Source organism: Centroberyx gerrardi, chromosome 7 (genome assembly GCF_048128805.1).
Source record: "Centroberyx gerrardi isolate f3 chromosome 7, fCenGer3.hap1.cur.20231027, whole genome shotgun sequence".
Classification (NCBI taxonomy): Eukaryota; Metazoa; Chordata; class Actinopteri; order Beryciformes; family Berycidae; genus Centroberyx; species Centroberyx gerrardi.
In genome coordinates, this window is record NC_136003.1 from 11,833,467 (window position 1) to 12,071,456 (window position 237,990).

Here is a 237,990-nt window from a genome sequence, read left to right on the forward strand (position 1 = left end):
AATGCGCCATACACCTCCCATGTGACCTCAAGGTTTTATGCACAACTGCTCTAAACACTTCAACAATGTGAAACCTGCTCTAACCTGCCTGCATCCTCCTGAATGTTTCACCCTCACACACACGCACTCACTCACCCCACACACAACCATACACAAGCGCACACACAGATATACTGGAACAACCATGTGAATGAGGAGTTGAATGTTGAAGCTCAAGAGGACCGAAACAAAACACTTCCTCCAGTTCATGCCTTTGACCCTTTTCCTCTGACCTGCCTGCTCCTTCTCATTAAAACCCTGATATGGAAACACATGGGACCCCTGTTTGTTGGTACTGAAGTCACACACCCCCCTCTGTCTGCTCTACCTGAAACACAAGTGTTCTCTGAAATGCCAGCTTTGGTGGTTTGCCAAATTGTAAATATACTCATGAGATTTTGTCGGGGGAGCTCTGTTTCATGATTTGGGAAAACCAGGGCTTTTGAAAGAATATAGTTAAATAGGGCACTGCCAAAATAAAGTGAATCAGCTAGGTTTAGGATCTTTTTCATGGCTTGGTGATTATACATGGCAGGTTGGTCAAAAGGCTGAAGCATATGAACTATAGTATTGAATTAGTCAAATTGCATACCATATACTAACTTGTAAGCTATAATCAATCGTGATTTTTTGTTGTTGGTTTTATTCCCCATGTGTTCATTTGTCTCTGTCGAGTAGCTACTGTGTATGTAAGACTGTTGTCTTGCATGTTAATTCTCATAAAGATGAGAGTAATGTACACAACCTATGATAATGACAGCATTTACAGTATATTGGGTTTTATGAAATGACACTGAACTGATTCAGTCACATTTGGATTACCACCAGTTAGATGTCAGACCTCACAAATGTAATGGATGAATTACCCACAACTATTCATGCAGTCCACATATTATTTTGAACCAAAACTAATGTCTTTGAAAACTACTCCCACTTCTTATGGGCAAAGACAGCATTATTACTAAGTCTTTGGATGCCACTATGTTGAGATGCATCAGTATCAGTGAAGACAAGTGTAAGAAGACCAAATCTATCTGACAATTAGAACATCAGCATCCTACTGCTCATTTTGAAATATCACTATCCATCCAAGTGATAAGAAGTGAAGTGAACCTACTAAGGTTTGATTATTCAACAATGAAATTAGGTTATAGCAGTGGAAAGAAGTTGATTCTGATGAAATGTTAATAATGAGACATCTTCTGGTGAGCACTTTAGTGTTGTCAAAAGAGGAAACTAAAGTGTGTGTTAGACCCTGTCTCACTGTGTCAGAATAAGCATTTGGGACTTCTGAGACAAGGACGCAGAGTAATAATCTGTGTTGCCCAGCTCTACCAGTGTTGATTCAACATTGCATAGTTGAAGGGTTTTACTTCAAATGATCACACAACAGGTAAGATATGGAGCAGTCTGTTAAAAAAAATATTATTCCTCTTTCTTGGTAAGAGTGTTTGGTTTGTAGATATATTCCTGTGTTATGGATGTCAGTTTATTTTGGCACGCCTTTCTTTTTGCGTTGCACCTTCGTCCTCCTGTGAACTCTCTCCCTGAACCCTCTTCTTCCTGGCCCCTGTTGTTGTTCCACCCGTTCTGTTCGATGCATGCGTCTCTAATGGATACACCAAGTGATCTTGACTGTCTCACAGGAGACGAGAAGAGTGATGACGGGGATGATGATGATACCCAGTCAGATGAAGATCAGGAGCGGCAAATAGACTCACAGGAAGACAACCAGAACCAGAACCACATGACCACTGTTCCCATAGCCAATGGCCACTACTTGGCATTGGTCCCAGGCAACAGGAGGCCCATCGATCCCACTCTTGCCGCCCAGTTTGCCAAGATTGCACTCCCTCCGCCCGTGGCAGAGACCAACAGTGAGAGTCGCAGTGGTGGAGAACAGTTGAGGAGGCTGGAGCAGCACCAGGAACAGCTGAGAGAGATGCAGCACCGCCAGGAGCAGGAGAGGCAGAAGAGGCAGTGGCTGGAGGAGGAGCGGCTGAGGCTGGAGCAGCAGAAGCAGCTGGAGAGGCAGCGCAGGGAGCTGCTCCAGCTCCAACTGCAGCAGCAGCAGCAGGAGCACCGGCACCGCCGACAGGTCCTGCAGTGGCAGCTAGAGCTGGAGCAGCAGTACCGGCTGCAGCAGAAACAGCTCCAACAGCAGCAGCAGCAGATGAGGAGGAGCCCATCTGGAGTCATGCTCTCCCCTTCCTCGGGACTCTGCACCATCTACGAAGCCATGGAAACTAGTGAAGAGGAGGACGAGGGCAAAGAGGACAGAGGAGAGCAGAACAGGAACACACAGAAAGGGCTGGAGGCACTGGGGAAGAGAGCGCCATCCACCCAGACCATGACGCAGGATTTCCACAGGCAGCTGCGCCCTGTGCCTCCACAGGACCTGGACTGGAACAAGAAGGTGGACATGGTCCAACAGCTCATCAACCAGACCCTGCTACTGTCTGGTGACAGAGGCTGCCCGCCTCTCCTCCTCCTCCCTGTGGGTACAGGTGGCACCCTAAGCCCCCTGGAGAGCAGCATGTGGCCCAGCCTGCTGCCCCAGTTCAGCCCGCCCTCCGCTACAGTCACCTCAGTCAGCAGCTACTCCCCTGACAGCCAGGGCACCTCCCCATCTGGAGACTGGACTGTGGTGGAGGTGGAGACGCAGCACTGAGGACAGACAATAAACAAGTCAATTAGTCAAGTCAACCAACCAATCAACTAATCAATTAATCATTCAATCAGTAGTATACCAACAGACCTGTGAACATGTTACACGTCATACCTCTGAATTTAAGTGACAAAAAAATAACATTATTGAAATACATATCACACAGCATTACACTGCAATCATATCTGGACCTGTATTTATAGGGATTTGAAGAATATGAGTACTTATAAATAAATAAATCTGATCACAAGTCAGGAGGTCTTTTGACCATACAAACGTCACTGTGACCTAAAAGGCAAATTGGTCTCAGATCAGCCTTTCTATTCTTATTGGACACAGGCCCAAGATCAAATACACTGTAGATGCACTGTATCATTAATCACTATTACATAGACATGCGTATCAGAGACTGTAACCTCGCATTAGAGCATGTTTCATTGCCAGAAGCACTTAATAGCCATCCTTAACTGTCTTACACTGAAATGCACTATAGCTGCTTTAGAAACACTGTGGTCATGTGTTGTGTGGGCAGCGCTCCACTGTATAGCTTCTTTTATATGTGTGCACTGCTTAGGACCAGATATTGAGACCAGATATTGGTCACCTCTTAACGAGGGATTCAGCTATGACAAATTGCACTTGCTTCTTCCTCTTTTTTTTTTGTGACTGGAATATAGTGTGAACTGAAGTATTCGCACAGGTAAGTGGCAGTAGCTACTGTTAATAGATTTGTGTTAGTGGATTATGAACCCAAAATCCTTATAAAAGAACATGTGTGAAAACAAAACAAAAAAAAGGAAATAGTTCACTGCTTGTACTTGAAACAGAGAGACAGAGAGAGAGAGAGAGAACTTTCCAACCAGGGACCATGTTCTGCCTGTGCAAAGGGCTCATGATGCTGCGATGCAATCTTTTCCCCCCCCCCGGGTCTCCGTTCGGTCAGCATCGTTACGGTGACTTCACTGAACGTGTTGTGAAGGACGCAGGTTTTTCACAGACTTAATAGAGCTGTCAGTCACAGAAGAGGAGGGGGGCGGGAGAGAGAAGAAGGCCCTCCTTGTTCTGCTGCGAGGGGGGGGAGAGAGACAGAGAGAGAGAGATGGGGATAGAGGGAGGGGGGTGGATAGGGTGCTGTTTGGGATGGTGGGTGGGTGGGTGGGTTAGTGGGGGTGGGTGGGTGGGTGGGTGGGTGGGGGGGGTGTCTTTCCTCTCACATTCCAAAGTTGTAACCTCATTTCCTGGGTCGGCCAGTATTCAGCGAGTCTCCGAGGTTACCAATGATGTCATGGGGAGAGAGAATGGAGGATGTCTGAGATGGAGACAATGTACCACACTGGGAAGGCTGGGGGGTGGAGGAGGAGGGTGGGGTGGGGTGGAGGGCAACCTCAAGTAGCAACACTCAACCCAGGCCTAATAGAAATGTACACTTCAATAGTACTGACTGTTTGGGAACAGACTGTTACAGTTTTAACACATTGTTCATATATTTTGCTCTTTTGCTATAAACCCCCTATCTGTTCTTTGTGCAGTATATTAGAAACATGTTTGATTCGCTGACTGTGATTTACGACAGGAAAAATCAGGTATAAATCAGCACTTGTCAATCCATTGGTTAAAAATGTCTTAATGTCGCCTATTGTGTGTAGAGACAAAGCACCTGTGTTTTTCTCTTTGTCTGCGAAAGGTAGGTGAGGTCAGTCTGAGAGCATGAGACATGAAGAACAACACTGCCACCTACTGGCTGAGTGAGTGAGAGTCTATAACATGCAGTGTACAGTATGTAGTTACAGTTGATTTATATCATTAGATCTGTGTTTTGTATTCAAATCTATCGTCCACTTGCTTTAAATTTATGTGCTGCTATTATAGCTATTTTATAGGATTCCAAAGAGTCGTATGAATCAAAATTATTCTATTCAACATTTGTGATGCTGTGTCAGTTTGAGAGCAGCATGAACAGAGTCTAGTTTTCTAAATGGTTAAACAGTGGCAGTCAGACAATGTCTACCACAGTTAAACTATGCATGTTCTGTCTATTATGTTTGTGTTAAAACAGTTATAAAGCAGCCATTACTGCTGTATATTACGTTCTCCATATCCAAGAGTTTATACTGATATATAGTTCATCAAGAGTTAACATTATACCCATTATATGTAAACAAGCACAACTTACAGTAATAGTGCATGCACTTATGGGACCTATATCAGTATTGTTTTAATAATATGGTCTATAGTGCCTCATGTTACTTTCTATTGATGTTTAACTTTGCAATTAACAATTTTCATATAATGCAACAGAGTATATGAAATAAGTGTTTCCATGATTAATAGTTTGATATTTGATTTGTGAATGTGTTTGTCATCATCTCTTTTTTCATATTGCAGAAAAAGGTTTAACTTGTGTACGCTATTAATGTAAGACGAAACCATTATTAGTATGAAATGTGAAAAACCATTGCTTGAAATATTGAATAAAATTGCTTGAAATCTGTTTGTCATGCTCATACTAGTGCTGACGTCAGACTTTTAACTATCACTAGACAAGGAAAAACAAGCAGGGAGACAGAGGGGACAGCAGCCCAGAAACAGTTTGCAGTCTTTGGCTCTAATGCATTTTTCTTACAATTAAGGCTATTGCCACACATTGATAACAACATAAGAATTAAATTAAGGCATTTATGTAGTAAGGTATTTAGTAAGAAAACAAAGATTGGATGTAAATTAAACTGGCAGCCTTTGCTTTGTAAGTGAGTGTTTCTGGAGAATTATCCTGATAAAGGATGTTTTTTTGAGTGTGTGGAGGGAAACGGGGGCTGCTGCTCTCCAGTGTGAAGGTCCTGGATGGCGAATGTCGGTTTTCAGAGGGTGGTTTGGAGTAGAGTACATGGTAATTGGAAACTGCTGTCCTGAAGTGATCTGTCTCCGATGGTAGGTGAGTAGAGGGCGTCTCAGATGATGGTCTGTGCAGGAGAGCTTTGTGTCTGAGTGGCTGAATACCTGCAATGACAGACTGTCCTGCCTCTCCTCTCCATATAGGAGGCATTCAGATACAGTCGCTGTCCATACTGGGAACACAGTGCAAATAAACAACTCTTCTTTAAGATATTAAATATCTCCCATCAGAAACTAGAACTCAACTCCCTAGTATGGTATTGCTTAGCTTACTGTACCTTAATTTGTTCTTTACATATTGGCTTCTTTACAAGTCACAAGTCTAGTGAAAGTCTTCCATTAAAGGCCATTACTGATGCACAAGATTGACCCTCTGACACACATTACGTTATACAGTAATGCCCTATCAAATGAAAGGGATGTGATGTCATTAACATTATCTACTGTCTCTAACATATCACCAACACAACACTTCATTTGATAAATTCTTTGCCCAAGCTTTGCGGTACAATTTATTTTAAGGTGAAATGCAAACAAAGCCTTTGTGTCGCTATCCTAAATTTGTCAGGAAGAAAATACCTGAAAAGAAAGATGTGATTGACACATTTGAGTGTTGATCACCTGAAACTTGAAGGAGGCCAACTGCACTGGACAGGACATTTCCCAGGCAATGAGCATCTATAAGGAATTCATTGGCATCTTATGAGGACAAACACAAAACATGAAATATTTCTCTCAGAAATGAATCTGTGACCTGCTTCCATAACTGCCTGCCAGTTATTGCCAGAACTTTACAGCAGACTCTCCTGACCACTCCTGCATAAGGAGTTGCAATATCCACCTTCAGAGGGTCAGAGGTCTATGAGATCCAGGGTCTCCTTTGTCTCAGCTTATAAAGATTTAGTGAATTTGATGAATGTGCACATGAAACATCCCTTTCACACATGGCACTTTGTCTACCACGTATGCACATCAGCTCCTTTTGCACTGTGCTGCTTTTACTGCCACTGACATGCTTTTTTTGTCTGTGTATCCTGTGAGTACTACGTGTTTGATGCGGCTTTGTGTGTTGCAATCCTTTTTACCCGTGGCTGCAACCAGATTTTCTGCAAGATAATGTGAATGTGAATGTGAATGTGAATGAAACACCTGAGCAAAGGATGTCTATCCTAACTGCAGTCTCAGCGGATCCTGTGTCTATCTGTAAACCCATCAGAGGTGAGTTTTACTTTTGCAATCTATTAGTTTCAGTGGCAGCGTGCCTAATGAATGCGAGGGAGACAATTATTTGCTCTCATTGCGTAGTTCTGTGGGTGTTTCTCCTTCACATCTGTGAAAGAATCCGGTGCTACAGTACTCATACTGTGCGTGGCAAATTCCTTTAGCGGCAATAAGGCTTTCATTCATTCATCTGCCTCAGCGGCTGGTCGGGCTTCCTCTCTGTTCGTGGTTTCCCTGCAGAAGGGGAGCAGAGTGCCATCTGACACTGACGGCACAGTAGAATTCATGCAACAGCAACAGGGAGTAGAGCTCCTGTCAGGACATCTGAGAGGAAAGAAGCCCTGATTACTATTCAGTCTGTCCCCCATTCAAGCATCCAAACATCTCAAGAGCTCTTCAGTACTAAGAAGCATAAGTCTGTTGTTCCACTCAGAGCCTATTGCAACATTTTTCAATGCTTCATATATTCTATTATATACGTTTTAATTACATTTTATATTTTAGAATAAACTTAAATTCCTAGACCACAAAAATATGGAGACAAAAGGTCAAGGTCTTACTGCTCTTATGGTATTTCTGTGGCCACTGAACAATCGCATGAGAGCAAATTGCTAAGAAAAGAAATAGAATAAGAGCTAAGAAGAGAGATAGAAGGGATATTTATGTATTGATATTTTATTAGTGGGAATACAGCTACACACGGAGGCCCTTTGCTGATCTGGGTTCTGTCATGACTCATTAGGTTAATCAGGCTCGTCATCGACTTGGCTGTGACTCGGGAGTCACGACAGTAACAGGCCTGGAGGAAGGTGAGGCATCATCACCGCAGCATCCATACTGAGTCTTTCAGTTATCTGAGGCTGCATATAGCACAACAACACAGAACACAGCCTGTTTTTGACATTTGTGTGACATTTAAATGTGATGCAAAAGGGGAGAAAAGAGTGTGGCATTTTTGTCTTTGTAATATAGGCGTATTCCACGCGCTCACCCCTCGCTGGGTGGGTGCCCTTTCTCCTTATTGTAACAGTCCAATATGCAAACATTAGGGCAGCAGGTGTCCTTGAGCAAGACACCAGCTTAAGACACCTTAAGTCAGTGGTTCTCAACGTGGGGTCCAGGGACCACCAGGGGTCCTTGAGGGGGTTCCAGGGGGTCCACAGCAAATTGATGAATTGTTAAACTTCACCATTATTTCATTTACAAGAAGTTAACACAGTTAGAGAATGTAGAAGAATGACTGTTTTGATCATAGTGTCTCTGTTATCTCTCTACCTACAGTACAGATAGTCATGGAATTCTGGACAAAATCATATCTAATTCTCAGATTTGGGTCAGAGAGAAAAAAGTGCTAGGGGGGGAAGTGAAAAGAGAATTTCCATATGGAGATCAATAAAGTATCACATGATTATTATGGTCAAGGATGCATAAGCATGAGTTTTGAAAATTGTCATTGGTTGTCAGAAATACTCTGACAGTACAAAACAAACAACAAAATTCACCTTGTATTTAATATGAAGATAAAATAGAGCCTGAATACCTCTCTGGGTAGATGGAAGATGGTTGAGGAGATGTCAGGATATGAATCCCCTGTGGCATCATTTTTTGGGGAGTCAAAATCCAAAATGCCAGCCACAACATACAAGAAATCTTTTTATTTTAAATCAGAATCCCTCACACACCATCAGGCCAGCGAAATGAAGATTAGATTATCCAAACTAAAGAATTTCAATGCTTAGGTTAAGATGAGTGAGAAGGCTGTATAGCTTTATACCAGTTCATTCTCTCAAAGTCAGACACTCAACAAAAAGATGGTAGGTTGAAGTATAAAAGTAGCCTACATTCCCTGGAGAAGATGTGTGGGCTACAGCTGAAAGCAGCTGGCTTCAGCGTTAAAGGTTAAAGGTTGTATTTGTCAGCTAATGTTTTAAAGGTTCATCTTTAAAAATGTCATTATCCACTGTCTGACATTAATTTCTAGGGGAACAAAAGAATAACAAAAAGTTGAATAGGCCTACATTCACACATCTATTAATATTTTAAAGTACTAGTATTCTTATTCTTATTCTTGTTATGAAGAAATAGTGTGAGTAGTATGACTGTGCTAGCTCATTAGCCCACTGATCATATGATCAACAGGTCTCAGTAACCTGACCAAGAGGGCGCTCGGGCGCTGCAGAGCTCTGCGACTCTCTAGAGCTGCGTCAAGCTAGCTAGAGAGAGATACATTAATACAGGAAGCAGGGCTATTTTTCCTTCAAAATAAAAGCATAAAATTAGTCATCCCTGGAAAAAAAGTCTTATCAAGTATTGGAGTGTACAGAATGACAAAAAATATGTAAAAACACTGGGTGGAATCATTACAATATAGAGTGACATAGCTGTAGCCTAAAATAGATGTTTTGTTTTGTTTTATTTAATATTCTTTTCACAGCATATTAGGCCTGACACCCAGGGCTGCCAAAAATATACAAAGAAATTCTCAAACACCAAATATATACCTTCTACTTGACTGACTTGAACCCAGGAACTCCCATTCTATAGCCTTTAGTAACAATAAAGACACTGAAATTGATTAAAATTAACATATAGTAGACTCCCCATGTTGTCTGGTATACAGACAAGCTGCATGGTTTAAGTTTGGTGTTTGAGAATTTCTTTGTATATGTTTGGCAGCCATGCGTACATTGTGCATAAGCCTAGATATAATGTTTAATGTATGTTGTGAAAAGTTAAGGAATTGTATTTTAATTTACGACAGGGCCACCCATGTTAAATTCATTCTTTTTTCACTTTTGTACTTTGTAGGCTTTTCACTCAAAAACGTGACATATTCGACAATGTTTTATTTTGAACGCTGAAACCGGAAATACTAGTGTTTTGTTCCAGTTAACTTTACACTTGCCCCCCCTCCAGCATCACCGGCTATCAGCTTTCCGCAGAGCAGTGTGTCTGTACCGCTACGGGGAAGACGGCCTCATCTTTCCTCTAATAACCAGAAGAGTTGGGTCTGAAATCCCGGCGGGTTTCGGGTTACCGGACTGTTTTCCTCAATGTGTCCAGTGAGAATGAGAAGCCATCCTGCTGGAGTTGCTGCTCGGAGATTATCACAGGACAGGCTGCGTTGAATGATGCAGGCGAGCAGATGAGTATCCAAGAGTTGACATCCCGCTCCAAGGAGACTCCTATCTCCCCTTCTCACCTGTCCGCGCGCCGTGTACCGAAACGTCACGATGTTAAAAAATATCTATTTGCTTTTCGTGCAACCGGCTGCATCCAACTGCGCATTCACCAGGACTACCGACTGCATCTGTGAATTATAAGGACACCCGTCGCTTGGCTGCTGCCGCTTTTATTTAGCCATATGAAGACTTCAAGTGCATTTTCTACAATGATCTGACGGCGGTCAAGTGTGAGAAATATTAGAAGAAGTTACCCGGCGTCGCCCTCTAATTGGTTGTCTGCGCGGCACATGATGGCAAATAACAACGACCTACAAGTAAGTTTCCTAACTTTTGCTTTTCAGTTGATGCACACGTTAGACCAGAGGCTCCCAAACCTTTTCATGTGAAGGATTTACATTAGACCACCTGCCCCCATTTGATACGAGTGCTGAATTTGATCAAACGGGAGCCCATCTGAGGGGATTTTTGTTGACATGGTACAGAATTACATAACTGTCTAAACCTTTGATGGAGAGAGGGAAACCTGTGATCAACATAAATACATTCTCTCATATAGACTCTCAACGTCTGGTGAATTATTATATCCTTAGTATGCTGGGGACCCACTGAAGGACCCCACTTTGGGAACCTTTTAGACAACATGCAGCACACTGTACAGTATTACACATGTGGGATTAAGCAGGAGACAGTGGATTTCCAGCCACCCCGCCGACACCACATAACCCCACATCCAGAAAGTGTTGCTCCTCTGCCTTCACATCTTCACATCTTGTTCTCTGGTAACAGTAGCAGATCCACCCTTGTTTACAGCCTCTACATCCAGTTTAGTCAGCACTGATTGCTTCTAGTCATCCAATATAACTTTTGATCACGTTTTTGATTTCATAAACACATATATTTTCTCACTATTTCATATTTTACTGTCCGATATGTCGTCTTGTGTTGAATACTGCAGTGAGATGCAATAGTAAATAAACAGGTGGGTAACCTGTGACCTCCAGTCAGTGATCATCATAATGCAAACAGCCACCACCAATGTAAACAAAATGAATTATATTGTAAGGAAAGCATTAATTTACGCTCAATTGTCATATAATTTACATCAGTTTGATACTTATTACTGTGGTCTGTAGTGTGACTTAATAACATAAAGATTTATACCAGACTAAAAAAGTGGGTAAACTAAACTCTAAATAAAAAAGTGGGTAAACTGAATTTAGACTAAATCCCTGTTACTGCTGATTAGATTTCCCAAAAGAGCATTTTTCTTCTCTGTTGTTTTGGTCACCTGACCTTGTGGTAGTTGCCCTTAGGTGGAGTCTTGGGTGAGTCGTGGAGGGTGTCACAGTGTCAGAACCACGGCTCTAATTTAGAGGGGGTTGGGTTACACAACGTTACAGTTACACTGGTGTCACCTCCGCCCGGCCCGGGACACGGCGGAAGAGGAGGGAAATGTTAAAAATTAAAGGCTGAGTGAGTGCCAGGAGCCAGCACATCACTCTTTGGTTAGTGACCTCTGGGACAAGGTTAAACTTCCACAGATAAAATAGTGAGTGAGCCTCAAGAAGCTCTATTCCACTCGTGTATGTAAACTATATGTTATTTTGTAAATTGTAAATACTTAGACTGGGCACAGATCCACACAACTACATGCAGTTCTAACCACAAACCACTGACATGTCCTGTGTCTACACAGGCCTGCACACTGTGGGAACTGCTAACCTGTGTGGGTTCAGTAACGGTCAGCAAGTGTCAAGATGAAATCAGGAATAGTTGAGCGTCCTGGGCTGTTTTGCATTTCCTCAGAATTCAGCTGACTCAAAATTGAACTCCATCCTTTACACAAGCCGTTTGCACTCTGACACTGCTGCATGATTTGTCGAAAACAAACTGTTGTGAGTGGAAACTGGCTGTGACTTCTTGCTTGACATTTAGAAGTTTGTATTTCCATGAATTGGAAGGGCCTTCAGTGTTTCCTGGAAAGCTGCGCTCTGCCTGTGGGCAATACAAGGCAAAACAGGGGATCAAATCAAGAGCCAGTATGGGCCGTGATGCACAACATCTCTCTTTCACAGAACTGTTGTGATGGCCTGAGCCCAAGTAGATATCCACCATTTTTTTAAAAAGTGACACCTCCTCTTACTAAATGATTGATAGCATAAAATGAAAGAAAATGATGGAACTCGAAAGGACAGTACAGTAGGTAACTTAAGTCCTTGATTGACAAAATGATAACACTTTTACAGACTGTAACCTTTATGCTCTAGAGATACTGAACAAGGAAATGTTTGGCTGGATATGAACTTAAGGTAATAATTGTCTCACTAAAAGAATGTATTGCATTTTGGAGTGGAACGCTTCATACCTAAATGATAAATTGAACTAGCTGATGAGTAATATCTAATTCATTTTAGACTTCTCAGACGTGTAGATGAAACATTTAAACATGTTTATGGCCTCGTGGCTGAATCAGTAACACCGAGTTCATAGCCTGGGCCGTGATTGAGCAATTTCTGTGTGGTCTGATTTATTCAGCGAGTGATGAGAAGGGCTCCGTCATCATTACTGCAGCCCGCGGTACGCCAGCAGACAGGCGGCGAGCGACGGCTGATTGAGATCAAGGGGGGGCCTGCTGGTTAATGATGATGGGCTGAACCTGTCGGAGTGGGCCGAGGCACAGCGGTGTGCTAATCCAGCTCGCTTGATCGCTCCCTTCCCCTTTAGTTCTTTGCGAATGCCTCATCAAGGGCCGTGTTGTGGGTGGAGACGACCGCCAGAGCCAAACAGCTGCACATGTCCCCCTCTTTTATGGTTTCTATGAAATATCTGGCTGTTCCAACTCTGCCTCTGTCTCTCTCCATCTTTCCCTTTCTCCTCTGTCCCTCTCTTTCTGCCCTCCTCCCTCCCTCCTCTCCCCCCTCCCGTCCCTCCTCCCCTCCCTTCCAAACATATTATCCATATTATCCAGTGCACAGGACAGGGGCTAAGTCCATCAGTGTAAATGTAGCTTAACTCTTTAGTGCTTTTCCACTCTCTCTCTCTCTCTCTCTCTCTTTTTCTCTCCTCCCTCCCGCTCCCTCGCCGATGCGCCTCGCTCTCGCCGCGTATCGATCGGCTGCCTGTTTATTTGTCCCCCCCCCCCACTCCCTTAGACAGCTTTAAGGAATGCAAATCGAGGCTCCTCGCTGAGGACGCGAGCTCTGCACCGAGCCGATAACGCAGCAGGCGCAGCACACTTTGAGGTGCGCTGTGTTCTCTCATGAATTCTTTATTTCTGTTGGGTTTTTTTTATTATCTATAGGAGTTCTGCTGCTTCTTCCCCCCAGTCGTTAGGAGCAGAGGCACTCTTCTCCTCTCTGGGCCAAATGACTTTATTGATCAGCCAAGAAAGTGGAAGCAACTTGGTCCATTTCTTTAATGGCATCTGAAGACTTCTGAACACACACACACACACACACTCACACAGACATGCTCCCAGCCAGACTCTGCTGAAAGCGACTAGTCTCACACCACGCAACACCTGTTGCGCTACACATTACAAAAACTCAGAAGAACAAACACACAATGCTGCAGTTCAGTGAAGTCTTGCACATACACAATAACATTTGTGGCTCCAGCTGTCACTGCTATAGATAATAGGATTAGGAGACTGTGGACGTCTCTGTGTCTTGACCGCTATGAGGGTGGCATTAGTCCCCTCAGTCACCCATACACACACGCACACACACACACACACACACATACAACCCCCCAACATCCAGTGCCTGAATCCAGGATTACACTGTGTCTGCAGAAATCCGTCTCTCTCCCAGACAGGCCAGCAGACAAATATATATGCTGCATGACATCTATAATGCAAAGCCAATATGACTGTTTTAAAGGGATATCCTTTCCTCAGTAAAACCAATGGTACACTCCTAGCCCTAAGCTAGCTCATTAGGCTGCAGCCAGCAGCACCCATTCGTGCCACTGAGGAATGCTAATAATGTGAACAAGACTTTTTTTTTTTTACTGAAATGCCAATGCAGAAAAAAAATTCAAAATATCAAGGTATGCCTCCAGGCTAGGATCCATCTCTCCCAGTGTTTGCAGGCGTCTCTTATGGCCTGCTCCCCCTCTCCCCTCGCCAAGCCCAGTCCCATTCAGCCGAGCAGTCTGAGCACCAGCTGTTCCTATGGCACTCGCCCACTAGTGCAGCTCCGCCAGGCTGCCAGAGCCTTCAGAGGATTAGTTATGATTACTACCAAACCAAGAGAAGAAGGAAGGAAGCACCGCAGGAGGACTGGCCAGGGGATGGATAGAGGCACCGCTAGTTACACTGGTTATTTGTGTTCCAACGGGTGCTGCGGCCAGCTCCCTTTAGGGTATTTGTCCGCTGGTTGTTTTGATGCACGGTGGGGCTTTAAGGGATTGAGGTATTATAGGATTGAAGAATGTGTTGCTAAGAAGGACAAGTTGGAGAAATAGTGTTATGTCGACGGAGCAACATATTGTGCTTGATCCGGCCTTAATACTTCTCTCAGTGTGACTCGGGAAGGGAAGGCCACGAATGAAGGGAGTCATTTAGGAGCCGGTGTATTTGCCTCTGCGCTGAACTGGGCGGTAATCGGTTGCTACGGTGGTTTTGTAATCCCAGTCAGCGCTGGGGCTGGACTGATAGACCCAGCGGTGCTTGTGAAATTGCTTGGAATAAAGCCTCGCAGTGCAGTACGTCATGCATTCGCTCTTTTGTCCCCGAGTCACAGAACAGAGTGATAAGGGAGGAAAAAAAGAGATATATATAGGCTCAATAGAACAGAGGAATTGAATGTAGTACAATATAATAGAATAGAATAGAACTGTAGGACTGCAATGTTGCTTCTGCATTACCCAACCTGTATGAGCAAGGAGGCAAGACAGCTAAGCAGAGAGATGGCAGCACTTCACTCTTTCCAGCTGCGTAGCAAAATGACGTGCAAAGGAGCAACCGGTGAGGCTGCAGCATGCTGTGTGAAGAGAAACTGAAATGGGGAGAGAGAGTGAGAGAAAGAGAGAGAGAGAGAGAGAGAGAGAGAGAGAGAGAGAGAGAGAGAGAGAGAGAGAGGAACCTGGGCCCTGTGACCTGATTGTGGTTACCTGAGGCATTGGAGATGAGTTATCCCCGCCACGGTGCTGAGGTCATGTGATAGCCTGTGTGTTGTGTTGCGGGAGCGGTGTTGGGTGTAAGGGGAGCACAGACCCGAGGCTTCATGGGAGCCGCAGCCCGGCCCGGCCGCGATGCCGCCCTCAACAGTGGGCTGTCTGTTCTGTCAGCCCAAGGGCCATAAATGTGAGACAGACAGGAAAGAGAAAAAAAGCAGCTATTATTATTGAGCCTGAGAGTCTAAAAGGAGAGAGAGTGGGGTAGAGAGAGGGGTAGAGAGAGAAAGAGAGAGAGAGAGAGATGACCTGGTGGTGGAACTATAGTGCCCAAGAACAACCGTACCCTTCCAAATGTAACTCAAACTGCAGCCATTGTTGTAATCAAAGAGTCTCAGGCTGAATTGCTGGAACGGCGGGATAGCGAGGCACAAATAGCAGCCAAGTGCCATTGTGAGTCATGCTCTTTTCCCCACCGGCGACAATGCACAGGAGATTTAGAGTACAGTACAGACAGTCTCAAATGAATAGGATGCAGAGTCGATGGAGGGAAGAGAAAGAGAGAGAGAGAGAGAGAGAGAGAGAGAGGAGTGAGAGAAGTGAGCTGCTTTCTGGTAAATGGCTGGAAGTTTTGGTACTGAGTCAGTCCACCAATTGGGCTGAGTTTATAGCCCGTCATCTTCTTGATTGCTGCTTTGTGATTTGTCATGTTTTACTACCGCCGCCCCGGTCCTCTCCTTCCGGTCTCCTCTGAACCGCACAGCTACAGTCCATAGAGCCGTTGCTTTAACGCAGCGCTCATTTGGGGATAGTTACAAAATGTAGCTTGCTATTTTAGCTCCCCAGTTGTACCACTCGCTTCCCATTAATCACTGTAGTGTAACTAACGCTGAATATAGGTGTCGGACTAGGAGTATCCCCCTGCGGCTTAGCTCTGTTTTTGGCACAGCGCAACACCTCATTACGAAGTATGCCACAGTGAATTATATCCGCCATAAAATATCTTGCATTTCTGAATATAGAAATACAGTTAGAGCTGTCTGTTTCCAAGTGCATTTTTTACTTCATTGCGCCATAGTCTTTGCCTGGGACGTTGCCTTTACTCATGCACTTGTCCTGTTCATCATTTCCATTAGTCATTACGCTGTTAGTAAAATAAAAGCTGTAAATATTTGTGCTGTTTATTTCTCCCCTTGCTGTCCTGTGTTTATGGGTGCCACGCTATCGTAATCAACAGCATCAGTAAAGAGGGATAATCGTCTGCATTATAGAATGGGCCTCTTATCCCCCTCTGCTCTGCTGCCATAATCATTTTTAATCTGCTTTCCATGTCCATTACCATCACGCATCCTCAACCACTCCATTACATAGCGGGTGCTCCTTTCCTTCCGCCCTGTGTGTCCCCTCCTGACCCCCGTACCGTAGGTGAGCTGGGACCGCGTCGGGAAGTGGAATAAAGCGGCGGCCGTAAAGCATGTCGGCCGGCCGGTTATCTGTCAGCGTACAGGAGGAGCCGGGCCGTCCGGGCACTAGGGGGACATCTTAATAACCGGAGATTTTAAGCGCCTGTGGTCAATTTTCTGCTAAAATCTCCCGTGGACATCCGCGCATGATTTACGCAACATCCGAGTTTGGATTTGTCCCAGGGAGCAGGGGATGTAGTAGTGGATCAAATCCTGCGGCGGTTGTAGCTCATTCATGTTGCAGACGGTCAGATTCCCATGAGATTTCAGGGCTGTAAGACGCTGAATTATGGAACATCCATGAGGGAACACGACACTGGAAAATCTATGTTTGGTGCATCTTAGTGCAACTCTCTCTCTTTCTTACTCTGTCTCGCTCTCTTTTTCTCTCACATTTTCTCTCTCACTTTCATTTTTTCCCCTCTGTCTTTCTCTCTCACACACGCACACACAGAGGCACATGCACGTGCACACATAATTAGACTCATTTATTTCTGTAGTATAACCAGATCTTGTGCAGTGGCCTAAGCAGGGCATTAGTCATTGCTGAACTATGGCAGATTTCAACCGCCCTGCTGGAAAATCACTCCCCCCGCCTTACTCTTGTTTTGTATCTGGCACCGTCCTACGGCTGTGTGTGTGTGTGTGTGTGTGTGTGTGTTTACTGTGAAAAAAGTAAGGAAGTCAAGCAGTGTGTCTCTCAGTCAGACACCATCTATAACTCTCTCTCTACCCCCCTGTGGGCCGGGATAAGCAGAAGGAGGAAGTATAGGATTTTCTGTTAATATCGACCGTGGGATGGCTGGACGGCTGCAGAAAATCCCCACTTCAGATACTCCAGACCATCTGATTGAGTGTCAGTCACCACAGGTCCAGCTACAGTCATCAGTCATCATGGCTCAGTCACATATGGCAGTCTCACACTTTCTATGGCTCTCTCTGTCTGCTCACATCTACGTTTTCCTCTCTCCTCTTTATTCTTTATTCTTCCATTTTCCTACCATCCCACCCCCCTTGCTCTGGAGTAATAACATCCAGGGCATGACAGTGGTTAACATGGCAGCGACTGTAAAGCCATGAAGCGCCTCATTAACTCTCCTCTGAGTAATGCCCTTATCCAGGGTGACTGTTGTAGGTCAACAACTTTGTTTGCAGCCTTTTTTATATGCAGGTGGACGCTTACTGGAGCGTTCACAGAAAAGCGGTGCTGTGTGTATTAGATACAAGTCCAAGGACCTTGTCTGCTCTTCCTTTTTTGGATCATATTTGACCGTGTGAATATACCGGCTGACTTTACTTCCCTGGAGTAAATAAATGTTCACTCACTTTGTTTTGTCATTTGTTCTTTGGCTCTTGTTTGTTTCAGCGTCTTTCAACCGTCTCATGTTTCTCAAGCTTCCCATTGCATGACCGAATCAGATTTAGCATGTGGACTGTAGGGCTTTGCTCTCCATAGGGGGAAACGCTGCCTTAGGCCTGAACAGAGCAGCTATTTGTTGCAGCAGAGTTCACAATGGACAAAGCCGGGAACACAAACACATAAGCATTTACCGAAGTCTCTTGAGAAGATGGACTCTTCCACAAAGATGCCATTCATGCCGATCTGCTCCTCCCCAGCTGTGGAACGGACACTGCTGGAACGCTCAAACACACACACACACACACACACACTTGGAAACACAGACAGACGTGCACCCACAGACAGATGTGCGCACGAGTACTCAAAGCTCACACACGCACAGACATCCAAACACAAATACACACACACAAGACACACTTTCTATACTTCCGTACAGTCGCTCTCCCATTCACCCAGACTTGGAGCATCTTCCTCTCTCATGCATATGACTGAAGACAAGAGAATGCAGCACAGCTAAAAGAAGTGGCGTTCGTCAGGCTCCTGTGCAGTACAACAGATATACAGCAGTGTTGCACTGCGAAAAGGAGATTTGGTAAACACAATTTCCATTGGAATATGTGGGATTTTGGGGATTAACAGGCCACACACAGTCCAAGGTACATTCTGTAAACTGTTAACTCCTTCATGGTGGGTTAAAGGAAAGACGCTGTAAACTAGTTTTTCTCAACTGGTGGGTCAGGACCTTGAAGCGGGTCGTGAGCCGCTCTGAAGCGGTCATTGATGAGCCACCACTTTGATAGGCGAATATTGCATTATGTAATACATTATGTAATATCATGGCTTCTTGGCAAATGAAAAACTGCCCTAAACACACCAGATTGCACCGGGATCTCTCTGGTACCGTTTGTTGCTGAGAAGCGTTGCCAGCAACATCCTAAGTCTCTGTTCTTCACTCTGCTCTTACTTACACTGGAGTTGCCCCACTTACCCACATTCGCCCCTCCACACAGCGAGCTGCCAGCGAGTGTAACAGTGTCCTGAAGTTAACTCCACAGTCAGTAGTGTGCAGACTTCCCTCTGATCTGCTGTGTTGACATAATGAGGAGCAACATTTCCTCCTGTTAGCACTCTCAACATCCCAGCTGACATGGCCTTACTGCGCTGTTTTATTCATCACCAACCAGCTACTTTAGTGTTAGTGTGTGTTAATGCACGTGTGTTTGTAGCCATGTGTATATGTGCGTGTGTGTGTGTGTGTGTGTGTCTATGCCACATGCATGCTTGAGCTCCTGTACATTATTCATGTCATTCATCTGGTATCTGTTTAATTTGCCTGCTGTTAACCATGGTGTAGAGAGGCATGGAGAGAGGGTGGTGGTGTGTGTTTGGAGGGGTGGGGTGGGGGTTAATTGGAATTCACTGTCCACCAACTCCCCCCCCCCCCCCCCCCCCCCTCCAACCCACCCACCCCCCTCTTAACCCAAATCCCATCCACTGCCGGCTGCCTGCTGAATGAGGCTGTGTGCAGACGGGAGGATGTGAGGAGAATTTCAACTCACGTTTCTCCCAAATTCTCTCTCTCTCTCTCTCTCTCTCTCTCTCTCTCTCTCTCTCTCTCTCTCTCTCTCTCTCTCTCTCTCTCTCTCTCTCTCTCTCTCTCTCTTGCGCTCTCTTTCACATGCACTGTTCCTCAATGTTTCAATTTGTGTGACTTGTCGCCCACACACACACAGACACAGACACACACACTCCACAAAAGTGATGAATGGCACTATTAAGAGAATTCAGAACTCTTCACTACTCTCTCTCTCTCTCTCTCTCCCTCCCACTCTCCATCTTTCTCCCCCATCTATTCACTGTATATTGAGCGTTACGTTTTGACCACAAAGGTCATGTGTTTCTTTCCTCTGCGTTTTTCCTTCTACTCACCTGCAGTGGTCACTTCCTTGAGCACACATGGCCCTTGGGTCACATTTGTCCCTGCAGTTTCCAACAACATCTGGCACTTACAGCATCTTCAAGGCCACACATGCCACAAGGGCCCACAAATGTGCATACATATACAGACACACACACACACATACACATACCACATACATACGCTCACACACACGCACACACACACTAAACCTCACCCTGTGACCTTGTGCTACGCTGTTTAATCCACATCTTCCTCTAATAATAAACATATTTTCATCACCAGCGAGTTCCAGGAATCGCCAATCCCCCTTTCCCCTCCAAAAATATCTCGCCACGCAACGTCTGGCTTAGCTCAACAGGGGACATTTATTAAATGATCATTATTTTAGGCATCGCTACATCACAACAATTAGGTTGAAACTAAGCTTTTCCCTCCTGAACCCCATCACTGTTATTGTTGCGTGCGTATCGCAGGTGTTAGGGAGCGAGTGAATGAATGAGTAATAAAGTGAAGGAGTTCGGCTGGCAACTGGAGCAGATAGACAAGAGCATCCCCCCCCCCCTCTGCTCCCCCCCCCAACAAAATGGACTTAATCTCTATTTATAGGTGCAGGCGAGCCGAGATGAGCTGACGGGCCATTAAAACTTAATCAAAGGGATGGCTTTCACTCACCCACTGGCAGCACCGGGCCCAACTCTGCCACCCGTCCTTTGTAGCAGAGGAGGTGCATGACAGAGAAGGCAGGGGGATGAAGAGAAGGAGGAAAGAGAGAGGAAATGAGGGAAAAGAGACAGGCTTATAGAAGGTGCAGAGGGAGGGAAACGCAGGGAAGGGAAGATGGAAGGGGGAGCGGCGAGAGAGGATGGCACTGAGGAGGTGAGACTGAGAATGACAATGAAGACAATATTGTTTGTACAGAAAATTGTTTTGTTTCATGCTCTAGCAATCATCCAAACAAGACAAAACAGCATGCCGACATGCTGTGACATGCAGCTAAAAACTGACAATAAAAAATAAGTCAGGCATAGTGAAAAGAAGTACAAGCAGCAGGCTGTAGCTTTGTACAAAAGACAATGTGGCTATGCTTTATACATGGTCATATGCAATTATACTCATCCGTAGACACATACACATATGAGAAGTGTGTCTCTATAAACAACAATAGCTATGTCTTCTGCTATATTTTCAGTATGCAAATTGAACATAGGCCAACAGTACAGGAAGTCATGTACTATGTAATCATCTGCCTAACCGACCTTCATGAGGTGTATGCTCTCAGTTGACCCATCCTAAAATCATTTTAATCCTAAAAATCATAATATTAATCCTTTTCATTACGTAATACATATTTGTTCTAATTCAGTCCTCAACAGGTAAACAGGGCGAGATGCTGCTGTAACTTTAAGAGCTCTATGTATAAGTTGATGTGATCTTTTTAGTTCCTGATACTGTGGTCAGTAACACAGCGTGAGTCATGACACATGCAGCTAGTTCACTATCAGTCTCATAAACAATCAGCGAGACGGTTTGGATTCAAATGTTTGCGTTTTCACAGCATATTTACGTTACATTGGCTTCAGTGCTGATAGCACACCCAGAGTCATAAAGCTGGGAGACAGTATGGATGGATGGGGGCTGCTGTCAGCGCAGCCGCCAGTCCACATCGCACAGGAAGAGCTGGGAGTTCGAGCTGCTTGGTAAGGGACTATTTTATCTCCTCACAGATATAGGATATATATATATATATATATATATATATATATATACACATATACACATATATATTCAAAATGATGCTAAGCAAGAGCAGCGGGGCTGGATTTTACCTCGATTTGACCCAACGGTGCCTTATCAACTTGATTTTGGCATAACTTCATGGTATTTCACTTCCTATTCCCCTATGACCATGAGGGAAAATAAGAAAGGCGAGATGTGCTTTGCAGCGCTGGCGCCTCTGAACGTGTGTCTGTGTGTGTTTGTCTCTCATCTTCTCTGTGAGTGAGTGTGTGTGCTTTTGTGTATGCGTGTGTGTGCGTGGTAAGATAGGGAGAGGGCCATCTGCCACACAGCGAGGGTTCGGAGGGTCAGTGACCCCGCACTGCTGAGTGTCTGACTCAGATAAACCCGTGACCCGCGTGTCACTCTCTGACAAGAGGAGGACAGGAGTCAGACAGCTATGAGACTGTCAGTAGCCACCGGAGACAGGCCGCTGGTCTGTGATCAGTCAGTGCCACGGCTCTGTAATCTCTGCTTGTTTATCTCTCGTGGGTGAAAGCTCTCCTCCTTGTTCTGCTCCCCTCTGGATTGATCTCATACGCACTTTATTTGCACCTGCCCCATTCCTTTTCCTGTAGTGTGGACGTTTTCTTTCTTTCTTTCTTTCCTCTCTCTCTCTCTCTCTCTCTCTCTCTCTCGCTCTCCAAAAGTTCTGTCCTGCTTCCAGTTTGCTGTTCTGGGCAGCGAGCAAATGTCCGTCTCTTCCTCTCTGTGTGTGGTTCATCTCCATATGGCCTGGTGTTAAATCAGGAGGACGTAATAGTGATGGTACAATACAGAGATGCTCTGTGCTTTGCCTTGTCTGTTAAAAAGCACAGAATCAACACAAATCCCTGTTTTTACAATATAGTTTTTATGGCATTTACGGGTTACATGTACGTTACTTCTTATGAATTCGATTTTTTCTTTTATTTTACTAAACCACCAGGACAAACAAAATCCCCGTCTTTTTTTATAATCCCATCATTTGTTTAAGTGTCAAGGCCTATCTATCTGTGGCTATGTTTTGCCCTTTGACCCCTTCAGTCAGCTTGCCTCATTTTGTCAATTCACCACTCATTCATTGTCATTCTTTGCTTCTCTCACTCTGTCACTCTTTTTCTTCTGTACATACTGTACACACATCAGCCCGCATATAAAAACAAAAAAAGACACACGTACACATACACTCATAAACATGCACACAAACACAGGCAAAAATACATGTATGTAGCGTGCACACACACAAACATGCACACATTCCCCCCCACACACACACACAGACTCCCCACACACACATACAGGGTCTGCAAGTGCATTTACTATGATCGGAACATTTAATATGATCTATCACAACAGCCTGTCTCTCAGCTTTGGAGACCCAGCAGCAGGAAGCAATGTGGCTGTGAGCTCTCTCACTTACAAAACCACCCTTGTGTGTGTGTGTGTGTGTGTGTGTGTGTGTGTGTGTGTGTGTGTGTGTGGTGTGTGTGTCTGTCTGTACAGAGTGCATGACGCCTCAGTCTCTCTCTATCTGGCAGAGAGCAGAACAGGAAGCAGCGAGGTGGGGCTCAGTCTGTGCTGTTCTCTCTTCCTCTCCTCCGCCTCGCTCACTCGCTCCGGATTTAGACTGGCTTTTGATTCCTGGCGGGAAGGACATCCTGGATTTGAGGAGGCAGGAATAGCTCTCTGTGTTGTCTGAGCGGCAGTGCTGTCGGTGCTGAGTGTGTGTGTGTGTGAGACAGGGGACAGAGGGGGGGGGGGAGGGGGTTGGGAGCGAAGACCAGGGCCAAACATGGCCAGTGAGGAAGTGATGGAGGACTGGCCAGCGGATCAATCCACAGACTCTTCTACACACAGCGAGCAGGGCGACACGGAGCCTTCGGTAGGCAACTGTGGCCAGAGCAAACACGGCCATCTTCGCATTGCTTTTTTTTCTTCTATCCATGAATAGGGCCCCTCTCTTTTCTGCTGGCTTCCTCGTTCACTTCCTGTAAAAACATCTAATTTCTGACAGTGACTCACGTCTGAGCCGCCGTTCCTGTCCGCCGCTGTGAGTTCACCCTGCTGTGTGAGTGGTCTTACACCTCGCTCCAGGTTTTCTTTTGTTGTTAAGCACCAGGGATTACATCGTATTGTGTTGTATAGGAGTGCGTCACGGCGCAAACTCTCCCTTCCTGTCGCTCATGGTGTATCGCTGCCTCTGCCCTGAATGGCTGTGGCCCCGCTGCTGCTGCTGCTGCTGCTGCTGCTGCTGCTGCTGCTGCTGCTGCTGCTGCTGCTGCTGCTGCTGCTGCTGCTGCTGCTGCTGCTGCTGCTGCTGCTGCTGCTGCTGCTGCTGCTGCTGCTGCTCACTTCTTGGCTTTTCTTCACTGAGAGCCTCCTTATCTCAGGCCTGCCGCATCAAGGGGGATGTGTGTGACTGTGTGTGTGTGTGTGTGTGTGTCTGTGTGATTGTTCCTGTCTGTGAGGCTGTATCTGTTTACTATTTTAAAGAAATAAACTAGATAAACTAGTAACCGTTGTGCCTAAGTTGTCTTCCAGACCAAACTCTCCACTCCTCGCAAAAAAATATACCGGTCTGTAAACACAGCAATTGTATTTAGCTTCATGACCTTGTTGAAACATTTCGGCTTATGACGATTACATTGCTTCAGAGTTGCACAATGGCCGCCTCCCGCGCATAACGTTGCATGTAACTAGCAGTTAAAATCCTGCAAGTGTTGGGCCTGTGCCATGCGGTTTGGTCGGCCGCTGGGGCCGAGCCTGACTGTTGTACTGTATTGTGTTGCAGATGGATTATGGTTTTAATGAGTGTAGAGCTGGGCCGGCTCTAGCTCTGGCCTGCATGCTGCTGGATGGACACAGAGACCTAAGAAGTTGTAATCAGATCTGCTAAGCTGGATGGCTGGCTGGCTGGTTGAATGGCTGGCTGGCTGGTACAGTGAATGGCCCTCAGCACCCTGTCATTATACTCCGGCATAGGGGAGGGGACAGTCCGTATCCATGGCCTGTGTGATGTGTGTGTGTGTGTGTGTGTCTGATGAGATCTAGTGCACTGTCACAACGTTGAATGAGGGTGCTAGCATTGCATGCACAAGTGCCAATGTGTGCTCAGTTTGTGTGTGTGTGTGTGTGTGTGTGTGTGTAAGAGAGAGAGTGCATCTTTGAATATCTATGTTTGCATTTGCACATCCATGAGCACATGTGCTCATGGCTGGTTCACAGGCGTCGGTGTACATACACAAGCTAGAGCGTGCTTGTGTATGTACACCGACGCCTGTGAACCAGCCATGAGCACACGAGGCCCTGATTGATTTTAGTCTCTATTAAAGCTGTTCTAATCTGCTGTAATCAGGTTAGCATTGATCAGTAGGGGAGGTGATGTGGGCACTCAGCCCTCCACTCACTTAAGCGCTCCCTCCGCTTTGATGCTCCCTCGCAGCCTCGGCTTGGCAGGCTTCAGACGTTCAGGATTCACTCAGAAACGGCTGTTTTTCCCCCTCCGTCCCTCCCGGCTCCCGCACCGCTGCACTCCCTCAGAACCGCTGTTACCCGCTTTGTCTCTCTTAACCTCGGCTCAGCGGGACTCAGCTGGAGATTTCAGTTTCTCTTTCTCTCTGCTGCTCATTCTGCTCTCATAATGTGCCTCTCTCCTCCGAATGAGAACATCCTGTCTGTATATTTGTCTCTCTCTCCATCTTCTCTTTTGTCATTCACTTTCACTTAAATTCTCTCCCTCAAATAATGTGTGCCAGTTTAGCTGTTTTTTAGCGATTGTTTTGGCAGTGCTATTTTGGACAATCGTCTCTTTTTGTTTGAGCATTTGACCCAAGGTCTCTTTTGAAATGCCACAACATGCTCTTGTCTTTGCCTCGTGATGTGAAATAACAGACTGTAGCGCTGCAAATTTGACAAGAAATAAAGTACGCCTAACCAACTATCCTTTCTCCCCCGACTCCTCCTCACACTCCTCCATCTTCTCCTCCTCTACTTCCTCATCCTCCTCCACCTGACCTTTTCCTCGCCCCCAACACCCCCTTCCTCCTCCTCTCCCCGCCCTCCCTCCCCCTCTCCCAGAGCGATCCAGGCGGGCTGTCGGTGCTCCAGCAGCTCGGCCTGGACCAGAGCTCGGACTTCTCCGACTCCAGCGTGCAGCAGCGGCTGGACGAGCACCGCGAGAGGATCCGCAGGGAGATCCGCAAGGAGCTGAAGATCAAGGAGGGGGCGGAGAACCTGCGCAGGGCCACCACCGACAAGAGGAACGCCCAGCAGGTGGACTCCCAGCTCCGCAGCTCCAAGCGCAAGCTGGACTCCCTCCACACTCAGCTGCAGGAGCTGGACGCGCACATCGTGGTCAAGGGCCACGACGACAACAAAGGTAGCTGCCGTGGAGAAATGGTTTGGGGGCTTTTGTCTGGTGCCATGGTGGAATGTGGCAATTATCCTTTTTGGAGCAGCCATGTCTTTGTCATTACATACTTTCACCAGTACTAGACTGTGTGAAACAATCCACTTCCAGTTTACTTTGTTAGGTATTACCAGACTACAACTATGATGTACCAACTGATTAAGACACAGTTATTATTATCGGGACAATCATTATCTTGACCTTTAACCCCCCCAACCATCACCCCCCCCTGCCTAGATGCCCCTCAGTCTCCGGGAGCGGCCAATCGGACGTCGGCCAATCAGCACCGCATCGCTGCATTGGAGCGGCAGCTAAACATTGAGCTGAAGGTCAAACAGGGAGCGGAGAACATGATCCCCATCTACGCCAATGGATCTACCAAGGTACTGGACTGGGCCAACTGTCCGGCTTAAACCCTATTTACTACATTCACTTTACTACCTATTGCAACATCGAATTGGAAAATACTGAACTGAAGTAAATGATTGGGTTTGAGCTAGGAAATTAGGAATAGGTGTATGGCGTAACCTGCCTAGTCATCGAATGATTGATGATTCAACCTCCATACCCTCATCCTCATGTATTTGTACCAACCTGCTCCAAGGACCACTGCTGAAAATTAGCTAAAATAAAATCATACATATACAGTTGAGGAGAGCACACAGTTAACCTCATATCTTTTAGCAACTCTAATGTAAATGACGTAAATGTTATCCGTCTTCCCTAGAAATATTTCAAGAGAAGATAGTCTAGTAACCTCTGCATTTTCCTCTTGAAATCTGCTGTTTCCCCTCTGTGCTCCTGCCACAAAGCATCCTCTCTTACTCAATCAACTGATTTCTGTGGAAAGAGTTTTAAAAGTGATAAAGGTTACTGGTAATGTGCTGCTAATGCTTTTGCCCTTTGCTGTCATACTCCCTCTCTTCTCCTCTCTGCTTCCCCCCACAGGACAAGAAGCTGCTCCAGACAGCTCAGCAGATGCTGCAGGACAGCAAGACTAAGATTGACATCATCCGCATGCAGATCCGAAAGGCCATGCAGGCCACGGAGCAGTCTGAGGACAACCAAGGTGCCTATCGTGTGTTCCTTTTTTCCTCACTCATCGCTCAGTTCCTCTTTCATCCCATCTGTCAATGTCTCACTTCATAAGCGTTACATTTTTTATGAAGCGGGTGGTAATGGATCAATTCCTGCTTCAGAACTGCACAGTAGAAAGTCTTCCGGTCAAACACACCCACTCACGCACTCCCACACACAAACACAGACACACATCGTCCATTTCGGCCCTCTGCCTCCCTCAGGTTAGGGCCTTATTGATGTTCCTACATCCCCTTGATGTTGCCCAACAACTAAAAGCCATGCCTCATTTACCAGAGGTTAGGGAGAGAGTGGGACAGATGCAGGGAGTCAGGAAGGGAGACAGACTGAAAGGAATGAGTCAGAGATGACAGGGTGAAGTGGAGGAAAGGAGGGAATAGGAGATGAAAGAGAGGAGAGCCAGGGAAACAAAGCAGGAGCGGAGCAGAAAGAGTGACGATGATCCTGGAAAGGACATGAACTGGATCTATTTTTCTCTCCATTATTCTGTATGTTTCTCCACGCTCTGCACTGTGGGTGAAGAATCCGATGACATTCCCCTATATAGGACACACACACACTCATGTATACAGATGATGAAAGCTCAAACTGGATATAGGTTGAATCACTATTATATTATATTAATCGTGATAGGCCGTATCAAAATGGGCGTTTATTTATATGAAAATGTTGCAGATTATTACCTTAACTCTTTATTTTGATTTGAACAAATAAGGTGCCATCACATGCACAGATCACAATTTTACATATTGTTGCTGTCGGGTGAAAAAATAAATATGGAAATAAATATGGAAATACCAACTTTCCATCCCCAAAATGTCAACTTTTGAGGAACTAAGAAAAACAGACCCGATTTTAACTTGATGACATTGCATTTTTGACATTATCTAATGGGTGTTAAAAGGGTTTCATAAGCCCAAGAGCTCAGAGAATTTTCTTAACCCATAGAGAAGCCATGTAATCCTTCAACTGAAGTGAAAAGATGAAAATCAGCAAAATTGGAGTTACAAGGTTTTCAGGCAACAACAGTAATATGATGATCTGAAACTGGAGATGAGGTGTAGTTGTTCATAGCTGCGCCCTGCGTCAGTTTATGACATTGGGACCTAAATACCTTTTTGATATCAGTTCTATCTACAGTTTCCAAAACAGATTTTGATCGATTTTTTTTCCATGCCATAATATCGTATTACGGAAATTTTGTGCTGTCTGACAAATGCTTGCTGGGTTGTTCATGTGTTTTAATTGCATTTGGCTAAACCTGACACCCTGTCCCTCCCAGGTAAGCCGGACCTGTGCGGGGTGGAGCTGCGAGTGGAGGAGCTGTGGCATCACTACCGTGTGGAGCACGCTATGGCCGAGGGAGCCAAGAACATGCTGCGACTGCTGGGAGCAGGAAAGGTCCAGGACAAGAAGGCCATGGCCGAGGTCAGAGCCGAAGATGACTTTAAATTACCTTACTGTTCCTATACCTGTAGTATCCATACCCAAATACATGCGTGAAATATGTTGATATACACCAAAATACATTGCACATTTGCAAATTCACATATCTGCTTCCTCAGTTTCACGCATATATTTATATTCACATTTTCATAATGATTCTACTATTTCATACCACATACTTATTCATGTTTGCATTTCATAACACAGTGATTTGACATACTTATATTTATATTTAGCAAATATTTTTATATATACTTATATTTACATATACTCATATATTTACTTCTATATATTACTTACAATTACATATGCAACCTATGTTTCATATTTAAGTAAGCAGTTGTTAGTAAGATCTGTAAGTAACAACTGTGAGTAAATCCATAAATACTAGTAATCCACTTCTTTCCCATAGTTCCCACTTTTACAGTTTACTTAACGTGATGAAATTGTCAGCAATACACATAACCCCACAATTGCTAATATTCTATTTTATTCCTTTTATTGTTTGACAATTGTATTATTGCTTCTTTTTATGTTCCAGTTGTGTGCTCATATTCAATTTCCTTTCCCCTGCAGAATCCTATTACTGTTGCTGCTGCAACAACCTCATTTCCCCCATGGGAATCAATAAAGTTTCATCTTATCTTACCTGTCAATGTAAAAAATAACCTCTTTCACGAACAACAACACAACACACAGGAACAATCGCCTATCTCTATCGATCATCATGTCTCCGTCTCCACTCTATGGGGATTAGAGCGGTCCAGAGAAGATGCACATGAACTCGCTGACAGTCTGATGAATCTCTGCTCTGTTTCAGGCCCAGTGTGGTCTGAGTGAGTCATCCCAGCGTCTGGACCTGCTGCGGGGCTCTCTGGAGCACAGGCTGCTGGAGCTGCCGGAGGACCATCCCAAAGCCTGCCTCATCAAGGAGGAGCTGGTCCTGGCCTCCTCCTCGGCCTTCAGCTGCCGACACGGAACCCCCTACGTCCACAACCAGTACAGCACCCTCAGTAAACCCTCGCCGCTCACAGGTAAACACAGGAACTGTGGGAGCGTATCTCTGTTTTGAACGTGGTCGGTTTGTTATCGTGAGCTGTGGGAATATTGAATGAGGTGGGGTGAAGTATAGGTGTGACATGACGCTCCTTTGTCGCTGTCTTTGTCTCCTTCTCTGTCTCTCTTTCTCTCTCTCTCTCTCTCTCTGGGAATTAGTGTGGAGGGGTGGATGTTGTCCCTTGGTTTTTGATATACTTTCCTGCATATGTATGTGTATGAGTGTGTGTATGTGTGTGTTTGTTTTTGATTCCTTGCTTTTAACATGGGAGCGTATTTTCTAGATTTCTGTCTTTCATGCCTGGATCTGTATGAGCCCACTTTGAACTTTTAATAAGGAGGATGTTCCTCTCCAGGTTCTCTCCAGGTGCGTCTGCTGGGCTGTGTGGGGCTGCTGGAGGTCGTCCCGGGGCGGAGCAGAGGGACTCCGCTGGTTCTCCCCTCTTACTCTCCGGGAGACGGACGCTCCTCCTTCAAACTGAGCGGCCTCTACAGCCGCAGCACCAGCAGTATGAGCCTCAAGATCCCCGGCAAGACCGACGAGCTCTCTTGTAAGTGTGACTGTGCGTTTTCAATGGGTGTGCCTTCACAGGTATCTATATACATGCTAGTGCCTATACAGTAACAGTAACAGTAGGTGTAGTAGTATCTATACCTTTCCTAGAGGCAGAGTCTTACTGTACCGAGTGCAGAAATTATTAGTACCACCTTTCTAATGTTGAGCTGCACCCGTTTTACACAATCCAAGTCTTAACTGACTCAAGGATCAAAAGTCCCTCTTCAGCCTGTCCACTCTCCACTATTCATCTGCCTGTCATGATTAAAATGAATTCCATTGGTGAAATCAATAAGGCATGGATGAACCTGGTCAGTCTGTTTCATGGAAAGTGCAGGTGGGCCTAATATGTTTCTACGCTCAGTGTTTAATATGCCTTTGTGTGTGTGTTGTGCAGCGGAAGTGAGCGCAGTGCTGAAGCTGGAGAACACAGTGGTGGGACAGACCTGCTGGAGGACAGTTGGAGAGCAGGCCTGGGACCAGACCTTCACTGTGGAACTGGAGCGGGTAAGACACAGCACAGTTCAAAACTACACAAGACAATACAACGTAAACAACACAAAGGGAGGGGTTTGGATTTTCATGTTTTATCATAAAAATATCCCCAGTCTCTGAAGAAACAGAGATTTAAAGGTACTACCACATTCATTTTAAGACAATAGTATAATTACCATAAACCAATGAAACCATTACCCAGAAGATTGGCATCCAGCCACTACGCTGCTTTTTACATTGTGTGCCACTGGGTCGGATTTTGCGGGAAAATTGCTGTATTGCTTTACAGCACAAAATAGGAAGAAGCCCGCTGTTCTTCCAGCACAGACAGACCTGAAGCTTTCAGAGTTTCTCACAGTGGCAGATGGTGGAACGAGTGAAAGGCTGATGGCAAGTGATGGAAATCACTTCTAACATGTTTATCCTCTTCACTAATGAAGAGACAGAGAAAACAAATGCATGCAGAGGAATGCCAGGGAGGGGGAGGGGAGACAAGTACAATTAACACTAACAATACCACTGGCATGAGATATAGCAGTGATTCTCAACCTTTTCCATCTAGGACCCCTAATTTAGTCCACATTAGGGCCACGGACCCCCATTTGATGAGATTTTGTCTCTCGGACCCAAAACTGAAAATATTTGTATTGTTAGATATGATTTTGTCCAGAATTTCATGACTATCTGTACTGTAGGCAGAGAGGTAACAGTGAAACTATGATCAAAATAGCCATTCTTCTATATTCTCTAGTTGTGTTAACTTCTTGTAAATGAAACAATGGTGAAGTTTAACAATTCATCAATTTGCTGGGGACCCCCTGGAACCCCCTCAAGGACCCCTGGTGGTCCCCGGACCCCACGTTGAGAACCACTGAGATAGAGAATACCAATCGTCTCCACTATGGTCTAATTTGTTTACGGTAATTATAGCAAGGTACCACAATTAATTTGATAATGATGTAGAAAGGAAAAAAAACAGATAATGAGAAGATCGAGTAGAAGCTGTTGTTATTTATCTGTATTCATAAGAATATAGTTGTAGAATGTACTAATGAAATTTAGCCTGTGGCTCTCATTGTCTAAGCTGGTGAAAAATTGTCCTCAGTCGACAGAATTTGAATCAGGTTTAACAGAGATGGTTTTGAAATCTAAAAATATTGTTGCTGGACTCGTGACCAAAATCCTTGTGTTCCATCCCTGGCATGTTGTGTCTCCCCAGTCCAGGGAGATGGAGATAGCGGTGTACTGGAGGGATTACCGCTCCCTGTGTGCTCTCAAGTACCTGAAACTGGAGGAGTTCCTGGACAACCAGAGACACCAAGTCAAGCTGGAGCTGGAGCCACAGGGGCTGCTGCTGGCTGAGGTACACACACACATACACCATACACACACATACATGCACACACGGCATGAAATTAAGATAAAGAAAAGGAAGCACTAGCCCAGCTGATGAGTGCGATTGGGCAGAACGTTAGATTCTCAATCCCATGCGTGAATCTACACCAACATTTACTTTCAGTGTCAGAAATTGCAGTGCTTCTCGTTTCCTGTGCCTGCATTTGCATACACACACACATACTATGCACAGCCACACACGCACATACACAAACACACATATTGCACACATGCATACAGTCAGTGTACACATACATGCACTCTTATGCACATGCACATGCATTATAACCAAGTAAAAATGTGTAAGACACATTTTAACATAATATTTGTGTTCCAGGTGACCTTCTTCAACCCAGTCATAGAGCGAGGCCCAAGACTCCAGAGGCAGAAGAAAGTCTTCTCTAAACAGCACGGTAAAGCAGCATTCATGGTTTAACAGGAAGCTGCAGAGAGAGAGAGAGAGAGTTTTTTTACTTGCAGTCAGTTCTCCTCCTTTTACTGTACAACACACACAATAATACAATAATACATCCACTGACCTGAAACTGAGTCAGGTACAGTATATCGCACTGCTTTCCTCAGCTTTTCTGGAATTGAAAAATGTTTTCAGAGGCCTGACCGGCATGCAGGGTTCCCGCAGGCTTTGAAAGTGTGTTTGTGGATTTGAGAAATATAATATGAGGACTTCAAAGTTTTTGAAGATGAGTGGATGGCCTTGAAAGCGCTCAGATTCATCAGTATGCCTCAGCGCTCTGGCCCTGTCTCCATCCTAGCATCGATGCTTCACATCCTGAGGAAAACCCTCTGATGGAGATTTGTGTTGATATAGCAGCAGTTTGAAAATGTGATTTTACCATGATCTCATGACAATATCATGAATTAAAAATGAGGCCTCTATGATTTCTATTTCTTTTAACCAATGTCATATCTTTGCCCAAAACATGACAATTTTGAGTATGTGAATTTCAGCAAACGACACCTTGAAAGTCATTGAAAAAGTTATTGAATTTGAATGTGGGAACCCTGGTCATGATATCTAGCACATAATGGATGACATAAAGTTTCAATTCAAGTAGGACATTACAAGACAGCAGCAGTGGGTATGTAGGGTGTCTTTGTCCATACCAATCCCACGTTTTAAGATCCATGACAGTCTGGTTTAACAGACCACTTGATCAGTCTGTGCTCTGTCACGCCATCTACCTGTGGGACAGGAGCAGCACTCACTCAGTCAATCAACCAGTCAAACACATTTAGTGTAGTAAGTGCAATGCAATGTGCTGCAGATTAAGAGTTAATTGCATAGAGTTAATACTGACCCAGTTCATGTAATGCTGTCTGGTCACGTCAATTAACCGTTGAAGCTACTAGAGACCCTATTTGCAGTGTGACTTAAATTCATCAAGATTTGAGGTCTGTATATGAATGAATGAAATGATACATAAACATAAAATATAAAATGTAAAGGTAATTTATTGTTCCCTCTTACATTTTCCACAAAAAAATGGTATGCATTAAAACAGCAGTTTTTTTTTGCTGTCTTATTAAATTTTCTCAGAACAGAAAAAACGAGACGTAGTAGCAGCGCCCACTGTGTCGCTGTTTTCCCTGTTGTCCATCCAGTTATATTGGGCTGTGTTTGTTCCAGGCAAGGCTTTCCTGCGAGCTCGTCAGATGAACGTTGACATCGCCACCTGGGTCCGCCTGCTGAGGAACGCCATCCCCAGCGGAAACAACACACCTGCCTACACACCCAGTTTCACAAGTAGCACACTCACACACAGCACAGGGTATGTAATTCCCGCAGGTCCGGAAAAGTCTTAAAATGTGTATAAATTATTATTATTATCTAAACTCAAGGCCTTGAATTGTCTTGATTGTTGTGATGCAGCCCAACCCCCAGTTTTCTAATGTGGATTAAAATGATAATCTTAACTTTAATTTCACTTTAACTTAATGAAACTTGAAGACATCCTGTGTACAGTAACACACATGATATTTCATGATGGTTTCAGTTCATTGACCGGTATGCACTTGATGATTATTCATGCCTATAATTTGGCTCGGCCGGTTTTTGACCACTTTCATTACTTTAAGGTTGTTGTTTTTTCATTTCATTCAGTATAAATATGAATTTAGAGACGTGTTTTTTTCAAGCCTGCATTTGTTTAATTTCATTTAATTTAATGTAGTGTTTTTTGGAACAGCTGATGGAATTGCATGGGGAAAGGAATGGAAGTTGCCCAAGTTAACTTTGAAAGCCAAAACACTAGGGTCATGTACGCACATACCGGAGGCTATTGATCATCAAGCACACACAGCTTTTTTTCATGCCTTTTTATTCTTCTCACCGCCTCTTAAAACATGAATGATTTCTTCCATAGACTGGACTTACACTTACAGCAGAGGGCCATTTTTTTCTTTTTGCCTCTGCAACAAGATCTGACCTTTTTTGTTGTTCCTCTGCAGAGAGATCTCAGTGGAGAAACTGAACCTGGACAGCGACTCTCCTCCCAAAGCTGAGATCAGGAGAGACGTGGTGGACGCACCCGTTCCGGTGAGTGAGAGGGAGAGAGGGATGAAGGGGAGAAAATAAGGGAGGAGTTGGCAGGAGGGAAAGAGACAGGGAGCCAGACAGCGGATTTTCAGAGAGAGAGAAAGATGGGCATCTTTACAGTATCATATTCCTATTTGCCCACTTCCTACCTGTAGCCTTTGGCTTGGAAACAGTGCTCCAGTCATAGGCCGCTGCACTGTGTGCCACAGAGGAATCCAAGATAGACAGAGCGGGGTCTGAGGGGAGAGAGAGAGAGGAGGGGAGGGAGAATTAATAATTAGGGAGAGAAAGGGGGAACTCCAAACTCAGGAAGACAGCCTTAATGAGACTAAATTGGATGGAGGGAGGTTTAACTCGATCCAGGCCAAATCCGTGTTAGTTTCCCAGTGTGTAGAACACAATCTGCACGAGGGGACGAGCGGGGAGATAATGCGGGGGAGAGAGAGGAAGGGAGGGGAGGGGAGGGGTGGCAGAGAGTAACAAGAGAGGAGAGGAGGAGGAGGAGGAGGCCGGAAGAGACCGAGGAGGAAAGAGGAGAGAGAGTGAAGGAAACAGAGAGGGATGTGGCTGAAAGAAGAAGTAGAATTAGACAACCAAATAGAGAGGCCTGTGTGGCAGATGGCGTGGTCGACGGGGTTGAGGGATTATGGGATTAATTACTCCAATGATTTTTAGAGAACTAATTAACAGTAACGAGGGAGCAGGGAGGACAGGAAGAAGGGAGGAGCGAGGAGGGAAGAGGCTCCCAGCCAACTGGGCATGATGAGCTGCAGAATGACTGTCAGCCTGTTTGTCTGCCCGCCCGCCTCAACTGAAGGTCACTGCAGATGTTAGGAATCATCATTTTTCTCTCTTTCTGTCTTTTCTTTCCCTGTTTCTATTTTCTCCTTTTGGTGACCGTGTCTTCTTTGCACGCCTTCTTTTCGACATGTATTTCTGCATCCGTCCCAACTTTTTTTATTGGTTTCTCACTCTCCCCATCTCCACCCCCCCTCTCCCCATCTCCACCCCCCCTCTCCCCACACACACACACACACACACACACACACACACACCTCCATCTCTGTGGCGTACCGCAGGAACAGATGCCCGTGATCGAGCCCTTGTCCACTCCGGATGTCCGCGTTCACGAGCCGCCAACCAGATCACTGTCCCAGAACTCCATCCGCAGGTACAGTGAGACACACTGGGGGGCCTCACACACACAAACACACACACACACCTGAGCACATCCCTTCACAATATGGCCACCACAGCATGACACCAGAAACACACCCACACACAATATGGTCCTGTAATGTAACCTGTGTTTTTTTGTTGTAACACCTGGTAGTAAAGCCAAGGCATTATTAATGCGGATTACAGCACATGCCTCCTTTACAGAAAAATACGTGGCTGTACTGGGTGCCAAAACACAGAATAACACTGTAACACTAGTAGTCATATATTGAAATGTACTTTTGTGACCAGCATTGGCTCTTTTGATGCTTTCATGCCAAAACACTATATGAATGCTATGGCAGCATGACATGAAGGTATGTATTTGCCAATGTTGTTTACTGGATGATGCACACTAAGTATGACATGTCATGTTACATTATGTTACATGCACTGCCTATAATCTCTCTCCCTCTCTCTCTCCCTCTCTCTCTCTCTCTCTCTCTCTCTCTCTCTCTCTCTCTCTCCATGTGTGTGTCAGACCAAGCAAAGGCCCTCTCTGCCTGCAGGACTTCAAGCTGATAGCGGTGCTCGGCAGGGGCCACTTTGGGAAGGTATTGTACTTCACTGTTCCTCACAGGATGAACCAAACCCATACACTGTTGATCTAAGAGACATTATCTGCCTTATGCCAGAGGAGAATAGCTCTCTTCAGTAGATTTTTAAGTCACAGTGAAATGAAAAATGACCTTTTCACCCTGTTAGCTAATTCTTAATATCATAACATACACCTATTTCAAAATAAATGCCAAAAAAGTACAACATTTTTACTTTCTAGAATTTTTAGATCAAAGTTACTACCTGGAAAATTGGGGGGTTTTTTTTAGAGGTTACTTCATGGCATACCAGAAGGTGCACATAAAAATCCCAGCCAATAATACTGTCACAGATTTTTGAAAAATCCCCCCACTCTGCCTCTTTCATCATATAAAACCTGCAGCTTCACCATTTTCAAAGTGACACAATCAGCCACATGGTACGGTGGTGCATTTTTGGGTGTTCACCCCCGAAAATCCTGTTCCCTTTTCCTAAGATGCCATGGTCGCGGTCGCAGTGGCTGGAATTTATTAATTTTGAAGAATCCAAAATTTGTGACAGCTCAAGATTATGCACAAAGCATTTTTTAACTTTTGAACTAGTCCCCCCCTCCTGCATTATGTCCCGCCCCAACATCCTGTTTCAACCAGAAACATGTTGAATTTAGGGAAGCAAGAGACCATCGAAATGTTGTTTCCTTGTGACTTTACTGTAATTGGTCCACATTTACATTTTAGAATTCAAAACCGTCATTGACTGATGAAGCTTCTGTTGGATTCTTCAGGTGTTGCTGTCAGACTACAAGAGGACAGGCAGTCTGTACGCCATCAAAGCCCTGAAAAAGGGAGACATCGTAGCGCGAGACGAAGTGGAAAGGTAACTGTGTTTCTGTAACTGTATTTCATCACACAACACTCAGAGACCTTGACTAAAGACTCTGAGGCTGAGGCGTCTCTCTCTTTCTAATCACTTGGTAATCAGTCTCTCTCTCCCTCTCCAGTCTGATGTGTGAGAAGCGGATCTTCGAGACCGTCAACGGGTCCCACCACCCCTTCCTGGTCAACCTGTTTGCGTGTTTCCAGACGCCAGAACACGTGTGTTTTGTCATGGAGTACACGGCAGGGGGAGACCTCATGATGCACATACACGCCGACGTCTTCACTGAGCCGCGCGCTGTGTGAGTGCCACTGGGTGTGTGTGTGTGTGTGTGTGTTAAAGAGAAGTAAAATGGAACTGGACACTGAACATGCGAGGATTTTGTGTGTGACCTGTCCTCTTTAGTTATGTATGTTCATAGAAGAATGAAAATGCTGTCTATATATGTCCACAGTCTTTTGCACCCATTATGAATGTGTTTATGTTGTGTTTTCCATCTCTTTCTCTGTCCATCCGCCCGTTCCTCCATCTATCTCTCGGTCTGTTCGGCAGGTTCTACTCAGCTTGTGTGGTCTTGGGTCTGCAGTTCCTTCATGACCATAAGATTGTGTATCGGTGAGTACTTGGATTGTCTCTGTCCGTCTCCTCCACTCACAGCATATATAAATCCTGGAAACCCTTTAAATTACAGGCCATTAATGACCAGAAATAACTGAGTCATATCCAAGTAAAATAGATACAATATTCACATAGATATACAAGCGTACTCCATAGTAACTCTACACAAATAGCAGAAAACAACAGAAACCCCCGAACGGGCCTATCCCGGTAAAAAGCACCTCTAATTGTAATGATATAAAGAGATATTACATCTATTTTACTTGGAAATTACTTATTATTATTATTAGTTATTTCCAGTCATTACTATGTAATTAATGGCCTGTAATTTAAAGGTTTACCTAGATCCTCCCTTTCTTTGTACAGCACTCATTGTCATGCCCCTCGTCATAATTGTACACATTGATTTGGCATGAATCTCAATTTCTCTCTTTCTCAGGGATCTTAAACTGGACAACCTGCTGCTGGACACAGAGGGGTTTGTGAAGATAGCAGACTTTGGGCTCTGTAAAGAAGGTGAGCGCTCATTATATATTTATGACACTGGCAATCTGCACCATGCACAGGAGATTACATGAAGGAAAATTGACTTTCCTACTTCGATGTCACTAGCAAGTGTTTCTCCTCACTCCCACACTCTCACTTTCTATCCCTTCACCCTTCAAATCAACTCTACCCTCACCCCCTCTTCTCTCCTTACCTCACCACTCTTTCCTCTCTCTCTTGCTCAGGTATGGGCTATGGGGACAGGACCAGTACATTCTGTGGCACCCCAGAGTTTCTGGCCCCAGAGGTGCTGACAGACACGTCCTACACCAGAGCAGTAGACTGGTGGGGGCTGGGGGTGCTCATCTATGAGATGTTGGTGGGAGAGGTGAGAATACAGAGTTTTGCATTACAAACTTTTTTGTATTACTGTAAATATATCTATCCAAGGTGTACGTGTAGCATTTTAATCTCAATAAATCATTAGCACATTCATTTTGAGACATTAGTATTATTACTATAAACAAACAAGACCATCACTGAGAATATTGGCAGCCTCTACCGGCCTCTACATGGCATTTTACATTGTGTGCCACCGGGCCGGATTTCGCAGGAAATCTCCTGGATTGCTTTACGGTGAAAAGTGAAATTGCTTTCTGGCTCAAACCAGGAAGAAGGCTGCTGTTTTTCCAGTGCAAACAGAGCTAAAGCTTTCAGAGTTTCTCACAGTGACAGATGGTGAAAGGAGTGAAAAGCAGATGGAAAAATCACTTCAAACAAGTTTCTCTTCTTCAGTAAAGTCAAAGAGAAAACAAAGATGCCGGGACAAGTAGCAGCATTCCCTTAGTGATAGGAAGCAATGGGTTTTATGGGAAATGTGGTCTTAATTTTGAGAAACACTAGCACTATCTCCCAATCATCTCAACCATGGTCTATCACAATTAAATGTAGTGATATATTTACATATTTTAAAAACATGCTACACATAGGATTAATATTGCTATTTACACTTGTCTATGTAAAGTCAGCAAATAAAAAAATAGGTCCACCTGCTCATTCCATGAAATAGACTGACCAGGTGAATCAGAATGAAAACTATGATCACTTGTTGATTTCACCCGTCAAAATAAATTCAATCATGAAGGGGAAGTGTAGATAGGGAGACAGGTTATAGAAGGTAATTTATCATTGTTGAGTCAAATTGTGATACTTGTATATAGACTGAGGTCAGATAATATAATACAGTAGAGGCTATATGGGCAGATTTCATGTTGACATAATATGTAATGGATTGTAAAATAAATAATGTGCAATGTCTTCTGTTTGTTTCAGTCTCCGTTCCCAGGTGACGATGAGGAGGAGGTTTTCGACAGCATAGTGAACGACGAGGTGCGCTACCCACGATTCCTCTCCACCGAGGCCATCGGCATCATGAGGCGGGTGAGACTCCGCCCGCTAATGCTTCTTTGTATCCCCCTCTCCCCTGTGAATCTCCTCCCACTCTCCCATATCCTCTTTTTCTGCCAAAAGTAACATTAAATGATACAGTATGTTGACAGTGTCAATCTCCAAGCCACAGTGACCTACATGTTGTTGTTTCTCGGTTGCCAGTTGTTGAGGAGGAATCCTGAAAGACGTCTGGGCTCCGGAGAGAAGGATGCAGAAGATGTGAAAAAACAACCTTTCTTCAGGGTGAGTGTTGCTCTCGCTCTCCTTTTTAATCTCGATTTCTCTTTTTTTCTCTTGTTTCTCCCTGCCTTTGTTTTCTCTCACTTGTGTCAAAAACACCAGTGACCATCTCTATTCTGCTTGTAATGTTAGTTCATGTTATTCTACTGTGGAAGTCTTTGGAAGTCACAGCGGAGGAGAGATTAAACTAGAATGTAAATGTCCTCAGGGTATGGAGTGGGAGGCTCTTCTCCAGAGGAAGATCCCGCCCCCGTTTGTCCCGTCCATCGGAGACAAAGAGGACGTCAGCAACTTCGACGAGGAGTTCACGGCCGAGCCCCCGGCCCTCACGCCGCCCCGCGAGCGCCGCACCCTCTCCCGCAAGGAGCAGGACTACTTCAAGGACTTCGACTACGTCTCTGACCTCTGCTAGGGTCGGGAGCCGGGGGGCGGGGGGGGGGGGGGGGTCAAAGAGGGGGGGGGTTCGGTTCCTAGCTGTCCACTGCCAGCTGAGAGAGGAGACCGGAACCTGAAGGCTGACTCTCGCTGTACCGGGACTTTGCGACGAGAGGCGAGGATCACTCTTATTCTGCCCTCTTTCTCTCTTTCTCTCTTTCTCTCTCTCTCTCTCTCTCTCTGTCTGTCCGTCTGCGCTCTGAGATGAAAGACCGGCTGAGTGTGTGGGGGAATGGATGGGGATCAGCGGCGTCGGCATCGCGTGTCGCGCACATCCGCGGTGTCACGGATCCGCTGACCTCCGATGCATCTGGAGTGGCTTTTAGAGGAGGAGGAGGAGGAAGAGATGATGATAACGGAAGATAATCCAGATTATGTAACGCTTGGAAGATGGGGGATGATAGATCCCAACGTTTGTGCTGCCTGGCAACACAGTGAGGAGTGTAAAGGAATGATTGTACTGAATTAAACAAAGACCCTGAGAGTCAAAACTATGGCAGCAGCGGTGATACCAAGTGGTCAGACATGATGGTTCTGAAAGGACGCATTCGGACTCCTCCCCCCGCCCCCCCGCCCCCCCCGCTGCCTTCGCTCAATCTGGTCTGTTGTCCCATATCTATACTGTCTGTCGCTGCTAACTGTCTGTTTCGCTGTGTAAGGTGACCCTGCCTCAGTCATGAATGTATCCATGTCTGTTGCCATCGTGCACCACTTGTACATCGACACTTGGGGGAGCCAGAGGAAAGACAAAAATTCTGCATATATTTGATAGACGAAGGCTGCCTATGAACTGTGTCAGGGAGAGAGATTAAACAAGAGGGAGGGAGGAGAGGGGGGGTTTGGCTTCTGTCTGTGTGTCTGTGCCGAGTCTCACGCAGGCTCTTCACCGCTTCTCATCGCCTTCCCTGTCCACCGTCTTTCGGTACAACACAGATTTTTAACTACAATCAGTTTTTTTGACTGTTAAAAAAAAGCTTTTACAAATTTGTTTTTGTGATTTATAGTTGTTGTTTTTTTTTCTTTCTCCCTCCTGTGTTTCCTCCTCTGTCACTGTCAATCATGCTGGTGAAATGTGTTGGAACTGTGACTCAGTAAAGATGTGAACCTAACCGAGAAGCATGGGTCGTTTTTTTTATGCGGTGTGTTTTTTTTTTCACTCTAACAATTAAGGATGATCAGTAACTCCTCGTATGCACTTTTTGAAATTCTTACCGCTGGCATATTTATTCAGCACCCAGGATGTTGTGGGAGATCTTTCAAAGATGGAACCTCATAACGGCTGTGATTGCTTTTGTCACTGATTGATAGAATAGACCAGACTGCCCTCCCTATCAGACACCATCAGTACTATGTGATGAACAACATGCAGGGCCCCACTTTGTTGGTTTATATGCATGCTCTGTGCGTACGTTATTACGTAAGAGATACAAAGATGTATGATTAGGAGAAGTAGGTGCAAATGAGTGTAAATGGAGATCCCAATATCTGTGTAACAGAAGATGACAGGATCTCCTCTCCTGCCTAGCACACTGTTCCAGCCATTAGCAGCTTCATCATTTCACAGAACAGCTATGGCAGGAGGTATGAGTGAAAAGGTCTTTCCATTCTTTAGACTAATATGATAATGTTGTGCTATTGTACATCATTTCCCAGTAGTATTCAGGTAGGATGATGTGAAAGAGTATTGGAGAGGCAATGTGTCGCATCATGAGATTATGGTGACAGGTGTTTGCAGGTCAAAGACTTAATGTTCCTGACACAATATTTTTCTTTCTTATACGGTTTTCCAAGAAATATTCTCTTGGTTGAATAGAGAAAACATGGTCTGTGGATACCAACTTTAGAAAGAGAAGACCGCTTGGGGGAGAATCAAATAGATGTTTATGGTTCGACTTGTACAGTATAGAAGTTTCCAAAAAGTTTCTTTACATAGACTAAATGAGGTGAACTTTGATGGCGAAAAGCAGACAGTCGGTCATCATCAATCAGTTTTATCAATGACTTCCATCAACTGCAGGACACAGTTTAATCTGAAGAGCATCCTGCTCCAGCTGGTCTTCACATCATTTATCTGCACTCACAAACGCTCAAATGAATTTTGCTGGTCCGGTAAAACAGGTGGAATGGACCAAATATGAGGTCTTGCTAACTTTGTTGCATTTTGTCAAATATTTTCCAGCTCTGAGTAATAGAGTGGGTGGATGAATGGTTAGGGCAGGAGGACTGATGCAGAGCCAGGCTGGGACTCAGCTGTTATTATGAATTATGTCCTGAAGTGGTCATCTTGAAAACCATTCTTGGAATTATTAGGGTTAATGAAAACAGACACACAGACATACAAAGACACAGCACACAAACATGCATACACACACACACACACACACACACGTTGTGTAATCCCAAAAAGTGATTAAGAAAGTTCATGTGTAGTTGCCTGTCTGCACTTCTATACCAAGCAATCAGCCAAAAGTCATTTGTGGACATTCGCACCACACTGAGCCTTTTAGAGGAGAACGCTGGCTTGTAATTGAGCTGCATGGTTTTACTCCATCAATTTTATGGCAGTCTGCTGAAAACACATTACATACCTGGCCTCTGGTGAAAGAGATGTACTTTGTGCTCAGAAAAATTACACTGTGTGGATGCAGACACATACATTTTGGACAATCAGCTGGTATGGATTGATGGACGGACTGAGGTAACTGAAGCCTTCAAACAAAGAATGATAACATCAATAACAATTTAAAACTACGTAAATCCATGTTGAACAGCCAACATAATTACAGGTGTAGAGCCGCTCCAAATCATTTGTAAGGTGAACATTATACATCACTCCAACTTACACAAGCTCTACTGTCCTTGACAATAAATGAAGATAATAGGATTTGAAAACTTCCCTCATCCCCAAACTTAACATGGACTTATATGGTTCTTCGTCTAAATGGTACAATTATGTAAGCTGTTGCCTGGTATGTATTTGTAGTGGAAATTATCTGCAACTAATCTGCAACTAATGTCAACTTAGACTTAGTCACAATAATAAAATAATAAGGTTGTAGTTGCCAGGTAATGAGCATGGAAAATGCTGGGATAGGCTCCAGATGTGACCATGAACAGGAATAACCAGGTAAAGAAAATGAATTAATGGAAGAATTCATGAATAATTGACTTGCAAGAGTTGGGTAAGGGTCAATAATAAAATCTCATTTGGTTAGCAGTCCACTAAATCCAATTTGAAAGAATGTGAATCTGCTAGCATAAAATGGAAGCATATGGCTGGAATTGCATCTCTCTTCAGTCTCATTGCTAATACATTTTCTTTGGAAATTAAGAGGCAATTTGACCAAAGGAGAATTAATGTTGGATTTTGAGGTAAATGGGGAAAAAGAAGGTAATGAAAAACAGCCAGACAGAAAGGCTGAAATATGACAAACATATGAGTTATTTAGGTAAATATGTCAAAATGCAGAGGGACTGAGAAAGAGAAAATATGTGTGCGCGTGTCTGCTGTTAATTAGTCCTATTGGCTGGATCCAAACCTCCAGACTCCACTTCTGCATCTCCAAAACATTTCACCTGCCAGTCAAACCGCTGAAGCCCGGCCTTCCTCTCCTTCATCCCTCCCACCTTCCCTCCTCTTCCCTCCTTCTCTCACTCCAGCCCTTCTTCCTGTTGCCATCTACGTTTCCAAACGTTTTCAAAGCCTTTTATTCCTCTCCTCGCCATCCCTCTCTCCACTCTGTCACACCATGCCGCGGCCCCTCCCATAAGGCCTTTAATTGTGTTATTTACTACAACTTTCCCTCTGTGTCCCACTGGAGGTATAAAATGAATTTCCCCTGAGGGATATTCCTCACAAACCGCACGTCAGCTGCGTAAAGCACACGCGGCTGAGATTTGACTATTTTTTGCATGGTCCAAGATAGAGCGTGTGTGTGAGTGCGTGTGAGTGTGTGAGTGTGTGTGTCTTTAGGAAATGAGGGGGCGTGTGTTTAGTTGTGGTGAATACAGCCTGTCCAGTGAAGTCTGAAGCAACAGCTGGATCAGCACTTCGTCTGTCCTTCGGTGTCCAAGTTGCGCCTCAGGTGAGTTCAACTTTTGCTTTGATGTTTAGCTCGGAGAATAGAGCTATAGTAATCCTATAATACATTTTAGAGAGTTACTATGGAAATATCACAGGAATATTAAGGAATATCACACGAATATTATAGTGCTACCATAGGAGATAAAAATATAAAGTATGATAAGGTCACTATAAACTCACTATTGGTACTACATACACACTATACGATCCTATACTTTAGGAATATCATAGTGATTTTTCGGTAGGGAAATTATTATATTATATTGTGTAATATTATTGAAATAAGTTGTAAGATTATTTGATTTAGCAGGTTGTTCGACTTGTGCAGTTCTGAAAACGTAGCATGATTTTGTATTTCCTTCTGTTTGACTGTATTTTTAAGTTGTTGCGCAATATTTGGGGACCTGCTAATGAAGTGTCATCAATTTTGAGCATATCTCTCTCTCTCTCTCTCTCTCTCTCTCTCTCTCTCTAGTAATTAATTATTAGGCTAATTAACCTATCAGGATAAACTATATGCTTTGGAGAGACATTTGCAGATCTGTTTTAATCTGATTTATTCTGTTGCTCATGGTTCATGCTTCATTGAATCTCAGAAGACTCACAACAATGTTGCTGCTGATTTTTTATTTTTTTTTCCAGTAGGAAGGGTTTGTCTTTTCTTTTTTTCCCCATCTTTATTGTTCAAATGTCTGGTTACGTAAAAGATTTGCTATTTGCTCAATATTATAGTGATAACATAATAGATTTAAAATAAAAGTGAAAAAACAGAGCCAAAGCAAAAGTCACAATATCAAGAAGAGAAAGCCCATAGTGCTTCATCATTGACTGTCCCTTTTCCAACTGACACACAGTCCAGACAGTTCACAAGGCTGAGGCGTTACTCATCACGCTATTAAAACGAATATTAGCTGTAAATCTTGATTCATCCTTTCCCCCTGAAAACATTGCGCAACAGTATTATCCACACCAGTTGTACAATCTGTTTTTCTAAATTCTGCTTTGGCTGGTGATTTGTGTTGGGGGAATTGTGCCATCAGTTTTTATGACAAGCAGACTACAGATGATCCTGATAATATTCATGTACAAGTTGAAATGAAAAACTTGGCATAAAACCTGGAGAGACTGTCTCCAAATTCCTAGACAAACAGACGGAATGGTACGAAGAAAACAGGAGGAGATGAATGAGTGAAGACTGAAGTTTGTTTACATTTTATTTGTGCATATTATCCCTAATCTGTCTAAAATAGAGTTAAGAAACACAACATGTCTAGCTTATGTATTACATGTATGTATGTCTTTATGTATGTATAGTGCAACAGTCATGATGACGTTACTGTCTGGGACTGGATGGACTGTTTTCTGTCTCCTTCTGCTCGGGAAAAGAACAACAGGTAAGGATATCGGACTTTCCGCATTGCCACTCATTTATCTACGTACCAACAAGAAGACTACTGTGTTGTGGAGATATTCAAATGTGACATTTCCTCTGTCCAAGCAATTCAGTCAAAGGTCTTCAAGTCAAGTTTCAAAATGAAAGTGAAATGCTCAAATTGCATAGAGGGGGCTTTCAAAGTTCGTCTGGGAATTTGGCAAACATGTTCACTTCGGCCTCCTCTGGATGGGAATTAAGCACAGCATGCAAAGATCAGACTGTCTATTGTGTCACCCACACACCATGGAGAGGAAGAGAGAGAACAGAGGAGAGGGAGACAGTGAACACAGACGGACGAGCAAAGAGAAAGAGGGTTGTGAGACCTGGCTGAGCAGAGGACCATTATCCCTGCATGTGCGAACTGAACGTTGACCTCACTCAGTCATAACCCAAGACACACACTGTTCTCTCAACATTGATTTTTGTTGTATTCTTTGTTCTTTGAGATGGGGGATATTGTTGCACGCCCTCTGCCTCCTTACCCCCCTGTCTCCCGACACGTATAGTTCACATTTATTTGGCTTTTATTACACTTCAAGTTTCTGCATCTAGTTTTTTTTTTTTGTGCATGTTTGTGATAATTATTTACACCAACCACCAGGGCAACTTGATTTTTTCAATTCTGATTTCCCTCAGTATTCCTGTCTTTCCACCTGCTGTCCCTCCTCAGCTCAAACTGAAGAGGCGCAGTGCCCCGTGTCAGTGCCAGTGGGGGCGCTACACCCTGTTCAGGGTCTGCTGGAGAGGTTCAAGGCCGGTCCGGGCTGTGCTGCCAGAGAGAGCGGGAACAAGGAGACTCACGTCATTGCAGTGGGGAGAGCAACGCACAGCCCAGACAACCAGGTAAAGAGCACCTCCAGAGAGTTAGACAACAACATAAAGAGAAGTGGGAGTCAGAGAAGTGGGCTTGTGACAGGATGGCTGGTAGTTCAAAACCTCAGGCTGAAACCAGTTGAGATCATCTGGGTGCGTTTTACATTTCTGGCATCAGCAATAGCAGTTTGTTTGGAATAAACAGAAGAATAGCTGGGTAGTTAGCATGAGCAGCGACAGCCACCATGAGTGAACAGACAAAGAAAAGAGCGCCACCTACAGAAACTCAAACTTTATCAACAGAAAATCCAAACAAAAAAGACGTCACATTACTGGCAACACTGTTTGATTGACAGGTTCACAGCGGTCATTCACAGCAATGACCGCTTATCACCAAAGATGTTGCCAAAACAAAACAAAACAAAACAAAAAAGCGAGGATCATGAGGATTAACTTTGACCTCCAATGGTGGCCAACAAAAGCAATAGACTCTGGTTATACTAGGAAGCTCCTATATCACTTAGTGACCTCCACTAATATCATGTGTGATAAGTATGCATGAAGTTCACACATAACTGCATAATGCCAAAGAGGTCAGGGCGCTGGCTTTGTGTCTGTCCCTCGCCTCACCTCTCCCCCTGCCTTCCTCTCTCTACAGGTGAGGGTGTTGCTGAAGCCTCTGTCTCTGTCCCCTTCGCCTCGCAGAGCGCTCGTCCTGCTGCTCAGCTCCCAGCACCCACTGCACTGGTGGCTGGAGGCCGAGAGACTGCCACCAGACCTCCCAGTGCTGGTGCAGGTAATATTGCTATTCTGCTGAATGGTTATCATTAATTGGTCTTCCACCGCACACAAGCCTCAAATCCAAAACAAACCACAGCTCAAACACAACAGGTGAATACAGACTTTCTGGCAGTAAAAATTCTGTAACCTGAAGTGGATGTGTTTTTATGAGACTAGAATTCTGTGCATATAATATCCTTAAAGTCACAATGAAATGAAAACTGACTTTTTCACCTTGTTAGAAAATGTTCTATGCCATGTCATCTCTCTCCCCTCTCCTAGTTGTCCTCTAACTCCACCGTACAGTCCTACAGCCTGCCTCTGCGGGTACAACCACTACACTCGCTGCCATTCCGTCCTCGTGCGCTGCTCCGCTGGGCTGTGAAGCACCACGGCAGCCTGTCCTCTATGACACACACAACCCACGGCAACCGAGTCTACATCCGCCTGGGAGAGGGTGAGCCACCTAGAAGCCAAGCTGTTGAAGAGATCGTGTTTCTGACAAAATGTTTCTGTCTGATCAAGGGCATTGCATGTTAAAAGTAAAAAAGAAACAGTCATAATAGTGCTAACATCTTTGCTTATGCTTAAATAGGCCTATAGCTATACCTGGAAAAAACTATGCTTTGTATTTGTACTATGTGGGTTAAAGTTCACATTATACTATGATATTACTAATTTCTCTCCTCTCTATTCTCACCATGTCATTTGCATTGACACAACACTACAATGCGGACAAAAGAAAGATTTGGCTTATGAAGCTATTAACTCCCCTTGCTCTGTCTCCAATATTACAGATCCGACCCTGCCTGTTAAGTGCCACCTGCAGTCTCTGTTCCTGTCTCACAACTACATGACCTCTGACCTGCAGCCTCAGGCAGTGCAGGGCTGCACCGGCTCTGTGGCCGGTGGGAACGACACGGAGGTGCATGTGATCAAGCTCCATTCAGCTGGCTCAGGACTCTGTGGGTGAGACGCAGTCTTGACTACAACAACTTCTCTCACGATTGAATTCCTATGTTTACTACTTTGTCAGAATCAGAATTGCTTTAATTTGCCGAGTACAACAGGTGCAGAAGGAATATGACCTGGTTAATCGGTGCTGACACATTACAAGACAGTTAGACAATACAGGACTGAGACACTAGGTACAGGACAAGACAGGACCTCACATATAGAGCACACAAGATTTATTGTATGACAGCAGACTAAACAGAAACACACTAAGGAGACCTGGCATAGTCACTTATGTGCAAAGATAAACAGTTTTAAAGCAATATTCCACTTAGTTTTAACATGGGGGTTATTTGGCACTTGACCGCTGTGAAAACCAGAATATAAACTACCCACCACGATCGGATGCAGCTGGGGCGAGTTTGTAGCGTTTGTAGAGTTTGAATGAGGACACGAAAATAACCTGAAAACTTACATTTAACACGTTTGTGAACAATTCAACAACATATCCCGCTTTTAAGACAATAAAGCAGTCCTTGGTCCATCATCATTTTGCATTTCTATTCTTGGTTTACACTCAAATATTTATTTAAAAATAAAAGCAGATCCGGTGTCCCAAACAGAACTATCTCTTCTAAATGGTATCCCTCCGCTATGTTCTCTTCTATCAATAAAAATGCTATTTGGCAAAATTATGTTCTAAAACGTTGGACCCACAGTCAATTGAAAATCACAGTAACAGGATCTGTTGTTGAATATGTCCACCAATGTGTTAAATGTCAGTTTTCAGGATATTTTCATGGCTTCATTCAAATGAATGGGAAGTAAAAAGAACACTACAAACTTGCCAGCTGCGTCTGATCTTGGTGAGTAGTTTATATTCTGGTTTTCATGGCGGTCAAGTGCCAAATGACCCCCATGTTAAAACTATGCAGAATACTGCTTTAAAAATAGAGAGGCATAATTGACAGATGTGCAAAATACAGAGTCAAGCCATGTGATCATAAAAGAATGGAGATGTGGATAAAGATGGAGGGCAGAGTTAAACATGGTTCTCTGTCTATATCTCCATCCCTTTCAGCTCTCTGCAAGTAGAGGTGATTGTGTCTCTGGTGCCCCCGGTGGCCAACGTGGGGAAACACAAGGTAGTGCTGATCCTCAGCAGCGCGGTGCCGGTCAACTGGGCCGTTACTGCTCATGGTCTGCGGGGTCACATCTCTGTTCATGTAAGGACTGCATCTCTCTTTCCTTTGCCAGATACTAGTTTGGGAATCAATTTTGTATCTGTGTACATGTGTGATCCGATTTGTGAATCTCATAGTGCAGAAACGATTAGTCGATTAGTTGATCGGCAGAAAATTAGTAGGTTATAATTTTGATAATCGATTAATCGTTTTAGTCATTTATCGTAAAAAAGTAAAAATACCAAACATTTGCTGGTAACAGCTTCACAAATGCTAAGATTTGCTTGCTTTTCTCCATTTCATATCATTATAAAATGAATACTTTGGGTTTTTTTGGCTGCTGGTCTGACTAAGTAAGCAATTTTAGGACATCACTTTGGGCACTGGTGGGCATTTGTCATTATGTTTTGACATTTTATAGATTAAATGATTAATCAATTAATTGAGAAAATAATCAATAGATTAATTGATAATGAAAATAATCATTTGATGCAGTCCTAGTATCTCACAACCACTGGTTTCTAGGATATGACACATTAACGCCTTTAAATACACAAAGTCACCTATCGAACACAATTTTGATACACGTCACATTATGACCTTTCCTTATGATTCTTCTCCTCATACTACTCCCATGTTCAGAGACTCTGACCTTTGTTTTGTTATAAGCCTGCCTTCTGACCTCATTGGATATCAGATGTTGGCTGACACTAAATATTGTTTTATTTTTTCTTCACCCACTGATTTTTGATCTTTATCTCTGTATTACTGATTGTCTGCTTGTCTATCTATCTGTCTTCTGTCTGTTTATCTTTCTGTCCGACTCTTTCTGTCTGTATCTCTCTCTCTGTAGTCTTCCAACAGTGTATCCCCACCCTACCCATCAGAGCCTTACCTGACCCTGTCCAGCATGCTTAACTCTGATCTGTCCACCGTCCCTGATCTTCTTGTCTGGGCCAATGAGAGCGGCTTCCCCAAGGTGACCTCATACACTGAGGCTGACCTGGCCAATCGCTTTGTGATCCAGCTGGCTGGGGGCGGGACAGGTCAGGACCCCTGTGTGTCTCTTGTTTCCATCACTGTGTGAGTGAACTGAATGTTTCAGTTTCATTTTTAGTTTCTCGTTCACTTCTTCAGCTTCATCATATAAGAGAATGTTCTCTTTGACTTCTTCAAATGAAAACGGAACACTTCCGCCACTTTATGTTGAATGATAATGCAGAGAAGTATAAATGGTCCTATATGTCTCTGTATCTCTCTCTCGTAACATAGAGGTGGTTCCAGCAATGAATTCTCTGGTTGCAAGGCCTCTGTGGGCTGAGGAGCGCATGCTGAGGCAGTGGCTGAGTGGAGGAGGCAGAGCTGGAGGAGGGCGAGAGGCCTTCACAGTGCAGTGTGACGATGGACGCCTCAGCGTGGCGGTGGACAGACGCATCCTCCAGGTTTACATGCCTTAGTATTTGATGTGACGATGTATGTGATGTGTCTGTATGAAGAAAGAAAGAAAGAACGAAAGAAAGAAAGAAAGAAAGAAAGAAAGAAAGAAAGAAAGAAAGAAAGGGCAAGTACAGCCAGGCTATGTCCTACTGTTGTGTACCAAGATGCAATTCATACAAATGTCGGGAACTGGACACAACATTTATCATTTCACAGATTCCCCACTGAAAATGTTATATTGGACGAGGATTCATCCAATGCTGTAGAAAAATGCTTGATTTGGGAGGTTATGTGGTCTCTAAATCCGCTCTCTCCTTCTCTCAGACCTTGTCTGTCCCAGTGGCTGCCGTGACTCTGCGGGATCCTAAATGCCAGGCTCAGTCCAATGACAGCCATTTCCTGTTGGCGTTCCCAGTCATTTCCTGTGAGACTGAGGGTCTGCTCCTGGGACGGCCCAGAGGGGTCCAGTACAAAAACATGGTGAGACAAGAGCTTTAGAAAGAAATGTACTAAGGATTTATAGAAAATTCCAATGAATATTTAATAGAATTTATTGTAATATATTCAATAAAATATTCAATGTAATTTATTGAATGTCATTATGTATATGATTCATGTTGATGAATGAAGTTCTGGGAGATTAGAAAGTGTGTGTCAACTAAAAAAAAAATGTGTGCCAGATAAGGGAAGAAAAATAGAGCAAGGATGGCTTTCACATAGGTTCGAGAGAGGGACAGCCTAATTCACACAAGCCAGTGGAAACGGTCGATGTATCTTTTGGTCATTCTATTTTCTTTTCAGAAACAGAAATGAAAAAATGAAAAACAAATGGTAATTTGATTTTCATTTCAAAATCCACAAATTAAAAACGGAAATAGAAGGCATTTTTCCTGCTCAGAAACGGCAGATACAACATTTAGGCTATAAAAGACTTGATTTTTCCTTTATCCTTTGTGAAACCGAAAATAAAATAGTAAGAAAACAAAAACGAACAGACATTGAGAGAACTAGCCATTGCTGTGCGTCTTTCAGCACCAGGAGAGCGGAAAGGAGAGAGAGAAATCATAAATCAGACCAGAAAATGTCTTTTCTTCATATTTATTAAACACTGCTTCATCTTGAAACTGTGCACCTGTTGATTGATCACACATGAGCAGGTTTAATTTATGATCCGATACCTGCGATATTCTAATATCCACTTGTTGGAGCTTTAGCAGCACTCAGGAATAGGAAGGTGAAGTTGTTCCAGACAGGACGATGGATTAGTAAAATGGTCTTTGAACATATTTTCATATATCAGAAATAAAATTTACTATTATTATTACTGAATTGAACAGCGCCTCCCTCTTGCTCCCTCTCTCTCTCTCTCTCCTTTCCGCTCTCCTGTGCTGAAAGACGCGCAGCGGCTACTTCTCAGTCCCAAAACGGGCGTTCATTTTTGTATTCTTACCATTTTATTTTCTGTTTTACAAAAGAGAAGGGGAAAATCAAATCCTTTATAAATGTTGTATCTGCCATTACTGACTAGGAAAACGAAAATGCCTTCTATTTCCACTTTTCATTTGTGGATTTTGAAATGAAAATCAAATCACCATTCGTTTTTCATTTTTTCATTTCTGTTTCTGAAAAGAAAATAGAATGACCAAAAAATATATGGACCGGCAACACAGACAGAGCAAATTAGAGAGATGATTTGAGAGGGAGAATACAGGAGAAAGAGAACAGAGAAGGCAAAAGACTAAGCCTCAAACAAAGAGAAAGTATAAAATTATAAGCTGAAGGAGGGGAAACATCTGAATAGATAAGAAGGTCAAAGTCTATCAGTAGGATGGGAGACAGAGTAACAGTTGGGACTTCAGACACTTTTAGACATGAATAGAGAGAGCTGGAGTGTTAAGGAGATGAGAGTGGTACCAGAGAGCTAGGGGCTAAAAGGGGAAGAGCAAATCACTCCTGGTAAATGTGTTTTTGCCAGGTGTGGTGCGTAGTGTGCATTTGAGATTTTGCTAAGTGGATGATTTCTCCTGTGAGACCTATGTTAAGTGGTGACCCAGGTCACTGTGCCCATAACACTGCTGTGCTGCATCCTAAAAGTGGGGTGCTGTAGACAGAGGGGGGTAAGCAGGGTTGGCGAGGGAGAAAATGTTGGTTTGGAGACAGGAAGTGTGGAGGAAGGAAGGAGAGATTGATGACTCAAATTGATTTCAGAAAAGTGAGAAAATGAGAAAGGGCAGAGGAGAAGATGGTATCTGTATTGTTGATTAACTATATAGGATCTGATGTAACTATACCTGTGCTATTCAGGGTGAGTGCCTATGTAGAAAGTTAGAGCTTACAACACTCAACACTCCCAATTTTCCTGTGAGAGTCCTGATTTTCATGCCCCTCAAATTTCAAAATCTGCTCATTTACTATATATATATATATATATATATATATATATATATATATATATCAGCAATTATATTGGAGGAAAGTTGTGATGAATAAACCCATATATTGTGTTTTCCTCTCTCTCATCCTCTCTGGCCAGGTGTTGTTATGGAGAGACAAGCCTCAGACAATTCTGCAAGTCAATGAGACAGAGAAAAAGCCAGGTCCATTCAGCATACATGTGAGATATCTGTGTGTGTATATTTGTGTGCAAGCATGTATGTCTATCTTTATTGTGTCTATTTTGGTACAATAAATCTTCTAATTAAATTTCCAATCTCCATACAATATTCTTCATCTCTTAGTTCAGCTGTCTGGCTGCGGTCCCCACTGCTCCCAGCCCTCCTGATGATGCAACCGCTCCTCAGACAGGGCCGGTCCCGTGGGAACCCCGGGGTCCCGGGTTGGATCCAGAACCGAGCCCCCTGCCCACACCCAGACCCGGACCTATTCTGATCCTGAAGCTCTTTGTCACTGAGGACTATGAGCAGAGGCAGACCGGGCCCTGTGTCATCATTGCAGACCAGCGCGTCTATGTTGAGGTCAGTGTGTGTGTGTGTGTGTGTGTGTGTGTGTGTGTGTGTGTGTGTGTGCTTTTTCAGTCCCATCTGGCATGTCTTGCTGGTCTTATGTCTGTCTCTGAGTGCCACTCTCTGTCTCTCTTGGTCTTTGCTTCTTGGTCAGTCTTTCTCTTTGGTGTGTTAAACTGTTTTCTGTTTGCTTCTGTTCATTTCCCATTTTGACACACGCTGTTAGTGCTACTTTTTCTGTCATTTATCATAACAACTTCTTCAACGTCGAGGCCTCAATGGTATTGAGTTTTTGTGGATTCTGAAACCAAAACAACATCTTTATCATAACAAAATATGTGGTTATGCACTGTCTCACTCTGTTATCGCTAATACAGAAAAAAAGATACAAAATTAACTTCAATGTGCGTCATTACTTTCCTCTGATCCAATTTGTATCAAACATCTTGTCCAAAACTCAAATAAAAACAAATGAGCTTAATTTATTTTACTTCGTCATTGCTCCATTATCTCTCCTATTGCAGGTCTCAGCCAAAGGGCCCATCAGCGATGTTATGGAGGTGATGTCATGCGTGGTCTCTCCTCTGTCTGACCCAAGAAAGTCTCCTTTCTGGACCGTCATAAAGGATGGCTGCTCCACGGACCCCTCACTAACCCTCAGTAAAATGAGGGAAGATGGAGAAGAGGGAGAGGTCGATGACGGTGGTGAACTGGAGAAGGAAAAGAAGGAGGAGAAAGAGGGGAAGGAAGAAGGCAGAGATAACGAGGATCATGATGACACTGGCAGAGGTGTCTCATTTAGAAGCAAAGACCGAGCATGGAGACAAGGCACCAGGGGAGAAACTATTAGAGACAGAGGAGGAACAAAAAGGAGAAAAGCACAAGTGAAGAGGGAGGAGAGAAGCACAAGCACGGGAGCAGAGGAGGAGATACAGTCCTTGAGGTTTAGTTTCATCCTGCGACCCGTTTATAATGAGTCTATGCAGTTCCTCCACTGCAGCCTTCGTCTGTGCGTCTCTGACTCGACAGGAGAGGGATCCTCAAATGATACAGCAGAAAATGACTGTCAGGGTGGGCTATGCATTCCTCCCCTCGTATACAAGTCACCCAGAGAACAGGTATAGAACCAACCCATAAAGTAGTATCCATAAAACTATGCCTACCTTTAATAGCACAAAACAAATATAATAGATAGGGACCAGCTGACAAGATTTCCTACTTTGTGTAATAACCTAATCCTTTCCTCTTTGTATTTGAATTTCAGTTAGTGCTTTGGGTAACACTTTATAATAAGGGACAAATGAACATATTGGATCAACATGAATTAATGTTTAAATTAATGAATGAACTATCAGGAATTCACGTAGCTTGACATTGACGAATGAATGAGTCATACGTTGGTCACCATTATTAATGGTGGTGACTTAATACCTTTGTACATAATGATTTGGTGTTAATTAATGGTATTAGCTAACAGATGTAATCAATATATGAATTAAATAGGGGGGGTCAAACGGGCTATAAACCCAGCTGAATCAATGATCAATTAATGTGTACATCTAGTCTGTATATAATGGCTAATCATTACTAAATATTGTAACATTATAACACTTTACTTGCTTACTTTACTTTAGGGGCACAAAACGATTAACTCACCATGAAGTAATAGTGAATTCATGTTCAATTAATAATGTTTCTTTAGCTGATCATCACCAAATTTTGTATCATTCCATGACTTTACTTGAGGGCCCATAAAACAATTAATTCACTATGTGCATGTGAGTTAACTCATTGTTCATCAGGCATATGTTTGTGGATGAGCCCACTGATGTCTGTAGTTGTGTACCGCCACACTGTAGGATGTAATTAAGCTGTACTCCACACTTACAGCCACACACAAACACACTGCAGAGAACTTGGTTTGTGCTTGGGTTATAATAGTATAACTGACCTAGCTCTTCCTATATTCCCCTGTCAGTGTGAGATCAGAAACCTCTCCAGGCCCATGGTGGTCACCCAGCCCATCAGTTCACTGGCAGTCAAACCACTGAGGCCGCCTGCTGGCCAGAGGACCAGGAGACTCAGTGTCTCTCAGCTGGCCAATCCAGGCCCAAAGCACAGCAGTGAGTATCTTTTATTTTCTGTTATTCCACATGTATTTATCTGTTAGTGTGAGGCTGTATCACCTACCCTCAGACTTACTTACACACATTCTCTCTGTGTGTTCAAGGCTCTGTGGTAGAGACAGGACCAGTGATGGGCATTGTCTTTGCTGCCTTTGTTATGGGTATCAGCCTGATGGGTGCGCTGTGGTGCATCTACAGTCATACAGGTAATGACATCAGTCTCCCTCTGTGATGGAAACGTCTCACTTTTCTCTGGCACAGATTATTCGCCAAATACACAGTCATCCCATTGAATGTGTCCTTCACATAATGAGCAAGAATAAATATCTCTGCTACACAATATTCAATACAATCAACACTGTTTGATTGTGAAGTTATCTCTGGGAAGTGAAGTGCAAAAACACCACAGCAAATGCACAGATTTTGTATAATGGTATTTTGCATGCATGGTTGTCAGTGTGGACATTTTAAAGGGATTGTATTGTTTTTTTAAAGGGACTCGACCTCCATCAATTAGAAGAGGGAGTCACCTAACAGAGCAGAGTCATGGAAGCTGGAATCCCCCTGCATTGATGGATCAGTCCAACAGCTCTGTGTAGAGGTAAGGCCTCTGCCTTTTCCACATTGTTCCTCCTGCCACATAAAATAATTTTGCAGTTTTTGTGACAGATTCATCTGCAATTTGAACATCAAAATACATGGCCTTTTTGGATCTCTGTTAGCTGCTTCATGTTACTTTGAAAACTCACATATAAAAGTGGTGATTGACAGACCTCTTTTAAAGCTGATGGATTGCTAATTGGCATTCCACTTACTCACCTGTGTAGCTGCCTGTGATTTTGTTACTTCAAATTAAAAGTCCTTTTTCATGTAGTGTTTCTGTCATTTTGTCCACTCCCTGTAACGTTTAGCTTCAAAAGCTGTAAAATACTTTGTAAACACAAGTAGTGTGAATTAAGTGTGTGTGATTTTTAGATGTTGCAAAGGTGGCTCATGTCATCCGCTAAAGGGCTTATTGTATTTTCCAAAAGATCTATGTATCCCCTACTATCCCCCTTGTTAAAACAAATTTTACTCTGCCTATAGAGTGGAACTGTACAGGCCACAGCAGCTGGAGGACCACAGAGTAAACAGGATGTCAAAGCTATGTAGTTAAAAAAAACATATTGTAGTGGTTAGAAGCGCCAGCAATTCCAGCTAAGATACTAGCATTAGGCAAGCACCTGCAGATTGCAACTCAGATATTATGTTGTATTTGGGGCTAAACATTCTTATTCTTTTATCTTTTTCTCAGGATTTCCTCCTGCAAATCTGAGACTGAAGGTGAAGTGGGGCAGTGGTTGTCGCAACTGGTTGGTGTGTGTGTGTGTGTGTGTGTGTGTGTGTGTGTGTGTGTGTGTGTGAGAGAGAGAGAGAGAGAGAGCACAGGTGTGTTTGCCTGTGTGTGCGACGCCATGCACACAAGCATGCGTTTGTGCAATTCTACAAACGAGTGTCATTCATAGCTGTAGACCAGACATGTGAGCGGCCTGAAGGACTGAGACAAAGTGAATGTGTACATAGCGACTCATAAGCACATACATACGTACATGAGCAACTCCGCACAGTGTTGTGAAAAATCAAACGTTTGATTCAAAATGAAAAAGTTAGACGTTTGATTCAGCAAGGCATTCAACGTCATTATTAGTCATTTCAAAACTGGCAGCCACTAGTCTTATGGAGAGACTGTTATCTGGATTCATATAGGATCTAAACCTGGTTTTAGAGTGACTCAAACAAAAACCACATCCTCATCATCTTCAGACAGGGAACACAAGGTCAAAGATGAATCAGGAGATTATGTGCCAGTATTAAAGAGGTGCATTACAGACTCATGTTCAAAGTATTTGTGTTGTAACTGTGAACTCCTACTGGATTATGCCTTGTTATCAAAACTAGATCTACCTGTATGTGAATTATTTTATGTGTTTATGTGTCAAACAATTGAGATGTGTATTAAATGAGCTAAGATCCATGTTTACTTGCTCTTTCATTCATAGGAACTGTATAAGACCCTGCTGTTATAACTTCCTTCATATGTGATGCTGACCTAAAATTTAAGGTTCCTTATTCGAAGGAAAATATAACAAATATAACTTTATTGTGAGAAAGTCAAATATACACATATACTGTATGAAAATGTATACAGGATTCTTTCAATAATCCGTCCTCATGCATCATCCACAAACCTAGATATTGTACTGAGAGTCCACAAGTAGGTTTTTCACTCATGTCATTTTTAGAACATCATTTCAACATAAATCTCCTCCAACATGCAGCTGTTAGCCAAAGTGCATCCTGCGTGTTGCTCATCATCAGTCATCTCAGTGGGAAGTGCAGCTCCAGCGGATTAAAAATGGCTGCTTCATTCACACAGCAATAACGGGAGGCTACAATCACACAATTTTCTGAAGGAAATAGTTCCTGAAAATTATGGAACATCACTGAATGATGTGGTCTCATAGCACTGTTGCTCAGTACATCATGGGAAGACAATTTTCACTTGTGAATGAGTTTTGTTGGTGAGTTTCCTGGAGGTCTTGCAGTGGTGAAAATATGCAAAGCAACAAGGTGAAATTATGTTTTTTACACAAAGCAGCCCAGTTTTTGACCAGAGCCTCAGTCCTACCCTTCCATTTTATTCAGTCCCTTTGATGCATATGTTTCAAACTCTTAAGAATTATGAATCATACAAATACAGATTTCCCCCAGGTCTGTTATCACATGCCCCCTGGACTCAGCCTTGAGTGTACATGTCACCATAGCCGCACTGCGTCTCTTGGTGGTGCTCTAGGTCAACCCTGCGCTGGAAGCTGTGCTGACAGCGGGGGCAGCTGAACGGCCGGTAGCTGCTGTGCTTACGGCTGTGAGTGATGAGGTTGGAGCTCTGGCTGAACGCTTTACCGCACACCTTGCACACGTGTGGCTTCTCACCTGAGAGAGGGGAGAGGGTGTTAGAAGGGAGTGTGTGTTTGAGAATTTAACCTTCCTGTCAAAGTGGAAGTGTGGCAGTTTGTCTTTACAGTATCGAATATCATCTAATTGCACATAGTGTTTGAATGTTGAATGTATAGTATCTATCATACGCAGAGGTGTGATCAAGTCACCTTTACTCGAGTCCCAAGTCAGTCTAAAGGTCTTGAGGCACAAGTCTCAAGTCAAGTCCCAAGTCTAAATGTAGAACACCAAGTCAAGTCCAAGTCAAGTCCATGTCATTAATGTCAAGTCTCAAGTCAAGTCTCAAGTCTAAATGTAGAATAGTCAAGTCAGAACAAATAAAGAGTCCAGTATCAATTTAATATCTTCCAAAAAACTAAATTTTCAATGCAATATGATTTTAATAGGATAAAAACGTGGTAAGAGCATCATGAGCTTGATTTATATAATCAGTTTCAACTTCAAAAAATTCAATCATTCCATACAAATTAAGAAAACTGAATTCATCAGTATGTTCAGTGTCATTACATTATGAGAACTTAGTGACATTACATTTATTGTGTGACTCTGATCCTACTGTGCGCTCACTGTATTTTGTGTAGTCAGGTTATGTTCTGCGCTCTCACCTGTGTGTATGAAGGTGTGTTTCTTCATGTCGGACTTCTGGTGGAACCTTTTGCCACAGTACTGGCAGGGGTAGGGCCGCGTGTCCGAGTGGATGAGCAGGTGGGTGGACAGGGTGGACGAGCGCTTGAACACCTTCCCACACACCTTGCAGCCAAAGCTCCGCTCCTGGATACACACAAACATAAACATCCATAAGTACAAATCAGTGTTTCTTTCAGAACTGATAAGTCATGTCCCATTACACCATGTACTGTACCTTAGCTCTACCATAGCTGCCTATTGGTCTGTAGCCATAGGGGATGTGGGGTATGCCTCTGGCTGTGGGTGATCTTGTCAATGGGACAGAGAGTGTGTTGCGAAAGTGAGCCTCCAGACCACCTGCTGATAGAAGGACCTGTGAAAGAGACTGAAGGAGAGAGAGAGACAGATAGAGAGCAAAAGAGGAAGAGAGAGAGGGGGAGAGATTATAGCCGGTGCATGTCATATGTAGTGTTTATTGCTTATGACCAGAATAGTCTATAACACAACTTGCCCTCACAGCTTTAATTCACACATCAAGCCACTTTGCTGTTGTGCCTCCTGACATGTCGCCAAGTCCTGTGTCATGCAAGTACTTTTATCATTACTCGCTATGGCAGCATCTCTCATTACAACGACTTTTATCTTCGATGGTCCTTCCAAGTACTTAGGAAGGAAAGATACAAAAAAAGGATAAGGACATGTTTCACCGTATTTGGTGCCTCCTACCTTTTCACAGAGGGGGCACTCACTGACAGGGGATTTGAGGTCAGTGTGCGATGTGTGGTTGAGTAGCATGTAAACCAGTCTCTCCAGCTCCCTCTCTCTCTCAGACCCCCGGGGGCAGTCTGCTGACCAGGGCAATACAGGCTGCGGAGGCTCTCCATTCCCCAAGGTACCTTCTGTTGGAATACAAACGGATGAGGATGCTCCACACTCAGCCGTATATAAGATTCATCCCCTAGACGTCTATAGTGTTCCAGAGCATGACAGAGAATGGTTTGACCGCTTATATTTAACATCGGAGGAGAGTCTTTGTGTAGCCTTTTGTGATCTTACTGTGTTTCATATACACATAGGTCCTGATTTACTAAAGCCTTTTATGGGTGCAAAAACTTTTAGCATGTGCAAAACCAATGACTTAACTCCTGATTGGTCAAGCAAATTGTCTTGCACCTATCACAAGTCTATCACAAGTACTGACTTTGAACATTGCGAAGGTTTTTATACACACTAAAGCTTTTAGTAAATCTGGGCTTAAGTGTACAAATTATTAGGACTGAATATTGAGTTGCACCCCCTTTTATAAAATGTACTCAGGGCCAAAAAAGCCTTCTTTAACTTGTCTCCTCCTCGTCATCTTCATCTCCCCTTCATGACTAAAGCAGATTTAATGTGTGAAATCAATACCACTTTCACATGGATTCACCAGGTTGGCCTATTTCATGACATGCGGTCATAATATTTTGTACTCTTCCTGTAATCTTATAACAACTTATTTCTCAGAGCTAATGAAAGAGTCGGGTACCTGAAGTCCAAGGATCAGCTGGGGGGGTGCTGAGAGGTCTGGTTGCCGTCCTGTCCCACAGTGAGCAGGCTTCAGCCAGAGGATTTGTGACCCCTAACATGGAGGACAGAGGCGGCACAGCGTCCTGAGATTGCCTCCTGTCTTGCCACACTCCATACTGCAGAGTCTGGGGAGTGTGTGCGTGGGACTGGGCATGAATCTGGGGCTGGACCAGAAGCTGGGACGGGGACGGGGACTGGTGTTTAAGATCCACAAGTCCGGAGTCCTTAGAGGGGCAAATCGGATGAGACCCGGTCCTTTTACTCTTGACGAGGAACGAGCGGGGCATGGTAGGCAGAGGGTGGCGGCTGAGGAAGTGATGAGAGATGAGGTAAAGCCCTGCAGAACAAACCAAAGAATAATGTCACTTTCTAACTAGAGCTCCACACACACATGTTACACACCTGTTGGTAGATGTTCAGTTGAAATGCCAAAGCCTGAGGTTTGTGTAACAAATTCAGCACGCCACCTGCAGAAAGTTACAGGGCTTTCTCTGAGGATAACCCTATTGCGGTATTGCCAGACAATTTTCAAACTGAAATTGTAGTTGCAGGTTTTATTTCAATACTACTTTTTATACTTTTATTTGAATTGCATATGACCATATTATAATAATAATTATATAATAATAATCACATATAATCTGATAACAGTTCACATTTACATATACATTTTAGGCATTTAGCTGATGTTCTTATCCAGAGCGACTTACAATGAGAGCAACAGTAGAGCAATCTTAAATTGCTCAGTTAGATTCCTAAATTAAGCAATCAATAGCAATAACTGCATTTATTCAGCACCTAATATATTTAGTAACTACATTGTGATTGGCTTTACCATTTTAGTCATGGCATATTTGGTACATAATTGCTTCTAAGTGTTTTCATATTAGACAATTATAATATTAGCTGATCATCATGTAAATAAGAAAAAGAAAAGCCTTGAAAAAAGCAAAAAGGGCAATTCAATGTATCCACTTTCACTCCAGTTCTTTCCAAACTTATTTCTGATTTTTTTTCCAGCTAACCTCCCAAGAAATTGATCCATCTTAATAATGACTTAACAACCCTACTAATCATGTGATTCTGTAAAATAATACCCTTCAAAACCTATTTACCTACAATGACTTAATATATTATTACACTGTTGTGCAGTGTGATACTTGTGTAGTTCATGTTGTAGTGTCACAGTTAAATAAGCAATCTAAAAAGTTTAGAAATTAAATATTACTCTGATATATCACTCAAATTTTCAACTGAATTGCTAATCTTACCTCTGGAATGCACAGCAGAATGTTGAGACTGTTTCTTGTGTCTTTGCTGTTAGCAACGTCCTCTTTTCTCTTTCTCACACCCATTAACTGATGACATGACACAAAGAGATTTGATTTGATTTTGAAGAGGGTTGTTGCTGAGGATTGTGGGTCCCAAGGCTTGGCCAAAAAAACACCCACCAAACCAGCTTGTCGAAGGTGATTTACAGCTTTTGTGAGATAAAGTCTTGTGAATCATCTGAAAATGATGCAGAACATATACTAATTCTTCAGCAAATTAAACATCCCAATGTTTTTTTTTTACAGCTTTTAAATCTCCAGTGCTTGCAGATGGGATCTTGATGTCATCCATCGGGCCTCTATTATTAAAATTATAACTTCCACAATCACCTCCTCTTTTCGATTAGTCTATCTCCGTTGGTTATTCCACTTCATTTAGACCAGTAAGAAAAATGACAACGCATCTGTCTTCTGCCAAAGCTTAGTCAACTTTACAATTTGTCCCTATTGTGAGCAAACCACAGCTGGCATAATAACCTTCTTCACTGTGCGTGCGACCAAACTACACACACACACGCTCATGCTAAGGCTGTACTGGATGCATCAGTAATATGAGTGTATGAGTGTCACTGTGGGCAGACAACACTGAGCATCCTTTGGAAAGTTCGAGCATCTCCTCATTCTCATGTGAACACAGGGACCTTTACTATTGATATGCCCCTTCCACGTGTGTGTGTGTGGGGTGTGGGGGGTGGGGAGGTACTCTTATGTGGTACCCAACCATCCCACACAGCTCCATTTGTGAGTGGTGGGTGATTTTGTACTATTTTCTTTTTTTTTTTTAATCTTCACCTTCAAGGTACAAACCCTGAACAGCCCCCACAAGGAAGCAATTGAAAAGATTTATGCAGAGGATTTTTCACACACGACTGAAATAGCTGTAGTGAAGAAGGCCATAATATGGCTTTGTGTAAAAAAAACAAAAAACATGGTATACTATAAAAGAGTGATCACCTGATCAGTAATAATGCATATTTGGGGAGCTTGTGCAACTTCTTTTCTGCTGTCACAGAAAAAACATTCCAGTGGGTTTTTACTTTCTCTTACTGGAACTGAAAGTTTACATGGTCATGTGTGTGTTGCATGAGTTTCGCGACCCTTCGGCCCTTAAGACTTATTAAAGTCCCACCGTATAATTTCAAAAATATATGGGTGTCGGTGAGAAAACATGCATTCTTTTCTTCACTCATGAAAAACTGCAAATAAATATCTTCCATTCAACAACTGAAGACCCCCAGACCCCCAGATTGAAATCAAATCATCAAGGGCCCGATAAAAACTGAAACCATAGATTTTTCTGAACGTGCCTGTGCTTTCACAGACAATATTGTTTTGAATCCTGGTGTGAGCAGCATGAAAAGGAGCTGAGCGCGCCTCGGCGTGCTTGGAGAGAAGCCTGGCAGAGCGCTGTGGTTAATGCGGCGGGGGGCTCGCAGCCTTCTCCCGGGGTTCGTCAGGGAGAGCAGCCGAGAGGAGCGCAGGGAGCCGAGACGGGCTGGTGGGTTCGGTGGGTTTTACGTCTCGTTTCTTTTGGGGGGGTTCAGGGGCTTCTTGTTCCCCTGGTGTTGGTAGAAACCTGGCCTTTCTAGGAACCTGAAGCTCGGGGGGGTCTGGGGAGGTGGGGTTCGAGGAGGAGAGGAAAGGAGGGAGGAGAGAAGGGAGCGAGGAGGTGAGGCGTTCAAAAGCTCATTTTTCCATTGTTTTGTTTCAGATGTTCGCTTGCTACATTATGTGTTTTTAAGTTTTACTACTGTATGCTAAGGATGTGGTATGACTGTGGAATAATGCTGTTTGTGATGCTATGAGTAATCTGATGTATTGCAAATATTCATGAATAAATGCATCTAAACACGTACATTACCTCTTTGTTTTAAAGTAATTTAAGAAGGATTTTAAGAAGCCACCTGGAAAAGAACAGTATTTATACAGTGTAACAAATCACATCCAACACCCTCCAGTTTCCTCACTGTTTCACAACCCTGTTAACTATACAGTGGGATTTACATATTATTTTCAGTACCACTAACTAGCACTTCCAAAACAAATTCCTCATGAATTCTGATTATATTTGCTTTTATTAGCAGTTCTCAAATAAACTGATAGGACTCCCAGTTCATGTTAGATCAGGCTTCTTACAACCTGAACTATCCCTTTGGATCCATTTTGAAGCAAACTTCTATGACCCAAGAAGACATTATAAGGTGTAACAACATAACAGAACAGCAAAATAAAACTTGATTTAAAAAAAAAAATCTGCACTGGAGCTTGGAGAGAAGATGTAGAAAACGCTGCAAGATTTTGCCCATGTTCTCACGGCACATCGCCACTCTGCACACATAAAAGAATGTCACCACAACAGGAGAAGATGTGAACATGCGTGCATACTGTGTGGGCTGTGATGTGTGTGAGTGTTTGCTGGGTAGAAGGAGAACAGGCAGGGCCAAGCCCACTGGCCACTGTGGTTTGAACACAGCAGCAGCCAAGAGAGGCCAAACGCTCTCACACAGAAGACACACACTGTGCATGAACACTTACACAAAAAAGTATGCATACATGCATGCATGCATACTGTTCATGCACATGCACACAAACTCTCTCTCTCTCTCTCTCTCACACACACACACACACACACGCACACACACACACACACACACACACATTTGTCACCGCAAATGCTAAATCAATGGTGGCTGAATGAGTAAATGAACAGATTCAAATGTGTTTCATGATTTTTTGTCAAATTACTTTCAATTAACTTTATGCTGCTTTAATGTTTATGTGACCAAAAATGGTCACAACAATAGCTGAAGTTTACTGATATGTACAAGAGAGCCTAACCATGCACTCCAGTTTCACTTTCCTCTTATACCCATCTCTGGTCAAAGACGTGTGTATTGTGAATATTACACAGGAGTTAAAACGATTCGAGTCACACGGACAGGTAGCCTCAGCACCAGGCCACAGGCACAGCTTTTCGGTGTGTATCTGTGTAGCTGCTGTGGCTGGCGGCTGATGGTGGTTTCAGTCAGGGGACTAGAGGTATGACAAGTAGCGCCACTTTCTCACAGCCAGCAGCTTCTCTGTCTCTCTGTCACCAGCGTTCTCCTCCACCCACCCGCTTTGCACTCATTTCTTCTCACTCTGTCTCACTTTAGTTGGCAAAAGGGTGAAGGTCATGGAGAGTGCAGGACTTTCTTTTCCTGGTCTGGTTAGGGATTTTTACTGGAGATCAAAGAAAGACGTGTGATGATGTCAGATTTTGACATATCAACGACTTAATACCTTTCATGTAATCAGAGTTATTATATTGTATGTAAATGTTTGAAATACTGTCTAGATCTGCTGGATTTAAGATGTTTTCACTTGGAATTGAGTGAAAAAAGTTAATAAAATACAACAAAAACATTTAACAGAGAGTGTAAAGAACTAGTGCTGACAGTAAAAAGATAGGGGTAATTCCCTGCTCTCATAGGTCAACACAAACAGATTTGCGTGAGAATACTGTATATAAACAATAACAAATCTATATTTATGACCACTCTGGGAACTGGACTGTACCTATTTTTCATATGACAGAGTCATACACACAAGAAAACCCACAACACTCATAACCAGGCCTAAACCTCCCACTAAACAGGAAATAACTATTTCGCTGAGGCATTTTTCTTTGTATGCATGGTTTATCACACCCACCTATTGTTGCAGCCCAAATGTGTCAGATTGAAAACATGTTGGCGGTAATAGTCTAGATTAAACCTATATTGTGGCTTTTTGACCAAATTTGGCATTGACCAAATACAGTTTGTGGCCAGATGAAGTTCTCTCCATGTTGTACTCCTGGCAAACGTATTACAGCTATTATATCAGCATATAAGGATGCTGATGATGACAATGATGATGATGATGACGATGACGATAATGATGATGGCAACCTCTCCACTTGGCAATAGTTAGGACATCCCCACTCCCACACACACACACACACACACACACAGCAAACTCTCTGGGATTTCTCTCACTCTGAAATGAAGGGGCAGTGGGAGTTAAGGGGGTGTGAGAACTCTAAAATTACATGGTACCCAAGGCAGCCACTACATACATCTACATAATGGTGGTAATAATATCTGCATAACAATCTAAGCATTTGTAAAAACACTTTTTGACAGTATTTATCGGAAAACAGAGTGGAGATGAAAATCCATATTGGAAAAATGCATCTGAAGCCTTCTAAAATATACAGGTTCCCGTCTGTAAAAGTAATGTCATTTTGTCAACTGAGGATTTAAGTTACTTGCTATCTTTTAAAAACTACAGTATGGAGTTTCGATTTTGTGTTATCAGTCGTTCAATTTTGCAAGAGTAGGTGTCATTTCTTTTTAAATAGCGCATATCTGATTTGCATCTTGCAAAGACTGTTTTTTCTCTCATGTCACTTCCTATAACCCCACCTCAGTTGGTGGGAATTAAAACTTGTTGGCCGTGACAGTAAACGTATCTGATGGCTAAAACTGTGACACGGGGACACAACACACTCACAGAAACACACTCCTTCTCTCACATGCAAGGAGGAACCATTGGAAATAACTCATTCTGATGTGTGACCTGGCCTCCACTTTTCATGCAGCACAGAACAATTTCTCTTAAGCTGCTGAAAGCCACAGGGTGCCACCAAAGTGTTTAGCATGAAGTTACGGGATGAGGCCCGGCCTTGACGTCCTTATCAAGGCTTATTCTATCCATGGAAACCTCAACCTGTTCCTCTTGTTGAGAGATATTAGTCGTTTGATGTGCTGAGGTCTGTAGCGAGTTTGTGATGTTTTTTCACGGGGTGGACGTGTGAATCTTCTCTCACACATAACACGACCCCACCCAGAACACCAGGCTCGCTGCCAAACAGCACAATTGTGTGAGTGTGTGTCGCGAATGGAAAGGTGTGAAGCCACAGGCCCTCTCACAGCAGAACTCTGAAACGAAGGGCGTTGTTTTGGATTTCTGGGTCCCTTAACTAGATGTAATGTTGAGCCCGCCACTCCACAACCCCGCTGTCTAACTTTAGAGACGCGTTTCCTTGAATTTAACATTTTCAGATGACTAGAACACATTGCAAGTATGCTGGGTCAAAGCACATATTGGGCAAGTGCAAGTATTCCAAAATGCTCTGTAACTTACTTTTTCATTAATTCCATGTATTAAAAAGTTGCTTACACAAATTGCACACATTTATGTGTCAGCTGATTATCATAATTAATAAGAAAAATGTGAATGGATGATGAAGAGTCGGGATGGCTACAATCTTAAAAACAACTTATTATATTATTATATTTACAACGTATTATAATAATGAATCACCTCATGCATGCATACATGTACACACACACAGACACACATAGAAACTCGCATATACATTTTCGGTAATATAGATAGGTGGTTTCATATTTTAGCCTACCAATACCAGGAGGGGGAAAAGAAACATTTTTTTCAACCAATATTAGTTCCTCCAAAATTACAAATGATAATGTAATTCATGAACAGTAATCAAACTTTTGACCAATACAGTGAAACATTGCAGGTTGATAGTGAAAGGAAAATTAAAATTGAATCTATCTTGAATCTATCTTGAATTTAATCTGTCTGTAAAGACTTCACCACTAATCCCTCCCTAATATGTGCTTAAACGGATCAACACCTGGGCTGAAATTTCAGGATTTGGCAGGTTTGTTTTTTTTTTTTTTTCATTTATTTTGACATTCCTACATGTCACAGTAAATCTGAAATGGACATCAACTTTTGGTGAAATTAGAATAGATGCAAGAATAGATGAAAACAATTTCTAGGGAAAGAGTCAGTTCCAGTGGTTCCAGTGGCATCTCAGTTCAGTGTACAGAGGCTGAACTGAGGGGCCATTCTAATGCTTAATGGAAATTGCAGGTGAAGTTGCACAACAAACTGAACTGGATTAGATCAAGACACTCAGAAGCCATGTGGATAATTTCCACCTTCCTCCACAGCTAACTGCATCCCTGTTGGACACACACACACACACCCACACCCACACCCACACACACACATACACACACATGACAGGCAGTCACTACCACACTGCTGTATTGTGAATGCCCTCTTGACACAGACTATTATCAGGAGTCACAAATTACACCGCTTTATTGTTACAATAAGTGTCCCACGAGTGTCAAAAACATAAGAATCCTGGTCTATATATTGGGGGGTTTTGTACAGAGCTGTTGGTGTTATAATATATCGTCTGATGAATTCCCCCTGTTCCTCTCAGTTGCAGCTTCACACTCAATCTTGAGATTTTTCTCTGCAGCAGCAGCACATGCCAATCTCTCTCTCTCTCATATGCTGTTTACCACCACTGCAAGACTGCAACTAGACCCTTGTTTTTCTTTGCTCTCTATAACCCCTTATTCTCTCTCTCTTTCCCTCTCTTTCCCTCTCTCTGTCACTCTCTCACTGACACACACACACACACACACACACACACACACACACACAAACACACACACACACACACATACATACCACACACACATACACACATAAATGTGCACTGAATACACAAAGCAGCTGTGTAGAGTACATCACATTGTGGTTCACCGTCAATTTGAGTCTTTGCTTCAGATTCCTCTTGGCCCCAAATACAAGGGAAACGGCACACACCTGCGTTACATTAATATAGCCTACACACTCACACACACACACGCTAATTTCACAACTTTACTCTGAGCATCAGTCAGTAGGCCTGTGTGTTGCTATAACCTTTAACCTCTCAGTAAATGTAAGCAAACCAAAAGTTACTCTCATACAGAAGTGCTGAGAGCAACAAACACACAACAGAAAAAAGTTTGAAAATAAAGAAGCTTTCAGCCCCTCCAAAATGTATATCTTTTTAGAAAATGCTGTGTATGTTCCCATTGCAGTGAGTGAGAAAAAGTCTCAAAAGAGATTATGTGTGGTCTATGGTTTGGACAGTATATTTGCATGAGGCTAGGTTATGCTACTGGCATCCAGTGGACTGTTAATGCCAAATTGCCAAAACGGTCATTTCAGTGACCCCTGCTGGACGTAAACATTATGCATGCAATTGTCATAAAGTAAATGCATCCCGTGGAGAATTAAAAACAACACAAAACATTTCCCAAATCTCCCTCTGACAGAGAGACACTGAAAAATGTTATATAGCACTGCAACCTACATTAAACCCCAACTGGGACCAGATGTAGCCTACTTGGGACCAAAACACCATCCAGTTACAGAGAACCTTAACAGTGAATTCGTGACCATATACTTTATTGTATTTTGTATCTCCTATAGGCTATTGTATCACTTAAATATTAGTATGCTAATCCTATAGGGATAGTGTGCCTGTGGTACTCAATAATAAGTTTAAGTGACTTCCTTTATGGTGTTTTATCTCCTTTAGTATGATATCATATTCCAGGGGAAAATACAAGTTCAGGACATTTATTTCATGTTTGAATAATACATGCAAACACAATGTTGTACCATATTTTACAATGATGGTTGCATCCTGTCACTATTTAAATAGCCTAGTTTCTCGCTTTCACTTTAAAACTAGGTTATTCCAACAAGTAGCCTAGCTAATCCTCTCATTTTTCACAATGCATGCATTGTTTTGGAATAACGTACATTTTTTTGTATTCAGAATACGTAACGCTGTTAGTAGTAGGCCTATTCCGTTACTATCCAACCCTGCTAGCATATAGGTTTATAGTTTTGAGGGATACAGATATCACAGCAACATGTTTGCTGTGATATCCTTCTCAAATGTGTCACAGGATTAGTTGTTTTCCTCAGGGTCAGTGGGGTGTCGAGAGAGCAGGCATGTCCCCGGGTCTGACCGGGCTGCTGAATTAGATTTCTCCGTCGCCATCCTCTCCTGTCATGACAACCGGGTATAAAAGCCGCCCCTCGGCCAACATTAGTCTCCGCCAACTGAGGAGTTTGTTGCAAAGTTTCACGAGCTATTCACGGGAGAACCGGACAGCGCCGGAATGAAGTTGCTCTAGAGCCGCTGTGAGCTGAGCTGCTCCGTTAACTTTGGTGTTTATTAGAAGAAGCTAGGGGGGGAAATTGGAGAGGTTGAGAGAGAGAGAGAGAGAGAGAGAAAAAAAAGTGTCAGCAGTGTCATTAACCAGGTAGGTGGAAGTTGATTCTTGTTGTAAAATTAATTTTTCACCTGTTCAGATGAATGATCTCAATCTCGATGCCCTGAAGTTTGGGAATGTGTTTAAGTCTTATGTTAAGAAATAATTTGTATTTTTTCTTTTATCCTGTAACCCTCTTCACCAGTTCATTGATCAAAAGTTTTTTTAAAAGGCCTATTGTGATCCAAATATGAAAGGTTGATAGTAGACATGTGTCACGGGGAGATATTTACTCTCCATTAGAACTCAGACATTAAGCCAAAGGCTAACAGCATTTCATATATTATCCTATTATACTAAACCATGACGCAAAAAGAAACTTGGGAGCATATTAACTTGCAGAAGAAGGGCTTGTTTACCAGTTCAGCGTTGTTATTACCAGCCTGAGCATGGTCAGCTGCATCAGGCTGAGATTAGGTAGAGGAGAATTTCTTTGTTGCTTCTCTTTACTTCTGTTTCTATCCCTCCTTTCAAACATTTGTTCATATCACTTGAACACAGGATCCTTGCTGGGACATTGGTTGTTTACTATTTTGTGGGACGCTGAAAATGAAAGTGCAGACTCTTCTTCTTATATCACCACATCAGTCGATGTGAGTAGCCCAGGCCTTCACCATCTATCAGTTATTTTTACTGCCATCCTTACAGGACCCAGAGGCCGCCATGTTTTCCCTGTCGGAGCTGGCGTCTCTGAACGAGCGTCAGAGCCGTTCCAAGCTGTTGAAGCCCTGGTGGGAAGTCTTCATGGACTACCTGGTGGTCCTGATGCTGATGGTATCTGTTCTGGCTGGCACCGTGCTTCTGTCCAGGGACCGGGTGGTGTGCCTCCCCCTGGACCCCACCCCCACCCCCAATACTAGTAGCCAAAGTTACTCCAATTCTGACGAGCCATCTTCAAAAGCCTCTTCCCAGGTTCCACGCAGCAGCAGCCCAAACCCCCGACCTCCAGCCCGGGGGAGACGCACCCACCTGGTCTATCAGCAGTACGTCTACATCAGCCAGGTACTGTTTTATATGCTATGTGTGATACCAACCAGTTTTGTCTGTTCTCCACTCCCTTTGCCATTTCAAAAGATGCAGCAGAGCAGGTAAAACCACTAAGAGGTTTTGTTGGTGTATCCACCTGTCTGTCTAGGTGTGCTACCATGAGGCTTTGCCTTGGTACTCCCGCTTCTTCCCCTACATGGCCCTGCTGCAGTCTCTAGTACTGCTAGCCAGTGGCTCCTTCTGGTTCCACTTCCCCCTCACCTCGGCCCGCATAGAACACTTCCTGGCCATCTTGGGAAAGTGCTGCGAGTCGCCCTGGACGTCTCGCGCCCTGTCCCACGCCGCCCGGCAGGAGCGCATCCGCGACCAGCAAGAGGAGGAGCAGGAGGAGAGACAACCACCCCAAACTCCTCACCCTTCAACTTCATCTTTACCCCCAGTGCCCCGCACAAGACATTCGAGCTTGGACTCGGGCACAGACAGCCCCCTTTTGAAGAGGTCGGATAGCGTGTCCACTGCTATCCCTCCCTCGCCATGCCCCTCCACACACTCCTGTGATGGCTTCGTGTCGTCTGTGTCCCTCGCCCCCCGGGTGTATTTTCCCGCCTCCAGGTCCTCAGCGGTGCTTTACAGTCCCAGGCAGGTAATCAACCTGGATAAGAGTGACGGGGAGCAGGCCAGGGCGCTGTTTGAGAGGGTCAGGAGGTTTCGTTCCCACTGTGAAAGCTCAGATGTCATCTACAAGGTGAGAGGTCTACATGATGCAGTTTTGTAAGGCTTTATTTGTATCGTGGTATACTGTTAAATGCTACCCTTAGGTTATAAAATCATCCAGCATTTAGAAAGGTGATTACAAACCAATACAACACTGCTCCTTAATGTCAAGACACAGGTAAAAACAAGTTAATTTGTCTGGGTGATTTGATTGAATAGTGTCAACAAATTCATTCTCCCCTTCCCTCTTTTCCTTCAGGTGTACTTGGCTCAGACTATATTCAAATTGCTTCTGGTAACACTGATAGTGAGTTACACTACCCCTCTTCTGGACTCCATCTCCTTCACTCACACCTGTCACCCTGAGGAGCATGCCCTGGTGGGCTACAGTACCTTTGAGTGTACCCACGCCCTCGCCTCCCTCCTACACAAGCTGCTGGTGGCCTACTTGACCCTGCTGGGGTTGTATGGCCTGCTGAACCTTTACACCCTCAGCTGGATTTTACACAGGTCAGAACCCATAGCGAGTGCGTTTACATCTGCGTTAATATTCTGATATTATTTGGGATACTTAAATATTCTGATGAGTTTCCACTTGTAAACTCTTTATCTCGTTTACAATAGGCAGCATAAGCACATGTTTCAATTAGCCTATTATAAACCCAATTGTGTTAACTGGGATGTTGAGGCATGTCCCATTTGATTGGGGTTTGTGTGGTCTGTGTAATCTTATTTCATAGTCGTCATGGGATGTTCTTTCAATTCATGTATACAGGAATACTTGTGATGGTGCTGTGAAAACACATACAAACAGCACATCTTGATTAAAACTTTCATTGGGATATCAAATATTATCCCTATCCTTACAACTAAAAACACAGTGCAGAAACTAAACTGTTGCACATACTTAAAATACCTAGTAAGGTATTGGACTGTATTACTTTGTGTGTGTGTGTGTGTGTGTGTGTGTGTGTGTGAGCATGTTGTGGGGGTATATTGTGTCACTGTTTGAAAGGGATGAACTAAATGGAAAGTTTAATTTATAATTTGCTGAGCTTTTCTGTAGATTACACAGGCTGTGATAGTTCAGACGGTCTTTAAAAGAGTGAAGATAATATTACCCATGACCTGAGTAACAGAAAACCAGAGGCCAGATAATAAGATTAGAGTATAATGCTGTGTAGTCGGTTGGCATTTGGCTATATTTTTCCTTGATTCAATTTAACGCTACAAACACCTAAAGGCAAGGCAGCCCAGAGAATTTATTTCATTTAGGTTTTTTTGTTGTACACCAATTCACATCAAAGTCATACAGAGGTCTCATGACTTCAGTCTACAGGCCTACTTTATACTTCCCAATGGCGCTACTTTCTCCTAACCATGTCCTTTATCTGTTTGTTGGTCTGTGCCCTTCGTAGCTCCCTACGTCAGTACTCCTTCCACGTGCTGAAGGAGTCGTGCTCCCTGAGAGATGTACCTGACCTAAGCAATGACCTGGCCTTTCTTTTGCACATGGCGGACCAGTACGACCCTTTGCTGGCCCAGCGTCTGTCTGTCTTTTTGTCGCCTGTCAGTGAGACCAGGCTGCTGGAGGAGAACCAGGAGAGGCGCTGGGGGCCGGAGAAGCTGCGCTCCATGACTACTGACGCGGAGGGCCAGTCCAGACTGCAGCTGGTGGCCCTGCCTCGCCTGCCACCAGCCCTCTTCACCCTCAGCCAACTTCAGGTCCTCAAACTGGAGTTCATCACAGATGCCAAGTTTACTGCACAGGTGGCCAATATGACCTCACTCAGGTGAGTTGTCTGGTGTTGTGTCCATGTTTCATACATTTTGGGGGGGATTGAAAGTATACGCATTATTATGAAAATACACACTGCGATGTATATCCACTTTTACATTTTGTGTCTGTACGCGCTTCACTGTCCCTACTATTAAATATCATTCCAACAGGGAGCTCCACCTCTGCCACTGCCCTGCATCTGTGGATCCTGGTGCCCTCGGAGTCCTCCAGGAACGTCTGGAGGCCCTCCACCTCACCTTCAACCAGGCAGCAGACATCCCCGGCTGGGTCTACTCCCTTCGTGGCCTGCACGAGCTCCACCTCTCTGGCCGCCTGGACTATGAGGGTGGGGTGGGCCGCGGTTGGACACTGGGGAGCCTCCGCCAGTTACGTCACCTCCGCGTGCTGGTGGTTCGAGGCATGTTGCAGCGGGTCCCTGGGGAGCTGTACGAGGTGGCAGGCAGCCTGGTGAGGCTGGAAATCCACAATGAGGGCTCCAGGCTGTTTGTATTGACAGGTCTGAGGCGGATAGCCGGCCTGAGAGAGCTGCAGCTACAGGGCTGCCAGCTAGAGCGCCTGCCCTCTGCCCTGTTGGCTCTGACCAACCTGCGGACACTGGACCTGCAGCATAATAACTTGAGAACCCTGGAGGAACTGCTTAGTCTGGCTCATCTACGACGTCTTTCTTGCCTTAGACTTGCCTATAACCGTGTGCTGGCTCTGCCGGCCAGTGTTGGTGTACTGCGAGGCCTAGAGCTTCTAGATCTGGCCAACAATCAGCTCCAGGACCTTCCCCCAGCCCTCTTCACTCTTCACCGCCTTCGTAGGCTCCTACTGGCTGGCAACCTGCTAGAGGAGCTGCCTGCAGAGGTAAAGGCACTGCAGCAGCTCACAGAGCTGGACCTCAGTGGGAACAGGCTGGAGACTCTGCCCGCAGAGCTCTTCAGTAGTTGTTTGGAGCTGCACATCCTAAATGTGGCTCACAACTCTCTTAGTTCATTACCCACAGAGATTGGGGCTTTGACCCAGCTGTTGAGGCTGGACCTGCGCAGTAACAGTCTGGAGGAGCTCCCTGCAGAGTTGGGCTACTGCTCAGGGCTGCATGGAGGTGGTCTTCTGGTGGAAGACTGCCTGTTTCATTCTTTGCCTCGCCACGCGAGGGACATCCTGACCCATTCTTGCTCCCCCTCTGGTAAATCCTCAGAGTCACAATCCCGGCCAGAGTCTGACAGTTTCCCATACTTCTCTGCTACACAGTGGAGCTTTTCTTCTGCTCTGGAGTCACAGATATAGAGCTACTGTATAAAAGCTAACCAGCTGCTAACACTATACTAACACTGTTATGGTTATGTTTACAGTGAAACCACTTTGTATATTGCTATCCTTTTAATATTTTTAATGCCAGTTCTACTTTTTTACTACTTTTTTAACGATTCTTTTAGAATGTGGGGCACATTGCTCAAGTGTTGGTTTTCCTCTCATTAAATAAGGAGTGTTTTACCTCAGTGTGAGGCTCATTGACTTGTGGCTTTAAATTGAAAATCAATCTGGCATCAATGAAACATTTGAAGCCTCACAACACTCCTGTGCTGTTGAAGTAAATTGCTTATGTTAGCTTAGAAAAAACAAACTTGAGTAAGCATAAGCAAGCGAGCAGACTGAACTAAATCTGCAGCCAAACTGAGGAGCTTTTGCTTTCATCCTAAAAGGACCTCCATTCATTCACAAAAGAGCTGAGTCAGATACCAAAACAGGCTTTCGAAGAGAGCTGTTTAGGACTGTATGAATGAATATCCGCTGCACTGGATTAGATGTTGAGAAGTGGTTTGTCATTTTATCTTGAAGGCTTAGAGATTCCAAGCAAGCTTAACAAACATCTGAGCGTATCCAAATGATAACATTTTCAAGATTTTAGATGCATGTGACTGTCTCACCCTTTGTCAATAGTGGAGGGACCCAGTTTCCAATGGAGAGAAGTTTGTCTGCACTCACTGAGTAGCTGTGATTAAAACTGGGCTTCCGTGCCACTGTGGATTTCTGAAACTGATGAGACAATTAAAGATAATTTAAAGAACAAATCAAGCTGGATGTCCATTTACAGTGAACTATTAATTGTTTTTAACTGTTTATAGTTGTGATGAGTCTGCTATGCAAAAAAAAAAAAAAACATACTGATTTGATTGAACAAAGCACTTTAATGTCTTTTGAATGCTGTAATAAATGGAATATATTTATTTGGAACTTTTTTGGACAAGTAAACAGAAGTGAAATTATGCAATATTTGCAGTTAAGGAAAGAAAAGCTGTGTGTCTGTTTGTTTGTGTGTGTGTGTGTGTGTGTGTGTGTGTGTGTGTGTGTGTGTGTGTGTGTGTGTGTGTGTGGGTGGGTGGGTGGGTGGGTGCGGGTGGGTGCGCATGCGTGCGTGCTGTTGCTAACAATTTATATTCCAGTCAGGCGGCTCAGGGCAATTTCATTCTATTGTCAATAGTAATGATACATTCCCCGCTGATCCCGCGTCTTTCAGCTGCGGTTAGCCGGGATAATGATTGGCAGGCTATTTGTCCAATCCTGAGTCGTTTGTGGCGATGGACGTCTGAATCCACCAATGACGTCAATGCATTTATCGGAGGCGGTACTTCCGTATAATCGCATAAACCAACTGAGGCCTCCCCATGCGGTTTTGAGTCTTGCTCAGGTTGAGTTGTAACATCGTGAAGGTAAGAATGCAATATTAACTTGTTTGTAAAGGAACCAGGCAGCTTATACAACTATAGTTTTAGATCTGGTGACTGAGGATTTTTTCTTGAATAATAAGATCTCTATGATAAACTGATTTCATTGTTTGCATTAAAATGCCGCTGCGCTATCTAGCCTAGCTCTTTTGATAGCCTTGCTACCTTAGCTAGCGGACCGACCCACCAACCTATCTCACGTTTCTGAATGTTCAGATATGTGTGTCTACTATGTTTTCCTCGTAATGTAATCTTAATAATTGCTGATATAATGTGTTGTGTGGTCTAGCTGACTGGTCAACTAACAGGACAACTAGCATGTTAGCTAGCCACGTTAGCAATTGTTATGCAACATAGCTAACCTAGGCAGTAGACGGCTAAGAGGCTAACCCGGGTGTTTAACCCTGGAGTGTCTACTAAGCTCCCGGGCTGTTTGACTAGCTGTATCTCAGGGGTGTTTTGTGTGTCGTGTAGAGGACAGTTTTATCCATAATTTACTGCTGACTGTAAACATTATTTACTAACATTATGTGCATTTTGGATAATGTAGCTTTCTCGCCCAGTGGACCGTGCATTTCACAAAGGGGTGATTGCACACAGTCTGGGGTTCACAACAATGCTAATATCGTTGAAGATATAAAACATCAAATCCTTTTAATAAACCTTTAAATGGGTAGAGTCCCTACCACCATCCGAGTCTTGCACAAACAGAATATAGTTGAGTATACTTTCGATGTATGGTGAAACTTTGTGCAGAAAATGGCAACAACAGGTGTGTTTAGCCAGCTGCTCTCCATGTGAACTCAATGAGGAGGAATTGCTGACTTGGTAAACAAACTAAAACCGGAACTTATTGTTTCCTCTCTTCCAGACAGACATAATGGCTGAGAATGACGTTGACAATGAGCTGCTGGATTATGAAGAAGACGAGGAGCCTCAGGGAGCCCCTGAGACCGCAGCCCCCGCAGGCAAGAAGGAGGTGAAGGGTTCCTACGTCTCCATCCACAGCTCCGGCTTCAGAGATTTCCTGCTCAAACCGGAGCTGCTCCGCGCCATTGTTGACTGTGGTTTTGAGCATCCTTCTGAAGGTGAGGGGCATTTGATTATCTGAGGTTGTCTTCATTCATTGTATATGCTCTTGCCAATTATGATGGCAAATTGTGGGGTAGAGGGAGGGGTGATTCTGGATCATTTCATTGGGATATTTTTGTTGTGCACAATCAATACATCTTCCAAGAGAACCAAGGGGAATGGCCTTGATGGCTGCTGGCCTTTCAGCCAAAAGTGTTAAGAGTTTGCTTGTCCCATTCAATGCATTAGTCTAAGCATAATGATTATAGTAGGAATGACACAGCATAAGCTATACTGTACAATAGCTTTTTGCAGTATAGGCATGTTAAAGGATAAGGCTGGTGTTTTTTAATGCATTGCTTACCGTCAACAAATCCTATGAAAATAACAAAATCAACAATGCGTTTGCTCTACTCCCGTTACTTTCTGACTTCCCACGTACCGTTTTTAGCCGTCAACCCAGAAGTCATTGGCTCCAATTGTAAGCTAAAAACCTTGAAATACAGCTCACAAAGACATAGTTTCAATTTAAAAAATCGCTAACTGTTACCACAAAAAGTCAGGCTGTTGTAGTTATTACCAAATCAAATGGGAACAAATTCTTCATTACGCCGGGGACTATTTTCGGTGCTACAGAACGACTTTCCTGAGATCGCAAACGTGTTTACAGCCGACTTATTAAGTTGTTTGAGGAAAAAGTCGGCTGGCCCGGTGCATCGTGATGATGAAATATGTTGCCCAGAGCAACGGCATGGCTCTTTGACGCGTTTTTAACCCTTTTTTTTAATACAATGGAGTTCTATGGCTGCTGGGACATGGCTGCATTGGGCACCAGCTACATGGACGAGACTTGTTGGCAAAACAAAATCATTGCTGATTTTGTTATTTTCATAGGATTTGTTGACGGTAAGCAATGCATTAAAAAACACCAGCCTTATCCTTTAAGTCACTGACCGAACTTTGTTCTTTGCTTTTGTTCTACAGTCCAGCATGAGTGCATCCCCCAGGCTATCCTGGGCATGGACATCCTGTGCCAAGCCAAATCTGGTATGGGCAAGACGGCTGTGTTTGTGCTGGCCACACTGCAGCAGATCGAGCCTGTTGATGGACAGGTTGGTACACAATACACAAAGTCTGTGCATTGATTAAGGTTGAGGCAACATTGGCAGAAATTGTCCTCAACAAGAATGGAGCGGTTTGACAACTACGGGCTTACGATTACAGCTGATCCTGGCCCCTAGTGTTTTAATGTCTGTTGCTGTACAACCATTAAAGTTGTACAACAGAAATAAAACACAGCGTACCTCAATTGAACTCTGTCAATCCATTGAGTTGTTTGCTTCCTATAAACTTGACTCAACCTCATATTTGCCTAGTGCACACTAGGGCTGCACAAATTATAGAAATATCAGAATTGCACTATTGAGTATACAGAATTCCTGCCCAAATCATTTTGGAAAAAGTTTCATGAAATCAAATCAAATTCTAAATATGGGCATGCCATGGTTTCCCTGAACCAATTTTCTAAAATGTGTATTGAAAAAGAAATTGTGAGAGAAAGTAGAAAAGACTGTCCACATGTTTTGTAATCCTCCTGTACTTAGAACAGAGGAAGTGTCTTTAAAAATGAATGTCACACTACATACTGAAGTTGCATGAATAACAAGAAGAAATTGTTGGTTTAGTCAAATAAGGCAAACGGTGCCTTCAGTGTTTGTTTGGTAGAATCAGATGCCCATTGAAATGTCTGAGCACCACTGTACATCTCCTCCACAGGTATCCGTATTAGTCATGTGCCACACACGAGAGCTGGCCTTCCAGATCAGCAAAGAGTACGAGCGTTTCTCCAAGTACATGCCCACGGTAAAGGCAGCGGTATTTTTTGGTGGCCTGGCCATCAAGAAGGACGAGGAGGTCTTGAAGAAGAACTGCCCTCACATCGTCGTCGGAACGCCGGGACGCATCCTCGCCCTGATTCGGAACAAGACCCTCAACCTGAAGAACGTCAAGCACTTTGTCCTGGATGAGTGTGACAAGATGTTGGAGCAGCTAGGTGTGTTCATGTGTCTAACAGTTATTGGTCTTTCTTTCTCCTCGGTGAAACTCTTCTCTATCCTATTCCTGGTAGTCTAATTATTTATGCAGCTGTGATTTCACTTTCATGTATTCTCTTTAGATTTTTTTAGTCAATCAACAGAAGATTAATCAATTATAATTTTGGTAGTTGATAAATTGTTTGTAATTTTCTCAAGTAAAATGCCAACCATTTCCTGTAACGGCTTCTCAAATGCTAAGATTTGCTGGCTTTTCTGTTTCATATCGTTATAAAATGAATACTTTGGGGTTTTTTAGCTGCTGGTCAGACTAAGTAAGCATTTTGCTGATCTTGCAATCTCTCCTTCTGTTGCAGACATGAGGCGCGACGTACAGGACATCTTCAGGCTCACACCCCACGAGAAGCAGTGCATGATGTTCAGCGCCACCCTGAGCAAGGAGATCCGACCAGTCTGCCGCAAATTCATGCAGGATGTGAGTAAATGTTGGGAGGGGGCTGTTGAGTTGTTCTCCCTATCTCCGAAGATGCTTGAAAATACCCAGGAAAACATCACCTCTTAAAAATAAAAAAAATAAGATGGAAATTGCTGTTGCACTGAAGTACACTTGAATCTTGAGTGATTCTCACCATTTTGTTAGTGTAGCTGTAACCTCCCATAATAAACTACCAGCTCTCATGTCGAGTTTACCTAACCCACTCTCGTCTCCTGTAGCCCATGGAAGTATTTGTGGATGACGAGACCAAACTTACACTCCACGGCTTGCAACAGTACTACTGCAAACTGAAGGACAGTGAGAAGAACCGCAAGCTGTTTGACCTGCTTGACGTGTTGGAGTTCAACCAGGTAAGCTGACAAAACAATTATCTGGTGTATAATTGTCCCAGTAGCACTTAGCGTCCTAGGTTTACTTCATTTTGTATTTATTTATTTTTAAAGAACTATAATGTCAAATATACAAGCAGATGTAGCAGGTCTAGTTTCCTGACCCATGCAGCCCCAGCAGCAATATTGCAATGTGTCCACTTTGCCTCTAGGTGGTGATCTTCGTCAAGTCAGTCCAGCGCTGCGTGGCTCTGTCCCAGCTTCTGGTGGAACAGAATTTCCCTGCCATCGCCATCCACAGGGGAATGGCTCAGGAGGAGAGGTGAGTCCTGCATACACACATTTTCCTCTTGCATACCAACACATGCATACCTACACTCATAAACACATACTCTATTGAGCTCCAAATGCTAAGTATGTTTATGGAGCATGAGGCCTCATCAATTAACTCAACACATCATTGCCTTCAAAGGGGATCCAGTCCAGTAATGCCTACAGCAGCTGTGTTGATAATCTCTCCCTGGCTCTCTCTCTCCTCCCTGCTGCCCCTTCTTGTCCCCCCCAGGCTCTCTCGCTATCAGCAGTTCAAGGATTTCCAAAGGCGGATCTTGGTGGCCACCAACCTCTTTGGCCGAGGGATGGACATCGAGCGAGTCAATATCGTCTTCAACTACGACATGCCAGAAGATTCTGACACCTATTTGCACAGGGTGAGAACTGCAGCGCGGAAACAACAGCACCTGTTCTTCCTTTTTACACCTGTTTCTTCTGTGTGTCATCAACCACAGCAATGTTCTGGGAGGTTTGGTTTACAGAAGCGCTCGTCTCGGAATAGTTTACTGGCGTGCCATAGCCTTGAACGATTGTCATTTATTCACGGCGTGAATTTGTTAGATATGTTGAGTGGAGTAGACTGAGGTATGGCTTTTTGGATTTCACTCACTCTTGTCTCCTCCTCGCCCCTCAGGTCGCCCGTGCTGGTAGGTTTGGAACCAAAGGCCTGGCCGTAACCTTCGTGTCTGACGAGACCGACGCCAAGACTCTGAACGATGTGCAGGACCGCTTTGAGGTCAATGTGGCCGAGCTTCCAGAGGAGATTGACATCTCCACCTACAGTAAGTCTTTCATTTCTGAATGCCTGCTGAAATCCACTGATACTTGATGTCCTCAATGAAGTCGGCCTGATTCTTTCTGCTACACGTCTAACTCCTGAGTCTGTTTGATGGGCTTTAGGAAGGCTTGTTGGCATGAATATAATATGTGGATTAGAGGAGTTTAAAGCCACTTTACTGTCATAACAACACTGCAATTTCACATGTTCTCTATGCAGAGTATCCATTCACCGCTAATTGCTTGTACTCCATGTACTGCTTGTGGGATCTTGCCTGCTTATGTTTGCCTTCCAGACAATTAGCTGGTGTGATAACTCTTGGCGTAATCTTGGCAACAAGAGACAAGAATTGATACTGCCATGTAACTGTAGAGGTCTCGGCAAATGGAAACTATCCTTACATGTTTAACCTATTGGTGGAAAGTTGGTATGCTCAGCTGTTGCTCAAAGTGATGGTAGCGATCTTATAAATGCTTGACTCATGTCTATCCTCCTCTGTCCCTCTGTAGTCGAGCAGTCCAGATGAGTACTCAAGCCAAGCAGACGTCTCCTTTCCGTGGATCTCTTTGTGTCTTCTTGTATTTGGAAGTAAACCAACTTCACTGTTTATTTCAAAGCTCTGCTCCTTGACTATGTTCACCAAACATTTTTATTTTATTTTAATGTCTCTTTTTGGGGGAGGGAGGGGTTGGCTGGTTTTAATTTGTCTTTTACCGTGGTTTGTTTTTGCTCAATGAAATTAAAACTTTTTATAAAATGCCAGTTCACCGTTGTGGTCTCTTGTGAGGCTATTGTCTTCTTTATCATTGTTTACATTTATCACAATCTAAAGTAAAAAAATGTCCAGAGTAGTAGTTCTGAGGAACATGTAAAACACATTTTTAGCTGCTTTTTGCAAACAAGAACTGAAACCATGTTCAAACTATAGCTTTTTAAAAAAAAAATTCTTAGTACAATTTTATAGGTGAAAAGGTAAGATCAGTGTACAATACAAAAGTGTTTTTTAGCCCTTAGTTTTTTCAAATTTGTTTCCTTTTTTTAAGTAGGAAGTGGTTTTATCACTGCACGAGAGTTGTTGTTTTTTTTTTTTTTTTTCTTCATGATAATACAAATGGTCAAGCAATGACGTTTCCTGTAGAGAAAAGATTTTGGATCACATGGCAGCTCTTTGTTAGGTCTTTTGCCACCAATTGAATACTTAAAATAAATGCAGTGTCCAAGAGGACTCCTGATGATAAATCTTTGTAAATGTGGGTGGAAGTAGGTCTACTGTTCACTGTATTCACTTGATTGATGCTCAGTTTGTATCTAAGGCCATTGATCTTGTTTTGAAATAAAACTCCACACACAACTACAAACACAAAACCATGGTGTCATTAAAATATGTATGACTGTGTTGCAAGCCAAGAAAAGGACGAATGCTTGCTGCTGTTAACGATGGCTGTTTGAGTGTCAGTGGAACCCTTCCATTGGGTAATCCTACCTACCGAATAGAAAAAAAGTGTCCCTTAGATACTTGCCCAACACAAAGTGTAGGAGTGAAACATATTCTTTATTCAAAATGCAGAATGATGAAATCATTCAAGATGGAAAATCAAATTTAAGGTTAGACAACCAGATTTCCAATCCTACATAGTCCTGTCTTTTCATTGTGTTTTTTAAAGTTCTCTAAAAATGCATGACTTTATTACAGATGGTATTAGAAATTTGTACACTAGTAGACAAACAATCACCATCATGCTTTCAATATGTCACTTAATGCTCACAAAGAATCTGAACCCAGCCTTGCTCAGTGCTAGCTATACATGGACTAGTTCAGTATTACTCAGTAAATGGATTGGCCCTTATACAGCAGATAAAACTCTACACACATAATAACAAGGCATCTGTACATAGCTGCTCTATAGTGTCCTGTAACAAAACTACAGACATTTCACCAAAACCACAGCATCTACATAGGCAAAGAGGCAATGGCAACATCAGAAACATTTATCAAAAACAATTCTTTCTTCTTTTCCTAAAGGTTAAAGCTCCCAAAAAAAGGTTGTGAGGTTCAGAAGCAGCAGAGTCTCCTAACTAAGAAAGCCTATTGTGGCAAAGAGATCGTAGAAAAGGTGAAGTTTTTCCATTTCATAGAAAAATGCTAAAACTTCCAAGCCGATATCTATTATGGCACGAGAGGAAAAAAAATCTCTGAAATGTAAAATGGTGCTTCAAATAAGGTTGAATCACCGATAAAACTTTTCATTCAGTAAAGGAGAGAAAATTGGTTTGACAAGACCTCTCAATACATCTCCTTCATTTAGAGATTAGGTCATGAATAAAGCTGCTATAAGGTGCATGAATTATAACCCAAGTCCCAGTATGGAAGATGCTTGGGTTCTTCAGTCATATAGTAAAGGGTCTAGGTCACACCAGCTATAGAATAATACAGAATTCCTCCTTCTCCTTCAGACATGCTGGTACACATGAGGTGCTGTAACAGGCCGCTGTTATGTGTCCTTAGAAAGACGGCCATTAGTGACCCGTGTGGCGGGAACTCCACCCCTGACCCCGTCCTCTGCAGGGTCAAAAAGCTCTCTGTCCCTTTTAAATGACGGCGGTGCCATGGACGACGCATGCAGCCTTCCAACGGCGTTTGTTCAGAAATAGACACCCACATAAACATGAAGAGACATGAGTAAGAGTTTTGTTAGCGTGCATCAGTCGCTGCTAGATTACAGGCCAGATTGGGTACCAGAGCGGTTCCACCCGCCAGTCACAAATTACATGTTTACCTCAGCGCACACAGTTTTTCGCATTTTATTTTTATAGCAAAACCCGAGAGTGGCTGATTTTCTCTTACTACCCCTCGGAGTCAGGATTGTAATTTGCACAGAATTAGCCGGTCGACTTCTCGACGCCAGAATCCCAGGCTCGTTCTTCTGGTGCTTGGTAAATGTCTCACTTTTCCGTGGAGGCGAGGCAGGGGATGAGTCCAGCTGTGTAAACAACCTTTGACATTTTGCCCACTAATGCATACAAAGCCTCAACCCGCCAGGTTCAAGTCTGTCTTTTCCCGATACATAACACCTTCTCTCCCTCCCCAAAGTTACTGTCTTCATCATCCATCATTGGATATGGCTTTCTGACGACTGTGACCTCTGATGCGACCCGGGGGTCAAGCCCCGGATCTGTGGGAGTTCTCCTCTGCCTCCCGTTGCGGACAGCTCTCAGCTGTTTTGTCTCTGTCAGATCCCTGTCCGGCTGCGCTGCTGCTCCAAACATAGCAGCACCGCCTTCCCTGTTGGCAGCCACCGTGTCATGTCTGTCTCAACAATAAATACCAATGAATAAATACCATAAAAAGAAACAAGCCACCCTCCTGTCAGAACATCTTGATAAATGCTCCTCCATCATCTGCCATCACCGTCCCAGTCTTTTCTGTCAAGTCTTCTCTGTGAGTCTTCATTTGGTTTAAATCAATGCTCGGATCATGGAGAGTGAATGGACAGATGATTCCAGTTGGTTTCGTATCTGACTCCAAATCAACATCAGACCAGCTTTCTATTAGCTAGTCAGACCTATTGCTCAGTAACTGATGTGAATCCACACCATCAACAAAAGAAATCAACAACAGTTATGTTTGTGTGTATCAGCTCTCTGTCCATCATCCCCACTGAATGGGTTCAGTCTCAGAGTTCGGGGATATATGGCGCATGATGTCAACATGGCGGCTGGTTGGATCCATGTTGTTCCATAAACATACTGTAGCAAGTCTGGCAGGGCCAGAATCAACCGGTTATCTACACTAAAGCAGGGGCTGGTCACTTCTCTCTGTCCGGGTTGGAGATGCGCCTGTCTGATTCATTCTTCCTCTCCCAATTCCCCCCCCCAAATAATTCTCCAGGAAGGATGTTGTTGACGTGTGCACCTCGCTCGTGTCTACTCATAGATTCACTAAGGACAGCTATTCTATAATGGGGTTGGCTAGAGGGGAGTTAATGTCTTTGGGAGTGTGTGAGGGAATGTATTTTGGGGGAGGATGCCGCTAGTCGATGAACTTGTGCGTGTCCCCGTAGAGCCACCGCTGCGGAGGCATGGCGGCCTCGTTGAGGTGGTTGCACTCGTCGCTGCACTTGCAGGACTGGATGAACATCACGGACCTCTCGAAGCGCTCGCCGTCGGGACAGGCGAAGGTCACGGTGGCGGTGCGCGTGCGGCGGGGCGAGCAGCAACGGCCGTCCCGGCACACGCCGCAGTAGTTGGGCCGGTAGAGACGAGTGCTCCTGCAGCCAGCGTAGGACAGACGGTGCGGCTCTGGGGCCTTATGGGTACGAGAGCACTTCCTTCCTTTCTGTGGAGGGGGAAAGGAGAGAGAAAGACGCAGGGTGAATTCACCTTTCCAGTGAAAGGAATTTAATAGTCTTGTCTTTGGCATGGGAGGCACAGCTGTGATACCACAGACTTCTACAGCAGGATGAATACGCCTTTCCAGTGAAAGCTTTGTAGGATCAAACTGTCTTTTCCTTGGAATCAGGAATCAGAACTGCAATACCGCACATCAACATAAAATAACTTATTACTACAGCATCGAGCCATGGAAAGCACAGTTAATGTGGTTAGCACAGAGACAGAGAAAAACAGAGTAAAGGTCAGAACAACAGATGAAAGCTGGAGAGAGGAGCATGCCAACAACGGTTATGGATTGACACTGATACACATTAACACCCACCACAGCTCTGCAAACACTGGGAGAGCACAGCGAAACAGGTGCATAACAACCCATCAGCCTCATAAGTGGATGATGGAGGGAGGCAGAATGTTTGCGAAGGCGTTATATGAAATGTGAGAAAGCAACAGAGTGGGCGAATCAAGTGCTCTTTACAGCAAGGAGCCATTAACTGCAGCTCACAGTCACAGGAACCCAGGTCCAGTGTGGGAGGGGTTCACATGGACAAGGAGGGTACAAGAGCAAGCCAGCTCCAAATTCAGCCCCCACAGACAAACGAGGAAGGGGAGGGACCATCACTTGACCAAAGAGTTTTTGTCTGAGTAAAACTTTACAATATCATTTCTATTGTGTTATGTTAAAAGGACAGCCGAAGTGATTTTCAACAATTAATAATGAAAATTGGGACACCAGGTAATAAGAAAAAGCACAATCATTTTCTGCCAAATATATATATATGTGTGTGTGTGTGTGTGTGTGTGTGTGTGTGTGTGTGTGTGTGTGTGTGTGTGTATATATATATATATATATATATATATATATATATATATATATATATATATATATATATATTTTTATTTTTTTTATTTTTTTTAGGTTGAGTTTAAGAGAAGAAAACGACCACATGAAAAGAGAAAATGTTAGAAGTCTCCTTTTTTCTCTTATGTTACCTATTAATGTCTAGTTATGATGTCAACAGGGTTTATTATGGACTATCTTGGTGAAAAAAAAGAAAAGAAAACACTTAATGTGTCACCATTAATCCTGTCGCATTTCAGCTTTAAAAAAATCACTGATTAATTAGGTTCCATTGATTTACAATGGGACAAAAATGAACTTCGCACCAAGTTACACAGGGGGAAACCCGGCCTAAATCAGTTCTGTCGTCATCCTGCTGGGGCTGTTTGCCCACACAGCAACAGAACCGTGAATAGACAGAATGGACCAGAAAGGGATCCGGGGGTGGGGCAGTGAATAAATGCCATGATATTAATATCAATGTGACCCCTCTTGAGTGCAACCCTTTCCTAAATCTATTTGGCAAGGCAGCGGAACAACATGGTTGAGAGCCATTAGAGCAAACACTGCAATCTATCCCCCCTATAAGAATCTCAAAAGCACAGAAACACATAACACACACACTCCCTTCTACAGATGGCTCGTTCACTCACTCACACACCCAACCACTCCCTTTCTCCCCCTCTGCACTTCTGTCACCAAGACAAATTCCCGTACATTTATTGTACTTGGTGTTTAAATTCCTTACCTTGACAGGGATAGACATGGAGCTGCAGGGCCGGATGTTGCAGAGACGCGTCTCCTTCACCAGCTTGCATTGGGCGTTGTCATTGGTAACACGAGAGGACACGCCCATCCCACAGCTCCGAGAACACTGGGACCAGGAAGTAGTCTGAACCACGCACTGATCTCCCACCTGCCTCCATGCTGGAGCGAGAGAGAGAAAGAGAGAGAGAGGGGAGGGGGGGTTACATGGGGCGTGAGAGAGAGGGACAGACAGAGAGGTGGAAAATGAATGTGTGAGGGAGAAGAACAATGGAGAATGCAAAATACGGAGAGAAAGAGAAAAGAGAAACAAGATGAACGACAGTGAGATCAGGGGAAAGAGGGCCAGAGGGAGAGAGAGGGAGAGGGAGAGGTTGAGGGAGAGAGATGTAAAGCACACTAGCCTCATTCACTGAACAGGCAACACTGACGCATAGAGAGGGTGATTACAGAGAGGGGAAAGCTGGGTGACAGAGGTATGTGGTGTGTGAGAGCAGTGTGTGTGTGTGTGTGAGGGAGAGAGAGAGCGCACCTCTGGTGTACAAGGAGCCAGTGGAAAACAAGCCTTGCATAAACGCTGACACACACATACACACACACAGATGCAGAAGGAAAGGCTAGGGCTGCTCACAGTGGGGCCGTTTGTGCGTCAGGGGGTTGAAAAGGCTAAAACACAAACATGACGCTTTACTGCGTGGAGGAAACAGACGGCACTCTGAGGCGACACGGCGGCGCCCCGTCTTACCCGCCAGGTGCTTGTGTCCACGTGGCTTGTCCCACTTCCGCCCCACCTCCAGCAGCTCGTTGCCCAGGGCGTCCTTGTCTTTCTTGGGTTTGTAAGGGTACGGCTTCGGGTACGGCTTGGGATAAGGCTTTGGGTAAGGGTAGGCCGGGTAGGGCATGAAGGGGTAAGGCGGGTAGGCCGGAGGCTGAGGGCGCCGGTGCGCCGGGGTCACGACGGTGGCGCCCTTGTGGCAGTCGATGCTGAGGCAGCACTGGCCGGGCACCTTGACCAGCCGCGGGGCGGGGCAGGAGGGGGAGGCCAGGGGCACGTGGCTGGGGCAAAGGGGCACGCAGCCCACTGCTCCGTCGATGCAGGTGCACTGGTGCTTGCAGCCGGCGCGGAAATTCTCGCCGTTTTGATAGATCCGCCCGTTGTATTCGCAGGAGCGGCCCTCCGCCTTTGCTGAAAGGAAGAAAAAATGCAGGTTGAAGTACTTTATGGATGAGAGGTGATTGCAGAACCATACTGTCTTTAGGTAACATCATATGTGGCATATGATGAGGAACACTTTACAGATATAGACTACAGTGAGAGGAAGACTGAACACATAAGAAAGAGGCTCATTTTTAAATTCATCTCACGTGCATGGGAATGTGAAATGAAGGCGAAGGTGGATAAAATGAAAGAGAGAGGGAGAGACACACTATCCCCAGTTTTATGAAGGAGGCTCTATTCTTAGACCAGAGAGGAATTTTGACTTGTTTACAATGTCCTTCCACTTCAGTCCCTCAGTGGGACTCCCCATACAACACCCCAAATACCCCCCTTTATATAGGAACACCCCCAAATAAACATGCATATAAAAATACCACTGTGTGTGTGTGTGTGCGTGTGTATTTCATGAGACTATTTGTGTACACACTGAATTACTTATATAAATCTGAGAGTTGGCCAGCTTTCAGTCACAGCTCATGAAGGTGCTCTGTCTTTGAAACATGGCACGGCCTTCAAAACCTCAGGCCCCTATCAAAGAGAAACTGCAGCCGCTTGGCTCGGAAGCCCGGTCCCCCACCCTAAAGTTACACATTCCCTCACTCAACCCCAAACTAAACCCCAAACTCTGTGCCATCCTTCTTCATCTGACCCTCCACCCCTACCTGTGTTTTTTTTTTTAACCCCTTCCTACAACCTCTTTGCTACGTACCCCTGCAGATGCCGTGGGTGCGGCCGACATCGTTGCCATAGTTGCACTCCAGGCCTTTGTGGTGGTCGCAGGGCCGTCCTTCGTGGCAGTCCTGGTTGAGCTGGGCAGCGCACACCTTACAGCAGCCGCAGCCGTCCGGGACCGAGCTGACTCCCGGGGGACAGGAGGGGGGCCCCGCCGGACACTCACACACCATAGGGCAGCCAGCGCTCACCTACAGGAAGGGACATGTCATCAATTCGCACAGTGCATTTTACTTGAACTAGAATGCACTTTGGTTTCAGCTGTTATATTCCGGTGTGTTGAGAAAGCATCCTCATACAGCATACTTTACAAGCGAGGGGGCGGCTCTTTGGCACCCAAAGGGACAATAGTTTGACTCATGTTACACAGATCACAGAAATTCCTCCAAGTGTGTGTGTGGCTTAAATATTCGCTGAATACCCAGCACTGTCCCAAGCCCCAGAGGGATATCTGTAACCCTCTGTCGCCTTCCGCTTGGCATTCGCAGGGTGAGCAGGGATGAAAGCGAAGTTCTCTGACCCCCCTCACCCCCCTACGCCTTTTGTTTCTCATCCCCTCTCTCCTCACCCCCACATACACACACACACCAGAACCACTCCAATAATTCAATACTTCAGCAGGTATTGAGATCATAGGGGACTCTCAGCCTGCCTGTCCACAGTCAGATCACCCAAAGGGATCTTCCTGACTCTCTAAACTCAGGCCAGAGGGGGGAGGCAGGACTGGAGGGAGGTCTAAATTGTTTCCGCACAGCGGGCTTCGTCTATTTTCAGTCCTGAATGTGTGTCACTTTTCATCTATGTTCGTGGCACATGGGTCCTGGTGTGCCACTGCGGATTAAAAGCCAGTAAAAGGCAGATCTATGAAATTCAGACTGTATCCAGAGAATGTGGTTAGAGACAGCCACAACCAGAGCCATGCCCCCCAGCTGGCTTCACTCACTGTGGAGGGTGTCAGGTGGGCATCAAGGCCAACAGACATGACAATACACAATACTGTGACAACAACGTTCTATTTTTATCATTATAGGTGGGTACAATGTGATACTTGAAACCTAACCAAAAGTCACCATAATACTCTTGTACAGACTTACCATAGATAGTGTGTCTGTGGTAGCAGTTTAAGGTCTTTGGTATCACTGTAGGATAATATTACTGCAGTGTGGTTTTTGACCTAGTAGCTGCATGATATTTTAAAGTTTTGCTGTAATATTGGCATTGTAGCCCTTAAAAATGTAGTAAGTCAAGTAGGATACAACAGATATTACCGCAGTCGCAATGCATTATAATCAGAGACACTTGAGTCCAACTGAATCAAAAGAGGGAGGGAAAAAAAGTGTAAAGTTTCCCTCGTGAATCACTGGTGGTGAGTTTTATGGCCAGTGCGCAATGAGAACAATTTCAGGATATGCTGCTTTTGCTTTTCAAAAGGCAGAAATGCTTACCGTCAATTTGACATGAAACGGTCTAATTACGTCAGCAAAGAGTTAGATGGAAAATTATTGTAATGTAACCGAAGACAACAGACCAAACCGCTGATTTACAGTAGGCTACAGCCCTGTTCTGAGGGGGAGCAGCCGCCACGTGAGTCATTATTCCTTATGTTTACAACAGTTTCTACGAGCAACAATGACAGAAAATGAACTTTATACACTTACCAAGCCGACTGTCACCATTTGCAACGCAGCAAAGAACAGCAACATCCCCATGTTGCCAACTGACAATTGATTGACAAAGAGGGGGGGGGGGAAGAAATTGTGTAAAAACAACAATTTATGTCACAGCAGAATAAATCCTCCACGAGCGCAAAAACAAGGGGTTTTGTCCACAAAGGTTAATTCCAGCCTGGTTTAGTGTACAGTCGTCCTTTAGAGTCCTTCATCACTTGTAAATTTTCATCGATTAAAGTTCGAGGCTCGTTTTATATTAGCCCCGTGCTTTTTATGACAGCCCCGCCCACTAGAGCCCGCCTTTATCCAATTAGGAGGCAGGCGCGCGGCCAAGGTATTCCAACAGGGGAGGGGGAGGGGCGGGGCTTGGAGCTCCAAAACGGAGAGCTGAGGTTTAGGGGGCGTGGCCAAGCATGAATGCAGTCATTCATAAAAATTCAGAATTACTACATTCCAAAGAGGACCTGGCTTTTGGTGTTTATTTATTTATGTTTGAGCGAAAATAATATTATTGATGCTTTAAAGTCGTTTTCACACGCATACCTCTGTCCGGCTGCTGCTTTGTGAAAAGCAAGATAAATATACTCAGCTGCTAGTCTGTGCTACATTAATACCGGGGCAGCCATAGAAAACAGTTAGGAATTTCCTCCCCCACTTTATAAAAATACTTTAAGACAAGAGCTGGACAGATAAAGTACATACAAGGAGAGGCCAGTGTTCTTTGGAGCTGAATATAAGTGATTGAGTGATAGTGATGCTGAAAATGATTATGATAATCTCCCTCGCAATTCATCACTCTCTTTTCCTCCCTCCGTCCTTTCCATATCCTGTCTTTAGCCCCCACATGCACCTACTCAGAAGTTCCCAGGGAAGGCCGCCCCTCTGCGCGCACACACACACACACACACACACACACACACACACCTAGTCATACAGATTCATACACAGACATTAATTTAGCTGAGGCTGTGCGGTGGAGGTGCAGTGGTGGAGAGTGCAGAGCGGAGGTGAGGACCGCCTGGCTAATCTTCCTCTCACCCCCACAGACACGCACACAGGAAACTGGCCATCTACCTGAGCTGCTATAACGCTCTGACCACCTTGTGCACCACAGCGATACACACTGATACTACTATGTGAGCGGGTTAAACACATATCCCACACCTATACTCTCAGACACACCATTAAACTGCTCACTAAGTCACGCAGGCACTCGCAGTGGGCTATTTGTTGAAATTCACCGAGAGGGATGGTGGGGAGGTAAATTGTTGTTTTCCCTTTGCAGCTTCCCTGAAATGTATCATTAAGCAGAGGGATGCATGCAGTCATTTGTGCTAATGAGGAGGATATCATCCCCCTTCATCCTCTCCCTAATCACCCCCTGCACAAATGAAACAGTCACATGTAGAGATAAACATACATTCGATAGGCTTATGGTGCATGGATGTGAACACACACACACACACACACACACAAGCACACCTGCGTGCATATACGCACACAAATACAGAGACCTATACAGAAGCTCACATGCACACACAGTTAAACACACATATACATGCACACACACACACACACACACACACAGAGGCCTACACAGAGAGCAAAATTATGTATTCACCAAACCTCCATCCTCTTCCCACACAATCCATCTCTCTCTGTCAGTAAGCGGAGGTGATGTAACTGGCTCATGTAAACAACCCCGATAACTAAGAGAAAATGAGGAGAGAGAAACTACTGGATTCTCAAATGCACGCACACACACACACACACACACACACACACACACACACATACATAGAGGGAGAAGTATGTTTTCTTTGTATTCATATTGAAGTTCCAGTGACTCATCAAAGAACGTGTCCTTTCCACTTTGGGCTCAGTGGCTTCCATCCTAGACATAATAAACAAACATAGTGAATTTCCAAAACACACACACACACACACACACCAAAATAGAGGCATTCATTTGCTGATGAGGATCGGCATGGGCAGTGGGAACATGCCCTCTGTGGTGACCTCTGCATTCTGAGCTGACAGCGAGCGTCAACTCGTAATGGTTAAAGTGACACAAGTCTGCTTTTAAGAGTTCACTGGAAAACCTTCCCTGTCACTACTATTAAAAAGTCCAAAGGAACGGCCAGAGTTGGGGGGGGGGGGGGGGAGGGGAAGGGGAGTGAGGGGAAAAGGCCGGGCAGTGGCAGGTGAGAAACAGATCAAACCTTCAAAAACAAGTCAGTGGAAATAAAGTAATAAAGGGGAGAAGAGAGAGAGAGAGAGAGATGGACTGGGTAGGGAGAGAGACTGGGGAAAGTGTGAGAGTCATGCGTGGAGCCAGGGAAATATTAGGCAGCGAGAAAAGAAGAAAGGAGATAGAACAGGATAGCGGAGTGAGGTCAGCGGAACAAAAGCCGCTCGCTATTCAAGATCTGATTCTTTTAACTGCCAGCTGCTGTTGAGCCGCGAAGAGCGAGAACACCGTGAGTCAAGCAGAAAAAGAGCTGGTTTACCGTTAGGAAAGGCTTTGTATATTTGTGAGAATGAGTGTGTTTATACATAAAGGAAATGGAAGAGGAGAGGAGTGGGGGGGCAGGGGGGGGGGCGGAGGACAGGTGTGGAGTGTTTGTTTAAGTCAGATGAGAGCTCCTGCCACACCTGCTGAGACACTCCTCACTCTGAGGTGCGGACACACAGCCTCATTCTCTGTTGTACACTCTACACACACACACGCACACACACACACACACACACACACACGCACATACACACACACACACACACACGTCGCTGTCAGGAGAAAACCTTGTAACTCCAATTTTAGTGATTTTCAGGTTTCAACTTCAATTGAAGGCTTCCATTTCCAAATTCTACAATCCTTGGGCTTATGAAACCTTTTCAAAACCAACTGGATAAACTCAAAAATGCATGGTGGTCAAGCTAAAAATAAGTTTTTGTTAGTTCCTGAAAAGTCCACATTTTGGAGATACAAGGTTTTCTCCAGACAGCAGTGCACACACACACCCAGATACACACATCGCCTATTTACTCCTGCTTGCACCCAAACACAATTGCACGCACATACGTACAGTCGCAGCAGCACTTTGGCAATCTGAAGTTTAATGGATTTGATCTGTTATTGACATAATGTTATTGCCTTTTGGCACTGTGTGTGTGTGAATGTGCGTGTGTGTGTGTGTGTGTGTGTGAGAGAGAGAGAGAGAGGACAGAAGCAGGGTGACTGCAAGAAAGAGAAAGACACAGAGAGCACAGCGTGTTCCAAAACAGAAGAAAGGGGAAAGAAAAACAAGCAAAGAGAGAGCAAGGTTATGAGAGTGGGAGGGAGAAAAGAGGAAAGAGAGAGAGATGGGGGGGGGAGAGAGAGAGAGAGAGAGAGAGAGAGAGAGAGAGAGAGAGAGAGAGAGGAATTTAAGTCCCAAAGTTATTTTTAAACCAAGAACAGGAACTCTACTGTTGACTTCCCAAACACTGAAACATAGATTGGTATAAGAGTAGAGCCGGGAAAAGGAGACAGGGAGGGCAGATACACACACATACACACACACACACACACGCTCTGTCATATCTATGTCTGCTGAGGCTGTGCACACGTGTGTCATCCTACACACGTGTCCCTCCCTCCACACACATACCTGTTAACACCTTCACATACCTATGCCGATTCACATTTGCTATATTGCATGCACACAAACCCCCGGTTCCATCGGGGCATGCTGCTGCACATTTTCTCTGCATGCATATGTATATATATATATATATATATATTTATATCCCGCTATATTTCAAGGCCATGTGTTCAAGACCTTTACTGACACCCTCAAACCCTTGATCACAGATGAAATACTCATTCATTTTAATTCCTATTTTTGAAATCCCTATTTTCCTCTATACATTGCATTTAGTCTAATTGGCTATAATCAAGATATAGTGTACATAGGATCAAAATATCTTAATTAGAGGCCAGAGCTGAGCGTAGACAGAAAGAGAGGAGTTACAACATAAATACAACATAGATGACAGACCAGCCAGAGTGCAAATGAGGAGACGGAGAAAAATCACTGTGGATACAGTTTCATACTAATTGAAATAAGTACAAGGTCATCAACTGTAATCAAGCTGTTGGCACCCTCCTTCTTGGCACAATCTGCCCAACAACAGGCTTTTTACTGCGCTCTTTACTAGGTATGTCACCGGGCCATTATTGTCAAATAAAGACATTGGGGTTTATGGGGAGCAGGCTGGGACAAAACTCGCACACAAAGACGGGAGGGGAGCGTTTCTCCTGTGTGCGCAAAGAACACACACACACACACACCCTCCCATTCATTCGCGCTTTGTCAGGGGCTGTTATGAAACCTCAGCTCCATCAATGGCTGTTGTCTTCCCGACTGGGGGCCGCCTCACGTCCTGCGGAGTCAGGAGACGAGTAAGGACGCACGAGTGGGGATAAACAGGAAGGCAGGCACCGGGGGGGGGGAGCTGCCCAGGTGCACCGGTTACAGCGTTATCCTAAGAAGTCGTTATGTGTTACAAGGGCACGAGGCGAGGGTTTGCTCTGCGTCACGGAGTATCGCTTCCTCTCGACCTTTAGCCCGGGTCGGCTCCTCAGGTGACGAGCCAGGTCAGCCTTAGCACGCACTCCGGGGCCCCGGCGCTCCCATCGGGGTCACAGGAAACTGGGTCACCTGTACCTGCTTGTCAGAGGGTCTGCATCTCACCGACACTCCCCACCCCGCCAGCCACCCAAGGCTAGGTCACACCCTCCCCTCTGGACCCCCCCCCCCCCCCCCCCCCCTTCTCCTTCCCCCCCACCCTTGCCCTCACTTCCAAGGTGTCACAGAGAGCACCCTTGTTCTAGCCCTCGCCCCCTTTCCACCCGGGACCCCCTCAAAAATCCCAGATATCCCTGCAATTTCCGGTGCAATGTTTATTTGGCGGGAACAGGGGTGGGGGGCGAGCCGCCTTGAAAAAAGAGCCTCACTCACAAACAGTTTGGGCTGCGTTCGAGGGTAAACATGTGCAGGAGGGGCCGTGCGAGGCGAGCGGTGAGCAGGACTGAGGCGCATGTGTTCTGGTCCTGACACGCAGATCCCACCTCAGCAGGGACACAGAGCACGGCTCTGTTCGGGCCCCAACCGCCGCAGCCTCATAAACAACTCCCCCCCTCCACCTCCTGTCTGTTCAATGGACAGCGCCCTCTGCTGGGAACATCAGGACACAACAGGAAAAAACAGGACTAAGGATAAACAAGATGCAGAGAATGAAATAAACTCAGCTCGAAGCTGTAATTACTCAACAAGTGGTGGCGGTAGCGTTGATGCTGATCATATTTTTTTGGAGCTTTTTCATGCTGTATTTTCATGCTGATGTATGCAAATATAATCAAATGAAAAACATGTTTTTGAGTGAGACACGTCCCAATATAGCAGGGGCCAATCAAGATGGCAGGCACCTAACATATTATTAAAAGGACTTATTCATGTTTTAATATATAGCTATTGCTTTTAAAACGTTCAAACACATTATTCAGTTCTATAAATTGAGAGACAGTGAGAATATTCCTAGCGTAACAAGACACAAATCAGAAACAAACAGATCAGTACACATCCAGAGCCTCGAGTCAGTAGCTCTATGGAGTCTCCCCTCTTTGGCAGGCCCACAGCGCCTCACTTCCTCCTCAAGGAGAGCGGCTGCAGGAGAGGCACAGGCAGGGGGTGGAAGGGGGCGTTCGGGGAGGCGCAGGGCGAGGGCGGGGGCGAGTTTTCGGGCAGCAGGAGGGGCACGCGGAGGAGGGAGCCAGACTGACAGATGGGAGGTAGGAAATGGGGGCGTCTGTCTCTCCTGTGGCTCGCCGCTGTGTCTGAATAAGCCTCTCTGTGGCCCGCCGTCCTGCTGCATCTGGATGCAAATAGCTGCTGCTGCTGGCTGTGTTTGTTGGCGGAGATGGAGTCCTTCTCGTTATCTGCAATGCCCAAGCTTTGTAACCACTCACACAGCCCGTCATCCCCCTCTCTCCCGCTGAGCGTTGGCCTTACACATTTCTCCAAGTCCCTTCCTTTACAGTCCACCTTTCGACTCCTCTTCTTCCTCCTCTTCCCCTGCTGCTTGTCTTTGCTCGCCAGTGATCCGCACCCAGGCTCCTCTGACGTCTGAAGCGGCGACACCACTCTTCCCCGTCTCCCTCTGTTTTTGCCCTGGGTCCTCGAAGGCGGAGAGAGGTGAGAGAGCGGCTGCCTGTCCTCCGGTCCGCTCTGAGCCTGAGGACCGGCTGCTATCAGAGACAGCGTGTCTGCAAGAACCCCTGCCTTAAATGCAGCGTGCCGGTGCAGATCTGAGCCCGCTTCGGGCCGAGGCTGTTGTTGTGCATTCAAAACTGTGTCTGCTTGAGTGTCCTCTGAGGGTGCATCGTTGCAACCCAGACATGGAGCCGCACGAACATTGCCGCCTGTCTGTGCATCTGTAAAGGTGTGTGTCTGTGAAGCTTCGGCGGCGTGTGTGTTTGCAGGCAGCACGGCTCTGGACCTGCAGAATATGGAGCGGAGACGGCGGTGTGGGGGAAGGCTGGCGGAAAGCCCAGACGGCCCGATGCTGCGGAACAGGGGTGGGGGTCGAAGGGCGGCAGAGGGTCTCAGCTTCCCAGCCTTCCTCTGAGTGCTTTTATCCATTCTAGTATCTTCCTCCATGACATTGCGATATCCTTCACAGATGCTCTATTCAGATTGCCAGTGTGGGGGATGGATGGCTCGTTCCCCTCTTCAAGTGATGGAGTAAACAACGCTGAGGATATGTCCGCACACGTGTCCACAACTGTCCAAAATGAAAATGATGATCAGATTGTAGACACTGCATTGATGTTACAAAGGGAATCTTCTTTACAGCCTCTCCGGAGTGAATTCCTCTTCTCTAATAAGGGCTAAGAAGAAACACAAAGATATCAAAGTAGAAGCACGTTCTCTATTAAATGGATAGTTTAGTTTATGCATTAACTACATCGTAGGCAATGGTCTAAAGGTAAAAAAAGACAGTTGTGAGAGTAGAAGTGGAAGAAGCAGAGGAGGTGAGAAAGCAGAGGGAAAACAGTAATGGTGGATATCCTTGTGTACGTACAGCATCAGCCAGCCAACACCTCTTCATGCTTACATAAGGATGCCTCACGGTCGTAATCACATGTAACCGTGCCTCTTTGGAGAGATGTCCAGGCGATTCAGAGAAGAATGCCATTTCCTCTGCACTCCTTTGTTCATCATCAGGCGCTGGCTCTGGTCCACCACTGCACTCCTACGTCTGCCTTCGCTGCCTCTCTGTTTTCAATTCAACCACTTCAGTAATTCCTTTCTCTCAGAATCTTTTCTCTATCTGACGGTGCATCTCTCCACCTGTCTGCCCAGTGTGTCTCTGTCAGTCTGTTTGAGCTTGACTTTTTTTTTTTTTTTTTTTTTTTTCATCTAAGCCCTGGATAATCCCCATCTCTATTCCAAACAACCCACCCACCTTCTCTCTTTCATCCTGTTGCCCTCTCGGACATGAAAGGTGCAGTCCATCTACCCTGCTTCTCCTTCTCAATAAATTATGAATGAATGGTGTTCTGAAAAGAGAGCAGGAGATATTCATTTACCTCAAAGTGGACTTATATATAGGCCTACTTTATTGATTTGACATTATATGGTATTTTCTGATACCCTGCAGTTCACTAACCTAGTGTTTTTAGATCTTATGTGTCATCAGTAGAGGAGACACTTCACCAATGATAATTTATTTAAATATTCATAACCTAAGAACAGAGAGACTATCCAAAATGTCGAAATTAGGCCTTTCATGTGGCATCCAGAAGTCGCCTTGCATAAACGGTCGCCACTGTAGTTGTCCACTTGGCCACAGCGTGACGCTATCTACACTAATGTGGACAAGAGAGGGGCTGAAAAGCTGCGCGGTCCCTTTTAACGGCAACGCAAAGCGGAAGTACTTCATATTTAGTGGTCCGGGCGGCCAAGAACGGTGATAGCTTAACGGCAAGGTAAATATTGGAATGCTTTATTTCATATTAGCACGTCTGTATTATATGTGACATCTGAGAATTTGGTGTGAAACTGTGTTCCGGTTTGAGGATTTGAGTGTTTGGTAAAGAGAAGAGGCGGTGGCGAGAGAGGAGAAGGAGGAGAGGAAGAAGAGGGCAAAGTCACACGGAGGTTATTGGAGGAAAAAGCTGTGAGAGCTGCCAGTACATTACATACGCAGCCGCTCCACAGATTGCAAAACACCCCCGACGTTGTTGGTGGGGAATGGCCCGGCGGTTAGGGATAAAATGTTAATAAAAGTTCCCATTTTGACTGTCTGAAGCTCGGTTGTGTGTTCAGGTTTGGGGAGCGGCTTAGCAGGAACGTGTAACGTTTTAGCACAATACGGCTGAGAGACAAACGGTTAGCTGTTAATGAAGTTAGCTAACCGACAGATCTCATTTAACGGCACCAGGGCAGCCACTTTGACCATTTACCAACCAAATCGATTATTGAAAGAGAAATTAAACTCCAAATGATGGCTGCTTTGCTGTCAAAGTGTTTTGGAGAATAAAGTAACTTAACAGCCACAGTGAAAATGTACCTGCCTTTGGCTAATATCTGGTAGTAATTGGTGAATGGCACACATCCATTCTTTGGGTTCAAAGTAGTTTGTCATAACTATTTACTTGCAAATTATTTTAAGCAACCTGAAGGCCAGGCCTACTTGTTGATAGATTTATTAGTGTTTACTCTTTAAGTTTATTTAACCTCAGCTAACAGGAACCTTATCGTCATAGGGGAATCTAGTTCACTCTTGTTTGCTCCTCAGCTAGTCGCACATAAACCATACAGGAAAGCACACCCACCCATGGTACACCCTACATTTGAATGGCCATAAACAAGCTTGCCTTACATAAGTGTCCTCTCTTGTGGCATAGTAAAAGCATTGTACAGGCCTGCTGCCTTTCAGCCAGTCTGAAACTGGCCTGAAATCACAATGAAACGTATTAATCAACATTCATCTTCTCCTCTTTTCTCCTGTTACGTCTTCCACGCAGATGGCTCACAGGCTGCTAGTCCGCAGAATTTGGACCCTCCGCCATCTCCCAGCATCCACCACCACCTCCTCCTCCTCCTTCTCCACCTCCCTGCAGTCTGCTACACCCCGTCTCTCCTTCCTCTCTCCCTCGCGCACGCTGCCTCGCTCCCTTCCTCACACGTCTCGCCGCGAGGTCTCCTTCAACATTCAGGACCACGAGGACTTCACAGAGAGGGTCATCAACAGCGAACTGCCCGTGCTAATCGACTTCCATGCACAGTGAGTGCCACAGGGAGGAGGGATGGTTTGGGCAGGCATAGATTACTGACCGAATGGAGTGAACGGATAAATACATTACTTGACGATAAAGACAAATAAAGCCTCAAAACAAGGTTACTCAAGCAAAGAAGAGGACATAGCCATCAGGGTGGGGGAGGGATACAGACCCGTACATAAAAGCATGTCTGTAGAAGTAGGTCTTAAGAAGTGATTTAAAAGACCACACTGGTTTTGCCTGCCTGATTTCCTCTGGGAGAATGTCCCACAAAGATGGTGCTCTGACGCTAAAAGCCCGGTCTATTTTAGTCTTAAGTCTAGATTTAGAAATTACCTGCCCAGGCATCTAAGGTTGCTCCAGGGCTCATAAGGGGTTAAGAGGTCAGAGATGTACCTGGGGGCCATACATGCCTGTGCTTCAAAAGTGATCAGCAAAATCTTCTGAAACAAATCAATAACCAGTGAAGTGATACCAGAATTGGGCTGATGTGATTTCTATTGGTGGCTCCAGTTAAAACTCAGACCGCTGGATTCTGTACAAATTCTATACAAACTAGAGGCGTTTGAGGACTGTAGGACTTTATAATTACAATTCAGCTGTGAAATAAATAATTAATGATAATAATAATTTTAAAAAAGCCACATTTTGCATGTGAGGTTTGACAGCTCTTTTGCCCGATTCCCCACAATTTTCAGAAAACCCCTTTTTTTAAAAGAAGCAGATGGAAATGGTGATATGTACGTAGAAAGCTTCTTGCAGAGGCTTGGCTGTATAATGCCTATGGATGTTATCACAAATTGACAATGGTATAGGAAAGGCCCCACCTAAATGTTAAGTTTAAAATCATTATGTAAGTTATTTTATAGCAGTGGTCTTCAATCCTGGTCTTAGGGACTTGGGGACGGTCTTAGGGTTTTCATTCTAGCCATGTAATAAGGGACTGTTACACACCTGGGACACGAGGTGGATGCAGTTAACCACCTGATAGGATAGAAAACCAGTAGTACTCTGAGTACCGAGGATGAGGATTGAAGATCAATGTGTTTGAGCAGTTTGGTTCAGAAGAAAGGTTCAGACCATCTGTGCCTTAGCCTTTGCAGAGGCTGTGTCTGCTCTGCCAAATGATCAGTAAAAATGTCTCATAATAATATTGATACATGACCGTAGTTCAGGGATTCATGCATTGACCCTGGAAAAGACACTGCTTTAACGACTGCCCAGTCCTGTCTCTTTAAATGTATAGAAATGTAAATTATGTGTCTTACTGTTATAAATAAGTACACAGATGCATAGATGCTGGCAGCTGACCGCTGGGTTTCCACTCTCAGCAGAGTCCAGTGAGGTTACACAAGAGCTGCTGCCAAGACAGCCACTGGAGATACGCTGCTCTAGAGTGTGTTTTACAGTCCATCTGCATAGCTTTAGATTGCATGTATCGACGTGACACAAATTATCTGTGCCCAGAAGAGCTGACAGGTGTTCAGATGAGACAGTCGCAACTAGAGCGGTAGAAAGATCAGAGCTTGTTCAGGTTGTATCATGGGATCACAATGTTGGTTTCCTCTTCTCTATAATCAAGTGCGATCAACTCCATCGCAGCACCGTAGATGCAGGCTTAGTCCTGTGTTTACCATGAATGCCAGTTCAGTTCTGTGCTTCATAGCCAGTATTATTTGCAAAACAGTCTAGCCTTAATTGAGTCATAGCAGTTGCTTTGTCCCCAAAAATCTAGACAAGCTCATGGATTCGTGGTAAAAACAGGATGCTGCTTGTTGCTGTAACTGCATAAGATTTAAGTTTCTGAAGTGAAGGAACTGTATGGCTAACTGAATGAGTTAAAAAAACTCTTTAGATGGATAGATGCGGCTGTATATTTACATATAATCCTGAGGAAAAGCATTATTCAGATTTTTGTTATTCAGGAGTTGTGAGGAGGGAAGATGAAGCACATCACATTGAAATCATCTACCATATTTAAGGTCGTGTATCTCATGCTGATTAATGATACAATTTTCCAGGGAGCTTTAATTTGACTGAGGCCCGACTGTATAGCAGATCTTTTGGGGAGCACCAGGTATCCTAGCAACATCAATGCCTACCTTGCATTGAATCACAAGTTGCTTAGCAGCAGCCATGGGGCAGGATTGTGGCACTAAAGCTTGCCCGGCCAGTGAAAATTGCATTGGCATAACTGTTTAGGTATAGCTCCAGTATCAGCAGTTGAATGGTTTAATTTCAAAATGCTTAACATCAGGACCATTTTTATAAAAAGTTGTTACCTGAAGTTCATTACTCAGTATTTCAAAAATGCAAATAATTCCCTCCTATAAAATATTTATATTTTGTGAACAAAAGCTACTAACTTGAAAGTTTTTCAGTGACAAGTTTTACTTCCATGTCAGCAAACATTTTGTAACAGGAGGTGTCAGTTTTTTCAAATAGTGGATGCCTCATTTTGGAGACAGTTGAATAGTGAAATGGAATTGGACCCATTTGCTTGTTTTTAAATCTGTAGTAGCCTATATTCTTGACAAATTAACAGAATTGTGAATACTGCAGGGTTTTTTAAACTATTTATTTGACATTGGTCCCGTTGTTTTTAGGTGGTGTGGTCCCTGTAAGATCCTTGGGCCGAGGTTGGAGAAGGCTGTTGCAAAACAGAAAGGTCGCATTGCCATGGCAAAGGTTGACATAGACGATCACACAGACTTGGCTATCGAGTATGGGGTAAGAATTCTTTTTATGGTACTATTGACGTTTGGTTAATTATCTATTTTGCTACCTCTGAGGTCTATAGTTTGTATAGAATATCCATTGCTTTTTGCTGTCAATCAATCTTGCCTAATGATAACTTGCCTCTATCTCCAGGTTTCTGCAGTACCCACAGTAATCGCCATGCGGGGAGGCGATGTCATCGACCAGTTTGTGGGGATCAAAGATGACGATCAGCTGGACTCATTTGTCAGCAAGCTCATTGGACAATGAACCCGTCAGTCTCAGACCTGTCATTCATCACCGTTTTGACGCCATTTTGTATGATTCTGGCACGGTCTGCAGCGCCTGACAGCTGTTTTGAGCCGGTGAAATGACAGCCAACAAATAAACAAACCCTGCCACACACCCAACCGGCAGTCTCTCAAACGCTCACACCCATCCCTAGGGGCACTGCTTCTGCTGTGTATTATTGCTTCTGTTTCTATATCTCTCTGTTTCTTTAATCTAGTGATGGGTGTGTGCCTTTGCGGAGCTCCATTCCCGTCTTAGTTCATGTCTTGCTTCCATCTTGCAGCAGCTCCATCTCTCTCTTTCGTAATGTAAAGGCTCCACGCTATTCGAACTACTAGAGCAGCTGAGCCGGTGTGTAACAGTTTGCTGTAATAGATTCTATAGAGTGGACAACTACACCACTGTACTGCACTTATACTGTATTATATGAGGGACGAAAGTGTATAGTTTTAGTGGGGGGAGGACTTACAGGAAACCTGACAATGGTGAATGAGCTTCGTGACAATGTTATCTGCAGTTCCTGCTTCTGTCCACACGAGGGTGGCCTTTCTCTAGCATTGCGAGGCCACACACAGTCATTTTACACCATTATGCCTAATAATGTGAGAACGGAATGTGTGTGTGTGCGTGTGTGTTAGTGCGTATGTGTGTTTCTGTGTGCATGTCTCTCTGTCTGTAGTCTGTCTCTGGGTCCTGACTGTGAAACCTAAGTAAAGCGGGAATAACAAATATGGGGTTAACTTAGTTTATTATTGAAATAAAATCTATGTAATATGACCAAGTGAAGTAATAAAGGACTTTAAAGATGTTCCCTACTTTTAAGTGTGTTTTAATCTTTAGTTGGGGAAGAGATATTATAGGGGTGAGGACTTTAGACTTTTCTCTTTATCTTAACCACTTTGTTTATTGCCCCTAATGACAATGATGTGATGAAGATGGTATTTAAGTCATGTACTTTCCCTTTCAGCTATTCTGGTATAAGGGCCTAGTGGAATGCAGAAATAGGATTCTGGTGTGATGTTTGTTTGGTCGTCGGAGTTTAAGAGGGAAGAAGGGGAGTTTTCCCGACTGACTAAGGCTTTTCTCAAACAGGGAAATGGATGTGAGGTTTCCACTGAGTATAAGAGGCTGTGTTAAACTAATGACCTGGAATGACCTAGTTTGCATTAATTCCCTGCTTTCTTCTATGCCAATGGATTTATCCTTATTAGAAATGGTCACATTTTCATTTTCTGTTGTATATAACTCACAACACCCCCCTCCCCTCCTCTGTGTCTGAACATGTAGGTGTTACTCACGCTCTCTCCAACCCTCTCATCAGTGTAACTGAGTGGTAGGCAAAAACACGCCTACACACCAGCCTCCACTTAACGCCTGCCTCTAAATTACCCCCCGTTCTCCATCCCCTCAAATCATCTGTCTCTGCCTCCTCGTCTGCCTCTCTCATCTCTATATCCGTGTGTCTAAGTCTCGCACACCTGATCAAACATCCTCTCCCGTGCCGCCTTTTCTCTCATTCATCAGAGCCGGTGGCAACAGAAGCTATAGCCTAACGCTCTACTCTCTGGCCCTCCAATGCAGAGATGACCGTCCCACTTGCCCTTTTATTCCTGTTTCACCTGCAAGTCAGGGTGGGAGTGGGTGGGTGGGTGGTTGTCAAATTACCTGCCTGTTGACCTGCATGTCTCTCACCAGTCCAGATGTGATTCCTGCCTTTGACCAAGCTGCCAGTTCCCCATAGTTTAGGGCCTGCATCCTCTGCTGTGTAGATTTCTGGCAATTGAGTGGAATAGACAAGCATAGGCGTAGATTTGGGGGGAGAAAGACATACGTGTCCCCCTCAACAGAAGCTCTGCATGTCTACAAGCACAGTTGAGTTTTACCGAGGCACTTCTTCAGATCGGCTTTGATTACAAGCACAAACACCCCTTCCCACTTTAAAAAATGGAGCCTTTCTCTTTCATGTTTTCCCTTCAGGTCAAGGGTTCAGTTAAGCAATGTCTTGCTGTGGTTCACATTGACAAATAATTCTCCTCACTTTCATACCTACGTACCTCTCTCATGTAAATTTATATCTTTTGTTTCGATATTGCTGATGAAGTGAGGGAAAATGGAGTTGAATTTAGGCTGCTACTATACCTATTGTATGTCAGTATGATCTGCTGCCCAGAGTTTGATCCAGATATAAGAAATATTTTGAGCTGTCTGCCCAGCTTATCGCATAGTCCTCACATCGTCAATTCCACCAAAACCTCTATGTGTATTGGAGTGTAGGATCAAGAGCTTACTGTGCCATTGATCACCCGACACACTCGAGTGAGTAACTGAGGTCAAAAGGGGCTGTAACGGGACAGGAGAGCACCTGCGTTCAGTTCCCCTCCAGTCATCATTTCATCATCCCGTCTTCTCTCACGACTGCTACCAGGGAACGTTCCCTCCCCTGCCCGCCTTCCCGTCCCAGCATGTTATTACAGAGCCCACAGCTGACACCATCATGGCAAGGGCCTCCAGACTGCTTATTAAGCGCAACATTTGACATGTTCCATCTGCAGTTTTAGTGGTCCTGGTCTCGGATTAGATCATCGGCGTACAAATAAAGCCCTGGGATGTATTCACACTGAGCTGTTGAGTTGCTCAGTAGCCAACGGAGGCAGAGATCCAATGCTTTTTAAATAGGGGGAATTCCACTGGCATTACATAATAAGGTGTGAGTGAAGCAGGGGGGTTGGACCAGCCAGTGGTCTAGATAAACAAACTCAACTATTGTTGTGCACTGGATGAAAGACATTCCTTCTGGGACACTATCATAGTTTCAATGGCTGGGATTGCAAGGCATTACCTTTGTTAATGATCTGCTATTTTTAACCTCTTTCTCTCTTGCCAGTCTGTCTCTCTTGCTCTCCTTCTCAGCTTCCCAATGAGTGACCGGTGTCTAGACCTCAGGATTGATGATTGGTTTTACTTGTGAACAAAGCTGCCCCCCCCTCCTTCACACACACAGACACACACACACATGCCTCCCCGTGTTACAACTCTTTGTTCATCCTCTTTGTCTGCCTTAGTCAGAGGAATGAGGTGACTGAAGAGATGACGGCAGGCTGGAAAGGTTCATGAGCAGCGTAACCCTACACCTCTTCCGCCAAAAACAATAGACCACACCTCCATCCTCGCTCCCGCTGTCTCTCTCTCTTACTCAACCACTCTTGTTACCATATAAGGCAAAAAAAGACAGGGGAAGCCAGTGACTGCTGAACAAACGGGCAGAGAGGGAGAGCTGCAGAATTCCTCCGACGACTCTGTCCCTGTTTGCCTGCGTTTCTCAGAGTCTAAAACTTTTAATGTTCGCTGTGTGTTTGTTTGAGTTGAACTTGCCCGTGTCACAAAGCCAAATGCCTTTGCTGTGCATGTGTATGTGTGTGTGTCTGTGTCTGTGTTTGTGTGTTCGAGGGCCTGCGCACGCATGATGTGTGGGTGTGTGCTTGCGTGTTGGTGTCTGAGTGCATGCAGTATGTGTGTGTGTGTGTGCGTGCGTGTGGGAGAGAGAGATTCTGTGTAACAACACCCAGATCTGGCACGGCCTAAGAGTATTCTGTGTTTATAGTAAATACATAGCTGTATTTATATTTTAAACACACGCTGCCCTTCAGCTTGCTAGGTCTCCATTCTGTTCCAGACAAATACCAACCCAGTGTAGACAAAGCAGCCACTGTTGCTCTTTATATCACTGCCATCTTTTTCCCATGCAACATACACATGCCTTACAATCCAATATTGACTGATCACGGCCCGCTGATGCCGTCAAATCTATACAGATGATCAACGAGGAAACAGACGGCTTAGCAGTGAAAAGAAGGAAAAGCCTTCCATCTTCTGCCTTTACTCCACATTCCTGAATTTTGTGAGTCAACATGTGTGTTATCACCCCTTCCTGTGTACTGATTACCGAGGAAAGGGGGGAGGGCGGAAGGGCTGGGAAAGCAGGGCGAGAATAAAGGACAAGAAGAGAGAATAAATTGCCATGCACTCTGCTATACTCTCATTATTGCATATCTGGAATGCTGAAGCTGCTCTTAATTATTCTGTGTGGTTCTGGACATGGCTGCGAGGGATGCACCCCGCCATTTAAGGACACAGACAAACAGACACTCTCTCAGCGCCGCTTTGTCATGTCAAGAGCCTGTGTGAATTGAAGTTGCGTAAATAGTCTTGGCAGGGGTTCGTACTGAATGTCGAACAAAACCTGACATGAACAGCAACGTGTTTACACCGATATTCATTGGGCTCACACTCAAGCATGTGTGTGTGTGTGTGTCGAATTTCTTTCAGCGTACGTGTCGGGTTCTGAGATAGCCAGAGGATCTGGGTCAAACAGGAGCATAAAACAACCCACTTAATCTGACACAGATCCAACCTATATGTATGTGTATGTATGAAAGCACACACACACACAGAGACACACACACATTCTCACTCAAGACACTCTAGCATGAATGCCCACACACATGAATTCACACAACTAATTACACAGTGAAAGTGGTCAGTGAGCTAACATACCACCCTTTTAACATGGTGTGACTGAATGGGTTCCTTTCTTTCTGACTGGATGATATAATGACTTTACACACCCTGAATTATAGACACACCCTGTTGCTATTACAACCGACTGAAGGGGAAAAAAAAGGAGAGCGAGAGGGAGACTAGGTCACAGTGAAAAGGAGAGCGGGAGGGAAAGAGAGGGAGGGAGATAGTGAGGTCAGAAGTGTCCATATTTGGTAATTCACAGTGATGCCCGCTTTTTTTTTAAATTCTTTATTTCTTTCTGGGTTCAATTCAGTTTGTTGTGTGTCTTGTGTTGTTGTGACTTGGATAGAGGAAGTGAAACTGTCCTCCCTTATAAAAAAGTCATGTGAAAACCCACATGTGGATTCACAGCACATGCTGTTTTGGTTTTAACGTGAACACATTTTTTCACGTTGTATTCTGACATCACATAACAGTTTTTACTTCAGATGTGAAAATTTCAATTCATAGGTGAAGTGTTTTTTTTTCCACATGTTTTCACCTGCCATTACATATGACAATATTTGTTTCACAGGCAAAAATTTCACATACAAAGAGAGAATTCACAGGTGAAAATGTCATTGTTACATGGGAAATGGGAAAATTCACGTATTCGCATATGAAAACCAACGTGTCCAAAGGTGCCACTTTGTTTCACTCACTCTCTTGCTCTCTCTCTCTATCTCTCTCTCTCTCTCTCTCTCTCTCTCTCTCTCTCTCTATCTATCTATCTACCTACCTATCTATTTCTCTGCTTTCTGCTCTCTCAGCATCTGCTACTGCCCAGGCAGCGGGACACAGTGACCTTTGACCTTTCGGTTTAAATTTCTGATATTGCCACGCAGCCCAGAGCGTGAGAGAGTGTGAGATGTATTGATTTTTCCAGCCACACTGCATGTTCAATGTTGTGCTCTACATGTATGTGAAACGTGTTGGAATACACACACATTCCTTTCATACTGACACATAGCGGACGTACATCACACATTGTATAGAGAATGTGATTTTCCTATGTTTGTCAGTGGATGCCAGCCGTGCTTTAGGCCCCAGTATAATATAATGTGACTTCTTGGGGTAAACCTGCATAGGAGTTGCCATTGTCTGGTGTGGTGAATGTGGAATTGTGTAATTCGATTGCGCTGTGCATGTCGATGTCACCTATAGAGGCAATGTTTGCATCAGGTCTTGTGCTTGTTGCTGCTGGTCATGCTGTAATGTTGTTGTGTCCCATGAGCTCAGAACAACATCATCTGTTTCATGTTCAGGCATCCGGCGTCACCCCTAAGTGAGAGAGGGAGAAGACATGAAAGAAGAAGGGTCAAGAGTGCGAGGTGTTGAATTACCTTCACTCTTCCTCTTTCATCCATCTTTATCATCATTTATCACAAACCCATCCTCCTAACCTCGACCCGGGCCTTTATTGTAAATTCTCTTGCAGGCTCAGGTTGCTGCTGATCAGTGCTGCAGATTTTTTTAGTGCATTTCACACCAACAGAGTGAAAAATATTTATTTTCCATTGCTAATGTCTCCCCGCTGGTCATGGCATGTGCTTTGGCCCTGTGCCTTATGTTCCACCCGCCAGACTGGGCCCAGATCACCCAGTCTGAATCCCAGGGGAGTATTAGAGGTAAACAGGTTCACATTGTACTCTTCCATTCTTCTGTGTAGACTTTGGCAGCGGCAGGGCAGAACTTTCATCTCAACATCTATCATCCCTTTTTTATTTTTTTTTATTTTCCACATCTCACCATCCCATTCTTCCTGTCCCTCTTTTTTTTACCAGTGCGATGCTCTTCTCTGTATTTCAACTAAACGCTTATATTTTTCTTGATATTTGTTGGTTTGTACTGTACTAATGGTTTTGTCTATATAAACATGTGCACAGAACTCTCTCTCTCTCTCTCTCTCTCTCTCTCTCTCACACACACACACACACACACACACACACACACACAAAGCCAAAGATCTCTCACTCGCCATGCATTTAAAGAAAGACAAGGAAAACAAATACCAGGAGTGATTCAAAGACTAAACCAGTATTTTAGTCCATAACATTAATCAGACTGTCCCCTGTGGCGGTTCCCATGTAGTATTAACTTGCCTGGTCATGAATCTAGGCTAACCTGTTAGACTGATATAAACCTGAGAGAGTACACTACGTCACTGTGCTTCAGTGTCTTGTGTGTTCATGTGTTTTGTACCATATCCAGTGTTAGTTGTCTTGATCTAACCTTATATTCTGAAAGGTATAAAGGTGAAAGGTTAAATCAACTTCACAACAATGCAAAAATCATGTGCCAGGAGTACTGCCTGTAGCGGTAAAAGTGCTGAAAACAGTGCAGTTTATGGGATAATGGTGAGAGTTTTTACAGTGAAACTGCGAAATTTCAAATAATATCAACAGTGTAATGTTTGCCCTGATATTGGATGGATCAAACACTGCTTTGAATAAAAGAGTATTGGACAACCTGCCTTGAACATACTGACATAACCAAATAGAAGTTAAGTTATTATCTTATTTATATTTATGTGTCATGTCATATTGAACTGAAACTGTGACTTGAAACTTTCAAGGTGTGCTCTCAACTCATCCAATGTCACTATACCTTTAACTTGCTATAATTACATCCACATGAAGTTCTCATGCTTTTTCAACTACATGTAACTAAGTACTCAGGCAGTCATGCATAGTTTTAATAAAGATCAAATATTGCCAGAGTTGTATGTAATAGCAATAACTAAGGCCTCATATTCTTTGGTGTAAAAAGAGGCCAGAAGAGTGAAATTATCTATTTTTAAGGGTGACAGGGTGGCCTAATGCTTAGAGAGACTGTCTTTCAGCTGCAAGACTGGGGTTCAAGCCCCTATACCTGCAAAGATCCACGCTGCTGAAGTGTCCTTGAGCAAGACAGTGAAAATCTACCAGCTCCAGGGTTGCTGTTCTGTAGCTGACCTCTGACCTCCCTGTGGTGGGGGGCAAGCGACAAGAGAACTTCCCTACAGATAAAGTATCATATTATTATTAATAAAACACCCACATGAATATATAATCTTTATGCAATAGTGTGTAACGACTGAGGCAGGTGTACATAGTTTCAACAAGGCTAAATATATTTCTGTAACTACTCTTTAGTGTGTCTGTGCAGTGAAATTATTTTATTTTTTAAAGACGTGAACGTTAGGTTTTTGTTTGAAAAGCGGTAGCAGTAGGAAGAATAGCCTAGTAGGGTTTTTCTGATATTAGATAGCTTTATAGTAGCTTCCTAATAGTTGAATCCATTAAGGCAAGTCCAAAGTTTTCAAAGCAGACAGAGGTCAGACTAGGCCCCCATGACACATTTGGGAGAACCTGGATGATGCAGTCCATCCTGAGAGTGACTGGTACTTATATGGTCATAAAAATCCTTAGTATGCACATACCTCTCTCATTAAACACAGCTTTATCTGTGCCCCCCTTCTCCTCTCAACTATTTCAAGTTCAGTTTTTCCCCTCTGCCCTGCCCAGTGGCTCTCACCCCTCCACTGTAGCACGCCTCTAGCACGACCTGATTGGCCCAAAGTGTGTGGATTATCAAAGCACTGGCTGCCAGAGGCTGGAGGGGCGGGACCAGACCGCGCAGGCCCCGCCCCCCGCTGGACCGCACCCCGGCTGACTACGCACAGAGTGAAATTACGTGAACCAGCCAGTGGAAGAGGGAGGGAAAAAGAAAGAGGGGGAGAGAAAGAGAGAGAAAAAAAAGAAAGAGTGATTGAAGGAGAGAAAGAGAGGGAGGAAACCAGCACTGTAGTTTAGTCTGAGCTCTCTGCGAAGCTGCCGTCGACTGGAAAGGAGTTTGTCTCACGGCGAAACTGAGCCAACCGGTTGTCGTTAGCCACCCTCTAAAAGGCGTCCTGCACCTGAAAAGCAGGTAATATTCCCATCTTCAATACATTTGCCTACCGTGCTCTTTTATTTGTTCTTTCATGCTCATTCAATCTGCCCGGCTCATGCCGCTAGCAAGTGCAGTGAACCAGGAAGGACGGAAACTGCAACTTCATCAACCTCATTGGGTGGGACCTCCTTAACCCAGATTTATACCGCAGTTCCTCTAACTTTCCAGCATTCTAGTACATGTGTTTTTGTTCCCAAAGTTTAGGATATACTGTGTGTGAATATGATTTTAAGTCAACACGATGCTAACGAAGTTGCATGGCTGTGAAATGCAACATTGTACCAGCGGCTCACTGTGTGGCGAGAAGCTAAAGCTAGAGCCAGGAAGTGATTCGCTTGAATGAGTTGCAGAAAAGGCCGGTGAGGAGTTAGCACAGGCGGGACGAGGGTGAACTCAAACTGTAGGCTTGGCTCCGCCGGGGACATTTGGGAAGTGTCTCATTACTTTGTGGCTGAACTTTTCAGTTTGTATTAGCAACAGACAGGCTGGTTTTTACTCGCGCCGTGTGTGGCCAGTCGGACGTCTGGCAGGCAAACACAAGTGGAGGTTTGCACGGCATGACGTCACTTGTTCATTAGCGGCCGCGCTGTGCTTTTCCACCGCTGACCACCTCGTTCATGTCATGTTCAAGTTCATCAAAGTGCAGTATGTGTCCATTTTAGATCTTATAGTCCCGTTGTTTCAATTATGGGACCCTTGAGGAGATTCCCGGGGTCCCCAGCAAAACGAGGCCTAGATTTCACTGTTTTATTTCATTCACTAGACGTTGGCAGAATAGGGGGTGATTATCTTGATCATAGGTTTCCTTCTCCTCTCCGTTGATGTCTTCAAATGTAGATACTTAAAAATCTGCACCAAAAAACAAATTCTGAGATGGAGTTCCTTGGGACAAAATTTTATTGATTGGTTGTTGGAGGTCTAATGCAGATCTATTTATGGGTCCTTGTCCTATAAATGTTTGAACCTTCTTTGTTCTAGTGTACAGTCAGTCCATGAATGATCCTGTGATCTTCACTTAAGTCGTTCAGCCTAATAAAGTTTTAGACAATTTATTTATTCATTCATTTGTTCAGGCCTGTGCCACACAGGGCGCTTTGTCATCTCAAAATTGACTTTTCTTAGTTGTGAAATGTGTCACACACTTATCAGACGTAGGATGTAGATATGCTGTGGCACCATGCGCCCATGTAAGAGCTGTGCTTTGTCAGTACAATTTGTGTTTGCTCTGTTTGTTGGCAGATCATTGTGCTCCGGGAAGGAAACGGGCCACGGTATGCTTTGCACGCCCTTCTGATTTAGAGCATGGCAATCTCTGGGACTCAGGATTTACAGCAAATTGCGTATTAACTGGCCCTCAAGTCAGCTTGGGCACCAGAGCTCTCACAACTCTGGCATTTCTCCATCCATAAGCACAAGGTTTGCTTGCAATCCATGCCTGCTTCTCATTGTGCGAAGTGTTGGAGGCCGTAAAGGGAGTGGGAGCAGCACCTTTAAGATCTTGTTTGTAATAATCAGAACCATCCATTTCTACGCAGCTCATGTTTTCTGCCAAGTAACTGTTGAAACACAATGTGAGATTACCCCATTAATAACTTTAAAGTGCCTTGAGCTTGGGAAAGACGCTCAGCAAAAATTATTATTATTATTTTGTAGTACTCAGGGATAAGCACAATCGTGTAGTATGATTGATCAGGTTGAAGCAGTCATTACAGCAGCTGAATTATACAAAGATCTGTATGTGTGTATTCATATGTAGCCTGTGTGTGTCTCTTTACCAAATTCTTCCCCCATGCGGCGTCCTGTTGGCTCTGTTGGCTGAGGCAAAGACCATGTAGCTGTGGTGTCCTGGGTTTGGGTCTGACCTGAGACCTTAGATAATCGCATGCCGTCGTCCTCTCTCTTTCTCTGCAATCTTTCCTGTCTCTCTTCCCTAATAAAGGCAAAAATGCCCAAAATAATCTTAAAAAATAAAAACAACTTCCCCCATGACGGTCTGCCTCAGGATGATACACCCATTCCTAGGGCAGAGCAGGATGAGATTACTGTACAAACGGAGGCAGTAGACTAGATTGCGTTTTGTGAAGCCCAGACATACACTTGTGCTGTATCATGTAGACGTTCAGGATGTTGTTGAAGGTAGCGGAGCGGTAAGTATATCCTTAACAGGGCACATTGGGTGAGATTCAGTCAGTATGTCATATCCTGTCGGTGCGGTTGAGCCATGAATTAAACTCTCGCAGTGTGTTGTGCAATGTGTCCTCTGGAGGCTTGTTCTTCTCGCTTATTGCCAGTTTCACTGCTCTTATGAAGCCCCCCCACAGAGTCTGCTGCATTCCATTATTTGTGTGTCAGCAATGTCCATAGGTCCCCCCGGGAGAGTTATTTACTGTAGGCTAGTCAAAATTAAATGCAGACGTTTTACAATGCGAATAGGGAGCTGGTGGTGTACGAGGCTGTTCAATCTTGTTGAAATGATACAGTCTGGGTGAACATGCCTGTGGATATTTAGGTTTCATTGAAGGCTGTTGAGGACAGCCATCTTGGCTCAGGCAGATTACTTGCAGGCCGCTTGCTTTTGTAGCAAATGAAAATGTGACTTGGAGAGGGCAGCATGACACATGCATGCGTGCATTGAATCCCACAGTCGTCTTCTGTTATGAGATCTCAAGGTTGTCTTTACATATTTGAGGCATTTCTAATCTTCTGTCTTGTTTATTTGGCCTTCTAACTGGATTTACTGGCTCAATTTGCCCTTCATTTCAGATTGTCAGCATTAGGTTAAGAGTAGAGACAGGAATGATAACACAGGCTGCAAAATCTCACAAACAGTATTTGTCTGTGCCAATTTTTTCTTCAAATTAACAATATCTTAACGTATCTATACACTTGAAAGTAGCTAGGCCTTGATACTGAAAAGGAATAACAGGCTATTTTGGACATGGGAGTTCTCAGGAAAAAAAACCCTCTTGGTTTGACTATGCCCGTTTTCTCTTCCAAGAAAATTACCCATGCATTTGCCAGTACAGGCCAGTCGCCGATGATTGATGGGCGGTGGAGTGTCATACATATCCTTGTTCCTTCTGGGCCCAAGTCAGCTGAGATTCATTCATGCAGGAGAGAATATCCCAGTCAGAGAGGAGAACACTCAGATTCAGGTGGTAATGGAGACATCAAACACAAGAGACTAAGCACGCACACATCTGTGCTGTCTGTCTGTACACTGAGTTGTATATCACTAATACTGGGTTGTCAGTCAACAGGCTGATATTTTAGCAGCAGAATGTGCTCCTTTTACTTTCAATGCCCCGTCTATTTTTGGTGTGATGAAACAGATATTTCTTCTGGATGACATGAACAGCATAATTAATTTGGGTCAGTCAGATTGGTTGAGTTGGCAGGGGTCTGGGATGAATTTGCCAGAGTGTCCGCTGTGGATTTCCCATTCCTCTTCACTACTGTTTACTCCTACTCCATTACCTTGTCTTAGTCCCCTATCACTCCTTTCTCTGTGCCTTCTGTTCTCTCTCTCCTTTTTCTCCTTCATTTTCTTTCCCCTGCCTCTGTCTTCAGCTTCTGTTTTTGTTGCCACCCCATCCTTTCCTCCATCCTCCCCCTCACAGCGCACACCTGTAGGTTTCAATAGAGTTGAACAATACCAGGAAATGGCTGCGCTCTGACTCGGGACTCCAAACAGAAAGTGCTTGTTCTGAATGCTGCCTTCAAGGACCGTCCTTGATTAGGCCTCTCCCTCTCGTGATGATTGCTTGTAGCTTGGTAAATTATACATGGACTGTGGTATAAATGATGAGGTCATGCTTGATTATAGATTAGCAGCCTACAGCCTAGACTTCTCTGAAAAGCCCGTTTAATGATCCAACTTCTGCTAGTTTGTGAAAGCTAGCACCTGTTTGTCTACCTCCCTGCATGACTTCCTTGTGGAAAATGTCATTTTTGTAATGCTTAAAGAGTTAATGCTTAAAAGTTTTTTTTAATGTGCTGCTGCTATGTATGTATGTATGTATGTATGTATGTATGTGTGTATGATCATGAACATTGCTGAATTTTAACAAAATTAAGTATAGTGAAATTCTATTATATCTATATTCTGCAATATGAAGTACAGCCATACATTTTGAGAAAAGCTGACAGACACATCATGATAAGCTTAATAAAAACCAAGCCCTCATTGGTGATGATTGGTGTAAAGCTTCCTTGTAATGTCAGAAAATAGACTTTGTCCATGGCTATGTGTGTGTGTGTGACCTGCACACCTGGCGAGTGACTGCACAGAGTAGTAGTTAATACTTTGGAGATTGCACAACACACTCACCTCAAACACAGCTTCATACTGTGAACTTTGAAACATGCTGTGTAATAGGTCTCCCTTCTTGATTCCCATTGGACATTTTATTCCCTTGTCAGTCCAACATCAGGCTATACGCCAGATGGCCCGGCTGGTGTCTGAGGTCTGTGAATTCATTGTTTGATGAAGATATCCAAGTTGATAGCCTCTTAGTCAGTCAGTGGTTGTCTTCATGCTCATTGATTCAAAGGGAGTTCCCTTCTATGGACAGATAACGTTTCACCAGCTAGAGATAAGAAGTGATATGGCTGAAAAGACTAAACCGAGGTTGTGGATAGTCTGATGCTGGGCGGGGAAGTATGAGAAGAGAACGCAGGATTTGTTTTAAATTTGTCTTCACTGAGGCTGTCGGAGATGAATGCTGTTCACCTGCTAAGACCTCGCTATTGCGTTAGTGTGTTGAAATATACTCAGTTGAAATAATTGATTGCTGCCAAGCAGAAATGCGTAGCTTAACTCCCCTCTGCATTCTTTCACATCTGTTAAAAGGGTTACATAACCGTGATCTAATGGCCATTACTGTTTGACTGGTTTAAGTAAATATGCAAACCAGTACAATATTTACTGTATCTGGTTTGTCTATTGATTTGCTGTGTCAGATAGCCAGTCATGTGTGTAATCAATAGGGTAATCAGATATCTATTGGAATGAAGGACCTGGAATTTGTCCTTTTTTTTTAATGATCCATGACCCTGACAAATATGTGCCTACACGACTGACACTAACACACTCTCCTCTCTCCAATCCTCCAGCTCTCCTGTCATGTTTACTTAATAGTGTCCAAAACAACAGAAAATATACAAAAGACTTAAAAATAGATGAAAATAACCCAGGATAGTTGTATTAAGAGACTTTCAATGTTGTAATCGGTGAAGGCTGTTGTGTAGGTGATGTGCTGTTGGCTTTAATCAGACCTAGTCAGAGCCTAGTTGGTACTGGTAGATGGCATTGGCTGGCTTACAGTTCAAAGTGAAATTGGATACTGCTTGGGCCAGGAATGTGAAAAATAATGGAAAGGGATGAACATCTGTCATGCGGTGTGGTTATTTTCCAGCACAGACTTAATTTACTGCTCAGTCCTCGGAGCCGCTCAGCGTGTGCTCAAGAAAACGCCACCATCCCTCTCCTTGAAAGAATCCGCACAACAAGTTCCACAAATGGCAAAATAGTTTTCTTACTTTGTCATTTCCTCTTCCCTCTCCCTTCTCCTTGCCCCCACCCCTCCCACGTTCAGGGAAGGAGCAAGGAGGGGGGGGGGGGGGGAGGCGATGTGTGAGCCCATAATTAACTTTGACAGACTCAGTACCTCTCCTCTCCTTGCCTGCCAGGCTGGCACCCACTCTCTCTCATTTAGCAATCAGTGGATCATCAGACAGTGAGGGGAGGAAGGTAGTTGGGTCGTAGTTGGGCCGGGACATGGAGGGGGAGTGGGGTCCTAGAAATGGAGATTGTGTGTTTGTTGGAAAGAGTGATATAAACAGTTGAAGCCAAACAGACAAGGGTGACAACAGTGCAAGACAATATTCACAGCATGAGGAGGACAGTTGAGGACAAGAGCTCAGCGGAGGCGAGTGAGGATGTTGAGATGGGATGCAGTTGGTGGGGGAGAGATGGGAGTGCAGCATTATTGACCCTTCTGCTCTTCTATTAATATTACTGTCAATGGGACAACAAGCCACAGCTGGTTCATAGGTTCTCTTTAGCTGGGAGGGGGGGGGCGCACAAGTTTTACTGTACATGGTCATGCTGTAAAAGTAGGCTTTTACTGCAACTCAGCACATCCCTTGGTGAGCTGGAGTCGGGGGAGAGTCACTGAGCTGGAATGGAATGAGAGGGAGAGGAAGGGGAGGGAGTGGGACGGATGGATGGATGGATGGGCAGACTCAGGTTTATAAAGAGCGAGGTTGGCCCGCTTTCTTAACAAGACAGCCAGGCTCTGAAAAGGACGCTCGGCTGCTCTTCCCTGGGCATTTTCCCGTCCTCTCCTCGTTCCTCCTCCACCTCTTTCCCAAAGCCCTCGCTGCTGCCTCACTTCCTCTCTTTGTGACCACATTCTGGTCTCTGTGATGAGGCTTTCTAAAACAGGCCTCCGCTCTCTTCCTCGTGTTATTTATTTTATGGTTCCTCTTCCTCTTTCATGTAGGCTGCTACTTTGACTGGACATCACAGGCTCTCAGTGTTTTCATTCAGACATTTTTATAGGTTAATCCCTTAATGGTCTCTCAGTCGGGTTACATAAATTTCAGGGATTTGGCGAAGGGTCGGTTTTGGGATGACGGTGTCCTTCCTCGTGCTGTGTATTCGATTAATGAGTAACCCGTGTTATGAATAACTTGATGAGCTAATCTCATTGTAACTGTCTCCCAACTGAATAGATAGTGAGTATTTTCACAGCTAAGTATTGTTCTAAAGTGACAGGGAATCAGGAAAGCCTTGACTTGTACAGGATTATAGAGAATTTGGCAGGAAAGCAGAAAGCTGCATGAACCTCATTGGAGAGGGGTAAGAGGGGAAGGAGGTGTGGACATGATCCCAGATGAGTCATAATACATTTGTATTTCAATGTCAGGTTCTGTCCACGTCTTACTTTAACTGTCAGATTTCACATGGGAAGGCCTATAGGTGTGAAATTTTCTCTGGGAATTCTTTTTTTTCCCTCTTCTACTTTCAATATAGAACAGCGCTCGTCAAACTAGAATAGATGTTAGAATAATTTTAGCCCTTGTGCTACTCCCAAGAGATGGAGCAGGGAGTTTCAAGTGTGTCAGGGACTTATCTGTGTCAAGGCATGTGAGTAGGACAGCGGCAGACATCAACAGAGAGCGTAGCGTGCAATTCATACTTGGCGTCGACCAGCGTCTTCCACAAATAGTCCCAATTCATTTGTTAGCAGCTAGCTCACAAATATACACTTAGGTTATTTCTGTATTGCAGCACTGAACATCTGTGATCTGCAGTCTCCTGTAAATTGTCTCTGGTTTAGTATTATTGATATTAATGACTTGGCTCACTCTAAACAATGCAGACTTGAACTCCTGAGCTCTAGCCTGTGACCCTTGGCAACAGATGGCGTATGTATATGTTAGAAGTGTTTGCTTGAGAGGCTGTTTTCATGTAGGCCAACATTTCTCCCTACACCCAGAGCATAATGGTAAACTAGTGAACTCTGATAAGAATCAACGCCAGAGGAGAGTTGGGTGTGTTTAGCCTGTTCTCCCTCACTGCTTGTTTTTGCCAAACAACAAAGCAACAGGGATTACAATCGCAGTCAAGGCTTACGTTCAGCTCTGCATGGGGCCGACTGACCCAAGTCCAAATGTACTGGTGCGGTTAATGGTCCAGTGAATGTTCAGGGACCATGGAAACACACACACACACACACACACACACACACACACACACACACACACACACACACAGCCTAGGTCTAACTGTTTTATACAGCCATGGGTGTGTTACCAGTGTGAGGTGATGCTGATTTACCCTGAGTGTTGAAACCCCTAAAGGCACGTCTGACCTGCTGAAGTGATGGGAATAGGGGGAGGAAAAACGGGAAGGAAAGCCAGAGACTTGGTCTGAGAAAGATGGGAGGGGGGGCATAGTGGACTGAGGACAGAAATTTGTGGAATTCCTTTGCTCGCTCTCTCTCCCTGATAAAGGGTGAGTATGGGAGGAATGCGACCCTGGAAAGACTGGATAAACAGGGGGGTGGTGGGGGGGGGGGTGGCGTTAGGAGTCTGGAGGGAGAGAGGAGGGAGACTGAAGGGATGAAGTCAGGAAAGGAGGGCGCATAGAGCCAGCTGAGAAGGATAGAAGGAGGACTAATTTGTGGGGTGCCCTATGTACTATTACAGGATGCGGGAGAGGAGGGGGTAGTATCAAACCAGAGATGAGAGTATGGAGTGGTGTGGGGGGGGGGTAGTGATAGAAGTCAGCTGTAGGGCGGTCTGACAGAGTGTTGAAAGAGGACAGAGGGAGGCGGGGGTCGTGAGAAGAGTGGCTCCCCCTCTGCTTTCTTACTCCCAGAACGGGGTTAATGTGCTGGAACGGACAAGCCAGACACGACCCTGTTAGAGTTGCAGTAACCCCTGCTAGTCCCTCTTTCTGAGACTCTCAAAGGTCTGTCACATTTTTTCAGTAAAGTTGAGCCACGCTTTTTGCAGACCTAAATACAGTCTATATTTTGTCTGAAGCATAGGCCCAGTTAATGGCTTTTTTTGGATGATGTTTCACAATTTTACGAAGCTGTGGAAAAAGTAATGGTATAACTTCACTATACAGCAAATTGAAATTAGGGCTATCAATTTCAGGAGAAACAATGTGTGAATAAAGAATCATGTATGATAGATCCCCATTAGCTGACGTGTCAGCATCTGAACAGCAACAAGAACAGTTAAAGTCGGAAATTAAGCAAGGGAAATGCAAGGTTTGTAAAATCAGTGTTTTCCAGTCAGTTGGCTAGCCATGTAGATGTCGTTTTAGATGCATTAATCATGCATTCAGTGCAGTTATCTTCTGCACTGTTCAGTCCAAGCTCTGTTTTATAATAGTCAGCATGAGAATTTGGCATTGGTAAAGCCCTCCCACTGGACTTGAGATTATATTGCAAAATTATTCTCATGGAGATATGAAACACTTCCAGCTAATAAATTAGCTCAAACATAATGAATAGTGGAAGATTGGGCCGAGCCTGACCTGTAGTGCTATGATTTTCGTAGTGTTTGCATACGTGCAACAAGGCATATGCAAACAAGGCTGTGCTAGGCTATTTAAATAAGGCTATTTATTGTAAATGCAGCTCTTGGTTTTCCCCGGGAGGGTGAGGGAACATTCAGGGAGGCTAACAACCCTGGTGGTGCTGAGGAAAATGGTGTCATGCTCCTGTTGTGTAGGAATGATAATTGAGATGGTAAAGTCAGGGGCACCGGTGTCAGTGAAAGCACAGCATGTTCAGCTAATTGCCCAGAGTCCCTCTGCACTCCCTCTAGTTGGGCAGCTTGGCTCGAGCTTATGCAACGCACTGTCTTCCTTTCCCTCAATACTGGTAATACTTGTCTAGTCACCTTCTATATGGGTTACACCACAGCCCTCCCTGTCACCATGTTGTTGTTCATGAGCTGTGAGGCGTAGTAAAGCAACAACAGCGTACGTTGAGCTGGTCGTGTTTAGGCCTGTACAAGATATTGTTCACCTCTGGCAGTATGCTTATGTTTGATACAAAAGTTCTGCAGGCAGCATTTGATATAAACCATATGGTTGGGTCCCTCTCAGCTGCATGGGAAGTTTTTATTTGGGTTATTCTTCAGTCCAATTTCTGCAGCCTATCTGTACTTGGGAACCTCCGCTCTCAACAGAGATGTTTTTACACTTCGGAGACTTGACAGGCCTCCTAGAGTTCCGCAGTTACACTCCCACCTCAACCTGCTCATCGTCTCTTGCAACCCAACGTGGAAAAGCACAAATTGTTTGAAGGCAGTCCTCCAAGCGTGTAATGAACACAGTTGTTCCCCAAATCATGTATTTAGATGAAATGGTCAGCACATGTTGTGCATTACCACAAATGTGAGACTTTAATAGCAACCTGACTCATTTTGTGTTGCGAGATCTCATTGGCAAGGGGAGCGAAAGCAGTTGGTAATTTGATTAAGTATCCACAGCGGTTAGCTGAGGAGCAACGTGGGGCCTTGTTTGACACGGGTGTGTTTTATGTCGACCTGACCTAACCTGGGCACTCTGCCTGTTGTACATCCCATCAGCGGTGACCTCTGCATTCCTCAGAGGTTACATGTGAAGAAGGAAGGGTAGGAAATGTCTGGTCCAATAAACCAGGCTCTTTTTTTCATATAGACCAGATAAACAGCCGCCCAGCCCCTTCTCTACCAGACGACATGCATGCAATACACAAGTGTAATGTGTTGATGGATGAAAAAGCTTTCAAATGATAATCTGAATAAATCCCTTTGTATTTTCTGTTGAGTGTTCCCTGGAGGACAACCTGTTGGTATCTGATTTATTCGATAAGCACAGTGAATGGTTTGGGTTTCTGACCTCTGTCAATGATTTCTTAATTTCACAGTACTGTATTAACCACAAATACTCTTCCCTCCTCCCCTCTGTCTCTCCTCTGTCCATTTATCTCTCTCTCTCTCTGAAACAGCCACCATGTCGGACGCAGACAAGTTCCTGTACGTGGACCGCAACATGGTCAACAACCCGCTAGCCCAGGCCGACTGGGCCACCAAGAAGCTGGTGTGGGTGCCATCGGAGCGCCTCGGCTTCGAGGCCGGCTCTGTGAAGGAGGAGCGCGGCGACGAGTGCACGGTGGAGCTGGCAGACTCTGGTAAGAAGGTGAAGGTGAACAAGGACGACATCCAGAAGATGAACCCGCCCAAGTTCAGCAAGGTGGAGGACATGGCCGAGCTCACCTGCCTGAACGAGGCCTCCGTGCTGCACAACCTGAAGGAGAGATACTACTCTGGCCTCATCTACGTGAGTATGGATCAGTCACACACACACACACAAAACACTGTCGTGCGCAGACAAAGCATTAATTCATTGCTGTTGTTTCCTGAAATTGAATGCAGCAGTGATGCATGGGGCTAATTTTAGTTTCTGTCCCAGTTATGGTTCTAGTGCAAGCACACTGCTTAAGACATTCTTTGGAATCTTTACCGAAATAAAAGCATAAATTGCCAACATTAAGCCTACACTTTGTGTTTTAGAGGAAAATGTAAATTAACTAATTAAACTAAATTACTCGGTTATTTAATTTCACATTTTCCTTAGTAGTGTTGCTACTTTCCTTGCTGTGGCAGTGCACCAAAGCAGAGTGAATACAGAGGAAAAACTGCACTTTGTGCACATGCCTGAAAGATAAATTATCTTGTCTTTGTGTCAGTTTGCCCAGAGCACACGCTATACATGATCAGCTTTACTCAACCTCTCACTATTGTGTTTGAATTGATAAGTGTAAATGTAAGCAGTTACTTTGTTAATACTATCATTCTCGGCGCCCTCTTGACCACTACTATATTGCTTTCCTCTCTCCACCTCCCTAAAAACAGATTATCGTGGTGACTTTGTCCCTGTGATGTTATCTAAGGCGTTTTCCTCAGAATGCTTATCAAAGCCCATTGGCTCACAGAACAATCCTGGCCAGTCTCCAAACCAATTTATCCCTCTGTCCAACCTCCTAATCATCCCATAAGCCCCATTGTTTGAGACAACCCATTGTGTGCAAATTGTCACTGCAAAGAAAGTGTGCAATCTGTTTACAAATGCATGGTATGTGCACTCTCTTCCCCTCACCCTCTTCCTCTCTGTCTGTCTTGTTCTCTTCTCTTACTCTGCCTTTCTCTCTCTCTCTCTCTCTCTCTCTGTGTGTTTGGAGTTATGTTGTAAACAGGAAGCTGCAGGGAACAATGCTGTCCAGAGGGAAAGATGGAGAAAGAGCAAGGGGGGATGAAGGGAAAGAGGAAGAGGTGGCGTTGGGGATGTGTGTATATGGGGTTTGGGCTTCAGAGTCCAGTTTCTGGCAGAGATGGATATGGAATGTAAATCGTGCTGTAATTGTTATTACTGCCCCCATAATTAATGCCATTTATCCCAATGTCTTGGGCTGGTAGTGATTTGGCCGCTGTTATTCTGTGTTTTGACCCGGTCACGTCAACACAGCCTGCTATCCTCTCCCTCCCCCCTTTCCTTTGGGGATGCAGGCCCTGGTTAGGTTGAGTGCCTCCAGACTATGTATTCTTTAGATTGGCCTTCTCTTGGGGGAGAGAGTGCTAAGAATGAGGGAGAGACGCCTGGCAGACCAGGGTACAGAGATGTGGGGAGGGCAGCACAAAGAAAAAGACAGAAATATGGGAGGAGGAGAAGAGCCTTACCAGATACGCAGATCTGGATGGGGGGGAGAAGGGAAGATTTAGTGGAGTTTATAGAAAGGAATGGAGGAGGGTTTCTCAAAGCAGAAGAGATGCTGTCACTATTAGATCTGAGATATGACTTAGATATTCTGTCTAGTTGCTAGTTTTACAACGTCAAGGTCACTCGTCAGTTTTAACTTGCAGTCGGGTGGGGCTGAGATTACATAATCAAGGAGGAGGCCATTTCAGAGTTCAGGAGAAACTTTGAGCCAAGAGGGGGAAGGGTAGGTCTGATGTGCGATCAACGACGAGTATAATTTTCTCATGTTGCAGAATTAAAGACTTGTACAGTTATTATATCAAAGGGGTGTCCTAGTACATGATCCTGACCCTGTACTCCGCTCTACGCTAAACACGCGCATATAAATCTCTCATATATAATCTCTGGGATTTGCACTAAAATTATTACATATTCAGCCTACTCACAATCCCATGTAATACAGACGCCCTCCCTCTTCACCTCAGAATCTATTGCACTGCCATTTGTTATTCCATTACGCCATGATTAAACACAGCCTCCATCTGCATTACAGACATACTCTGGTCTCTTCTGCGTGGTCATAAATCCATACAAGAACCTGCCCATCTACTCAGAGGAGATCGTTGACATGTACAAGGGCAAGAAGAGGCACGAGATGCCGCCCCATATCTATGCGATCACTGACACATCCTACAGAAGCATGATGCAGGGTAAGTCACTGTCCCAGCTGTGAACCAGCAAAACCATCGTGGTGAGTCACTTACAGGAACAGTAGAGGACTTACTGGAGAAACTTTTCAAGTGGAATGTTTATGAAATCTGTTGGGCTGCAAGATTTACATTTGTTTTAGATTTAAGTCAGCCTCTTTTCAGTGTTATTTTAGTATCCAAAAGCCTGCAATATGGTTCCCCTTAAGATTTCATTGTCAATGGAAGCTACTGTGTTCTAAGTGGTAACCCACAGAGCTATAAACTATACAATTCCTAAGAGGATGTGTTTTATGCATATAAATGATTGCTGGTTTATTCATATCAATGCCTTCTCTAAGAATTTAAATGAGGAGAATAACAATAGATTATATATTCAGTCTGGTCTTTTTAAATGGAGGGCTCTGGGGACCCATGTAGCTGCAGGGTGTTGGACCCGATCCTAGCCCCTCAACCAGAGAGTATTTCATATCATTAAGTTGCCCTACTGGCTTTAGCAAATGCCAGACACTCTCAGTTCCAGCTAAGAAAGGTTGTATTTAAAAAGAGAGGCTGTGGTCACTGGTCTCCATTCCAGGGTCCTCAATTATAAAAATGTTGACTTTATCCCAGATTCTGCTGTATGTTCATTTCAAAAATGAAATCAAATGATATTTCTATAGCTTTCACATTTGCGATGATTTTAAATTAGTTTTAGCTTTGGACAAATATCAGAAAGCCATTGTAACCCACAAATATTGTCATAAATTTAGCACCATGCTGTGAGCACCATATTTGTGTGTCCCCTGCATGCATTTACAAAGGAAAGATCATGTGTCACAGTATAAAGGAGGACATACTGTATGTAGTGTCTTGGCTGGGTAATACAGTCCATCTCACTAAGTCATCTGTCCCGCACACCATCCGAACTCCCTCCCTCCCGTCCCGTCAGTGCTCATTTTCTCCATGTTTGGCTCCAGGAAGGCATTCAGACCACATTATAGGAGGCAATGGGTAATTAGCTAGTTGGTCTGAAGGCAGGCGGCAATCTTTCCAGTCACAGGAAGCCGAATATTGATTTCCTGTCTGTGGCCACTCTACTTCCTGTCGTAGAGACAGCTACTGTGTGTGCTCCGGAGATAACAAATGCACACTGTACATTTTATATCATGAAAGTTTGCCACTATTTAACTTCAGCTCACTTGTAACATCACTTACTTGCACTTACTAGAATATGCAACGTTGTTCTTCTATAAAAGTTACATAATCATTATGTCAACGTCTTTCCACAGATCGTGAAGACCAGTCCATTCTTTGCACGTGAGTTACAGACACGACACAGGCAACATTAAAGCAGCAATTGACCGTATTCACGTGGCGGCCATTTTGAACACTCAGGGTGGGGAAACTACCTGGAGGAGCAAGTACAGCCCAGCTATGTCCTACTGTTGTGTACCAAGATGCACATTATAGAAACATTGATTATTTCACAGATTGCCCACTGAAAGACATGTGAGAAACAAATGGGTCTCAATAATTCGGAGGGATATAGGTTCACATTTAAGATAACAGAGTCTAGCCTAATTTCCCTGCTAAATTCAAGCAGGCGCTGTAGTTGTTGTTCCCGAGATTACTAGGTAATTTTATAACTGTTCGGTCTGTCTGAAGTCTCCACTAATGTGTTGGAAGTAGGACTAGTTTAATATACATGCCAATCTTCCGAGAGTTTATCACCCCAAGTGTTCAAAATGGCCGCTGTGTGTGTGTGTGTGTGTGTGTGTGTGTGTGTGTGTGTGTGTGTGTGTGTGTGTGTGTGTGTGTGTGTCTCAATACTTCTAGTGTCATATGAACACAAGATTGTTTCAAGCCACTATCATTTCTTGACTGTCACTGTTTTGGCCTCTCACTATCTTTCTCTCTGTCTTTGTCTCTCTATTTTTCTGTTTGTCTCTCCTATAGAGGAGAGTCCGGTGCTGGTAAGACGGAGAACACCAAGAAGGTCATCCAGTATCTGGCTCATGTGGCCTCCTCTCACAAGACCAAGAAAGATCAGGTCAGTCCCACCTACCATCCTCCAAACCTTCCTTCCTTTACTACTTTACATCCTCCCCTCTTGCCTTTTATCTTTTAGGTTTCAACTCGTCTCCTTTGTCTCTCACTTCACTCCTTCCTATTCCTTTTTCTTTGTTCACACGCTTGCGCTCACTTTCTTAAGTGAGACACGTTTCCTATTTTCCTATTTTTCCTGTGCTTTTATCTTACAGGAACAACCCTTTCCTATTCCTCTCTACTCACTTTATCAACTACTTTTGCACTGTGACTGTATTGTGTGTCTGTGTGTGTGGTATGTGTGTATGAGAATACACCGATGCCACTGGCACTTGACATTACACGATTGTTAATCCATCATCACATTGTTGTATTCAGACAGCTGATTTTCTGCAATAAACAAATGGTTCTATGGTACAACTGCCATAGAAAAGTATTGCCATCGGTAGAAAAGGGCTGGCGATCAGGTTAATAGTCCTGAAGGCACAGCAACACAGTAGTGCAGATTTAAAAGCTGAACTGAAATCTCCTGGCACCGTGTTGATGTTTTATATAGACCGGAGGCCTTACTTCATCTGTGATATATTCCACTCTGCTGACTTTACTGCAGCTCCTCATGAGAAATAAAACTTAGCCCAGCGTCTGCCAGTCAAACATTACATCAGACTCCAGTGGAAAACCTGCACTGCTGTTATCTTGCCTGCCAGCCTAATGATAGATGCTGCTGAAAGCTACCAATGGGGTTTAATGAAACCGCATCAGTATCTATCATTCCCTTTTTTTGAGGTTGTTGTATTTCTCTCTTCCCATCAACAGAACAGCTCGGTCCTGTCACATGTGAGTTACCTCTCTCCCTCCATTCACTCTTCCTCCCCTCCTGCTTCTGTCATCACCCCCCCCCCCTCCTTCCTGGACCCCCCCACCACCTCCTCCTCCTCCACTCCCTCACCCCTCCCTCTCTCTTGCTGCCCTCTGTCTCCCTGTGCTGCTGGAGTGTGCTCTGTGGTGGGTCACTTGGTATTGAGGGGTCAAAGGTGACATGTCTTGTCAGCCAATAGGAAGTAGGCAGGAAGTTTGTTCGCAGATGTGTGCCAGGCGTATCTCCTCCTGTGAAAAATTCAGCCAGACAATGGTAGGATAGGTGGGAGGGGGGTGTCGTCGGTAGATTAATTTGTCATCTGTGTCTCTAGGGCACTGCTGGTAGATGTGTTTTGGGGAGTAAGTCTGCATTTTTATATCTGTCTGGCTGAATTTTTCATAATTTGTATTGCTACTCTGTGTGTGTGCACCTGTGAGCCCAGAAATGTGACTGAGTGTGCTTCTATCTTTTGTGCGAATGACATAAGAAAATTTGCTTGGGCGATGTGTGTGTTCATATAATTTCTGTTCCCAACATCCTATTTATTACCTTTTCATAATACGACTATCTCTGGACAGACACGCTGATATCCCATTTAGCCTACATGTGGTGTCATAGCCTGTTTCTGTACATATGTGTCTTTAATATACACCCTAATGGTTATCAGGGCTTTACATTTATCAAGGGTCTCAGAGAAATTTCACTGCTTTAGGATCAGTTTTGTTGATCGGCTTGTAATGAATTTGATAAAAACCGGACCTTGGCCAATGATCCTGGGTCAGCACTCTGAAAAGCTTGATAAATGAGGCCCAAGGGACCTGCAGCACAGCCAAAAAGTCCACTGACTCCTGACAGTAACATTTTTCCCTTTCAGACGTTGACAAAGAAGGTGATAGCTATGACTTATCTTATTTTCATTCCCCAAGCTCAACATATGCGCTGCGTCCATAAATCAGTGCAACGGCAGCTGTTGGATGTTAGCCTGTGTGATTCCATGTTTTTGTTGGGTGGATTCGACTGATCTTCAGCCAATGGTTGAAAAATCCTTTGCATGAAAACCGGGTAGCTCCCAGGTGTGAATGCGTGCAACTGTATAAATGTGACGCTGGGCGATGCTGAAAAAGCGCACATGCTACATGTCCAGTAAAAATACAGGCTGACGTAAAGTTAATGCTTTTTTTTATTAGATGTTTTTGTGGAGATTATTTTAAAGCTGGAAATAATGTCACTAAGATTAGATGGATTTTATTTTTCATATGGCTTATATACAGGTGCGTAGACTGTAAGCCAGAATAGCTTCATGGAAAGGGTTTAATGTAAGCAATGTTTTGGCCGAGTGACAACTCAGCCGAATGGGCAGTTGGGCAGTTAGGGGCCAGTTTGTCCTGTGCATGCGTTCATTGGGTTATTCTGCTCTGGGTAAAAGGTGAAGGGCTACTGATGAGGGTGTTTGCAGATTTGGGCACTAACATTACGCTATGTGTGGGTAAATGCTTGGGTGCTGTGTGTGTGTTTGTGTGTGTACAGTAGGTATGTATATCTGGTATCCCTCCTTGTTTTGTTATATTTTGTACACTGCATGCTGTCCCTTTTTTTACCTCATCGGGGAAATAAGTCCATCATGTGTAAACAATTAGACATACCACTATGTCAACATATCTATTTATCTGAAGAACAGAGCTAATAGTTTCTCACAATGAATTGATGCCGTGGCAAATTAATAGCAGATGACAATATGCAGTTCTCACAATGCACAACAATGAATCATCCATGTGAGTCATAAGATCCTGTTAGATCGGATCACTCTACTGAGAAATAATGAAGAGGCATATCCCGCAACTGAACAATGGGATTCACCCTCATCAACAATAAGACTCCTTTCATGGCAGATGTAGAGATTAAAGTGTTGTCTTAATATTTTGCCATGCTGTTTTCTTTATCTCCACCAGGGGGAGCTGGAGAAGCAGCTGCTGCAGGCTAACCCCATCCTAGAGGCCTTTGGAAATGCCAAGACGGTCAAAAACGACAACTCCTCCCGTTTCGTAAGACTTAAAGCTACTTCTTGTGTTTGGGGCATCTTGTAAATTGACTGTTCTTTTCCCCACTGGAGCGTTCAACATACCTTTCTTAATTGCTCATTCATTTTTCTTTCCTCTTCCAGGGAAAGTTCATCAGGATCAACTTCGATGTCAACGGTTACATCGTTGGTGCCAACATTGAAACCTGTATCCTTCATAACTGTCTGGTCATTGTTTCTTTTTTGAATTGAAAACATCACAGACCTTGCTATTGAACTTGCTTTTGATGCTTTTCTTTTTGTCAAGCACAATACAAAGTTTCAGACTCCAAACATTTGTGCTTGCTGTGGGAACTTAAACGTGTCTCACTACCACACTACTACACACAAGTTTGCTTGGAGAGCTTTATAGTGTCCAGTATCAGAAAACTTGTCCTTGACTCGCTGACCACTAGACTTGCTGGAGAAATCCCGCGCCATCCGCCAGGCCAAAGATGAGAGGACCTTCCACGTCTTCTACTACATGCTCACAGGGGCCGGAGATAAATTGCGCGGTAAGCAACTTATTGCACAGCTGTGTGTTTAATGGTTCAAAGCAGAGTTAGGATTCCTCAGTGTATATATATTCCCTCCTTCATAATTTTTCAACATCCCTTTTGCTCCTTTCTTATCTCATTCTGACTTTTGACTGTTTTACTTTTCCTTTCTGTCTGCCTTTCCCTCAGCTGAACTCTGCCTGGAGAACTACAACAACTACCGCTTCCTGTCCAATGGGAACCTCACAATTCCTGGGCAGCAGGACAAGGACCTGTTTACCGAGACCATGGAGGCCATGAGGATCATGAGTATCCCCGAGGATGAGCAGATTGGTAAGGAAGACCACATAAACTCTTTTGATAATGTTATTTTCTCCTACTCTTTGAGTATGACTTGCCTACTTTTACTTAGTTGTCATCTGTGGATCATACAGGCGTTACTGTGTTTGTGTTCCTGTGAATGATGGTAGCTTCTGTCTTTGTGCAGGCATGCTGAAGGTGGTGTCCTCTGTGCTCCAGCTTGGAAACATGAGCTTCAAGAAGGAGCGCCACACAGACCAGGCCTCCATGCCTGACAACACAGGTATGACAGACCTTATCCCACTGCACACACAGAGTGCTCTGTTGGCTACTGGCCTGAAATAGTTTGCCATGCCCTGGTGAATACCGCCATCTTGTACAGTGGTCGGCACACTAGGAAAGCGTTTCTACTGGTTAATGATCCTACCACTTTATCTTACGTCTCAGTATTATCCTGCTCTCTTCCCCTTCTCTCTTTCCCTCCTACCTTCCCATCCCCCTCCTTCCTTTTCCCTCTCTGCTCTCCTCCCTTTCACCCACTTTCTCTGCCACAGCTGCTCAGAAGGTGTGCCACCTGATGGGCATGAACGTGACGGACTTCACCAGGGCCATCCTGTCGCCCAGGATCAAGGTGGGCAGAGACTATGTCCAGAAGGCCCAGACCCAGGAGCAGGCAGAGTTTGCTGTGGAGGCCCTGGCCAAGGCCACCTATGAAAGGATGTTCCGCTGGCTGGTCATGAGGATCAACAAAGCCCTGGACAAGACCAAGAGACAGGGAGCCTCCTTCATCGGCATCCTAGATATCGCCGGCTTTGAGATCTTTGAGGTAAACTAGGGAGGCAAACTGTTACTGACTTGGCCTAGCTGTAGTACAGTGCACACGTACACATACAGTATAATGATGCAAAATCTCATTCATACATGTTTTTATTTCTACTGTTCAACAGTGTTTATCATAATTTTTCTCTCTCTCCTTCCAGCTGAACTCCTTTGAGCAGCTGTGTATCAACTACACCAATGAGAAGCTGCAGCAGCTCTTCAACCACACCATGTTCATCCTGGAGCAGGAGGAGTACCAGAGGGAGGGCATCGAGTGGAGCTTCATCGACTTCGGTCTCGACCTACAGCCCTGCATCGACCTCATCGAGAAACCTGTGAGTTTATAAACGTTGTTGATCCCTCAACCTTTTATTGCCGTTTCCTACTTGACCATCTTTGTCCTTCCACTGTGTGTAGTACATCAAGGCTCCCTATTCTCATGTATTAAGACCTCTACTCTTTTCTCTTCTGTGTCCAGGCCAGTCCCCCTGGTATTCTTGCTCTGCTGGATGAGGAGTGCTGGTTCCCCAAGGCCACAGACAAGAGCTTTGTGGAGAAGGTGCTGCAGGAGCAGGGAACGCACTCAAAGTTCCACAAGCCCAAGAAACTGAAGGACGAGGCCGACTTCTGCATTATGCATTATGCTGGCAAGGTAAACGGAGCGTGAAGACCCGTTCTCGTTGGCTGCTTGCCCTGCTTTCATATGCGCATTCCATGCACCTCTGGCTTAATTGGACCCATTTTAGCATTGTGTTGTAATTTGACCTATTTTAGGATTGTGCTGAGTTTTTCTTCCCTTCTGTTATCCAGCTTTTTTGCCCTATCCCAAAGATATCGGGGACTAAGAAAGTTCTTAAAACATGTTTTTAACATAACCTGTGTCCCTCGATCCCTCTTTGCTCCTCAGGTGGACTACAAGGCTGATGAGTGGCTGATGAAGAACATGGACCCCCTGAATGACAACGTGGCCACATTGCTCAACCAGTCTACTGACAAGTTTGTCTCTGAGCTCTGGAAGGACGGTGAGTTCAGCCAAATGATAATTTATTGTGGTAACCCTGGAGTTATTGCCTCACTAGGTGTGGTGTCTGCTGCTGTGGGGATATTTCTAATGTTGGGAATTGTTATGTTGTTGCATGAGGGCCTTTTCCTGTTTTTACATTTCATGTTGCCTTCTTTTTCTCTTTCTCATATTTATTGTCTGGTGTCTGGACCTTTGTTTTTACCTTTTCACATCCCATCTGTTTGGTTTCCATCCATTTCTTCCTCTGTATGGCCCCATTTTGTCTGTCATTTTTTTCCCCCATTCTCTTTTACTGGGTCTCAGAGGTACAGAGTTGTCAGAGAGCCTATTTTTATCAGCGTTTTCCTATTCTACACTCAGACTCAGGTGACCAGGTTTCTTTTTTCAGTCTTTCCTCTTCACTCCTGTGGTCTATAACATCTTTTCACATAGATATTTTCATCATCAATCTTTTGTACTGTCCATGGCCTTCTCCTGTTTGAACAAGCCTTTGTCTGAGTTTGACCCTTTGCTATCTTTGAGATGATGCCAGTAAAATTGTGTGAGATATTTCTGTGGCTTTAACTGTTTTTCCTCAGTTCAATGTGCAGTGAAGACATGTCGTCTGGTCTCCTTACCACTTGTTGCTCTTTCATTGAACTCTCCTTCTCTCCCTCTGTGTAATAGTGTGGTTTGGGACTCCTGGTGTTGGTCATGGGTACTGCAGCGATGGGTATATACTGCATGGGTTTGGTTTTGTCATCACAAAAAAACATGCCCACTGCAACTGCCAAAGTTTGCCACCCTCCCTGACACACATACATATTTTAATAGTGCATCACACATAGTTGTCACTCAAAGAACTAGGAACTGGTAGTGTTAACAATTGACATACGCAAACCCCCACACTCACTGCACTGAATTTTTCTCGTTATGGTGTGACTCTCATCTCCCCACGCTTCACTGGCATTTTGTGACTCCCCTCTGTGTTTCCCTCCCCTCTGCATTCACTCAGTGTTTGTGTGGTATTTCACTGGTTCTGGTTTTCTGAACGTCATCCACCTCGTCTCTCTCCTGGTGTATGTTTACCGAGAGGAAATGGAGAGACAGTGGTCATATTCTTTCTTTCTTGTGACGTGCATTTGGTTTGAGTTTGCCTGGTTAAATATTCAAATTATTGAATTAAAGCCACTGACCTCTTACACAATGTCTCTTCTCTCTTTATTCTCTGTTGTTCTTCCCTATTGTTCCCTCTTTCAGTGGACCGCATCGTGGGTCTGGATAAGGTGGCTGGCATGTCAGAGTTGCCCGGTGCCTTTAAGACCCGTAAGGGCATGTTCCGCACCGTGGGCCAGCTGTACAAAGAGCAGCTGTCCAAGCTGATGGCAACTTTGAGGAACACAAACCCCAACTTTGTCCGCTGCATCATTCCCAACCACGAGAAAAAGGTACCAGGGAAATACTTGCATCTATGCAAGTTAGATTAGATTATACCGTAGATATACACAGGCCGTCTGGGTACATTAGGGCTATAGCTAACTCACAAGTGATGCAACCAATCTCTTAATACCTGTTAATATTACAAAGTTATTAATTCTTGACACTTTCAAGTCTGTCAGCAGCCAACAGCCAAATATTAAAGTCAATATGACAGGCTAGCAAAAAAAAAAAAAGTTTTTCTTTTAGATTTGGTTTATCAGCAGTCTAAGTATATGTAGTTTGGGAAAATAACACTAGTGGGTACATACATGTCCCCTGCTCGTAGATCCCCATTCACTTAGACCACCTCTCCATGTGGATCTGAGGCCATACTCGACCTAAAGCAAAACTTGCAGTAATGTGATACATATTTAAATGCAACATCTTTTGTATTGTGTTTGCTGTTTGGCCACACTGCTAATCAGCAAATTTCCTTCTCCAATCTTTTTTCCCTCTCATAGGCTGGTAAACTGGACCCCCACCTGGTTCTGGACCAGCTGAGGTGTAACGGTGTTCTGGAGGGAATCCGTATCTGCAGACAGGGCTTCCCCAACCGCATCGTCTTCCAGGAGTTCAGACAGCGGTAATGAACTAAAACCCACACAGTTCCCATTAATGTCTTGCTATCAGGCTGGCATGAATGTGTGTTTGTGTAGGGCAAAACATAATCCTAATCCTAACATCTGTCCCACTCCCAGGTATGAGATCCTCACTCCCAATGCCATCCCCAAGGGCTTCATGGACGGCAAGCAGGCCTGCGTGCTCATGGTAAGGGTCTACAGTATTCTAGCTACGTCCTACAGCATCTAGTCCTGGAACGTACTGTTTAGGTTGAACACAAATAAAACACTCTGCAGTGGGATTGATCAGTGTGTGCTTCCTGTCCAGATCAAAAGCCTGGAGCTGGATCCCAACCTGTACCGGATCGGCCAGAGCAAAGTTTTCTTCAGGGCCGGAGTCCTTGCTCACCTGGAGGAGGAGAGAGACATGAAGATCACCGACGTCATCATCAGCTTCCAGGCCTGGTGCAGAGGCTACGTTGCCCGCAAGTAAGGAGACCATCGCATCATTTATGACCAACCCTTATCATCATCCAGTTCAATAGTTAACTGACAAAATTATTTGAAGCATAATGTGCATTTGATTTGCTTTGATGAACCAGCTCTACATAGCTAGGCTCCAACATGGTTTCACTGCTGTGCCTTATTATAATAATCAGTGACTTTTATATGATGATGATAATACCCCATTCACACGCACACACACACACACACAAGCTAGAAATATAATTGTATTGAGCCGATCCGGGTCCATCCTCTGTAGCAGGCAATTTCATCACCAAAAGCAGACCTGTTATAGACGTGTTCAAGTCAAGCTTATTTATAAAGCCCTTTATCACAAGCATGTCTCAAAGGGCTTAACATACAGTATACTCTATTCCATACTACATCATATACATATACATGCTAGATATATATCATATACTACATCATAGACAGGTCATATACATACATATATGCCATACTACATCAAACACACTCGCACTCAAATTCACGCCTATGAGTCTCCAGTTCACCTGACCTGTTTGATATTGCTTTGCAGGGCCTTTGCCAAGAGGCAGCAGCAGTTGACCGCTATGAAGGTGATCCAGAGGAACTGCGCCGCCTATCTCAAACTCAGGAACTGGCAGTGGTGGAGACTCTTCACCAAGGTATACTCAGTCTTCCTCTTCCTACAGCATCTTAGTCAACTGCTTGGTTTCTGTAAACTCCCAATCTCAATGCAGATACAGTTTCTCTCTTGGCCCATATGTTCTCCACCTCTCCTTTCTAACTCCCCCTCTTGCTCTCTTTTGCCCCCAGGTGAAGCCCCTGCTGCAGGTGAGCAGGCAGGAGGAGGAGATGCAGGCCAAGGATGAGGAGCTGAGTAAGGTGAAGGAGAAGCAGCAGCACGCTGAGTTGCAGCTCCAGGAGATGGAGGTCAAACAGCAGCAGGTAAACATACAGAAGTCACATTCTCAGTTGAGTTTATTTTCTGTAACTTGTCTTACAAAGCAGAGTTCAGAAATGCAGATCAAAAATACAGCAGCCATTGATGGACAATGAAGGAGACTGTAGTGGTTGTATATCAGAAGTACTGTTGATCCCTGATTTACACACACGATGCATGCCAATAAAGTGATGTTTTGGGTTTTCAGCTATGAGGTCTTGAGATTAGATTACTGATGTTCTATAGTAGAGTCCTCAAATCTATAAATCTCAACCTTTTAGAGCAAGTATTCTGTTACGCACCATATTAACAGTTCTGCTCTACTGCTCTCTCTAGCTGGGTGCAGAGAAGCTGGCTCTGCAGGAGCAGCTTCAGGCAGAAACTGAGCTGTGTGCCGAGGCTGAGGAGATGAGGTCCCGTCTGGCTGCCAAGAAGCAGGAGCTGGAGGAGATCCTCCATGACCTGGAGGCCCGTGTGGAGGAAGAGGAGGAGCGTGCCACTCATCTGATGTCAGACAAGAAGAAGATGCAGCAGAATATCACTGTGAGTAGGGAGAGGGAGCCTCTGGTACACTCAAGAAGTTCATAATACGCTCTGCACTCGCTAGCTCATGTATACGTAAACACATGACGTAGGACACTCACTCAGTGCCTGGTTTGTGTGGGATAGACCTACTTGGTATGTCCTGTCTTGACAACCCCCCTTTCCTCTGTCTGTATACAGGACTTGGAGCAGCAGCTGGATGAGGAGGAGGCTGCCAGACAGAGACTCCAGCTGGAGAAGGTCACCTTGGAGGCAAAGATGAAGAAGGTGGAAGACGATGTTATGGTGCTGGATGACCAGAACAACAAACTCTCCAAGGTCAGGATGAACTGAACTACAACCATTGATTCCCAGTTGAAAGTAAAGATGGTTAATCGGAATAGATTAATTACTGGTTGTCTCTTGGTTTAAATACACTGGCGAAAGAACAATGACCCAGTGTAATGTAATGACCCTTTGTAAGGTGCAAGCATACCAGTGTACTTGATTCCCTGTTTTTACTCATTTCCACTCCTTGCTCTGAGAACCTATAACAAACCAAGGTGTGCAAGCTCGTGGAAGGTAAATATTTTACCCTGTTTGTGAATACAGGAGAAGAAGCTGATGGAGGAGAGGATCTCCGAGTTCACCACCAACCTGGCAGAAGAGGAGGAGAAGTCCAAGAGCCTGCAGAAGCTCAAGACCAAACACGAGGCCATGATCACTGACCTGGAGGGTAAGTGAAGAACACACGATAGACACAACTTGCATGATTGCCACTATAGATCACACTGGTCCTACACTGAACCTACATTAAGACTGAAGAAGGCAAGATGTTAGCTATGTCTCCAACTTTGAAAAATATCTTCTTTATCTATTTTTTTTTATCCTTATCCATTGTTTCTTCTTCTTTCTTCTGTCAGACCGCCTGCGCAGGGAGGAGAAGCAGCGCCAGGAGCTGGAGAAGAACAGGCGTAAGCTGGAGGGCGACTCCACCGAGCTCCATGACCAGATTGCTGAGCTGCAGGCCCAGATTGCTGAGCTCCGCGCCCAGCTGGCCAAGAAGGAGGAGGAGCTCCAGGCAGCTCTGGCCAGGTGTGTGTTAGAGAGAGAGAGAGAGAGAGAAAACCCTACAGCAAAATGTGTTGTATTGTTAATTGGAGGTTCAAAGATATTGGTCCTTTTGGGGGTGTTACTGTAGTTGGGTTTTTTCTTATCAAAACCCCACTGATATCTTGCTTAATTTTCTTGATCCTGCAACATCAACAGTTGCACTTTGTAGAAATGAATTATTGTTGCTTTGATAATTCTGATGATGATAGTGTGATAATTCCTCTTGGAGTTGATTGATTCCTGCACCACATCTGAGGAAAGTGTTATGCTGTTGTCTGGGTGGTTTTCACTTATTTTTGTTGACCTATTCCTACCTTCAGGATTGAGGAGGAGGCAGCCCAGAAGAACTTGGCCCAGAAAAAGATCCGTGAGATGGAGGCTCAGCTCTCTGAACTGCAGGAGGACTTGGAGCTGGAGAGACAGGCCCGCACCAAGGCAGAGAAACACCGCAGGGACCTGGGAGAGGAGCTGGAGGCCCTCAAGACGGAGCTGGAAGACACTCTGGACTCCACCGCCGCTCAGCAGGAACTCAGGTAGACATATTGGATCAGGGACTGGTCACAGTTGCACCAGTTGAATCTCTACCTATCACCGCACATGTCATTACTAATGTATCTTTATGCCATTTGATTCCCGTTATACATCTTGACACAAGCAGACTTACTTCTGTCTGCTCTCCTTACTCAGGACCAAGCGTGAGACAGAAGTGGCTCAACTGAAGAAGACTCTGGACGATGACGCCAAAGTCCACGAACAGCAAGTGGCTGAGATGAGACAAAAGCACGGCCAGGCCTTTGACGAGCTCAATGAGCAGCTGGAGCAGGCTAAGAGGGTAATTTTAAATAATTTCCAAAGCCCATGATCCATGTACATGTTTTTAGATTCCCTCTTAACGCATCCTCATGTTTTTTAACTGCAGACACTCATTGTAATGCTTCTCATTCCCTGCAGAACAAAGTTTCAGTGGACAAGGCCAAGCAAGCTCTGGAGTCTGAGAGGAATGAGCTGGCCATTGAGCTGCAGACACTGATGCAGGGTAAGGGAGAATCTGAGCATCGGAGGAAGAAGGCCGAAGCCCAGGTCCAGGAACTGCAGGTCAAACATGGAGAGAGCGAGCGCCAGAGGACGGAGCTGGCTGAGAGAGTAGCCAAGATGCAGGTACGACTCCCAGAAAGGACTGATCAGTGATGCATTTTTTATTTTTTTTCACTGCACTCCTGATCACATCCCTGATTGATAAATTATGATGATCATTGCACTGTGTGATAAGATGCCCATAAAGCTAATTCTTGCATGCAGAGAATAGCTTTTATTAAGTGACCTTTTTATCCTTTTTATGTGATGCAAACATGTGTATGTATCCATCCAGTGTTTTCCTATGTCTTCCCGGTAGGCTGAGCTGGATAATGTCAATGGCATGCTGAGTGAGGTGGAGGGCAAGTCCATCAAGGCAACCAAGGACTGCTCTGCTGTGGAGTCCCAGCTGCAGGATGTCCAGGTATGCTACCACCAATCAAGACATTACATGCTTTTTTATGCCATTGTATACTTTCACATATCACACTGCTGTGGTCTAAAACTTATTTTACAAGACAAATCCTTTCTTGAGATTCTTTCTGCCACACTGGAATGAAGAATCGTCAAGCCACCAGTACAGCATATATCTGTATCAACTGTTGGAACGAGACAAGATGTTTGACACAGTCTTAATATTCAGCTTATTTCTTTTATATTCACAACAGGAACTGCTCCAGGAGGAGACACGCCAGAAGCTGTCGCTCAACACACGTCTGCGTCAGTTGGAGGATGAACAAAATGGCCTGAGAGAACAGCTGGAAGAGGAGGAAGAATCCAAGAAGAACGTAGAGAAGCAGCTTTTCACTGTGCAGGCTCAGGTAAAAAGAAACATGAGCATTTCCCTCAGATTAATGTCTTGCCACTGACAAAACTAGAAACTCTCACTTTATAGACACCTGAACCAGCACATTTTATGAAGCACAACACCACAACACAGCTTTGGGCTTTTGAGTGACAGTACCACTTCCCCTATAGCTTGCTGAAATGAAGAAGAAGGCAGACCAGGAGGCGGGCTGTCTGGAGAACGCTGAGGAGGGAAAGAAGAGGCTTCAAAGGGACCTGGAGGGAGTGAACCAGCGCCTGGAGGAGAAGTGTTCTGCCTTCGAGAAGCTAGACAAGACCAAGACTCGTCTCCAGCAGGAGTTGGACGACCTGCTGGTCGACCAGGACCACCTCCGACAGATTGTCTCCAACCTGGAGAAGAAGCAGAAGAAGTTTGACCAGGTGAGATAGAAGTGAAGAATTGAAACTAAAGGTGGTTATGGTTAAGTTGGGAGGTGATATCACATCTAGACCTTCATCATAGCTTCACAAACTGATTTTAATTCTTTCTCTCCCTGACCTTCTGTAGATGCTGGCAGAGGAGAAGAACATCTCTGCACGCTATGCGGAGGAGCGTGACCGAGCTGAGGCTGAGGCCAGAGAGAAGGAGACCCGCGCCCTGGCTTTGACTCGCGAGCTGGAAACCCTGATGGACCTCAAGGATGAAATGGACCGCAACAACAAACTGCTGCGGGCTGAGATGGAGGACCTGGTATCCTCCAAGGATGATGTCGGCAAGAGTGTAAGTCGACCTAGCTTTTCAATGTTTACAAAGATGTTTGTAGGTTTGTGTTTGTGCTCTTAAAATCATGTCCGCTGTGTCTGCACGGTCCGTCCACCTGACCTGTCAAATCTATCACCGTTGTCCTCTTTTCTCAAATCCTTATCGTTGCCCTCACTCTCCCCTGTCCTGCAGGTCCACGAGCTGGAGAAGTCCAAGCGTGGCATGGAGCAGCAGCTGGAGGAGATGAGGACCCAGCTGGAGGAGCTGGAGGACGAGCTGCAGGCCACGGAGGACGCCAAGCTGCGTCTGGAGGTCAACATGCAGGCCATGAAGGCCCAGTATGAGAGGGACCTGGCGGGACGAGACGAGATGGGCGAGGAAAAGAAGAGGGCGCTGGTCAAACAGGTACTGATGGGATACAGGCTGATCCCGCCCTCACATGTGTACTTCAAGTTTCCACTTCCAACAATATCCTTAACCATTTTTATTTTACTCACTTACTTACTTACTTGTGAAATGGAAAACACCCCAAGACGATAACCATAACAAAAAGTCATTGTTATCATTGGAGACATTGTATATTATTATCCAGTCACAGACATACATTAACATACATGACAAACATTCCTAAATGAGACCGCTCCAGATGTGAATGTCTGCAGTTCCCAGATCAATAATTAAATTGGGAAATTGTAATCTACACTAATGCAGTGGTGCTAACTTTTTTAATCTATTCTACAGTTAAAGAGCTGCTGCAGGTGACATATTTTCATCAACAAATATTCATGTTGACTAAGATATGCCGTTTTAGTCAGTGAGTAATTGTCTAAATAGAATCAATAATGACTTGACTGAAAGCTTACTAAATGTAATGTATATTTTGTCAAAAGCTATGCTAAATTTCAAAAGGGTGTGAATATTAACACTGCTTAGGACATGTGCATGCAGGCAGAGTTATTTTGCTTTCCATCACGGGACATGGCTGAAATTGAATCTGTGTCCCTCAGGTGCGGGAGATGGAGCTGGAGCTGGAGGATGAGAGGAAGCAGCGTTCTGTTGCCGTGGCAGCGCGCAAGAAGCTGGAGCTGGACCTGAAGGAGCTGGAGGCAGCCATTGACATGGCCAACAAGAACCGTGACGAGGCCCTGAAACAGCTGAAGAAACTCCAAGTGAGTGCTCACTTGTTGAAATATCTGTCCGTATCAGCTCAACTAAATGTCAAAATACCAACCATATAGTCTATTAAGGACTCTCTTGTTGTCTGCAGTGTGACTCAACCTTGCTCTTTATCCTTTTCTTTTTCTCTCCAGGCCCAGATGAAGGAGCTCCTCAGGGAGCTGGAGGATACTCGTATGTCCAGAGAGGAGATCCTCGCCCAGGCCAAGGAGACTGAGAAGAAGCTGAAGAGCATGGAGGCTGACATGATCCAGATGCAGGAGGTCAGCACACCTCTTCAACTTTCTATTCTATTCCCTCTCCCTCTCTTACTTGTGCCCAACCAACACAGGATGATTATATATATTAGGTTCACTCAAGCCAGTTTTACCCCATCTGTCATTGTAAACCTAAATTACGGAAGCCAATTGCTGCAAGACTCTCACACACTTTAATAAACTGTTCCTTGTTTGTTTATCCCTCTTCAGGAGCTGGCGGCTGCAGAGCGGGTGAAGAGACAGGCTCAGCAGGAGAGAGACGAGCTGCAGGACGAGATTAATAACCAGGCCAGCAAGAAGTAAGACGCATCTTCATCTCCTTTTTAAAATTATACTGCTGTGTCACTGTCTGCATTGCTTGCTAATGACCCGCTTTTCTATTTTGGTCAATCTCCTTATATCCATCCCTCCCTGTCTCCATTCCTCTCCCCTTTCCCACCTTTCTTCTCCGTCTCACAGTGCCCTGATTGCGGAGGAGAAGAGAAGGCTGGAGGCTCGTATTGCTCAGCTGGAGGAGGAGCTGGAGGAGGAGCAGTGCAACACCGAGCTGGTCAACGACCGGCTGAAGAGAGCCATGCTGCAGGTCTGTAGATTGAAGACTGTCACATCAGCCTTCTAAAGCCCAAATTGAAATTAAAGCATAGAGCCTCCTGATTATAGTGTCAAACTACTGAAATTCTTTTAGGTGGCTTGGCAGCTCTTTAAGGCAGGGTGTGTTTTAATGGAGAGATTCGGTGTTCCATGGTCTCAATGCTATTTCAGAGACTTTTCCAACATGCCAAGAGTAAAATTCTGGGGGAATCCTGTAATTTGTGGCATGAAAGTGGTCATAGATATTGAATGTTGACACAAAATATTGACTATCGACAACTAAAAATTAATGGTAATTGTTATTGTGATTCAGCATTCAGCACTGAATATGCTCAGTGAATAAAATGACAATTAACAGAATGCAAAAAAAATAAAAAATGTGCACAATTCTTTAAGACTCACCAATGAGAGTTCCATAGTTCTTCAGGAAGATGACAAACTAATCTAACGATGTTTCTGCAACGCAGTCACAATTAGGTTAGGAAACTATTATTTCAGTAATCCCTTCAAAAACCTACATCAGCCACAATACTGTATTCAACACAAACTCAGTCTCTGCCTGCCATCCTCGTTTAGACTGACCAGATGAATGTGGAGCTGACTGCGGAGCGCAGTACCTCCCAGCGCCTTGAGGGGGCCCGTTCCCAGCTGGAGCGTCAGAACAAGGAGCTGAAGCTGAAGCTGCAGGAGCTGGAGGGAACCGTCAAGTCCAAGTACAAGGCCAGCATCGCCGCCCTGGAGGCAAAGATCGCCCAGCTGGAGGAACAGCTGGACCTCGAGACCAGGTGAGTGGGGCCAAGAAGCCTCAGCCACGGACAAAAAAAGAGAGATGATTGATTAAAGCAATTGTCAGTCATAGGATAAATCTCTCATGAACTCTCATAGAACTGTCATGGATATTTGAGTTCTATAAACTTCAAAATGTACTCAACACAAAGTAACAATTCACCACATAGACTTAAATTTATACAGGACACATGCCGCAAAGAAGAAAGAAGAATGTCTAGGTAACACTAGCCTTTGTGATAGTATATGACTTCTTTAGTCTGACCCATGGTGTGCTCCTGACCTAGGGAGAGGCAGGCGGCCTCCAAGCTGGTGAGACGCACAGAGAAGAAGCTGAAAGAGGTCATCCTGCAGGTGGATGATGAGAGACGCAACACAGAGCAGTACAAAGACCAGGTCAGAGATTTTTGATCATCACTGTCAAGCTAATACCCATCACAGTAGCTTTGTACTGGCTATTTTGATCTCCCTATTCTGGTGTTGTTTCTGTTTTAGTGTGATGTTTATGTAGTTCAACATCTGAAGCTTCTGTATGCCTGGTAACTCATGTCATCCATAATACCAGTAAACTAAATGCCACTTTGGAGCACAAAATGGTGATTTATAAACACACTCTATACTATATACACACTCCAATATTGGGCAGCTACCCAGCAGTATAGATGTCTTATGAAGGTCAGTGATAATTGTAGCCTACATCTTGGAGAATGCTTATCAATACCTCTTGTATATCTAACTCTGTGTGTGGTCATTTACATTTTCTAGTCAGATAAGTTGAACTCTCGTATGAAACAACTGAAGAGGCAGCTGGAGGAGGCTGAGGAAGAGGCTCAGAGAGCCAACGCCAACCGCAGGAAACTGCAGAGGGAGCTGGAGGACGCCACCGAGTCAGCGGACGCCATGAACCGTGAAGTCAGCACCCTCAAGAGCAAGCTCAGGTGGGCAAAGGAACTTTAGACTCCACCTGACACATTGGCTCTCACTGAGTTTTATGTAATTCTGTAGATAAGTGATAGATGCAGGTTTCCTACACAGGTCTGGCAAAGTATTAAAAATTAATGACCATAGTCTTTATTTGGGAATTAATTGGACAAAAGATCTTGAAACATATGGGGAAAAATATTGTTTATCAGTCCCAATACACATTTTATATTGTAGACATATGTCATTTTGAAATGGCAAATGTGTAGAAACTCTGCAGATAGCTGTATGCATTTACAGTATTCAGGAAGAGATAGCTGATACTGCTGCAAAGTTTTACCCATAATGCATATTTAAACCAGAAACCACCTACATGATAGTGCAGCACAACAAAGTGCCATCACATTATCCCTGGCAAGGCCTCCATTTTGCTCTTACCTTGCATGACTCGACTTCACCATAACTGACCTTCTCACTGCTGCTTTTCCCCGCTCCAGGCGCGGCGACCTGCCCTTCACCATGCGCCGCATCGTCAGCCGCGCCGGCATCGAGAGCGACGAGGAGAGCGAGCCCAAGAGCGAGACCCCCGAGCCCAAACCTGAATGAATAGCCACAGTGCCCACTTGCTCCTTTTTAGAGGATTGAACTGCATCATCAATAGACAGACCCAAATAACTGACACACATTGAGCAACACATAATGTGCCTCCTGAATGGGGAGGGACACAAACATCCGAATATTGTAGGAACCAGAGGCAGGGCTTAGGCTGATTCTTCCAAGTCTAGTCCCACGACAGTCTCTCCGATCTCTTTAACGGTGACAATCTATGCACACTTGATACACTCTCACACACATACAGAAGCCAGTAAACTCAGACAATCACCATGCTGACATATACACACACACTCACACAATATTTTTGGGCCAAATTTCTTTTCTTGTGCTTCATTTTTCATTCTCTGGGAAAAAAAAGAAAAAAGAAAATGAATGATATTTTTATAAGGAAACATTCCGATTGTAATAGTCCTGATTTAGGATCTATTTTTCTAATTGAAGAAAGAAAAACAAAGGAAGAAGTATAAATAAATGAAGACAGATTACTGGAAGGGGACCAAAGTAATATCGCAATCTATAGATTTGTATTTTATTCAGAAGTTTTTATAATGGTTAAGTATGAAAGTACTACATGTTTATTATGGCTCTTGCTCGCGCTCTCTCGCCTCAGTTTATAATGGAGGCTTACGTGCTGAAATGTATTCTATTAATATAGCTGTGGTTAGTACTCCACTACTATGCTTTTGGGCTTGATAATTCGATAGACACATTTAACGTGCAAACATTAATTTAGAGACAGATTTACGTACAGCAACACACAATTGGAGACTCTCATCGACGCATACTCTAGGCCTTTTGATTGTGACTGTGCTGAAATTTCTTAATTTTGCACTGAGATGTAAAACTTTAGCCTCGACATGATAAACCACTGCATTGGTGCATTTAATCGAAACATTGATAGAAAGGACAGATGCACATCGAACAGAAGCTTCAAAATGTCGGCGAGACCCGGCACATGCTCATATAGTATGTACTCAAAATGCCAACACACACTAAGGCCTTACATGCAGCTATATTGTACTGTGCAAGGTTTTTTTTTCTGGATGTGCGTTGATTTTTTGTATTTGTTTCTTTACTACTATCAATGTTTTTATTAATGTGCAGGGTAAAGCTTAAACGGGGTGGTGGGGTAGTTTATTACTCACAGCACACACTGTATTCTCAGGGCACAGCTTGATGAGGGGGGTGGAGGTGTTGAGGTTTTTACAGACCAGAGGTTCAGGAGGTAAAGGGAGGTCGTATTACTTAGATTAGGGGACACCATTGGGTATTTCAGCACTGTAACCTACCTGACCCATACTCTGACTGGCAGTTAGGGTTTGATATGGGGAGATAGTCGAAATGTCTGGCCAGGTATCGAATAGATCAATCGAATGAACGGCTATATTTAGATGTAAGGGCTTGAGGTCTGGATGAAGGAAACCCCTCGCAGGCTGTGCTCTGGGGTGGCTTTTGGCTCACACTGCTGGGAAGTGAGAGGAATGTGTTATTAAGAATAATGGCTCACAAATAAAAGGATCACTCTCTTTCACACTTAGAAACCAAGGAAAACCAAACAAAAAAAAAAGAAAAGAAGTGAAAAAAAAATGCATCTCCTTAATTTTTTTGTAATGTTAAATTTCTGTCTGCACCTCTGGAAGTGAAATCTTGAGAGATGAGTTGTGAAATGTTGGTATTATTGCAATAAAGAGGCTTTCTAAACTGCTACATTTTGACCTCCTGTGTCTTTGTAATTGTTTCATAATGATGTTATTTATGCAGAAGTTTTAAGACCAAAACTACCCTATCAAAGGCATAGGATGTTGTTTTTGAGATGATGTCACATCGCCAGGAGGGGGCAGTCTGGGCCTCCACAGTCTCCCAAGGGACAAGCAGAGCATAATAATGTAGCAAGTCTGAACCGGTTTTAACACTGGGCAGAATATAGTAAACAAGGATGGAGAATTTGGGTGAGAACATGCTTCTTTTTGCCGTGTTTATTTCCCATATTTCTGATATCTGATTGTTACACCGTCGTATTGCTGTTTTCAGTTTAACACATTTATTCAAGACATGAATATTGATGATAATGGGAAAACAACAGCTTACCTAGGAAGACAGGAAATTAAAAATTCAGGGAAATAAAGGAATATATTTTTCTGTTATTAGAAATATATTCTAATTTATTTATAGTAGAATTAGATGCTTCTGGTGTTCTTTCATGTACATAAAATAATGATCTGTTCATGATATTGACTGACAAAATCAACAGTGAATAAACTTGCACTACTAAACTGGGATTTGAAGAAGACTCGGGTTTCTGCAGAGAGAAATATCTATAAAAATCCGTCGATGACAATGACTGCAACCTCACTTTATTTTTTATTTTATTTTAATTAATAAAGAGATAATAAGATAAGATCGTGCTCTTCAGAGGCTGTGGGCTAATTAGAAGTTCCTGAATCACGAGGTGGTATTTATTCATTGCATCAACTGACACTCAGGCACACCAAGTTTGATATAAGTTACTATATGATCTTTATATGATGATGATAAGTTGCTACAGTTTAATGAAAACTTAACCGGGTCAGCCGTGATAACCAATCAGAAGCCAGCATCCTTCGGGTGGGCGGGGCTTCAATATGGTTACGACACAGTGCGCCGTCAAACAGGAACCGGCCGGTTTAACTTCTGAATGAGAAGAGACATCATTCAAGCCTACGTTAGAGTCCGGCAGGCGAGTGGCTTTCACGGCGACTGTGCTCTAGTTTCTACAGCAGGTCAGAGGGACTTTATCATTTAAAGAAAACTAGTTTGTTGAATTTTTCGGGTCCTCGACGGTGAGAAAACTTGACAGTGAAACAGGAAGGCGTGCACCTGCTGCTCTGTCTGAGGACGACGGCCACCTTCCTGAATTACATTGAAGCCCTGTCTGTACCTGTCAGCCGGTCTTTTTGTGTGTTTTTGACCGATTTTAAACATTGCAACGATTATGCCAGTGGCTAACTCCTGGTCTCAGCTCGTACAAGACTCTCAACACCAGTCTCTGCTTTAGTCTGCCTACAGAAATTGAGGAGACAGAGGGTAAGTCAGAAGTGCGAGTATGCAGCAGCAGCATAGACCTGATGCCCTAGCAGGTGGAATAATTTTGTCTCTATTTAGGTCTAGGTGGTGAATGCAATGTCAAAAGTTATTAGGTTGTTAAGGTAATGGATATGACTGACCTCTTCACACCTCGCATCCAACTTGTGTGTTTCTTTGGTTGAAACATAGTGGATTAAGTGTTTCTCTGTTATTTTGAATTCCCATTTTGTCTCTACAGGGTGTCAAAAAGTCTGGAAACTGTTATCAAAACTGCTGGTCAGATGTGGAATTCAAACCCACACCTCCATTTGGAGACCAGAGACTTTTGTAGGCACCTTAGACCAGTGAACCATCCTGATAACTAGTGTGAAAGCAAGTGCAACAAGGGACAAAAAACATATATAGTACTTAAATGTTATGAGCTACTTATCCCTATGATGCCAGACTTTTTAGACAACCTGTACTGAATCCAATCCAGCCCAGACCAATCAAAGAGCCCAGATGACTTGAACACAGCATAATTTCCAACACACGCAGACAAGACCACATGCACATACACACACACACACACACACACACACACACACACACATGCAGAAGTCCATTATGTGTGCATACTCCCGCTCATGTGAAAAGCATGAAAAACACGTGCAACAAGTCAGAACCAGATCCATGCTTAACCTAATATGTGGCATGGTCATCTCTGGTTAGTTAATGAATAGCTGTGTGTTGTGTTGGGTGGTCACCTAATAGGAGACATAGTGTTGGTCAGGTGATCCATATATTTATTTAGTCAGCAGTATCTGTGTGATCCCCAGCAGTTTCCAGCAGACAGCAGCACAGGCCCACTCTCCATCATCATCTGTAAGAGACACTCCAGATATTAAGACTGTAGCTTTCAGCATGAGTGCTGGAATATTAATTATTATCTGTGTTATGTAACAGACTGACCTCATTAGTGAAATAAAAGTTCAATAAATTCTCACTGCTCTCCTTTCCAGGAGTGTTGCAGAGAAGTCAGCAGCAGCGTGAAGACTGAAAGCGGAGGAAGAACAGATTTTGACTGTGATTTTGACTGTGCCTTGAAGGAACATTATTATACTCATTTATCATCTTCCTGAAGAACTATGGAACTCTCACTGGTGAGTCTCTGCTTGAACAGTTGTGTACAGTTTTTTACATTCTGTTTATTGTTTAGAGCCTTATTATTATAATGCTCATTTGTGTATTTGATATCCAAGGTGCAACTGCAGCGTTTTCCTTTCAACTGATTGTTAATGAATTAGATGATTGTGTTTTTGTTTGTTTAATAGAGTGAACAAAATATTAGTTTAGTATGAATGTTGTCTAAGATGATAATTTCAGCTTCCCTGTTTTATCAGTGATCTTGTGTATTTTGCAATCAATTTGATTAGTTCATCAAGACTTTTAATGGCCATCCTTTTCATCGAGCCTTTTCTAACTCGATGCCAGTTGCCTGGCACCAGCCCAGAATCACTCTCGCTACATTCAGACAGAGTTGAAAAAGAAATGCCCATTCAGTCTGAATATCAGGAAACGAGGTCAGGGCATCCTGGCCGACTTTGTCAAAGCCCCCCTCTAAGTGATAGTGCCATACTGCGGCATACTGATGACCTAATGTAACTCCCTCTCTAATCTTCAGCTTCTGTCCACCTGATCTTAGCTCTCTGTCTTTATCTTCTCTAGTGATCTAATCTTGACAGATTAAATTTTGATAATATTCAACATGTTCAGTGTGATTCTAAATTCTCACTACCAGTGTAGTTCAAATCAAATTCCTTTCCACTTTAGATATCCAAAGACCCGCCACAAATGGGCCAGGCTTTGCCAAGCCTCTTCTGTACCAGCTCTGCCATTGGTCAGCCAAGAAGGCACTGGATTATTGCTGTAGTCGTGCCTGTATTAAGGGAGTGGTAGGGAATTTTCGGAGGTGATAGAGCTACTGATTAAAGTCAAAGTGAAGGAACACTGGTGAAGGCCTGCTGGATCATAAAGCTCATGAAGGCAATGTACTACTGTGCTGTTACATCACAGTAACTGAACAAGGCTGGACATTGCAAAGCTCAGCTTTCTGTCTCTAGTGCTGAGGAGAATTGACAGTGCCAAATACTTACACACATATTACAAATAGAGCTTCAGTTTCTGCTGAAAAGATGTTTTGTTTGTCGCATATAAAGCATGTAGTAACTCGAATGTAGACTTTATGTGATATAAAACTGCTACTACTGTGCATATGTTCACATACACATTCAAACACACAATCTCTGTATGATTCTTGGCATTTAATAGATATTCATGGGCTGGAAGCCAGAGGGGAAAGGGGGGTACAGCAGCCTTGTGAGTGTATATTAGAGAGGGAGAGCGAGGGAAACATACACTCCCAGCGATCCGGATAGAGGTTTTTTCACAGAGAGCATACTGTTCATCATAAAGAGAGACAAAATCATGTTCCGAGCCCTTTTCACGCACACAGAAGGGCATTCTACCATGCGTGTGTGAAATTGACATTAACCATCTCCCTCCTATCTCGCTTTCCATCATATCCTCCCTCTCTCTCTCTCTTTCTTCACTTCTCCCTCTCCATACCTTGTACTCTCTCCTTCTCTATGTCCATCTACCCCCCCCTCTTTTCTTCCCACCCCTCAGGCTCACCCCGCTATCAAAGCCTTCATGTGTGGCTCCCTCAGTGGGACCTGCTCCACGTTGCTCTTCCAGCCTCTGGACCTGGTCAAGACACGTCTGCAGACATTGCAGAGCGGCATGCAGCCTGGGTGAGTGTGTGTAGTAAACTTACACACACTCACACACACCATATCAGTCAAACTTGCTTGACTCATGTGTAGCAACATGTCATTCTGTGTAACTATCTCACTCACTATATCACATGCTCTCTGGCCCTGTGACCTCCAAAACTGCAATTTGTTGTATTGACTGGATCAGCACAACAGAAAATTTAACTCTAACAAACCTTGTAACATGCAGGCTGTACATGGCCTGCATGTGGGAGCACTATTGATTATTTACAATTGATTACCTTTCTGTCAACTTATTTCATTATTCCCCCTGAATCTTTTAGTTCGGCGAGAGTGGGGATGGTGACGGTGCTGCTGAGCGTGGTGCGGACAGAGAGGCTGCTGGGACTGTGGAAAGGAGTTTCACCGGTTAGTTCGACTACTTGTAACTGCCGCAGAGTCCACACATATACCCCATCCCCGTTTTTTTGGTTGAAAGTCTATGGTCACCTCACCAATTCACCAACTTCAACAGATTCTCATTGCACCACAGTCTGACCCGGAATGTATCTCTAACATCCTCTCTCTCTCCTCCATCTCCTCCTCTAGTCCTTTGCGCGGACCATCCCTGGCGTAGGGATCTACTTTAGCACCTACTACTCTCTGAAGCAGCACTTCTTCCTGGACAGGAGCCCCAGGGCGTTGGAGGCCGTGCTGCTGGGAGCCGGGGCCAGGACGGTGGCAGGGGTCTTCATGCTGCCCGTCACTGTCATCAAGACACGCTTTGAGGTGTGTGTGTGTGTGTGTGTGTGTGTGTGTGTGTGTGGAGGGAGTGTTGACTTTAGGTGAGGCTGAGGTTCTTGCGGCTCTATAATGGGATAATGGGGTTCAGGTTAAAAAACAGACAATTGCACAGAGGTGTGGTTTGTACTTACATGATGTTTAAGAGTAAGGAAGGCTTTATTAGCATTTAGGTATTAAAACACAAGTATAAATTATATTTTTATGTTTGTCAAATTGAGGAGAGAATGTTTTGAGGTGTAACATGGCTGTGTTGTTCCGTTTCAGAGTGGCAGGTATAACTATGGGAGCGTGGTGGGGGCTCTGCGCAGCGTGTGTCAGACTGAGGGGCCCTTGGCTCTGTTCTCTGGCCTGATGGCTACTCTGCTCAGAGACGCTCCTTTCTCTGGTATCTACGTCATGTTCTACAGCCAGACCAAGGCCTCATTGCCAAAGGGTAAGAACTGAGGTTCATTTGGTACTAACCAACAGCATATGATCAATTTAAATAATCAGCGATGGATACAATTTCTGCTCTTTTGTAGCCTATACAGTATTTTTTTGCTTTGCATTTTTTGTCCTTATTTCCCTTCATGACTTTTGAGGTGTGTTATGGCTTGATGTAAAATGCACTTGAAAAAGAAATGATAAATGTAAACACCAAGCTGAAGAAGTAATTGTTTGGTGGCCATTGAAACTAAATATCTACATTTTTCTTTCAGAGGTCAGCGCGTCTGCTTACGCTCCCCTGGCTAACTTCAGCTGTGGGGTCCTGGCTGGGGTGTCGGCCTCCCTGATCACCCAACCTGCTGATGTGGTGAAGACACACGTCCAAGTGAGCCCACAGCTCAGGACAGCAGATGCTATCAGATACATCTACATGGTAACTATCTCATTCTTTTTTCTAGTCTAGTCTACCCAATGCCAGCCTTGGAAGACCTTCAATGTGTTTTATGATCATCTTGTCAAGTCAAATGCATCCTTCTTTGTGATGAATTTATCTGACACCTGTCCTTATTTTCCATCTCCTCCTCTGCTCCTTCTCTAAGGAACATGGGTTCCAAGGGTTCTTCAGAGGCGCTGTTCCACGGTTGCTGAGGAGAACCATGATGGCCGCCATGGCATGGACAGTGTATGAGCAGATGATGGCCCGCATCGGACTGAAGTCCTGAAGGAGATAGTAGATGGGAAGTGTGTGAAAGAGAACAAAGAGGGGAAGTGTGTGAAAGAGAACAAAGAGGAGAAGAGAGAAATGTCAAGTCGCTGAATGAAGATTGACCATGACAGTAAGGAGAGAACAGGAAGAAGATGCTCCAGTACTGTTTCGTCTCTTAAAACTGCTCAAATAAGAGTGCCAAAGGACTTCAACACTGACTTATTTCACCGTAACAAGAGATGCAGCTTGATGAGCGAAGACAGCCCAGACCTGTTGCCCTAAATGACTGACATGCACATTACAAGAGAGACAGGGGCTGATAGTTGGGGTATTGCTGAAGTACAGGAATCCATAGTTTTGCATTGCCTAAAATTTTGACTGTTGTTTGTGTTAGATAACTTTAAATATTTTAAAATTTTATATATATATATATATATATATATATATATGCTACTTTGTTCTGTATTGCACTACAAGTCCTGTAGAATTTCTGATCCTTAATGACCATCTGGACTCCCAGGCATGAACTGTGATTTTCCATATTTTGTAAATACCCCGCTGGGAATTCCTAAGTGTTTCTCTGGTTTTCCAAGGTCTTTTGAACATATCCATGTGACCTCAAAAAGACTGCAATGGCACAATCATTTATTACTCAGAGTATGCGTCGGAGACAGAGTAGGAGTTATGTAATGCACTTTAACCTCAGCAGTTCTATTATGATTCTCGGCACAGTTTAAAACCAGCGGAGTCTCTTAGTGCATTAGTTTGGGAGTCTACCTGCCTTCCTAATGGTGTCAAAAGATAGCCACTTTGTTATTTTTATTCTTATAGCATCGTTGTAACATATTACATATAGTATAAGCTGTCAGTCCTTTTGCTCTGTACAGTTAATTTGCCTTAAAATGGAATAATGATATGTGTTTTGCTGTCTTTATTTGTAGTGATACTGTAATAATGGTAAATATTGTGTTCATTAAAGTATTCTACCTTTTTTAAGAAAATAAAAATAGATGTACCGTATATCGATATGAAACACAAATCTACTCCTCTTGACATTCATTTCTTCACTTTCTCACCCCCTTCTTTTTCACTGTAAATGATTCAGTTCCCTCTGAAACACCGGTGTGCAGATATGGCTACTGTTTCACATGACATACTAAATTCCTGGCCCAGGCCTGGGCAGGGGTCAGAGTGACAAAGTAGATTTCGCACGAAGCTTAGCTCGACCCAGACTCATATTTGCGCCGCAAGCGTTCCATCTCTGTCCCACTTACTTCCCTCATAAAGCACAGACAGACAGCAAGTAGCACAACCAGACATAACCTGCTGCATCATGCTTCTTCGTCTTATCTGTTTTTTATGGTGGAATAGGATATATAAGAGCAGGGCTCTCTGCCAAACTGATTGTTCGCTGGTTCAGCTGTGGTGTGAAGGTATCAGAGGTGCCTCCAACAGATTAGAGAGACACAGGCCTAATGCTCAATTTATTGCACCAGACTGCTAGAACACGACGGCCAAAGACTTATCGCAGTGCAGTGAGGCAGAGATAAGCAGCGGAGGGGGAGTGGTGCCATGACATCAAATGGGAGCTAAGGACAGCGAGTGTAAGATTGTCAGGCAAGAGTAAGATATTAAGCTACTTAAGTTGATCTTCTACCCTCTGAACTAGACAAGTTATTCAGTAAAGACTTACTTCCTTTTTGATTTGCTGGGGTTGTATCATTTTTCTGTCCCAATAATGTGTTTGTTGTTCATCAGGAGGAAATCAATCTGTTCATACATCACATTTCTCACTTAGTTATGTGAAGCAAATATGTGGCAGAGGGCTCATTAGTGGCTTACGCACACAAAATTGGCAATTTTTGGATCAATATGCCATTTAGACTTTGTGACGCCATCCATACCAAGAGGATTAGGCCCACCGCCCGTCAGTGAGTAGCATACCACTGTCACAGCCAATGCTGCTTTCCCCTCTTGATTGGGGAATCAATCTCTTAATAATGGCCTTGGGCAGGGTGTGGTGTCAGAGTTATGGAGGTCAACAGATGGTGGAATATAAAATTACAGGCTACCTGAGCCTCTGTGTGTAGAGTATGAGTGTCATATGTTCACTGTTTTTTATGTATGTATGCTTATGTGTGTGTTTTCATTTATTTGCACTTTTATCTTAGTATTTATTTATTATGTGAAGTGTGTTGAGACCCCTGTCGGTGATAATGCACTTAAAATAACTAATAATAATTTGACTTTAGAGTAAACATTTAATGAATGTACCTTGAATCATGAAGGATATGACTGTCATTACTTTAAATGATCAAGCCACAGAGAAGACTGTTTGAATTTTTTGACATCATCTGTTGACATTTGTTGACATCCCTGATTCTTACCGTTACTCTGTGTCCTTTAACCTTGTGTTTTCCCAAAAAACACAACTCTGTGGCATGCTATTCCCTCATGTGCCACATCACCCCACTTCTTCTGTAGCCTTATTTGTAAGATCCATTGCCACCAATGTCCTTGACATTTATCCAAACATAACCCTATTAAATCAACACCAAGCAGCCAACCTAAACCATATTCCTGTTCTTTCTCTGTTCTTTCTCTGTTGAGTCTCTCAACACCTCACCGCACTGGTCTTACTAGTCCCAATAGCTTCACTGTGGTACAGTAAATAAAAGTCTCTTTAAAATCTAAAATACATTTCTTTTGAAATATTTCTCAACATGTTGTACTATCGCTGTGTACATATTGTGATACCTTTACCTGGAACCCATTATCTTTAGCAAATAAAGTTGCAACACAGCAGTCTTTCACCGGGCAGTCAGCGTCTCAGCATTGTCTTAATATGGTCTTTCCATCCCCATTGTCTTAATATGGGATACCCATCCGACCTCTAGTTACCAGCCTAAAAAAACGCCACACAGTCACCACAGTATATAGGACACAAACGCCACCTAGTGAAAAAATGGCAGAACTACACTTACCCGTTTCACAATAAACAACCAATCACGCGCTTGGAAGTTTGAGTACATATACTACGCCACTTCCTCCCAGCGCCCTCTTTTTCACCGTGTGGACAGATTTCCATACGGCGTTGTTTCGTGGTGAGTTTTAAAGTGTCTTATTATGTATATAACCCATCATATGCGGTTGGGGGAAGTCGAATAAAGACCAATACACCAAAATGTTATGTCCAGACCAGTATATATACCCTGACTATCGTGTGGATATAGCCTTAATTTACCTCTAGAAAAATATGCTAACGTGCATAGCTAACTTGTAGCCGCTGACACGCGCACACAGTGGCATGCCACAGTATATCCTGTTCCTGTCGCGCCTAATTCCAAGTTACGGCAACTGTTATTGATCAGACTCCATATCCACCCATTGTATAAAGCTAATATATCATTGTGAATCTGTATTTATGTGAAATTGGAGGGTTTGGATATATTTGGGTGGCCATGTGGTTAGGAAGACCGTCTTTCAACCGGATGATCTGGGTCAGTAAAGAATCAATCACATACTCGTGAAACTAGGCTGGTTTGTGAATGGATCTTTTGTGGTGTATCCTCTGATAATGCTATCTCTATGCAAGCCTAGGCTCCCACATGGAGACCTGCTACCGATGTCACGCTAACCCCACAATAATTTTGCCAGAAATAGGACATATAGATAACACTATCTTTTCACCCTCCCCCAGCTCTCCCGTAACTCGTAACACAGGGAAAGTGGTCACGATGTCCGGAGGTCTGGATGTCCTTCAAATGAAGGAGGAGGATGTGCTGAAGTTCCTGGCTGCAGGAACCCACCTGGGAGGCACCAACATGGACTTCCAGATGGAGCAGTACGTCTACAAGAGAAAAAGTGATGGTGAGTGTTGGATCAACTGGATTGTGCTATACAATGCACTGTGCCATGGTATTAAAAGTCAAGTGAAGCAAGAAAATCAACCTTTTGTGTACAGTGTGTTAATTAAAAGTGCAGTAAACACAGCGCCCTGGTGGCTCCTTTGACTAAGGCACATAATCATGTACCCACAGTCACCCCCCTCTCTCCTGTCTCCACTGTGTACTGTCAAATAAAGGCAAAAATAAATATGCAGTGAAAAACATTTCAGTTACAATGAACAAGCCAAATATGCCCCTTGGGTTCTCACATGGCCTTTTCATTCACCAGGTGTGTACATCATCAACCTGAGGAAGACCTGGGAGAAACTGCTGCTGGCAGCCAGGGCCATCGTTGCCATTGAAAACCCAGCAGATGTGTGTGTCATCTCTTCCAGGAACACTGGACAGGTAAAATAAGACACTTAGAAGTGATGTCTACAATATATCTTGGTGTCTAGTTAGACTGTAGTCAAATATGGCTCTTTGTGTGGTGGGAAGTTATTTAATACTCTTGTAGTTGTTTATCAACTTCATCAGTTTTGGATGCTATTATTTTATATGCGCACTATTAAAACCGGGCACTGATGTTGGTGTTCAGGTGTCGGAAGTGTGCTAGAGTGAGCGGGCCGGGTTTTCGCTAACACCATGAGGACTGCTGTCCCATGACTGGGGTTTGATAGTGACCTGAGCCACAGGCACTCATGCCATCAGATTGTATCGCTCGTTACTTTTTCAGTGTAAATAAATAAAAATTGCGAAATGGTTGACAGAACAAAATTGAGTCCTTGAGTATAAACATTTTTTTTTTCCCTCCTGTCATTGTAGAGAGCCGTGCTGAAGTTTGCCTCTGCCACCGGTGCCACCACCTTCCACGGGCGTTTCACCCCTGGTACATTCACCAATCAGATCCAGGCGGCTTTCAGGGAGCCCCGCCTTCTGATTGTGACGGACCCCCGTGCCGACCACCAGGCACTGACTGAGGCTTCCTACGTCAACATCCCCACCATCGCCCTGTGCAACACAGACTCCCCACTCAGATACGTGGACATTTCTATCCCCTGCAACAACAAGGTGAGATAAACTGGTTAACAAAAACTGTACTGCATTGTTGAGATATATTGACGTCAGACTTTGGGCTCCTTTGGGCTTAGTGAATTATGTGACTGATTATTTTGACATTAGACCATGTGTATTATCTGGATACGGTTTAGTGGAGATTTTAGTGAACCCTTAAAATTTGCACACCGTTAGAGCCCGGCACTATCCTGTCTGTGCAGTGCGGGGTGTAGGATGTGTGCTAAAGAAACGCTGGGCCTTTTTCCTCCTCTCTCTGTTCTACTCAGGGGAAAGTGGGAATAGGTCTTGCCACAAAAAGCTGTTCCTCTTGTAGATCTCTATGCCTTTTGTTTGTGGATTTTGTGAGACGAACCAGACATGATGAATGCCAGTCACAGTAGTTATGAGTTTCACTCAGTATCCTAGATGACGAACCATCCCCTGAGCTGTGACTGATGTGTGTTCTAGGGTCACCACTCTGTGGGTCTGATGTGGTGGATGCTGGCCAGGGAGGTTCTCAGAATGAGGGGCACCATCTCCAGGGAGCACCCTTGGGAGGTCATGCCAGATCTCTACTTCTACAGGGATCCTGAGGAGGTAAAACGTCGCTATTTAAATACACTGCAGCTTCCCACATGCGTTCTCTGTCCATTATATTGCAGGTTGATGTTTTTGTCGCACACACCATTTCCACACTTGCTAAATGCATGTATTCTCATTGCAGATTGAGAAGGAGGAGCAGGCTGCGGCTGAGAAGGCTGTTGGCAAGGAGGAGTTCCAGGGCGAGTGGACCGCCCCTGCAGCTGAGTTTACCCAGCCTGAGGTGGCCGATTGGTCTGAGGGTGTGGCTGTGCCATCTGTGCCCATCCAGCAGTTCCCTACAGGTAAGAGCGCTCGTCTTGATCGATCGAGCACCTGTCACTTATTCAACCCTTACAAAAACGTAGCAGTTAAATTACTTTTACCACCTTCATTCAGCACAGTTGATTAGCCTGTTAAATGGCTTTACCAAAACCATAACTTGATCTCCTCTGCCCCATCTTTTCAGCTGCTGCTGCTGCTGCCCCTGCTGCCAAGCCAGCTGCACCAGCTGAAGGGTTCTCTGGTGAGTTGTAGCCTCATATGGAGTCATTAACCATCCAAACTTCTAAACAATTATTAATTTTCCTCAATCATTGCTGAATGTTGAGTATTTATTTGGATTCCTTTGTCTTGCAGAGGACTGGAGTACCCAGCCTGCCACTGAGGATTGGTCCACTGCCCCCACTGCCCAGGCCTCAGAATGGGGTGGAGCTCCTGCTGATTGGTCTTAAAACATTGACCTGTAATAATAAACAGCTGTTTTTTACAGACTTCACTTGTGACTTTGTGTGGCTTGATCTTCTATTTACTGTCTTTTAAGGTCACTGGGTCAGCTTTGACACTTGTCTAACTGAACATCAAATACAACTTGAACATCCTGTGTAGAATATTGCTTGCAGTGGAACTGCATTTTATTCTGAACCACTTGAAATATTGAATATTGTGAATACACTGATCTGGTTGGTTTATGCTTCCTTGTTGAAGGTTTGTTGGAAAAGACAGTTGTACAATCAAGAGTCATGGAGGCACACGCAATGATGAGATTTTATTTATATTAAATGGTATCAACAAAGCTTTGATCCAAACGTAATGGATAACATAAGGACACATACAGGGTTTAGCGGAACCACAGAGTCTCGTTCCCGGTGCAAAGTAATCCAGGAGGAGGCACCGTTGCTTGGCAACCAGAGCTCAGCTATGTAAACGGCAAAATCATCTCGAGGTAGACGGCGATCGCAATCAAATGGTTTCTAAATACCGCTCGCCACACATTTCTGTCAATTTATGCAATGTTAGTCTTCGTGAATCAACTTAAACAACTATACAATGGTAAGCTTTATGGGTGACTAATTATGGTATAACAAGTCGAGTTTCTGCTGCTATCAAAGTCGAGTTAACTAACGTTAGTTAGCTATTCGTTCATAACATTTAGTTATTTTGAGCCAACGCAAGTTGGACATTTCCCAACCTAACTTAGTTACGATTAACGGTAACATGAACTGTCTGCTGGATAAAAAGGAAAGCTTGACAAACGAACTAGGTTAACCTACTTTATTGAAGCTAAGTAAACCTCATATTCATCATAGTCAAGTTTGACTCCGCACCTATTTAGGCAAACTTAGATGGGATTTTTGTTTTTTAATGGTGTTAATCATGCTTCACAGAATCTGTCTAGGGTAAAACCAGCCGTCGGCGGGGATACTCCGGTAAATAAAATCAAGGGGAAAAAGCCTCCTCTCCTCGAGGATTATGTTACCAACAGGGACTATCTGGGAGCCATAACACTGCTGGAGGTAGTGCTGACGTTCGTGTCATTACATTCAGTCATGGCATACACTAACATTCCTGTGGAGCTCCTTATCTCGTTCTGCTATTTCCAATGTGTCTCTGTGTGTGACTGGGCGAACAGTTTCAGCACAGTGAAGGTGAGAGAGGAGTGGATGCAGACCTGTGGCTGGGCTACTGTGCTTTCCACCTTGGAGACTACAGGAGAGCTATGGAGGTTTGGAATAAAGTCCAAAAGCTTATTGTACACACCATGAAGTTTTTGTATTTGCAAAGACGCAGGTTTAATAAGTGAGATACACATGCACTCGTGCCATTTTTTTCTGTAGGAGTACAAAGCCATGACAATGAAACCAGAATGCCCTTCGGAGGTTTGGGTCTATCTTGCCTGCACCTTCTTCTTCTTGGGACTTTACAAGGAGGCTGAGGAGGCTGCACTTAAGGGTACGTCACACCCACTCTGATCTCCCACACGTTAGTTCCACCACCTTACTATTCACCCACAAGTAATCCACTCACAGACAATGGTATAATACATTTTGAGGAGCTCGTCACGGTCTCATGTTTTCACCTTTATCTCTCTCAGCCCCTAAAAGCCAGCTGCAGAATCGGCTGCTGTTCCACCTCGCGCACAAGGTCAGCCTTTACAGCCCATGCATCTTTCCCTTAAAATAACCCAAAGTAACCTGCTCAGAGAGAATATCTTCCCTGTGTCCATGTGTGTGTTCTTCCTTTCTTTTCCCGCGTCTGCAGTTCAGTGATGAGAAGAAGCTGATGGCGTTCCACCAGAGCCTGGAGGATGTGACTGAGGACCAGCTGAGCCTGGCCTCCATCCACTGCATGCGCTTCCATTACCAGCAGGCCATTGAAATCTACCAGCACATCCTGGCCCGGAACAGGTGAGTGTGCGACAACACAGACAATGTACAGGATTAACAGACAGAAGGTGGAGTCTACATGGACTGGTGTATTGAATAACAGTTCTTTTCCTGGGATGCTAAATACCTGATCTATTAGTCAATGCTTTGTCTTCTTTAGAAACTACCTGGCCCTGAATGTGTATGTGGCTCTTTGCTACTACAAAATGGACTACTACGAAGTGTCCCAGCAGGTGTTGGCTGTCTATTTGCAGAGCGTCCCAGATTCGACCGTTGCCCTCAACCTCATGGCCTGCAATCTCTTCAGGCTCTTCAATGGAAAAGCAGCTGAGGTCAGTTTCCACAAATTTGTACCAAAACTTGACCTCACTTCAAAGTTCATGTTGGGGCTCCCTTATAAAAAATATTGAAGTAGTTTAGTTTGGCTCTAATGCAAGTTGTAGCACAAAAACTGTTCCTTTTTGGATACATTGTAATGGTAAAAATACAAATTTTCAGCTTTGCCCTATTATTATTGTTTTGAGCAGTGATTGGGTGAAATTATGTTGTTGGATTCACATTTTCGCTTGCAGTAGTCGCATTTTTCAAGCTGGGGTGGGTGGCCCATTACTGATGAATACATTTGTTGGACACATTAATTAGATGGCTTTTCTGACATACATTTGTGTGCACAGTGTATGAATGTTAAAACACTTTTATGCTCTCACAGTCCTTGATATGTTTCCCTCCTGGTTTTTTTTTTCCCTGCCCTCCCCTTAGGCTGAGCTGAAGAACCTGATAGACATCTCCTCCACCTCCTTTGAATTTGCAAAGGAGCTAATCCAGCACAACCTGGTAAGAGGCATTAATAATGCATTGGCTTGTAGGGTCTGGTCAGTCTGCATTGAATACTCTGCTACTGAACAGCTGACCAGCAGTACACAGCTGGTCTACACATAGTTGATTTAGATCAGAGTTTGTTGTTGGACTCTTTTTTCCCCAGGAAAGGTGTTTTGATAGATTTCAGTTTGTCAGACAAGAATCCTGACTATCAGTAAAGTTTACCAATGCATGTGTGCATATGTTAAAGTATAGGCCTGTGTAACAACATGATCTTAAATTAATAGCCTTGCAGCTTCCTATTGAAGACTATTTGAAGCATTGTAAAGCATTGTAAAGATGATACACATATGTCTTTCACAACAGGCTGAATTGGCCAAATAGAGAAACACAGTCACACACACACACACACACACACACACACACACACACACACACACACACACACACACATGCAATGCAATCCTTGAGCCAGCTCTGCCCTATTTTCACTTGTCCACTTCTCTCCATGTAACAGCCTCAAACAGGACACTCTTTGAAGTATTCCTTTAGCCAGTGGATAGCTTGTTGTGTGATAGTACAAGTGAAGAATAATTTTCATTTTAGAGAAAGTAATAATGGACTGAGCAAGGTGCTCTAATTTTCCATTCCTACTGTGCTATAGAAACTTACAGGAAGAATATGCACTCCATTACCTGTATCCAATGTGTTTTTGTTGTTGTTTTTCTATATCTAATTATCATCCAGAGCCCCTTTTACAGAAAATAGGTAGAATTTCATTATTGGCTGTGTTGCCCATAAACATTTTTTTTTTCTGCCAGCCAAGAAGTCCCAGGGGGTTTTCCACTTTTCTGCATTTCAGAATTTTTACAGGCTCACAGCAGGCAATAACTGGCAATTACAAGTCTGATATGGAAATATTAAAATGTGAAGACTGATGATGCTGTGGGCATGTGTTTGGTTTTCAGGCAGTGTTTCGCGGCGGGGAGAGAGCTTTACAGGTGCTTCCTGGTCTGGTGGATGTTATACCTGAGGCTCGGCTCAACCTAGTGATCTACTATCTCAGGCAAGGTGAGCATCCACATAATTTGACTTGTATCATAATTACTTGGATTTTTTATTCATCTGTGTATTACACTTGTCAACTAAGTGAAATTATCATCAGTTTGGATTTCTCAATATGTTTGATGATGAAGCGATTTGATTCAGATATATTCTTTCATACCGTATATCATGTGTTTGTACACTGAATGCTAATGCTCTGCTGTTCATGTCTTTGATTTTGTCAGAAGACATCGAGGAGTCCTACGCTCTGATCCAGGACTTAGAACTCAACACACCACAGGTGGGTGACTGTCACCTTTTATTGTCTACAGTGTTCATGTTCTTTCTTTTCCCTTTCCTCCTCTTCTTTTCCTTTCTTTCAGTTTTGTGTGCACTACAGTATATAGCATACTGTATGTATTAACCTCTTCTCTCCCCCATTCTCTCAATCTTTCATTCTCTCTCAGGTTCAGGGCAGTGTTAGTCTTAATATAGATCAGTGTACAGTAAGTGTGTGTGTGTGTGTGTGCGCCAGATCTCTCTCTCCATCTCCCCTCCCTCCTTGTCTTCCCATTCTCCATGTCAGAGTTAGTGCAGTCTTACCCGTTAGCTCAATGCACAGCTGTATTGTAGAAGTGTCTCTGTGCTTCTGATTGTTTCAGGAGTATATTTTGAAGGGGGCGGTGAATGTGGTGCTGGGACAAGAGCTTGGCTCGGTGAGTGAGTGAAGCTGCTGAATTGTTGCAGCTGTGGAAATTTTCCTACATAGCAACAATTTGATTATAGATTATTGGAAATAGCATGGTAATGGAGCCCTATGCCTGTATTTTATGTCAAAACTTGCTCTTTTTCATTGCAGAGGCATCATCTGAAAACAGCTCAGAAGCTTTTCCAGCTGGTTGGTGGCTCAGCCAATGAATGCAGTGAGTGCGCCCCACCCTCTGTCTTCTTGGGCTACATGTACACGAATCACTGTAACATTCTCTCACGCACAACAGACTGCAAGCCTAATGGTAAGTTAGGGCAAACACAACCAGTCGCTCTTTTTCTCCTGCTGTGACCTAGACACTGTTCCTGGAAGACAGTGCCTGGCCTCTTCTTTTTTCCTGCTGCGGCAGTTCGAAGAGGTGCTTGTCTACCTCGACTCTATCAAGGTAAAAATCAGTGTGACGCTTAAAGTAAAGCCTGCGTCGAGTTGATTATACATCGGTAGATGCTCCAATTGCTCTTACTTTCATTCAGAGCTACTTCTTCAATGATGACACCTTCAACTTCAACTATGCTCAAGCCAAAGCTGCTCTTGGCAACTACAAGGAGGCAGAGGAGGTATTATCCCTGACATCCCTATGAAATCCCTATGAGGAGATTTGATACATATATATATATATGTACACATGAATCTATATGGATGCTGTGTTGCTCTGCTGTCCCTCCAGGCCTTCCTGCTGATTCAGAGTGAGAAGCTCAGGAGCGACTATGTGTACCTCAGTTGGCTGGCACGCTGCTGTACGTTAGTAGCTTGATATTTCTGAAACATGTGGCGGCACTGCATTAGATAACCGTATTGAAAAGTGTGTGTCGCCTTTAGATATCATGAACAAGAAGGCTCGGCTGGCCTGGGAGCTCTACGTGAGGATGGAGACGTCAGCTGAGTCCTTCAGCCTCCTGCAGCTCATAGCCAATGACTGCTACAAGGTGCTGAGCTCCACACTCATTCTGTATCTGTACAAGGTTAGATTGTAGTATTGAAGAATATGCATATGGTATTCCTGTGTCCTGTTAGAAACCATAACTCTAATTTGTGACACCCTCAAGTTGTATAACCTGGAACTAACTCCTCTATTGATAATGATGAGGAGATCTCAAAGAAAATGACCTTTTCCATCTCGCTGAGATTTGATATGGGTGACTCAGCAGGATGGAGGGTGGTTTCTGGTTTCTTGTTCTACAGGAATCATTTACCCTAACATAACTGTTCTGGGACATAGGAAAATAATATTTAAATACTGAAATTCAGTGGGGTCATTATTTAAGCCAGAGTTTAGCACACAATAACATTTCTGTGGTATTACTGATGTAGCAGTAATAGCACTATAATAGATATACATGGTTTCCTGGTAGTTCATACCGAAGAAGACAGCTTTATGAGTGTGAGTCATTTCACATTTCTCCCTCTCTACTCAGATGGGACAGTTTTACTATGCAGCAAAAGCCTTTGACGCCCTGGAAAGACTGGACCCAATCCCTGAGTACTGGGAGGGCAAAAGAGGCGCCTGTGTGGGAGTGTTTCAGCTCATTGTAGCTGGGGAGGAATCAAGGTAGGCCGCATTACCTACACCCACAACTTGATATACAGGTTCTTATTTACTTTCCCTGTTGCTTTACTGAAAATGTGACACATTACTGTCTTTGTGTTTTAGGGAGATGTTAAAGAAAGTGCTGCCTTTGTTAAGGGACACGGAGCGGCCTCAGGTGGAATACACATACATCATCAGGATTCTGAAGAAGTGGGCCAAGGACAACAGGGTCCCTCTGCGATGATGTCATTACTGGACTGTTTTACTGAGACTGGACCAAAAAAAGACTGAAAGACTCAGATCAAAATTCTCACATGCAAAACTTCACCACTAAGTGCCAGTGTTTTCTGGGTATAGCTATATTTCAGAGATTGCATTTTTATAATATGCATTTTAATATGCATTGTAAATTGTTTATATGCTTAAACACTTCTCATGTATTATTTGTTTAAAAAATCTGTTGTCTTGTATGCACTGTAATATTTGCTGTTACTCTGAGATTAAAACGTATTGTTTTATTAATGCCTGATGTTTATTGCCATGGCATCGTTTGCATGTTGGGAGTAGGTTCACATTTTATTTGTTGTGTGTCGTGCTTTAAAATGCTGCAGTTCCACTTCCAGCAGCGGACTTTTGTGTGTGTTTTCCGGGCCGTGAGGAGCGCTCTGTATCTGCTGCCAGGCCCAGTCAAAACATCCCGCCTGCAGAACAATCGTCTTCTCCACATTCGCGCTAGTCTGTCAAGTGGGCGTGTCCCGGGGGGCGCTTTAGCTCTGCCATTGGACAAAGACTGCTCCCTTTCTCCTCTGCTTCCGCTTTCTTTTCATACGCACGCCCAGTCACTCAATAATGATAATAATGATCAAGATGGCTACTACGGATGCCTCCTTGCGGTAGCTAACTAACAATTTCATGGAAACATCCAAAACTGCGATTTTCCACCGTTCAAGTCCCTCGTAGGTGACCGGGGAGGTGCCAGGGAGACTACTGTATGGATTAATACGGGCTGAGGGGCGATAAAAGTCATTGTGTTGCCTGCAGCACCCATTCTGAGGAAGCTAGCTAGCCAAGCAACTAGCTAGCTGTAGTTGTCGACCATCTCCAATTTTAGCTCTCCAGCCAGCGGCGGCTCAGTGAAGTCTCGCCCCCCCGTCGTGTGTCCGGACGGAGAGCGTCTGCATCAAATGGCAGAGCCGAGGAAAGTGCCGTTCGTCACCATCTCGTCCTTCAACACCTCGCCGACGTCGGAGTCCAAGAAGCGCCGTCGCGAAGATGAGGCCGAGATCACTTTGGGGAAAGATGGAGGTGGAAGTGCAGCAGCAGTCGGGTCAGGAGGTTGCGGAGGTCCGTTTGGTAACGTGAAAGGCGGTGACGGGGAGTCCGGGGAGACGAAACCGACAGTCCGCCTAAACCTCTCTCTGACCGAGCCAAGTGAACGAGGATCTGCCGAGTTCAACTACAGCGAACTGGTCCAGTCAACTCTTACTCAGGTTAGGACTGTGTAGACGGACACAAGTAACCATGATGTGAACAGGAGGGGCCTAACCTGGCAGCACGTCAGGAGTGGCCAGGCATTGTGTGCATTGTGTGTGAAGCTGAGGTGTCACAGTTGTATCTGTTATCATATTTAAGTGTTACTGAGGCACTTAGTGGCGAACTAGTGAATTACTTAAGCTCAGTACTTTGTTATATGATCCTGGGCCAAACTCTGGACAAGTAAATTAAGACAAGAAATATGAAAAATTGTTGAAATTCTATTCTATACAAGTTATGGATTGGGCTTCTTCACAGCTCTAATTACAGGTCAGGACTTATGGTGAAAAGTTGCATGTTGGGGAAAAAAACCCTAGCAGAGACTGATGAGGATGACAGCTATTTGCAACACTAGGTTTCAAAATTGCAAGGCACTCTTTGCAAGACAAATTTCAAAGGCTCCTGCCCCTATTTTATTCATTTGTCAAACTTGTTTACCCCAGGTAAAGCCCGCGGTTACAGCTGTCCCTAAAGGGCTGACACCTCCCCTGGACCCCAACGACCCTTTCGCTGACGATGAGAGGGAGAGACGGGAGGTGGAAGCACTAGCCAAGAAATTTGAGAGCAAATATGTAAGTTTACGGTCTACAAGGAAGTGTGTACAGTAATAGTACATTCAGAAAAATAATGTGCAGCTGGATGGATGTTTGTGTGAGAGTTCTCCAATGTCTGATATATTTCCAAAAGGTCTTTGATCCTGTTATTTCCCCTCTGATTGCAGGGTGGTGTTCCAAAGAAGAAGAAAAAGGACAGGATGCAGGATCTCATTGACATTGGCTATGGCTATGATGAGACTGACCCCTTCATAGATAATTCAGAGGCTGTGAGTTCCCTTTTTGCCCTTGCACACGCATCCCATTCTGAACATCACTTCATCTGTCAGTGATGCAATGTCATATCAGCGAGTGATTAGTGCTGGCTTTATAATGAATTTGAAATGTCTATTTTTCTGCTCCCTATTATTCTCTGTCCTTGGCATATTCCAAACTGTTGGGTTTTTGTTTTGGTGAAACCTGTAATGTTCTCCCGTCAGTTTTGGGAAGGAAGGCTAGTCGACGGGGATCAAGGACAGCCTCGACTTGTCTCTTGTCTGTCCGCAGTGCAGTTCCTCTTATCACTGTTGACCTGCTTTTCACTTTGACAGTTAACGCAAAGTCACAGTCTTGTTTTTGCTGCAGTGCTTTATCTAAGCAGTGGCAAACTATTGTCGCAGCGTGCCACAGTGCAACAGAAATAACAGTGATTGTAACTCTCTCCTCCTGCCCTCAGTATGATGAGCTGGTACCGGCCTCGCTCACCACAAAACACGGAGGCTTCTACATCAACACAGGCACCCTGCAGTTCAGAGCAGCCTCTGACTCGGAGGGGGAGGGGGCCGGCACGCAGGACAACCACTTCAAGGTAGGAGAAAAGCAGATTTATATGACATAGCCTACGTTATACACATGAAATAGTCCAAGTACGTTAGGTTTCTGAAGTGTAAAACTATGTTACTGTACTGAAAACAACCATGGTTATATGTAACTACTAAACCCCATTTTTTATGCCTCTGTGTGTAGAAGATGAAAGATGGTGAAGAGCGGGTGATAAAGAAACGTCGGAAAAAGCAAGATGGCGGCATTATGGAAGACAAGAAACCCAGGAAGAATAGACTGCCAAAGCAAGGGTGGGTTTTAATTTTCCTTCAGCGTTTCATGTTGGGCTTGTTGCTTCACTAGACCTTCACAATGCCAATCGGATTCAAAATCCCAACTTTCGATCTCTCTTACTGTCTCTCTTCTTCTTTTGTTCTGACAGAGTTTCGGCCCTGAATGTTCACCGGCCCGAGAAGAAGAAGAGGAAGAAGCTGATGAAGGATTCTATCCATCTGGCCAACATGCTGCGCCGCTTCACCAGAGAGAAGGATGAGATGCGCAAGAAGAACCCTGCCACCGCCGCTGGTCTGCCACGACCCAACGCCAAAGTGCCCAACGCCAACAGTGCTCTCCTCAACGCCCACTCCAAGGCTGCTGGCGGCAACGACTTCAACATGGCCGACCTGACCGCCGACCCCGCCGTGATGTCGCTGCTGGGGTCCGCCAATAACAACGACATGCTGCAGGACATGATGGGCGACCTGGACTTTGGGATGCTGGACTCTCCTCAGCCCTCCAGCCCAGCGCAGGCAGAGAACGGCTCCATGGGAATGGGGCACAAACCAGGTGGTGGTAGGGTGTCACAGGGTAGCGTGCTGCCCCCTCCTCCCCTGCCCAGCGGACTGCCTGCCCCGCTCACCAAGCGCATCGAAGACCTACGAGCGGTACGGGCTTCACTGTTCCCCTGGATCACATTTTTAGAATGTAAATTAAATCTGACTTGAATACTCATGATCCAGACGGTGCAATTGCTGTATGACAGAAAATCATTCATGACAGTATTTGGCACAAAGGGGGCTACTGTTACATTTCATTACCCCCCCCTCTTCCTTTGATAGCTATGTTTGTCAAGATTCTGACATTTCCTTCAGAAATTAGAACAGGATTAACAGAGACATTGTGTCAGGGTGGTGATGAGGAATGAAAATTAGACGTTGCTGTGGTAACAGGAGCTGTGATGCTCTTTCGAGGGAGAGCTGGATGAGGTGAAAGTGCCAACTCTCCCCTGACAGGGTGAGAAGAGAGAGGGCATAAAACAAGAGCAAGATGAGCAGGAAAGAATGGTAGAAAGAGAGAGAGAGGTAAAGAAAGAAACACAGTCGACAAGATGTGACAAGGTGGAGTGAGGTGGCAGGTGATAAGTTCTGTTGCAAAAGTTCATAGAAATCATACTTGGTAAATTTGTCCCTTGGCTTCCATGTATATATATTTTTTTAAATGTACAGTGGTGCAGTACTATTTTATGACTTTGAAATTATTATATGACTGAATTACTAAATTATACAAGTCTATCTAATGATTATCCACTCTGACAGGCATCCCGTCAATTTGATGAAGAGGGCAGGAAAAAGTTCTTCACGTTGGACATGAACAACATCCTACTGGAGTGAGTACCATTAGGATTTTCCTTTTTGTAGACAATTCTAAAGTCACAAATTGCTATGTAAACCTCCATCCGTCTCCCTGTGTGTGTGTGTGTGCATGTTGCAGTATTGAGTTGCAGGTTCAGGAGCAGCCGGCAGTGGTGCGCTCAGCGGTCTACTCTCACCTGGAGGCCTTTGTGCCCTGCAATAAGGAGGCTCTGCTCAAACGCCTTAAGAAGCTTAGCCTCAACATACAGGTGTGTGTGTGTGTGTGTGTGTGTGTGAGATTCAGAGACACAAATGCAATGGTGCTCCCTGTTTTTGGTGCTTTTGCCAATGCGGTCCCTTTTCAGGTTGTTTTATTTGATTATCAGAGAAGAAAAAAGTAAAAGTTAGAGAAAAAATAGACATAATCAATTTGTATGGTAGAAATATTTTTTTTTTCCAATCCCACAAATTATCCCCCCCAAAATTTTCTTGTGACCCCCCTGGGGGATCCCGACCCCCAGGTTGAGAACCAATGCACTAGCTACGGGCACTGCTCTAAATCTGAAAAATGTCTTGCTAGTGAACTGAGAATGTTGATAACCTGTCAGCAAGCAGGTGCGTTTAAACGTAACTGTGCGAACGCCAAGTCATTGTTTTTGTAGCTAGTGTGCCTGCTGCCTTTACAAGTCGTTTATAAGTCTATATTTAGTGTGCATATGTGAGAGTATGCTTGCCTGCATATGTGTCTGTGATTTTTGACAGTGCTTATCCCTGTCTCCCAGGACGACCGTCTTCGTACGCCTCTGCTGAAGCTGAAGCTGGCAGTGTGCAGTGTGATGCCGGAGCAGATTGCGAGATACAACATGGACTGTATCGCTAAGGTGGCAAAGTAAGGACTCTCTCAACTCGGCTGTGGCTTATCCTGAGCTTACAACTCACCAAAGTCATTACTTCTGTTTGCTTCCTATCATCTTCTCATCCATATTATTTTCTCATAAAGGGGCTCTGATATATGATACCGTGATTATTTCTCTGTGTTCACAGGCATCAGTCTGAGGAGGGAGAGAAGAACGGTTCGGAAGAGGAAGATGAAGAGAAACCGGGGAAGCGGGTGATGGGGCCTCGAAAGAAGTTTGTCTGGGACGACAAACTCAGGTCAGTTTTATTCGCCAGGAGTGACTTTGCTGCTATATCATGACCTGCTTTTCAAACCCCGATCAGCAGTTTGTCTTCTCTTGGGACTGTGTACTTAGTGAGTGTGTGTGTGTGTGTGTGTGTGTGTGTGTGTGCACTTTCCAGGTCGTTGCTGTGTAACCTGGTGCGGGTGAAGCTGGGCTGCTATGAGTTGGAGGGCCAGAACTCGCTGTCTCTAGAGGACTACCTCAAGGGCTTCATGGAGACTGAAGTCAAACCACTCTGGCCCAAGGGTTGGATGCAGGCCAGGTGTGTGTGTGTTTTTGCTGCCTGAGTGTATTTTATGATTTAGAGCATTAATGACTACCAGCTGTATTTGCATGGTATTCTTTTTAAAAGTTATAAAGCTTCACAATAGCTTTAGCCATTTACATTGCAGCACACTTACTTATTACTTAATTATTAGTAGAGCATATTTAAGGCTAATGCATATGGCTGTAGCATGTTGAACATACATTATGTAGTGTTATGTCTGTAGTATACTGTCTGTAGTAAGTCCCTGCTGTCCTTCTACCATGTATGTTAGTTTGTACTGTGAACCGCTGTAAGTTGTCTGTCTTTACATCTCTGCATCAGTGCTACCAAAACAAATTCCTTTACATTTATTGTACTTGCCAATTAACGGTATTCTGAATCTGACATGTTTATTTTTGTCTCCAGGATGCTGTTCAAAGAGAGCATCATGGTTCATGGTCACCTCACAGGCAACACGTGAGTCATGCAAATTATTAACTAATTTCTTCATGACTGACTCGTTTAGCCTCTTGTCTCATGTTTATGTTGTTTCTTTCCGCTCCAGAGCAAAGAAAAAGATGGTCCCTACTCCCAAGGCCAAGCCAAAGGTTAGATGCTATTTATTTGCCATTTACTTTGAGTTTCACTGCAATACATGTCATGCTGTGTGGTTTGCTGGGGGGTGCCAGCTAATAAGTAAGGGAAAATTCAGCGAGTCGGTCATTATCATGTCAGGGTCATGATCGCTCTGAAGGCTTATTTTTCAATAAAGACTGGCTTGCTGTAATTTATCCTGCTTATTACATGGCTACTTACCAAAGACAATCATTTGACACAAAATATTGATGTAAAGGGGGGGTATCCTAGGCTGTGGCAATTCTTAGTATTTATGGTGATTTTGGTACTTGGTGGTGTGAAGTAATCACAGTAAAAAAATAGAATCATGTTACTATGCTGTTTCCCCACGGTCACCAACTATAAAACTCGCCCCCTTGTACAAGCCTGTCAGATTTTGCTCCAGTGTCAGTGTAGATACTGGACTGTCTGAAATCGACCAATCAGCGCTAAGAGGAGGACGGCCTTCCAGAATGGCCAGCCAATCAGAGCAGTAGCTCATTAGCATAGAAGCTGCTTATGTAAAACTACCTATTTTCTTGTAGGTGGAAAACAAACACTGGGAAGTGAATAGCTAAAGCTATAACTAAACGATTTTTACTGAAAAAAACTTAACAGATGTATTTTATAGACACCAGGTAATTATATAAAATTGCTGAAAAAGCAAATGATACCCCTCCTTTAAATGATTTTACAACAAACTAAAGTAACTTACAAGCTTCCACCACAAAATAGTCCAGCAGGACTGTCTGCAGTAACTGAGGAGTAACGTCTTGTGCCAAGAAGACTTGATTAACGTGATTAGAAATCAATAAAATCGACAAGACTTCTTGACTGCAGTCATGTCATTAGATGTGAAACAGCGGTGTAAAGTCTATTATGTGAAAAAGTTGTCCATTATTCAGAAATAACACTGCCCTACAAAGCTAAAGGGCAGGAACTGCATAAGAGCATGACAGAGTGAAACTGAGAAAAAATACTTTATCTTCACCTTCATCCTCTCCGGACAAAAGTATTCTTGGTGTAGAAGTCGATGATATATATTGTTTACTAGCACCTATGGGTCTAATGTTTGTTAAAATGCCATCTAAACTTAAGTCAAACTTAAACTTAAGTCAACAAAAGGTCAGACGTCATGTCTGACCTTTTGAAAAACACAAAAATAGTTGCTGCTGTTCACCTTTGTAGGGCAGAACAGACCTCAGAAGTGTTCAGCAAAGCCATGTAAAAAAGTTCAGTTATTAACTCGTTCCTGTAACTGTTATCTTTGTGTATTCTGTAATTCCAGGAGACTGGTTGGGTTCAGCGGTCTACACCCTCAGCAGGTGCCACCCCCTCCCCCGCTGCCCAGGTTGCCAAGCGACCGCCCCCGTCGCCCTCTGAGCCCATTTGTCTGGACTCCCTCGACGAGGATCTGACAGCTCCCTCCCTAGACTCCATCTCCCAGGCCCTGGCCATCCTCAGCAACGCAGCCAAGGGCCTGGCCCACGGGGACAGCCCCCCGTCCCCGGACAGGCCCAAGGCAGCCGCCAACCCCTCCTCCCTCCACGCCTCGACACTCCTCCAGCAGCACAAAAAAAGCTCCGTCGGCACTCCCAGCTCCAATGCACCTCACTACGTCTCTACCTCTTCGTCTTCCTCCACCCCTCTCTCTCGGCCTTCCTCCATCTCCTCCTCCCCTCTGCCCTCAGTGAGGGTGGACGGGTTGGGGGGCATTAAGGGCATGGCGCAGGTGCACAGACACTCAGCGTTGAACACTCAGAGACCTGCCGGGGCGGGCCTGGCTAAAGCTAACATGGCCGCCTCGCCCTCAACACCCAAACCGCGTCCACCACCCACTGCCTCTCCCCTTGTTCCCCCCGGATCAAAGACAGGGCTCTCCACTCCCCCCTCTGGCCTCCTCAAAGGCAGCAGCAATAATAATAAAGCCAACAGCGGTGACGCTCTTATCATTGCATCGCCTCAGTCTCGGCCACACATCCTCCCATCACCCTCTCACATGACCCCCAAAACGCTGCAGACGCCTCGCCTGCCCCAGCCCCCCCAGAGTAAATCCTCCCCCTCTCCTTCCCTCTCTCACTCGCTTCCCGGAGTTCAGTCCCATTCCCAGCACCAGTCTAACTTCATCACCCCCATGCACGCCACTCTCACCAAGTCCACCCACAGCAGCACCCCACCCATCATCAAACTCACTCCTCGCGCCCCCAACCCCATCGCTCCCACCTCCACCTCGCCCTCCATCTCCCCTCACCCCAGGTCTCAGGCGACCCCCTCCATACACCAGTACTCCAAAAGCCCAGCAGGGTTCCGCCCGCCGTTCTCAGGTGCCCAAGGAGGAACAACCAAGCCAGGTCAAGGCAGCTACACTCCTCCAGGCAGCCAGAAGACCCCGAACAGCAACAGCACCACCAACACCAGCCTTATTAACACCTCATCCATTAGCAAGCATTCAGGATCCAGTGCCTCCCCCGCAACGGCCTCTGCCAACCCAGGCCAGCGACAAAGGTTGGGGGGTGGGACACCTCAGGGGGCTAAGCCAATCGCATCCGTCTCATCGCCATCTGTCACTTCTCAGTTGCCACAGGTTTGTACTGTAGGAGGTGATACACTGCGGTCACGCTAGAAAGCTGCCAAGATCAGTAACCTGTAATCTGTACTTCTCTCTCTCCACATACATTATCAATGTGTTTTCCACACAAAGTATGTTTTGTAATTTGTTAATAACTAAAGTTTTACCGCTTGCTCTCCCCTGTTGTGCCTCAGGTCTCCACAGCAGGTAGCGGCGGTCTCCTTGGCTCTGCCCCATCCCTCCCCCTGGGGTTTGGGATGCTGGGGGGGCTGGTGCCCGTGTCCCTGCCCTTCCAGTTCCCCCCGCTGCTAAACCTGCCCCCGCTGGGTACTGCAGGCTCCAGTACAGGAGCCAGCGGCTCCGCGGCCAGTAGCACTGCATCATTCTCCACCCTGACCCAGAGTGAGTGACGCATGCAGAGTAGGGTTACGGATGACACCACATTGATGAATTTTAAATCATGCACCACACACAAATTGAAATTGGGGCCGGGTATTAAAAATAACATAAATGGTATGATGTGGAAAAAGATTGTACATTTGTCTTGAGTGAATAGAAAGTGAAAGAATATCTTAGTAATTAGGGGCCAATCTGATCCAATATACTTTCAGCATTAACACATTAGGTGGGTGCTCTGTATATGTGACTATCAGTATGTTGCTCTTGTCTTTTTTGATGTTTAGGTACCTGTGTAGGCCTTGTTTTGTGTTGTTTGTTGTTGAACCATTGTTATATCACCATACTGTGTCTGGATGTAAGCTTGTGATTTTTCTCCTCATTGTCTGACATTATCCCATTTTCTTTGCTTCATTCCTCAAATTTTCTCCTTTCCTCTGTTACTGTTTCTGCATTCATGACTGCTTTTCTTTTCATTGTTTTGTTTACTTTTCCGCCTGTTACTCATTTGGCCTGATTCATACATCTTCCACCTTTTTCTTATTTCTTCCCCTCTCCCTCTTGCTGTCATTACCTGTTCCTTACCTCTTGTCATCTTGCTCCTCTTTTCTGTCTGCCCCCACTTCCTCCCCTTTTCTTGTTCCACTCCCATTTTTTCCTCCTCCTCTGTCCTGCTTCCTTTGTATCCGTTCCTGCCTCTCTTCCCTTTCCCTCCTCGTTTCTTGTTCCCCTGTCCTGTCTCCTCAGATCTGTATAAGAGTCTCCAGTCAGGGTCTCAGGTTGCTCTGCCTCCTCACTTGCAGCTCGCTTTCTCAGGTAAAATCTGCCCCTCCCACCCCCGAAGACCGCTCCATTTACTCCCCTCTCCTGCCCTTCTCTCTTTCCAGTTGTCTGGTGTTCTGTCTTGGGCAATGTTCTTTTTCTGTCTTGTCCTGTTCCCCTCTCTGCTTGTCTGGTGGTGGTCGCATGCTCGTCCGTCTCCGTATGTAGTCATCTTAGTCGTTGTCCAATCTCTGTGATAGCTGTATCAGTGTTTTGTTTACTATTTGTTCTTGAATTTCATTGATATTTCAACATCGCTACTCTTCCTGTCCAGATGTCAATCAAAGCCAGGGAGGAGATGCTAAGAGGAAGACTCTATGATACAGCGTGATTCAAACACCCAGCGGAAGCTGTCCAGTGAAATGACAAGGTGTTGGGACAAATCAGGACGGAACATGGCTTTGAGTGACAGATGGATTGACCACTCATAAGAGGGTTCTGAATTAAGGACTGGGATACGCTCAAGACGTTTGATCTGAAAGGATCAGTAATTGTCATGAGTACCAGTTAAATATAACTTTTTTAAAACAATTTGATAACTTTTTAATACTATTCTTCATAGAATTGTTAAATGGAAAATGACAAATGCATTTTGTCAGTGTTTACAAGATAGACCTATATCACTGTGGACAGGGAGAAGGAATGAATGAGATGATTGAATCTGGAAGATAATTTTTAAACGTGTGTAAGCTGTGTGTGTATGCATGTGGGTCTGAATGCATTACTCTTTTGATTGGACAGACAGTGTGTATGTATCCCTCCCTCTCTGATGCGTGGTCAGTGTGTCTATTCGGTGCTGTTTTTATTATAATGTAATTATCACTGATACCTGTAAGAAATGTAAACTGAATGCAAATTTGAGCTTTTTTTTCCAATGAAAGCTGTACACTTTTTCATTGTACTTGAATTCTCAAGTTCTTTTCTGTATAGAACTCAAACATACTTTCAATTAAACAAAATGCCTTAAAATCTTTTCCTTTGCGAGCTAGTAATTTGATGTAATTTGTACTGCCAAGTGAGTTGCCACGTATAAGTTCATGGTCATACAGTGACTGCTAATTCTAAAAGCTGTACATATGGAGGCACTAGTAGTGTAGATAAAAGGCACAGGAATGATTGATTCCTCTGTAGACATCACACATTTTACAGAGCAAAGTGAGAAAACAAGGAGCACTGGTAGCCCACATTGGATATGTGCTGTATAAAATGGGCTATTCCTACAGTTAGTTAATAGTACATTTTAAATGTTATAAACAAAGGATGAGTCTGGATTTTCAAAATACGGGTGAAATAGATGATAGAAAAGATTGGTTTGAGCACCTCACAACATAGCTTGTGAAGCCGATGAATTCATACATACAGTACAAAGTCTTGTTTTTCCTCTCAACTCCCAAGAAGCAGAAACTGGTTTTGAGGCAGTGTCTGGGTTCCAGATGAAGCCAACACAACTCAGGCACAAGACCACAGGTAAATGGGCAGTGTAGTTTTAATCAAAACCTTGATTTGGATGACATCATGTGCCCTATCAACAAATAGTCGAAATCAATTATCAATTTGCCCTAACTTAAACCAGCAGGCCACTATGAAAATATTAGATAATCAACAATGATCAATGAATGCCAATAGTTTCCCGAAAAAAGGCCTTTTGACACCAGATCCAACCACAACAGTCCAACATATAACAAACAAGATACAAACGATACAAAAGGGGGACAGAGGAAAAAAAAGGGGAGGGGGAAAAATCCATCTGACAAATTTTAAGTATTTTGTGAAAGGTGTATAGTGAAGGGTAACTTATTCTGGCAGTATGAGAAGCATCTGCATTCCAGAGCATCTCCCAGGTGGTTCCCCCTCATCACAACATTGTCTTCATGATGGCCTCAGGAGCCTACTTGACCAGAGGCCTGGTTTTATCGTCGTCGCCACACTGGTGGGCTTTGTACTTTTTCACCTCAGCCATGTATTTTGACCAGGCATCGCTCTTGCCCGGCTCAGCCTGCAAGAGAGAAAAGACAGATGGTCAAATGATGTCAACAGTATATACTTCAGTTGTGTGTCACATGACCCAAACTTACTTCTGAATCCTGTTTCTGCTTCTTCGCAACCACGCCGGTCTTTAGGAACACACCGCCTCTGCGTTTCCCCACCTGGGTTAGGGGATAGAAGACTGACACCGTTACACGAGCCCTTGCAGGTGGACTGCCAATGATGGAGACTACACGAGAGCAGAAGGGCTACATTTAGGCTCCTGCCGCACCACCAGCGAACCATCAGGGAGGAGCATCCCTAATCTTGTCTGGTCTACATGTGTGTTTATTGTCACAGCATAGCCACTGAGTTTTACAATGACACCACAGTCCACTTCAAAAATAATGCAATTCAAGGAATGGCATGTGTGTGCAATGTCAACCCACATGCCTACTGCATGTACTATTGGCAACTAACACTTAAGTGTCGGACTTTATTCTATAATGCAATAACTCAAGTGCCAAACTGAGTAGGACAGTGTCAAAACAGTGCATGGTGCTTCAGTGTAGATGTATGAACACTACGACTATCTCATCTTACAACTGCCAAACCCCTTACAAAGCTCGTCACGGGAGGGGGCTTCTTTTCCACTGTTGACTGTCCTTGCTCTGTGGTTCTTGCTTCTTCACTTGCTTGCTGCGTTTCCTTTTTTCTCTTCTCTTCCTCCATTTTCTTCTTGAACATCTCCATGAAGCTGCCGTCGTTAGCGAACGCATTCCCCCCTGCTGCCTTGCTCGCTCCCGGCGCTGGGCTGGCAGGCGACGCGGGGCTGTCGCTGTTTGAATCGCTGCTGCTTTGATGGGTTTTGCTGTATGCACGCTTCGGATCCATGTTGTCTTGATTGTATCCTCATAAATGAGCGCAGTCCCGCGGTTCAAACTGTATTTCAACAGGCGTCCTCTGTAACCGTTTTCTGAGCAGGTATTATGGCTTTGTTGTGAGGCTGTTAACAGCACAGTCAGCACGCTGCAAGGCAGGTTGGACCCCACCCGGCTACAATGTAGCTAGCTAGCTAGCTAGCTAGAGAGTCCAATTCCAAAGTAACGTATTCTCTCAACAATAAGCTGAAATAAAAAGGGTGTAAAAAAAAAACTTCCCAATGTTTCACCGTGCCAGCCTGTCCCAACCAAACGAAAACAAAAAAACAGGCGCTGGTTCAGCTGCTAACGACGTTACCGCAGTTTGCTAACGCTGCTGGCTAACGTGCCGTTTAGCCAGGCCTTTTCGGATGAAGGATGTCCGCAAGATAGCAAAATAAACGTGCAAATCGTAGGTGAAATGCATCTAGGTATAAAATACTGTTGAAACGCACGACGACATCCGAACAGCTGCATCCACGACTAGCTGTTCCGCAGATTTTACCTATGTTTTTCATAAGTTTTGTTTCCTTTCACTTACTGTCGGCCATCTTGAATTTCCTTTGTAGATGTCACGTAATGACTGTAGCGCCCCCTGCTGTGCTGGAAGTGCGCCTGATAGGAAGAGACCAAATGGCCCACGTGTATAACCAATAATATAATGCCTCCATAGTAATAATGCAGTGTCCCAAACCCCAGATGTGCAGTGTCCCTGGCCTGATGAGAAAGAGTTGGATCTGGGAAGAAAAATATACACATACTTTGATGCTGGAGGAGCTCCTTTACTGCAATTCTCAAGTAGATCACATGTGAAAATCCATGCTTTCACCATTTCACATAAGAATTCAGCTGTTTAGTATCTCAGAGGGCTGACTGTTCAGTTTGACCTTTTCTTTAGATGATGACATGACATCGAACCTAGGCAATAAAACCAAGGTTTTTTCAGCTCTTTGTGAATAATAATTTACAAACGGTATAGTCAATTAGGACTGTTTGGTGGCCCTTAAGTATAGAGTTGGCTAGAGATTTTGAATGTGATGAGATTCTTTAACAGAACACCAGACACCGTCTCTTGTCTTAAGTCCCCATTTATTTGTAGTGCAAAAGTAGAACAGACAGGACTACAAATCTATAACTTGCCTCAAACCCCTTTGTAAAGTATGCTATAATCTACTAGACCTTTATTGATACAACCATGAAGACAACATTGAAAACCTAAAAGTTAACCCCTTCAAGCCATGCAAATGTGCAGTGAAAATACTGACTTAACACCATATAAATATCTACTCAAATAATGAAACATTAGAATAAAAAAAAGTGTACACACACACAACAGTAGGATTTCAGTCCTGTGTAGATCATAGCACAAATATTCACAGGGGTGAAGTACAAGTCACAAAACAGCAGCTCTGATACAGGACAGATTACAGGCTAAAAGATGAAAGGGAAAATTAACCAACAGTGAATAATAGTAGTAATGACTTCCTGGCACACAGATTTACTCATACTCATCAGGCTTTCAATGAGGATGAAAAAAACAACATAATTGCTTTCAGAGAGAAAATCAAGCCAATGAATGAGTTCCAGTGTATTGATGAATACATTTATTTCCAGTTCAATTGAACTATAAATCTGGGTCTAGCAGCTGCAAACAGCTATATTAGCTGGATTCCTACTTCCTTATCAATCATATCATTAGGGACTCTATCAATTGTGGATTTTTTTTTCCAGTATTTGTACTAAACTAGGATGCCTTTACCTGGCAGTTTCTATCTTACTTTCCCACACTCAAATCAGTTTAGAGACTAAAGTGGAAGTGCAATTAGGCCCTACACACAACTAGTAAACACCCTGTTTCAATCTTTGGGAAGAGGGAAGGGGATGAAAAAACATAGAATAATCAATAGTCAAATTCATAGGCAACTCTGATATTTCATCAGAATATCACTGCGAAACATCATATGCGAGGTAATTATCACATGCCATATGGAGATGAAAGATGGATAACTTGCAGTGTGACATATATTCTTGAGCCAAATCCATTTGTGCCTAATAAATGAGACACTGGAGAGAGGGTTCAAGCGAACGTGAGCTTACAGCAGAACGGCGGTCTTTTGAAGAACACGTTGTGAAGAACTTCAGTCTCATCCGCCGAGGGGATATTTTGAAGTCTTTTTTTGTGAGGCACTGATCAAAACCACCATCAGAGGAAAAAGTGCTTTGGTGTATGTTGTGAAAAGTCTAACCGTTTCTTTACATGAAAATTACGTTGTAAAGAGATTCAAGTGAATAAAAATGAAAAACAAGACCAAAGCTAGTATACATCCACATCATTTTTACATCTTTTCAAGGTCCTTCAAATCAAACAAAAATAACAAAAAAACAAAAACCCTCCAACTCTACTCAAAAGACATGATCAAAAAGACAAACAAAAAATAGCTTCAAGAGAATTCAAAACAAGTTCACAAAAATAAGATGAGATCTACTGACTGAAGTGAGAATCTTTGTTCAGTCTGTTATAGAGGTATTGGGTTCGCCCATGTAGCTTTACGTCTCCCTCGGCACTTAGATGTGAAGTGTCACAGGCCACAGCTCAAGGCTCATCTCTCCTCATTCCTAACATTTCATTAGTGTTTCCATCATCCTAGCGAGAGGATAAAATCTTTGACAGGTAATGGTGGACAGGGAAAACGGAGGGAGAAAACAGAGGTGCATTTTTTAACAAAATACCCTTCACAACTCCTCCCTTTTCTTCTTCATATCAACTGCAGCCTTCCCAAAGCACCGGTTCACACCATGCCCCATTCTATACCATAAGAGAAATAAAACGATATTTAAAAGCAACAGAAACATGAGTCGAAGAGAACAAATAGGAAAGAAAAATTGACTAAAAAAAAAAAAAAAAATAGGCGAGACGGCCTCTTTTCAGGCCCTACTCTACTCTAGTCACAGATCAGTCTCTCATCTCTGTTTCTATCAGTCCTGGCAGCTCTGAACGCTGTGAAGTTAAACGCAGTAGTACTTCTCCTCTGGGGCTCCACAGAAAAACTCTTATACCATTAAGAGCCAGCAGGGTGCAGCAGCAGCATGGGAAAAAAAAGATAACTTTGAGGTGCAGACAATGCCTCTAGTAAAGGCATGAAGGCAAAGACACTGGGAGTTCAGTGGAAATCTAGATCACCTCGTCTCCTCTACCAACTTCCATCCGGCACGGTTTCCTGCCTCAGGGTTTTTCCCCTGCGTAAGGAGCGTCTTATCTTGGCTGGTGTCGCACCAGGCCTCTCCTGGCGTTGGTGGACTGCCTCTGCTGGGCCAGGAAGGACATGGCCTGGTTGGAGGGACCCAGCCGCTCGCCAGCCACTTTTTGATGCAAGGCCATTCCCTGAAAGAGGGAATGAAACGGATGCAGAGAGGTGAGAGGTATAAGAAAGAGAGAGAGAGAGGTATACAGAAGACAGAAGAGAACAGCAGAATGCAGAAGCAGATGTCAAACCACCAGCAAAACGTGCAGGGCAAACGTCGCTGTGCAGTGAAAACCTTGTACCTCCAAAATGTTGTTTCAGGAACTAAGAAGAGCAGCCCTGATTCAGCTTGACCACCATGCATTTTTTGAGTTTATCCAATTAGTTTTGAAAGGGTTTCTGCTCTGTCTCAAACCACAGAGCAGCATTTTAATCCTTGAACTGAACTTCAAACATGAAAATCAGCAAAACTGGAGTTACAAGCTTTTCACATGACAACAATGAAATGCTGCTTGGGCTTCTATACGTGTGTGTATGTGTGTGTATGTATATGTGTATATGTGTGGACACTCACCATGTTGTACCATGCACTAATGATGAGTTTCTCCTCCTGGTCATGTCTGGCTCTGCTCTTCTCATAGTCATGCTGCACACACAGAGGGACAGGAGGTCATGCATTGGGAAGATTGACAAGGCACCAATATGCTGCATATTTTATCTATCCAATAAAATGTCTCTCTCTCTCTCTCTCTCTCTCTCTCAAAGGTTTGTACCTCCAGGTGCTGGATCTTCCTCTCTTTCTCAGTCAGCTGGTTCTTCAGGGCCTGAATGTCAGGCGTCACAGTCGGAGGCTGCTGGTTAGTGTCCAGGGTTTTGATCACCTGCACACACACACACACACACACACACACACACACACACACGCACACACAACTTCTTCATCAAGGTGCAACTGTCACAAGTTAACCCCCGCATTTGCATTGAAGAGACACATACTGCGGACAGTGTTAGTCATTTACGTGGACTGACCGTTCTGGCCTTCTCCACATAGCGCTTGTATCGCTTCTCCATCTGCTTCATGTCCTCATCCTTCTTCCGCAGGATCTCCTGGAGTTCATCGATCTTCTTTGCCACTGAGAGGGGTGGGAGGAGACAGCGACGTAGGGGAGAAAAAGAAAGAGGAGGTGAGAAAATGTGTTCAATAGAGAAGAAAGAGTGGACAGTGTTGTTGCTCAAAGTGGCCGATTCCTTACTGTTGCTGTCCACTTTGGGCTCTAGGTCATCAATGACCTCTTTTTTCTTTTGGAGATCGGAGTGGGCCTCATGGAGTTTCTCCCTGGAAGGATCATAGAAGAAGAACGTGAAGTTTCTCTCTGAGTGTTTGGATCTCGCACAGATTGAGTAATATCAAGCCAGCAACAGTCGCAGTACTCACAAGTGCTCCTCTAGCTTTTTCTTCAATAAGGAGGACTAAAAGGAAGAGACAAATAGAAAAAGAAAAACATAAAAGCTCATCAACAGGGTCTTCTATACTGCATTGGAATTAACCCCGTGCGAACACCCCCCCCCCCCCCCCCCCCCCCCACACACACACACACACACACACAGTATTAGCTGCAAAAGTCAAGCTGTCAAGAGTTAAATCATAGGCCAATTGGACAGAGGGTGGGCCGTACTTACGATGGCCTGATTTTGGCAGAGTGTCGGTCGATGGGAGCAGGCAGAGAGAGACAGACAGAGAGGGGCAGGCGTTAACAGTGAATCACCACAGCAAACATGGGTTAAATTCCCACACAAGATCACATCTTTCAAAGTAGGAGGGTACCAACACTGCACTCCTTCACAGCCAAGTGTTTTTCAGCAAAAGTATTTTCTCCAATATACATAGTGTGCGATAGAAACTTTTTGTTTTTCTACATTCATATTAGAGTGCCAGATAAAACATAATGGGCTTCAATTATAAAAAATGTTCTTTCACTTAATCCTCGATTCCATTAACAATCACTTCAAGGAATATAAGAAACTAATATCTATGGTATTCCTATCTTGGACTATAATAGATATATAGTAGTTTTGTTTTGATATATCATAGAAAATTGCAAAAACTATGAATGTAACAGTGATTTCAGTATAAAGATCAAATTTTCACTAATTATAACCATGACTCAGATTAAGTCCTAAGCACAAAATTTGCGAATGAGAAGAACCTTTTATAACTGAGACCCAGTGAATACATGTCATTCTGTGACATTTACTGATTGAACAACAACAAATGATGCCAAATTTGACAGTGCTAAACATTTTTGAGCATATGTTCCCTTAAGACAGAGAATCATTCCTGATTGAATGCTTTGGTGATTGGTCATGTATCAGTCTGATTTATACAGGGGCAGTGAAGAAAACATCGGAAAGGTCTTAATTATCTCAAGGCTTACAAATCCTTCATCCATTTCACCTCCGTCTTACACTGTGATGGTGAAACCCATAAGGAATTATTGATCTCTTGTTTTCTCCTGGTCAGTTTGATGGAAAGAACAGGTTTTCTCTTTGTACACCAAGTATAAATTCTCAATATTCTACCAACTTGATTGTAGAAAACTATGGTTAGTGATGAAGGGAGTGACAATAGGAAAAGGAGGCACTCACATCCTCAGTCTTGCTGCCCTGCTCCTGGAGAGCTTTCTGGAGCTCCTCCACCTGAGAGCGCAGCTCTGAGATCTGCTGCTGGTTCAACCTTGGGATGAGACAAGGAGAGGGAAAGGGAGGAGGCACATAAGAGAAGGTAAGCACAGAAAGAACAAATGGGAACAAGATAAAAAAAAATTAGGAGAGGAGATAGATAAAGAATGAAAAGATAGTGGAGAAAGTTACAAACACAAAAGGGAAGCAGATGAAGGAAGAGAGGGAGAGATAAGAGGAAAGATGAAAATATCACGCTGTTACGTTTATATTGTGAGTGGGAGATGTTAGCAATGCATCGTGTCTATCCTTGTACATCTGCTGCAGGCAATGTTCATCTATTCCACCAGGTGTGCAGCCTGGCCATTTTCTGTTGTGTTGTACTGAGCATGCTCTGGCAGCCCCGCTCTCCTGCCTAGCACACTCTACTCCTCCTGTTACTGTTGCTTAGGATGCTTCCCACACCCTGGGCCTGGTGTTGCATGGACACACTCACACACACACACACACACACATACACACACAGTCCACCCACATGTCCACATGTCCACATGCCCACAGGCATGTAAACACACGCACACACACAGCCATGGGACAATCTGGCTTTCTGCTGTCCGTCCTCCATTCCAGCCCACACAGCTCAGTTCAGCACACAGTCCAGAGGGTGAGTTGACATTTAGGCAGATATCACTCCCACTATCAGCCAAACAAACAACCATGCTCATGTTCAGGAACACACAACAATATGGTGACCTAGAAGGTGAATAATTATTTAATGTTCGGCAGGAAGTTGTATGTCAATGGGTCGGTCGTCGCTAGGGATGCACCGATATGTTTTTTTTTTTTTTATGGCCGATACCAATACCCGATATTTTCCCACCCATATCAGCCGATACCAATACTGATAAGAATGAATCTAGTACAAATGCACATGCAAAACAGGTTAAGCCTTTCAGACATGTCTATCTTAAGATAATTAAGTGTTTTTTTAAACAAAAGACCATGTAAGCTTTATTCTGTTGCTAATTTGACAGTTGTATTAAGTGACACACTCTTAGGAAAAAAGGTCACAAAAACAGCAATTCCACAATTGTCCAAATACTGGAATGTAAAAATACTACTGGACCGATACCGATATTGCTTTTGAAAGCTGATACCAACCGATACCGATGTCTGCCGATATATCGGTGCATCCCTAGCCGTTACACCGCCCCTAAAACCAGCAGGTCACACAAGCACATACAGAGCACATGCACACACACACACACACACACACACCCCTACCTGTTTTGAGTTTCCAGGGTGTTCTTGCTGCGCTGGGCCTCCTCCAGCTGAGCCTGCACCTCCACCAGTTTTTGCCTGTAGGACTCCTCCTGGACACACAGCATCTTGTTTTCACTCTGTAGACGCACCACCGTCTCCCTGTGGAGGGAACGGGAGGAGAGGAAGAGAAGGACAAAAGGAGATGAAGAGAAAGTTGTCAAGAGGGAGAGAAGAAATAGATGGACGACAGAGGAAATGGGTCAAAGTGAGAAGGACAGAGGCAAAAGGTCTGTGTTGAGTTGACCAAGCCCACCATTCAACAACGCCCAAGCCAACTGCGCAGGCTGCCATGTGTCCCCATTTTTGGAGCCAATTGCGCATTCTAGTTCTAAAAATAAACTTTAGTGGCTGGGGTAGCGGGTCTGAGCAGTTTGTCATTGACTATAGAAAATGAATATGGGGCACGAGTGGGCTAGTGATTTTGACACCAATGCATGTCTATTACGGGCTTAGGATGGAAATCTCATCTGTTATGCCTAAGCCTAAATTTGATTGCTACATACATATCCACCCCCACACCCCAACCCATACCCAAAGATACGGCATAATAGTAGACATACTTGAACTCAGTAGGCATGATCTCTGCTGCTAGGTTTCCTACTGTGCCAGCGTTGTCACACAAGCCTCCTGCAGAGAGAGACAAAGACGAGATGTCAGCTGGAAACTCTTTTCCCAGATTTGTAGAATAACCTGATTAGCATTTGATGTCATTTTTATCCAGGATTTAAAGAAATATTTCACACTGGCAGAACCTTTTCCTTTTTAATGCATATACTTCTAGGGTGTTCATGAATAGTCAGTCACCAGTATTGACTGCTCTTAGGTTATAGTCACCACCAACTCCTTCACCTTCTTTCAACACATATACAGTCATAGCAAAGTATATATTAGTATACGTTTCATTCTGTGTGTGTAAGGTAATTTTCCAGTTTTTAGCTGCAACCAGCAGCTAGTATAAGTCACTCTCTCGGTTGGTGCCAAAAATGTCAGAAAACCCCACTGTGTCTATAGCGCCGCGGGGCACAGAGATACAATACCTATAAGTGTCTCAGGCAGCCACTTGGTAGGGCAACAGAATTTCATGCCCAGGTCCCAGGTTCTAATCCCGGGCTTGGCAAATTTGGCTTTTGTATTTGGCTTCACAGAGCCAAATAGGTCGCAGCTTATCACGACTTATGTGCTTGTTCATATTTTGAGCTGGGAAGAAGAACAAAGGCTGAATGCCGCTGGTGTTAGTAGATTCCCACAGCTAATGTTGATGGCTTACTGCTTTTGAACTGCTATGGAGGCACGCACACTAAAAGGTGAAGATCTTCTAACAAACGTGGAATATTGCTTTTAAGTATTTTACCATCTTGCAATTTGAATGAGCACAATTACAACTCACCTGCTTCACTGAGACACTTCTGTTGGACCTGCGCACACCTGAGCTCATCATTTGTCTCCCGAAGTGTGTCTCTTTCTGAGATCAGACGCTGAAACACACAGCACCATATAACACAGCTTTGTCATTTTTATCTTAAGTATATATCAAACTGGTTTAGTTTTAAAGGGGGGGTCCTGTTATTCTAATTATTACCAGCAACATCTGTCATTTTAATTAATCCAGTATGAATGAAGTCTGGGAAAAAAAAGCCAAAACATTGCAAATTACCAAGTGTTTTTGTTTAACTCAGATGTCGTCTGATTTCAGTTGAAATCTCCATAATGTGGAGTGTAGATCCACATTATGGAGTGTAGATCACGTTTCATATCTGGGATAAGAGTGGCAATTTGAGGGAAATCAGAGAATTTGTTTTCCATAAGAATAGGCCTCTGAAATTAGACACAGGGTGCGAAAAGTGTTTCCCATACATGGACTTAAGCCTGAAGTCCTGATAGGATTAGTACTGCAGGACAACGTTGGTAATGTAATTGTACGTTCCACGTCAGTGATTTTAATAAATGATCTGGATGGCATATATTATTTTATTACTCCCATAAATTACTGAGGGGGCGTATCATTCCTGTTAGATTCTGGAATAGGTCTATGCAAAGTATTTGTCATTTATGAATTACACACAAGAATTGATAGAGGATGTGGGAGTTTGCTGAAAAACGGTAGGTTATTAGCGTGGTAAGCATTACTCCTGCGGGGATACGCGCTCTGTAATAATCACAAACAACGCTGATCCGCACGGGACTGAATCACTGCATTAACAGACCTCCTCTAGTAATACTAAATGCCGTGCGGACAGTGTGTGACTCATGTGGTGGCCCACCATAATATGAGACAGGGCCACTGCAAACAGATTCTCCAAATTGATAAAATAACACAGTAAAAGTGCTTATTGAGTGGCAGGTACACATCCTTTTCTACCACAACTTAGCATCTATTACCCGTCTGCCACCAACACAAAGTTCAACAACTCACTTCTTTCTCCTTCAGCAGTGCGTCATACTTGTCGTGAAGGTTCTTGTACTCAAACTGCCACTTCTCAGCTTTCATGGCCTCTGCCGAGTGCTTGGTGTGAAGCTCTTGAGCCTGCAAGTCAGAGAGGATAACAGTCTGTGTTGGCCAGAGCACTCAAACGCAAAATTGCATGGATTTCAAAACACATGCACAGGTCAGAACGTGCTTTAACCCCAAATCACTGCATGGCAACAACTTCAAAAGAGGCATTTTTAAACATCCTCCTTCTTTCTAGCCCCAGCTTGCCTGTCTCTTGTAGGTGTCCAGCTGATTGCGGACAGCGTTGGCCCTGCGGAGCTCCTCCTCCAGCTCGCAGGTGCGCTGCATGTAGACCGTGTTGCGTTCCTCCAGGAGGCGCACTTGTCTGCGCAGATCTCCCAGGTCCTCCAGCTTCCTCTTGTACGTCTCCACCAGTGCCTCAAGCCGGCTCACCCGGTCGGACGAGTGCCTGAGGGGGGTGAGAGGGAAAGTGTGGGAGGTGTTGAGTATCAGCGCATGAATATGACTTTTAGTTAAACAGAACACATCCGTGTGGATTTGTACTTTGTTGAACTATTAAAAAAAAAACGTCTGACGTAAGTCAATGTCGATGCATGAAATTCATATTATCAACGCAGATGACACAGAGAGAGGAGCTGAATGAATGTCTGCGCGTGGGCGTATGTGGGTGTCATTTCTGACACTGTAAACTGCTAATTCCCAAACTACTGCTTAAAATGAGTTTTATTCTCAGCCAAAGTGGTGCTTTTCCGAACTGTCTCAAAGTAAGAGTGTTTCTCTGAGATGACTGACATTACATTACATCCAGACTTACAACTTATAAATAAGTGCAGCAGTAGAATAAGATTAAATTCCTAGATCACCATAATTACAAGCAACCAATAGTAAGGAGTGTAAAGGGTCAGGACCATAGTGCAATATTCTGTGACCATGCAAAACGGAACCTAGATCTTTACTCTGTATGGACACAAGCGCTGGTCTCACCTGAGGATGTCCATCTCATCTTTGAGGGTCTGGGCCTCCTGCGCCAGGCTGGTCAGCTCTTCATTACGTTGCTGCAGGTCCACCACCTCGCGCTCCAGTATCTCTCCCCGCACACGCATGTCATCTCTGCTGTTCTCCAGTCTGAGAGGAAGAGAAATGAGGGAACAGAGACAAGACCAGTGGTTTATATAACTGACTAAATTGAATAGACCCATTGTAAGATTCTAGACAGAGCTAGATGGCTGAAAAGTAGAATTTGATATGCATTTCTGCATGATGGAACTCACATGTATGATGTATTTTTAGTTTAACTGAACAACTACAGTACATGTTGTAAAAGTTGAGTCACATCTATGTATATATCAACATGTTTAATCTGTATGTGTCTTTATCCTCGAGTGTTTACTTATGCCCTACGTATGCATTTAGCTTGTATGCGTGAAGCCTGGACTGTTTTCCTAAGTAAATCTAACCCTATGTATGTATACAGCTTGCGCATGTGAATGTACATCCTGGAGTGCTTCCCCATGTGCGTTTATCTCTCTAGATCTGTGTTATCCAGGCAGCGGCCCAATCAGCAGACCTGTAGTTCTCCTCCTGAAGCTGTTCCATCTGGCTCTGCAGCAGTAGCAGCTTCTTGCCAGTGATGGCAGAGGTGGAGGCGTCCAGAGAGTCGCAGCGGCTCAGCTTCTCCTTCAGGGAGCGCGTCTCCACCTGCAGGGACGACTTCTCTTCCAGCGCCACTGACAACTGTGGAGAAAGAGAGAGAAATAGAAGACAAAGGATGTAAAAGGGAGCTGTAAAGAGTGGGGGGGTGAGGTAATGGGGGGCCGAGAGAGAGGAGATGACAATGCACAAAGTGACACAAATCTACAGCAGTACAAAGAGGAAGGGAGAGAGAAGAGAGGAGGCAGAAGATGCAGATAAAGAAATAAGTGCATGAGGAAAGTGCTGAACACTGATGAAAAGACTCACACATTCTCCAGAATGCTGAACACAGTGAAACAATTTCACATCTTTCTGAAAATGCTGAACATGAGAAAGCCACTAGCAGAGGACAGATTCACAGAAGAAAAACACAGAACCATACACAGCGAACTCACCAGCTTATACACATGCTTTGTTTTTCATTTCACATGCACAGTCGTCAAAGGCCAGTTAGTCAGCTGGTATGCAATGGTCTCAGGCGGATGGGACTTTCTCAATAGTGCAGTTGTTAGCATTACCCTAAGGTCAAAACTAGGCCCTCATCACATAAACAGATGAATGTGCATAGGTCATTTAGGAGCACCAATGATAGTGGTTACACGATTACAGTTGAAGGGAAACATTATAAATTTAGGCTGATGAAGTTGGTTGGACTGCGACAGGGAGAGACTGATGGTCAGAGTTGCAACACTGATGCTTACAAAATGTTTTGTGATTGAGAGTGAGGCTCAACACAGGCCAGAGCTATGTGTGGGGTTACAGTTAGACAAGCTGGCATTCCAATATTACAAAGGGGGAGTGTAAACTTACCTGTGGGGCATCTTTCCGGTTTGATTACAGCAAAACCCTACACTGAACTTTAAGGACAGATTGCATGCTTTAGCACAGGACCAGTAACAGTAAATAGCTTTCAAAACAACACAAATGACTAATTCATAACGTGTGGGCTAAGTAAGTAAACAAACAGGTGGGCTGAGAGCTGCAGAAATTATTGTTGGCCACTGCTCCATCCTAAGGCAATGTGTCAGTCTAATCTTGATGTTATGCAACTATTGACTAGGAATAATGTACTCTTTAACGGAACCTAAATTAGTCCCTTTCCAGTCAGTGGCGCAAAAACAAGCAATGTTTACACAACACACCATCATAGGAAAACAAACCAATCTCAGGCAAGCTAATCAATAAGGGCCAGAGCACAAAGCTGCAGGCACACACATTCAACAACATGCTGAAACCACAGTACAGCAAAACTAGGCCTCAAAGTATTTGACAGTCTAGCACATAGGGCGCAATTGGTTTACATTATTACTCCAAAAGTACAAAACAGGTTGACTTTTGAGATAATTCCAATGGTTCCGCTAAACAAATGAAAGATGAACAAAACACCGCAGGCCCCAGTATGCCGCTTCAAATACTCAGCGACCATTGTTTGCTAGACATGAACTCCACTCTCTGTACCAACCTGGTGCTGCAGGTCTCGACAGCGCTGGCCCAGGTCCTCCTTCTCATCGGCCTCCTCGCTTAGGAAATAATACTTCCTGGACTGCAAGCACAGAACCGACAGAACACAGAGACAGAGGAGGTGTCATACTAGTCACAGTAGGAGGAAGTCAACATGAGTGAAAGGGCGAGAGAGAGAGAGAGAACACAAAAGAAGGATGTAACTGATCTGCCGAGTGAAGAACAAGTATACCGGAGAGGAGTAAAAGTGTTACATATTGAGCAAAGCAGAGAGAAAAGACTGAGAGTTTCACCTGGTAGTCAAAGTCCCCGTAAGTCTCTGGGCTTCCTGGTTCAGATGAAGGCTCTTTTGATAACAGCTATAACAAAAAACCCAAAAGAAAGTCAATGAAAATAGCCAGTTCAAACTCCAGGAAAAATAAAGATCACGTGGACAGTGTTATTGTCAACACAGAGAGACAATAGGTGATCTATTGCCTGTTTTACAGTCACATGGGTGTACACTAAAGATATTCTTATTCTTGAAAAATCACAGAGAAGGGATTCTGGGACTCCGTTCAGTTGTGTGCTTATCCGGATTTGATTTCTTTGATTGTGAATCTACCATGACTAAGAGCTGGGATTAATGCAAAGGAGAGAACCAAGAGGATAATCGAGAGGCTCGCTCACCTCCTGAATGGCTGTCATGACGACGTGCTGGACAGATTCCTCAAGAGTCATTATCTGCTGGATTTGCTCTGTGTGTAGGAAAGGACAATGGAGGCCAGTGATGGTGCAGCCAAATACAAACACAAACTAACAATACATACTCTCCTAAAAAACACACAGGACAAGCAGGACAAGTACTGCTCATCAAGCTACTATTTGGATAACAATGATCTGAACCATTTTTCTCCTTTTCAGTAGTAATCCATAAACATGATCTTCACTGTGGGGAAACAGCATGTATTCAGTTTATCTACTCATGTGATCATCAGGCCATTTCTGAGATGAAACATGCATCATAAGATCTGAGTTAATCCTGTGTATTATTTCCACGGATGGCTGCCTCTGCTTTGTTCTGAGAGTCTCGCTCACACTTTTCTATGGCAGACAGCTTACCTTGCTTCTTCTCACAGCTCACAGCACAGCCCAGCACCAGCTGCACCAGCTTGCCCAGTTCCGTTACATCTCCCATCTCTCCTATTAGGTTCACGTCTGGCAAGTGCTCATCTGACACCTGGTGACCAAGCACCTATTTGTGGCAAGAGAGTGAGGTGAGAGATGGGGGCTGAGAAAAGATTCAGAGTAACAGGTAACAATGAGAAGTAGAATTGAGCAGGGGGTTGGGGAATTCCAGCACGAGAAACATGAGGGATTCACACACAAATGGAATAACAGCAAACTCTCGGGTTTACTGGAGGGGACAAATTAGGTAAAACATTATTCTTACATCATGGTAATACTCCAGCATGCTCTGAAGAATCTTTTTCAAGTTGCTGACCTGAAAGAACACAACAAAATCAGAGCAAAAGTCTTAAGTTATTTTCATTTGGAAAAAAGAAATAAAATTCTTAGCTTAGACATGTTGGTCACTTTGGGTTGCCATTGGGTATTCTGTCATGTCCTGCTGTTTCACAAATTACCTTCAGGCGCCAGTTGGCCCCGCTCTCCTCCTTGATCCTGCCTAGCCATGTCTCATTAAACCAGGAGGGGTCTCTGTTAATGAGAGCATAGGAAAACATTGTTGACAACAAGGATGACACGCATCTCCGGACATCTAGATTCACAGGAGGCCACAGGGCAATATAGGCCTGTGTTTCCGTTCTGGTAAGCACAATGACATTTGAGCGGGACAGTTCATCATCAAAGTCTCTCTTACATGCTACACATGGGAATAATGAACTTGTTGTGAACTAACTCAAAGAGCAATTGCATTGGGTTCCAAATTAGACTGACCTTCAAATAAAAGAACATTTTGTTTGATTCAAAAACAGCTGTGCTGTCCATTTTTCTTTGGGGTATGTGTACAGGGAGTACACAAATACCCCACCACAAGCTAGAAAGGTCATCAGACTTGGACAGATCTGTTTACACAAATTCACACCTACGCAGAAGAATTCAAAGCCGTGAGCAGGAAAGTTCACTTGCACATGACAATAAAAAAAAAAGCTAACCCTACAAATCCTTGCTCTAATCTTTCATGGTTTTTATTTTGCATAGATAATGAACCTGTGTAATTCAAATGGCAAAAAACTGTAAATCATACAGATAAGCAAAACAATGCAAACTCAATGACCAGGTTCTGAATAGATTCCTACCAGCAGCTGCTAACTGAGTTGCACTTGTGAATTTACCTGTAGGTAATTCAAGCACCATCAATCACAAAGTAAGCGTCAATATTAAACACAAATAACTGTGCCCTTACATTCTGTGTAGAACATGTGCAATAGCCACTCCACTTGTTAGGTCGTGCTTGCTGGTGCATGAAGGCACCTGAAACGTCTGTAGCTGGAAAGGTTGAGAATGAAGACATTAGGAATTAGTCAACAAAACAGTGTGACGCCTGTACAGTTGACACACATCCCTATCTTATGGCAAGGTACTTAAAGTAAACTGATCAAGAGAGCTAAACAGTGATGAGCAGATAAAGACTGGTTGTACTGGTCAGCTCCCGGGTGTTAGTCTGTTAATGTGTGACCACCCTCCTCAAGCAAGGACCCCCAAGACCATTGTTGTGATTAATAATATGTCCGTAGTCATCTTACCCAGTTAAGTACAGAGGGGTTAAGAAGCTACTAAAAACAACAGCCTTACAAATTAGTGTATGGTGCCTGTAGTGGAAAAAATCATATAGTGGGTCCAATGTTACAAGTCAACTGTGAAATACTACCAGTAAACTGAAGGGATTTTAACTAAACTGCTTTCAGATTTTAAGCAGTCAAAGGGGCTTGAGGGTCAATAAATCCCACCTTCAGGCCTACTCAGCAAGCTAATGATGGTAGCCCTGCCCTTTATTCTGTGTGGAAAAGTGTCAAACAGGTGGATTTTCTCTGAGCTTGAGACCTTACTAAGTTGGTGTGTTGGACAGACTATTGCATAAGTCATTCAGCTTAGACTAAACTGTTTGGGCTGTATTGGCAGGCAACTTTGCTGACGTTGTATTTGATTTGGTACAGAGATAGCAAGGTAAAACAAACAAGCAGAAGCAAAAGCAAACTTCCAGGGCTTTTACCCAGCTAGCTTGGCTGGCTAACGAGTTAGCTTACAAGCACATTAGGTCGTTTCAAGCTAGCCAACTAAAACAATTATGTTAACTAACTTCAGTTAGCCAATCCACTGCACGTGTCATTTAATTCTGGCTTGGACTGGCAAAAGTATTTTGTATCTTATTTTGCCACCACCTGCTGTCACCTGCAAAACAGTACGCAGTATTAGCCGGCTAGCCTCGCTAGGTAACCTAGCTAATGTCAAACTTACCCAGTTTAATAGTGAATCACATAGCTCTGCTTTATCCAGACTCATTTTGGTTTGTCCGCTGATAACCCGCGGTTTGCAGATTTGCAATGGATTCTGCTCTCAAGACTTTTAGTTTCTAACTTTGTTTTGACTCGCACTCCTGATACTTTCCACGTCAGTCACACAGCCATGGCCTCCTCCTGTCTCCCCTGCTCCTTCGGTTTGCGTTTCGGCTGCTGTTATCCAAGCGAGCCTCCGTATTAAGAGCGTTGACATGGCAACGGATTACTTTGAGGGACAGTCTGTCACTTGTCTGGTCATGGTAAAAACAACAAAAACAAAACAAAGCAAAACAACGGACAGCACTGATTTGTTAAGGTCATAATCACGGTAGCATATTAACATTAGATGCAAATGCTGGTAGATTTGGCTGGTAAATTTGCTGACTTCTTTTCTAAAATGGATTTAGTAAAATAGATTACCTGTCACTGGGACGCAGTAATGCTAAGGAGATCACGGAGAGTAATGTGTCTGAAGGGAGATCGAAAAAATACATAAATAATGTCATAGAATTATTTGTTGCAACAACTGAAGAGCAAAATAACGTTTTACACTCATTATACACATTATATTCGTTATAACAAACCCAGAAACTGTTATATGTTTCCATTAAAAAAATCTATAACGAGTCTGTTAGCCTTGTGGCCTGTGGATAAAAAAAAAAAAAATCCTTTAATCCGAGGATAAATATAGCTGGCATGTGTTGTGGGCATAAGTCAGCTTCATCACAGTTTTAGCTACTGACAGTTTTCTCACTTGTAAAAAAAATTGTTCAGGCACAATCACATTTTAGCATTATTCTAAATGTATTTAAGGAAGAAAATTCCAACAATGCATGGCGCCTGCTGTCTTTTTTGAGGGGTTCTGTATTCAATTAGCTAAGTGATAGTCAATTGATATAATTACATTGTATCCGTTTTCTGATTGCTATATGGAAAGTTCCTTAAAGCACCACTAGATGGCTCTAGTTGACAGACAGCTATAGAAAGGGCACAACTGGCTCCCCATGAGCTGCAGTCCAATTGCAGTTGACCATGCAGGACAGGTGTTTGTTAGCTGTTTCCAATACTCACTCTATATGCTATTCTGACAGTAAATGGGAATTTCAAAACTGCAGTTACAAAGAAAACTGCTTAAATCAATCATTTAGTTTACAGTGAGAGGTTATAACAATGGCTTTTCATCAATTTAAAATGTGACATTGTCTGTGAATTTATATTCCACAATTAGGCGGATTATTTCTTGTAATCAGGACTACCGGCATGTCACAGCATTTTCCAGAAGGCTTTCACAAAGGATCGTACTCAAGAATTCACACTGGTTTGTGACTGACTGACTGAAAAAAAAAAGCTTTAGCAGCTTTCTGTGAGAAGCCTCTCGTATTATTAACATGCCGACACACACGTACTCCCTTTCCTCACTAATCTGTATATCTCCCTGTCCACACGTCTCCCTCCTGCTTTCTCCGTCCCCTGTCACACAAGTCAAACCACGGCGACCAATCACACACCGAGATACTGCCAACTACTTCCTGTTTGCTCTGGCCAACCCGACCAGTGAGTCTGCCAAGTGCGTTTCCTCATCCACTGGTGCTTTCAGAACACCTGTGTGAACTGAAATATCTGCTCCACTTCCGGCCTTTCCCATCCAAACCTGTCCATCGACTGTACTCGGCCACCTCATAAAGTCACACCGCTTTACATCTGCCTTTACCATATTTGTCTGCCCAGAGTTCCTGTTTTTCTAGCCAGTGGAATGCACATGTTTACCCATTCCTCTCCACTGGCTATTATTACACATGTTCAAACACACACTGGCTCTTGTTATCTCTCGGCAGTTTCTAGTGAGACTGCGATTATATAGTTTCAGCATTCAATTTGCTATAATTCTGTAAAGACATCGGTATGAACCCCAGACTCTAGGTACATTGTGTTAAAGTTTTTATAGAATCTGTTTGTACGTTGCCATCGCACTCAGTAAAAACACACAGCGCTGTGTCTGTTTCACCTTCCCTGGTTCCCATTGGAAACCCTTTTTTCAGTGAGGTAATATTCCTCTCTGCTCTGCTGTTAACCCTGCGCCCCCTGCAAGGCATCCCAACAGGGGCAGTAATGTATGCTTTTGGTTGGGGGGGGGTCCTCAGGTTGAGTAATCCTGAATGGGATTATGAGACCTGGGAGGAAGTGAGGTTCATTGCTGTGGGGGGTTCAACGGAGAGGTTAGTCACCCGCCGAGGGAGGGGTCAGGGCTGACTAACACTTGAGTGGCAGGAGGTGTGGTTGGGGGGAAGTGGGGGGGAAAGGGGAGGGAGGGAGGGGGTGCTGGCGAGGCTGAGCGGAGGTTGACTATTTTTGGCCCACTCCTCTTCCTCCGCGCTTGATTCCTCTTTTCACCCGTTCTCTCTTTCCTTATTCCCCCAGATGTGTTTCCTTCCTGAAAGTCGAAAAAGCAGTACTTCGCCTCTTTTCCAACCCCACACTGACGCACTTCAGCATCCCTCTGGGGAACTGGAGGAGGGTGGAGGTGGGAGGGCCAGCAGCTAAGATTGAGTAATTATTCCTTTTTTCTAAGCTTGTGGTTTCCTTGTTTGGAAAAAAAAACGGGGATAGTTCCTTTTTTTATTTTTTATGTTGAAAACTTTAAGTACCATCTACGTTGTACACACTACAAGGTCACATTTACTAATTATTATTCCTCAATATACAGTCCAAAATATAATGTAGCCCTTTTGATATAGAGGTTTAACATTTTTACTTTACTTACTGAGTAATTGACACAAAGGCCTTACATATCATGTTTCATGTCTGACCTTCCTGGCAACACTTCAGTCAAGATTAACGAAACAAATCATAAAGACCTAAGCCCTGAAAAGTTCTCTGCACGCCTACACTTGTGGTTTGGGGAAACAAAGAATCGCTGCACCTTTAAGTAAAAGAATGCCAGCGATCCGCCGCTGTGCCCAGGCATTCGGTGCTGGAATGTGCTGGAATGTTGGCAGCGGTTTATTTCCCCTACAGCTTTCCCAGGTGTTACAAGGGCAGGAAAACAACAAAACCTGGAAAAGAGATGGACGGGCCGTGAATAAAAGAGAGGGAGTGGGGGGGGCGGGGGAGTGAAAAACACCCAGAAGTCTAATCAGAACGCCGCTTCTAGACATGAGGTCATCCATAGGTACACACTGTCAAGACATATAAAACACAGGAGGGGATAAAAAAACTGCCCGGCTGTGATTTATGGCCCGTTCTGCCTTATCGGCACTCTCCTCCCTCGCTCTGAAACCACAGATTTATGTTCCTGGTAATGGCAGGTACTCAATAAGGGAGTGTTCATTATGAAATACGCATGCAAATACAGACAGCTGGGACCAAACTGGTTGCTGAGCCACAGAAAGGGTGTCTGACTTTTGAACCCAGTTCTGAATTCCCAGTGCCAACACAAGAGGATATACAGTGGGTTATAGTTCAGTGATTTCACTCTTCTCTGGTGACTCAGTGATTAGCCAGTGTTGTGTCTGCACCACTCGAAAACAGCAAAGTTTTACCCAGGTTATGCAATCGGCACGAAATGACCCTCATACTACTTATTGATCTAAATCTTACCGTGACTCATGACAACAGCAGCAGCTGCAGCAACAGTCACATACCACTCTATTCTTTTCAGTCTCGACCCGCAGCAACATCAAACCAAGGGCCGTGGCACAGGAGGAGGAGGGATCAGCTGTGATGAGTGGGTGGCGGCAGGCGCTCCCACAACAATCTATCATTGTCGTGGCATCTGTGCATGAGGAAAACAGGTGTGCTTTCACTTGGTTTTACTCTCACTGCACAATAAAGTTTTGGTTTGCTTCGTGTTTGTGTATCTGAGTGATTCTCTCTCTCTCTCTCTCTCTCTGCCTCTCTTTCTGTTTCGATGTCTCTCCCTCTCTCTCTCTCTCACACACACACAAACAGGCAGCACATGGCCAGCGCGAGTGAGTCACAGTGGTCTGGTAACAAGTGCCTCTTCTTGGGAGAGTCCCTCCATGTGTCCCTGTGATATAGGGCCGATCCCCCAGAGGGTATCAGGTGCACTACAACTCTGGGCAACGTGAGGCTGGGATCCATTGTCTCCAGGTTCACAATGAAAGCGAACACATGCCAAGCACACTTGAAAGACGATACAGACGGCTTCGGAGATGAAAGGGTTCACAGCAACTTGAACTGTATCTAAACCAACAGACAGTGATAGCGGCCTAGTTTCATTGCTTTTTGTTGTTTTGATGCAGTTGTCACATGACACGCTGGTGTGTTGTGTGGTTCGCAGTGCATCTAAAAATAGAAATATTGAAGTGTATTCTATGAGACATTAGGGCTCTGGACTAGGCAACTGCGTATTGGGATATCTAGCTGGTACTGACATGAGTGTCTGCCTGCCATCTCCTCATCTGGGCCCACAGTATACAGAGAGGGCCAACCTTCCCACAGGCAAATAACACTGTGCCTGCCTGCTGCACACAATATGATTACACTATGATGACTTGGACTGGATATTGGAACATTTAATCCATTTGCACTGCACCTATTTTTGGTATGGAAATACATTTTAAAGCATCAAACGGTATCTAGAAGCTTCAAGGTGGATTCCAACAATAACAGCCCAATTTTCTATTACTTCCAAGGTATTTTTTATTAATAAAATACAGTATGCTAACCATGGTCTGACTATTTAAGAAAGCAAATGTTCACAACATGTAACACAGAATATTTACACATGATAAAATATGTTTTCATTCAACACAGAAAGGTACTAAGTGTCATTTTGTAACAAATATTGAATTTGAAGTATCGGAACCAGTATTAGTGCCAAAAAAATTGATACCCAGTCCTAATGGTGATCATACCTATAATCATATTTGATACTATGAAATCTATATTGTATATTTCAGTGTAGAGGAACTGCTTTTTTGCACACTTCAGTGCCTTTGGCTTCAAAGAACATCACACTTGGTTTATACAGGCACTTGAGGCCGACTAGTTCTTGTTTGTTTATGTTACTGGCATAATGCGAGCGGCTCATATCTCTGTCATCGGATACAAATATCACCTCTTGAAATCGACCTTAAAGGAGATTGAATATGGTGTTATTTAGTGGTTATAAATGCAATAATTGCAGTGAAGGACTAATAACAGGTTGGAGAGCCTCTACCTAAGCCTGTTCCTCCCAGCACATGTTCATAATAAAACAGCAAACACACCTCACACGCCCACGGTGAGCCGTAACAATAGAGCGGCGTACAGTATATACTCCACCTCACACAGGTAGGCCAGATATATCTTTTCTCCACCCTATTTGTCTTTTCAAATACATGCCACACACACCCTTTGCTAAATTATTGAGGCTTTTAGAGGTGTTATAGTAAGACTAGGCGGCATGGCCATGGTGGTGGAGGTTGGTTGGATTGACATTGGCAGGGTGTGTGGTTAACGCCCTACGTGACTGGGCATGCCTACAGAATAAAGTCCTGTTGTCCCAGTAAAATTACGCTGAGTCTGTTCCATCAAAATCAATAGTGCAGAGAAATTGGGAAATGATTGCTCAGATAGTAATTGTCAAGTGTTATTGCTTGTGTGCGCATGTGTGTGTGTGTGTGTGTGCATGTGCACGTACACATGAATACATGGGTCAATTTTAATGGTCACCGTGACAGCTGTGATCACAACAGCCTCCATTCTTGACCGTTTGTTGGGTGTGAGACCAGCTTCTGATGAACTGCTACCAGCACATACAGAAAAAAGTCGACCACACCTTCAACCTTGCACAACTTCCCTATTCTGCTGGTCCACACGCTCGCAACAAACACACCCAAACGTTCCCTTGCCCTTCAATCCCTCTCTCGGTTTTCTGCAGCCAGCCTCGCTTAATTGATGCCCTTCCCCAACGGCCTAAATTACACAGCCGGGCTTTGAGGGCAGAGAGCAGCTTGTCAACAAGTGTGGCCCGAGTGAAGCCACGGCCCTTCACCCAGAGTGACACCCCACCTGACTCAGCAACACACACAGGCTCTGTTTACTGGACCTGTCCACCGCAATCAACACGCCTGCATCTGGCCTGACTGTAATTCCACTGAGGCGTGGTGCTGTTAACCTTGTCACTGCTGAGGAGGAGGGGGGGGGGGGGGGGGGGGGACTCGTCTCCCTTCCTCTTTGTCCTCCCTCTTCCACATCAGGGAGCATCCAGTTAGGCACGCAAGTCAACAAATAAGGCACGCACGCACAGTAAAAGCACTTGCTCACACACACACACACACACACACATAGTGCAAACATCTGCACACACTTCTAGTTTTTGTAAAGACAGGGGTGCACCGTTCATCATGACCTTGTAAATTACTATTACAACATTTTTTATTTTGAAGATTTAGAAGAAAATAGCATGTTCATTTTCCTTTCCCATCCCCACAATAAAAGCTCGCTTTGTCCTCTTTTACACCTCCTCTGTCCACACTTTCTTTTGCCATTACTTGTATTTGGTCTTGCAAGTTGTCATCTGTGTGTGTGTGTGTGTGTCTACATGTGTGTGTGTATGTACAGTGTGTGCACAGGGCCGGTTGTCCACTTGTTGCTCCCCCATCTGCCTTTAGCACAGTCAGCAGATAACTAGTGCGGGCTGTCCCGTCCAGCAGAGGCCGATCCGTTCAGACAGCCACCTATGGAGACTGATCTTGACACAGGTGAGCTACTGTCCCCTCGGCTCACACACCAGTGATGGAGGAGCCACTCCACTGACTGGCATGCCAAGTGACACGGCAGACTGACGAGCTGACAGAGCGAAAGCTGCTGACTGCACATGTTGTCTCATGTCTTTAGGATCCCTCATCTGATGTAAACTCGTTGTTGCGTTTGTCATTTCTCTGATCTCCAGTTAGCAGAACGCAGTCGGTGATTGAAAAGCTGAATCTAACCCTGAGCACAGTGCTGCATCAGTTTCCACGGCCTTTGAAGTGGCGCAGGCTATCGCAAGAGCTGTAAGGTAAATACACAGTAAAAGGCACGCAGGAGTCACAGGGTGCCGGTACAAAGAGATACAGACAAAGAAGAAACGATAACACCTGTGGTTTGGGAGATAATTACAGGACGGTGAGCAGAGGTTCAGCTTGACAGGTGTTTGAAAAGGGAGTTGTCATGTAGGATTAGAGCCTCGCTGAAACGATAACTCGCGTGACCTTTCAACTCTTGTTGTAGGGTCAGCCTGAATTCCTTCCAAACACTGACAGCGCCTGCAGCACAGGGATCCTGACACCTCGCCCTAACCACAGAGAGATATGATCTCACTTCTACTCCCAGCGCACAATTACACTCTGTTATCTGCAGGATACTTGTCTTTAATCGCATTTCATCTTCACTGATGGAGTTTTAAAGCGCTACAAAAATGTGGAATCAGGTGGAGTTCAAAAATAGGATTTCGCTGAAAAATTATCTCTTAGTGTCTGGCCATGGAGAAACTGACATTTACTATCAAAGGAAAGCCAAAGATATTTTTTTAAAAATTTGGGGTTAGTTTATACAATATACAGAAAAGAACTTTTAATATCAATCTTATGCACCAAATAGCAAAATACATATTTTTATTGCACCATGTGTCTGTAACAACTAAATACCATCTGTAACTATGAATACCTTCTGTTGTATTGTTACTGTATTGTGTGTATGCAAAACACATCTCTAGAAACACACGTTACCACAATGTTGCACAATGTTGCACACTGGTAGGTTATATCCCACAACATTACCCTGTAACACCTTTATAAAAAGGCCTGGTTATGCCCTGTGGGCCCCAGAAATGTCTGTTCAAATCAGGCATGGGCCAAATAAAACAGCTTCTGAAATCCTCTAAGTGGCTTAAAACAGTGTGGCCTATTAAAATCTCTTTAGGAAACATAAAACTAAGCAGCTCATTTCTATTGATCCACTAATCCCTTTTAGATTAACAGTGAATTAATTTGGCAGTTGCTAAATCCCAACCTTACAAGTATAAATCACTGGTATAAAAGGGCTGTTTATGATGCAGAACAAAGGCTTATCTGTTTCACAAGCCAGCGCTCCATCTATTCAAGTCCTCCCCCGCACTGCTAACAAACTTTCAAATGACCACCTCACATAATTAGACCCGTTCGCCCGATGGCCCCCGCAGAGAGGGATGAAACAATCCCACAGACAAACATTAACCCAGGCCCTGACCCTGCAGCCTGTCAAAAAGATGAACGTCTGAGACTGGGAGAGAGAGAAAAAAAAAACCAACATTCCATTTCCCGTAAACCAGGAGGGGGGGAGGGAGGGGGATTTTGGGAAGTTTGGTGAGTCATCACTTTCTTTTCTACCGGCGCTCCCCCCTTGGCGTCCCACCGCAGAGCTTGAATACCTCCACTGCAGATTGCCCCGTCATGTTTTCAATGGGCCCTCTTGAATTTTGACAAGTGCCTCACACTGAGTGCTGCCGCGCTGCGCTGCCGGAGTCGCAGCTGTCTGCGCGGCTGTCACCATCATAAGCTCTCTTTGTTGGAGCAGACGGCTCCTTCACTTTGAAACCCGAGGAGATAACAAGTTAAGACTTCCAGCACGGAAAAAAAATATGCATGCGATAACTTGACCTGCCACTGGCTCAAACCCTTCTTGTTTGCTCTTAAGCGTGTATGTGCGAGTGTGTAAAATCGTTTCAAGTGATCAGGTCAAGTACAGTGGGTGAGATGAGTCAGGGGGTATCAGCTACCAGTTTAAGAATTTATTTCAAGCTAACTCCAACTTGTGCGACAATGCCATGGTGACGAATCCTTGTAAAGTGATGACAAAGCTCAAATATAGAAGCTTTTACAGCAGTTTTTGGGAGCACCCCATAATGGAAAGTGCTTAAATTCTCATCGAGAAAACCACAGATTTTATAGCTTTACTTTCTTCTCCTATTTTTGTGTCAGCTCTTTTGTGTGACCTCTCCATTTCACTAACTGATCATCGACATCATTTTGTGGTCAGGGACTCTCCCCAGCAGCCCCCCCCCCTGAAGCCTCCTTCACACCGCACAATAACACCCTCAACCCTCCGCTTAGGGCCCAGGCCTCTCTCTCCACTGCACACACAGGATATTTATCACCCTTTAATGACGGACTCCACAAAGGGTGATGTCACCGGCCGCAACACACCAACATACAACAAAAGGGCTGCCGTCCCACTCTCCTCTCCATTCGACCGCAGTGACCTCACATGATTGATAGGCCTCAGTCTTACTGGGCTCTTTGTGCCAGTGCGGCCGGCGTGGTATGTGGCACATGAGGCCACTGCTGCTGCCGCTGCTGCTACTGATGAGTAAGAGTGAGTAATAATAACAGTCGTAGAAACAGGCCCGTTTCACAAAGACGGTTGTTACCATTAAAATGTCATCAGGGAGTTGATATAAGGCAGTGTTTGCTCTTCGTGGATGCGCTGCGGACGAGCGTGTATCACCTTCCTCAGCTGTGGTGGACGGTCAGTGTGTGTTTGTCTATCTGTCTGTGCATACCCAGTTTTAAGCAGTCAATAACCAGCATGAGGTGGGTGGGTTGAAGTGTGTGTGTGAGAGCCTGAGGCTGAGCTCCATGCTGGCTGGTCTGGATGTGACATGCAGGCCTTGTTGGCTCTGTGTCGCCTGTCAGGCTCCATTCGCAGGGTTGCCAGTTGCTGTCGCGAGGCGTTTGTCCGTCATCAGTCATAAACACACATTGTATTCAAAACAATAGCTCTCATGATGCCCCTGCTTCACCCACCCTGCTCCTTCCAATGAGTTTACATGGCTCCTGCTACTTAGCAAACAGACATAAAATCCCTTTCACACACAAACATACGCAAAAACACATCACCTTTTATCAGCTTTCAAATTACAGTTGAACTTTTTTAACTTATTACAGTGCAACATCCTTAAAAAATCTTTCTCCCTCTGTCTTCTGTCTTAAAGCTAACAGCCACAGACCACACACACACACACACACACACACACACACAAAAACCAAGTGTGTTAAGTTAGAAGCTCAAGGCCCGTCCCACTTACTTACACACAACCTTTTTTTTCCAGTTTCCAGGAAAGGTAAATAATTTCAACACTATTTCTCTGAACGTGTTCCCTTGTGTAAACACACATACACACATATTTCACTAATGCACACAACAAAGACCTTCCGTTTGAAATTTAAAAAAACAACCTCTAACGTGATTTATGAAAAACAAAATCCATTACTTCTCCAAACCCCTGGTGCGGTTTTCCTTCAAACGGGTGCCTTGCTAGCTGACTCACTGGCTGAAGCACAGCGGATTTCCACTTCCACTTTGGCCTGTTCCTCTGAAATGCTGCAGAAAAACAGAGGGATGGGGAAGGGAACGGAGGGAGGAAGAGATCGAGATCTGGAAGCCATTAGAAGCTGGCAGCTGCGGCCTGGAGTGGCTGATTCAGAGAATGAGAGAGAGGAAGAAAGAGAGAGGGAGGGAACGACACATGATTGCCATAATGAATTTAATATCTGTGCATGTGTGGGTCATTAATGCAGAGCCTTGTGATTTAGCAGCAGGGAAGATGAAGAATGTAACTAGTCTGAGCTCCAAAAGGAGTCGTTCCTCTTTACAACTCGCACTGCTTTGCCCGCATTTCCTCTAGCGAGTAATAAAGCCTTATCTGACTACTTATCCATCCTCGGCAATACGTTATCTGTCTCTTTAATGCTTCCTTCCTCCCTTTGCAAGTGTGCAGCTAACCCCCCTCCCCCCTCACACACACACACACACACACACACACACACACACACACACACACACCCTCTCTGTCATCCACCCACCCACCTCCATACCCTAAATCTACTTATAGAATAATCCTCAAGAGAGTGGCAAATTGAAACATTCAAGCAGGTCCAAATACACACAGCTACATAGAATGGGGACATCTCATTATAACAACCTATAGACCATACAGACTATACAGTCTATACAGTAGCAACTCAACGCACTGTGTGGTGCGTTCATGTACATGTGAGTGAGTGAGCAGAGTGTCAGGTTAATGCCAGGCAGAGGAAGTGAGATGGGTTCATCAGCAGACAGATTCCCCAGGAGCGACTCCTGTTCCCCCATGTCCAGTCCAAATGCGTGTGTCCAAAAAGTCCATGTGGAGGCCCCTCACATGAGTCGGAGGCCAGAACGGGACTGGGGTTTTGACTCATCCAAGCGAATCACAAGGATGTAGAGCCCGCGACTCATCCACAGACACACAACCTCCATTAAACACCATATGTATGTATGAACGTATGTATGTATGTATGTATGTATGTATGTAGACTACTGGCACAAACACAGACAGATACACACATACACAGAATAGGGATACACACACTCATTAGGTTGGCCTTATTTGAGTGATGGCAGCATTTGGAAACCAGCGCAGTGGCGTTCTGTGATTGACAGCCATGTGAGGAGTAATATTTCCCATGATGCCGGTCCTTTGGGCGCCTGACTCCACGGGGGAATTCTCCGCTCTGTTCACACACACACACACAAACACACACACACACACACACACACACAGAGTAAGTTTATGTAAGAATTTAAAATTAAGATAGGGAGACATACCCAGCCAGGTTCTTCAGTTCTTTCCACATTATGTTTTATTATCTTTACTCAAGCTACTGTGTTATCGCAGCTTGGTTAACCACTTCACCTTTATGGTGAACCATAAGTCAACCAAACGCCATATATGCAGTAAATATGAATGATTACCTTAATATCTGCTCTCCAACTCATTACCTCCTGACAGGGGGGAAAAGAACCTGAAAGGAACGTCTGCCTTGTGGTTTCGGAGGTTATTGAGCAACGTTCAGTGTGGTGTACAGCTTGAAAGGTGGGGTCTGTCCCTATGTCTGTATCTTGATTTCATATCCTCACTCCTCCACTAAACTGATTTTTAGTCACACGAGAGCTCAACACCAAACACTCCCCTCCCCTCTCCTCTCCTCTCCTCTCCTCTCCTCTCCTCTCCTCTCCTCTCCTCTCCTCTCGTCTCCAACATCTCTGGTGGTCTGACATCACTCACTGGTAACTGAGGTGGTCTGACACCCGTGTGGTCCCCCGGGTCATCAAGGGGAACACAGGCATCAACTGGGTCAGAGAACACACACACAGAGAGAGAGAGAGAGAGAGACAGAGAGACACAGAGAGAGAGAGAGGGGGTTTTCACCTGAGTATGAGTAACATTACCGTGGCTGGCTAAGTAGAATAATCTGTTCTGCTTGCCTGTGAGGCCCTACTCTGTCACAGATTAATGACATCAGAATGGGCAAGACATGCGATTTAAGCGACTTTGAACATGGTTTGATTGCTGGTGCCAGACTCGCTGGTTCCAGCATCTCATCAATGGCTGATCGCCTGGGATTTTCACGCACTGCAGTGTCGAGAGTTTACCAAGAACGGTGTGATAAAGAGGAGAATGGCAGGGGAGAATGGCAGGACTGGTTGAAACTAAAAGGTGGGCCACAAGTACGCAAAGAACAGCTCAGTACAACAGTGATGTGCAAAAGGGCATCTCAGTACGTGTAATTCGTCAAACCTTGAAGAAAAAGACCATGCCAAGTTCCTCTCCTGTCAGCTGAAAGCAAGAAGATGAAGCTACAGTGGACACATAATCACCAAATCTGGATAATGAAGAGTGGAAAAATACAAACTTCTGTTGCGACATGCAGAGTCATACATAGCGACATTGTGACATGCATAGCCACAGTCACAGAATTTGGCATGAGTCCATGGATCCATCCTGCCTGATGTGGTAATGATATAAGAAAGTATTATTGGCACACTGACACATTAAGCCCTGTAGAACCAGTTGAGCATTTGTTTGAGCGCCACAGCGTACAGGTGGATGAAATATCTGCCAGAAATGAGTGACGCTATCACGTCAGCATGGGCCAAGATCCCTGCAGAACATCTCCAGCACCTTGAATTGAGGAAGAAGTCAGGCCGTTCTGGAGGCAAAAGGTGCTTCTTGCCTCCCTCAGTGTTTATATATATCTGATTCCTGAGAAGAGGTGGGAGGGAGGAACCGTTAAGTGGAGTCGAGGGTAAACAGCTCATGTTAACACTGAACTTCTCTTGATACCGACCTTGGAATCTTAAAAAGAGGTTTACGCATCACTTCCCTTTGAAATTATTATTAGCCTGCTTAGTCATGGAATTTTGCCAAAAATACATTTGTTATGGTCAGTTCCGCCCATGATGTTTAAGTGTCAAGGAGGTGGAAGCTATGGGCTTGTATGAGGTAATGTGATGAGATGATAGAGCGGTTTATCATCATTGTATGTCACCCGCTTTCTCTTATCAAGATTGTTGTCAGTATTTCATTGTTTGATTGTTTCAGTCAAAAGGACTTAGGACACAGGATGCACAAGTATGTACTCTATGTACATAACATAGGGACACATCCACTTATCAAAATCAGCAGTAAACATGTCATGGAATCATTTATTTGTAAAATACATTTAATGGATAAAATCACACTAAGCTACAAGCACAGGTCACTAGGTCACAGTATACATGTCCTAAAACTATGAATATTAAAATGCTTTTTCCTCAAATTAACACCACTATTCCCTTTTTTGTAATTGACCTTTAAATTAAACTTGTGCTGTAAATAACAACCTGTTCAATCACTACTGTCTTTTTCTAACGGAAGACACTCTAACCAGCAGCAACCTCATGACTAACACCAGCAGGCTCTTCTTTCCCCTTACAGACATATACTCCTTTACGGAAAATGTTATGTAGGGGTGGATTTTTTTCTTCAGAACTTTGTACCATATGCCTTTCTTAAAGCTTGCCCTCCTTTGCTAATTTGCCCAAACTTGAAAGCTGGTGAGGTCACAGCTTCCTTGCTTTGTGGTTTTTGAGGTTATTAAGCAACGCTGTTCATTGACGTACAACTTCGACTTGATGACTCGACTTCTGAAAACTCCTGTCCTCTACGGTGTATGTGTCTGTCAGTGTAAGTTATTTTTTACAAGGCACTTCCAAACCTCGAACAGATAGCAACGCTGCAGCTGTGATGTATCACCCGAACACCACAAACACATAAACACACAACAAACTGCACTTACAGTTTTAAAATCTATTCACACAAAGCCTGCCTGAGCCTTGGATGCACTGCAACTGCCATGGCTCAAAGGCATAGTGAGAGTGTATTGGACTGGGCACCAAGCCACACAAGCTGCTGTTTTCAGGGCCTTTTCTCGTAAATCCATTGTGAAAGCTTTGGGGCTCTGACCAGGACAAGGGGAGAGAAAATGAGAGTATGGTTGAGTGCCGTTTGAGAGATAAATGGAAAAATACAATGACAGGAAAAGGCTATTTGCCAAAACATGGGAAAAATCCATGAACTGTGGGCCTGTTTCTCTGGAAGCACAGCTTTGTCTTCACCTCCCCAGGGCAAGAAAACAAACGCACCCAACTGAAGTATAACCACTTCATCTAACTCTTTTGTAAAACAATGAAGGTGGTACATGATATGTCAGATGAAATATAATGTATTGTATTAGGAATTCCACTCGGTGGCTATCTGATTCCACACAGATCCATTCTTTGATCTCCCTCTGTGTGTGTGAGTGTGTGTGTGCGCGCATGTGTGTGCGTGTGTGTGAATACTCAACCTTGAAAACTTGAAAGTGGGTAGCTGTTGATACATTCCTGTTTGTTTTCCAGGCACAAGATCAAAGTCAGGTGGCCTTAAAAGTAGCTTGGAGGGGTTTGCATTGTATGTCACAGCTGAGTAAAGACCCAGAGGAGCTGGTGGATTCTTTAATGTTGATCCAAAAACCAGACTATCCACTTCATAACACCATTTCACAGGTAAGAGCCATATCAGCCTCCATGAAACTAATTCCCACAGTGCGCTCTTGCAGTAACACTGTGAATACTAATGTAATGATTCTGGGTTCATCCTGTCAATTTATATGGATAAGTGATCCAAATTCACATGGAGGAAATGAGAGGCCCATGAAGGCATAGCTATTCTCAGTGACTGAATCGGATTATGTGACGATCCATATGCAATCACTTTATGCCAAGGGAGAGAAGACAGACGTGGAAGAGAGATGGCAGAGAGGAGACGGAGGGAGAGATGAGAGGAGGTGTGGGGGTGTGGGAGGAGGAGGGAGGGAGGGAGAGAGGGAAGAGAGGGAGAGAGAAATAGCAGGGTTGCCAGGACTCCAAAGCCTGTCTGTCATGCCGTGCGTCAGTCAGCCTATTCCCAGGCTCAGACGCAGGTACATGCGCACATGAGTGTGCACAGAGACACACACACACACACACACATACATGCGCGTGCGCGTGCACACAAACACACACTTTCTCGCTCTCTCTATCAGTGCAAGCTGGAAATATCCCTTTATATCCTCTGTCACAGTCTAATTAGATTCCACCACCACAGTGATCCTTTTTCCTCTACATTTTTCTCTCCTTTCTTACCTCACTCACACTCTCTGCCACACTGTAGCACCGCAGACCTTCTGGCTGTTTCCCTGGCAACAGCTGCTTCCTGTTTGTCTGTCTGCGTTGCCATGGAGGGAGGGTGGGGAGTGGTGCTGGTGGTGGTGAGGGGGGGTCACTAATGATAATAAAGAGGCCCTGAAGTGGACACCAGGCTCACTTCTCAGACCTGTGTGATATTACGGTTGGTAAACACTTCTCAGAAAAATGAGAATGCAGCATGCAAGAGAGGTGCTTGGGCCTTAACATATGGTCGTATTGTCCGTTGTGAATAATGAGCTATAATATAATGGAGTCTAATTAACACATTCAGCAGGGAGCAGCGATATTTTAACCTTCATTCTCTTCTGTTCTTCAACATAACACCCACACTGTGAACTGCATTAGCCTAAACCACAGCTCTACCTTTGCTTGACACGGTGTTGTGTGAGATTGTGCGTTTCATTTCAAGTTCTGCTGTGCTGTTTTGTCGGGCCAACCTGTTTTCCAGCAAGGAATATTCTACCAGAAATGGGTTTTACAAACATTGCCCCACTTCTTCACCAGCATAATTAATAATGTTTATGACCTCTGTGCTCTGTAAACATTGATGTGAGCACCACTGACCTGTGAGACGATCCGGCTCATTACAATGAATAAGGTCAGTGCGAGCTGAGCAGAGCAAATTAGACCTCAGAGCCCCTGTGAGAGAGCAGGGCATTTCTGTAATTACTTCCACTGGCCTACTCTGTTTCGATACACCAGAGAAGAAGATTAATAATGATAAAGACTTGTGTAATGAAGCATGATATATCAACATTGTTAACTCATTTTCAATCATGGTAAATAATCCCTTTATGCTCCTGGTGAGAGAATAAATCAAAACAATTTCTGCTCACTATGGCACATCTCTCAACCTTGAACAATTTACACCCGGTTATTGCAGTTCCACCGTCTTTGGCCAGCGCTGTGTTTTTCCAGTAACCACAATGTTGCAACATCTGTATCACGTAGCGCATAATGTTTTATTAACATCAAAGCAATGTGTTGTAATTCTCATTTTCTTAAAAAAGGGCACGTCAGCATTAGTGTATCAACAGTTCTTTCTTTGAAGAGAGAGATTTCCACTCGGCGCTGTCACTGCCACTTGAGAGTGAATTTTATGTGTGACTGAGTGGAGCTGTCATGTCAAGGGAAGAGTCTTCAGCTGCAGATGAAAGCTTTGAAGTAATTGTCTCTTTGTAGGGCAGAAAGCCATAATGACACCCGGCATATTTGACTAAGCATACCAGACGTAGCTCAGTGCTCCCTCCCTCACAAATGGCGCTTGATAAATGCTTGGAATGACATCAAAACATTGCTCCCGAGGCATTTCTGTTAAAAAAAAAAAAAAAAAAAGCTCTTCATCCAGAGAAACCACAGTATTTTGGCATGGGGGGGGGGGGGGGGGGGGGGGGTATACCCATATCTTGGGGAAACAATAGCTTGTACTTGAGAAACTTCTCAGGTTCACAAGCACAACACAAGGTAAATAGCGTATGTGGGGCAAGTATCCTGTTCCACACCGGCCCGTTTCCCTCCCAACTCACAAACTATCAGAAGATAAAAGAGAGAAGAAAAATAGCAGAAAAAGAGTGGGAAACTTCAAAGCTGGAGAAGAATTTCTTTTAAACATGGTTCTCCAAAGACCACATCAAACACGGGGAGGGCGAACGGGGGGAGGGAGGGAGGGAGGGAGGGAGTACGTCCATGTATGTGTGTGCGTGTGTGCGTGTGTGCGCGTGCGTGTTGCTGCATCATAACGTGGCACAAAGTTGCAGAAATGCATCTAGGCTATGCGGCTCCCACCCAAGTGCAGAGAGACGCAAAAAGAGCCTGTCAGCTCTGATAAAGTGTTTGGAGTGTGTGTGTTTCTTCTGGTTCTGGGAGGCCTCTTCAGCACCAAGAGAGCACTTGAGCGCCGCGGCTGCCAAGGAGACGATCAGAGGGTGGCCCCGCAGCCCACACACACGCTCACGCACACTCACCCTGCCGCATCAGGGCTCCCACCATGTAGAGCGCACAGCCACACACACACACACACACACACAAACACTTCAAACCACACACTTCATGTTTTTTTATCGTGTATAAACCAGAGTGGATATTGATTGTTTTAAACAGAGCATTTACGACGCAAGTGCTATTCCTAGGGCTTGGAGTACACCCACACACGTTTTCCCGCATGATGCATTGACGCACACACACACGCAAGCATGCGAACGCACACACACACACACATACATGCAGAAACAAATGACAATACATTAAAACAGACATTCTTGACATTCCTGGGAAACTCTCTGGTATCATCCGTGGGCAACACTATACAATCACCTCCTGACTCAATGGTCCTTTGTCAGGAAAAAAAACAGCGTGACCTTTCTCCTGTTTTAACCAAGGCCTTCTATGGAGGTTCAGACCTGGTGTTTTAGGCCTCAGTCAATAACAATGGCACTGGTGGAAAAGAAAGGCTGTTCAAATGGAAACTGTGTAAGAATAGGAGCCCGTTCCAGTCTGTGGTTTGTGTACTTGTCTGACCCTGTGGCTTCTGTCCTTCCTCTCTTTCTGGTGTGTTCTTCCTATTCCTCCGCTCTGGCAGAGCAGCCATTGTGGCCCCGTATCCTTCCTGGCAGTCTCCTCTCATTGGGTCGCTGTCTGCTCGCCTGTTTCCCTGTCTGTCTGCCCTTCTGCCTCTACGTCTGTCTGTCTGTCTCGCTTTGGGTTTTTTTCTTTCCTGGCGTCTCGGAATAATTGTGGTGGTGTCTCTCTGCCTTTGACAAACCTCCATTATCCTTTCAGAGCAATAATACAGCAGAGGGACTTGGTAATTGTGGGTACATTTGGCATTTGGAAATGGGACTTGTAAATGTCAGAAATATATTTACATCCTTAAAAGAGGATTTCAGATGTTTATGTGACAAAGAGAACTTATTAATTTGTCAAATGTGTTATTGACAAAAAGTGTAATATTTAAACTTTGAATGAACATCTTAAGTTAGCATTATTCCTGATAGGACAGTTGTCCATTTATCAAGAGTTTCAAATGTGTATACCAACATTTTTGAAAAAATGTATTTGGAGCTATTAAACTATTCTAATTTCACAAATTGCACTCAATGGTCTGCATGTTTTCTCCAGAAAGCCTCAAATTAATGAACAGTTTTGTAATAAAATTATACTAAGTAACACATTACATGTCTAGAAAGCTCTTAATTTATTTGCGGTTTCGAAATGTTTTTGTTTACAAATAAAGTTAATCATAACACAGTTGATACTTTTGCAACATAGTTGATGTGATTAACGCAGTTGACAGGACATCAATAAGCAGAAAGATACCCAGCAAATGAACTGTACTTCACAGAGAAAAGTAATTACCTAGCTAATTAATTAGCTAATAATTGATCATAAGAATCATTAGTTGTGTACATCCTGTTCTCTGTCCCTCTGGATCAGACTCAGGTGGAGGAATGGAGAGGTGAGGTGGAGAGGAGGGACGGAGGCTTTGGGGCAGAGGAGTGAGTGTTCAGTCAGAAACACGCAGCAGGCAGGTGTGTCACACACCAAGGTGGGTCCTGTCTGCAGCCAGAGAAGTAGACAGTATGTGCTGTCTGTCTGTTGTCTGGGTGAGTGTGTATTTATGTGTGTGTCTATTAAAGGTAACTATGTTGAAAGGTGACATAGTTGACATTTTTTTCAAATTTTGGGCCTGTACTCAAAATAGAGGCCTGGGAACAGATATCACATGGTACTTTTTAAATAAAAAAACTATAAGCTTCACATAGGTAAAGTAATAATATTTGTATTATTAAAGGTGCTAGGCATAGTGAATCATTATTACATTAATCTTGAGTAACAATACTGTCACTGAGAAAACTGACAGCCTTTAATTGCCACCAGGTCAGATTTCGCGGGAAATCAGCTGGATTGCTTTACAGCACAAAACAAGAACCATTGTACTGCAAGTTCTGCTTTACTCCAACTTTACTATTCTAACTGCATACCTTCAACTTCAGCTTACCTCGTCAAAATGCATTATCAAAGGTTTTTATCAGCTCATATCCTTCTTGCACTTCAAACAAAAGCGAGGGAGGGAGAGACAGGACAAGCAGCAACTTCTTCTTTGAGACAGGAAGCTACAGGGTTTAGGGGAGATACGGCCTTTTTTTGAGAAACACAAAATACTACATGGAGCACTTTAATATTGACACTGTTGACCTCTACTTAATCTACTCTTGACCAAGACATGACTTGTTAACAGATATTGAAAAAGTAGAGCAAGGTTAGAGTCTTGTATTTGCTGATGAAATGACATCAGCAAAAAACTATATATATATATATATAACTTATATATCTCATGATCATTAAAGATGAAGATGAAAGGAATTTATACATAAGCTCATTTTAATGTTTTTTGATGAAAATGAGAATGAGAAAGTCAGAAAACAAAGGTTTTGATAGTATCCTGCATACGTTTGTAAGAAAATATAAGCCCCTGCAATATCTAATAATATTTGCTAAAACATGATCGTATATTAAAATAATAAGCATTGAAACATTGCATCAGAAATATCTCACACAGACGTGAACTGTACCTACAATTACAGAATGCCTCAGCTAGGATAAGCTGGTAGGAGTTGGAAAAACTGACCTGCGGAAAATGTGACGTTAATAATCTATGCAGCAGTGTGTTCAGTGATGGGGGATGGCGGATATTAGTAGCCTATATCATGGGCAGAATCAGTTCGCACATAATATTTTAGGTTTGTCATTTATCATTTGCGGCTTCCAATGAGCTGAATAACTGACACACACACACGCGCACACACACACGACCACAGGATGTGCCTCTGCCCCCTCAGCATCCTGTGTGAAAACCCCACTACCACAGCAGCACCGGAAGTCATGTCTGCGAGGAAGGACACGAAGGGTTTGTTGGGACATGATGGGGAATACGACACTGAGCTGAGTTAAGAATAACACAGATATCGCAATCAATGCTAACAGAGTTTACATTCAATACAATCTCTGTCTGTCCCAGCCTTGACATATGCAAGTGCTTAGCTGAGAAGTGGCTGACGGACGCGAGATAAAATCCATTCATCACCACAAGAGACACTCAGCCTGGAGTGAGTGTACAAAAACCTGCGTGAAAGAGTCAGCGTTAATGCGATTAGGTTCGATGCTGCAGATGATTTGCCTCAGGACATTGTTCTACTCTCTGATCCTTCTTAATTGATACATAGGTGTGGGTGGATGGCTAAGGAGAAGGAGGAGGAGGAGGAGGAGGAGGAGGAAGGGAGGAAGGGGCTATGTGTACGGAAAGAGGAGGATGGAGGAGGCACCTGCTGGGTCCACATGGCTTTGAATGGTCCTGTTTAAGTGGCTAAACTCACGCACACATCAGTCTGAAGTGCTGCCCCTGCTGTGAGCGTATGTGGCTGCGGGCACATGGTGCCTCTGATCAACTGGGACAAGGCTATTGGTGGGGTGGTTAGTGGTATCGGGGGGAGGGGGGGGGGGGGGGGGGGGAGAGCAGAGATACTGGGCTAGGTTGTTGTTTTTTTTAGGGAGCTGAAGCACAGGTGCAGGCTGTAAAAGAAAGAGAAAAGGGGAAAAAAAGGAAAACAACAGCGGGAGAGGCACTAGGAAATGATGAAGGGTGAAACGGGGATAGAGAGGAGGGACTAGCTAGATAGGGGAAGGAGGAAAACGAGTACAGCAAGCAAGAGAGATGGGAGGATAGAGGGAGAGAGAGAGAGAGAGAGAGAGAGAGATTATTAGAGACATTATTTGACTTTATCCTTTGCAAATGCTTTGGCAACATAGATCCTTTCTGTGATGCCAATAAAGCATATTTGAATTTGAATTTTAGAGAGAGAGAGAGAGAGAGAGAGAGAGAGATAGAGAGACGGAGAGAGAGAGAGAGAGAGAGAGAGAGAGAGACAGAGAGAGACAGCAGGCTCAGATGTGAGTGGGAGTTATAAGGCGACTCAGGTGCTGCTGTACGGCTGCATGGTTAGTAGCGGCCTGTTTAATGTGGCCTGACAGATCAGATGCTCCATGCCATGTGAAGAGCAGATTTTGAGAACACACACACACACACACACACACACACACACACACACACACACACACACACACACACACACACACACACAGACACAAGGTAGAAATGACAACTAAACCTTGGTAGATGAAGACAGGCTCTCAGTGACGTCTAATGAGGCCTCATTTCCCTACTGATTGTAAATTCTTGAACATCATAGAAGAGTTTAAGTGGTAATCTGCAATATTCTCATTTTTGGATTTTGATTATGATCTGTGGTGCTAAGTATTCATTCCTGTGGTGTTTTTGCATTTCACTTCCCAGAAATCACCTGTCAATCAAACATTGTGTCGAGTAGCCTACTATGACGTTTTTTTTCCGTGAATTTTCTGTTGATGCAGTTTGAGTTTCTGTAGGTGACACTCTGTTCTTTATGTGTTCAGTCATGGTGGCTATCACTGCTTATGCTAACTACCCAGTTCTTCTTCTGCTCATTCCAAAGAAACCACTGTTGCTGTTGCTGGAAACGTAAAATGCATCACTTCCTGTGCACAGAGGAAGACGACCTCCCCGGGCCTTCAGTACAACAAATGTAAACACCTTCATGAAGTGGGTATAGGCTGAATCATTAATGTAACTGGCAATAGAGAGTAACAAAACGCACATATATGTATACAAAAATGTCACAGATTATTACTTTAACAACAAGCTTATAAATAGCAAACAATAATTGTTTGTGACCTGTGCTGATTTGATCTACTGGCAGTCTATTTTGCTGCCTATGTGTTCATCTATTGAATTTGAGTTTCCATATGTGCTTTTTGGTCCTCTATGCTTATTAATTCTATTCTGTAGTGTGTAATGCAAAATGAACATAATAACAAAAGTGTATCATTTTTGTATGTCTGTGTATGTATGTGTGTGTGTGTGTGTGTGTGTGTGTGTGTGCGAGAGAGAGAGAGAGAGAGAGAGAGGGATGGGGGAAACATCCAGTGTGTGTGTGTGTGTGTGTGTGTGTGTGTGTGAGAGAGTGAGAGAGAGAATAGCGCGAGAGAGAGAGAGAGAGAGAGAGAGAGAGAGAGAGAGAGAGAGAGAGAGAGAGGGGAAACATCCAGTGTGTGTGTGTGTGTGTGTGTGTGTGTAACCAGAGTCAGCAGAGAGGAACATCTGCGTGGATCCACCTGCATGCAATCATCTACACACAACATCCGCGCTTATCCCTGAGTAAGCACAAAGAAACCAATCTACTTATCCAATAACACACTTAAATGCCCAAATTACTTTTCCATTTCAATATAGAGCCGCCATACTCATGTCCATATATTCAGGATCACATGTCAAGAGTGTTTATGCGTCAGAGGTTTTGAATACCCATGGTCTTGGCAGAGGTTAGCACCAGATAACATCAAATGAGTGCAAGACGGACACACACACACACTCACACACACACAAACTTGGAACAGTCCTCTATGTGAGTAAGTGCAAAGGCTGAGCTGAGAAGTCAAGTTTCGAGTGCTTGTGGTAAAAAAAAACAAACAGCCATGTAACTGTTTAGATGGCAGCAAAGTTTGCATTTACTGTTTGTGTTTTACATCGAACACCGAAACTCATTTTCCTCCTCAGTGTCTCGGGGCGTTGTAGTGTTTCAGTAAGATGAATGGAGATGCTCTCCAACAGTCACTTGTACCGCAGCATCGTCTCAGAACGTCAATGGGCTGAGAGTACAACTCTCACTATTACTCACAACAGAAGGGAAAGTTGATGGCTCCCTACAGCTGCTTTAGCGTTGCTCTAGTGTGTGAATCTTGTAAACCAATACAACTCCAGGCTGAAACGCGAGAACGCGCCTGTGAAATGTTACACAAAATGAGAGGCTCTGGAAAATGGGACACAAGTACAGTACGAGTTTGTGATTAGCATCAATTCCTCAAGTAGGCGATTTCCTCTAGCTGGGATCAGAGGAGTGCTAATCACACTAAAATACACACAAACCCATAGAGAGACCCAGTAATAGCATTAATGCATGTAAGCACAACAACAGACTTTGATTTGTCCCCACATGAGACACAATCATTTCATCCACCTATGAGTGTGGAGCGGGTGGAGCAGTGAAAAAATACGAATATGAAATGAAATATTTGGTGTGTGCGTATGTGTGTGTGTGTGTTTGTGTGTGTGTACACGTACGTGCATGCATCTATGAGTGAGTGTGAGAGAGTGAGGGAGTGCGAGTGAAGTGAAAAAGAACATCTATCAGCGCATTCACCAGTGGGCAACGTGTGTGTGTGTGTGTGTGTGTGTGCGCTCTTGCGCGTCGGTATATGTGTGTGTTGTGCAGGTTGTGGGGCAGCTGTGTGTGCATATGCAGTGTGAGAGAGCTGGGGGGGAGCGTGGAGACCACCTACACTTCCACCTGCTCTGCCTTTTAGAGGGGCCTCTTCAATCACAAGGCTGGGGTCATTATGGATGTGAGCCTGTAGCCGCCAGGCATTGTTTAGCTATTTCTGTCCTCTCGCTTTACACTGAAACATCGAGCAAAAGCCCCATTAAATCGGTGCGCTTCAAAAAACCAACAGCCACAACAGGAAGCACAGAAGACTAGCTGTCTTCTTTGTCAAGGAGAAAGAAGCTGTCATTTTGTCTCTTTCTACTGCAATATCACTGATACAGCTTACTGTAAGTGATGCTGGTAATTCAAATGAGATGAAAATCACAAAAAAAAACAGAATTTCACGAATACTACTCCCTAAAGCAATGTAACTCTATGTACAATCTGTTCGCTACATTATTCCACATTTAACAAATATGTTGAACTATTTTTTTTTTTGACAAAGACAGAGAAGAAAATGCAAACATTTCTGTCAAACTGTTTTTGTAAGACATCCAACACAGCAAGTATCTTCATTATTATCGAGGTAAACGCGATAATAAATGAGGACACCTCTGACTTTGCCCAGACCGTCATGGTGATGAGGAGTGACAAAGCAGTGAACTGTTTGACAGGCACTGTGAAGATGACTAAGTCCCAAACTTTCAAAGTGAGAGATGGAGGGGAAGATGTTGTTTGTTCTTGACTTGAGGGAAAACAATTTGAGGGCTTCTGAGACCTCAGCGAGTTTTTCCTGTGTTTCGGCTGCCTGGTCTGGTTCACTTCACATCTACCACATGTTATGGTACTTAACAGGGTTGGGGCAAGTCGAGGGCGTGAAAGGTAAAAACAAATTTATATTACAATCCACAATCCGCAATCTTTGCCAATCCACAAGCTTATATCATGCAAAATCTTAGTTTTCCTTAATACTTGTTGTTGCCCAGCCTCCAAATTCCCCAAAACTAGCCAAATATTTTCTCTGCTTGAAATCACCAGTAAACAACTCTGTCATGCAAACAATTAAACAGTGATTTGTGACAAAATGAGACTCTTAAATTGCCCCGAGAGAGAAACAGAGTCTAAATTTGGAGAAAGGCTTCCTAAACGCGCTACTTAAGGTAAACTACATTAAATGTGAGGTAATTAGTGTTCCACATACAGACCACAGACTGCTAATTGAGCTGCCTGTGGTCGTCTCTGCTTGTCTCCACCCAACAGGACCTGCAGACTGCTGCTAATACCAACCTTAGAGCTCAGCCTCCGTACTTCACACGATCGTCTTGCTTATAGACCGAGGGCAGCACACGCAAACAGTAATTGTCAGCTGACATGAGATACGAAAACATGTCTGATAGCAGGCTGAGCAGAGGGACGGGGCACTGTGAGGTGTGTGCATGTGTGTGCGTGTCTTTTAAATTTGAGCAAGTAGGGTGCGCAAGGAGGTGCGTTGTGTGTGAGAGAGTGCAGAGGAGGGCGATGGGATAAAATATGTGGGTGTTTGTGGGGGAGTCGGATGAGTTTTACGTGCACTGATTCACTGGAGGGCATCCGTGTCTAGGCTTGTTTAAGACATGCTGGATCCCGGGCCTTGGGAATGGCGCTCAGTTACAGGATCACGCAAGGCTCCCCGAGGCTTAACAGGAGTTGCAGACGCAGACAAAGTCAGAGATTTGTGGTTTTGTGTGTTGACAGAAAACCTGCATGTGAACGTTTGCCCCCAGAACCTGCTGGCACTGCACTTCTTTTGTGGACTATCACTATCCTGAGATACTCCCAAAGGATTTCTATCACACTGACACACACACACACAGTTGCACAATAATAAACTGAGTAATGCAACATATTTGTTATACAGTTTGTTTATATTAGTTTATGAGTTTTGACACTGGGTGTGTGAGTTGAAAATTACTCACTCCGCTGTCACCACCTTGAACTCTGTATCTCTCTCCTTTCGCCGACCAGTGACGTCATTCATATCAAGTTCATGACCTTCCCATCATCCTTCTCTCCCCTGAAGGGATTCCCTGGTCTGGCTGTAGTATGACGTATGACGTCCCGCTGTCTAGCGCTGCTAAGTTTCCACAGCATTTATTCGGACTTACACTGGGGGAGATACCAGGAAGTGGACCAGACACCGAGGATGAGACTCAACCCAGACTATCTAAACAACAACTGCTGACAGACTATCTCCAAAGTGGGAACAGCAGTTTTCAAAAGCATACCACTGAGTGATAGTCGAGGCCATAGTTCACACACACACACACACACACACACACACACACACAGATGGACACATACATATATTTTTGATATGCTTAAAGGGGATTTAATTTGTTATTTAAGAGATGTGGGCTGCAGTGACAGCAGTACTGCTTTGAAATGTGCCTGAGTCGGCGAAAACTTCCAAAGATGGAAATAACTGCTCGGGCCTATGATTTATTTCGTTTTAAAAACCCCTTTTTATGAGCTCCATACGGCCTGACATGGCAAGAATCCTTTGGCGTTTCGTTTTAATAAAAGCCAAAGCCATGTTTCGACCATGTGGCAGATAAAGAACCAAAAGCAAACACAGATAGCTCGTGTGGCTGCCTGCTCGGGCCAAACCATAACTAAGAAGACCCACTCAAAGGAAATCTCACAGAGGCTTGGCAGACGCCAAAGACATTGGGATCAAATGTGTGTGGATGTTGGGGAGGAGAGGAATTCATGCAGTATCTTATTTGCCACTTCAAGACTGTGAGGAGAAAATGTCAGCTATCTCGAAACCCCCCTGCCTCACGCTCCCTTACACACACACACACACACACACACACACACACACACACACAAGGACACAGAAAAGATCTGGAGACAATTGCTCACATGCCACAGCTCCCTCACCCCCGCATTCCCCTGCGTTACGCTAAATGTCCTCTTGCGCTACAGGCTCCGTGCCTTTTAACTTATAACTCTGAATAGGGCAAGATCATTAAGAGCACATTCTGCATTCATTACAACGATTGCATACTCCTTTACTAACAGCCTAATGAACAGAGAAAGAGGAAGGGAAGGAGGAGGAGGAGGAGGAGCAGAGAGAGAGAGAGAGGGATAATGGCGGCAAATGATGGAGCGGATGATGGAGCAAAACAGGGCTGAGCAGAGCCATGGGATACAGCCAAACATGTTGACCTCTGGCGCTAACATCAGTGACCCACACTTTTGACTGACTAACAGTTTCTCTCTCCTTCTTCCCCTCTCTGCCTGTGTTGGCTGCCTTCAGAGCGCGGCCCGCTGCCTGCGAGGCTGCCCCCCCTGCAGCGGTCAGCTACCTGACTCACAGCTCCGACAGGCGTGTTCAGGTTCAGCGAGCAGGATGGACACGGGACCTTGCCAAGGAGATCCGCTGCGTCCCTTTAGTTACTGCGGCCATGGCCAGCGCTGTGCGTGTGACCATGTGTCTACCCAACAGGCTTTTTACCCCCCTCCTTTTATCAGAAATAAGTGAGCAAGAGGTTGTGACAAGCCCAGAGTGGGCTGATGCACACAGAGGTTACTAGTCTTCGGGGGAAGTAAGGGACATCTTGTCCTTTTTTTTTTTTTTTGACTCAAAAAGAACCAAAGGACTTGACTTATCTGGGAAATAACAAACATGGAAAGGCACTTGGGTGTAGATGTGGTTTACTTGGGGAAAGACACCTATCAGGGGGCAGCTGAGAACAAAGATTAACGATTAAAGATTTTAAACAACATATAAAGTGGCATGTGGGTGTAAATGATTGATGTGCAAATCTTCCACTACGTCTCACTTGTGCTCCGTTGCGTTTTGCACTCCTTCAGCACAGTGCCATGGGCATGGGCGTAGGCGCAGACTCTTTTTCCCTCCAACTATCTCCTCACATCAGATCGGCAAGTTCTTTTTTTATTTTGCTTTGGCAATGATTCGAGTCTTATAATAAATATGTCCATCACTGCGTCTAAAATGTGTCTGTTATCAGCTTTGACCATTCAGTTTGCTTTGCTGAAATTAACAACAATAATTCCTATAAGGACGGCAAGCCATTACACCCAGAATCACAGTAGAATCTGCTCTTTCAGGTATTATTCCTACAATATGAAACCCTTCTAATAAAAGACTACAATTATTTCTATTAGCAGACATACAGTATGTCACAGCATACCTTATGATAGTCTTTTGAAAATAAGTGCCCAGCTGACAAATATACTGTAGGCAGGGTGCGAGTTGCGCAACCACAACACAATTTCAGTTCTTCTGGAAATTGTGAGAACTCAAAGTTCTTCACATTCAATCGGCATTATTAATAACATGTCAAGCATGAAAAACAGAGCTGGAGTCAGTGAAGCATCCCTGGTTAGAAAGCTCATGAACTTTAGCCTTTAAATTAGTGGCACACAAAGGTTGAGCCCTTAAACAGCTGTCTAAGACATCAATAGGCTAAGTGTTAATGGATCAACATCGGCCATTTGAGATCAATGGAGGAAAACATCATCATGTGATGTTGATGAGGACGATGATGGCGACGACCTAAACGATGATGGATAACTCTATTAATAAACCTGACAATAAAGTGACCGCAGTCACAGAGGACAACAGCGACGCTAGGGATGAGAGGCCCCATTATGTCCGAGTGAAGGAGTCAGCCGCTCTGTCAAGAGCCGGCCAAGAGGGCGCTTCAAAAACAAACCTCATCCAACCAAGCCTCTCTCTCTCTCTCCTTCTCTCTCTTTGTCCCCCCCCCCCCCGCCTCTCTCTAGCCCCTTCGCTTTTCTGCTGACTGGGTGTTTTGAGGAGTTGTGAAGGTCGGGGGAAAGACTCTGAAGTGAGAAGGGCGGCTGAGCTCCTCGGCTTGGGGCTTTGACCTCTGATCGGCCCTGACTGCTCCAGCCGCTCTGAGTCACGGAGCGGGAGCCGTCTAGCCAACCAGAGGCCGGCGTTGCGGAGCAGCAGAGGACAGTGGGTAGGGCTGTTGTGTACGGACTGCCTGGCTCTGACAAAAGGAGAGTTGTGCAGAGGTGGAGAGGGACAATGGGATGGTTTGAGAGGAGGAGGTGAGGAGGGCTCAATCCCCACCATAAGCACCTTATTGTGAAAGCCTGCTTTGTTAAGAAAGAGAATCTATAGCAAAAAAAAAAAAATCCATCTTCCAGGGGGATTTTCTTCTGTGTAGGAATTGGTGATATTGTATGACTGGAGGAGCAGGGTAAGATGTGCTGCATAGCTTTTTGTTGCACACTAATATTATAAAAGATGTGCTGTGTATGCCGGTGCAGCCTGCCGTCTTCTTTCACTCTCAATATCTCTCACACACATCGCAAAGTATTTCCTGAGAATGAAGCCACATAGATTAGTTCATCATACATTATTTATTACCAGGGTCAGAAAAAAGTCACTCTGGCCATAATGTCAACACATTAAAAGCTTCAGCGGTTGAGATGTGGGAGTCAATGGATAACAATTTCCACAGAAAAATATTTATCTTTATCTTTGTTATCCCCCTCCCTCCATGCAGATGTTCACGCTGCGGTCAGAAACTTTTTCAACTCATGAATACTCCACCCTGAGTGATATACGTGCTTGTTCACACAGACGCACACTCACACACACACACACGTGCACTCTGCTTTATCTTACGGTAAACAGCTTCCTTCCACCCTCAGGCCTTGCCTTTCCCAAACTCACCCAGGAACAAGAGCAGGTAACACTCAGTTGTTTTTGGCCCCCATCCATGTGATCCCAACTGTTAAAACCGTGTCTGTTGCCAAGAAGCTTGTTCTGCCCTGGACCTCTTTGAGAGTTTGCACAGAAATATGCATAAAACACATCACCACAAAAATCCTAGTGCAGTTGCTGCTGATAATTGGGACTTCTACACAAAAAGCAGAACTACAAGAAAGGAATTTCTGTACTTGAGTATACAGAACGACTCTAAATCTAAACAGACTAAACAGAGATGTGACTAATCAAGATGTGACTAACACACGTCTTTGTTTTTTTTTGTGTTTTTTTTGTTACAAAAGCTATAAACCTGAAAACTGAAGTGTTCGAACATTTACCACATTTCATAGTTTAGGACTGAATCCACCCAAAGAGTTCACAGCAGCAGGAAAGTACATAGTACTTAGTACATATAGCTGATAGAGTGATTAATACCCAAGTTGATACACAGATTGTTCAAGGCAAAGAGGATACCGCATGATCAATCTCATCACATAACACGCTGTACATCTGTCTCAACATTCACACATTTCTCTCTCTCATTGGTTGGGTAACATGACCGTTTTTTGACTAACATTTGGCAGAATGGCAGGGTGCCATCTCACGAGTGTTCCAGTAAACACTCACCACTCTGGACCCTACTGTTGTGCTTTGCCAAAATGTCACTGGGACTGTGGTCAACCTCTACCACAACGCTGAATAAAACCTAAACCAAAGCAGAGCAGAGCGGAGCGGAGCAGGGCTGCAGCATGCAGGCAGCTGCACACAGAATAGAATTTATAAGGGAGGTGGCAAAGTGGAGGCACAACACTGCCAGGAACTGTTGTTTTCCTCTGTTTATCCATATTCCCATGGATACTGACAAAAAGGCATAGAACCAAAATAGTTGCTCTGAATACCAGAGAATTACCTGAGACATGATTATAATATGGGTATTATCAGGGATAGAGGCCCTAAAATGTCAGTTGGTGGACTTTGGTTTCAGGTTGTAACTTGAGCTCAGAGAAATCAGGCCAACTTTCCAAGTCGCTTCAAGATGATTGTAAACAGTTGTTTGCTGCTTTCTGTGACAGTTTTATGAAGACGTTGAGTAACCTAACAGGAGTATTACCTTTAGGCCTAAACATGATAACAGGGTCTGCCTGAGCAAATATCTCTGTATGTAGCATTTACAACCAATACATGTTGTCACAAGGTAGCTGTCTCTGTTCTATCCCAGGGGGAAAACCTGTTGAGACCGTGATCCAGCTCCCTGCTCCAGCACAGGCTGGATCCAGAATGACATGTGGATTAGAGTGGCAAAGGTTGAATAATCAAAGGCGGGGCTGCACTTGAAATATTCAAACACCAGTGTGCTCTTGTTTAATTTCAAAGTTTGCTATCTTTTACCTTTGTGTGTTATCTAAACTGTGCTCGTGTTTTGCAATCTCTCCCAGCTTGTTTTTGTAAGCCCACTCATTTCTACATTTTGCTTTGTTGTATTATATGTAAGTATAAGAGATTTGGTGTCGGTGTGTTTCCTTGTATAAATGAAGGTTATTGAATATGATCAGGGATTCATCCTTCGGGTGCAGCCAGAGGATTTATCGGTTGCCGAGGCAGAGCATCCTATCTGACTTGTTTTGACTATGGGATACATCTGTGGAGGTTTTTTTGTCTGTTTGTGTGGGCGTTGGGAGAATTACAAACAGGAGACAAAGGTTCCCTTCTCAACAACTAAAACAGGTGCAGCATTGAGGAATCACATTTCTTTTTGCTGTTCTCCTGGAGAGCGGACCGAAAACGATCCACCTGTGGAGCAAAGCCAAATGAAATGTAATTTATGTGAAGCAGGCTTTATAGATCAAAAGGGTAATTTATTGAACATGATTCTTCCTGCTTGAGATAATAGCCTGGTTTTGGTTCCTATTTTGCGCCGTTTCCTCTGATTCCCATCTATTATTAAAGAAGCACTGCTCCAGGCAGCAGGCCAAACATGCTCATCTACCTCAAAAACCTCTCAAGATGCTGTGGGGAGAAGGATGTGTTGGTAAACTGATCATAGACAGAGGTTTCTGCTGCAGTGGGGGGTCACTTAGGCAGAACCAATCGAATCAAATGTTTCTGTATCAATAACAATAACCTAAGAATCACGGAAGGGTTAATTACAATAATTTGTTTAAAAAGAAAAAGGTGATTTGATCATTTGGAATCCATTTGACATGCGATACGTCCAGCTCTTGGTGGTATTAACATGACACGAATGTTTCAAAAGTATCTGTTGGCCTCCTGGTCAGTGAACACAGGTGGATTAAGATACCCAACCTCACTTCTCCTCCCCGCTGAGGCAAAAAGTCCCTAACCAGCACACTGATGGCGTTTATACAGCAGGAATGCTGCTGGACCGAGGACCGGGTGGGCGGGGCTTCCCGGTTCTCCCACGGAGGAACTAACACGTCACCGTGCCCATATAAGACCTGAGGACTTCCTCCTCGGGATGGATCTCGGTACAGTTCAACATGTTTAATTCATATGTGATGAATCAAACATCAGGCTGCAGATGGCCTGAGCCTAATCTAATGTAATCTATTACTGTTTAGAGAGAGAATGTAGGTGGTCCGATAAGTTGTCTCGCAATAAAAAGACAAATACATCCTAGTATACCCGATCAATAAAAAAAATGCGCTGTCATAGTCGAATACAGAGATGACAGGTGAAAAAAAGATACGTAAATTGAATAAGAAAGGTCGGAATCACACAAGAAAGGCGATCTATCGACTGGCAACAATGTATCCAATCTAAAAACCAGTCGACAGCGCGATGTTACATTTGTTACAACGCAACACATTTCCCACCACAAGAATGAATTAGAGCAGTGATCTGCCCTCCCTGAATAATCTCACCTCACCACCTATCCGACCATTGCGCCGATGCAAACAACAGATTCAACCTGAACCATGAAGAAGTGAAACGAGGCGAGCTGTGTATTTGTGCGGCTCGTCTCCATAGCGAGCCCTCGGCGCGCTCTCTTGCCTACAGGCTTGTTTACAGTCGCTGGTTCCCGGCAATAGCGTCACTTGACGTTATGCTGTCTGGGCGTGGAGACGGAGCCGCCCGGCCAATCACGAAGCCTACCTTGCCCTGGCAGCAAGCGTGTGTCTGGTGTGTATATAAAGGCACGAATTGGCCGCCAGTACACACCTCAACAAGCAACACGGCGGACACACCAGCATATAAGAATCACAGGTTAGGAGTTTTCCATATAGGATTGCAAAGAAAACCGCAATCAGACATTGGACAAGACTTTCTCAAACTGCTGCCGCTGAGCTGAAGACAGACTTTGTTGGACCAGTACTAGTTCCACACCTTGGAGTTTCACTCTCGCTTTTTCAGAGTGAATTTTGATTCCCTTTTGATCTTGGGACATTGCTGAGAGAGAAGACGGGTGCCTGCATTGATGCATGCTCCCTGCTGACACTGACATTTGTTGATTACCCAGAGACTGTGTTTCTATAAGCGACTGGTAAGCTGACTTTTCCTACGACTTTATGTCTACAAAGATGGAGCAACCTTTTTATCATGACGACTCTTTTCTGTCGGCTTACGGCCACTCAGATGCAGCAATGCACGACTACAAACTGCTAAAGCAGAATATGAATTTGAACTTGACAGAGCCCTATCGCAACCTGAAATCCCAGCTGAGAGCCGAGACAGACCTTTACCAAGGGGCGCATCAAGACGTGGGGTCGCTGAAGCTCGCCTCCCCAGAGCTAGAGAGGCTCATCATCCAAAACAGTAACGGAGTGATCACCACTCCCACCCCAGGCCAGTACTTCTACAACCGGGGCATCACCGATGAGCAGGAGGGCTTTGCCGAGGGGTTTGTAAAAGCCCTGGACGAGCTGCACAAGATGAACCAGATGCCTCCTCCCAACGTGTCCATCGGAGCTGGTGGAGTTACGACGTGTTCGGCGGCGGCCTCTAGTGTCTTCGGCTCCTCCTTGCAGCCGGAGCCTCCCATTTACACAACACTGAACGCCTACTGCCCGAACACAAGCCTCTCTTCCGCATCCAGCTACCCCACGGCCACCATCAGCTACCTGCCGCCCCACCAGCAGAGCCACCACCAGCAGACCACGGCGCATGGGACGCACCCCTTCCAGCACGCTCTGCCCGGGTCCGCGCTCCATCCGCAGCGGCTCGTCGCCCTGAAAGAGGAGCCCCAAACCGTGCCTGACCTCCTCAGCAGCGACGGCTCGCCTCCCATGTCCCCGATCGACATGGAGAACCAAGAGCGAATCAAGGCGGAGCGGAAGCGGCTGAGAAACCGGCTAGCAGCCACCAAATGCCGGAGGCGCAAGCTGGAGCGCATCGCGCGGCTGGAGGAGAAGGTGAAAGTTTTGAAGAGCGACAACGCGGGGCTCTCCAACACGGCGTCGGTGCTCCGGGACCAGGTCGCCCAGCTCAAACAGAAAGTCCTGACACATGTCAGCAGCGGCTGTCAGCTGATGCTCACAAGCAAGATGGAGGCGTTTTAGAATAGAGAGACTGAGTGACTGAGAAGTAAAGTAATAACACTGGAGTAATGTTCTACATGAGCAGCACTGGAATAGCGGCCGATGTGTTGTCAGCAATGACAGCAGCACAGGGCCGCGGGCTATGTGTAGACAACTCTTAGGCTGTTTAGGGTGAAAAAGACTGATTGAAATGGTACTTCCCGGATGCTGGACACCGCTCAAAGGACCTTTCAACCCTAATAAAACCAGGGCAGCATCCTAGACTGAACAGACACTGAGCAACACACCAGGCACAACCCCATGAGTCTGGGTTACTAATGGTAGAAAATGGGAATAATTATTGTATTTCTTTGTACTTTTGCAACTGATGATATTGTCATGCAATGCTGCATTTATTCATTGTGTAAGTTATTTTGTTTGTCAGGTTGATCCAGACAAACTATAATGATGTCGTATGTTTACAATGTCTTTTTTATTTGTGAGGTGTATTTAAGTAAAGTGTCTTAAAAATGAAGTGATCTTTTGTCTTTGATTGTTTTAAATTCACCCTCAGACAACCATATCTCTATCGTTTAATACAGGACATAGTCGAAAACATTGTCACACATAGATATGTAGACAGCAGCAGATCAGTGGAAAGAGTGGAGAATCATATTTAGGACGACAAGCAAGGTTTTTATCCAACCAGCTGCCATGTTCAACCTTTATTGTTATTATAGCTCACAGTGAGAAACTCTTACACAAGCACATTTAGGTTTCAGTGTTTTCACGCACAGAGCGTAGGCACGTAGGCCTTTCCTATTTACGCACGGGCGTATCCATATATGGGCATGTTGGTGAAGACTTCGTCACAGGGGAGGATTTCTGGGAACCCCCGCCCATGTTGCAAATGGTCTCATTTCACATTTCAATTGACACTCCTTCTCTTGTATCGATAAGCTCTATAGGCTACATGAGGGTGGTGGAATTTCCTATATTTCCACCTTACAACCAAATCATCATGACCAAAGGGACCAAGTAGCATATAGTTAGATATATTATAGTTATAAGGCAGAATGATAAAAGTTAGTCTAAACTATGCCTCATATAGAGCACAGTATGTAACGAAACATACCCCAGTTCAAATCAACACAGTATACTAGAGGATAGCCAACGATATGATATATAATAAGTGAGTTTGTGACACTTTAATGCATTATTTGTTCGAGTTTTCATTATTAAACATGGCCTATAATATACAGGCTTTTCCTAAACCCAACCATATTTCACTTTAGGTTATAAATTAATCCACAACACTGCCACCACACTCCTAAATCTGACAGAGTGATAAATCCACCGGGCAGTTCATCCCGTCCATGTGGCCGGCCGCGCACGGGTGAGAACAACCTGTCGGTGCCGCTCAACCGTCAAAGTCGTATGAAAGACATATTTGAGGTGTCATCTTAATTGAAGGATTGCACTCGAGGGGAAGTGACAGTGACTTTAGGAATGTCGGGGGCGTCTCAAGATGCCACGCCGCTTGGCAGAGCGGAGCGGTGGGTGAGAGTGGGCGTCTGGAGCGCGCAGGAGCATCTGTGTGAATGGATGGGGAGCCGCGCTGCCAAGGACAAAAAAACATTCTGGGGACGCATCAACGGGCAAATATGTGCGGCTTCTTGCACTAGGGGTGGACTGGAGGGATATGGGGAAAAGTCCCCGCGTTAAGTAGACTTATGAAAATGAGTCACCGGTCCTTCCCGGTTTTATCCAAACAGTCTGGTTAATCCAGGCCAGGGGTTCCAAAACGTTTCATACACACCAGTCCACGCACCCCCATTAATCTGAAGGACCCCCACCTGAGAAAATGTTAGTTGAATAGAGGGATATGGGAAAAAGTCCCCGCGTTAAGTAGACTTGAATGGAGATTAGTCATCAATTGTTCTCGGTTTTGTCCAAACAGTCTGGTCAGTGCTAAGCCAGGGATTCCCAAATGTTTAAATGTCAAGCACGGCCCACTCAAATAGATGCACAGTAGAACATGGACCTCTATTTGATAAGATTTTATTGTTGGACACGATTTGATACAAATGTCCATAGTGTGGGGAGACAAAAGCAGGGAGAGTGATCCTATAACAATCTGTCTCCAAATGAAATGATAGTGACATTAAACTAATATTTCTCTCTCGCTGCGGGGAACCCTTCTGGATCTCCCTCACGGACCCCCTGGGTCCCGCGGACCACACTTTGGGAAACCTCTAAAGCCACCTAACTATGTGGAAAGCAAGTCGAGACCTCCTATTGCGAGCTTTGGCCGAGAGAGAAGTAATTGAATGCGCACAAGCTGGTCTCAGGAAAACCGGAGGGGGATTTCTGTCCTGTTAAGCAGTGACGTATTCAAGCAAACAAGCCAGCCGGTCTGGTCTCAACAATCTCTCTGTCACAGTACACACGAAAACCAAAGAAAACCACTTCAAAGGAAGAACTGGGTGCTGTGCGGTTTGAGCGCACTCTCACCTCATCTGTTTTGGAGGGGAAGGTTTAACCTCCCTTTCATCTGACACGTATTGAAATAGCCTAATTTCCATCAATAACAACTCCTATTTTTGCCATCATCGTGGAAACAGAACCAGATACGCCCACACGAGTTCTCCTTTTCTGTGACTTTTAGCTAGAAACCAATATTTTAGGGGATGTACACACTTTTGAGTACAATGTCTGTTTTGATGTATTTGACAGTGTAAAAAACACATTATAATCCTGTAATAACATCATCGAGGATATCACACAAAGGTCTGCTGTGGTCCTCATGTCATATAACTGGCATCATTTTCTGTTAACCAACACATTTCTATATAACTCAGGGAATAATGAAGTGTATCAAAATCAAGACCATAGAAAACACCAATCTCTTCTCTTGCACTCACAATCATCTGTGAAATAAAATACATAAATACATAAACATAGGCTACATAAATGTTTGTTCAGTGTTTGATACTGGTAGCTCAAGCTCAGTTCCTTTTCAAGAAGATGATGTATAACAAATATCACTGCAGTGTTGAATTTCCATTTGCGTGCATAGGCCTATTATAACACACACACACACACACACACACACACACACACACACACACAAACACACACACACACACTCTCAAATAACAAGCCAATTCAAGCCATACTGGCTCTCCACACGCCTCGGCCCACAACCCACACTTAGTGTCTGTGGGAACATCTGTGATGTGAATGGTGACGTATGAAGAGCTCTGGGTGGGTTTGATTTTCCTCTCCACTAGCCCCCTTCCCCTCCCACAGACACAGGCCTGCCTGGCTCTCTCACTCATTCTCTCCCTCTCTCCTCTCTTCTGTTACCTTCTCAAGAGCCATGAATATTCCTCCCACCTTGCCACGGCCATCTGAGGTTCTTACAGTAATTGGATCACAAGTTGCTTCACTACTTCTAGAGGGCCTTTGGAAACAAAGCAGTTTTGGAAAGGGAAGGTTTTTCTTTTTCGTGAAGCCAAGCTGGAAAAGAGTTTTATGTAAAATCCTTTATGAACCTGTTATGTTATCATATTTTCCATTGAAAAATATTATGTTTATGCATGTGTTCCCACTCTGAGTTGTACTGAAAACTATACACAAGTGTGAAAAGTGTATTCTGAAAGTGTTGATGAGTAGACTTCAGTTTTTAAAGGATTCTTCTGCTTATAATATCCTATAGGCCTAGGCCAATACAAAACACTTTTCTATCCTTTATATTAACCTCATAAGTGTCAGATTAATGTATCATTTGTCACATGAATTTAATGTCATTTTATGGTCATGCACATACTACCATCAAAATGCTGCTTGTAAAGTTAATTTAGGTCATAATCTTTATCTTATGTCTTCTCAGCCTTACAGAGATGGCCATTTCTTGTAAAAAAGTAGTTACATAAGCCTAACATGTGGCATACTTAGAGGCTGAATCTGAATACACAGCAAATGGACGTGTTATAGACAACACTTGACTGTTATATATGTATAACCGTAATGTCTGGTCATCTTATAGCCTAACACTGCAGCAATGGATTGGTTCAGAAAACTCAGGATGAGTTTGTGGGTGCACACCGCCATCTAGTGGTGGTGCTTTGGAAGAGCCGCATGCATTATAAACTGCATATCAAATGCCTGAGAGAAAGAAGCACCCACAATGGTAGTTGCAGGACTCCCGTTGCTATCTAAGGTAATGAAAAAATGACAAAAGACTGGCACAGTCATTACCAGAACGCAAGAGTAAAATAAATCTCGCGAGATTCGGTTACGGGTGTCAGTCTCGGCTACAGTGGGATTTTTATTGGGAACGGTTGGCGTGTTTTGGTCAGTGACAATCTAGATTAAGTAAGTAAATAGATAAAGAAATAAATAAATAAATGAATAAATATATGTAAATTATATTATTGTTTCTCACGGGTACTTTGAATGCATTGCTGGCATGTGATATGTGCATAATGTAAATCTACATATTCCTATATCATGGATTTGCACTGGGCCTATAGGGCAGCCAAGGCTCCTAAGGAATTCCTCAATTTATTTGTATCCAAAGTCAAACCTCTGACCTGTGAGGCATCATTTGCGCCCCTGTGTTGACTCCACATACTGTAACTGACATAGACCTGCCAGAACATTTGTTCTGTGACGCTCATTGATTTATTTTTGAGCAAGCACTTGTATTCACCATTGATTCCAAGTAATCTGTTCTAGATGTATCATCATATTATTGCCACTTTAATCATACCTGGGAAATGAGGATCAAACTGCTTCTCCTGTTGGTTAAATATGGAACACAACACTTTCCTCTTTAATAAGGAACAGTTCCTTATTGTAGGGAACCGTTGGTAACAGTCGCCTGTCTGTTTTATGCCGGCTTTTGGTTTGTGTTTTCTGTGGGGAGACGGGATAATCTATTCTGCCATCTGTTTTACACTATTGTCTTTCCTAATCCAGGTAGAGCACATTCATATTCATCATTCAAACCTGCCTGTCTGTAGCCTATACAAATGTCTCCTCACTTAATGTTTCTCTCTATGATACAATAAACTGAATGGCCATCCATAAGAATAATTTCCTCTCTGATGTGAGGATATTCCACAGATAAGGGATGCTAATGCAATTAATTCAGTAATGTGGACAGACACAGGAGCTATCAGAACAGAGTCACTGCTCAGATGTACTGTGTGTGTGTGTGTGTGTGTGTGTGTGTGTGAGCGAAAGACAGAGAGAGGAACAAAGAAAGAGAGAGAGAGTGATTTAGACTTTGAAGGTCAGATTCTGGCCTTGCATGAGCTGCAAAGGTCTGTATAACTTTGTTGAATCAAATTAAAAAGATAACTCAATCTTATTTATATGATGATTTGTCTTATTACTGGCACATTTGCATACTGCCAGTCATCACCTTAAATGTGTGTGTGTTTGTGTGTGTGTGTCCCTGTGTCTGTCCAGCTCTGTCATTTGCCCTGATGATGACATGGGTGACAGGGAGGACGCATTATTAGCCAACATCATCAAGTCTCACCAGTTCTCTGTATAAATAGCTGTGGTCATTCGCTCAGCCGCAGCCACACATTGCGCCTCGTCGTGGGTCCTTTCAACAGGAAAATGTCAAGTGCTATGTGGCATTATCAATACAACCACAGCTCTGACGCACAGCTTTTCCTCACCGCAGCTTCACCTGCAGAGGGCACACACTGTTTTCAAGCCGGTTTCTGTCCCTCCATAAGTCACTTTTAATGAATTTGTTTTCAAGTGAACTGATAATGTGTATAGCTTAGTTTAAACAGTATTTCATGACGGAATACCCCAAACACATTCTCGCATGCACAAGAGTCACAATATTATTCACAGCTAGTTCCCCTTATTCAGATGATGCAGGCTTGATGTATGGAGGCAGCTCGGACAGCGTGTCAGTTCAAGTGCTGCAAATCTGCTTGACTGGGAGAATTTAAGCGGTTATTTAGGGAAGGGTGCCAGCAAGACCAAGTCCAGTTTGTCATAAAAAAAGACCTGTAAAAATAGATGGGTAGATCTAACTAGTCAAAAGTTTGGACACACCTGATTGAATGTACTATGTTTTTCATTCTCTTAAAGCCATTTTGATCTAAAGGCTTCTGCTTAAATGCTTGAAATTTGTTTCTTAGACAAATATAAATAATGAAGTTGATGCCTATGTATGAATTTCTTTCCAAAGCCTTTGCCTTTCCATCAAGGCAAAGGGCAGTTACTTTAAAGAATCTAAAATATAAGATAGTTTTGATTTGTTTAACACTTTTTTGGTCACTGCATAATTCCATTTGTGTTATTTCATAGTTTTGATGTCTTTAATATTATTCTAAAATGTGGAAAATAGTAAAAATAAAGACAAATGTGGTGTGTCCAAACTTTTGACTGGCAGTGTAGCCCCTTACAATCAAACGTTGACAGTGTCTCCATCAAATAGTCTTGATCACATCCTTATCTAAACATGAGACCATTTGAATTTCTACAATATGTCCCCTTTAAGCAATGGTTAGTAAAGGCCAAGAGTGAGTGACAGCTGTCTGGAAGTGAGGGTAAACACACTTGTCATGTTGTATCAGTAAATTGGGGGCTGGCAGTGGTGGGATGAGGTCAGACAGGGCATAGACACGCTCTGCTTTCATAATCAGAGGTGGAGGATCCTGGAGGCCGTGTCTGATGATGTCATGTCACCACTGAAAATCAAATCATTCGCAGAACGCCAACACACCGCGCTTGGCCTGAGGTGATATGTCAAGCTGCTGGATTTGATTTAGTTTGTTCTGAACAAAAAGAAGTATACATATTAAAATATCCGTGCACGTCCATATCTGTACCCAGTGAATAACATATCGCTATTGTCGTGTGAAAACCTTGTAACTCCAATTTGGGTGACTGTCATGTTTTCACGTCAGTTGAAGGATTGCATGGTGTTCTATGGGTTGAGAAAATTCTTTTAAAGCCCACTGGATAACATTAAAAATACATTGTCATCAAGCTAAAAATGAGGCTGTTTTTGTTAGTTGCTGAAGGAGTTACGAGGTTTTTACCTGACAGCAGCGATATGAGAGTATTAAGTTCCAATGTGCAGCAAGTAGACCAAGCAGCAAGATGCCTGCTGTGCGAAGCCTCCACTTCCACAGCCTCTAGGTTTCTGATCCACGGTACGGGGGGATTTGGAGAAACAAATAGGTTGGCTGTAAAGCACAGAGAGAAGAACTGTGACAGGGGCGGGTTGACATTTAGAAATGTTGTCTTTATTGAGAATGTAAAGAAAAGCAGAGAAACACCCATTCCAGCAAGCTGACCATAAATCGGACAAATCGAATTCCCTTTTTACTTTACAAAACATTTACATCTAACAGAGCTTGGCTCTAGAAATACTTCACGTCATTATAAAAGAAACTGCCACAGTACATTGGTGATACGTGATCAAACTACCAGAACAATCTTATCTGGCATGAATGCTGCCTCTGCGGATTTACTCTGTCAGGCAGGCAGATTGTGTTTCAGAAAATCAAAACATCCTTCAAGTATTAAGTATACTTCCTCAGTGTCATTATCATACCAGATCCCTTAAGTTCGGGAGGGTAGCTTCACTCAGACAGCCTAAGTTACACTTAACATAATAATCATAACCCTGCATGACCTTCTCCACTATCATATACCTCATGACAAGTAGACAGTACCGTACATTACCACAACAGTAAGCTCTGCAAAGCATTTTAACGACTGATTAACGCACAGATTTTAATCATCTAGATGGTTAAAAAGAGTAGAAGGGTGGTGGAGTAGTGGTGCAGGTATACCCATGAATATAATGTGCTGAGTGTCATGAACCCAACAGTCCTCGTGGTTCAGTTGTATTCTTCTCATGCAGAAGCGTTAATGTGACTTTCCCATTTGTAAGACTCCAGACACATCGCACCATAATGTCATGTGATGTGTATTAAGTCTGTCCATAACAGATATCTGATTCATAGTCTGTTATAGCCTGGGAAATCTTCATAATTCAGCAAACAAAATGCCTCTCTCTGATAAAGAAAGGATTTGTCAGTTTGTTTGCTTGTAATAAAACATCTGTGCAACTGTTATGTGACTGTGATATTATCATTATGTCTTGTTATAGAAGCTGGAGGAGTTGCACAGATGAAAGAAGAATATTTTCCTTTTAAATGCTCCTAGAATATATGATTCAGTCACGGCATTTTTGCTTTGAAGACTCAATTAGAAACCTGTCTTCAGTTTTCACATGTTTTTGAAAGCCTGGTTGTTTTGGTTGTTGAAGCAAATAATTGCCCAGGCGAGTATTGCAAGTGTCACAGGCCTGTCAGATTATTTTATACCAGATATAGCATTACTTGAAACCATGGGGATTATATCTGAAAGATGATGATCATGGTGATGAGAGCTAAAGTTTGTGAGGTAAGGTTAGAGGAGCAAGGTTATAACTCCAGCTGAAGAGGAGAACAGTGCTACAGATTTAGCATATTAGGGGGGTATACAATTCTCTCTAGATATACAACAACCAAACATTCCTCTCTACAAGCCGCTCCCGCTGCCTTCCACGTCGTCCACCACCACCGAGCGCTTGCGCAGCACGGAGTTCCCCTTGCTGCTCCTCCTGGCCTGCAGGGGCAGCTTGGTCTGGCAAGGGGCGCGGTACTGAGGCAGGCCGGTCTTGGTGGTGTCCAGCTCCTCCGGGTCGTCCTGCTGGGCCCGGAGGGCGGCCATCACGTCCTTGTCAGAGGGGCTGAGGGTCAGGCAGCCGCAGGGACGCCCGCCGTCTCCCGCCTCGCCGACCTCCTCCGCCTCATCCTCCACCG

At 44.2% G+C, this 237,990-nt stretch overlaps 16 protein-coding genes and 1 non-coding gene across 24 annotated transcripts in view; 12 read left to right on the plus strand and 5 right to left on the minus strand.

Annotated features, from left to right (window-relative positions):
• The first annotated feature begins 23,382 nt into the window (after positions 1-23,382).
• Positions 23,383-41,603, plus strand: pkn1b (protein kinase N1b). Its single transcript, XM_071918451.2, has 22 exons — positions 23,383-23,507; positions 25,703-26,003; positions 26,271-26,416; positions 26,982-27,102; positions 28,414-28,559; positions 29,398-29,611; positions 29,990-30,184; positions 30,587-30,696; positions 31,904-32,047; positions 32,417-32,492; positions 33,728-33,869; positions 34,549-34,636; positions 35,716-35,807; positions 36,336-36,408; positions 37,176-37,267; positions 37,392-37,568; positions 37,820-37,882; positions 38,325-38,401; positions 38,617-38,759; positions 39,704-39,811; positions 39,983-40,063; positions 40,269-41,603. The coding sequence occupies exons 1-22, from the start codon at positions 23,418-23,420 to the stop codon at positions 40,470-40,472; spliced, it is 2,883 nt and encodes a 960-aa protein (XP_071774552.2). The 5' UTR covers positions 23,383-23,417; the 3' UTR covers positions 40,473-41,603.
• Positions 41,604-42,066: 463 nt separating this feature from the next.
• On the plus strand, positions 42,067-58,285 carry engl (endoglin, like). The gene is made up of 16 exons (XM_071918486.2): positions 42,067-42,076; positions 46,685-46,857; positions 47,486-47,623; positions 47,890-48,064; positions 48,405-48,576; positions 49,643-49,787; positions 50,599-50,791; positions 51,018-51,187; positions 51,507-51,662; positions 53,716-53,796; positions 53,921-54,157; positions 54,670-55,263; positions 56,124-56,268; positions 56,376-56,477; positions 56,767-56,872; positions 57,566-58,285. Exons 1-15 carry the CDS (start codon positions 42,067-42,069, stop codon positions 56,868-56,870), a joined length of 2,595 nt encoding a protein of 864 aa, XP_071774587.1. The 3' UTR covers positions 56,871-56,872; positions 57,566-58,285.
• A 107-nt stretch (positions 58,286-58,392) lies between these two features.
• Positions 58,393-62,865, minus strand: LOC139926712 (uncharacterized). The gene is made up of 6 exons (XM_071918511.2): positions 62,733-62,865; positions 61,421-61,798; positions 60,622-60,794; positions 60,131-60,280; positions 59,874-60,039; positions 58,393-59,244 (listed from the first exon to the last, which is right to left on the minus strand). Exons 2-6 carry the CDS (start codon positions 61,746-61,748, stop codon positions 59,048-59,050), a joined length of 1,014 nt encoding a protein of 337 aa, XP_071774612.2. The 5' UTR covers positions 61,749-61,798; positions 62,733-62,865; the 3' UTR covers positions 58,393-59,047.
• Positions 62,866-71,644: 8,779 nt separating this feature from the next.
• On the plus strand, positions 71,645-75,755 carry LOC139926726 (volume-regulated anion channel subunit LRRC8D). Its single transcript, XM_071918526.2, has 5 exons — positions 71,645-71,983; positions 72,117-72,713; positions 72,942-73,192; positions 74,101-74,475; positions 74,633-75,755. The coding sequence occupies exons 1-5, from the start codon at positions 71,645-71,647 to the stop codon at positions 75,753-75,755; spliced, it is 2,685 nt and encodes an 894-aa protein (XP_071774627.2).
• Positions 75,756-77,111: 1,356 nt separating this feature from the next.
• Positions 77,112-83,620, plus strand: ddx39ab (DEAD (Asp-Glu-Ala-Asp) box polypeptide 39Ab). The gene is made up of 10 exons (XM_071918529.2): positions 77,112-77,179; positions 78,066-78,282; positions 79,250-79,377; positions 80,042-80,318; positions 80,676-80,794; positions 81,034-81,165; positions 81,357-81,466; positions 81,710-81,854; positions 82,112-82,259; positions 82,765-83,620. The coding sequence occupies exons 2-10, from the start codon at positions 78,075-78,077 to the stop codon at positions 82,779-82,781; spliced, it is 1,284 nt and encodes a 427-aa protein (XP_071774630.1). The 5' UTR covers positions 77,112-77,179; positions 78,066-78,074; the 3' UTR covers positions 82,782-83,620.
• A 191-nt stretch (positions 83,621-83,811) lies between these two features.
• Positions 83,812-114,798, minus strand: LOC139926729 (CCN family member 1). 3 transcript variants are annotated; one of them, XM_071918531.2, is made up of 6 exons: positions 114,477-114,798; positions 109,927-110,049; positions 90,179-90,392; positions 88,996-89,436; positions 88,234-88,412; positions 83,812-86,591 (listed from the first exon to the last, which is right to left on the minus strand). In XM_071918531.2, the coding sequence occupies exons 3-6, from the start codon at positions 90,372-90,374 to the stop codon at positions 86,286-86,288; spliced, it is 1,122 nt and encodes a 373-aa protein (XP_071774632.1). In that variant the 5' UTR covers positions 90,375-90,392; positions 109,927-110,049; positions 114,477-114,798; the 3' UTR covers positions 83,812-86,285. The 3 variants fall into 3 exon arrangements, with proteins under 3 accessions (XP_071774632.1, XP_071774633.1, XP_071774631.1); XM_071918532.2 differs by lacking the exon at positions 114,477-114,798 and adding an exon at positions 111,640-111,684; XM_071918530.2 differs by lacking the exons at positions 109,927-110,049; positions 114,477-114,798 and adding an exon at positions 91,860-92,080.
• On the plus strand, positions 99,780-105,016 carry txn2 (thioredoxin 2). The gene is made up of 4 exons (XM_071918517.2): positions 99,780-99,903; positions 100,945-101,204; positions 103,806-103,929; positions 104,071-105,016. Exons 2-4 carry the CDS (start codon positions 100,945-100,947, stop codon positions 104,185-104,187), a joined length of 501 nt encoding a protein of 166 aa, XP_071774618.2. The 5' UTR covers positions 99,780-99,903; the 3' UTR covers positions 104,188-105,016.
• On the plus strand, positions 112,456-147,017 carry myh9b (myosin, heavy chain 9b, non-muscle). Of its 2 annotated transcripts, XM_071918527.2 has the most exons (41): positions 112,456-112,677; positions 123,222-123,553; positions 125,523-125,679; positions 126,948-126,975; positions 127,615-127,708; positions 128,521-128,541; positions 130,513-130,605; positions 130,725-130,788; positions 131,036-131,134; positions 131,306-131,449; positions 131,604-131,699; positions 131,971-132,242; positions 132,397-132,570; positions 132,714-132,887; positions 133,143-133,257; positions 134,499-134,686; positions 135,179-135,300; positions 135,416-135,485; positions 135,606-135,766; positions 136,320-136,428; positions 136,580-136,711; positions 137,043-137,249; positions 137,430-137,567; positions 137,841-137,964; positions 138,152-138,323; positions 138,662-138,874; positions 139,029-139,173; positions 139,293-139,499; positions 139,735-139,839; positions 140,084-140,236; positions 140,394-140,642; positions 140,770-140,982; positions 141,157-141,369; positions 141,972-142,133; positions 142,275-142,403; positions 142,608-142,696; positions 142,857-142,980; positions 143,565-143,773; positions 144,062-144,170; positions 144,540-144,712; positions 145,193-147,017. In XM_071918527.2, the coding sequence occupies exons 2-41, from the start codon at positions 123,227-123,229 to the stop codon at positions 145,299-145,301; spliced, it is 5,883 nt and encodes a 1,960-aa protein (XP_071774628.1). In that variant the 5' UTR covers positions 112,456-112,677; positions 123,222-123,226; the 3' UTR covers positions 145,302-147,017. The 2 variants fall into 2 exon arrangements, with proteins under 2 accessions (XP_071774628.1, XP_071774629.1); XM_071918528.2 differs by lacking the exon at positions 128,521-128,541.
• Positions 147,018-148,082: 1,065 nt separating this feature from the next.
• On the plus strand, positions 148,083-153,997 carry slc25a38a (solute carrier family 25 member 38a). 2 transcript variants are annotated; one of them, XM_071918533.2, is made up of 8 exons: positions 148,083-148,373; positions 149,375-149,515; positions 151,041-151,165; positions 151,471-151,555; positions 151,736-151,915; positions 152,195-152,363; positions 152,629-152,789; positions 152,956-153,997. In XM_071918533.2, exons 2-8 carry the CDS (start codon positions 149,501-149,503, stop codon positions 153,076-153,078), a joined length of 858 nt encoding a protein of 285 aa, XP_071774634.2. In that variant the 5' UTR covers positions 148,083-148,373; positions 149,375-149,500; the 3' UTR covers positions 153,079-153,997. The 2 variants fall into 2 exon arrangements, with proteins under 2 accessions (XP_071774634.2, XP_078140754.1); XM_078284628.1 differs by having other exon boundaries at positions 152,972-153,997.
• A 2,122-nt stretch (positions 153,998-156,119) lies between these two features.
• LOC139926701 (small ribosomal subunit protein uS2) lies at positions 156,120-159,362 on the plus strand. Its single transcript, XM_071918498.2, has 8 exons — positions 156,120-156,166; positions 156,763-156,932; positions 157,239-157,357; positions 157,775-158,020; positions 158,474-158,602; positions 158,730-158,889; positions 159,054-159,110; positions 159,224-159,362. The coding sequence occupies exons 2-8, from the start codon at positions 156,800-156,802 to the stop codon at positions 159,316-159,318; spliced, it is 939 nt and encodes a 312-aa protein (XP_071774599.1). The 5' UTR covers positions 156,120-156,166; positions 156,763-156,799; the 3' UTR covers positions 159,319-159,362.
• On the plus strand, positions 157,507-157,646 carry LOC139926732 (small nucleolar RNA SNORA62/SNORA6 family). Its single transcript, XR_011785321.1, has one exon. It is a non-coding gene; the product is annotated as a small nucleolar RNA SNORA62/SNORA6 family (small nucleolar RNA).
• Positions 159,363-160,701: 1,339 nt separating the features above from the next.
• Positions 160,702-165,772, plus strand: LOC139926691 (intraflagellar transport protein 56-like). The gene is made up of 15 exons (XM_071918485.2): positions 160,702-160,816; positions 160,959-161,008; positions 161,126-161,271; positions 161,411-161,582; positions 162,010-162,084; positions 163,038-163,140; positions 163,359-163,414; positions 163,776-163,829; positions 163,973-164,036; positions 164,179-164,267; positions 164,356-164,439; positions 164,550-164,619; positions 164,702-164,808; positions 165,298-165,431; positions 165,534-165,772. The coding sequence occupies exons 1-15, from the start codon at positions 160,714-160,716 to the stop codon at positions 165,652-165,654; spliced, it is 1,428 nt and encodes a 475-aa protein (XP_071774586.2). The 5' UTR covers positions 160,702-160,713; the 3' UTR covers positions 165,655-165,772.
• Positions 165,773-166,283: 511 nt separating this feature from the next.
• Positions 166,284-176,728, plus strand: ubn2b (ubinuclein 2b). 3 transcript variants are annotated; one of them, XM_071918494.2, is made up of 17 exons: positions 166,284-166,900; positions 167,387-167,515; positions 167,665-167,766; positions 168,213-168,344; positions 168,503-168,609; positions 168,741-169,242; positions 169,894-169,964; positions 170,069-170,198; positions 170,712-170,818; positions 170,974-171,084; positions 171,229-171,372; positions 171,784-171,834; positions 171,923-171,965; positions 173,261-174,556; positions 174,736-174,943; positions 175,685-175,753; positions 176,034-176,728. In XM_071918494.2, exons 1-17 carry the CDS (start codon positions 166,595-166,597, stop codon positions 176,078-176,080), a joined length of 3,555 nt encoding a protein of 1,184 aa, XP_071774595.1. In that variant the 5' UTR covers positions 166,284-166,594; the 3' UTR covers positions 176,081-176,728. The 3 variants fall into 3 exon arrangements, with proteins under 3 accessions (XP_071774595.1, XP_071774596.1, XP_071774597.1); XM_071918495.2 differs by having other exon boundaries at positions 167,683-167,766; XM_071918496.2 differs by lacking the exon at positions 175,685-175,753.
• Positions 176,729-177,227: 499 nt separating this feature from the next.
• trir (telomerase RNA component interacting RNase) lies at positions 177,228-179,200 on the minus strand. The gene is made up of 3 exons (XM_071918515.2): positions 178,346-179,200; positions 177,835-177,906; positions 177,228-177,755 (listed from the first exon to the last, which is right to left on the minus strand). The coding sequence occupies exons 1-3, from the start codon at positions 178,616-178,618 to the stop codon at positions 177,648-177,650; spliced, it is 453 nt and encodes a 150-aa protein (XP_071774616.1). The 5' UTR covers positions 178,619-179,200; the 3' UTR covers positions 177,228-177,647.
• Positions 179,201-179,422: 222 nt separating this feature from the next.
• On the minus strand, positions 179,423-195,138 carry hook2 (hook microtubule-tethering protein 2). Of its 2 annotated transcripts, XM_071918465.2 has the most exons (22): positions 194,953-195,138; positions 193,901-193,983; positions 193,119-193,191; positions 192,926-192,976; positions 192,595-192,727; positions 192,163-192,230; positions 191,787-191,852; positions 191,495-191,575; positions 189,908-190,074; positions 189,325-189,465; positions 188,587-188,788; positions 188,302-188,412; positions 187,276-187,363; positions 186,449-186,515; positions 185,850-185,987; positions 184,533-184,620; positions 183,322-183,356; positions 183,140-183,222; positions 182,916-183,019; positions 182,660-182,767; positions 182,461-182,532; positions 179,423-182,026 (listed from the first exon to the last, which is right to left on the minus strand). In XM_071918465.2, exons 1-22 carry the CDS (start codon positions 194,995-194,997, stop codon positions 181,898-181,900), a joined length of 2,133 nt encoding a protein of 710 aa, XP_071774566.1. In that variant the 5' UTR covers positions 194,998-195,138; the 3' UTR covers positions 179,423-181,897. The 2 variants fall into 2 exon arrangements, with proteins under 2 accessions (XP_071774566.1, XP_078140849.1); XM_078284723.1 differs by lacking the exon at positions 193,901-193,983.
• A 32,703-nt stretch (positions 195,139-227,841) lies between these two features.
• Positions 227,842-229,667, plus strand: junbb (JunB proto-oncogene, AP-1 transcription factor subunit b). The gene has a single exon (XM_071918477.2). It carries the CDS (start codon positions 228,185-228,187, stop codon positions 229,172-229,174), a length of 990 nt encoding a protein of 329 aa, XP_071774578.1. The 5' UTR covers positions 227,842-228,184; the 3' UTR covers positions 229,175-229,667.
• Positions 229,668-236,399: 6,732 nt separating this feature from the next.
• The window catches only part of rtbdn (retbindin), a 9,202-nt gene continuing 7,611 nt past the window's right edge, over positions 236,400-237,990 (minus strand). The window contains exon 6 of the mRNA XM_071918478.2: positions 236,400-237,990. This exon is cut by the window's right edge and continues 55 nt beyond it. Within this exon, the coding sequence (XP_071774579.1) occupies positions 237,707-237,990 (284 nt within the window). The 3' untranslated portion in view covers positions 236,400-237,706.

Excerpts from the sequence above, each read along its gene's own strand:
- pkn1b (XM_071918451.2), top strand. The coding sequence starts at position 23,418 with ATGGCCAGTGAGGAAGTGATGGAGGACTGGCCAGCGGATCAATCCACA. Across the intron at positions 30,185-30,586 it reads CAAGACCGACGAGCTCTCTT|CGGAAGTGAGCGCAGTGCTG; the intron begins GTAAGTGTGACT and ends TGTGTTGTGCAG. Across the intron at positions 38,402-38,616 it reads CTTTGGGCTCTGTAAAGAAG|GTATGGGCTATGGGGACAGG; the intron begins GTGAGCGCTCAT and ends TCTCTTGCTCAG.
- engl (XM_071918486.2), top strand. Across the intron at positions 51,188-51,506 it reads TGGACAGACGCATCCTCCAG|ACCTTGTCTGTCCCAGTGGC; the intron begins GTTTACATGCCT and ends TCCTTCTCTCAG. Across the intron at positions 56,269-56,375 it reads TCCAGGCCCAAAGCACAGCA|GCTCTGTGGTAGAGACAGGA; the intron begins GTGAGTATCTTT and ends TGTGTGTTCAAG.
- LOC139926712 (XM_071918511.2), bottom strand. The coding sequence starts at position 61,748 with ATGCCCCGCTCGTTCCTCGTCAAGAGTAAAAGGACCGGGTCTCATCCG. Across the intron at positions 60,795-61,420 it reads AGCTGATCCTTGGACTTCAG|AAGGTACCTTGGGGAATGGA; the intron begins GTACCCGACTCT and ends GTATTCCAACAG. Across the intron at positions 60,281-60,621 it reads AGTGCCCCCTCTGTGAAAAG|TCTCTTTCACAGGTCCTTCT; the intron begins GTAGGAGGCACC and ends TCTCTCCTTCAG.
- LOC139926726 (XM_071918526.2), top strand. The coding sequence starts at position 71,645 with ATGTTTTCCCTGTCGGAGCTGGCGTCTCTGAACGAGCGTCAGAGCCGT. Across the intron at positions 71,984-72,116 it reads AGTACGTCTACATCAGCCAG|GTGTGCTACCATGAGGCTTT; the intron begins GTACTGTTTTAT and ends CTGTCTGTCTAG. Across the intron at positions 72,714-72,941 it reads GCTCAGATGTCATCTACAAG|GTGTACTTGGCTCAGACTAT; the intron begins GTGAGAGGTCTA and ends CTTTTCCTTCAG.
- ddx39ab (XM_071918529.2), top strand. The coding sequence starts at position 78,075 with ATGGCTGAGAATGACGTTGACAATGAGCTGCTGGATTATGAAGAAGAC. Across the intron at positions 80,795-81,033 it reads GCCGCAAATTCATGCAGGAT|CCCATGGAAGTATTTGTGGA; the intron begins GTGAGTAAATGT and ends CGTCTCCTGTAG. Across the intron at positions 81,467-81,709 it reads GGAATGGCTCAGGAGGAGAG|GCTCTCTCGCTATCAGCAGT; the intron begins GTGAGTCCTGCA and ends TGTCCCCCCCAG.
- LOC139926729 (XM_071918530.2), bottom strand. The coding sequence starts at position 91,910 with ATGGGGATGTTGCTGTTCTTTGCTGCGTTGCAAATGGTGACAGTCGGC. Across the intron at positions 89,437-90,178 it reads CACCCACGGCATCTGCAGGG|CAAAGGCGGAGGGCCGCTCC; the intron begins GTACGTAGCAAA and ends TCTTCCTTTCAG. Across the intron at positions 88,413-88,995 it reads TGGACACAAGCACCTGGCGG|CATGGAGGCAGGTGGGAGAT; the intron begins GTAAGACGGGGC and ends CTCTCGCTCCAG.
- txn2 (XM_071918517.2), top strand. The coding sequence starts at position 100,945 with ATGGCTCACAGGCTGCTAGTCCGCAGAATTTGGACCCTCCGCCATCTC. Across the intron at positions 101,205-103,805 it reads CTAATCGACTTCCATGCACA|GTGGTGTGGTCCCTGTAAGA; the intron begins GTGAGTGCCACA and ends CGTTGTTTTTAG. Across the intron at positions 103,930-104,070 it reads ACTTGGCTATCGAGTATGGG|GTTTCTGCAGTACCCACAGT; the intron begins GTAAGAATTCTT and ends CTCTATCTCCAG.
- myh9b (XM_071918527.2), top strand. The coding sequence starts at position 123,227 with ATGTCGGACGCAGACAAGTTCCTGTACGTGGACCGCAACATGGTCAAC. Across the intron at positions 132,571-132,713 it reads TCGACCTCATCGAGAAACCT|GCCAGTCCCCCTGGTATTCT; the intron begins GTGAGTTTATAA and ends TTCTGTGTCCAG. Across the intron at positions 136,429-136,579 it reads GGTGGAGACTCTTCACCAAG|GTGAAGCCCCTGCTGCAGGT; the intron begins GTATACTCAGTC and ends TTTTGCCCCCAG.
- slc25a38a (XM_071918533.2), top strand. Across the intron at positions 151,556-151,735 it reads TGTGGAAAGGAGTTTCACCG|TCCTTTGCGCGGACCATCCC; the intron begins GTTAGTTCGACT and ends CTCCTCCTCTAG. Across the intron at positions 152,364-152,628 it reads CAAGGCCTCATTGCCAAAGG|AGGTCAGCGCGTCTGCTTAC; the intron begins GTAAGAACTGAG and ends TTTTTCTTTCAG.
- LOC139926701 (XM_071918498.2), top strand. The coding sequence starts at position 156,800 with ATGTCCGGAGGTCTGGATGTCCTTCAAATGAAGGAGGAGGATGTGCTG. Across the intron at positions 157,358-157,774 it reads CTTCCAGGAACACTGGACAG|AGAGCCGTGCTGAAGTTTGC; the intron begins GTAAAATAAGAC and ends CTGTCATTGTAG. Across the intron at positions 158,021-158,473 it reads CTATCCCCTGCAACAACAAG|GGTCACCACTCTGTGGGTCT; the intron begins GTGAGATAAACT and ends TGTGTGTTCTAG.
- LOC139926691 (XM_071918485.2), top strand. The coding sequence starts at position 160,714 with ATGACAATGAAACCAGAATGCCCTTCGGAGGTTTGGGTCTATCTTGCC. Across the intron at positions 163,830-163,972 it reads TGGGACAAGAGCTTGGCTCG|AGGCATCATCTGAAAACAGC; the intron begins GTGAGTGAGTGA and ends TTTTCATTGCAG. Across the intron at positions 164,037-164,178 it reads TGGCTCAGCCAATGAATGCA|ACACTGTTCCTGGAAGACAG; the intron begins GTGAGTGCGCCC and ends GCTGTGACCTAG.
- ubn2b (XM_071918494.2), top strand. The coding sequence starts at position 166,595 with ATGGCAGAGCCGAGGAAAGTGCCGTTCGTCACCATCTCGTCCTTCAAC. Across the intron at positions 169,243-169,893 it reads GCATCGAAGACCTACGAGCG|GCATCCCGTCAATTTGATGA; the intron begins GTACGGGCTTCA and ends CCACTCTGACAG. Across the intron at positions 171,085-171,228 it reads GTCTGGGACGACAAACTCAG|GTCGTTGCTGTGTAACCTGG; the intron begins GTCAGTTTTATT and ends TGCACTTTCCAG.
- trir (XM_071918515.2), bottom strand. The coding sequence starts at position 178,618 with ATGGATCCGAAGCGTGCATACAGCAAAACCCATCAAAGCAGCAGCGAT. Across the intron at positions 177,907-178,345 it reads CCCCTCCCGTGACGAGCTTT|GTGGGGAAACGCAGAGGCGG; the intron begins GTAAGGGGTTTG and ends CCCCTAACCCAG. Across the intron at positions 177,756-177,834 it reads AGCAGAAACAGGATTCAGAA|GCTGAGCCGGGCAAGAGCGA; the intron begins GTAAGTTTGGGT and ends TCTCTCTTGCAG.
- hook2 (XM_071918465.2), bottom strand. The coding sequence starts at position 194,997 with ATGAGTCTGGATAAAGCAGAGCTATGTGATTCACTATTAAACTGG. Across the intron at positions 190,075-191,494 it reads GTCGAGACCTGCAGCACCAG|TTGTCAGTGGCGCTGGAAGA; the intron begins GTTGGTACAGAG and ends CTTTCTCCACAG. Across the intron at positions 184,621-185,849 it reads ACCCTGGAAACTCAAAACAG|GTTGAACCAGCAGCAGATCT; the intron begins GTAGGGGTGTGT and ends TCTCATCCCAAG.
- junbb (XM_071918477.2), top strand. The coding sequence starts at position 228,185 with ATGTCTACAAAGATGGAGCAACCTTTTTATCATGACGACTCTTTTCTG.